General features: G+C 32.2%; 8 protein-coding genes, 1 long non-coding RNA gene and 2 other non-coding genes across 20 annotated transcripts; 6 read left to right on the top strand and 5 right to left on the bottom strand.

Annotated features, from left to right (window-relative positions):
* Positions 1 to 14,381: 14,381 nt before the first annotated feature.
* LOC136977199 (ubiquitin domain-containing protein UBFD1-like) lies at positions 14,382 to 44,551 on the bottom strand. 3 transcript variants are annotated; one of them, XM_067272659.1, is made up of 10 exons: positions 44,314 to 44,551; positions 22,540 to 22,698; positions 21,061 to 21,219; positions 20,830 to 20,865; positions 18,465 to 18,605; positions 17,314 to 17,345; positions 16,615 to 16,680; positions 16,234 to 16,339; positions 14,748 to 14,830; positions 14,382 to 14,675 (listed from the first exon to the last, which is right to left on the bottom strand). In XM_067272659.1, the coding sequence occupies exons 1-10, from the start codon at positions 44,342 to 44,344 to the stop codon at positions 14,565 to 14,567; spliced, it is 924 nt and encodes a 307-aa protein (XP_067128760.1). In that variant the 5' UTR covers positions 44,345 to 44,551; the 3' UTR covers positions 14,382 to 14,564. The 3 variants fall into 3 exon arrangements, with proteins under 3 accessions (XP_067128760.1, XP_067128761.1, XP_067128762.1); XM_067272660.1 differs by having other exon boundaries at positions 44,326 to 44,551; XM_067272661.1 differs by lacking the exon at positions 44,314 to 44,551 and adding an exon at positions 43,963 to 44,092.
* A 428-nt stretch (positions 44,552 to 44,979) lies between these two features.
* Mpi (mannose phosphate isomerase) lies at positions 44,980 to 46,400 on the bottom strand. Its single transcript, XM_067272639.1, has one exon. It carries the CDS (start codon positions 46,274 to 46,276, stop codon positions 45,056 to 45,058), a length of 1,221 nt encoding a protein of 406 aa, XP_067128740.1. The 5' UTR covers positions 46,277 to 46,400; the 3' UTR covers positions 44,980 to 45,055.
* Positions 46,401 to 50,754: 4,354 nt separating this feature from the next.
* Positions 50,755 to 82,449, top strand: LOC136977200 (kinetochore protein Spc24-like). Its single transcript, XM_067272663.1, has 5 exons — positions 50,755 to 50,824; positions 57,190 to 57,362; positions 58,079 to 58,319; positions 70,763 to 70,839; positions 82,278 to 82,449. The coding sequence occupies exons 2-5, from the start codon at positions 57,206 to 57,208 to the stop codon at positions 82,373 to 82,375; spliced, it is 573 nt and encodes a 190-aa protein (XP_067128764.1). The 5' UTR covers positions 50,755 to 50,824; positions 57,190 to 57,205; the 3' UTR covers positions 82,376 to 82,449.
* A 3-nt stretch (positions 82,450 to 82,452) lies between these two features.
* Positions 82,453 to 107,366, bottom strand: TBC1D16 (TBC1 domain family member 16). 5 transcript variants are annotated; one of them, XM_067272646.1, is made up of 12 exons: positions 107,332 to 107,366; positions 102,018 to 102,243; positions 98,303 to 98,541; positions 96,174 to 96,511; positions 95,453 to 96,058; positions 95,168 to 95,340; positions 94,936 to 95,097; positions 93,188 to 93,336; positions 91,600 to 91,734; positions 86,999 to 87,185; positions 86,599 to 86,922; positions 82,453 to 83,715 (listed from the first exon to the last, which is right to left on the bottom strand). In XM_067272646.1, the coding sequence occupies exons 2-12, from the start codon at positions 102,216 to 102,218 to the stop codon at positions 83,530 to 83,532; spliced, it is 2,700 nt and encodes an 899-aa protein (XP_067128747.1). In that variant the 5' UTR covers positions 102,219 to 102,243; positions 107,332 to 107,366; the 3' UTR covers positions 82,453 to 83,529. The 5 variants fall into 5 exon arrangements, with proteins under 5 accessions (XP_067128747.1, XP_067128752.1, XP_067128748.1 ...); XM_067272651.1 differs by having other exon boundaries at positions 96,354 to 96,511; XM_067272647.1 differs by having other exon boundaries at positions 107,210 to 107,343.
* A 1,793-nt stretch (positions 107,367 to 109,159) lies between these two features.
* LOC136977249 (thioredoxin, mitochondrial-like) lies at positions 109,160 to 115,787 on the top strand. The gene is made up of 3 exons (XM_067272718.1): positions 109,160 to 109,433; positions 115,296 to 115,419; positions 115,524 to 115,787. Exons 1-3 carry the CDS (start codon positions 109,228 to 109,230, stop codon positions 115,641 to 115,643), a joined length of 450 nt encoding a protein of 149 aa, XP_067128819.1. The 5' UTR covers positions 109,160 to 109,227; the 3' UTR covers positions 115,644 to 115,787.
* A 2,059-nt stretch (positions 115,788 to 117,846) lies between these two features.
* Positions 117,847 to 117,965, top strand: LOC136977256 (5S ribosomal RNA). The gene has a single exon (XR_010881058.1). It is a non-coding gene; the product is annotated as a 5S ribosomal RNA (ribosomal RNA).
* A 254-nt stretch (positions 117,966 to 118,219) lies between these two features.
* Positions 118,220 to 118,292, bottom strand: TRNAR-ACG (transfer RNA arginine (anticodon ACG)). Its single transcript has one exon. It is a non-coding gene; the product is annotated as a tRNA-Arg (tRNA).
* A 3,566-nt stretch (positions 118,293 to 121,858) lies between these two features.
* On the top strand, positions 121,859 to 174,358 carry LOC136977197 (sorting and assembly machinery component 50 homolog A). Its single transcript, XM_067272658.1, has 15 exons — positions 121,859 to 121,953; positions 123,140 to 123,211; positions 128,116 to 128,217; positions 130,662 to 130,749; positions 134,792 to 134,898; positions 137,392 to 137,525; positions 143,033 to 143,120; positions 143,758 to 143,889; positions 143,983 to 144,054; positions 144,145 to 144,228; positions 144,357 to 144,495; positions 164,431 to 164,574; positions 173,886 to 174,027; positions 174,093 to 174,152; positions 174,219 to 174,358. Exons 1-14 carry the CDS (start codon positions 121,933 to 121,935, stop codon positions 174,136 to 174,138), a joined length of 1,371 nt encoding a protein of 456 aa, XP_067128759.1. The 5' UTR covers positions 121,859 to 121,932; the 3' UTR covers positions 174,139 to 174,152; positions 174,219 to 174,358.
* Positions 174,359 to 175,523: 1,165 nt separating this feature from the next.
* LOC136977247 (proline-rich antigen-like) lies at positions 175,524 to 176,813 on the bottom strand. Its single transcript, XM_067272717.1, has 2 exons — positions 176,710 to 176,813; positions 175,524 to 176,173 (listed from the first exon to the last, which is right to left on the bottom strand). The coding sequence occupies exon 2, from the start codon at positions 176,171 to 176,173 to the stop codon at positions 175,823 to 175,825; it is 351 nt and encodes a 116-aa protein (XP_067128818.1). The 5' UTR covers positions 176,710 to 176,813; the 3' UTR covers positions 175,524 to 175,822.
* Positions 176,814 to 182,265: 5,452 nt separating this feature from the next.
* On the top strand, positions 182,266 to 207,829 carry LOC136977196 (alpha-(1,3)-fucosyltransferase 10-like). Of its 3 annotated transcripts, XM_067272655.1 has the most exons (8): positions 182,266 to 182,340; positions 182,452 to 182,548; positions 182,631 to 182,679; positions 184,040 to 184,191; positions 201,039 to 201,164; positions 201,439 to 201,716; positions 206,868 to 207,042; positions 207,123 to 207,829. In XM_067272655.1, the coding sequence occupies exons 2-8, from the start codon at positions 182,459 to 182,461 to the stop codon at positions 207,624 to 207,626; spliced, it is 1,374 nt and encodes a 457-aa protein (XP_067128756.1). In that variant the 5' UTR covers positions 182,266 to 182,340; positions 182,452 to 182,458; the 3' UTR covers positions 207,627 to 207,829. The 3 variants fall into 3 exon arrangements, with proteins under 3 accessions (XP_067128756.1, XP_067128758.1, XP_067128757.1); XM_067272657.1 differs by lacking the exon at positions 182,631 to 182,679 and having other exon boundaries at positions 182,267 to 182,340; XM_067272656.1 differs by lacking the exon at positions 182,631 to 182,679 and having other exon boundaries at positions 182,281 to 182,548.
* Positions 207,830 to 214,072: 6,243 nt separating this feature from the next.
* LOC136977246 (uncharacterized) lies at positions 214,073 to 217,002 on the top strand. Of its 2 annotated transcripts, XR_010881055.1 has the most exons (4): positions 214,073 to 214,155; positions 215,121 to 215,228; positions 216,360 to 216,487; positions 216,588 to 217,002. It is a non-coding gene; the product is annotated as an uncharacterized lncRNA (long non-coding RNA). The 2 variants fall into 2 exon arrangements; XR_010881054.1 differs by lacking the exon at positions 214,073 to 214,155 and having other exon boundaries at positions 215,052 to 215,228.
* Positions 217,003 to 244,523: the final 27,521 nt, after the last annotated feature.

Here is a 244,523-nt window from a genome sequence, read left to right as displayed (position 1 = left end):
AAGAAATTTTAAATGATTTAGATTGGTATTCTTGAAACAAATTCTTGTGTAAGTGATCTTGAGAGAATTCAAATGTCAATTTTCAAAAAACTCAAATGTCAATTTTTGTGATATTTTTTTCTTGTTTAAATGATTTCTTGGTAAAAAAAAAAACTTTGTTACAGATTTTTGTCAATACAAATGCATTATGTGTCGTGGCTATAATTTGGCTATAGGAGGGCGGCGGGCACATCTCTGCGCTGAGAGGGCGCTTTTGTACCATTGACCCACGAGGTGTGCTTGTTACCTTTCATGTAGAGCTGGTGAATCCTTTATAGTTGACAATAAAGTTGTTATGTTGTTAAACGACTAGATTAATTGAGAATATAGATATCCTAGCATGCGACATTAACGTAACAAAGGGTTATGGGCCCAGGAAGAAAATTCCAGCGTTGATGCAACTGGATTGAACGACCAGCCACGGTAAGCCTAAATTTGCTATCTTAGAAACCGAACCCTTATAACGAATAGAATGGCCGAAATAGGACATGGTCAGTTACCGAAGTTTACGGGTAACAATTTCACAAGCTGGAAGTACCGTATAATGGCCATCCTAGAAAGTAGAGATCTGGGAAATCTGTTAATAGACGACCCACCTACGGATCCCGCCGAAGAGGCGAAATGGAAAAAAACGGACTCACAGGCCAGAGGCATTTTAACATGCGCGATGGATGACACACAAGTGGCCCTTATCTTAACGTGTAGAACGGCAAAACAAATTTGGACCCACTTAAGAGAAAGATATGAAGGGGACCTAAGGAAACAAGCGATAGAGGCCAGAAACAATGTGGCGAGATTAGTAATGAATCGTGACGAGACATGGAGAGATTATCTATTAAGAGGAGAAAAACTTCTAGAGAGTGCTAGGATAATGGGAGCTCAAATAGAAGACGACGAATTTATCACCGCACTATTGAAAGGTTTACCGCAAAAGTACAACCTAATAGCCATGCAATTCGACAACTTAAAGGACCCCAAGATCTCCGATGTGAGAAAAACCTTTGAAAGATATGAAGAAAGAAATGGGCCCGAACAGAGGGAAAACCTCGCAGCCTACAGAGCATATCACCCACCGAATTACAAAACCCCAAAAGACAATGCACAAAGAAAATCTCGAACAAGGGAAGTGCTATGCTACATCTGCCGTAAACCAAATCACAAGGCAATTGAATGTTGGTTGAACCCGATTAACAAAGCAAGGAATAGAGACAAACGAGATAACTACTTCGATCTCGATAACCGAAGATCAAATTTCAAAACTTCTAAAATAGCTTGGGAAAACTCAGCTAGAGAGGACGATAACCGACAGAGAAAGGGAAAATCAGCTAACGAGGATAACAACCGACAGAGATTAATGACTTTAAACACAAACGGTGAGCCAGATACATGCTGGATCATAGACAGTGGGGCGACCAGTCACATGACCCCAAATCGCCAATGGTTAGAGAACATGAGTGAAGACAGAAAAACAATCACCATGGCCGATAATAATGTCATATACTCAGAAGGCATAGGAGTCGCAGAAATAAGAGACGAAAACTCTAATAGATTACTTCTTGAAGACGTACTATACACCCCAGATCTGAGCAACAATTTAATTTCTGTAAACAAACTGGCAAAGGAAGGAATCAAGATAATCTTCGACGCCGAGAATTGTAAAATACTCGACGAAAGAGGAAATGTCATCATGTTGGGCAAGAAGTGGAAAGACCTATACACTGTTAGACTCAGGACCCCCAGCCACGAATACAGTATGAAATCCCACCATAATGACTGGGAGACCTGGCATAAGCGTCTCTGCCATATCAACGGAAATTACATGAACATTTTAGCCAAGAACGAGATGGTACACAAATTCCCACTCGTACCACAATCCAACACACCGGTATGCGATACCTGCATTCGAGCGAAGTTCACCAGGAAGCCCTTTAAGCCAGTGATCACAAAACAATCAAAAAATCCTCTCGATCTCCTACATCTTGACTTAGTCGGACCCTTTAGAGATGAATCAATGGGAGGAGCAAAGTACGTACTCACCATTGTGGACGATTACTCAAGAAAACTTTTCACCAAATTCTTAAGAGCCAAATCCGAAACGACGGAAGAAATCATAGACTTCATAAAAAACGTCGAAAACGCAACTTCGAGAAAGGTCAAACAAATCAGATCTGATAACGGGGGAGAATTCCTTAACGAAAACCTAAGGACATTTTTAAAGGATAAGGGTATTAACCACCAACTGACTAATTACTACTCCCCTGCTCAAAACGGCGTGGCAGAAAAGGCCAACAGAACTCTTATCGAGGGTACCACAGCGCTACTAATAGAAGCGGAACTGCCAAAAAACTTCTGGGCTGAGGCAATGAATTGCTTCACTTATGTACGCAACCGGACACCCACCCAGAACGACATGAAGAGGACCCCCGAGGAATTGTTCTCTGGTAGAAAACCCACTGTAGGACACTTGAAAGTATTCGGCTGTAAAGCATATTATTGGATTCCCAAGATGAAGAGAAGTAAACTTGACTCAAAGGCGGAACTAGGAATCTTTGTGGGATACTCATCCTGTAGGAAAGCCTACCGAATATTCGACCCTACCACTACGACCGTAATCGAGTCACGTGATGTAAAATTTCTAGAAAACCAAAAGGGCAAAGACCTCCAAAAACAAGCGAATCCAACGCAGGACTATACCCTAGTCGATATAGAGAGACAGGGCACCGATTCAACTTCTACAGCTCAGGACATAGAGGATACAGAAGTCACAAATCCTGATAACGAAATCGAGACAGATTACGACCAAAATGAACTTATAGAGGAAACCCACTCTCCAATTGAAGGGAAAAGACCTAGACCACCTCTAAATTTTTACTATGAACCACCTCTAAGTGACTCCGATGTCGAAGAAGACATACCAGAGGACACAAACGATCCAACATATCAACCCAACAACAGAGTCCTGTTATCAGAAAGCAAAGTCATAATCCCGAACAGTTACGAGGAAGCAATGAACCTACCGAGCAAGGACAAATGGATTGAAGCCATGCAAAAAGAGATGCAATCATTAAAGGCTCACAATGTATGGGAAACTGTAACCCTACCAGAGGGAATAAAACCGTTAAAATGCAAATGGGTATACAACATCAAGCTCGACCCCTTGACCTCATGCACAAAATACAAGGCCAGACTAGTAGCCACGGGATGCTCCCAAAAGTACGGAATTGACTTCCACGAGACGTTCTCACCCGTTATGAAAGCGGATAGTCTTAGAGGACTTTTGATATACGCTGCTATGCACAACTATGACGTCAACCACCTAGACATAGAAACGGCATATCTGTACGGAAGGTTAGACGAAACAATATATATGGAACAACCCAAGGGATACGTAGAAAATACGAAAATCCAAAGGCAAGTATGCAAATTGAATCAAGCCATATATGGATTAAAGCAGAGTGGCCGAATCTGGTATCAAACACTCAACAAATATCTAATAGAGATCGGCGCAAAGAACTTTCAAACTGACAAGTGTGTGTACATCTATAAACTAGGCACTAGAAAAGTTATCCTGGGAATACATGTAGATGATATAATAACTATATCTACTGACAGGAAGATCTTACAGGAACTACTAGAAAAACTACGAAGAAAATTCAAGGTCAAAGAAAGTCCAGACACGAAGAATATTCTAGGCATGGAAATAATAAAAGGAAAAGGAGAGGTAGTAATCAAACAACAAAATTACGTAAAGTGCATACTAGAGAAATACTCAATGCAAGACTGCAAGCCAAGAAGTACCCCACTTGATCCAGACGTTAAACTGGAAAAATATAACGACTCAAAACCGTGCGATCAGAAGTTATATCAAGAAATGCTAGGCTCGTTGATGTTCCTGGCAACGCGCACGAGACCCGATATAGCGTGTGCAGTAACCCTGCTCTCAAAATATACCAAAGATCCAAGAAACATTCACCTGACTGCATTAAAGGGCGTACTCAGATATCTAAACGGAACACAATCGACGGGACTGCGCTACACACCAGACAGACTAGATGTCAAGGGCCTCTCTGACGCCAGCTGGAGAACCCCCCCAGAAAAGAGTATAACGGGATACGTATACTCGATAGGAAAGAACATATTAAGTTGGACTTCGAAGCAGCAACCCGTTACCCCTCTTTCGACTTGCGACGCCGAACTATACGCTTTAGGAAGCTGTGCCAAAAAAGGGATTTGGATTAAATTCTTTCTGGAAGAACTGTTTGGGAAATTGGGAATAATCCAATTGCTATGTGACAACCAATCTGCGATCTCCATAGCAAAGTCAGGCTACACGAGTAACAACTCAAACCATTTAATTAGACTGGCATCATATCTAAGTCAACAGATAGAAGGAGGAACATTTCAACTTAAACATATAAAGACCGAAGAAAACGTAGCCGACGCCTTCACAAAACCGTTAAGCCGACCGAAGTTAAATCTGTTCGTCAAAGACAATTTTTTGTATATGTGAACGCCGCACCCAATCCATGGCCAAATTAGGCAGGGAATCTGTCGTGGCTATAATTTGGCTATAGGAGGGCGGCGGGCACATCTCTGCGCTGAGAGGGCGCTTTTGTACCATTGACCCCACGAGGTGTGCTTGTTACCTTTCATGTAGAGCTGGTGAATTTTTTTATAGTTGACAATAAAGTTGTTATGTTGTTAAACGACTAGATTAATTGAGAATATAGATATCCTAGCATGCGACATTAACGTAACATTATGTGCATTTTTATCATTAAAGAAAGTTAAGTGTTTACCATTGCAAACCACATTTGGAGCATAAAAAGCTTTATGGCCACATACCAAAGATAAACTCCTAATATAAAATGTAGTCTGGTCAAGAAGCATTTCCTTTTACCGCAGTGGATGCACCACTTGCAGGTGACAGCTAATACAAACCTGTTGGCTAAACATACACAATTATTATTAGACAATTTAAATACAAGTCTAGGATATATATTTTAAAAACAAATATTTATTATGCATCTTTAATTTTCAATTATTGTTTTTGGTTAGAATTCGTTGCCTTTAAAGGCAAACAAATATCGATTTCAAATGTAATTTTGACGAATCAATTGGCAACTTGTTTATTAATCAAATCTATTAAATTGATCTACACTGTACAATACTCAAATTCACGATACTAATTTTATATTTTGAAAAAGGCAGTTTTTGGTAGGTTTTATTTCAGGAAAATTTTCATCGGCTGTAGAATATTACAATATACATAGTAAAAATTATTGTCTTGGTTTTTATTGTGTACAACTTTACATAATCATAAATGAACTTTGCTTTCAAATTTAACAAATCATGATTTCTAAAACAAACTGCATCTAATTAATTAGGAAATGTAAACTGAAAATGAATATTAATTTATTGTGTTAGAAAAGTATTCAAGATATTCATATAAAAATTATAATTTTATCAATAATTTATAGAAATATTTTTTAGATTATCAGAGACGGTTGAAATATTGCTACATTCGAAATACTTTTTGAACACAAAGTGCAAAATAAATAATATTGTAAAACTGATCATAATGATTCCATGTGTACATGTGTGTAACACACCAAAAATGTTTTGCTGTTAATTTCTTTAAAATTGTTGCAAAAGGTAAGAACAAGGAAGAAGCATTGAATTTATTCTTGAAGACAAAACAATAGTGAGGTTGAGGCCAAAGTTTTAAACACGAAAACGTGTACGTCGGACATTCGGCACCGCTTTCCTCTAAGCCTAGAAGTTTGACAATGACGTTTCGAATGTTGTGCATGATTCCACTGACTTTCCAAACGTCATTGTCAAACTTCTAGGCTTAGAGGAAAGCGGCGCCGAACATCCAACATACACGTTTTCGCATTTAAAACTCCAGCCTCAACCTCACTGCATAATCACATCATTTTATGATATTAAACTGTCCAAAATGACCAGAGAAATAGTGTATGTAATTTTTGTCGTCACAATAATATGCATAAGGCCATTACAATCGTCGATTTTCTTCCAAATCTATTTTGTTCCTCAATTCAGGTCCTAATGCTTATTTTCGTTTTTAGAAATGTTTTTCAACTTTGATGAAAATTTTTCAATTAGAAAAATCAAGCTTTATCTTGTACAAATCATATTGACTCATAGTTCCTTTAATATTTTTTGAATTAGAGAAATTACTTGAAGTGTGTTGAAACTACATGTATCAAAATAATCACCCCATATCCTAACACACTGATTATATTACTTATATCTAGAGCTTTTTAAACACAAAATACCTCAAAGCTATGCTGTTGGGAGGTCCGTTCTTTTAATGCCAATTAAATGTCTATAGCGAATAGATTCAAGAAAATAGGATGTGACTAACATTCTTGAACAACCATAGATGTTCAAAAGAACAATACATGAAGTAAATGAAATATACACAATATATATGTAACAAATATTAAGAAACACTGACTTCTCTCTCAATAAACTAGAATAATAATGTTCACAAAATGCTGGAAGAAAAGCAAGTTTGTGTAATAAGATCTTAATTGATGGAGATACCATCAATTGGAAAGTCATGATGAATATCCACTTTTGTCCTTTAGACGAGGACAGTTTTTTTAAACACTTGATTTTGTTACCCAGATTAAAGCCCCGTGACATAATTGGATATCACTGCAATGCAGCCGTATCTTATACAATCCATTTCTCGAGTCAAACTGTGAACCAAGAATATTTGCTATTTTTGCATAATAAAAATGTACAATCATCAAAGCTTTGATTCATTTATTAGTTAATTTGAGATCGTTTTTCCTAATACTTTAAAATGAATAATTAGGTTTAGTGAATTGCTAATTCAGATATTTGTGAGCATTTCTATGATCACATATTTTAAAATAATAGTTCAATAAAAACCATCTGCATTTGAGGATCATGTGGAACAAAGATGAAAATCAATGTGCATTCTATTCTTGAGATGACAGTAATCATTGATGGTTACTTAAAATTTCCTGTACATGCTTGACCTTATTCTTTTTGATTATTATTTGCTACCTCTACAGCCAGACTATCTAAGACTTTAATTTATATACAAATGTTATGAGTATAAAATAAAATCATAGTGCTGTGTTACAATAGTTGTTTAAATATATTAATTTGTTCCATAAAGTTACAACTGATTTTAGTATTTTGTTTACAAACATTTCTATTGATTATTAGTTTCCAAGTAAGGAACATTTTTGAATAATTTGATGTTAATAATATAAAATGCAATTAAAAGGCTATTTATTATTTGTTGAAACTAGGGTTTCTCTAACAGGATCCCGGCTGTTTTTTAACCTGGGAAATCCCGGAAATTTCTTAAAAGGTCACTTTTTTCTTATTTTGTGTTAAGGTCAAGCAAATTTTGCAAATAGAAAGTATAATTAACTCAAACTGTCAGAATACATTTGTATTTATTAATTTTAAGCCTGCTTATTAGTTTATTAAGGCATGTCAAAGATTGTCAATAATCAATATGTAGTCTATTTGTGGCAGGACTCTGAAAACTCTTAACTTGTCAGAACCCGTAATATCTTGAATTGTGCCAATGCTGTCTTAATTTTTAACCCAGTAGCTTCAATAACTGCATTATGCCAGGTTGTGCAAGGATACAAACAAGTAAAAAGTATGCAAGTATGAAATTTTACTTCATAAACCTGATTATTAAAGCCAAATGAGCTGCCAAATTATTGGGCTATAAGCTTGATGCCACTATTAAAGCAGCCAAGATATACAAATCAAGAATACTAGATGGCAAAAGTTCTGCAACGCATCTCAAAAATGAACTAGAAATCTTCCAGGCTACAGGTGAAAACACACATAACATCTATCTTCTCTTAAATGAATTAAAGACAATTCCACCCACATCAATCAGAAAGGGCATTCTCGGTAGCAGGACTTTCATTACTAAAATAAGAGCCAGATTGAGTGATTGGAGTAGTGACCATCTTTGCTTTTTAAAAGTTTGAGCTAAATTTTCTACTCAATTCACTTTGTTGGAAACTTTACAAAAAGAAAAAATACAACTTAAATTTCTTTCTGAAAATTTCTATTAATGTAATTCAAAGGTAATTTTTAATATATAATTTACACATCCTTATTATTATTATTATTATTATTTTGGAGGTTGCAGGATTAAATTACTTAAAAAATGAAAAATAATTATATATCATTCAATTTCAAAATTTATTTTATATCTTAAAAATAATTAATTATATTCCTGGATCCCAGGAAACAGTTCATTTTTCCCCCAAAATCCTGGGAAGCAAAGGACCAGGAAATGAGAAACCCTACTTGAAATTAATTAAACTAAAATTTTTCTTTTTTCTGTTTGGTTTAAATATTTCCAAATAGATAATAGAATGACTGTTTCAATAAATTGAATTTTTATTTAGAATAAACAGAAATTACTCAATGAAAAAGTTAGTTTTCATTGTTTGAGAATAAATTGAGAAATTGCTCAAAGAAGTGAATTTCTTTACAAATCACTAGTTTAATTAATTCTATAAGTCCCAGTAGGTCTTCATTATTGTCAGTGTCAAGATGGCATATTTTATGATAATTTAATAATACTGTAACAAATTTTTCTATTTGCCTCAACTTTGAACAAAACTTTCGTAATTTATTAGATTTACTTTAAATGATGATGATAAAATAAATATATCTGTAATCTATAAAATTATGTAACAAATTGTCTCTAATAGCAAAATGATCGAATAACTGTCAAATATTGAAAAGCAGTTAACTAACAGACGAAAGTATATAAGTAAATACTATCACAATTATTTGTATATCTTAACATTGTTGCTGAAACGTTAATGTATGTATTATCCCTTTAATATATCAGCCTCTTTTATTAAAAATAATTCAAGTAATAAATTCAAATAGTTATTTTTATGATTCACTTGAAGTCAGTAGTGATCTAAAAAGTTTGATTCAGGAATATAAATAAATAATGGTTTGTTAAGTAAAGCATTTTACAAAAAGGATGTAAATATAATAAACATGACATATTATAGATCAAAACTAAGTTATATTATCTTCCATAAAATTAACATCCAACTAGTAACTAATGTAAAAAATTTTAATTAAATACATGTATGATGCATGTATTATTTTGTCAATTGAAAAAAATTGTTTTGCAGACATTAATGCTTAAAGTTGCCAATTTCAAGATTTATAACAAAATATATTTGTGAATTTGTGATCTCTAAACTATATTTCTGAAATTGCATTAATATAGTCAAACCTGTTTACAAACTTTGTTCCTAAAAGTTGTTCAGAAACTGATTTGTTCTCAAACTGAAATCAATTTTCCCCATAAGAAACAATGTAAAAAGGATTAATCTCATCCCAATCCCCAAAACAAAATCTGTCTTTTACCTTGTTTACAGGCATTTTATGTATGAAATACAGCTAAGGCATTATTATATTATACATAATATTCATATGTATATATATATATATATAGTATTAAAAGCAAAATGTTCCCTCACTGGTAACCAAAACTAATACTTTACGAAGTTCTATAGAGAGACAACTCTGACTGTCAAGATGAAATATAACAAAATCTATCAAGACCAACAAGTATTTTTATCAATGCTTTTTAAAATATTGTTTTTCAATTTTTGGTGTAAAGCTCAGTTTTAATTATTTTTAAATCTGATTATTAGTTTTAGTTTAATTATCTGGCCACCTAGTATTAATAAATATTAATATTAAATTAATAAATTTTTGTCATTTAATTTAACTCAAGCATATTTAAACACAAATTCTTGAATGCCATTTGTATTACATGAATGTCAATTAACACAGTTTTATTAATTAATTTGATTTAAATTCAGCTGTGCTGCATACAGGAAAACAGAAGTACAGTAGTCACCACTGAACTTAGATCAGGCTGCAGTAAACATTCCATCCAATAGATTAAAAAAAAAAAAAAAAAAAAAAAAGTAGCTTTGAATCAAACTTTCACATGAATGTTTTACATAATTTAAAACAAATACAGTCAAACCTGTTTTTATGCGGGGGATAGGGACCGCATTAAAAAAAACGCATAAAAAAAATCTTACGAAACTTCACGAATGGCTGTAAATAATAGTTTTCGCGACACAATTAAAAAATATTTTTTTTATGCGGTCAACAGGGACCGCATAAAAAAAGTCTCACATAGAAAATAACTCAAAACCGTACGAAATAGAATTTATTGACAACACATGTCAGCACTTGACTGCATCGTCTGGTCTATCGTCTGTTTTACATATTTTTGTCCAGGCGGTGTTTTGTTGACTTAAAAAGTAAATTATTTCATTTTTCGCATATTCATGCAATAATATTACTATAATAAGTGCATTTATGCTATAATAAGTTTATTTAGCTATAATAAGTCAACATAAGACATGACGAATCGCACGAGACTAGTCGCCAACTATACCGCACAAATTAAAAATTCGCATTAAAAAAATCGCACAAATAAAAATCGCACATAAAAAGAGCGCATAAAAACAGGTTTGACTGTATATAGTAATCTTTATTTTTGATAGATATCGACTTGATAGCTTGCAAGTTTAACAAAATTGAGCCGGTCAAAGTTCAGTCACAGGCATCAAAAAACTGACCGTTACGTCATCCCTGTCAATGAACATAGACCAGCTGATAATTTGCATTTAAATAATGTTACAATTGCAGTAATTCTGAAACAACTGATTATTTTACTCTCACTTTAGCCTGCAGTGATCCTGTGAATAATATAAGATGCTTTTTTAGTTTTATTTATGAACCTTTGCATTTTGTCTACAATGGCAAGAGGAAGAAGTTTTAGAAGATTTAAGGAATGCTATCATTGCTAAACACAGTTGTGACATGTCTGAGAGAGCTAATGCTAAGCAAGACTACAATGCACCAGATTGTTGTTCATTACTCTAACCATGGCCATGTTATACCTAATATCAGCAAAAAACTTCAAAAGTTGATAAGAGTTTGAAAAGAATCGTAAAAAACCAACCGCTGTGCCACAGCATTGGATGTAACCACAATATGGAATGATACATTCTTTTCAGCTGTATCTGTATCAACAACATGCAGGAGACTGCAAGAAATGCATTTCTGGTCCTATGAAACACATGAAAAACCTTTGCTAACAGCACACGAAAAGAAACGGATACAGTGAGTCAAAAAACATCTTTCTTGGTCTCAACAAAAGTGGCATGAAATTCTGTGGTCTGATGAATCAAAATATGAATTATCAAAAACAATCAAAAGCAAACATGTCATTCAATCTGCCAATAAAGCTAATGATCCAGCATTATTAAACCACTCAGTGAAGTTTCCTGCCAGTATCATGGTCTGGGTCAGTTGACATTTGATGGAACACTTGCTTCAGAGCAATACATTAACATTCTACAACAGTGTTTACTTTTGTCCATAGCAAAGCTATATCCAAATAGAACCTGCATTTTCCAGCAGGATAGGACCACATGTCATACAAGCAGAAAAATAAAACAGCAACTTGCAGAAAAGAACACAAAAGTTCTTCCTTGACCATCCAACAGCTCAGATCTTTTGAGAGTATGAGAATGTATGGAACATTATGAGGAGACGTCTGCAAAAAACACTCTCTCAGAGAGTTGAAGGACTAAAAACATATATTTGGATATCCATAACAGCAGATGAATGTGAACATTAGTCAACAGAATATTGAAACATATAGAAGGTGTTTTGGCTGCAAAAAGTGATGCAACAAAATATTAAACATGCAGCAGTCTATGTTTTTTGATACCTGTGACTCAACTTTGACTGGCTCAATTTTGTTAAACTTGCAAGATGTCAAGTTGATATTTAGCAAAAATAAAGATTGATTACTGTATATTTGTTTTAAATAATGTAAAACATTCATGCAACAAATCAAAAACATTTTTTAAAACCTATCTATTGGATGGAATGTTAACTGCAGCCAGGTCTAAGTTCAGTGGTGACTACTGTAGTATCTTTCATGCATGTGCACTGAAATGTAATTTAAATAGCAGCGTCATCAATGATTCATTATGTAATGCAATCTTGGCACCACTAACTTCTGAATCGGTAGTCTTGTTGTTGATTGGTCGAGCTGCCAACTTTCTTTAAAACAGTAAGTATGGAGAGTTTACCATTTATGGATGGTTCTTGCCAAATAGCTTGTTCAGAAACAGTTATCAGAGCAACCAGAGCAAATGTGATGTTCAAAATTTTGTTTGTAAACAGGGGCATTTGTAACCTGAGGTTTGACTATTTGAAACTGATTTCTCTACATGCACAAATATACCTAATGCACAAAAAATGTTTTTTTCAAAGTTTCAAAATACACTAATATATAAGGTGTGTTTCAAATTTATACGGACACGAAAAAATTAAAGTGAAACACAAATTTGCTGCATTAAGTGACAAATGTTTTATTAAAAATAATATGGATTTACATGTTTCTACACTGCAAAAGAAGAATTTTAATCAAACATTAACATTTTGTCACTGAAAATAATGTTTATGAAACTCTTATACGAAAAAACTGTTACATATTTATCCGGACAGGTTTCAAATTGCAAAGTTTTCTTACAATTTAATGGCCAATGTAACCACCATTTAACTTAATTACATTAAATACTCGATTAGGCATTGTTTCAATTAGATTCTGAAGGAATTCAATCTTAAGTTTATCCCAAGCATCTGAAATTGCTGCCTTCAAATCATGAATTGTGGAAAACTGCTTTCCATTGGCATAAACTGTACGAACCATCATCCCCCAAAGATTTTCCATCGGATTCAGGTCAGGGCTTCTAGCAGGCCATGTCATCAGATTAATATTTTTACGTTTAAACCACATTTTTGTTGATTTAGAGGCATGCACAGGGGCATTGTCTTGTTGAAAGATCCAATTCGGTCCAGCTTCCAATAAATGATCTTCAAGCATGCCTTGATACTTCTTTGAATTCATTCTTTGAGTTATAAATGCTAAATCTGTGGTTCCGTTGAATCCAAACGCACCCCACACCATTATTGATCCCCCACCCATTTGGCGTTTTGAAAAAATTTGTTTTTCGGTTCTTAAATCGTGCCAATAATACTTCCAACCGTCTGGACCATCTAAGTTGAATTTTTTTTCATCACTGAACAAAACTTCAATCCATTCTTCGGACCATGTCATGTGTTTTTGTGCCCAATCAAGTCTGTCACTTTTGTGCTTTAATGAAAGTGGTGGCATTACGGCTTTTTTTCTGAATTTTAACATTGGAGATGTATTTAAAACTCTCCACACTGTTGTGCTGCTACAAGGCAAGTCTAATTCTTTTTTTATTTTTCTTACTGATGTTTGTTTTGTGGAGCAAACCTTGATGATTTGTCTACAATCTCGAGGAGTAAGCTTGGGTTTTAGACCTGTCTTGAATTTTGGTACATCCTTGCCACATCTTTTTGATAAATAATCACCAACAGTTGATTTTGGACGATTTATATATGCTGCAATTTCTCTTATTGACTTGCCTTGTGATTTATAGGCATCAATCTTCCCTTTTTCATAATCAGATAAATTCTTTGTTCTACCCATTTTAGAACGTTGAACAACATAAAGAATTTGTATTACAATTAGATATGTAAGCTAATTTGCATATTTCAATGCTTGAAACTAAACAATATTCTGTTTCAGTCATAAAATGAGTGCCTGTCCGGATAAATATGTAACAGTTTTTTTGCATAAGAGTTTCATAAACATTATTTTCAGTGACAAAATGTTAATGTTTGATTAAAATTCTTCTTTTGCAGTGTAGAAACATGTAAATCCATATTATTTTTAATAAAACATTTGTCACTTAATGCAGCAAATTTGTGTTTCACTTTAATTTTTTCGTGTCCGTATAAATTTGAAACACACCTTATTTGTGAATGAAAGAAGTTAATTGATGACAAAGTTATTTACTTTGATATTTTTTTTTTCACTACAGATAAACTATTTTTGAAATATATTTATTATTTAATAAGTTTTGTATATGAGAGAAATTAGAAATTCAATTTTAAATTATCATTATAATTTCAATATACTTCTTATATATATATATTAATATTTATTTGTATTTTATAGCAATTCTGTTTGAGCTAGACAAATAAACATCATAATGGTCTGATGAAGATATAAGATTTAATTCATATTGCAATTGATAAATAATATCGGCAATATCAATAACATTAAAAAATATCTTAGCCAAGTCAAAATTAAAGATTATATATTCAGTGTTTTAAAGTTATAAATTTGAAAGTCGGTAAGCTTCATTGCTAAATCACTGTATTAATAACATTTTGATATACAAACAATCCAAATTATACATAACAACAATTTATAATTTAAAATGTAAAAAGTGATAAACTGTTATTTGAGCATTGCCAATTAGGGCTTTATTTCACAGTATAAAAATTGTGTTCCTAAACTGTACAAGTATTACATAAAACCATCAAAAATACTGCCATTTTCCTAATATTGCATCTTTTATAGCATCAATATATTGCACTGGAACCCAGTAAATCCAATATCGGGAAGCTTCGGTGGGACCAAGTTGGATGCCCTGAAATTAAGGTTACAACATAACATCCAAGGCCTAAAAGTTTTCTATGATTTTTAAAGTTGTTATACTTACCATTAAGTGATATTCTTCATGTCCTTCAATAGCTTCACTGACTACATTTTTAATGGAATTCATTGGAATTTTATCTGTTCTTTCTATTTAAAAAAAATATATATATATAAATAATAACTTGAAATTTATATTAATTTAACTTTGACTGTATTTACTATATATTTATTATTGGTAAGAAAATATTCTTTTACAATAATCTGTTTTTAATAATTTTTTTCTTTTGTTTGTAGCAATGTTTTTTGTTTTACTATATTTTAATATGAAAAATTATATTACATTAAAAATTTAAAACTATTAAATTTTTCCAAATCAAATGTTCTGTTTTATTTAGTTTTATTATTTAAAATCCTCAAATTTATATTATTACTAACAATTAAGCCAGCATTTGTTTCTCAGTAATTAAAAAAAAATTTTTTTCCATTTTAAATTTGACTATAAATATTTTTACATTAAACAAACCTGGATCTTCCACTGCAATGTTATATATATAAATTTTTAGATGAAATAAAGCTACTAAGTATAGTTGTTTTCTGTCCAAAAATGTACTAAGAATTGAGTTGAAGCCATAGGAAGTTAACAACAACATTTTGGTGGGTCATCTACAATGATCACTTGTTGCTACCAGCATAAAAAGAATTTAAAAAATTGCATATGCTCATGCTAGTTATCTTGGACAGTGTCACTTTGACCTTACTGTATCTTGAAAACAAAATCATAGACCTGATTTTCATAACATTTTAAATTTCCCCATCTCATTATGTAAAAATGACAAATTTTAAACAAAATTGATTGATCAAATTTTGAGAACAAGTTGAAATCTATAAACCACATAGAAGAAGCTTTGCTAATGCTCCGCCTCAATTAATGCAAATCTAAATACATTTAGGCCAGTAGCATTGAAGTTAATGAAATATTTTCAAACAATGTCACATTCTCATATTTTGTATCATACACTATCTTGAAAACTTGTTACATGTCACTGGTGTTGCAACAACTGAAATTTATATCATGCTGTTTCTTATAGCATCATTCACAGTAAAGACTGTGATGCTTTGTACAGATGTGTCTTTCTAAAAAATGGAGCATTCTTAAATTTGTAATAGTGCAATGAACAAGTTGCAAACATTCCAGTAAATCTATTTGATTAAAGAAATATATGATTTAGGAATGTAAAAAGAAGAAAAAACAGTTCCTTTCCTCATGTGGACTAGTAATTGGACAAACTCAATATTTCATTCTCCTTGTCTCACTTTGTCATAGAGTGAATAGAGAAAGTATATCAACATGTTCCATTTTGAGAAAACAAATTAAAATATTCTATGTAGAATAGCAGAGTTCTATGCTGCTGATATTATATTCCCCATTGTAATTCAGTGTAATAATGCTTATATCTTCATAAAAAAACTGTCCTTAGTATCACTGAATATCATTTTTAAGTAAGGAAGGCTGTTTTTAAAAATATTTATATAAAATCTTATACACAAACCTTTTGTTCCTATCCACAATTGATCAACTTCTAATTTAAAAGTCAGTCGTACTTTTCCTCCAGATTTATTTACCATTCCAGAAAGGGGAAATGGAGGTAAACTATCCTAAAATTGTGAAAATTACATTTGTTATCAACATTCTTGCAAATTAATGTTTTAATAATTGCTAATTAAAAGTTTTAATTATTTTTATAAATTATGAAAAAATAGGTTAATTGCTTATTTTGAAAACAGACAAAATTGTGGTTTGTTTTTACATAAAATTTTAAATTATTTAAGAATTATCCTTACTCACAGAATTTAATTATTATATTTACTAATTATTTTATGTAATTTTTAACTATTCAATTAAATATATTCCACATTAAATTAATCATTACCTTAGCATTTCTTATACCAGGCATAGCATCTTCAGGGACACCTTTATCAATAATTCTTTTGTGAAGCTATTAAGATAAATTTTAAGTTTTACACTCAAGTTAATATGAAATTGAAAATTCAGTGACAGAATATTGTTTCTCCAAAGTCACTGATCTTTACAGTATTTATGAAATATCAACAACATAGAAAATTCTATTGTGTATGATTAATTTATCCTGCATAACTAGTTATAACTAGATGTTATCTCACCGATTATTCTTTGTTTTTTTTATTGCATTATCCTATAAAACTCTTAATCATTTAAAACAAACAACGATGTCCAAAACATTTTTGGTCTTCTTGAGTGTAAAAATATTGAATACAAAAAGGGGAGTCAAAATTTGACTGACAAAATACATTAATTATACAAACAATTGTATTTATTAATAAAATTAAATAATTTAATCAAAAATAAATTATTTACATATGACTAAACTAAAATACATAGTTATAAAAAAGTGATGATAACTTATAATAAATCATTAAAACAAATCATTATTCTTATATTATTAAAAAATTATCATTGATATACTTATTCTATGTATTTTACTTGACAACTGATTTAGAATTTTCAAGAGTGGGTTAATCTATATAAGATTTAACATAACATTTTATTAATAGTTTGCTTGTTCACTTAGAAATTATAAAACTAAAGGTACCTTTTGCCTACATAATGGTTCCTTTTCTGCAGCTAAAATAAAAAAAAAATCAGTAAATCAGAAAATAGATGAAATTTATAAATAATTAATTTATCATCATCAATACTTATACAGTAAAGTACTATTATGTTTCACATTTGTGGATTGTTTTAACATAGTTCCCAAACAATTCTATTCCTTTTGAAAATTAAATATTTTGTCTATATGTCTACTAAATTATTATGAAATGTTAATTTATATTTTGTTTTCTTTCTGAAACAAGTAACAGATACAGTGTATTCATTCTTGAAAAGGTATTTCAATTACCATGTAAAATTTCATCCTTTGATTATAAGGAAGAAAGTTTTTTTATTTTTACTTGAATTTTGTTGTTTATTGTAAGCTTCAAAGAATATATTCTATCCATTGATTTTGTATTAGTAATCTTTATATTTATCTTTTATTGTTACAAACTGGGTATTAATCATACCATATTTTTTTCAGGGGGAAAAGCATGGTAGCAAAACAATTCCTTACACACTTTTAACATACCAGTACTTAAGATTAAATGTAAAATAATAATAAAAATATTTCAGCATATTGGTAGGAAAATCAGTTTTTATACCAGTAATGATTGTGTTAAAATGAGACATAAGGTAAATGCAATTTTGAAACAAAAAAACAAATTTTTGAATGACAAAATTTTTCAACTGTGTTCAATCAAACTGTTAATAGTTTTTCAATTCAAAAACACTTAAATTATTTTTTCAAGTTTGTTTGGATATTTAAGTTGCGAATCAAAGTGAATTGTCTACTGTTTGATAATATCAGATATTTTAATGAGTGGATAACAACCAATTAATATTAATGAAAAAACTAACATTTTAAATAATTATTTTAAAAATAAATCTTTTCAAAATAACTAGTAAACAGAATATCATTATATGTAATAACAAGTGATGATATTCTGTAGAATATATTAAATTTTGAAATTACCCGTTTTGGTCAAGTATTTTTTTTATTCCTTGCTAAGAGAACAAATTAATTTATTTAAACCAATTAAATTAATTATATAAAACATAGTATGCTTTTAAAATTGTAATTACTGTGTTCTGATTTATACTATATTTTTATTTTTTCATAAATTATGAAATTACATAAGATATTAATACCTGAAGGCTTTTCTTCTTTTAACACTTGCTCTCCAGGAGTGTTCACAGCTAAAACATCATCCAGAGTAGAACCAACCACCATAATTTTAGCCCCTTTCACTACTCCTAAAGCTCTCAATGTTTGATCATCTTTAGCAAGACCTGTAACATATATATATATGTTATGGACTAAGTGATTAATATGGGCATTATGAATAATGACAAACAAAATTGGGCACTGTGATAAATTTCAGGTGTTTTAACATAATTTATCAGATTGACTGGTCATTATGAATATTGCTATCACTTGGTCAGGCAAAGTAACATTAAGGAGTGATCATCCAACATACGCTAGCCAATCAGCACTCACATCTGAGTTGTGCATGCGTATTGCATTTAGTACTGAATTTTAAATTCATATGACCAGTAGTTAATATTGTGCAACATTTTAATTTTACTTTTGTCTCTTAAAATGGTGTTTTCTTCTTTGAAAAAAGTAAATATCATGGAGCAATCATTAAGTGATATGAATAGTCACTTCAACAGCCTATTAAATAAGTTAATAGCAGAAAAAGGACAGAACAGTCAAATTTTTGCAAAATTAACATATCTGACAATGATACAAAAAGTGAGTCAAAAATGAAAGTGACTTCTAAGTTACCAGAAGAATATCACTGTTTACATAGATATAAATATGATGTTGTATCTATCAGAGAAATAGAAAAATTAATTGTGCCTGTGAAAGAAGGTAATGTGATTAAATATTATGTTTACACTGAAGAAATATTTCAGATATTGCACAATGTCAGTCAGTATTGCTATTGGCCATTGCAGTAGAAACTGGAAAAGAATTAAGTTCAAAATATAAAAATATTACAAGGGAGATTATCATAATTTATTTGAACTTATGTGAAATCTATCAGAAAAAAAAAAAAAAAAACAATGTTCCTAAGAAAGGCTTAGTGGTTAAACCAATTTTAAGTAATGAAATGAACTCAGGATGTCAGGTTGACCTTGTAGATATGTAGTTGCTAGCTGATGAGCAATATAAATTTATACTCATGTGTCAAAACCATCTGACTAAATTCATTCAACTATGACTGTTAAAAATGAAATGGACTGAAGATGTAGCCTATGTATTTAGACATTTTCACAATTTTCAGTGCACCAAGTATTCTACAAAGCAATAATGGTAGAGAATTTGCCAATAATGTCGAAGAAATATGTAGTATGTGGCATGAGTTAAAAATGGTGCATAGAAAGTCAGGGTTCAGCAGAAAGATGTAATGAAGATGTAGAAAATATGCTTAGTGCTTGGTTGAAGACTAACAACACTAACAAATGATTGGAAGGATTACATTTTGTACTACTGATTAAAAATTGGGCATATCATACTGGTATAAACTGTAGTCACTATGAGGCCATGTTTGGAGCAAAGCTAAAAGTTGGACTAAAGAATTTTATACCTGACAAATCGTTGACCAATGTTAATATGGAGGAAGATCTAAAAACTCTTTTTAAAACTAATGACAAAGTAAGTCAAAGTTGTGCAAACTCAAAATATTTTAGGTGTTGTTACAGTTGAAGATAAAAGCCTTAACAAACTGGGTACCAAACATGGCACATTAAATCTATTATAATCTAGAAACCAATTTACTATTTGTAAAAAAAAACTTCATTTTTGTTGGAGATGTACTGGGTTCAGAAATTTTGCTTAGAGAATGTGCAAGAATGTCATCAATTTCTGGAGACCACAGCTATAGTCGATGCTGCTGAAAAATTGGTTGAAAATCTAATACATGTAAATGCTACAAAGAAAAAAAAATATGCAATTCCAAATGTCATCATAACCTTAATTGCTCAAATAAATAAACTAAAAAAAACATTTAATTTTTTATATAACTTATACCAAAAATGACATTCCAGAAGTTCCTTTAAGTTGATTTTTTGATTGAAGTATATTTTTGTTAATATGTTTTGTTAACATTGTTTAATTAATACAGTTAATAATACTTACTTTTAAAAGATTGCATATTGTTTTCAAAATACTTTGAAATAATTCACAAAAATAAATAATTCTTAATGAAAAAAGTGGAGTTTTTTAAAATCAAATTGTCCAAAGGGAATGCAGCTGTATTCATAATGTCTGGTCAACTTAATAAATTAATCAATATTTATCAGACAGCATGTCCATTTTAGTCATTATTCATAATGGCTGGGCATTATAAATAATGCCCTATTAATCACTTGGTCCATAATGTATATATATAATACTATTTCTCAAAATAAAAAGTAAACTCTAAATTTCCTTTTGAGATTATTTGCAAATTATCAAATAGTCACAGATTTTAATAATTATTAAGTTTTATTAACATTCACATATTACCTTTATACATGAGTTTCTGCATTGAGGAAGGAACCCCTATAAAAATGAAAAAATTATAATAAATTAGTCTTAAATTTTATTAACTAATCAAAGATAATTATTGGTTTATTATTTTTCAGTATATCATTGTCAATGATTACGGTAATATATAAAATAGACAAAAACATAATTAACAAAAAATTAATTAAGAAATAACTTCTTAAATTTGAAAAGTTATTTAAAATTTATTACTTGTAAGTGTTTCCACTTTTAATTTCAGTGAAGCTACTGTGTCATCCAATGGAAAAGAAATATCATATTTTTGTTTATTAAACACTATCTTGAAATCAACCATTTCTTTGTCTTCATCATTTTCAATGGGTTTTTCAACTGAACTAGCTTCAATTTTAACTGGAATAAAATAATTAAAAAGAATATATGAAAAGGAATGAATTAAATATTAAGTTTTCCATTTATATGTGCATATACTTTTGAAAACTAAGTACAGTGTTATTTCATAACAAACATTTTGCTGTTATGAAATCAAAAATAAATGATAACTGTATTGAATGACACTATTCAATATATTTATCATTTATTTATATACGATAATTACCATATATTTCCACAGCTAAGACGATAATTGAATCATAAAAAAAGGCCCCAAAATCCAGGGTTGTCTTATAGGACAGATACAAAAAAATTAGATTGAAATTTATATAAATTAAAACCATTTTTAAAAAATGAACAAACCGTAATTATTTACTAGTAGAGAGTAGGGCATGTCCACAAAATAGAATAACCCATACGACGTTTTTGTGAATAGTCAAGGTCATTACCCGAATGCCCAAATCAGTGCGAATGTTTGCAACAATAGCAAGGCAGAAAATAAAATTTGTTCATTCAAAAAATTACGAATAGGACATAATTCTGTATACGCTATACAGTATTATTATCCAGATGATGATTCCGATCTAAACTAAATTCATAGGCCGTTGATAGTTCGGGAGTCATCTTATAGGACAGATATATGCTAAAACTATAAAACTTTGACGAAAATTTATACCTTGTCTTATCTGCGGAAATATATGGTAATTATAAAAGATAATGCAAGTTAAAATAAAATTTTATGAACTATTTAAAAAAAAAAAATATGAAAGATTATTTATTTATTTAGCAAAGTTTAATGAATTTTTAATCAACGATGGCACTCAAACTTCATATTTTAGAAATTAAATAGTGAAGAAACAAAAACATCTAAAAGTTAACATATGCACACAGTCGATTTACACAGCATTCAGTATGTTTGGATTTTCACTTTCCATGCAATATATTTTTTAAAAACATTTAAAATTATATGTATTGCTGCTAAGAATTGAAATGTGTATATGTTACCAGACAAATTTTATTTTAATTTATTTGTACTCATATTCACTGGTTTAATGTTTTTAAAATGAAATGTATTTATGTATTCTCTTTTTGCAGAGTTAATTTTAATATTACCATGTACAAATATCTAAGTAAAACAAATTTCATAAAAACTTTACATTTATTTATTAACTATGACCTAAATAAAAATATATATGATAGTATATATCGGAAAATAATGAATCATTTTGATTTCAATTATATTTTATAGTCATTTACAAACATGCTACATACTTTAAATCATTTCAAATTTTATGTAGAAATATAACACTTTTTAAAAATATTTATTAATGAAGAAAATACCTTCTGATGCAGTAGTAAGTCCTGACATATTTGCTTCGGAATCCATATGTAATTTCAATGATGTAGTTGCATTTTCTCCAGATAAACTAACTGTTTCATTTTCTATACTCTGATGAGATGTTATTGTATTTTGGTTATTAACTTGTTCTTGTGGGCTAGCTATGTTTAATAAAATAATAATAATTATTTTTTTAAATCAATTATAAATTAATAAGTAAAAATTATTAATTTAACATTATCAAATTGAGAATTAATTTATTATTAAAAATAGAATAATAAATCAATAATAAAAAACACTAAACAATAATTTATAAATACCATAAATAGCAATTAATAGAATAAAAACATCAAAGTTTAAAATTTCTGTGCTTGGCAGACTTTATTTTAAAACCCACAACCAATGCAAGAATTATAATTATTTTAAATAAAAACTGTCACAAATACAATGAATATTGTTATTTTTAAAGAAGCTACAACCAACACAAGGATTATTATTTTAAACAAAAATAGCTACTGGAAAATAACTATTAAAAACAAAAAACCTTGATAATTCCAGCAAAAAATATTTAATAAAAACGTTTTCGACTGTTTTAAACAGCCTTCATCAGTTAAAACGAACTTAAAAAACAAAAGAATGCAGAAAAAGAACTCAAGCAAATATTTAAAATTCAAATTAATTCCACAGTAAAAATGCCGTTCAGAATAAGAAATTAACAAATTGCGCATGCGCAATATATCGCAGTGAGAATAAAAATAAAAAATAAAACAAATAGACAAATTTTTGCGGCAATATTTTGTTATTACAAGAAAAAACGTTATGTACTGCGGTAAAACGATCTCCAAGCCGTGGACAAAGCATCAGCGTCTCTATGGTTAATACAACCGGTGTTAACATGGGGTTTGTAGATTTCTAGTTTTTCTAAATATTTCAGCATTTGTTTGTTGGTCGTGGCCTAGAAATCTACAAAGCCCATGTTAACACCGGTTGTATTAACCATAGAGACGCTGATGCTTTGTCCACGGCTTGGAGATCGTTTTACCGCAGTACATAACGTTTTTTCTTGTAATAGACAAAATATTGCCGCAAAAATTTGTCTATTTGTTTTATTTTTTATTTTTATTCTCACTGCGATATATTGCGCATGCGCAATTTGTTAATTTCTTATTCTGAACGGCATTTTTACTGTGGAATTAATTTGAATTTTAAATATTTGCTTGAGTTCTTTTTCTGCATTCTTTTGTTTTTTAAGTTCGTTTTAACTGATGAAGGCTGTTTAAAACAGTCGAAAACGTTTTTATTAAATATTTTTTGCTGGAATTATCAAGGTTTTTTGTTTTTAATTATTATTTTATTATATTGATGTCAAAGATATTAATTAGCCTTTAAACATATGCAGGATATGGAACACAATTTTTAAAAATCTCAATGATGTTTAAAATGCAACATATGTGAAGATAATCAAAAGCCTTGATTCTAAAAACCATTGATCTGATGAAAATCCAGAAGAGAGGATCAAAAACATTAGTCTGTATATGAGTGAGGACTTACTGAAGTTTTATTTCAGAAGATTCTTTAAAGAAATTTTTATTAGTTTTAGAAAAGGACTAATAAATTAGTGTTTGAAAGTGTGTTAAAATATTTTTTTTAGCTGACACATTAGTTAAAATTAATAATTTTGTTCAAATTTTTGGAAACTCCTACAAAAACTTGAGAGTTCTACAGAACAGAGTTTAAGAACACTACAAATGTACTATAGCATATACATGGGGCCACAAAATTCATTCCAGCATTAAAAAAAAAAAAAACTATATCACTATCCAAGAAAACGTCACATAAATGAATAGTTATGCCACTGGCATGGACTGTGGGAATCTGACTGTCTAACTAAAACAAAGCATTGTGATGGCCAGAGAATGGTGTTGACACAATGTGATTTCTGCTCCGAATGTCAAAGTGAAGAAATTCAACCGAACGCAGGTAAATGGTGGAAATAACTATGACAAAAATAAAATTAAGAAACTACCAGAAACTCGAAACTTCATAAGAATCTAAAACCATATACCAATCCATTGTTAACCAAATGTCATATAAAATCCCTGATATCTTTTGTGATATGAATAGGAGTGAAAAAATACACAGTATTAGTACAGGAAATATTTAAAAATAGCGATTTAAAAGTCTGTTCCAAAAATATGTTAAAAGGTTAAAATATAAAGATGTAAATATATAATTTTTACCGTAAAAATTTTTTTATAAATGTAACCTTTTTTTGATTTTTTAATTTTTTAAAGTTGTAATTAGATAATGTAATGTCTGCTGAAGAGGGGCTTAAGTTCAAAATGCTGAAATGTAGTGGCATACAGGATTATGTTACATTAAAGGTGTTTTACTTAAAAATTGTGTTATTCAATTCCCTTAGTATAACAAGTCCTAGTTCACAAGAATGTCCAAAATGGACTAAGACAGAATACACTGTAAAAGTACTGATTCACTTCCAAACATTGAATACATTTAAAAGGAAAAATCAATCAGAAAGATATGCTCTTTGTTTCACATACTAATTTCAATTTCATTCTGGAATAAATATACTCGACAGCAGTATTAGTTCTATCATCTTACAAAACTATATTTAAACAATAAATCCACCCATTTGATCATTAATATTCAGTATAAGTGTATAACTTATTTTTAATTTTTGAAACTTTCCATGGGGCATTTCCATAGTTGGCAGCTCACATGAAATTGAGTCTTCTTATTTGGAAAAACTGGAATTTATAGTGAGTGTTTTATTACAAAGATTTGGTTGTCTCAGCTTATTTGTTGATAACTTTACTTATTGTATTAATGATTGCCAGTGTGTAGTTAAATCCTGGTCCCTTGTTCACCTATAAAAAGAGGTCAATCACTATTGACCACTAGTATTAATGTTAATAATGTGTCTAAATCTGCAAATCTGGATTCAATGCTTTGAAATCAAGTTAAGACAGACACAAACAAGGAAGTAAAGGAAACTGAACAAGATATAAAGAAGGAAAATCTGAAAAATTTTGGAATCTTTATCTGTCTTTAATTTTGTTCTCTAACAGACAGGTTAGAGAACAAAATTAATTCTTTAGGAATCTTGCAACGAATGAAATTAATTCAGATATCATATATTTCAATTACTGAACAAATACAAAGGATTAAAATGGATATAGTTATGCTGTACCAAGAGTTTAAATAATTTAAAAATCAATTTAGATCATTGGAATAAAAGGTGACAGAGTTGGAGAAAGAAATACAAGCTAAAACTAGAAAATGGGAACTGCAATATTATAACAAAAGTAATATATTAAATGTTATGAACCAAAACAGACTGAGGATACATCATTTTTTTTTTTTTGTCAGGTATTAACAATATTAAAGAAAAACAGATCCAATTTATAAAGATCTTTAAAAATTATGGAGTTAGTGGACTAAGAAATTATTGATATGCAAATTTCAAAAAAGACAAGCATACAGTACTACAAATAGAATTTAGCTTTATTTGCAGGAAGAGCAGATTCTATCAGCTTTTTATTCATTTAAAAAAAGACAACCAATGGATAATACATCGGAATATGCAAACAAGTCTGGTTATATTGAAATTAATAGTTCTGAAGTCAAGCTCAGACAAAGATCCAGGTAGTTTAGTTGGCAATATATCTGCACTGCAAGCAGGAGTTGTGAGATCAGGACCTGCCTTGGGCTGATTCTTTACTTCCTGAATCTTCTAAATTAATTACTAAATATTAATTTAATTATAATTATTAAATTTATCAAGAGATGGTACCTAATGCCTACCTCTAGGCCAAATTACTTCACTTTTAATTATTAAATAGTAGCATTATTATAGCCTGATGTAATCAGACAATCACTTGGCATTAATTTAAAAATCAGGTTAATAAATACTTAGATTATTAATTCATAAAGGTGGAATAGTAAGAAAAAAAATCTTAAATTTATTAGACTAAATTGAAGATGGTTGACAAAATATCTTATTTAGAAGTATTGTTTATATCTGCTTTCATTTGATGAACATTTTCAACATACAAAAAATAAAGTCATTAAAATAATAAATAATATAACTACCGGCTGTAATTAAAAACAATATGATTTAAAATCACTTCCAACTATTTTCTTCTGTAGTAATAAATTCTATTTGATATGCACTTCCAGTTTGGAGCTTGGTTAAGCCATTTAAAAATAATACAGTTAATATATATAAGCAATTATTCACTGTGACATTGTCGCAATGCTGAGCTACAATTTTTAATTTATTTAATTTAAAATATATGCTTTCCACCTCAAACTAGTGGCTTGCCCCTGTACATCATGCTTTTCCTTTAACAATAGAGTCAGTCATGCTGGTCATATATCTAACACCTTTCAGGGGAAAACTTTTGAATAACATGACTGATTTGCATCAGAAGTTCTTATATAGTTAATAGAGGCCTCATGCCCCTAAGGTTTCCATAACTGGTCTCATCTAACTAATTCTGTTCAAGATTAAGGAAAGACAGACAAAGGAATGAATGACAGTAGAAATTTATAGGTCTACAACTTTTTCAAACTGCAGCCCAATTAGGAAATTATTTTGTTTGTACAAGACAGTATCTGGATATGCCATGCAACATGATGTACACAATTTAAAAATTGAACCAAAATACTGGATTATTGGGCATACTAAGGTTAATTTTAATAATTTCCAAGCAATGGCTACTTAAAGCTTTATAATTAATTATTAAAATTAGCTTTAATATAGATTGATAATCTAGTAGTTTGTTTGGCTTCGATTGAAAATCAAGTTATGGATTAAATGTTTATATACGTTAAAGACTTAACCTTTTTCGTAATCAGGATGATAAAATTTTATGAAAGAATAAATAATAATAGTTAGAAACATTTTGCAGTTAAAATTATAGCTAACTGAGAAAATGATTATAACAATAATTTGTTCATCAAATTTAGTTTAATGTTGGCTAGCCATGGAATGTGTTATATTTTATTCAATTTAATGTTAGAAGACTGGAAAATTGGTTATACAAATTCATTGGGCATGTTTAACATTTCAATTGATCAAGAAATAAATTGTTTACAAAAATTTAAATTTTATAGTTAGAGTTAGTATATAAATAATTTGAGGTTATCACCTTCAAATAGTTATATCTTTTATCAGATACCATTTAAAATGAAAAAGATTTTAAACACAGTTAATATTGAATAGTTTTTGTGTTTTGGTAGCTCAAATTGTTTGAAGATAAAAAATTGCAAACACTAAGAAGCATAATAAATTACATACACACACACATTTTAGAAAATTAAGGATTTATGAAGATTATAAATTTTAAATGACACTTAAACAGTAATGTGACTTTAAATTTATAATTATTGGAACATTTCTAAAGTTATAGTTGAAATTGAAAAAAAATATATATTATGAAACTTATTGCTTTAGTTGAATAATACAAGTTTCATAGATCATTTTATATATTTTTATGATACTATGGCTGAAACAAAATTAAAATACTAGGGAAAAAAAATTATGATTATACACCTATACTTTTATTTGAAATGAGAAATTGATCATAAAGTCACATACAGTCAAACCTGTTTTTATGCACTCTTTTTATGTGCGATTTTTATTTGTGCGATTTTTTTAATGCGAATTTTTAATTTGTGCGGTATAGTTGGCGACTAGTCTCGTGCGATTCGTCATGTCTCACGTTGACTTATTATAGCTAAATAAACTTATTATAGCATAAATGCACTTATTATAGTAATATTATTGCATGAATATGCGAAAAATGAAATAATTTACTTTTTAAGTCAACAAAACACCGCCTGGACAAAAATATGTAAAACAGACGATAGACCAGACGATGCAGTCAAGTGCTGACATCTGTTGTCAATAAATTCTATTTCGTACGGTTTTGAGTTATTTTCTATGTGAGACTTTTTTTATGCGGTCCCTGTTGACCGCATAAAAAAAATTATTTTTTTAATTGTGTTGCGAAAACTATTATTTACAGCCATTCGTGAAGTTTCGTGAGATTTTTTTTAATGCGGTCCCTATCCCCCGCATAAAAACAGGTTTGACTGTATTTACATTACTTACTGTATAAGCAGACATATAAAGGTGCCTCCTTAAGTCTGAAAACAATTTCTCTAAAAGTAGAGTTCAGCCCATATGATGAATTATAAAAATGAAAAGCTTTACTACCAGTGTGGTATTTTTCATTATCACAATTTCCTGAAAATAACTCAGATTATCTGTGTTTTAAAGTCTATTTAAAAGTGGATATAAGTTCTGGATTGTTATGGGTTATCTGTCAATTTTAATGTATAATTATGAGCTCTCCAACAACTTTTTCTTCATGTAAACTTACTAAAAGCACTTTTAAAAACCGGAAAAAAAACCCTTTACATGCAAGACACATTCGTAGATTATATATCAGGGGTGGGCAAGCAAGAGTTCAGTGGGAGCCGAAATGTAGGTTTTGCAAAGTACATGGGAGCCGCAGTTCTGTACTGTCGTGGCAGATAGTATGGTATGGTGTGCGATTTTATTATCTTCTATATATATAAAAACGAATGTATGTCTGTCTGTCTGTCCTTCATGCATTACTATACCATTTATCCAATTGCCATGAAACTTTGGGAAGTTCTTTAATACATTCCCACGAAGGTTTCTGACATATGTGAAGACCACCATTTCCCCCCCTTCAAAAATATATTTATATATGGATTAAGGCTTTTATGTCCAACAGATGGTGCTAACTTCCGACGACCTAAGTTTGTTTTTCTGTGAGAATGGACTAAAGCAGATCATTTTCTATCTATCTATATAAATAAAATATAACGTTCGTTTGTTCCTACAGATTCCTTTGAAATTTTGACACCACGTTGCATTCGAATACGCACGTGTTTTTATATAATATACATGTCGAAATTCCCCCCACTGGGGGGGAAATGGACAGGATTATGGATTACCGTGAAGAACTTGGCTTCTATTATACTATTTTAGATGCGGTTTTTTGCGTTTTTAATTGCGTTTTAATAGGTTACGTCAACAGAATATACACTAAAAAGAAATTTTTCGATATTCCCCAGCGGGGAAAGGGACAGGATTAAGGCTTACTGTGAAGAACTCTGCTTCTATTTATACTATTTTGCATGCGGTTTTTTGCGTTTTTAATTGCGTTTTAATAGGTTACGTTTAGAGAATGTACACTAAGAACAGATTTTTTGAAATTCACCCCACGGAGGAAGTGTTATACATTTATAATAGATACATTTTGAGCCACAACAACGCGTGGCCGGGTCAGCTAGTATAATATAAATATAATATAAAACAAATTTTGAATTTTTTTAATAAACATATTTTCACAAAATTATAAAAATGAAATTGTAAAAATAATAAAAAAAAACAGAAATTAACACTTTCAGCAAGAGCCGCATTAGCCCATTGTCTGTTATTTATATATATATATATATATATATTACTGTATATATATAGTAAGCTTGGAAAAAATTTTTTAATTTTTATATTTTGAAATCAATCTATATTTTAATTGAAATCACTAGACATTCCTACTCAAAGTTGCATTTTGAAATCTGATAAATTTCTAGTGGAAAATAGAAAAGGTGGAGGAGGAAAATAAATTTTCCATCTTTTCTATATTGTGACTCAGAAAACTACTTAGAAGCTAGATGTTGATTTTAGCACATGTTAATTCTCTACAGTGAATAAGACCAAATGATGGACTCTCAAACTACTAATTTCAATGAATATTGTAGAGTATATATAAATTTCTTAATAAAATAAACAATTATGAAGTTAAAGATAAATTAATTTACTTACCACTTATTTATACTCTACATCTGTTATGGAAATCTGTGCAATTTGTAAAATTTCTAGATTTCACTTAATTTATTTATGACAGGCTATTTACAATAGTATCTCATTTTACTATTAGGAGTGGATGAAAAAAAGATTATAGTAGTAAAACTACCAACAGTGGGAAAAGAATTGTAGATGGCTTACTTGTAATAATTTTTTTGAGCCACTTTAAAACATATGTGAAACATCAAAAGGACAGCATTAGGCAACTCTCCATTGGATCTAGTTCAGGAAGATCTCTAGATATGTTTATTCTAAACATAACTAGTTTTGTTTTATCATCACTGTAACTTGAACTTTTATGACTAAAACAATTACATAGATTTAAAATGACAGCCCTGATTTGATCATGTAATGTCTCATTTTGTTTACATACAAGAGGTTTGCATTCCACCATTCTTTATGAAATCAAAACTAATGATGATAATAAAATAAGCATTCATGCAACAGCCAACAGTGAAAGCATTAATCTGTGAAGGTTCAATGAAAAAAAAAAGGAAGAAAAATGCTAAAAAAATCATTAGGTAACTTATTATTTGGCTGAATCAAAAGCAATGTCTTGTCTTCTCTTTATCAGAAGTTTAATGGCTTTAATGTGATTTGGCACTATTTTTTGTATCAGTTCATTATATGAAAAAAAAAATAATTCCACCAAATAATAATAGTTCCCTAATAATTTTTTTTTTGCATTTTTCTTCATTTTTTTTCGATAAACATCACAGATATCCTCAGATTCACATATGCACCATTTGGTTGTCACATAAAACTTCTGATAAGATATATCTTTCAAAGTTTTTGGATAAAAGTTTGTTTTTGATGTAGAATCATAATATACAATAAAAACTGGGAATTCCCATTTAAGAATCTGAAGTTGACTCCATTTTCATTGATTACTGATTTGTCAGTCCCATATTGTGGTCCCCTTAAGTCTAACATGTTTTGTTTAATGATTTTTTTTGTAAGATGCATATTTTTTGAGTTTTCAGTAAATGATGATTAAATGATTAAAATGAACCACACTGTATAAATAGCAGGCATTTTGATGATAATCAAATAAAACAATGGTGCTAATAATCACTCTAGAAGGCAACTGCAAATATTTCTAATTAAAACACGTTTGGTAAACTTAGTTAATGTTGAGATTAATATAATAATAAAAATCCAGTATAAATGAACATTACCTCATACACTGTTTCCAACAGCTGGTGTGCCAACTGTTGCATTGCTGAGGAAAATGGCCAAATAAGGCATGTTATAATGTTCTACTACAATATACCATATTTAACAGTACTGATGTGGTGCAATACTATGTAAATATTAATATGTTTTTTGGAGGTGCTGTTCAACAGTACACTTGATATACGAGGGCTGTTCGGAAAGTTTGCAGCCTTGCCTATATACGGCGCTGCAATCAATTCAATTTTTGGCAGGAATAATTCAGCCATCTTTGCTAAAGATACAATACGAATTTCTGCTTGATTTGTCGTAAAGTTTTTTCACAACAGCTTATCAGATAGTCAGTGTGCACATTCTTTGTCAAAAATGGAAAAAATGAAGACTCGTGCAGTCATAAAATACCTGACGAAAAAAAAGGTTGACCCCATCTCGAATCAAAGCTGACATGGATGAAGTTTTGGGAGAGTCTGCTCCTTCGTACACCATTGTGGAAAAATGGACAGCCCTTTTTAAATCTGGCAGAGAGAGTGTGGAAGATGACCCTCGCAGCGGACGGCCGTCAACTGCTGTCACTGAAGAAAATATCGACAAAGTTCACGATTTGGTGTTCGCAGATCGAGTTTGAAAACGTGTGAGATAGCTGAGACAACAGGCATCTCTGCCGATTGAGTGCACCACATCCTAACCGAAAATTTGAGTATGACGAAAGTTTCAGCAAGGTGGGTGCCGTATCTGCTGCCTTATCACTGAGCAAAAATGTGTTTGCACTTTGATGTCAAAGGAGTGTTTGGATTTCTACCAGAAAAACCCACAAGACTTCTTGCATCGGTTTGTGACTACTGACGAAACATGGATCCATTACTACACTTCTGAAACAAAAGAACAGTCGAAGAAATGGAAACACCACAGCTCGCCACCACCAAAGAAGGCAAAGACAGTTCCATCAGCGGGAAAGTGATGGCCTTGGTTTTTTGGGATGCTAAAGGCATCATCTTTATTGACTACCTAGAAAGAGGAAAGACCATCAATGCTGTCTATTACTGTAAACTTTTGGAAAAACTGAAGAAAGAAATTGAAGAAAAGAGACCACACTTGAAGAAGGAAAAGGTTCTGTTCCACCACGATAATGCACCTGCACATCCCGCCAGAATCACCGAACAAAAGATAAACGAACTTCACTTCCAATTAATTCAACGAAGTGAACGAGTATTTTGCACACCTTGACAAATCGACCTATTGTGATGGCGTAAAAAAGCTAGAACATCGCTGGAATAAGTGCATTGCTAACAAAGGAGACTATATTGAAAAATAAAAACAGTTTTAACATTATTTTGTTTGTTCTTCTATTTGAGGCCACGAACCTTCCGAACAGCCCTTGTATAATAGAGTTCTCACCTACATAATTTACTGAAGGTTTATAGCAGTTGCTTGGTGACTATATAGATCCTGTTGCAATGCTTTTTTTTTTGTGTGTAAACTACAGTAGTGTCCCGTACAACGCAGGGGATTTGTTACTCATTATAGGAAATCGTGTTATCGAAACCTGCATTATCACATGATTTATGAAAGTTTAAACCTTGGCCTATAAGTTGAAAAAAAAAAACGTATACCTATACCTCTGATCAACAAAATTCAAGGGTTGTTGCTTGCTTTATTTGTGCATTGTACGGGACTCTACTGACATTATATATATTATACTTTGAAAAGTATTATGGTTAGTATCACATTGAAAATGGCATGGCATTATTGTATGTTTTTTCCATATGTGGTATTTCATATCCACATTTCTGTTCTAGTTTATTGTATCTTTGGGGATCAATTTATCTGAAAAGCATAGGTTTAAACGAGAATCTTGTGCTGAAAATTTTGGAATGCTGGAAATGTGCTGAGGTCAAATTATATACTAGCAAATTTTTGCTATTTTTGTAAATAAATGAGAAACCTGAAAAATACGTATAAACCTGTGGGAAACTTTTTGCTCCTAAAAGTATTCATCAAAAGTAATATATCATTACCAAAGTGCACTTGTATTAGCAAACTTTAGTTCCATTGTTTTTAATCATAAACCTTTACACAGAATTAATTATATATAAAATAGAAAGTTATAATTGTATATATATATATATTTATTTTACTTACATGAGAAAATTATTGTATATAATAGAAGCCCTCTTTTCCATTACACTTACTATCACTAGTTATTGAAAATGTTGGTTAAAATGAAAAACAGAAAATTACTTATAAATCAGAGGTTTCCAATCTTTTTTATACCACGACTCCCTTTACAAGCTGTAATTTTTTTGCGACACCCTTCTAAAAGAAGATATGTGTATGTAGCTCTAGCAGACATTAAAATTACTTTATTATTCAAAGAAAACTCCAAAGAATAGAATCTTAATTATTATTGTTTATTAGAAAACATAACGGTACAATTAATGAGAACAATGAGCTTGCTTTTCCGAGCATAACTTCTCAAATCAGGGCTGAAGTTTTGAAACCACTACTCTCATTTCTTTTTCTAAATTTATTTGTGACCTGTATTTCGACTTGAGTACTGCAACTGCAGAAAAACCAGTTTCACACAAGTACAATGTAGCAAACGGTAAAAGAACCTTCAAAGCTGTAGTACTGATAGTAGGATATACTTGGGATACATTGCTCCAAAATTGAAATAGTTTGTCTTTATCGAATCATAGTTTTAGGCTTGTATCACAAGATAGTTCTAATAGCTGTTCTTCCTCAAATGTTGAAAGTGTAGATAGGGGTGGGGTCGATTGGAATGGGTCTCTAATCCAGTCATACTGATCTAGATTTTTTAGAAAATATTCATCAAAATGGGTGCTTAACGTCGATAAGTGTTGGATAAATATCAATTGCAAACTATCGCTGTATCGTTAATTTGACAAAACTGTCAACTTAATCAATACAGGAGATGTAGACGAGCAGGATATTGGGGAGTTACTGCAGGTTTCTGGTAAGATCCTTACCAACAATGACTTTAAGAACTGGCAGAACAAGGAATTCATGTAGAACTGGAAAATAGAGATTCTGAAGATGAAGAATCCAAAAAATTTCTCTACAGTTTTCCTTAGTAAAAGTTTGGTAATGATAACCGAAATTGTTGACCAAATTGTAGCGAATGATCCAGATTTTGACAGGAGTGCCAAAGCAAAACAAGGTGTTTTGAATGCAATCTTCTGCTACCAACATTTGCTTAAGGAAAGAAAAAGAAAGTGACCAATAAAACTACACAACTTCATCACAAAAAACAAGAATTTCAGAAGAGCCAGGATTTTCGTCACAAAAAATTAGCTTTACATGTCTGTGCACATATGTTTATGTTTTATTTAACATATATTATCATGCAAAATTTATATATAAATAACTTAAAATTATAGTAAAATTTGTTTATTTTTTGGTCGCATATTCCCCTATCCCTATTTACTATATGTTAAAATGGCCTCGTTTAATGCTGTTTTGCTTAGCGCTTTGTCCTCTAGAAACACATCCCCTGCATTAAACGGATCTTACTGTAACTTGGTTCCACATTACTGTGTATCTTCAAAACCTTCCATTTGCTATATATCATTTAGTACACTTTCTAGTAATTTTCATTTTCTTCTTCCATTATAGAGTATTTAGCAATATTGTCATCCATGGGTCAAACTTTTCTTTAAGATTTAATACAGCATTTGCATTTTTCTCTTCAAGATTTAGTAATTGTTAAACTTGAAATTTCATCAAGCTTGCATCTTTGATGATGCAGTTTTTCAAAATTCTTTAACAGCTATATTTTTAAAAATTTTTTTAAAACTGAATTCAGAAATTTTTTCTACAACTTCATTTTAAGTTAAGTTCTCTAAAAGTCGAATCAAGATGCTACATTTTATGATTGGGATTCAAAGACCACATTTCTATCTTTTAAGTTCTTGAATAGCAATATAAACACACGTTATCCAGAGTGATGACATCTTTCTAACTTAGTTTCTTCAAGCATTTTTGCATTTGTATCTTTTCACAGTAGATTTGTTTTTTTTTTTTTTTTTTACATAACCATTTTATATTTTTAAAGTTTTGAGATTGCTTTTTATTATAAATAAAACAATAATTTGAGTTCTAGCTATGTTACTGTAGACAACTATTACAATTCTTACAATATTTTTTTATCTGAATGCCACAAAGTATTGTCCTTTCGTTCATCATTTTATATATAATATCTTGTAACTTAGAATCAGTCTATTTATACTGTACAGTTGCCCAACTAATTTTTTTTAATAAGCTCTTAAATCCTGTGAAAACTTCTGAATAGCATGTTGAACAGAAGACAATTTCTCTCTAGTGATACTTAATGCACAGATACCAGAATGTTATTTTGAAAATCCAAGCCATTCTTCACTTGCAGTAAATTTTTCTACATGCCAATCTTTCAATATAGGATTAGTGACTTTTCCTTGAAAAAGAGGATCAGTGACTGGAGTTCTGCATTTTCTTTCTTGCACGAACCAAATCAAAAATACATTGTCTAAAATTTTGATTTCTTTAATGTTGAATGGAAAACTAATCTTGTGACACACAACCAAGTGATAAAATTACCAAATTATTATTACATATAATTAATCAAAGTTTATGACTAAGGCATTTAGTAAATGAAAAAATTAAATTACAAATTTTAGATAAAACATTAAGGAAAAAAAAAAAATTCCTTTCTGCCCTTCGACCCACTTCTATTGTAGGATTTCTACATTATTTTAAGTGTTACTAATTTTATCATAATTTAATTATCATCTCATTTTCAACTATTTTAAAATGGTCTCTATTATAATTGAGAAAATAGGCCTATCTAAGTGGCAAGCTGCTAAGCAAGCAAGTTCATTTTATATGAAACAAACCTTGTTATTGGCTTGCTTAATTTAGCTGCTTATCATTTATATGACCATAATCTTTCCAGATTCTTGCAATTTTTCTCCAATATCATTAAAATCTAATTCCATAGATATTCATTAACTATCTCACTCCTATTAATTCTTTCAGAGCATTCCATCTTATTTTTCATAGAAGCATATTCTCTCTTTTCTCACATATACTATATTAATCGAATTTTACATAAATTACTTATTGTAACTCTAAGAACAATGAATTTTCATGAGAACACTGAATGGCTATCTGACAGTATTTGCACAGTAGACAGAATTACCATGTAATGAGAAATCCTTTAACATAACCAATAATCTAAAACATTGTTGCAGAATGAATTGTGCAGTTGTTTTTGTGTGTAATGTTATAGATAACTGAGTTTTAATTTTCAAACTCAAGATGTGTCAAACATCAGTTAATCTAGTAAGTCAACTAAGAAAAGATTGGTTAAAAGTACCTGTCATCAAAAGTATTTAAGCATTAAATTAATAGTCTTAAAATCTAAATTAATATATTTAAAGATATCAATCACTTATTTATTTGCTTTGGCTTCCATCTTTTCAAAGGGGGATACAAAATTTGAAACAGCATAAAATACAAACATTATTGTATTATTTATTATCTAATTACAGTTATATATAACTTAAATTAGTAAAACTATGTTAACATATTTAGTGAATAACAAAAAATTTATAAACTTTATAGAATGTTAAAGAATTTAAATTATCATCATATAAACAAATCACATTAAAGCCAATTGTCAAAAGAGTATCCTTTAAATGTTCAGTAAACTCACATGACAAACAAATGATTCTTAACATTTTCAAAAAATCTATTACATAAACAACAATTGAAGAAAGCTGATACTGATATGAGCATTTAATACAACAGTAGGCCTATATTTATTAAGTTGTAATTGCATTATTAAAGATTTAATCTTATAGTTTAAATTAGATAATAGATAGTATCGAGATGTGCATGGGAAAGAAAGAAATGCTTTGAAAAAACTATACTTTTGCTTTATATAAAGAATATCTTGAGCCCAATATTTTATCTTTCAGTGACTGGAAAAGTTCAACTAGAAAAAGTCTTTTATTGGAAAAATGAGGCATATTCAAAGATATAAATTTCAGTTAAAGGAAATCTTTATAATGGAATGGAATGGAATGGAATTAAAAGGAAATATATACATCTTGTATGAAATAAAATTCTTATTTAAGATAGTATATTTAATACAATACTGAATTATAAGCAAAAGACAAACTAAAAACTAATATAAAATAAAACTTAAATAAATAAGTACTTTTACATTTGCCCTATGTTAAATCTGATCATTCATTCAAATATGTATGAAATAATAAAGCAAATATAACATGTTAAAGTACAAAAGTGCAAATACACTAAAAAGTTTTGATAATATTTGATTTCACTTATTCCAACAAAATAACATTTAATGTTTTCCACTGATTAAAAATTACTTCTTGTCCAGGATGGACGAACACGTGTGTGCACACACAAAACTGTAAGATGATATAAAATATTCAATTGTAAGTTTTATTATGAAATGATAATTATTTTCAAAAATCAATGGTAAGATTTTATGGGATTATTATGAAAAGAAATATTAATACTCACTGTGTTCCAGAAATTTTGTAACAATCAAAAGTCAAACAGATTTTTTTCAATGTTGTTACTAGTGAACAAACAAATTTATGAATGTCATACACAATATTGAAATATGATTTCATGCTACATTCAAAGAATGTCTGTTATAATGCTTTTAATTGAATCATGAATTTTTTTCTTGAAATGAACCAAATCCTGAACTCTTACTATATATCATTTGATCCCACAAGAAAACATGTAAATGGAACAAGATCAGGACTTCTTGAGAGCCAACAGATAAATTTTCGGGATGATGGATTGTACAAAATAGATCTAACATTTAACATATTATATACTCAAATCATTACACCTTGTACACATTATGCATGATGTATTAAATATATTTCCAGAACAGTGGATCAGACAGAATGGAACCAGTATTAGCTCCAAAGAAGTCAACTTTACCTCTTTAGACTTGTGAACCATATTAAAAACATGGTATATAGTGAAATTTGAATTCCCTATAAGAAGAAAATTTATGACAAACGTTACACTTGACACTCTTGATCAAATGAAGAATTAAACTGAATTTCAATATTCCAAATACACGTATCTACTAATGTGAAACATAATTTGCTTAAGTTACTGACTGTAATATAAAAACTTTCAGTTATTGTCTCTTACAATACTCACAAAACCATGCTATTCATTTTAGAAATTTTATGAAGTTTGTAATTATTTCTTATGGATTAATTATATCATTTATGAAATGATTAATCAGATATATGCTTGATTAATCATCCCATATCATAAGAGTATTTTTTTTTAAAATCAAGAATGACTTCTTCTGAAATAAGTTTTCTAATTATTTAATTACTATGTTTCAAAAAATTTTCTACGATCTATAATTTTTTCATTAGTATACAGTAAAACTTCTCTAACTCATAGCTCCAAAGGTCAGAAAAAACTTCAAGTTAGAGAACAATAGAGTGAAAATACCAATTCTGAATAGATTTGTATTTTTACTTCTTGTATTATATAAAGAATCTTTGATAGTTTATTTTAAACAGCCCATGTAACACCTTCTAACAAAATGTTCAATGTAACTAATGGAATCTAAAAGTTTTGCAGGTACATCTTGTTGGGATAAAAGATGAGAGATCCTCTCACTTTGGACTGGAACATTGTCTGCAAATAGCTGTTGGACAATAGATACAATTAACTGTCAGAAAATTTCATGGAAATCCAATAATTAGAAACATTTTGGATAAAGTAAATATTAAAATTCAAGTTGGAAAAGTTGAAAGTAATAGATTGAATAAATCAGTGTCAGGAGACCATGAAAACCTTCAAGTTGGAGAAAATATGAGTTAAGGAAATTCAAGTTGGAGACATTTAAATCCCTATGCCAGGGGTGGGCAAGCAAGAGTTCAGTGGGAGCCGAAATGTAGGTTTTGCAAAATGCATGGGAGCCGCAGTTCTGTACTGTCGTGGCGGATAGTATGGTAAGGCACATGATTTTATTATATAATATAAATATAATATAAAACAAATATTGAATTTTTTTTATTAAACGTATTTTCACAAAATTATAAAAATAAAATTGTAAAAATAATAATAAAAAACAGAAATTAACACTTTCAGCAAGAGCTGTATGTAACTCAAAAAGAGCCGCATTTGCCCATGCCTGCCCTATGCTATTCCATTGAGATCTACTGAGTGCTTTGTTTTCTTTGAGTTAAAGAAATATTCAAGTTAGTGACATTTGAGTTAGAGAAGTTTTACTGTAATTAAAGAGATATTGAACTAATATGTTATACAGTAAAATGAAATATTATTATTCTGCAACTTCCCTCTCTCTCTATTCAATCCTTATGATTTGTAATAGTATAGACTCTCTTAAAACATTTTTTTTTTCTTTTTTGCATTTCTTTTGAATTTTTTCAAATAATTTTTGATCATCATCTTGTCTAGTATATTAAAATTCTTAAATCAATGGTTTTCAGGAGTTGTTTTGTTGTTTCTTTCATTGGAATCTTTATAATATGTTTAAAAGCAAAAAACAAATGAATATCATGCAATTATCTATATTTTTACCAACCAAACATACTTTTCTTCAAGTAATGTTAGAGCCTTCACTTTTTGGTATACAAGGTATCTTACATCTTCCTTTAGCAAATTAATAATCCTTTTCCAGAATACGTAATGCTTGTTTAATAACAATTTTATTGGTAGTAGTCCTAGTTCCATTCAGATAAGAAATCCTGCTGTTGATCTATCTTAAATATACTTCTATAAAACTAGCAATGTAAATTTTCTATCATTTTATCCATATCAGTATTCAAACTCCAGAACAAATATAGGTATTACTAAAATTATAAAATACTTTAAATTTTATATACTAAATTGTTAGTTATAAAAAGAAATACAAGCCAAATTGAATTTCTTCTACAGTTCATTTTTTCATAAAAATATAGATGTACTGTACTTTCATAAATATTAAAATTACACTATTTGCATAATTAAAGATAACATGATATGCTAATGTAACACTAACAATTATCAATATTTCAAAAGTATAAATAGTTATTCAATGAAAAGATTAGATAAATTAAGCAACTTAATATTACCTAATAGTGGAGAAATACTTTTGACTGTTGAAAATTTTTGAAAGTTGCATAACACTACTCATATAATAAGTATAACATGTATTAATAAATTGGAATAACATCTAATAAATGGTGCCAGCCAGTTCCAATTTCTAAAGAGTGTCCCTAGTTTAGTCTGTTTTTAATATTTGTCAATAGAATCAATCTTTGAATAGAGCAATTTTATTAATATGTCAATATAATATCAATTTACAGATCAATACAATAAATAAATTTTTTAAAATAACTAAAGTTCAATTAATTTTAGATCCCATTTTCACTGATTCTAAAATGTGTCCCTAGTTGGATTGTAAATGATATGGTCTGTTTACCTAATAAAAACAATAAATCGATAAATAAAATAACCATATTATCTGTTTTATTGTAATTGATCACTTTTCTATATATAGAAAGAATATCTGTAAAGTAGAAAGACAATTTATTTACAACATAACAAACTAAGATGATCTCATATATATGTGTGACTTGCTTCCATGTCACATTCTACTAGAATTAATTTGTTTCACAAAAATCTACATTTCAAAAATGGTTAACTAACAACATATTAATTGACATATTAATAAAATAGAATCAATCTTTGAATAGAGCAATCAACAAATATTAAAAATTCACTATATCATAGAAAAAATTTACCTGTGCAATTTACCTATTAAGTTTTATTTTAATACAGTTTTTTGTTTCTTCTCTTTTCTTAAGTTGAAAGAAAATTTATAACAGAAATGCTATAAAAGACAATTTGGGTACATTTTATTATTTAATTATTGTTTCAGAACACTCTTTTATTATGTATATTTTTGATTTTGCATCCAAAAAGTTCATTAATCCTGTCTAATAGAATTAGTATTGTTGAAAAAGAATGAAATGCCATAATACTGTTGTGATTCCTTTATTTATTTCTATGAATTAATATTTAGCCATGAGCATTCTTTTCATGATATTAATATATAATTTCAACCCCACTGATGTAAAAATTTGCTACACATTCATCAATTAACCAATACAAATACAGAGATTTTAATAAATGAAAAACTTTCTAAGTATAAACTTTTATATATAAATCATGTTAATACACTTCATAATCATTAATTGGGAATCTATTATAGTTAAATATTAATTTGTACAGAAACTTGATTTTGTGAAGAATATATGAATAGTTTGAGAATGAATTGTTATCAAAGATGCAAGTGTTTACATGGCATATGGCATTTGCTAGTAGATGTAAAAACATGCAAAATTTAATACATCCAGTTTGTCCCAAGACTAGCAACTCTAAACATCATTCAAGAAATTTGAGGCCTTATTGAAAGTGGCTGGCAGTTAACAGTAGATACAATTCGTAAGGAAATTGGGATAAGTCATGGCAGTGTACAGTCCATCATTCAGTTAAAATTTAAAAAAAATTGTGGTACAATGGGTTCTATGCCTATTGAATGCAAATCTGAGGCTACTTGAATTGAAATTTGTCAGAGACTGCTGAATTATTACAAGGTAGAAGGGGATGCAATTTGGAATTGCATTCTCAATTATGACGAGCTATAGGTGAATCATTATATCCCAGAGTTGAAGCAAGTCAATATGGAGCAGAAAAGAAATTGATAAAGCAGGTTCCACAAAGGCAAAAAAACAGTTGTCTGTGTGCAAGGTTCTTATCACTGTGTTTTAGGATTACATAGGAATTGTGTACATTAATTTATTAATTTCCTCCATGAACAAAGGACAATTAATGCTACCTACTACTGCCAAATGTTGGATAATCAAGCAGTCTATCAGTCTAAAAGACATGGTGTTATCATCTGCAGCATGTTGCCCAAGAGAAATTAATGAAAATGTACTAAAGCTCTGTCAAACATCCCCCATACAGCCTGAACATATTGCCATTTGATTACCAACTGTTTGGACCACTGAAGGAGGCATTGGGAAGAGAATGAGAAATGATGAACTGGTGGGAAACTGTATGCAATTGGCTTTGGGTACAACAAATTGCGCACAGTGCAACCTGTTCATCATTAGTTTTTACTAGTTTCTATGATGTAGGAATCAAAAAATGCCAATGAAAAAGTTTTTAAATGTTAGAGGAAACCATGTAAAAAAAAAATGTGTACATTTGAAATTTCAAATATGCATTTAATAAAGAGGAGGGCAAAAAATCTGGTTTATATTTGACAGACATGCATATTTAAAATTGAAACTAACAGAATACAAACAATAGTTTTAATGTATAACATTAGCATTTTAATATTTTCAGAATGATCATTCTACCATTATCTTTTATATAAATTTGTATAAAAAAAATTATACCAATTCAAATAAAAAAAAAACCATCTCAAGTATTCCAAAAATATTGAAATGATTAATAAATTATTTAACTCTTACACACAACAATAACTATTTTCCTTTTATTCACATGAACAATTCACAAAGTTGTAGTTTTATAGTTCAGTGATCCTTAAAGTTACTCTATTTGCAGACCAGTTAAACCAAGTCACAGACGAAATGAACCGTGGACCACCTACACCCCACCTACTCCTTTACACTTCAAATATTACCTTAGACATATGCCATAATATTTTGTCAATCCATTAACCTAACACAAGAGAAACATGATACACGAAAACATTCTTTCCTCCTGCTGAAGATCACAGATTCGCATTTGGAAAAACAATCAGGGTGACTTAATCTCCAGTTAAGCAAGCGATAACACAAACTTTTTAAGAACATCACGTGGCATCGACTCGTCGAGTGAAATCTTCAACAAATTCACATAATTTGAGAGCGGGCACCCGAGTCGGCCCGCGACCACGAAACACGCTTCGAGAACGATCGTAAATAGAATAATCACTCGACGAAATGCACTTTTTCTTGTCCATAGAATCACGATCCGGAAAAACCAATCAACCAATCAAAAACATTAAAAAATCACAAAAGCATAAACAGAACATAATGGGAACAAACTGTAATGTTTAGACAAAAGATTCACAAGACAAATTCATAATATAAAACATTTTTTTTTTTTAACTTATGAAATATTTTAAAATAAAGTAATTACTATTTAAAATTAATATAAGTGTATCAAAATGCTATTTTGGAAACAAGTTTGGAGAATTTTGACCCAGACTTACTGTATATAGGTTACCTACCACATATTGACACAAGCAGACAGTCAACAGTGACGCATCAAAATTCGAAATTAGTTTATCCGAGTTAAAAATTTGACAAATACGACAAACGACGTCATTTTTTTGGCAAATAACCTAAAAACAATCTCTTACGTATCGATACGTTACGCAAATTACCGCAAAATTAATACCGTACGTAAACACGCGCAATTGATAAAATCGTATATACGTGTATCGGATTATTTCGATAGAATGTTCGATTAATTTTACGCGTACGAAACCGTTTCCGCGCGAAAAATATCGTTTTCGATTTAATTTGAACGTTTAAAAACCGGCAAATAAAAGAAACGAATATAAACTTTTAACCCTAACCTGTTTCTTTACCATTCTCGTCTGTCGCCATAGTTTCGCTTCTCTTTTCGGGATTATATCGAATTAATTATAAATATTGATTACTTAACAATTGGAGAAATAATTGAAAAAAATGCAATCTGGCCGATTAAGTTCGTCTGCGATTCGTTAACGTGTCGCAATTATTCATCACTTCAGATGTTTCGAGCGTCTTCCTTCGATGTTGATTGTTTTCTTCTTCCCTCGTGGCGCCATCTGGTCAATGTTTTATTCTTAAAACCGAAACTGAAGCCAAAACCAATTTAAAAAAAAATATATATATATATATATACGAAACATTTCTTATAAATTATAAAAAGTTTTATTATGGATTTAAAAATTAGAGTATTTTTATAATTATAACGTTACTAATTTATAACAATATACTTGTATTAAGTACAAATCTACCAACTTTAAACTCCATTTTTAAGATTTAAATTTTAATTTGGAATTAATTATTAATCTTTTGCACTAATTAACGGTTAATTGTATTAATTGTGACAATTTTTCAAAATTATATTTATATTATTAAAGAAAACAAAGATGTAAAAACTGTGAATAGAAATATTAACATGAAAAACATTGTTGTAAGAATAATATTTTTTATTATTAAGATTTAAAATTGTTTATATTTAATTATATATAACATATTATATGAAATTAAAATACATAATAATAATAATGTCAAAATTTTAAATTAAAATTATATTCAAAAGTTGTCATTTTATTGTAAATCACAATATGCACAGAACATTAATAGTCCATCTTCAATCTCTATTTCAAATTTTTGATCACTAGAAATAAATAAAACTGATCCTTTGCTAGATTTTAAATATTTATTGGGAGTTTTTATTAAGCAGTTTCCTTTAACAATTAATATAATGGAAGCAGATTCTAGAGGAGAAAATACATAATGATTGATTTCAGGAGGAACTTCAATTTTTAAAACTGCAAAATCTGGAACGGGTGGATTAAAAATTTTTCTAAATGCATCATTTTCGTCGTCTTTGGGATAAAATAATGTTTCTTTCGGAGAACAGCATTTGTATGTCAGCATCTCGCAGAGTGTTTGCACGTCTTTAAATTTTGGAGTTAGTCCAGCTCTGACCACGTTATCCGAGCATGCCATACATTCGATGCAATCACCGAAGAGATAAGCGTGCGGTTCGTTTGCAGCTAAAAATAAGGCTTCTCCGGGTTTCAGAATAATATAATTGAGAAAAAATAATGCAAAACATCCAATATCACCAGGAAATTGGGAATGAATCCGTAGAAATAACTTGCAGATGTCATTCTCTTCCATTTTAGAAAATCTTTCTACCAATAAATCTAACTGTGGTCGAAATACTTCTTCCGAGCTACACATTAATGCCGTAAAGCATTCTTTAAGTGCAGAGTGGTACGTATCGGCAGGGGAATTAATTACTTGATTAGCAATAGCTTCACCGACAACATTACATAGCTCAGGAGTTTCTTTCAAGCAATTCTGAATTTCAACCAAAGGACGAAATCCACAAAGGGCTTCAAAGTTAGTAAGAGCTATTGCCATTTCTGGTTTATGATTTGGATCTAAATATAAGTTTGGTTTTTCTTTATGCAATTTTTCAGCATGAGACTTATTAGGATGAGCTTGAATAGACAGTGCCTTATTAACAGATAATACTTTAAAAAGAAATGGCAGCTGATTACCAAAGTATTTACTGATTTTTTCCCCTAAACATCTAGGATTCTTCTCAATCAATTCGGCTAATGTAATATTTGTATTTTCTTCGCCTTCAATAATGAAATTAGGGCCAGAAGGATGTGCACCCATCCACAATTCGGCATAAGGCTTATTCTCTATCATAACTGCTGGTTCAGTAGCCTTAATTATTTGAGCCACAAAACTCTCTAAATTCTTCTTCCCCCATTCATAATTTTTCACTGAACATCTTAATCGAAACATTTCAACAGCAATAAAATCCTTCCTATATATATAAGTAAGTAGTTGACAAGAATTAAAAGCAGTTGTATTTACTAATCACATCTGTTAAAAACGTCCTTCATTAAAAGCGCCACCTAAAAAAATTACTTTTATTCAAAGCTTTAAATTCATTTCAAACTAAAAAATTAATTATAAATATAATTAAATATAAATTTTAATATAAAATTAATAATATAACATTTAAAACACAAATTTTCAATTTTATATTAATTGTATTATTTAAAAATTTGAAGAATAAATTAACTGAAGTTATTTAAATTTACTGATACATATTACTATCGATAATGATTTTTAAATTTTTAAGACTTCCTTAATTTTCTTAAATCACAAAGCGTAATTGAACATAATTCTTCGATATAAAACTAATAAACTTTTCTTTTTATGGAGAAAACGAATATCACTATTGAAATGTTTAGTTAATCTAACAGATTAAAATTTCAGTTTAATTCGTTCGCAATCACTACAAAAAATATCTTAATAGCACATAAAAGATTACCTAAATATAACATCTAATATTGAGTTATGAAATTTTATATTATAGTGCTAATGTATTTAGAAACATATGACTGAAATGCTTTTCAACATAATCATTACGGCCGGATGACCGAACGGTCAAGGTGACAGACAACCGCTCTGGGGGACGCGGGATTGAATCCATATGGGTAAAAACGTCTCCAGAAGTTTTTCGGGGGTGGTCCGACCGGATATGTCAACTCCGTCCCTCAATACCCCGACCGCCCTGTTGTAAACTTGGCCGAACCCATAATGGGCTTATTAAATAAGTCTCTCTTAGTACCCACAGAGCGAAAAGAGTAAAAAAATAATAATAATAATCATTATGGTGACAAAGATACAGTATAAATTTCTCTGAAGCTAATTTCTTCTTTTCTACCTCAAAAAAAGCATTAATTCGTCAATTTAGTTGACTGAAACATCAGAACAACTTAAACGCGAACATTGTCGATAAAGTGAAATATTTCCAACAAAGTTATATCCTTATTTACTGTAATATTGAAATCCTTAAAATAAGTTATATAATTTTAAAAATTGCATCAATATTTTGTAATATATAAACGCTTCCAGCACAAAAAACGTATAAAATTTGAATTTTGTGACGTTTGTAGATTCAAATATACACAGTCAAGATGTGTAAAGATACGATGTGCTAATCCAAGTAATTTCAGTCCGGAAATATTTCACAATCATTTCGCTTGTTTCGCTCATTTGTTTCTGAGTAAAACAAAAATAATTTCATTTTGCGTCCAACCACTCCAAGTGTCAAAAATGGGACAGCCGGATGACCGAGCGGTTAAGGTGGCAGCCTACCGCTCTGGGGATCTGAGATCGAGTACGGATAGGTCGAAAAATCCCCAGGAATTTTTCGGAGGGTGGTCCCAGGCCCTTCCCTCACTATCCGGCCGCCCCATTGTGGGCCTGGCCGAACCCATAATGGGTCTGCAAAAAGAAGCTCTCTTAGTGCCCACAGAAAGAATTAAGTTTTAATGATTTTTAATGAATCAACACAAAAATGTATTTGTTTACTATGAAATATGTATATATTATTTTGATATGACTGTCTGTTTAACACATATTTATTATTATTATTATTTTTTAATGTAATAAACTTAGAACTTATAAACACAAATGATGAAACTGTAAAAGATCTATGAATAAACGAATTATTTTTTAATTTGAAATAATCATTTTTTTTTTTTTTTTTTTAAATGTCCTCTAATCTCGAAGTCCATCAATAGGCGAGTGGAACAGTCCGATGCCTGGAGCGCTTAGGTTGGCAGCCTACTCAAGGGCGCATCTACATAGGGACTAATATAACTCAAGTCCTTGGCCCCAAGTGTCAAGGATCCACAAAAATTGAATTATTATAATAAATTTTAATACTTTTTCATTAACGTTTTATAAATAAGTATATATCAACTCTGATTTTGATGTTTTAATTAACAATGAATTTTAAACCCAATTTAAAAATTTCTAATCTAACAAAAAATGGGGCCCCATTGGGCTTCAATAAGCCCTAGGCGCCGAAAAACCTAGATCCGCCTCTGAGCCTACTGCTTTGGATGGCGAGAATAAAATCCGAACGAATCTCTAAGAATTTTTCGGGAATGATCTATCCAGATATGTCGGGTCCCGTCCCTCACTAGCTGGCCGAATGGGCTGGTCAAAAAAATTCCGCGTGCTTTGACGGCCGAATGGCTGAGCGGTCAAGGTGGCAGCCTGCCGTTCTGGGGGGACCCGGGTTCGAATCCGGACGAATTGATAAATCCCCAGGAATTTTTCGGGGATGGTCCGTCCTGATTAGGGTTTCTCGTTTCCCGGTCCTTTGCTTGTCCCGGGATTCCGGGATAAAAGTGAACTGTTTCCCGGGATAGAATTAATTATTTTTAAGATATACAAAATAGCTTGAAATCAAATGATATAATTATTTTTCATTTTTTAAAGTAATCTAATACGTTCTACAACTTCCAAAATCACATTATTAATGCTGTGTAAGATATATATTAAAAATTATCTTTGAATTACGTAGAAATGTTCACTAATAGAAAAAATGTATTAAAGTTTGCTGGAAACTACATACAACAACAACAACAACAACAACAACAACAAAAAAAAAAAAAACTTTGAATTGAGTTGAAAATTTAAAGAAAAAATGAATTTAGATCAAACTTCTAACTTAGAAGCTAATTTTCGTTTTTTAAATAAAACATTATAATAATTTACAATAATATTTTGTATTATAAGATTTTAAAAAGCAAAGATGGTCAATACTCCGATCACTCAATCGACTTCTTATTTTAGTAATGAAAAGTCTTTCTACCGAGAATGCCCTTTCTGATTCAATTGATGTGATTGAAATCGTGTTTAATGCATTTAAGAGAAAATAGATGTTATGTGTTTTTTCCACCTGTAGCCTGGAAGATTTCTAGTTCGTTTTCGAGATTGTAGTACATTTTTTGCTCTCTAGTATACTTGATTTGTCTACCTTTGTTGCTTTAATAGCGGTATTAAGCTTGTAGCCCGATAATTCGACAGTTCGTTTGTCTTTAATAATCAGGTTTTTTTTTTTTTTTTAACTCTTTCCGCCCTGTGGGCACTAAGAGGGCCTCTTTTAGTAGGCCCATTATGGGTTCGGCCAGGCCCACAATGGTGCGACCGGGTGGTGAGGGATGGGGCCCGACATATCCGAACGGACCACCCCCCGAAAAATTCCTGGGGATTATTCGACCCGTTCGGATTCGATCCCGGGTCCCCCAGAGCGGTAGGCTGCCACCTTTACCGCTCGGCCATCCGGCCGTCAATAATCAGGTTTATGAAGAAAAACTTCATACTCGTTTGCATCCTTGCCAATTTGCACAATCTGGCATAATGCAGTTATTGAAGCTACTGGGTATGGTTAAAAATTAAGACAGCATAAGCACAATTATTCCAGATATTACAGGTTCTGACAAGTAAAGAATTTTCAGAGTCCTGCCACAAATAAGCTACGCACTGATTATTGACCATTTGTAACATGCCATAACGAGGAAAAAATTTAAAAAACTAATAAGTAGGTTTAAAATTAATAAATACAAATTTATCCTGGCAGTTTATGAGTTAATTATGCTTTCTATTTGCAAAATTTCCTGAACTTTAACACAAAATGAGAAAAAAGTGAATTTCTAAGAAATTTGCGGAATTTCCCGGGATAAGAAAAATTTCCCGGGATATTTCCCGGGTTAAAAAAAACGATCGGGATCCCGTTTGAGAAACCCTAGTCCAGATATGCCAGCCCCGTCTGCAGGGGCGGGCCTAGGGCTTATTGAAGTCCAATGGAGCCCCATTTAGAAAAAAACAAATAACACTATAAATTATCATCATTATTATATTATTAATATTAACTATTTTTTACTATACGATAAGTGCTAATTGTTAATGAAAAAGTATTAAAAATTTATGATATTAATTTAATTTTTGTGGGCCCCTGACACTTGGGGGCCCAGGGCTTAAGTCCTATTAGTCCCTATGTAGATCCGCCTTTGCCCGTCCCCCACCACCCAGCCGCCCCATCGTGGGCCTGGCCGAACCCATGGCTTGCTAAAAGAGGACTTCTTAGTGTCCACAGAGCGAAGAGAAAAAGAATGGTCTTGCCGATTACTAGTTAAAGATTTATTAAATAAATAAAATAAAATAATTAATTTACCTACGTGTAATTTTTGAAAAACTAAAAAGCATCAATAAAATAATTTTTTTAATGAGATATTAAATTATACAACTATTACAATTGAGTTTTACAGAATAATACACTATTATTATTTTTATTTTATTTAAAAATAACTAATTGATTTTATATTTATAAATTTTTTTTTAGAAATTAAAAAAAGGCAGTCAAAGAATTTTCTCGAACGGCAGGTGGCGCTAATTTAAAAATTTCTCGTCTGGCGGTTAAATCGAAGTATTTTGCCAATTTAATACATAAATAAATGGTATTTTGCAAAACGTGAGTAATTACTGGTAAGTAAGTTTTAAGTAGAGGATAATTCTGTGTATTGCATGTCTATACACTTAAAAGTGTCATTATTTTGCGTTGTACAGTGTATAGAATTAACTGTCGAGTCAGTAATACAATACAGTGGTTGATCGAACAGTTAGGACTGCGAACAAGTCCGATTTGTTCGCAGTCCGAACTGTACTGTTCGTTAATTAATTAACCGATCGCAAAAGAATGTTATGTTCGGACAACGAACACGTCGACATCGGCGCTCAACCTGATGCCGATTGAATATTATTCCTCCGAACTTTGAAACTAATTCTAGCCTTTTTTCAGCAAGAAAGCACGGAGTGCCACTCTCTGTGCTTTCTTGTTGAGATGTGTAGACAGACCTGACACCTTGAGATGTGTTGAAACCTGACAGCGAGATGTGTATGAGGGTTTTCTCACTGCAAAATTGTAGACCCTCACTGTAGGTTACGTTGCAGATGGTCAAAGGTAGAGACATTGAACGAAGGAGGAGATTGGTAGAGCAATATGCTGTAGTATACCCGGCATGAACATTGTGAATCAGAGGTCATGATAGCCTTGCCAGAGTGAATAGCAAAAAATTCTTTTAGTAAACATCAGTGACTTACTAAATGTAAACAGAGATTTTTATTCATCACCTTCTAACTATAAAATTGATATTGCACTAATGTTTAGTGAGAATAAAAATTTTTTATCAATTTGTTTATAACACCAATAAATTTTTTCAATGCATATGGTCATACAGGAACATTGCCAATGAAAAGTGATTTTTATCAAACATGGCATCAATATCTTATACTAAACACATCATGATTATGGTGACCTAGTTCTATGTGATATAGAAGATCCACATGGAAAATAGAGAATCATTTCTATTTACTGCCTGTCAGGAGACCCTAAGGCTAGATACAATTTTATCAACATCCTTGATTTTTATTTAGACTCAACTCACAACATTCAGGCGGTGACTTCAACTTTGTCCAGAAAGACATAGATAGAATAGAGGACACCTGTAACAAAAAAAAAAAAGTAAAATTTTCCAGATCTTGAAAGACTAGTTTGACTTAGACATTCAGCATAAAATGAACCAATCTGCATAAATGTGAATTTATCTACTACCTAAATAACTTTCATTCCAGGTTGGATAGATTCTACATTTCCAGTCACCTCCAACATGTTACATCACAATGTGAAATCATCCCTAATCATTTAACAAATCGTAGTGATGTTATTCTAATACTTGATGTTACAAAATGGAATTGCAGACCCACACAAATTAACCACACTCTGGAAAATGAATGCTAGTTTACTGAAAGATGTTGACTTTCTTGCTGATACAATCCAAGCAATTTTTAACATCGAAGAAGAAAACAACTGAACTTGGTGGGAATCTGAAAAGAAATGCAATTAATGTAAACATTGAAAAGGAAAAACAACTTCAAAAGGTTACAATGACAAGTAAATGAGTTAAAGCAGGCATATAATGACAAAACCTTAGATCCAGGTAAACATCAGACAACAATTTGTAAAATAAAATTTATTAATGATACAACTATAATATATTTAAAGAGCAAAATTGTTTTGATGCTTTTGTTATTATTATAGTTTCCAATATGAAATTTCTGTATCACAAAGATGCTGAATTATATGAAGTGAAGAAACTTTAGTGAAAAATGCAATATAATCTCTAACATTTATCTTCTTTAGGTGTCTTCTCCTGTCAGGAGGTTGACAACCATTTCACGCCACCATGCTCTATCTTGTGCTTCTTCCGAGCACTCTTCATACGTTAAGTATGTCCAATTCCTGATGTTGTTTAACCAGTTCATTCTTGGCCTACCCCTATCTCTTTGCCCTTCAATCATTCCCTCTAGTAATAGTTTTTGTAGGCTTTGGTGTTGCAGTACATTTCCCAGATAACTCACTTTTCTTTTCCTTACTACTTCTAGTAAGGTTCTTTTCTGATTTGCAATTGCCAGGATATTTTCATTTGTTCTTCTTGCCTTCCAAGAAACTCTCAGTATTCTTCGAATCATCCACATTTCAAATGCCTTTAATTTCTTTTCATTATTTGCATTCATTGTCCAACTCTGCTCCATAAAGCAGGGTCGACCAAACATAACATTTTGCCAACCTAACTCTTGTTTATATATAACTCCCTTGAAGTCAACACTTGTTTCATGTTTGTAAATGCAGTCCTTGCAATTCCAATCTTTTTTCCAATTTTCTTATCATTCCTTCCATCATCTGTAATGATATGACCCAGATAGACATAACTTTTGATCTGCTCCAGTTCACTGTCTCAATTTTAATATTAACTTTTGGAGTTTCTTTTTCATTAGAAATGACCATAGTTTTGGTCTTTTTGCAGTTCAGTGTTAGCCCAAATTGATTACTCAGTTTTGAAATTTCCTCTATCAGCATCATTAGATCCCCTTCATTTTCTGCTAATAGCACAGTGTCATCAGCATACCTAAGATTATTGAAATTTCTGCCCCTATGTTTACTCCTTTTAGATCTTTCATCTGACTGAAAATTCTTTCTGTACAAAGATTGAACAAAATTGGAGACAGACACAACTCTGCCTTACTCCTTTTTGAATTGGGAAGCTTTGCGAAAATTCTTTGCCAATCCTTATTGCAGCTCTCTGTTCCAAGTATAAATTGGTAAGTAATCTGACATCCATTCCATCCATACCATTTTCTAATAGACATTTAATAAGGTAATCATGTTTCACATTATCAAATGCCTTTGTATAGTCTATAAAACAAAGAAAAATATTCTTCTGTTTTTCCTTATATCTTTCAATAATAGTTGTCAGATTGAAAATACCTTCTCTTGTTTTTTTATTCTCTTGGAAACCACTTTTGTTTCACTAATGCCTTCAGTCCATCTTCCTTTGTTTCTATTTAAGAAGATATAAGTTAGAACCTTTGCCACATGACTAATTAGGCTTATAGTTCTAAAATCCTCACATTTATTTGCTTTTGGTTTTTTGGGAATTGGAACAAATATAGACTGAAGTCTTCAGGAAGGTATCCCAGTTCATAGATGTCATTACATAACTTAGCCAGGGCTTTGATGCCTCCATCATGTAGAACTTTAATCCATTTTGGCCAGCAGCCTTACTGGGTTTAAGTTTACCAATGGCTTTTACAACTTCCCATTTGAGTATTGGTGGGCCTTCTAACTCCCTGGGAGACTCGATCTCCTCTCTGTCGCCTTGGAATAATTCCTTTCCATATTCATACCACCTTTTCATTATTTCTTGTCTCCAAGACTATTCTCCAGTTTAAATCTCTTATACCTTGTGCTTGAAAATTCTGTTTTTTAAGTTACTTCTCTAATTTTTCATGGACTAACATTTATAGTTTAAGTTAAATTTTTTAAATTTTAAAATATTTCTTTTTTCATCTGAATTACAAATAATTACCAAAAACAAAGTAATCTGTTAATCAGTCCAAATTTAATGTTTCTAAAACAACTTAGTTATTATATATAAAAATTTTAAAATAAAATTAAAAAGTATAAACAATTTTTATACATTGTATAGTCATAATCTCAGCTTATATTTTATTTATATATTTTTAACCAATTAACATTATACTTATATAGAAAATTTTTAAATTATAAAAATTAAACAATTTTAAAAAGTAAAATATTGAAAATTTTGTACTGGATTGACTTTTGTTCTCATTGTAGTTGTTATGAGTTAGCATAAAATTGCCTTAGAGAATGAATCACACAGGAACACGAATAAGATGGAAATACAAGCTTTTATTGGCTTCTGAGGATATGCATTTTGGACAACATGTCCCTCATTAGTTCTTTTTTAAATTCTACAGTAATCTTGATAACAGAAATTACATATGATGTATGCTATAGAAAATTGTGATAACTGTATCAAATATTTTATTATATTTTATATGGGTATTTTTTATACAACTTCGTTTAAATGAAAAATATGAGTTGTAAATTTTGTAATGATGATAAGATTCTATTTGTTTTTGGGAGCAAGAGAGTATAAAGACTATAATATTTTGAATGGTAGATAAATATTTTCATAATTAAAAACTATTAACATAAAATTAATTTTGATGATAAATACAGGGTGTTTGGTAATTCCCGTTACAAACTTCTAGGACTTGTAGAGGGAAGTGAGTACATAATACAGTAGAGCATCGATTATCCGACTTAATTGGGGACTGGGGTTGGTCGGATAACCAAAAAGTATGAAAAAATACATTATTAGTATAGTGTATTAGGCCTGGTTTAAATACTAGCCTCCCTTTCATGGTTGAGCCAGTGCTGCCAGCTAAAACATGCAAAAATTTAACAAAAATAATATTAAAGTAGCCAAGACATATAGTGCCACATCACTAGCAGACATTTGAATTTGCCGACTAGAATGTGGTCAGTTAACCGATAAGTCAGATAATCGATGCTCTAGTGTATTTTGATTAGGAACCCATGTCTGGAAACATACCATTTCTGTTCTATGACTGTTTCAATTCAGATGTTTAACTCTTCCACTTCTGCTTGAGCAATTTGAATTAGCCATGATGCAGTGCAATTACTAGGAAATTTAATTATTCTACATGTCATCCTGTCTACCCTATTGCATACCAGGACAAGCAACTTTGAGACTTTTCTCTTTCCCTCAGCAGAAGTGGAAGAGTTAAACATCTGAATTGAAACCATCGTAGAACAGAAGTGGTACGTTTCCGGACATGGGTTCCTAATCAAAATATTATGTACTCACTCTCCTCTACAAGTCCTAGAAGTTTGTAATGGGAATATCCGAACACCCTGTAAAAATCTTGTAACTCAAATACCACAAAGTATGAATTCTGAATTATATAATTCGTTTTTATTTTAAAAATCTAAGAGATTTTTTTCTATTCTAACTTTAAGATAATCATATTTCAGTGACTGATCTCAAAATTCCAATATTTTGAAATATAGTTCACCAGAAAGGCTTTAGTTTTAAGTATCTAAATACTAAAGTAGTTTAAGCAAATGATAATCTACTACAATATTTTCAGTTTTAATATTTTGCTATTTATGTTCAAAAGTTTTGTTCATTACTTATTTGTTTCTATAATACCTTTTTTTTTTTTATAGAAAATTTAATTTTTTTCTCCATGTGTATAAACTGTGTAAGATAACAGGCTTGAAATGCAAGAAAATTAGAGAGAATTTTGAGAGGAAACTGCATAAGAAAGGTCCAACGGACAAAGCTATCTGTGAATTGTTTTGATGAAAATTGTGCTCTGGGAACAACTTATCACTTTGAACTGTATAGAGACATTGATGGTCATCATGTGGAGCACTAATTTTTTGCAGTATATATTTTGAAATAAATATATTTTTCATATTTAAACCAGTTACTTGCAATTCCAATTATTTTTCAAAATTGATAGTGACTTTTGAGACACTCTGTATATATGTATATTAGGGGCATTCAAAATATTTCCAGAAAGTGGTTATTATTTGTGAACAGAATGCTTTAGGGTATTTATAATTTATTGATGTGAGTGTACATTTGTCAAGACTCAGTTTAAACTTAAGAAAACTTCATGCAGCTCTAAGAGAAAAAGACCTGTAAAAATTCATCATCCCATCTTGTTCCATCACTAATACACCAGTGCATTCTGCAAACTCTACCAGGGCAGTATTGTGTGAATACTGATGGGAGATTTTTAACACACCCTCCCTCTAGTCCAGATCTAGCTCATCAGACCTTTCTTATTCCCAAATTTATAAAAAGACATTAAAGGCATTTTCTGGCAGTTGATAGATCAAGTGAAATATTCGTAGTGCAATGGCTAGAATTAAAGGACACTGATTTCTACAATAGATGGGCTTAGAAGGGTGGTGACAACATATGGAAAAATGTTTAACTTAAATGGAATAAATGTTGAAAATAAAGTGCTAAATTCAATTTGCTGTCTTATTTACATTTTTCAGGAACTTTTTGAATGCCTTTTATGTGTATGTACTGTACAGTATATGTGTATGATATAGATTTAAATAATGAAATTTATTTTTGAAAATAATGTCATTTTTATGCATTGAAAATGAATGATTGTTTAATTTCAAAATAATTTATAATTACATACAACGATATATATTTTCTGTAATGCTTAAGTTTTACTATAATATTTTTCATATTCATTAGAAAAAAATAAAGTTTTGAACTACTTCAATGTATAGAGAATTTTAACTAAAATAATAATTAAGAATGTTTTATTTAGATGTTAGAATATTTTTTCTTACAGATCTATTCAAATATTTAATATCTCTCTTTAAAAGTTTTAATTTTTGATATTAACTGTACATTTTTTATTTTTAATAGTTTTAAAAAGAAAAGTATGGGAAATAACAAGATATTTACCCATTTAAGTGATGTAAACAAGCAATGGGAGAAGTTGAAGAATGAACTGCATTATGAAGTAAAGAATATACAAAATAGAAAACTTTCTGAGATATGTTGTTATGAAGAAGAAAAATTTAAAAAGGAATTAATTGGTATGACAATTAAATATAATTGTTTATTTCTATTTAATTTGTTAAACTTAAATATACAAAATTTATTAGTGTGCTTTATTTTTTGTTTTCAATGTTTTTGAGTTATTACTAGATCATTTTCAAGAGATTTTATGATGTAAATAAATGTTACTAGCAACTTGGAATAAAAGAAATATTGTTGTTAAACTAAGTAGTTTAATTGTAATTATAAAGATACTGTACACCACTGAATTTCCAGCAACTGATGATCTGACACAACTTTTAATTTGGACAAAATTATGAAAGGGAACTTGAAATTCCTGTGACCACCAGTATACTAGTATACTGGTGGTCACAGACGGCGTTATGCATAGGGTGCATTTACTTATATTATTTACACTGCACTTGTTGGTTATGATACTACAGTTTTGTGATATTTTTACTTTATTTTGCTTAAATTTAACCTTTAGCTATGGTTTCTAAGAGTCAGTAGTGGTGTCAGTCTGTATTGATCCAAGATAAAGTAGAACTTTTGAAAAAAATGGACTATGATATTTTGGTGTGCATTGACGAATTATTATTATAAACAACCACAGTTGGTCCAAAAAAAAATGATTAATTCATCAAGGTTATGGAACCAAGAGTGTCAGAAATTCAGTGGTGTATCTGTATAGGAATTAAGTATTTTTATATTTCATTATTTTATTTTAAATACAAGTTGTTATTTTTAAATATAGAACGAAAATTAACTTTGGAAAACAAGAGAGAATATTTGAGTAAAATTAAAAGGGATGATGTCGATGAGGAAAAGAAAGACCTTGATAAAGAAATAAAAGAAGTAATTATTTATTTAGAATCTTTGAAAGAGAAATATCAAAATATAGAAAGAAGTTTTGAAGAGAAACTAAACAAAAACAATGAATTATTGAATAAATTGAAAGAGTCAAGAAAAATTGGAAAAGAAATAATCAAACACAAGTATGAATTTTTTAATTTTATCTACTAGTAGTAGTACATTAGTACAGTACACTTGCTAATCTGAACCAATTTTGTTGTTAAATATTCCAGCTGAATACAAAAGAAAAATCATAGCTTATTTTCTAAGCCATGAAGAATTTGTAAAATTAATATGTACTACACATTTTAACATAAATACCACAATACTCTGCATGTAATCTATACCAACAATTTTCTAGTTCTGTTCCTGCAATGTTCTAACAATTTTTTGTACTTGCAGAGAATTGTTAGAACATTGCAGGAAGAGAACTTTGATATAACTTGTCATGTACTCACATCTCCAAATTTGCTGCTGAAAACATAACACTTAACTGGTATATAGTTTAGAAGATACTGTCTCAAACATTACTTTTTTCTCAATTTCTTTCATTTTATTTCCATTGGCAATTTATTGCAGATGTAATTATCAAATAAGTGAAATGAAAAAAATACAATATATAAGACAAACACCTAAACTGCATTAAATGTTGAAAATACAAAATTACCATCAAACAACAAAATTTATCATTTCATTTCTCTTTCATTTATCAAATAGCCTTAATAAAATGTGCAATGATAGTAATTATGGTAAATTTAAGTATGGAAATAAAATATATAATAATAATAACAGAAAGAGCTTAACCAGGCTAAGATTTATTGTTTAAGTCATCAGTGTTTCTTATGCAAAATGTTGGTTAGAAAAGTACTTAGTCTATAGCAAATTTTTCTTTTCTTTTGTACCTTTTCTGTCTTAAGCAGTCACTGCTCTAAAAATCACTTCCTAATTTCATGATGCCCTACGGGCCGTCCATAAATTATGTAAAGGCAATTTTGGCCATTCTAGACCCCCACCCACCTGTGTAAAAAATCGTAATATTTTCTTTGATCCCCTCTCCTTCCCTAACTTACGTAATATTTAGGCATGATTTTATAGAAAGATTTAAACAAAAAAATTTTTTTATGAAATCCTAAAAACCTTAGGTCCAAAATATAAAATTATTAATTAGTTAATTAATATGTACTATATTTATAAAAGACTTTAATGTGAACAAATTAAAAAATATAAAAATTTAATGAATTCAAATGAACAATTTATTTTAAGAACTTTATTTTTTAATTATTAACAATCTTATTATTATTATTATGTTGGGTTAAGTGAGATATACTCGGTTAACACCGATGGCTGTGTACTATGCCGGACCAAAGTCAAGGCATAGTAACCAAAACAGAAATTAAAGAAGTGTATCAGTGTGTGTGTCTGTATTCAGGAATTTTCTCACAATATGACATGTATTCAATATAGTGGCCATCTGTAGTGTGATGTATGTGTTTCTATTCAATTGTAATGTGCCCAGGCTTTTGTGTAGTGTGTGTGGTATGACACCTGTAGAGGAGAGGACAACAGGTACAATAAGCACCCTATCCATCCTCCACAGATGCCTTATTTCCTGGGCGAGTTCTGTGTACTTGCTGACTTTTTCAGTGCATGCGTTTTGTATATTGTGAGTGTTTGGAATGGATATGTCTATAATGTATGTAATTTTATTGTGTTTGTCAATGAGTGTTGTAAGGAACTGAGTCCGAACGTTATTTTTATTTTATTATTATTTCCGTTTTATTATCTTTTGTTTGGGGTTTATGTTTATTTAGGACGAAGGTTCCCCACCACTCTCTTGTTAGTAATGAAAAATGAAGATAAAACAACTCACGGAGAAATAAGCGCCGTAGGAAAAATCTTGCGCACTTGTGCTGCCCGGCGGAAGTAACAGTCCGCAGAAAAAAAAATGGAGGGGGGAGTCCCCACAATCACTAGTAGAGAAATACTTGATAAACCGTCTTAAACATCCCAGAAAATTATGATAAATATTTTGTAAACGGTTTATAAGCTTTGTCGGAAACTTAAAGCTGCCAGAAAAGAAAGTTAATGTTAGCAACTAAGTATGTAAATAAGGGGAGTAACCCAGCTCAAGTGTGACGTCACCTCACAGTATAAAACCCGTACGTTAACCGAAGAAGGAGAGGTGATTTCCAAACAGAGGTGAATTCCAAATCGAGGCGACTGTGAGAGCGAGGTAGATTCGAAAGCGAAGTATTTTCTGATAGAAGTCCAGATTGATAATTGGACGATCCAAGGTGCTAAAGAGGAGTTTGATTGACGATTTGACGATATCGAAAGTATTGAGGAAATAGTTTTCTTCGTATAGTGAGGTGACGGATAGACGTTTAATTAGTAAGAGATTTTGTTCATAGTTTCTAAGAATTTGATTGTCGAATTTCAAAGGGGAATTACTATTAAGTTAAGCTAAGTAGCTGAGTTTATTGTCAGGTTGACTTGTTGATTTTCGTTAATAAATTTGGTTTGGATTATTGATATTTGTACGTAGTACATTCTAGTTGCTAATTAAATATATCAGAACTTTTGATCTGACTTGATATTTATCGTTATTATTACTAATTTTTCGGTGCACGCTTAAAAGCCCAGGCCTGGCAAACTAATCTCGAATCCGCGTAAAGTACCCGTTAGGTTAACGGAAGTTTCACCGACCGTAATTATAATCGGTTTCCTAAGATACTAAAATTAAGTACTTTACAGTGTGATGTCTGGTCTGTTGTGGTAAATTGTTTTATCTGTGATTATGGCTCTGTCGTAGTACATTTTGTGCGTGTTGTTTTCCAATACTGTCTGTGGAATGTATTTGTAGTATGGTTTGTGGATGTCTACTAATTTATGTTTCTTTGCAAGCTCTTGATGTATTATATTTGCTACTTGATTATGTCTGTGTAAATAATCTGTCTGCCAAGAGCTTGTAACCAGAGGTGGTGTGTTGTATAGTTTCTGGCATGATGTGACATTTTCTGCATGTGTCATTTGTGAGTGTTGCATCTTTGAGTATGTGTTTTCTGTAGTTTTTAGTATTTATGACCTGATCCTGTATGGCGATCATGAATCCTTCCGTCTCCCCAAAGAGGCATCCCCGAGCTAACCAGCTGTTTGATGCAGTTTTGTCAACAAAATCATGGGCCAGATCATAAGGATGCCTACCATGGAGTGCCTTTCGAGCCCACGATTGCTTAATGGTATCTATGCTTTTTATATGTTGTGTTGTGTCCATATGATGTGAGCGTAAGTTTAATGGTGTGTTATTCGAGTCTGCTAGAGTTACTGCTTTATGTAATTGTGATGTTTCTTGTTTTTTGTAGAAAAACTCTCGCAGTGACTGTATTTGTTTGTAGTGAAGGTTAACTATGTCAATCAGGCCACGTCCGCCATCTTTACATGGAAGGGTTAATCTTTCTGTGGCGGATTTAGGATGATGCTGTTTATGCTTAGTAAGTGTTGTTCTTGTTTTCCTTTGGAGTTGCTCAAGATCTGTGTGAGTCCAATGAATAACTCCAAAAGAATATGTGAGTACTGGGATGACATATGTGTTTATTGCTTTAACTGTGTGTTTTGCATTTAACTGTGTTGTGAGAATAGCATTTAACCTACTTTGGTATTCTTTAATTAATTTTTACTTTATTTGTGCATGTTCTGTTAGTTTGGCCTGTTGGAATCCTAAATACTTGTAGAACTCGCCCTCTTCCATGGATTCAATAACGTCTCCATTTCCAAGCGCAAAATCTTCTTTCTTCAGGATTCCTTTTTTTATGTGAAGTGTTTTGCATTTATCTAGGCCAAATTCCATTTGTATGTCCTTGGTGTATGAATGTGTGATTTGTAGGAGTTGATGAAGTTGTTTTTGTGTGGATGCATAAAGTTTTATGTCATCCATGTACATGAGATGTGACAGTGTAAACTGTGTTGTTTTTTCATGTCTGATATTGTAACCATATTGCATGTTGTTTAACGTGTTGGATAATGGGTTCAGGGCTAAGCAGAAACAGAGAGGACTCAAGGAATCTCCTTGAAAAATTCCTCGCCTAATAAAAATTTGGTTTGTTTGTATGGAAGTGTTACTAACCCTGAGATGTAGTGTTGTTCTCCAGTGCTGCATAGTGTTTTGAAAGAATGTAATGAGTGATGGATGTATTTTGTACATGTGTAGAATATGTAGCAGCCAACTGTGTAGAACACTGTCGAATGCTTTTCTGTAGTCTATATATGCCATGTGTATGTTTCTGTGTTGTTTGGCAACCTTTTTGTTGTTCTGTAAGAATTATTATTATTATTATCATTATCATTAATCAACATCATAATATTCATTTTTATATTAATTTTAATTTTCACAAAATGATGCAAAAAACTTTGACAAATTGACTAGCTAGTGCATGTGTAAACAGAAACATCATACAAAATAAAACAAGAGAGAATAGAGAGAAACCACTTTCTGCTGCCATATTGATTACATCTTGGCTAAGACCAAGAAAATGAACTACATGCTGCTAAAATGTGCTAGGTGCACCTAGGGACTAAATCATAAAGCTTGTTAAACTCTTATAATGGGTTAATACAACCAATGCTATTTTACACAGCCTCTAGCTGGGGTCATGTAACTAGTAAAAATTCAGTAGCAAGTAAATTACTCTCTTCAAAGACAGTTTTCCATCAGAATATCAAAGTGCTGCAGAATTGTTTCTACTAATCCTCTCTGATTCTAGCAGAGCTCTTTCCTTTTCCACTATGTATTGTAGAAAAGGTTCTAAACTACTAAATCAGAACTACAAACATCAAGGCTAAACAACGGTTTCTACTTCTATCTACGGTTGTTTATATGCTACCACTAGGGATTGCAATTGCTGGATCCCTCATCCAGCAATCCAGCTGGATCCAGCGCATTCTTCGGCGTGCTGGATCCAGCGCTGCGGATCCGCAAATACTCAATTAACTTTCTAAATAATGGCGCAAACGTCTATGTTGTCGGAGTTGCCACTTTGCTACTTGTGCTATCGCTCGGCGGCGAGAGTGACGTTGCCGTTCAGTGTGGCAACCTGTGCTACACTTCTCTCTACACCGCACCGCCCGCCCTTCTGCCTCTGCTGATCTAATTGCCAGTTGATTTTCCGCTCTTGCTAAATAAAGTGTCTTTGCGCTAAATAAAATAAGTAACTTCTCTCCTAGTCCTGGTGCACAATTCTAATTTATGGTTGTTGTGACGTCAATGAATCACGTGACGGAACGATTTATGATTATTTGATGGCCCTGAAATCAACTAACATAGAGGCAGAAAGGGCCTTCTCTGCAGCGGGATATATATGCAGTTCATTAAGAAGTAGGTTTGGAGACAACACCATCATTACCATTTGTTTCTTGAGATCCTACTTCCAAAAAGTCAAAAAAATAACAGAAGTGATTGATTTAATTTTATTTAATCCTTTAAAATACTTTATTCAAGACAGGGCTAATATTTTATAACTTCTACTCTAATTCTATTAAGTAAGAGGTTTTAACGTTTATTCTACAAGTGGTTAGTGGGCTAGACTAGGCAATTTTATTGTGAAAATTAGTGAGAAACTGAGGCTACCTAGTTAGTTAAATAGTTAATTAAATTAATGAGTATCAGTATTTTAGATATATGATGATATGAATGTATGTGATTCATGATTGTGATAATAATAACTAACTACTAGACTACTACTAATTACTTATTCACTACTTTACTAACACGAATAATTAAATTAGTTATAAATAACTACAGACTGATATGTAGAGCCTATATAAGAAAACTGGTAAGACTGATAGCCACTTAGCCACTGATTATCTATCCTTACATTATTATAATATATTAATATAAATTAATTAGTAGAATTATCTTTGCTATTATTTAACTTTAGTTAGATTATAATTATAATGTAATCTTTAACATTTAAAGTTAATTATCTCTATCTCAAGTGTTAAACCGAACCAAAGTTCAGTTTACTACCTAAATGTGTAAGAAGTTTTACTGATTTATAGTGACAAGTCTAAATAATAAAACATTTTTTTTAAATACTTAAGAAACTTTTATTTCTTTAAAAAAAAAACATAAATTGCTGGATAGATAAATAGATAACACTTTATTGCACCAAAAATACGTCTGCGCTGGATCCAGCTGGAATGATGTTGGTCCAGCAAAAATCCAGCTGGATTGAAAACACTGCTGGATTGCAATCCCTAGCTACCACATTGCAATTACCCTACTATCTGTGAGCATTGCCCTGTAAACAAGGTTATCCCCAGGGTATATTTGGTGTCATCTGCTTCCTCCATGGATAACCATGCAGACATTAATATCTACACAGATGGGTCTAAAAGCCCCCTTTATGTTGGCTCAAGTATCTGTATCTTCCTCGAAACTGACATATTTTACCCAAAACATGTTAGAAGGTACAGATACCTCCTACATACCTCCATCTGTCAAGGTGAAGAAGATGCTGACTACTAAACTGTTCAGTGGGCCACTTCACTACCAAACAAAACTCTGTCTATCAACATTTAGGGGAACCTGGGGCGAAGCTAATGAAGAAGTTAAAACTATGTCAATAATAAAAGAAAAATAACAAAAATATTACATTATATCCTTTATTTATTATATTTGGCACATAATTATTTAAATTAGATAAAAAAAATCAATAATTTTGTATGAAAAATAAATCATTAAAAAAAAAGCTTGCCCACTTCCTATTCCTCCCCACACTTGGGGCAGAATGGAATATGAGATTATTGCTTAAATATTAGAAGAAAAATATTTGTCTTGTTGCTTACAAAACTCGCAAACTGCACAGAATCATCGTCACTGTCTAAACCTGCACAAGACATATGAGCCCATTTTTTGCATGCGACACATGAACACCAACCCTCAATCGACTGTGAGTAAGCCTCGGTGCAGTAAAGACAAGTCGTATCATCTTCTGAGTAATTGTCCCCTTGTTCTTTTTTACTAGACTTTGGTTTTTTCCTTTTACTTTTACTATTCCATTGTGCCCCAAAGCACATGCTTCTAAAAATCAAGAAGAGAAAAAGTTTATGATTACTTTTTGCATTATTTCATTCTAAAAATACAAACAAACAAATCTTTAATAAACTAGACTATATAAATGTGATTAAATCATAAAATAAACCATATACTTACATCATTTGAATGTTGATATACTGGTAATTTCATCAAAAAATCATGGCGCAAGGTTATATTGGTCAACATCGCAGCGAATCTCGGTAACCAAGTGTTCACATTCTGACATGTTGTCGCAATCTGAGTGTAGGTCAGCGAGCAAACCAATCCCTTCACCTATCTTTCATATGTAAATCATTTTTCCCATTCTGCCCTGGGTTCCCCTACAGTGATTCTCAGTCTGTCCTAAAAGCTCTATTAAATCTTAATTGCAATAGCAATAAAATCACATATATCCAGCACCATATTAAAAATCTTGTAAATAAGATAACTTTTATATTTGTTCCTGGACATACTGGCATACTTGGAAATGAAAAAGCCAACTTTGAGGCTAGGTCAGCTGCAAGGGACACTGACTTGGACTACACTCACATCCCTCTCTCACGTAGCAGCCTTAAAAATTATATTCATGACAATGTTATGCAAAAGTGGAATCAACAATGGTTGAGCAGTAAAACTGGTAGAATAGCAAGACTTTATTTTCCTGGTGTTGAATGCAGGTTCTCATCGCAACTTAGAGATTGAACATTTGCTACTGCTCAACTACTTACTGAGCATGATAATTTTAGAAGCTACCTGGCAATGTATAACCAGGCAAAAACTGCCTCTTGCTTTTGCTCTACAGTTTTCCTAGACACTGTTGCCCATATGATCTATCACTGTCCAATTTACAATCAACTTAGACTTATTCTGAAATTAGAAATCTTTACGCTTGGTTTCAGGTGGCTATGTCCACTCGATAAGCTTGTTCAGAAGCCACTGTTTGATGCTTTTTACAATTATGTTCAAAAATCATGGAAGAAAAACTATTTATAATTTTTAATATCTAATTTTACATTTTAGTTTTCACTAAAAGCCAAATACTAATTTTATGTTTACTTTGTATCATGTATTTTGGTTTATGTATTCTTAAGGAGGATGCACACATGCAGCGCGGCAAGGAAAAGTAGTGTCGCAAATGTGTCTTTGCCGCACAGCAGCACAACCACACAAGCTGCAATCCGTTTACATTTCGGCACATGCGTTCAGTATTCAAGATAGCAAACGATACCGACACTGCTGTTATTCATGTGTTTACAAATTTTGTTTTGTACGGCTTGCTTTATTTAGCTAGAAGATTTTGTCAACGATTCGAACAGAGATTTTGGATTAGAGAGATTTTCTTGGATCGAGAAAGAACTGGTGTACAAAATAGGCTTATTCCTTGATTAAAATCTCTCAATGAAGAATACTATTTCAAGTAAGATTCGATTGTTTTGTTCTTTGAATTACATTATATATGATTATTTGTGTAGAATTTGTGTTAAATTTATTATACTTTCCTCTTTATTCTGATGTTTGTTATCTCAGTTAACTGCGTTGAACTTTCTGCCATTAAAACACCATGTGGTTGTATTTTCTCACGTGACTACCAGATGAACTGTTATTGGCTGATAGAAATGCATCTTGGCGGTGGTTGCCACAAAAGATAGAATTCAACCAACTTTTGCGGCACAAAATCAACTTCTGCAGCTAGAAAAAGTGACGTCATTCTGCTGCTTTTCCTTGCCACGCTGCATGTGTGCATCTGGCTTTAGTGTTATACACCCATAGAAGTGGTGCACTTATTCTAATAAAAAAAAGAGAGAGAAACCACCGCATGGCCTTTTTCCCATGATAAAAAATGTGTAGGGCATGGGTCTGCTAGCATTATTATTCTATCACGTCACACGAGATGGCATTAGTACAACGAGAGTTGTTAATAGAAACCACCAAATTGAAGCCAAATTCAAAACTCCACCACTCAACGAGATCAAAAATAAAAATAAGAATATTAAGTAAGACAAGATCTATTACCTTCCTACCCCTAAGTAAGAAATCATAAGAAATCCTTGACCTCCACCTACCCCACATAATTTATGGATGGCCCCCTATTGTAAAAATTTGCAATATTTTTCAACAATATATTGTATAGCATTATTGAACTAATATGCAATTTCTTTAATAATGCACTAGATCAGTGGTTCCCAATCTTTTCTAGGATGCAGAACACTTTTGTGAGCAATTTTCTTTAGCGGAACACTTACCTATGTTAATATGAAATACATAAGCTTGTCATCAGTTATTTTATTAGAATTGAGCAGTTATGATTCAAAATCTCTACTCATATTATTAATGCCAATTCTAAGACAGGAAAAAATATACCTAAATAACTTTAATGGGAAACTTGTGCCTGATGTTTTTTACATATTTCATTCAGTTTTTATCATTGCCTTTATCTTATTCGAAACAGTAGTACACTCCATAAGTACGAGTCGTACATATATATTTAAGTTTATGAAAATTTTATGATTTTAATTTTTTGATATTCGGCGGCTCGAATACGATTGTACACTTTCCGATTTGCGACTAAATCTGTGGAACACTTGGAAGATGCTTACAGAACACCAGTGTTCCGCGGAACACTGGTTGGGAACCACTGCACTAGATGCTCAATTTATCATCTAATGAATGCTTTGGATTTAAAAATCAACTAAAGTGTTATTTCAGAAACCTGTTAGTGGTGTTTTTCCAAACTTATCACAACTTTAGTATATTATAACACACTTATTCTTTTTATTTATTTTTAACAAACTGATATCTGGATAACATATGTGATTTTTCCATTCAGAAAGTATGGCACATAAATTTCAGTCTGTTTTTAAGTATTAAGTTAATGGGAAGTTAATTTTAGTTTTTATTTAGTATTTAAATTAATATATATGTTACTGTGAACGATAGAAATTAGAGAATGTCAATATTCTCTGGTGATTGTCAACACATACTGGATACGTTGGTGAAACACCGAATATGTGGTTATATTATTATTCATTCGAACCATTGCCAGTATATGTCAACAAGCACAGATATGCTCTGGTGGAGGTTGAAACGACAAGCCAAGAAGAGACAGCCAGAGAGAAGCTACAAAAATGTCACATCTTTTGATCTCTCTTGCCAAATCCTCTGCTTCGATTGAGGTCATGTGCCATCTATTTGTTATACTCAAGAACACTGCTGTTTGTCAGTCTTATGCAAAGTTTGCTGGTGCGTGCAACGTTTGCTTAATTTTTATTTGTATATCCGATACCCTAATTTATATTGAATGACTACTGCAGTGAGCCATGATCTTTTTTTGAGGAGTTATGTGCATTAATTGTGAGTAAACAAGAAGACAATTGTTTTTATTTTTCTCAAGAAAAGTACTCTAAAATACTTTCTGAAGTGATTTCTGCTAAAACTAAGAGCAGTAACCTTTAGATTACAGACAATTAAAATGTTTTGACATTTAAAAAATTAATGATGAAGAGAAGTTAATTGTGCCATTGAAGCAGAAACCAGGAGAAACGAATATACAGTATTATGTTACCAATAATAAATTGTTCAGTGTTCTATTCGAAACACATCAGAATAGGCCATGGAGGAAGAACACATATGCTTAAAGAATTGCAAGTTAAATACAAAAATAATACATATGAGGTTGTAATGCTGTATTTAACTTTATGTGAACAATGTCAAATGAAACATAGTGCACTTAAGAAAGGTATCGTGAAACCAGTGGTCAGTTTGGAGTTAAACTCAACATGTCAAGTCGATTTGATAGACCTGCAGTCATACAGGGATGGTAATTACAAGTTTATAATGGTATATCAAGACCATTTAAAGAAGTTTGTTCAGTTACTACCTTTAAAAACTAAGACAGCCGAAGAAGTAGTTTATCACCTTCTTCAAATATTTTTAACATTTGGTGCACCAGCTATATTGCATATAGATAATGGTAGGGAATTCAGTAATCAAGTCATATCCGAACTATGCGCTATGTGGAAAGATGCTAAAATAGTTCACAGAAAGCCTCATCATAGTCAAACACAAGGCTCAGTTGAAAGGGCCAGTCAGGATATGTTAACTTCATGGGTGAATGATAACAATACAAATAAATGGTCAGATGGTTTTCCCTTTGTTCAATTTGCCAAGAAGATACCATGAAGGAATACGCCAGTCCTTATGAAGCCCTGTTTGGCATTAAACCAAAAAGAAGCATAGCATTGTCATCTTTGCCTGGTGAGCAAATTGAAAATATTGAAACTGAAGAACATTGAAGAAATTGTTAATACTTTTGAAGAAAATTTGAGCAGTGACCATACCGAAAACCATATTCCAAAGGAAAATATTGAAGAGGAGCTGCAACCTACCACGTCTTCATATCAAGCCTTGACTGAACAACTTGAGTTTATTTCTATAAAAAGAGTGGCCGCAAGAGAGAATCTTCTACTGCAAGTAACGAAAATGTTATGAACTTCAAAATGAAAATTTCCTCTTGCTCAAATTGGTGATAGTGTATGAATATAAGTCCCTGATAGCGACTGTGGTCATAGATGCCCAAAATGTGTTGGCGGTTGTTGTTGGAATAGAAGACTCTGACTTTTATAAATTAGCGAACAAAAATAGTACCTTCAAACAAAAATAGTACCTTCAATATACCTGCAATCAGTTCGTAATTTGTAAAGAAAAGTTATTTTCCGTAGATGAGATTTCTTCTCAAGAAATGTCACTGAGAGAACCAGCTGCAACTAATTCAAAAAGTGAAGGGCAAGGCTATACATGCTGTAATTGCAAAAAGAAATGTTCCATGACTAAATGCAGTTTTAAAAGCAAGGGACTCTTGTGCAATTCAAAATGTCAACAATCTTATTTATTGCAACAAAAAGTTGTTGCAATAAATAAGATTGTATAATGTTAATCACATAAGTTTTTTATTGGTAATTATTTTTTTTTTTTTCTAATTTAAAATGTACTGTTTGTTTTAGGTTCAACAGTTTATTTACATGTGCTGTTACTTAAGTTTTCTCCTATTTTGACATATATCATATATTAAAAAGTTGCATTCTTGTCTTAATGTAATAAAAATATTTTTATTCAACATTCACCATCAGTGCATGCTGAATGTTGACATTGGCCAGTGTAAGCGAGAAATAATGATATTTAGTAAATATTTCATTCATACACCAAGAGACTATGTGAATGCTGACATTCACTGGAGAATATTGACATTTGCCAGATATCGATCTTTCACAATAACATATACATGAATCATTTGGTTTAACATAAAGTGCTTTGAATAGTATTCAAAGCTGATTACTGGGAAACATTTATGTTCTTATCAAAAAGCAAGTAGACAAAAGAAATAAATCTATCAAAATAGTATGTAATCGAGAACCAAAATTATCTTCCCATCGTCCAAATAGATTGAGAATATTTTTTTTTAAATTTATGGTATAAATTAATTTATGTAAAATAATTGTTTTTTCACATTTCTTTTAGAAATAAAATTGCCTTATATACTCTTCTGACAAATATTAGATGGATTTATAACAGTAAGCCGAACGAACTAAAGGGCCGTATCCTTTTTTTTACGAAATATATTTCTTGAGTATTTTCTTGTATAATAATGATTATGATCTGAGTTTAATAATGAAAAATGAATAAATACACAGAGGTGCAGAGTATTTTTAGGATCAGAAATTTTCCCAAAAATAATTGCAATCAAAGCAAAGCAACAATTTAAGAATAAATAATTATTGCTATGTAGTTTGGAAAATTCAAATTAAATAAGTCTTCCATAAAATGTGCCACCCAGCACTAAAAAGAAATTACCAGAAAAATTTTTAAATTAAAAGGATGCTTTAAGTGTATATCATCATTATAAGATAGAATGTACAGTTATAAACTTGATGTAATACATTGATTAATGGAAATAAAATTGAAGTGGATGCCGATGCCACAAATGACTACTTTTAGCATGAGCAATAATTAAAAGACTTTTTGACAACTAAAAATACAATATTTCTCTATGATAATGACAATCATTCAATTATTTTTGGAAAATGTTTATATTTTTGCAAAAAGTTGGTACATTTGTTAAACTTTTTTTAGCATTTTTGACTTTCATTATTATTATTTGAAAATGCAACCTTATTTTTATGATGATTCAGAATATATTCGATATTAATATTTCTAATTTCATACTAAATCTACGAAAAAATATAAAAAGTAAAGGAAAATAATGTTTATAAAATGCTGATAAAACTTCTATTTAGGTATGTAATCAAGACATTTTGGTAAAAGTTTTTAAACGCAGTTTATTAATATCCAAATTTCCCGTGTGGGGAATGAATGAATATTCCGTTTTAATTCAGGCTGATACAAAGTTTCATCTATTAAATAAAGTTGAAAAGCATTTTGAAATAAAATTGGATTTTCTTTTTGGTTCTTTTTAGAGCTCTGTATCAAATTCGGTTTTTTAAAATTGAAAACTTGTTTGATAATGAAGAGGGACTTGTCCTTACTGTAAACACTCAACCGTGTACTGTACATAGGCAGTGATGTAACCAGTGACTGAACCAATCAGAAACCAAGTAAATGACATTTCAATTTTCTTTTTAACACACACATTTTCTGTGTGTTTTGGCAAATATTTCCAATTAATGTCTACAGGCTTAGCCGAGACAGTACTCCATTTAATCATAATGCTTTTGCAGCTATTGTCGTAATGTTAATTTTCTACCTTGTTTGTGCAATCAGACATATTCTGCACCTCAGTGAATCTAATTGTCAGAACATAGTGATGACTAATACTTGACTTCATGCATTCCTTGTCAACAAAATAACTCTAGAATGAGTAGTCCGATCTTGATGAAATTTTCTAGGACGACTCATCATCCCTCAAGGATGAACTGATTAAAATTTCAACTCTCAAAAATGATCCATTTTTGTAGAACTCGAGACAGGGGTCAAAACGGAGATCGGCGTTTTTCTTCAGTATGGATCATTTTTGAGAGTTGAAATTTTAATCAGTTCATCCTTGAGTGATGATGAGTCTTCTAGAAAATTTCATCAAGATCGGACTACTCATTCTAGAGTTATGATGTTGACAAGGAATGCATGAAGTAAAGTGTTAGTCGCTTCCTGCACGCACGTGTAGAAGCGTCATCTAGTGGTCGGAAAATATGACAAGCAGTAAAACGGTAATTTTGAAAGGTAAATGTTTTTGCTAACTAGACACAACAAATATAAAAAAGTTTTCTTTTTAAAATGTTACATTTATACAAAATCAGAGATTATTAAACTTGCTTGGTAGCTGCTTCCTGCACACCGGTGTGCATATATTTTGAGTCATGCGATCCTTATTTTTAATCAGTTTACAGGGCTGTAAATTGGCCACAAACATTTATTGTGATTAAAGTTATTGCTGGAAAAGCACGAATGGTGTGTTTTCTATTTTATCGTCAAATCTCGGGTTATTAAAAAGGAACTTTTTTGAGTTGGCTACTTTTGAGCTACTTTTTTGAAAATTTTGGCTACAAACACTAAACACATCTGGCAACACTGCCTTGAATCAGTGATTGTGCTCTTCAATGCCTAGACTTTCAATTGAGTTTGTTTTCTATTGCCAACTGCCAAATTTTGGAGTTCTGTTGTATTACAAAAGTAAACCATTTACAGTTTTGCTATGCCTCGTATGTCAAAAGAGCGTGATCAGGTTAGGCGTGAGCGTCAAAGGGAGCTCAAGAGACTCTCAAGAGCCAATCCCCGCAATGTGAGCAATCCTATTACAGTGCATGTTCAGGGCCTTGTAAATCACATTGACTTCAACTATCTCACAGAATACAGTGAAGAAATGATAAACTCAGGTTTACAGTTTGATGCAACTCTATCAGCTATTACTATTAACTCCTGCTAAAATTGCAACAGAGCTTCTCCAGATATGAAAGTCAACAGATCAGGAAGATGTAATCACTGTAAAAAATCAAGTTCTCTGCTAGAAAAAATATGAATCCTGGAGAAGTACCACCGGAATTGCAGGGTCTAACTTATATTGAACAGATGCCTATTGCTCAAATTCATCCAGTAATTACTTTATATAGAATCGGAGGTGCTCAATATTCCTACAGTGGTAACGTGATAAATTTTTGCCAGAGTATAGATTCTTATATTACAGAGCTTCCTGTTGATCCTCAATCTTTAGTAACAACAATAGTTTTTCAGAAAGAAATGCATGCTGGCATGGCAGAGTTTCATGCTCGTGCTGATAAGCTGCGAGCCGCATTTAAGTGGCTCAAAAGTCATAATATATATTATAGAAACATAAAAATATGTGAGAGAAATCTGAGAGCTATACCCTCCGATGGCTATATCAGTCAACTTCTTCCCTCTCTTCAGATTGATTCAGAGATAAATTTTGATTTGAATGAATTTGATGAAAGTTTCGTTCCTCTCATCGATACTATTGATCACGAGCATCATATTGCTAGAAGACTCAATTTAGCTTATCCTGAACTTGAAGGAACTCCTATCAATGAATTCAATGACGAGGGATATATAGCCAGAGCTTTCCCTTGCCTTTTTCCCACTGGAAATGGTAATTATCTCCAACCAAGAACAAAATCCTTGACAAGAGATGAGTACTTCCAAGTTTCTCATGGAATTCCATGATAAAAGGTTTGCTAGAGATCCCCGATTTCACTTCTTTGCAATGAATTCGATGATGCAACACCAGGCACTGCATTTTTCTGGAATTTATATACGTCATGCTAATCGTATTTGAATGTTGAACAAGTAAGGGAACAAATCAGTAATGATCCAAGTTTTCTTCAACAAATCATGATCTATACATCCAACCTTAGATCAACAAAGCCATATTGGAGCTCTTGATGTTCTGAACTTTTAGCAATGGTTGAGCAACTTGGTTGTCCCTCCGTTTTTTGGACACACTCAGCTGCTGATTATCATTGGCCCCATCTTTTCAAATTGTTAGCTCCTGATTGTGACCTTTTCTTCAATATCAGACGTCGAGCGTCAAACTCTCATGCACGATAATCCTCTCTTTTCCTTCACCTCCTATCTTAAGCCTTTTTCTATCCCCCCTCTTTTTATACCCAGGCAATACCTCTGAGTAGCCCTGGATCTTCATCCCCTGTATGCTATCGCTATCTTAGTCTCTTGGTTCTTCCAGCGTAGGAGTATTATTTTCGTGGAGAAAGTCTTGAAGCCAATTTTTGGAGTGACCGATTTTTGGTTTAGATTTGAGTGGCAACATAGAGGTAGTCCTCATTTGCATGGAGTTCTTTGGCTGAGAGATTGCCCCATACCTAACACAGAAAATTTCTCCGATGAAACAAAAGAACAAATCAAGGCATTTTTCAATAATCTTTGTGTTGCCATCAATCTGATATCTTCAGATGATAGGCCACAAATCCATCCTTCGAGAAGACTTTTTAGTGATGTTGCTGAGGATGGTAGGCTTCAGGATCTTGGCCATCTGATCAACACATTTCAATTGCACACAGTGTGTGGTGGACAGTGTCTCAGAGAGAAAGGTAGGAATAGACAATTGAAATGTAGGTATGATTTCCCCAAGCCTCTCCATGAAACGTGTGACATAGCTTCTCCCAGTGGTTATCCTCAATTTATTCCGAAGCAGAACAATGCTTGGTGTGCCAGATATAATCCTCTTCTCACTCAGATATGACGAGCCAACACTGACTTCACCCCAATTATTAGTCGGCAAGCTGTTCTGAATTATGTCGTCAAATATGCATCCAAAGGTGAAACAGCTTCCCCATCTTATAAGAATGTATTGGATGCCATAGTGACTAGCCAAACTGGTGATACCCGAGCAAAGTCCATAGTTCAGAAAATGATGATATCAACATTAGGTGAGCGGAACTATTCAGCTCAGGAAGTCATGCATGTTACAATGGGCTGGCCTTTATATTGTGCATCAAGAGATTTTATAACTCTCACAGTGAGGGATAATGATTGGAGTTTGATCCAATGTTTTGATTCAACATGCTGATGAAAATGTTCGGATTTGGCAGATTATAGTTGAAAAATATCAGAATCGACCAGAAGATTTTTTACCACAGTTGTCATTGATTGATTTTGCAAAGAGGTGGTATAAAAGAGGTGAATTTGTCGTAAGAAAGATGCAGTTGTCAGAATTTTTCCACGAATCAAGCTTGATACAGATCCTGACAAACGAGCAGTTTTACAAACTCCAATGCATTCTCTACATTCCATTCCATGGTGAGTTCTGCAGTATTCTTGATAGAATTGGGTGTGAAACATGGTTTGAGGCATATGAGAGGAGTGGCATTGGTGCGGTAGAACAATTACAGTTTCCACAGCCAGAGGAAGAAGGCTTTCTTCCTGAGTGGATTAATGAAGACAATATACAGGAGCCATTTATGATTGCTGCTGACTTTCAGAGGTACTGCTGTCGACACAACCTTAGGCCATAGATTGGTTGATTTATTTCATGATTGGAATTCCATGCCCTCTTTTATTCTGACTATGGATGATGTTTCTGAGTTCTTGAAGACATATAAGAATGCTCCAAGAAGGCGAGCAGAAATAGCTGACTGTCCCCAAGTTAACTTTTCATCTGACCAACGTTTAGTTTTAGATATTGTTGATAACCAAATAAAGTCTCTAACCCTTCAATCTATTCGTTGTGAGAAGAGATTGGTTATTCAAGGTAAGGCAAGATCTGGGAAAGCACTGTGATAAAGGAAATTGTTTAACGGGTCAGTTTAGCTATAGGACCTGATGCTATAAACGTTTGTGCTCCCACTGGAGCAGCAGCGATCAATATTGATGGCTTTACGATCCATTCTCTTTGTCTTCCTATCGTTAGTACGAAATTTCGATCTCTAAATAGAGAAGCTGCACAGAGGTTCCAGAATGAGACAAAGTTGCTCAAATTCATCATCATCGATGAAATGTCAATGATTGGTGCAAGAATGCTTTACATGATCGAGAGAAGATTGAGGGAGATAAACCCCAAGAAAGATGAGCCTTTTGGTGGATTCTTTATCTATTTGTTTGGTGATTTTTGTCAGCTTCCTCCTGTTAAAGATACTCCTCTCTATTCGAGTCTTTTTTTACGATGTAATGTTCCAACAAGGTAGATTTGCATTTGATTCTTTTGCGAAGTTCATTGAACTTAGTAATTCTCATAGACAAAATAGCGCAGATAGTTCTTTCGCAGATGTCTTACAACATCTAGCTTCGGGTGATTTCTCTGATACAGATCTGAACATTCTGACGAGCAAGAAATCGAGCCTATTTATCCAGAGATGAACTCGATCAGTTCCAAACGGCAGTAGAGCTATATCCAACAAACGAGCAAGTTAAACAAAGCAACGAAGACTATTTGCAGTCAACTGGGTACCCTATTGCTTATATAGCATCTGAAAACACTCCAGATATTGCCTCGCCTTCGTCCAAAGATGACTCAGCTCTTGGTCTCTCCAAGTATTTGAATCTCTCAGTTAATGCCAGAATCATGCTGAGAGTCAACTTATGGGTGCAAGGAGGTCTCGTCAATGGTTCACTAGGAACTATACGCTACATTATATATGCTCCTAATGCTCACCCTCCAGCTCTTCCTCTGTTTATTTTAGTGGAATTCGATAGCTATCAGGGACCTTTCATCTATGGTAATCTGTTTCCAATAATCCCCATAACATGCTCTTCGAACAATGGCAGTATATCACAATCTCGTAGACAGTTTCCCCTTACCTTAGCATACTGGATGACTATACATAAATCACAGGGATTAACTCTTCCAAAAATCAAAATAGGTATAGGTAAAAAAGAGACAGCTATCGGTCTTACCTATGTTGCATTGAGTTGAGTAAAAAAAAATAACTGACATAATATTTTTAAAGAGTTACAATAAATATTGCTACGAGTCAATCTGCAAGTCCAAGGCCCACAGTGATAGACAGAATTTCATGAGACATTGGCATAGCAATTAATTAATGGCTTATTCTGACTTTATATTTGTACCTTTAAATGATTCAATAAAAATCAAACATATTGTTGAGAACGAATGATTCTTTGTTTCTTTTTCCCCTCATAATCTAGAAAATAAAGGTGCAAGCAGCTTCGTTCCGACTACATGCTGATACAGCGTTACTTAACTAGTTTAATTTTATTTCCACTATATAATGTTTATTGTAAAATTTGATGTTTTTAAATACAAGACACTCAACTTAGATAAAAATTTTCAAAAATGAATAAATCGAAGTGAGTACAATAAAAAATATAGTCAAAAAATTATAGTGATTCTATACTTATGGCCATATTTATAACCAAGGATCAAGAGTTAGAGGTAAGTTAACCAATAAACATTTGCATACTAAAAAGTAAAGTGATTATTAATTGATAAACTTTTAACTCATGACCCTCAGTTGCAAATATCAGCATTATGGCACTAGAAAATTTATTTAAAATTTTAATTTTGCTTCAGTCTTTTATATAGTATTTAAAATTTTTGAGTTCTTTCTCTAGTCAATCATTTTGTTTAAGAGAACCATCGATGTCAAACCAGAATAATTAAATTTAGTTTCATATTTTAGAGAAAATGAAATTATTAATTTTTGTCTTTGCTCTCCGTAGTAGTATTTAGTCGAGTTTGATTTCAAGATTTTTAAGATTGCATATATTATAGTTAAAATCACTAATATACCTTATATAAATTGTATTTATATTTCATAGTTACTATGATAATTTGAAACGATTAAATTATTTTCTTATATTTGAGAATGCTTCTTTTTAATTAGTAAATGTCCTTAAAAATTGCATTTTATTATTAGCATGCAAGTTTATGTATCTGGACTATAGGCCAGAAATTACAGAATAATATATCATTTTTGTGTTTGTTTTTTCAGTGATAATGCATATACAGTCAAACCTGTTTTTATGCGCTCTTTTTATGTGCGATTTTTATTTGTGCGATTTTTTTAATGCGAATTTTTAATTTGTGCGGTATAGTTGGCGACTAGTCTCGTGCGATTCGTCATGTCTCACGTTGACTTATTATAGCTAAATAAACTTATTATAGCATAAATGCACTTATTATAGTAATATTATTGCATGAATATGCGAAAAATGAAATAATTTACTTTTTAAGTCAACAAAACACCACCTGGACAAAAATATGTAAAACAGACGATAGACCAGACGATGCAGTCAAGTGCTGACATCTGTTGTCAATAAATTCTATTTCGTACGGTTTTGAGTTATTTTCTATGTGAGACTTTTTTTATGCGGTCCCTGTTGACCGCATAAAAAAATTATTTTTTTAATTGTGTTGCGAAAACTATTATTTACAGCCATTCGTGAAGTTTCGTGAGATTTTTTTTAATGCGTTTTTTTTAATGCGGTCCCTATCCCCCGCATAAAAACAGGTTTGACTGTATTTAAAAGAACAAACAATTTTAGAAACACTGTAATGAAAGAGTTTCTTTAAAAACTTTGAAAATATTAATTTGATAAGTTTTTAAATGTTGGAAAGCATAGTTAGTTAAATTACATTAAATACTTACTAGCTTAGTTTTAAAAGCTAATTCTTTACTATAGTATAGAAAATGATATAATAGTTACTTGTTTACATGGATAGTGATCCTTTATTTCAGGTTTTTCTGAGAACAATTACTTTTTGATGCTATCTACATTGATCACCAAAGAATAATTTGGCATTGTTAACTCCAAAATAACCCACCAGTGAATAAAACCATAAACACTGGTAGTTGGACATGGATTTGTGCCTTGCCAATGGGTCACCTACATGGAGTTCTCTGGGTTTTCTTCGCCTACTGGGTTTGTAACTTCTAAATAGGGGCGAGTTTTTCATAGAAATTCCTCTCGGGAGGCATTTTCCTTGGCAGATTACCTGCAAGTTGCATTGCCATATACAAACAACCACTACCACCGAAATCTGTTTTATGTAGTTTTTTTTTTTTTTGGGTTGCAATTTGAAAAAATTGTAGACTTATAAATTCTGGACAGACAGATTGTCATTCGTTGTCTATCTGTCCTTCCTTAATCTTGAGAATGATGTTAGATAGGCCAAAGTTGAATAGATATGGAAAGCTTAGGGCAGAAGGTTCCAATTAACTATATAAGAACTTCCAAAACAAACTAGAAGTCATGTGATTTCAGTTCAAAAATTTTTCCCAGAATAGTGTTACATAGATGGCTGGCAAGACACTTGTTAGGAAAAGTATGACCTACAGGAGTAAGGCACTAATAATTTGAGATACAGAGCATATATTTTAAATTAAATAAATTTTTAAAATTGCAGCCCAGCATTGTGATTATGTCACAATAAATATTTGCTCGTTTTTAATTTATTTTCAATTCTCAGGTAAAAATTAGTCATATGTAACCAAATGATAGTCGTCCTGATTAATGATTAATAAAAACTACTATCATATGTTGTAATTATTGAATTAAGGGAGAATAAATGTTCATGCATTCCACAGTAACATATTAGTAATGAGTTGTAAAAATATCTTATGCCATTACTTTCAAGCATTGGATGTATTGTCTGTCGTAATCAGATCGACGTCTTCCTGGACGGCATCTCTATATCTTTTCTCTGGTCTTGGAGCATTTGTCTGGTTTGTTTTGTATCTGCTGTAGTTTCTACAGAGTAAGTCATAGTTGTCTAATAACTGCTTTGTAAATTCTTGTTTTAGTTTTGGTGCATAGGTGCTTATTTCTCCAGGCAAGGTTATTTGGGTATCCTCCAACTTTTGGTGCATTACTTACTTTATCTTGTATTCTCCCTTCCCACTTGACCTCTTGTTTGAGGTACTTAAATCCTGAAACTTACCATGCGATATTTCTGTCTAGTTATGGTTTATGTCGTAGTAGTTTATTTGATATTGTCATACATCTGTTTTAGATTAAGTTAACCTAAGCATCTCAGCAATATTAAATCTAAAAATTTTGTCGTCTTTCAATAGTTTGTCAAGTTGATTTAGTGGTTTCTTTACGTTAGTCTCGGTTTTGGAAATGTAGCATAGCACTTTTAATGATAATGATATACAAATCTTTTTGATTTAATTCCCCTCTATTATTTTATTTATCAACTAAGATATGAATGAAACGTCGAATAATGGGCTTAAAAACAACAAAATAGTGAGTCGCCTTGTTTTGTTCCTAATATTACTTTTTGTTGTATATTTGCTATTTTGGTATATTTTGCAAATTGTTTGTGTTAATTTCACTAGTATATATTTAATTTTTAGTGTCAATAGATCTATAAATTTCTGTTAAATTTTGTTTAATTGACAGAATATAATGATGCCATGGCATTATTAAATATATTCCTTACAATCTTCTTAAAGTAATTGTATGCTTTTCTGGTAGATTTTTTTTTTACCCCCTTTTTAAAACAGGAATTGGTATTTCATAATTCTGATCATCTGGCATAATTTTGTCATGTAAAGTTTTGTCAAACAGTTCTTTCAAATTTTGGATATCATTATTCCTCCGTATTTTGTTAGTAACCAGGACAAGATAAAATCATTAAAGAACAAAGCTCATTTGTTAACGTTTCAAGATTGTGGCATGCGTGATTACTAATTTTTGTTTCTGTCTAATTTGTTCTGAGGAAGTCTGTGTTGTTTGGAATTATCTGTGTACAAATTTTAAAAATAATCTAATTCCTCCGTTCTTACGATCAGAATTTTCACTAGCTCTTTTTTACTTTGACTCTTCATTTGTCTTTGTTGTCCATAAAAATCATATTCCAAAATTTATCATTTGCTAGCTTATCTTTTAGATTTTTATATTATTTCGGTAGTTTTTCTAAAGTGAATATTTCTTTTTTTGTTGGTTTTTTAGATTTCTGTTTAACTGGGATATTTGTTTTTCTATGCTCCCATTTTTTTTGTGCCTAATATTTCAGCAACTGCACATTGAATGTTTTCTTAGAGCAATCTATGCTTAGAGTTTCCTTAAAGTAGGTAATTAGAAATATAAAAGTTTGATTTTATATATATTTTTGTTTAAAAAAATGGATAGGAAAACCTAATGACTTATATTTTGCTAGTGATAGGCCACGGTGAGTTCCACGGTGAGTTAGTAATTTTATCTTGCATAGTTGTCCAGTTGTAAGCTCTTCTAGTTCTTTAGCAATAAACTTTAATGTTTAACGGAGTCGACTGCCAGCTGGTTTCTGTGATGTTCCAGCGTTAGCCAAGTTGAATGACATCATCCTTTCATGCATCCCCACAATGATAAAGATGCAGGTAGGATTTTGAGGGGTTTATACTTCTAAAACAAAATGTTTTATATTCCTGTTTAAATACTAAAATATATTTGGATTTTGTTTGCTACGATAACTTTCAAATGGTTATTATGGGTAATGATGGGAAATCTGATGAAATTATAGTATATTACGGTTAGACTAGATTTACGGTTAAAGAAAAAATATTATAGATTTTTATATTTATCAGAATAATTTTAATTAAATATTTATATTTCTGTGATTTTCTTATTTTAGAGAGAATTGTCTTAAACTTTTAATGTTATAAGAAATTGACTTTAACTTAAAATGCAACAATTTTTCTGCTAAACTAAAAACAAAATAATGACTCTTATGCTAATTAAGATGTGGAAAAACAAGCTACAAGTCTCAATTTGTTTCAAGATTATTTCATATTGAAATTATCATAAATTGTTGGGCTGAATTTGAACTTGTTACCACTTTTAGACATCAAAAATGATTAGTGATAATTGGAAAAAGCTGCATTGAGGATGATAGGTCAGAAGAGCATATAAATCAAAACATGAATTTCATGAATGAAAGAAGAGAGAATTTTTTTCCTATGCAAAAGTTCGGAGTAAAATAAACATTAAGGATGATTGATAAATATGATGATAAGTAATAATTTCTTGATATTCTTGATAAATTAAACCTTTATTTTAGATATATGTCTGCCATTTTAGTAGATCATTTCCTTAATCATCAAATTAGTAATATTACAGAAGAAAGAAATCGCATCGTTTTCTTTCAATTTGGAGACCGATTCGGAATTTTTTATCGTCAATTATTTGTGGGATCAGGTAAAATAATTAGCGTTCGAGTTTTTGTCACGACAATATTATATTATTCTGACAAACATTTAATAAAACAACTTTCTAAACCAGTCATGGAATTTTTTATTGTAACCCATATTTAAATTTTTATATAAACAAAAGAGAAAAAAATTATACATTATTTGTGTTCTTTGGATTACATTAGGTGATTATAAAGAGAAATAAAATTTTACATACTTAAAAATGGTTTTCGATAAGTGCATAGAGTGTATTGCAAAATCAGAGGACAAACGATTTATTTAAATGAAAGTATTAGTTTTTTAATATTAGAATTGTTTAAGGACAAGCTTTTGGTAATTTTATTTCCACTTGAAGGCCACTTATTAGGTTATAACAATTTGTTTTTTTTTATTAGGGAACATCAGATTGAAACAAAACAATTAAAAAAATAATTATATACAAATAACATTTTTTAAAAATATCAAATAGAAAATAATACTTGACAAATTTGCACCGTAACAACTTTACATTTTGTTTTTGGTTGTGTGTGTATACATATATATTCAATATGACTAGGGAAAAAAATGACTAGATACATAATAAACGTAACAATATATAATAAAATACTGAGGTAATAAACTACCGAAATTCCGAACATGCTTCCTTATAGAAGTTCGTAAGGAGTAACAAAATTTTTTAATATTTCACTGCGTAACGTCACATTATAACGTGAGAACACCGATAATGATCGATAGTTTTATGAATAACATGTTCTCGATTTTGACTGTTAACAGAACCAATAAAATGATGGAAGACAACATAAATCGTTTCATTACTATTATAAATTCGTTTGGGATTTAATATAGACTAGCTTATATATCGTTTGTATCTTATATTTTACAAATTTTATTTTGGATACAGATATTTAATTCTTCCATTGCTTTCATTTTGTATTTATCTGTCCAATTGGAAACTTCAATAAAATTATTTACAATTTGACAATATAATAAATAAATGCTTTGGTCAAAAATAAATATTGTATAATAATAATATTTATAAAATATTTAAAGAACACTAAAGAAATTTTGTCAAATAAAACAAAGTATAATCAAACCTTTTAAATGGACCAAGAGAATTTATGGAAAAAAATTGGAACTGGAGAATTATTTACAATGTTTCTCGGTCTTGCATCATACATCTTTTATTCCCGGATCCTGACCCCCGTGCGGACACGAATGGTTTCCGTGATTTCCTTCGCAAACCACGACAGGAACGTGACCGCTGTCCCACATGCCCGGTCCACAGAGTTCGCACAATTTGGCTAAGGTACAAGGAATTCTTGGCAACAATCTGAACTGATGAAGAAGTCCTCTAGCCTAAGAGAGTAAAAAAGATTTGGTTACTCTGTATAAAATAATAAACAACAACTACATTTAAGAATCATTAGATTAGATTATTATTTACAAGCCACATTCTTAACTGACATGGTTTTAAATGGACAGTACGGTCATTGCATGTCATTATATGAATGTGTTATTCTTTGTTTTCCATAAAGTTAAATTTACATCATCAATATCTGATGTTATTTTCAACCACATTCTTAAATATTCTTTTAGAAAATCATTAAATTTTCTTGCAGCAATGCCAGTAATAATCTTGATTTCAAATTTTTAATGCTAAATAAGGAATAAGATACAAACTGAAATTATAAGTGTCCATGTGTACTTTAATAATAAGGAAAAATACTTATTTTAAATTACAATTGAACAAGTTTTAATTAGATGTAAATTGGCAAGAAAATTTTTTGCTGTTAAAAGCAAAGATGAGTCAATAATTAGCATGTAATTTCCATGCTTGAAAATTTGTAAACTACAGTAGTATTCACTTATATTGAATCTGTATGGACCGTTGGAACTGGTTTGTTTTCTTTCTTGTCCAATATAACAGTCTAATTTTGTAAAATTAAAGTTTAATGTCTCAAAAATAAAAGGGTAAATTATTACATAGGAAGTTGTCCGTTAAAACATTAATATAAATGTACAGTACATGGTTACTTAAAAAGCTTGGTTATTTTTGTTTGTTGATTATTGCTAGTTACATAGCATTCCGTAATATATAGTTTTGCCTTAGCAAAAGTATTTAAAATATTTTGGAGAGTATTGTTTTTTTCAAAACTTCAGAAATTAGCATTATTGGAATGTCAACATCACCAACGTATGTTGTATCATTGCTTTCTCAGTCAAAAGTTCCCTACTAATAACACAGTCATTAACCCTGACATATTCAAAATTTTAGTCAGAAAATGCATCTGGTAACTGCAGAGGGAGCACATCTTGAATGCCTTTTGTTTCATCATTTGTAAGTTTACTTTTCAAAAGTTCGTTGATCGGAATGTTGTCATCTAAATCAAACTTGTCTCAATTCGTTTGTAGAAAGCCAGCATGTCGAATACAAGTTCTATTGGTATTGTTTGCACTGATATATTTTTCCATGCCGTACGGATAAAGTGAATTGCATCAAGATTTATAGAAAATGATTCTTCACTATTATTTATAGAAGTTACCATTTTCGAAAGAAAAAGTTTTCGATAGCCGCTCTTTAAGCTGCATATAACCCTTTGGTCTAAAGGCTGTAGTTTTGAACTTGTATTGAGCAGTGTGTACACCAGTGTAATGCAATGTAAATTCTTGGATGTTGGGATGTGCCGAGCAGTTGTTGATCAATAATAAAATTTTTTGTTTCTTCTCAGTTCTTCATCCCATTCTTGCAGTTCACCACAGAAAATGTCAGAGGTCATCCAAGCTTTTCAGTTAGATTTGTATTTTTTGATTTACCAATTACTAACAATTTTCTCTTTTTCATTCCCATAAGATTAGCAATTCTTTCTTTGCACAATTTTCCTCATGCACAGCTTTCTCCTTTAAATTTTAGCATCCTATTTGGTTCAAGCTTATAAGACGACTTGTTTCATCTGTGTTAAAGATATCAAAATCTTAGAAATTTTCTCTAATTTTTGGCCACTTATTTTGCAACCAGTCTTCTATCATGTCAATGTTTACTGCAGTTGCTTCTTCAACAATTTTTTGGCTTCCAATACTGTCTTTTCTTAAATCTCTCGATACTGCATTTAAACTCAGGAAGCAAATTGGGAGAGTACTAATTCTTCCGCCTCTAACTGCAATACAATAGTTGTGTTTTTAAGTCTCTGTTGAGAAATCATTTTAACAATACTTGATCTAATTCATCATGCGCTGATTTTCTAAGCTTTTTAGCATTCAACTTATGTTCGAAAGTTGTGAGTATTTTGTCTTTTTCTGTCTAAATAGTAGCAATTGTTGATTTAGTTATATTCATTTCTTTACATAATTCACTTTGCTTTATTCCACATTCCAACCTTTTAATAATTTCAAATTTATTCTGTAACATAAATGACTTATGTTTCTGTTGACTAGGCGCTAACCAGTGTAATCATATTTCAGAAGGACGTATGCACACTACTACTTAATTCCTACGTAGTGAATGGCAAGAGTCGATATTCCTCAAGATTACATGCAGTTCGTTATTCTTTATAACCAATGTCAGTGAATGGAATTTTTTTTAACCAATTACAGTGTAAATTTTCTAGCCAATGAAAAGCATACTTTCAATTTCCAAACATTAAATGGGTGGGAAATCAAACAAAATACCTTTGAAAAATTATTTAACTGTTAATAACATATGAGAAATAACATTTAAAATTTAAATTACAGCACTAACAAATGAAAATCCTCGACTGTGTAAATTTCTAAGTTTGTTGTTAATGGGCCGGTAGATGAACCTCAGGAAATACCTTAGTGAAGTTAAGAACACTGGTACTGAGAGAGTATAAAAATTTAAATTTGTGATGAAAAATAAAATACATGGGTGCAATGAAATTAGTTAATTAAAAGAAAAAATACCCAAATTAAGCAACATTTCCCATATTAGGTCATGACCCCTTACCTTTTGTTTAACCCTCCCATTATGTTACATAAAAAAGCTTTTATTTAAAAACCCTAGTAATAACTCTAGAGTATTCTTTGTACTCATAATCCATTATAAGTAATAAGTTTCATTTTAAAAAATTCAAATATCATTCATTATATGCTGAAGTTTGCTGTAGCCGGAAAAAAATAACATTGCTCTTATGGGTGTTTCATTTGTACTTTTAAAATTGGTTTGTTATAAGTGAACACTACTGTAGATAAATTAACTAGCTTACAGTTGAACTTAATACTTACTTTACATAAAACTAAGTCTCCATTCATATGCATTGCTAAACTGCTGAAATGAAGTAACATCTCATCAGCCCTGAGATCCTGATCAATAATGTCTTGTCCATAAATTGCTATAATAGACACGCACAAAAAAAGGTAAAAGTAGTCGGTCTGATAATGAGCCCAACACGCCTCCCACATTCGAAGGGCTTCTTGTTCGGGAAATTCTCTCTTGAAGCATAATAGTAGCCAACGGTGTGCAAATAATAATTCTAAAGAATCTGGATATTTTTTCAAATGTGCATAAAAATCTGCAGTCATTAGACGCAGTAGTTCTCTCAAGTAACTCTGTTAAAAAAAAATATATATATATGTAAAATGATTGATTATTGTATTTTAGTTAAGAAAATACCATGCAACTTACTAAGTTTATATCCATGTCGACATCTTTAGGTGAGATTACGAACATCGTACGTTGCATCAACCCCACAAAGCACCAGAAAGCCTCTGCTTCGTCCCTTATTTCCGATAATATAGGAGCCAAAAGATCGGACATTCCTTGTGTATAACCCATATAAGGATTATACAGTGCATAGTTGAGTAAAATATTTCTAAAAAATTAAGAAATTTTGCAACACGCTCTAACAAATTATAATTATGAGAAATATGAAAACAACAACAATAACGTTATTCAGATTTATCGACACTGTTTAAAGTATAGGAGTAAGTTGTGTGTAATCAAATATTTGCATATTTGTAGAAATATATACAAATGGAACTGACTGACTTTTTTGTACTGCAGGAAGGTTGGATGTGAGTCACAGACAAGTATTGCTTAGTATGTTAGTTTCGTACAAACCACATTATTATTAAAATGCAAAGCATTCTTTAAATTTGTACTATTCTGCAAATCAGACTTTTGTAACAGATTCTGACAAGTTGAATTTACTCAATTTGATGATGGGATTAATAAACTTCTGTATTTATAATTACCGTATTTTACGGACTATAAGACGCACTTTTTTCTTCGAAAAATTGCCTCCAAAATTCAGGCGCGTCTTATACTCCGTAGCGTCTTATAGGAATTTAAAAAAAAAAAAATAATTGCTTAAAAATTAAGGTGCGTCTTATAGTCCGTAAAATACGGTATATAAAATTAATGTAGTGCCAGAACTACTTTTTAAAAAATGTAAGTAACTTTATGAGACATGCCAGTTAATCATCATGCATTGCTTTACTAAATGTTTACAATCTAAATAAATCTAATAAAAGTCTACATCAATATTGTGTTAGTCTATTCATTCAGATACTTAACATGTTGCTTCGTTTCTAGCAGAGTTAGAAGCAAAAATTTTAAGGCCGGTGCAAACTAGGCAACATCAAAGCAGTTTAGTTTGATCGATGGCCATCGAGTGCCAGTCATCAACTCAACACCACTATGTCATACCCTTCGATGGAAAGTAGGTGGTCCATTTGACGCCTCTAGGATCGAAGAGCCCACCAGTGGCTGAGTGGTTCTGTCGCTAAACACCGAGGGTTCGGTTGCAGGTTCACACCATGCTCGGATGGGCTGGTCATGTGGAGTTTTCCGGGTTTTCTCCACATTTGCACACCTGAATAGGGGCCAGTTTCAATTACAAGACCTCCCGGAAGGCATTTCTCCTCGTGTAACATCGTGCACCAAAGAAGGCAACGGGGAACCACTCTGGTTGTAACTTCCCCAGGATACAGCTTGGTGCCTTACTAACCACTTATTAACCTGCGCCAAGTGTTCGCTGACATCAGGATTTCTGATATGGTATGCAGAGAGAGAGAGGATCGAAGAAGTTTGATTTTTCAGGCAGCAAATGATGATGCTCATGCACGTTTGAAAGTTTGTGAGAAAGGACAGTGTACTATAGGCTACAAAGAAGGCATGCATTTGTGCTTCACGTTTTGGCCGCGTCTTGGCTATGCTGGGATTACAAAACAGAGCTGTTTGATAGATTTTCATAATAGTAACAATATGAATTATTTTATTGAAATTTATAAATCTATCAGGCCCTTGATTTCGTTTTTTTAATGAAATATCTAACAGACAACAAATGAAGCCTTTGAAGCTAACATCAACTACAAAGTCGTCATTTTACAAAACAAGCTACCGAGCAATAATTCATAGGGGGATAGACAAAATGCTTATTAGTTCTGTAGAGCTACATCACAAGTGATATCACAAGCAGTAAATTTGCCCGATAGTCGAAGCAAACTAGTCACGCGACCATAAATTTTGCCTCCGACGTCACATCGAAAGCAATGGCACTGCCTAGTTTGCGCTGGCCTTTTAATATGTTGACTGCATATTAATACTAATGATAGTTTATACATTACAAATGTTTATGACTAAATATTAAAAGAAAAACTTGACTGTAAATATTATAGGAAAAATTTAACAGTAATTCTATTAATCTATAAAGTATCTAACAAATCAATTAGAATTAAAAATCAATGTAATGAGGGATATAAATTTAATTACTTTAGCTTAGTAAATGTATCATATAAAACTATAAACTATGACTTAACTGCTCTTAGTTTCACAACTGCAAAGTCAACATAAAAAAGAACCGAGTAAATTTTATATCTAAAATATATCCTTAAACACAGATATAAAGCATGTCTGCAATTTCCTTACTGGATGAAGACAATAAAAAATTAACTGGAACAGATATTGAATGAAGCATATTTTACAAAAACCAAACAAGCACCTGATCACTCACTGAGAGATATTTATTCTTAACACAAACGTTTTCAATCCAATCAATGGATCATCATCAGGTAAAATTAGAACATTACAAAAAATAGAACAACAAGTTCAAAATACAAAAAATATAACGGCTAACCAATATGTAACTAACAGCACAATAACGTTTCTAAATATCAACAAATTAATAAAAATGCTGCTAAAATTAAAAATAAAATATTAATATATAACAAACAAATAGTGTATACAAAATATTAATACCTCTGCCTTAATAAACAAATTAATAACACTAAATATTAACACTGCTTAATAAGCTGTACAGAGTTTTTCATTTAACTATACATATTAATAAAGCTACTGCTCTTATTTGAAGTTTATAACTGCAAACTTCCATGCGGAAGGAAGTCCCTCGGCATCTCTTGCGTTGATGCAATTCCCTTTAAGCTTGCTTTTATAGATTTCTAATTTTTCGGCCGTTCTTGCCAAGGTCGGGGAGTGTATTTGTTTCAGTATCTCTGCTTCATTCCATCTTACTATTGAGCCTTCCGCTTGTGCCATTTGTGACAATACTGTGGCATTAGAACCTTTTCTAACATCATATCTGTGCTCTTTTACCCTTACCCCTAGATTTCTAGTAGTAACCCCAACATAATCTTTACTTATTCCTAACATATGATTCTCGTATGGAATCCTATAAACGCCAGCCCTATCCTCTTTCTTAACCCTTTATCATTTCTAAGAATTCTGTACAGATTCGGAGCTCTTTTTAAGATTATCTTTGTATCCTTTATATGTGCCATTTCTTTCATAATGCTTCCTAAGCACTTGTTGTACGTAAATTTCGTGTATGTAGAAGGACCACGCCCACGACCAGGTACTGCATCGGTACTAACTTCTAATTTATTGATAATCCCCTTTAAAACATTCCTCTTATAGCCCAATGCTTCTGCTACCTGCGTGATTCTTTCTATTTCTGCATCCCTGTCTGTACAGAACTCTTAGAAATGATAAAGGGTTAATTAAGAAAGAGGATAGGGCCGGCGTTTATAGGATTCCATACGAGAATCATATGTTAGGAATAAGTAAAGATTATGTTGGGGTTACTACTAGAAATCTAGGGGTAAGGGTAAAAGAGCACAGATATGATGTTAGAAAAGGTTCTAATGCCACAGTATTGTCACAAATGGCACAAGCGGAAGGCTCAATAGTAAGATGGAATGAAGCAGAGATACTGAAACAAATACACTCCCCGACCTTGGCAAGAACGGCCGAAAAATTAGAAATCTATAAAAGCAAGCTTAAAGGGAATTGCATCAACGCAAGAGATGCCGAGGGACTTCCTTCCGCATGGAAGTTTGCAGTTATAAACTTCAAATAAGAGCAGTAGCTTTATTAATATGTATAGTTAAATGAAAAACTCTGTACAGCTTATTAAGCAGTGTTAATATTTAGTGTTATTAATTTGTTTATTAAGGCAGAGGTATTAATATTTTGTATACACTATTTGTTTGTTATATATTAATATTTTATTTTTAATTTTAGCAGCATTTTTATTAATTTGTTGATATTTAGAAACGTTATTGTGCTGTTAGTTACATATTGGTTAGCCGTTTATATTTTTTGTATTTTGAACTTGTTGTTCTATTTTTTGTAATGTTCTAATTTTACCTGATGATGATCCATTGATTGGATTGAAAATGTTTGTGTTAAGAATAAATATCTCTCAGTGAGTGATCAGGTGCTTGTTTGGTTTTTGTATTATTTTCTGCTGAGCACGCTGTAGGTTGTGCATATTTTACATCAAATATAACAACTTAAAAATTCTTTGAAAGTTTTCTAGTCAATACATAAGGCTGAGATGAACTTATTGCATGGCCTCAGATATTCTTTGAGGATATACAAAAAACAAACAAGTTATACAAAGAAGGTTATCAACAATACAGAGAAGAAACGATAATGGAGTCAATGGCTTTAGTGTACCAAGAAATGCTACAAAAAACTTTGACAAGTAATCAACTACAGGCTGGATATTATAACGCTAATAAAAGGAATCATGTTGAAGTTTATTAAATTTCTTAAATGTTTGTGACAAAACTGTTTATCCATATTTGTTATGATTTATGTTATTTCAGTCAATAAATTGTAAATACCTTGTTTTAGCTTAAAAATACAATAATAGAAAGATTATACAAGATATAAATTGTTTAGGGTTTTACAAACATGCAAAAAAAACGAATTTAAATAACTTATAAATATATTATATTTTACATATGAAATTAAACTCTTACTTCATTATTTCAATGTTTGGATTGTCGTCTCCGGCAAAGTAAGGATTGCATCTATCTGTACGAATAACGTCTTTCTCGACCGTGCATTGTACATTTCTCCAAAACACTTCCTTTTCTTCTAAAGACATGTGATCTCTAAATTTAAATATGCTTAGCTAAACACCTTTTCTGATCTCAGTGAAGTATAAACATATTCAATTACACAAAGTAACACAGTTTAATACTTAAGAATCATCTTTAATTATTGCAATTAATTTAAATTAACAATGAAATTAATGTAATGAGTAATTAGGTATATCTGTAATGCATATTACTGATATTATAAATATGGTTAGAAAACAAATGTTCTTTAACGAAAATTCTGTAGTGTATTTAATAAACAATTTTTAAATCTTTTATTTCTATGCAAAGAAATATATAAACAAGTTAGCTGTAATTACTTTTTTATAGAAGTTTTTACATTCAAGTTTTCATAATAAAACTTTCTTTATCAAGTTTTGATTCCATAATTTGTACACAATTAAGAAAATGAAGTTAAGAAGTTTATTTTTCCTGAATTAAATGTTTTTTGAAATTTAATACAAAAAATAACGCAACCAAAATTTGAATTTCAGTTGGGTTCTTTGTTTTTTAAAATTGCTGTATTTGATGATGACATAATCAAGTCTTGAAAAATATTTAATAAAACTTCTTAACTCAATTAGCAAGTTTTTAACTATAGGATAAAATCTTCTGTTATGAATTATAATAAAAACTAAAAACTAGCCATAGATTTAATATTGAATTTAGATTTAGGTTCTCTTACACTAAGTCAGATGTAGTTAAGCTAGTTAGTTAATATAAGAAAACGGCGGTTAAAATTTAGAGAAAATATCTTTCTTGCTAGACTATACATACAAATGAGTCCAAATCCTTCTGTCCTTTCACAGGCTTGTAGAGGCAATAACAAATCTACGGCGGAACTGACTTTTTTTTGTAGGCTACGTGTCCGCCATCAAATGTAAAAAGTCCTAAAGCAAGAAATATATTTTTTCTAAATGTGAATTTGTCCTGGCACTTTTTTAATATGGTTAAAATTGTTTTAGCATGAGACAATCTAGTTATTAGTTATTGTTAGCATTATATCCAATCGGTTCGCATTCCATATACATATACATTTGTATTAAACTTACACGAGACACTTTATTGACGAAAAATTGTTTTTTGTTAAGCTTCCATTCTCAGAATTGGTATCTTTTTATTCTAGTAATTTTCTCAAATGCTCTTTTACACGAAATTGTATGCTTTATAAAAATATCTTCAATTTAAATTCAAATTTAACATTTATCAATTTGCTGAAAAAGCAGAATTAATATCTACCTAATACTATTTAAAAATACCTATTTGAATTATCTAGAATTTTTAGCCAAGCAGAACTTGTTGTAAATTTGAAATTTTGTTATTTACTCCTTAAAACATTAAGAGGAAACAATTTGGACATTGATACTTTTTGTTATATACCTAGATTAGGTGATGTATATATAAAGATAAACAATATAAAATAAAATAAAATTTGACAATATGAATTCACAATTAAATAGAAAAATACCTTTTCCTTCTGATGGCTTGATATTCTATATACTTATCATTACGAACTTGTTCTCTTTCATCAAATGTTGATTGAAAATTGTAATAATGAAGAAGAAAAGGCCAAGCTTCCTTTCGTAACTTATTGTCTAATCCACCAAAAAATATCGCCTAGAATATTTTAAATTCTTTTTAGCAATAATTAAACTTTATTAATTAATTAAATATTTTGCATTTCTTCATGGCTGTTTTTATCAAGACTTTCATCACCATCCTGAATAATGTTAAAAGAAATTAAGCAAATAACTAAACATTGCTGATCATAACTTATTCATTTATTCATTCAAATAATGTAAACTGAATTAAACTATTAAATAACTATTCTAACCTAGAGCACACAGCATAAAATAATAACCAGGCTTAAAAAACTTCTGGTATAAAGTATATTTAAGAATTCATCAATTCAGCTAAACCAAATGAACTGATATATACCTTACTTAAAGAATTTGATATAAACCCAATTATAATATCCTGAATAAACAACTATTACCTCTCCCACATTTACAAAATAAAAATAAATGATTTATACTTCAATGACTTTTCTCCTCTTGTGGGAATGCACCAGGGCTCTATCCTCAGTAACTTGTTTTTTTTATATCCTACATAGATAAAATTTTTGATCAACTCGACTTGCTACTACAGTTTATGCAGATGACATTAAAATTATTAACAGTGACCCAAATATTGCAAAATCTATGTACAGTATTTGTCCTCTAAATTAAACATCTAAATCTCTGTAAAACTGTTACCATGTTCTTTTCTCTAAGACTTAATCTAAATTTACCTTTAAAATTTACAATCATGGCCTCATTCTTGTCAATTGTATCAAAGTCCTAGGTGTTCATTTCAATAATAAATTAACCTTCAAACATCATTTCAACAATATTTTTAAGCATTTGGCAGTATGCTGGGGCATCATGTGGCATAATTGCCAACATATTTCCTCTAAAACCATCTTAAACACAATATTCTTTATTAAATTTCACTTGTTAATTGACTATTGCCTTCCCATCTGATACTCAGCTTCTAATTCTCAAAAAGATCATTAAGGAAATTTCTAAAACGTACCGCTTCTAAACTAATTAGCAAATAGCACATAGACTGTCCTGAGATTGTTCACTCACACCTAAGCCTTCTGTGTTTAGATGAGAAAGTTGTATACTTTGACAGAATCAGCACTTAGTTTTATTCTCCCTTTCTATTTTAATTTACACACCCCAAAGTTTAACTCATATAATTTTTTCTTGTCTTATCCTCCTTTTTGCAGACTTTTAATATTCCAAAATTCATTTACTTTATAGATTCAGCAACTTTATCAAAAATGCTGTAGATCTATTACATCTAGGCTATTGTAAATTTAATAAATATTGTGAAAACACACTGCATATATTATAATACATTAGTTTTTCATTATTATGTTGTAGATTTTGTTTTTATATTTTTTATTTCAAGGCCAATCTGTTGTTTGCTCAGGGCAGGCTCATTGCCTAAACGACATCTTTCTAATAATTTGTAAATAAATAAATAACAGTTTGATATCCCATAGATGCTATTCACAATTCCATATGAAAATTTGTTGGAAATTATGAAAAAATTAATTAGATAGGATAAAAGAGTATACAAGTAAAATAGAGAAAAAACCTGATCACCCAAACTAAAAAGATAAATGATCAATCAATATGAAAAAGTTTTAATGAAAATTACACTTGCCTTCCTCAACTGAAAATCATCTTCAATTTGTCCATCATCATTCATGTATTCTCTCCATATTTGTTCATCTACAGTGGTATAGACACCTTCTTCAGGATGACATTCTGCAGCAGTTACTTGTGGTCTACATACTGAAAACTGCCTATAAGGACAATTATCTGTCTAAAGAAAAATTATGCATTTTAAATTTAATAATTTAAATTCTCAAAATAAAACAATAAATTTATATTACCTTATTCTTAGGTTTAGAAAGAAAATTCCAATCATCAAATACATTTGCTAACCTATCCAAACCACCATAATGAAAATGCAATATTTTATATTGACTTTCTTGACTAGCTATAACTAATTGGCCACAAGTGCATTCTTTGTTGCTAAAAAATAATCGTAAACTTCTCATCTGACCTTAATAAAGTAAAAAGAAATCAGTAATCAAATATTTAATTGAGTTAATCTTCAACTGTAATAAAATGTTAAAATAACAACCACTTTGTAACATATATGAAATTAAACTCACTGAGATCGACTGAAAATATACCACAAGGACTTTCTCGTTTTAACTGACGACTAGGACTCTGACTTGAAGCAGTTTCGGGAAATGTGAGATTGTGAGCATGGGCTAAGGATTCGGGTGTACCCTCATACAAAAAATTTGATTTTATTTGCTGATTAGGCGAATTTGGAATGGAATCAGCAGCACTGGATGGACAAGATTCCGGATCTTTATTTGAAGTAGTTTCTGTTGCTGAACTATCACTTTTCGGACTAACACTTATATCTGGAGTTGGTGTTTTCAATGTTGACTTCAAAGTAATATCTTCACTGTCTTGTGATAAATTTAAATGAAAATGTTTCTTTTTATTTTTTTCTTTGTCAGCATGATGACTTTTATTCTTTTTATTTTTTGATTTTTCAGTTTTAAAAGAAAGTGTATGTTCTGGACTGGATGAACTAGATGAATTATAAGGAAATAATTCTTTATCTGGATGAACTTGATTAGAAACTTTAGCTTTACCTTCATAATTTGTTCTATTAAGAGAAGATAAACTGTGATCATTTGACTGAACAGATATTCCACTGTCTGTACCTGATGCATTTGAATTGATATTACTTGATTTTGAACCTAGAAAGGGAAAAAGAAACTGTAGTATAATGAATAAAATTATAAAGATTTTACTTTAAACATTATCTTACTACATCTTTTACAAGCTTTGTTTTAATTCATTATTTTAAATTACCTCCACAACTAATATCTATTTCATTGATTTCACTAATCATAGATTCTAATGCTGCTATTACTTCTTCAGGTCCTATACCAGAATCCGACTGAATTTTTGCATTAGTAAGCGAATTAGAATTACTAGCTATTATAGAACTTTTGTTTAATGACTGACTAGTTTCACATGAAAAATAATCACTTCTTTCTTTATCACTTGTTTCCAAAGAGGTCTGTGAATAATTTGGCGAAGTAGTAGTCTCCGTAAAATCACTAGCTGTCCAACTGTCCAAACTTCCAAGATCTTCTTTAGGACTACCTAAGTCTGATACAGTAGAACTAATACTTGTTTCTTGATCTCTAATAAAACAACATTATAAAAATAATAATAATTTAAATAATATAATATTTTAACAAACACTTTATATAAATTAAATATACAGTTTTATATACTTAAAATATCAAATAATAATTATGAATCTAAATACTAATCCACATGACTGACTAAATCATTTTTACTAAAAATATTTTTAACAAGATATGTTCTCCTAGTGTTTAATATTTTGGCAAAACATTTTTGTGTAAATTTGACTGTTTTTTTTTTTTTTTACAAATGTTTGTAACTTTTGAAGATAGTCTGACTTGAAAATTTTTTAACTTTATAACTTTCAGTTAACTTCTAAATACCATTTTTAGTTAAATTTTATTGCAATAATATTCTTTGCATTTTTTTTTAATTCAAAATTTTGTTTAAACTATTGCAATATATTATCTGCATAAAATGATTTATAGCTCAACAATGTTATGTTGCAAAAATTATAATAAACAATTTTAATAAACTAGATTAATAAACAATAACAAATCCCTGCTACACAGCTGTTCACTTTATGCTTATTGTAACAGCTGTGTGTTGTTAAGTTTTGATGTGATATTACATATGTTGGCCACTTTGGAGTGATATTACATAGTTTAAACTATATTTGAAAGAATATAATCCTAATTTCTACCATTGAGCTCATGGCAACCATAACAGATCACTTAATTTTCCAGGAACTTATTAGGTTGTAAAAATATGGATTGTTTGTATAAACATCAGAACCAGACAATCAAGCTCATTTTCTATTAATAGCATAATATTATTTTAATATTTTTGTTAAATCAACACTTTCTAGTTTATTAGTTCAATTGTATAATCATGATAGGATTGGAATTGCAGTCCATAAAAATATCAAAATTATTAATGATGATTTAATTAATAATCAGTGACTATCTATTCATTATCAATAAATTATTTGAAAATGAAATAGTGTAAAATTTTATGAATTTGTAAAACTTTAATGACATCATACATAAATTATTAATGTATATAAAATATTCTTATACAGCAGAAAAGATATCTTTTAGTTGTACAGGCCAACAGTAAGAGTTTGGAATGGCTATATTATAAGTTGCTGAAGTAATATTGAAAATTTTCTTTTACTGGGTTCTTGCTTCTAATCAGTTGTAACTTTCAAAATAAATAAATAATTGTATTTATTGAACATTGTAACAGATCAAGTATTAGCAAGTAGTTGGTTTTAATAAAATTTTTTTTTAAGAATTGTGACAGAAGATTCTCTTGCCTTTCAAAGATATTTTGATTAAACCTTACAGAAATGCTTGTATATGTGTGTGTGTACATATATATATATATGTACTTTATGCTTATTGTAACAGCTTCTGTGTGTATACACACACACACACACACACACACACCTTGGTTTAAATAATTTCTTAAGCAATAAACTTTATAAAAATTTATTTTATTTAAGAATTAAAAAAATTATGAAAACTATTATAATCATTCAGAATGAAAATATTAGAAAGCAAGGCAATAGAGATTTTACAATTTTCAATCTTTTTAATACATTGTCTTTGAAATGTTGACAAATTAAATTTGTATGAAATCACATTTGCTTGGAAGAATAAAGTGTTCTTATCGAATAAATATTTTATTTTTCTAATAGTGTCATTTTTAACATAAAATCTTGGACTAGAAGATATGCAAAACTGAAAAAAATTAGATGGCAAAATAAATGTAACAACACTTCCATTCAATATGTAAAATTATCTTCAAGTTGTAGTTTAATATTAATATGCAAATTTACTTACGCAGAAATTGTTTTATGCAATGTACAAACATAATCATCAAACGATTTTTCACTGCAAGCATGAGGTGAAATATTTCCAGATGGATGTGATGAACGATTTCCTAAAGTTGGACTAGGACAGGCACTGCTACGAGCACTACGACACGGAGAACTCCCTGGTGTACGATTTTCTAAACTACGTGGATTCTTTTTTAGTGTTGAATTGGGAATCCATGAAAGAATTAATGTTGAGCCAAGCACCTTAAAATAATATTAAATAAAAAATACTTATATCTTACAAACAGGAAAAAAATTGTTTTTAAAATTAAAATTCATAAAATTACAATTTGAACTCAAATCTTGAAAATTTCAGAGATTAGTCCATAAAGCAAGAAAGGAACTATAAAATTGAAACTTATACCTTACAAATAGTAAAATAAAATATAATCTTTAACTTAAAAAATTTATATAATTTCCAGATAAAGTAATATGGAATAATAAAACATTTTAACCATTTTTTTATAATAAAAGTATCAACTCTTTGAGAATTCTAAAAAAATTTTTGATATTTAAAAATATTATATTTAATATTAGAGCTAAAAGAAATGTCATTGACCAAGTCTACACACAGTTAATTCTAATCATGTTATTGGAAGATTACTGACACAGTGATTTTTCCAAAGTGATAATTAGTTGGATATATTAAGCACATGGAAAGCATTTTATAATGGCTACTACACTGATAACTATTATGCACATTTCTAAAGCAACAAATATTGACAGGTGTGTTGGATGAATAAAAAAAAAATTACAATTTGCAAGCTGTATTAAATAAATTCCACGCCATATTTTTATTGTAAGCTTTTTGCAATTCCAAATATGAATTACAGGAATTTAATATAACAAGATTTACCAGAATTTTCCATTTGGATTATAAACGAAATTATTTGCAACTTGATAGAAAAGACCATACCAACAACTGCTGTAAATCATCAGGCTATAATTTGGAATAAATAATTATAAATTACAAATGAATTTGGCACTAGAGGGAGGCATTAGGAGCCATCTCATATTAAAATTAATAATTACAATATTTAATTAAATAATTTAGGTTAAACTGGAAGAAAAAAATCGGCCCAAATAAATAATTATAAATTCATTTCAAATTTATATGTAATTATTTATTCCAAATTATAGCCCAATGATTTATGGCAGTTTTTGGTGTGTTGTTGCTTTGCATTGGGTTAGTAGGGTTGTTTTTATTGATTGAAAAGTCAATACAGAGTTTTGTATTAATGTAATATTAAATTTATAATCAATAATATACTACTGTCAGTTTAACCTAATTCAAATAGCTAAAGCAGAATGAAAGACAAGTTCATTGCAAATATTTTTCATGTGCTAGTAAATAATTCATAAAATTTTCAAATGTGGAATAGACTTATGTAAATAATTTTCTTCATTAAAATTAAAATTATTTTAATGTTGTTGTTATTATAGTGTAAAGAAATGATTTTTGTTTTAATATCTTTACAGGATGCAAAGGATTTTATTCCTACAGTTCCTTATATATATTATACTTATTACTTATGTAATCCCTATTGCATTTAAAAAATATATATATTATGGATTTTTTTTTAATATATATGTTAATTGACAGTAAACTTTCACATAAGTTAGTTTTTATGAAATTAAACTGATATACAATATACTCTTAAAAATTCAAAGTGGAAGGTATAGAGAAAAATTTGAGTTCTGGAAACCCTACCATTATTTTAATGAGATCATAAATATCACAATTCAAACAACACAGTTAGAAAAATTATTTTCACATTCGAATATTAAGACAATACAAACAATGGTCAAGTCCTTTAAATCCTTTTTCACTCCATTCAGTGGCTAAACTGTAGGCAACGTGAAGCAAAAAGCTTCATAAAATTGAGGATTTAAAAGAGTTGAACATTGTTCATATTGTCTTAATTTTCGAATGTGAAAATATTTTTTCAAATATGAAAATAATCCTGGACACATGTATAATTACATTTTATTATTATTAATTTCTTTATTATATGTATATATACAAAATAACAAAATATCAATACTACTAGGAAAAAATGTCTGTTACACAAGTTTGTCATCAATGATTTCAAAGGCATTGTTTCAGGATAATGCCTTTGATTCAATTAACTGTCTCAAAATCATCTTGTGCAATGAATGACTTATTTACTGTGATTCAAAATATTGTCATTCCCTCCTTTTCTTCTTCTTCTTCTTCAAAAAAAAAAAATATATATATATAGGGTAGATGTACCAGTTTTGGCCAGTGTACCAGTTCTGGCCAGAAAACAAATTTAACTTAAAAATATAATCACCACATATTCAAATCTGTCCAATGAAACAAACTTTTATTGTTAACTGTTCACACAGTTAACAATAAAAGTTTGTTTCATTTGTGATTATATTTTTAAGTTAAATTTGTTTTCTGGCCAGAACTGGTACTACACTGGCCAAAACTGGTACATCTACCCTATATATATATATACATATATATATCTGATTCCCTAATACTATATTTCGTCATACAGCATACTGTATCTGTTTTTAAAACAATCATGCTATCCATTGCTGAAAACAAAATCTTAATATTCAAACTCCTTTGCTAACTTTTAATATTGATCCATAAATTGGAAATCTGACACTTTGAACTCATTTGAAACAATTGTATTAATGCTTTGTCAACATTTGTAAGAATACATTTTCTAACTTTTTAGTAGCCAGGATGTTATTCTACAGCACATTTAATGGATATTCTTATTCTATCATGATACTGATACCATTAACGACAACAAGCCAAATTTTCTGCATATTACTACATTTTCTAATCTACTCTAATATTTGGATTTTTTTCAATTTTTCAATTTTTTTCGTAAATTGAGAAGTATTTTGTTTTGTTAGATGACATAGTTATTGTGAAAAAAGACTGAAAAGCAAAGGGTAAATATTAAAATAATTCATAATGAGATCATAAAACACTTTCATTACAGTTTTGATATATGAATAGATAGTTCATTTAATGATACTGATTTTTCTCCATTCCTTTATGTACTACACAAGACAAAAATTTGCTTATTACTGGTATATCCAAGAAGTAAACTCCTTATGACTGAATGTTTACATGAAAATGTGTCTTAACTGAAAAAAAAATAATAAAGATTTGCTTCCAACTGTGAACTCATTATAACTATTTATTATAACTGAATTTAACTATATATGATTTCTAACTATGAAAAGATATATCTCCTATTTTAATACATCAAAAATAACTTTGGATCCATCATCTAACAGACTGCAATTTATTGAACAAATGGCTTTAAACTTGTTTTAAACATTTATAATTTTTGTATAAAATTTAGAATACAAAATAAAACTTTATAAAATCCTGTTTATAAAAATTTACTTGTCCTATGCAAAGTCTATTTTTATAAATCTTATATTTTTATAAAATGTTTTCTAGCCAACAATAAATTTAACTCAAGTTAACTAATGTATAATTTTTTTTCATATTAACTAATAATGGAATCAAGTTAACAGTTTTAATCAATAAATAAAAATTAACTTTAAATCAAAAACAAGGTGTCCAAGAAAACCTAAGTTCAGAGTTACAAATATTAATTGTCATTCAAAGTAAAAAGATATACTTTGTTAATGTTATCTAACTACTATTATGAATAACTCACATCATCATGTTGTGCTTTAATACAAAGGTATCCTGGATGATGATCCATTTCCGTGCGCAAGGGAGTAGGTGGATGGACGCAGACATTATTTTTACAATAAATAACTTCTCCATGAAGATTACAAGATTTTATTGAAGATTCTTGGCCACTGATTCTAAGAATATTTGATGCTTTCTTAATTAAGATATTAAGTGTAGCCATAGTTCAATTATATTTTACAGAAAACCTAAATTTATCAAAAATAAACAATTAAACTTAGAAACATTATGCATTTAAATATCAGATCAAATTATAATTCATATTACAGAAATATTTCTAATATTTAATAAAAAAAAACACACATGCTAAAATTTTTAATTTATTAAGAATTAAAAATTTTCATTAAATATTATAAATGTATTTAATATGTTTAAACTTATAAATAAACTTTTAAAGTTCTTAAAAATTAATGAAACATCCATACTAAACATCAAAATTTAAGGTACCATATAACTTCTAAACCACTTAAAAAAACATGCATGAAATTATAATGTATATTTTATATGAAAGTTGCCTGTATTATCATATAGCTAAAGATGTATAAAGAAATAAAAATATCCAATATGTTTAAATATATAAATGGTTAATGCAATATGAAAAACTATGATAATTTTTTTATGGAAATAAAAGTTATAAAGTGGTGATTCAAGTTGTTGATAAAATTATTGATCAATGCTATTAATAATTGTTCATTTTTAAGTCTTTAAAACTCTAAATGGAGAAATTATGAATTATTATATATTTTTATAGGTCATCTCACGTATATTGTACTAAGTGTGTCACAAAATCTGTCCCTTGAAAATATATACATAAGCTTGTGGCATTTCATGAATACACTACTAAACCATCAAGGTTCTAATTTTAGACAATTGAGAATGCTTACTACACAATAATTTCTTAAACTAATGCATCATTAACTTGTAAAGAGAAAGAGATCATTATGTCATAATGATTTTTTGCTGACATTAGAGGGAAATAATGCATTTCAGATTTTCTCTATTGAAATTTTTAAAGAATCCTTTTTGAAAAAATTCATACATAACATTTCGTGTTATATACGAGGACTATTTTTTAAATAAGGTCCGTTTGTGAATGAGAGTGAGAATGACGTGTGATTGCAGCAACGTGCATGAGCATCTGCTCTCAGCATGCTTTGCGCATGTTTAGATGCCATTTGCAGCTGCATCGTCTGTCTGTGTGCCGAGCTGTAAAAGTTTATAATGTTTAAGAAAATCGAGCCGCCCCTCCGACTGTTAGGTATGATCTGTTATTCGATTTCAGCACAAAAAATCATGGTAACTGTCTTTTGGGACAGGAAAGGGACTTTATGCCAAGAGGCACAACAATCAATTCTGATGCTTATTGTGTGACCTTGAGAAAACTCTGCCGTCCCATACAAGACAAGCGGCGTGGCCTAATGTCTTCTGGTGGCAGGCGGCAGATTTCTTTGAAAATCGGAATTTAAAAAATTTTTGAGCGATATGACAAATGTTTGAACAAAAATGGAAATTATGTAAAAAAGTAGATAAAAGTAGAATATGGGAAAAAATATATTTTAACGATATTTACAGTATTTTTCTTCTTATCAAAAAACGGACCTTATTTAAAAAATACCCTTCGTACAATAAATCTAAAAATATTCTAGAGAGTAGGGATATTTATGATCCTGGATATCTTAAATTATACTTGGTTTGCATCATCATGTAACTGCTATCAATTACATTGAAGAAGTAAGATGTTTTTGAGGTAATTAAAATTTTTGTAACCAAAATATTTGATAGAAATAGTTAAAATGTAAATTAGAGAGAATTTATCAGAAAGAATGATACGATCAATTTTCCATTTTGCATCTTTAATACTAAAGACAATTTTTAGTTGATTTTATTTAATATGTATATATTTTATTTATTATTACTATATACACTGGTCAAAACAATTAGGAAAGCAAGATAAGTTCCATACAGAATCATTTACAACAAACAATTCTGAATGTCTGATGTTATTGTTATGAAAGATACAGTAATGTATGAAAAAATATGCATTTGAGCAGAACCACTGCCATATTTTCATTTATTGCACTGGCTTGCACATTTCTGCCAATGTGGCATACTCTTCTAATTGTTTTGACCAGTGTATGTATATATATATATATGTATGTATATATCTGGCATAAACATTCAAAGCAAGTTTTATCACAAAATAATCAAATATGAATTAATCACTGTAAAGTCTACTACTAAGTAATTTACACCACATAAAATATATATTCTTATTTAAAACACATTTTATATCATTAAAAATTCAATCAAATAGTGATTTGTTCATAGTATGTTTTGTTCAACCAGACAATCAGAACGACTTAACTGTGATGTTTGGAGTCGCATCCACATCATGATTTCTACATCATGTTTTACTTGTGTTGTTTTAATTATTGAATTTATTATACCTCTCTGACATAAACCCTGTGTTCATGTTGCGTGAGAGTATTTTTGGACAGAAAGTGGAAAATAAAGATGGAGTGGTTAGTGTAGAAGAAACAAATGTGGGATTTAGGAAAGCCATAAGTTTTAAGAGGCCAGAGAAACTGGAAGAAACAGACAATCAATCAGAGTAGCACAAAAGTATGTTTTTACAGAATTTTTAGTTATATTGTTTCTTAATAACTGAAGAACCTGAAATTTATTGTGATTGTTTATAACAAGAAACTTACATATCTAAAAATTTGCAAAACAGATTCCCCTCCCATTCCTTTGAAACTATTAAAAATTAAATGTTGTAATGATAAAAATTTTTTGTTCTGTTTCTTTACAAATAGTGTTTTTTTTCATTATCTGTTCTTCAAAAGATGATTTATACACAAATTTGTTCAAAACATTTTGTTCAACATAAAAATATTCATTTTTTAACAGTTCCCACCTCAATATTTCTGAATTATTATTAAGAAGTGCTTTAAACACAATAGTGTGGTTAAAAATTCTACTCTTTTACAAGAAACTTGTACAGTTTTTGTGTATTACTAAATTTTTAATAACTCTGACAAAACACATTTTGAAAGTTAGCTTCTCTCATATAATATATATATATATTTTTTCAAAGCTTGTAAGTAACACTAACATGAATTTTATCTTTATCTTTTAATTAGCAGTGTAAAAAACTTTTAAGATTTAGTTTATGGTGATACATAATACCATCATAAATCTTATATATAACTTTTAACAAGTTAAGAATTGATCAAAGATTGAGTTTTTCAAGCTAATTTTGTTACTGACTTTTAAAGTAATAATAAAACTGTACAATAGACTATATATATATAAAAATATTATTGCAGGTAATAATTAAAAAGCCAACTAACAAATATTTATAAGTAGAAAATATAAAAGATTTTTGAAAAATTAACTATTTCTTTACATAAAATTATTTGAAATCTATTATATATGCATTCTTCACTTAACATCTACCAGGTAAAAATGTCTTTTGATTTTTAACCCAAAGTTTATAGAATGCACATCTCTCAACACAATGCTTTTGGCTGATGTTCTTACGAGAAAACTTAATACAAATATCTCAATAATTCAATCTAATATCTTTAACAATGCAATATGCAAAAAATGTCTTAAGTTACAATCCAAATACAACTGATTAGAATGTTAACCTGTGTAGAAGTTTTGAAAAGTACTCTGAGCATCAAGAAATGGAATATACATCTCAAATAAAGCTGGTGCTGAAAAGGGTATCATATCTTATCAACATGTATAGCAGAAAGTCTAAACACACTTTCATAACATCAGTAATAGAGCAATCAATTCTCCAATTCACATTTAAATTAAAGAATTGATTGTCATTATGAATAATGTCAGAGACATTATTAATGTGTTGCAATTTATTCTATTTTTATTGTAAATTTCTCTTTCCATTTTTTTAAAACATTGCTCTTTCTTAATGTGCACTATTTTCTCTGCCCTATCATAACTGTAATGTGATACAGCATGCAGATTATATACATTACTACATAAAAACTGTTTGTTAACAGCTATATTAAATGTTTAGTGATCAGAAAGTTATTAAGCAGTCTATATCCGAATATCAGCCTGTAACCCTTATACAAGCATTGTATAAAAGTACAAACATGTTTTAGTTACTTTTTGGAAATTTAGTGTTTTGGGTTGACATTGCATATAAGTTTTCTCATATAAAATAATAGGAAAAAGGGTTCTGGTTAATATTTTCCTGCAGAACATGCAATCTCCAGTAATGGATTACTGACATTAAATAAGGATGTAATTCATCAATAATTTTGAAATATTTTTTATATATATGTGTAATAAATACTGTATAAAAGTTGGTTAACATTTTATTAGATAAAATAACTAAATTTTCTATCAACAGAAATTATCATCATCCATCAAGAATCATAGATAGGAACATAATATGTTATATACATATTTGAATAATAAGAATAAATGTTAATATTTTTTATAGTATATAAATAAAAATTTATTTAGAACCTAATTATCTGGAAAACTGCACCAGCATTTGGAAATGATCATTTCAAGAGATTTCAAAGCTCTTAACACAAACATATGCCATTACAGCGTAGTCATCACAGTCAACCCTTCAAAGTTTTAAACAACGAAAACACATTCAGCAATCAAATCCTAATCCTCGATAAGCGACAAAAAACGCATTTTCTGGTAAAGAGGCTTTAACGCAACCGGGTAAGAAAACCGACAAAACGGTCTGTTTCATCAGAAACAAACCATCGCCATTTGTTTACCCTGCTGCATTAAAGCCATTTTATCAGGTGACATGCTTAAAGCTCTTACTGCATAAACATTAAACCAAACTGAGATTATAATGCTTTCTTCTTTCACTGAATTCACTGTTATTTGTATGCAACATGGAGGGGAAGATAAAATAGAAACTAATGCATATTTATTTAATCTTGTAACATATACCCAATTTTACTGTGTGCAAATCAAAAAATTCGATTATTTTTAATTAAATCAAGTATTTTTCGCTACCTTTTACTATATGAATAAACATTCAAAATAAATAACGTAAGGAAATTATAGAAATTGTATAACCGAAATAATACATTTGAGTTGAAGTTAATGGCAGAACATATTGAATAGCGTGTAAAGATTAAAAACTACCTTTCGGCAAATTTAACGATATTGAAATAACATATTCCGTGAAATCTACGTTAAAATAAACTATTATAAAACTTCTGTTGAAAAATATGCAACTTTCTAATAAATCAAGCAGCCGACAATACCTCGAAAACAACTCTTCCTTCGCCGACATTTTCCCCCTAGTGTCAAAAAATAACACGAGTTTAATTTTAATATTAATTACTTTTAAATTCTGATATTAAAATTATATAATTACATTATATAAAAATATCAATCGAAAATGAAAACTTAAAGCGTATACTAATTTAGAAAATGCATGTAGTTGGAAAAAAAATTTAAAAAATTTTTTTCTGTAGGTTTTTTTTGTTTGTTTGTTTTATACCATTAGTAACCGTAAGCGAAAATTATTCATTGTTTAAAAAATATTATGTTGGAGCTTGGGTTCTTTGAAAATAAATCAGCAACAAGTTGCTCAACTTTCCTGGCAACATTTAAAATTTTGTGGGCGCCATCTGTTATCATATTTTATTTTAAAATTTTTTATAGTTCTAATTATTATAAAATGGCAAAAAGCTTAATTTTGAGGGTATGAATGAATTCTGTACAAAGTTATAGATGTTAATAACGAGAAAGATCGCTGTTAGCATTTACAACCGACGCTACTGGAGATACACATGGCCCCGTTATCTCCCCACCCGCTCGACTTTTAATCACCAAAATTTAATAGCATAAATCTTCCTAATAAACAAACCTTCCGGTAAAATTTCAGAAATTTTCGACAAAAAGCACATGAGTTATCAAGTTCGAACAGGGTGAACAAAATCGTGCTCCTCTTCACACCCACACCACATCTACACATACAGAAATTACCTCCGAATTTTTTTACATTACTCGACGTTTCAAGGTATTCTAAGTCCAAAATTGTAAAAATTTGGGGGAGGGTCAGTTTTTGTCGGATCGCCTACTTTCCCTCTGTTATAACAGCCGGGAAAGTAAAAGTGGATCGATTATAGAAAAATGACGAGTCTGACTTTTTTTTTAGTCCACACGGTAGTATGGACTAAAAAATAAATCAGACTGAGGCGAGACCTGGCATATGAAATTCTTCTGTAGAACTGCATAAATTTTAATATAAAGCAAACTTCATTTTGATGATCACTGATCACATCGGTTAACTAACCATTTCACTTTTTGTTAATTTTTTCCGTCCTGTGGGCACTAAGAGAGCCTCTTTTTTTTACAAGCTAATTATGAATTTGACCAGACCCACAATGGGGCAACCGGGTAGTGAGGGACGAACAACGACATATCCAGACGGACCATCCCCAAAAAATTCCTGCGGATTTTCCGATCTAATGCGGTTTCGATCCCGGGTCCCCCAGATCGGTAGGCTGCCACTTTGACCGCTTGACCATCCGGTCTCTAGCCATTTCACTTAATTACGAAAAGTAGGAATGTCCTTAAATGATATTTATCCCCGTTTAAGTGGCCAATAGATGAGGAAAATCCCAACAATACTAAACTGAACGAATTGTCAAAGCACTTTAAATGGAATTGATATTTGTGGCTATAGTTTTCGAACATTTTACCGAGCTCCCTCTCAAGCTCAACATTCAAACAAAATAATCTTTATTTACACTGTACAAATTAAATTTAACTCCAGAATTTAGTAAAAATAAAGACTTATATGTTTGTTCAATAATTTTTCATAAAACTGGCTGTATTTTGTTTAAATGTAGCTGTAAATCAGCTTATTAAAAATTAAATAAGTACTGTATATAGGAATTCGCTATTGGTTAACTTTTATATATATGATTAAATTACTTTGGAATAAAATCTTATATTTAAAAAAAATTTCTATCAAGTATATTTCAATCCAATGGCAACAGCCATTAAATGGATGGCAACACTTAACTCAGAAGCAGGACAAGGTTACCAGATACTCGTGTTTTCATAATAGATAAGTTTGCATCGAGACAATTATTGGTTATCCAATTATTATGCATTTGCATAAAAGAAGTGATAAGTAGACAGTAATAATGCAGGTTAACCGTAATTTTTATCCAATAGTTTGTCGTTTATTGACATCTAACAGTTTAGTTAAAATTCGGCAGAATGTGCTTCCGAGCCGAAACTTTGTTTTGTCAGCAACTTTAAAAGACTGTTTTACAGTTCAAGACGAAAATGACTTTAAAGAAAAAGTACTTAAAAGCGAAATACCAGTTATAGTGGATTTCCAAGCCACGTGGGTTTATTTAAAATTAATTTTAATATAATTAAATGTATTGTTATTTCAATCTAATATAATTTTAACTAAGAGACATTATAATATGAACCAGCAATGGGTGTACTATACTAATTTATCTATTATGTAAATATGTATTGATGTTTGAAATTAATTTGAAAAACCAGTCAAGGTTAATGTTACCTTAGGTAGCCAAGATGGCGGCTCCTCTCTAATTCTAGTAAATGAAAATAAACTTTCTAAATCAATACAAAACAATTGCAAATTTTTTGAGATCAAGTGATTTTTTTTAAGTGATGAATGTAGATTTAACATATTTGGCTATTAGGGTTTAGAAAAGATGCTGAGGTGATATTGAAATAAAGTTTTTATGACCTACAGTTAAATATGGTGAGGATCAATTTTAATTTGGTGATTGATGTCTGCATCTTGTATTGGAAATTTAGATATTGAATCCAATGATTGATAGAGTTTATATATAGATAGTGTCAAAAATAATTTAAGAGTGCTAGGATATAGATAGGATATATGTATATAAGAGTATTATTGGTAGAAAGTTTGTTTTCTGGCATGACTGACCCCAAAACATATTGTTTGGGAAACTAGAATATGATTGCTCTATATTGTTTTTCTACAGCTACCGTAATCACCGAGATCTTAATCTAATAAATATTTATGGACTAATTTGAAAAGCTAAATTTGAAAGCAGTATATTTCTAGTAAAGAAGTAATTAAAGATATTTTAAGAATGGAATTGAAAAATATTCTAAGGAAAATTATTAAAAAATACATTTTTTTTCAAGACAAAACAATTTCAGACCATTATTAAATGTAATAGTTATTAGTTATCCCCCTAGATATTAAATTTTGAATACACTAATCAATTTAATTTGTCATTCTATTGAAAAAATATGTAGTGTAGAGATACTTTAGTGTGTGCAATTACTAAGAAACATTTTTTATTTAATAGAAAATAACCTGTTTTTGTATAATTTCTGGTTATGAAAGTGTGTAATATAGGCTTTTCATATAAGTGGATCCCCGATATAAAGTACATGTCAGGCGGGAAACAACTCCCGTGTTATAAAGTGAACTGCGTTATACCGAGCAGTGTGGTTTAACGCAGTTCACCTCTTTACTTAAGCAATAATGTCAAGCTTTTCTTTCACACTGTAAGCTTTTCTTTTACTCATCATGCATACAATAATTAAACACTATTCAAAATACATGCAGGAACTCAATACATACACAATTACTCAATACACAGTAACAATAAAATGCACTACTCACTAATGCCGCACGGGCCTGTATAAACATGTTTGAGTTGAGCTTATCGCGTTGCAAACATCACCTACACCAGGGATGGGCAACCTTTTTCTACGTAAGGGCCGCATTTCAAAACTTTTGAACTGACACGGGCCGCACACAAGAGAAAAGAGGGGGGAACTGTCAGTAAATCACAATTCTTTATTCATATATAATTATAAATTAGCATAGGTATACTTAATATAGCTTCTGGCACTGATCTAAACGTAATATATCAGAAATATTTGGTTAAATATCAGTCACTGCTAGTTTTAAATTAGTTTCCATGTATCTGTTAGCCGGTTTCTTGTTTTAATTTTTACTAAATTCATTGCGAAAAAACTTTTCACAAATATAAGTTGTAGAAAATAACGTTTGAATTTTTGTTGAATATATCATTAAGCTGGGAAATTGATATATTTAATCACGTTTTACGCCACGCAGGCCGCAAAAAATATTACTGCGGGCCGCGGGTTGCCCATCCCTGACCTGCACTATAACAGAGTGTGCGGTATAGTGAGCAGCGCTATAACGAAGGTCCACTGTATACATATGTATGTATGTATGCATGTCTAAAAATCAAGTCTACCTTTTGTATATAATGATATAAAATAAACTTTTAAAAATCATTCTGGTTCATATCATTTATATTCAATAAATAGTAACTTTTTATTTTTATTCATATATAATAATTTAAGTGATATTTTTGTAAATGATAAATAATTTCATAATTTTATTTTACATAAAATTAAAATGTTATGAAAAATAATTATGTAAAATCTTTAATTTATATGGATAGTACATTCTCATAGATCATTTTGTCATATAAACAACATACTGTATTTGTCAAGAAAACTTAATTACTAAAAACTAATTCAATCCAAATTATTTTATCCAAAGTCAAATTTTTTATTGAGTTGTAATGTAAGTAAATACTCTGTGAAAATATACTTTTATAAACATACACATTTTGATTTAATGAATGATTAGCAAACTGGATTAAGATACACACACAAATTATAGTATTACATGTTGACTTTGCAGGAAAATAATTTTACTGGCAAACATTAATGTTTTTGGTCATGCTAAATGATCTTGTGGTTATGCTGTGAAATGGTCAATGCATCTGACTTGGTATCAGTACAGTTTGTTGTAGATATTAGCAAGCAAGGTAAAATATACTATTGAATTAAAGTACTCAAAATTGGGTATACATTAATAGACACTGCAAATATAACCAATATCCAGCAGGAAGAAACTACAAGAAAGCAAATGTTTTAGTCTGTGTTTAATGGGCATTGTCAAGCATTACCTTGTTAAACACAGATGAAAACGTTTGCTTTCTTGTAGTTTCTTCCTGCTGGATATTGGTTATATGTGCAGTGTCTATATACTGTTGAACAATATACCAAGTCTAATTTAGAAATATATTATACAAGGTGCGTCTGAAAAATTCGGTGAATGGTCCCATAGTTGAATAACCGTGCTGCTTAGGATGTTGTGCTCATGCAGATGTAGTGAGAGACTTGCCAACTAGTGCACCCTAGCGTCGAAATCATGACAGTTAAACAGAAGTGCGGGCAACAAACAATGCAACGCAGTCAGTGTGAGAAGGAGTGTCACTGCAAAATGGAGCAACGCGTGAACATTACGGCACTTCCTCGCTACACGCCAGATGACAGTTCTTCAACACTTTCCATATTCTCCAGATCTGGCACCTGCAGATTTCTTCTTGTTCTCTGCCTGAAAGGCCTTCACTTTTCCGACATTGTGCAGATCCAACGTGTGACAACGGAGCTTCGTGCAATACTGAAAGAAGTGTTTGCTCACAGCTTCCAGCAGCTGTACAACCGATGTCAAATGTGTGTTGTCGCTAATGGCGATTACTTTGAATGCCAGTAAAAGTATTTTGTTTGTATCTCTTGTTTCCTTTATTTTATGAGACCATTCACTGAACTTTTCAGACACACCTTGTATAATGCATTATATCCAATAAATAATACCTCTGCTAATTATTATTTTTTATCTAATATGAATTATCATAATGATATTTAATCTTAAAACTATTTTGTTTTAAAATATTTAAATTACTATATCTTGATTATTAGAGGAATTGTATTTATAAAAATAAGGATATTAATAAAACCTCAACATATTAAAATAAAACTCTTTACAAAGACATTTATTGATCATAATATAAATAATAATACTAGAATATACTGTAATATATTATTGCAAACAATCATTATACTGAATAATGAATTTTTAAAAAAAATTGAAGGAATATCAATAACAGTGATTGCAAATACTATAAGGACCTACTATACATTTGGTGATACTATATTTATTTAGTTTGAATGCTATTTACCTAGTTTTAACAATAATACTGTTTTATTTATTATTAAAGTTTATTTTAAATAGGACTTCAATATTGAGTAACTGTGACAGTTTTTTTTAAAAACCTGGGCCAACTTTTTGATTCGTATATTTAGAATTTTTTTGTCAAGAAAAATAAAAAGCTATGTAAATTACAATAATAGAAAAAATTTTTAATATATAGATTTAGTTGTTAGAGAATTAAATACCAATACAGTACATGTAAATATTATTCATTCATATCTAAAAGTATCATTTATATCAGGGACTTTGAAATCTTTGTTTGTTTGTTCCTGATTGATTTTTCTGCTTGTTGTTGCATTTTTATTTTAATGCATTTTTAAATTTCTCTAATCATCATCATCATTACATGATAAACAAACCATCTTTTATTTAAATATAAACAATTTTTTATTTGGAAAATTGATTGTAAACTTAATTTAAAAAAAAAAGGAAATTACCAAATTTAATACTTTATCATCATCATATTACATTTTAAAAGAATACAACTATGTCTCTGAACTGGTTAATGCCATTTTTACAAAAGTATAGCCAGGGCTATTTTAAATAACTATTTTTATTTTATATAAGCTATTTATATGCTATTTTAAATAATTACTGTTTTATTTGCACAGCTTACTTTTCAACAGAACTAGTATCAGTATGTATTGTTTTTAATTTCTTGAATTTTGTCTTTAGTTTAAAACATATTACAATTGAAACTTGCATAGAACAAAGAAGTATAAACTATTTTATGCAGTTTTGAGAATTTCTTCATAGTATGAAAAGTAAGAGTAATAACAAAATATTTTGCAAGCACACATTTTAAAAATATGATTAGAAATTGAAAATTAACTGAACAAAAAGGTTTTGAAAAGATAAAAATTTTATGTTGAATTATTGTATGGAAATGTGCATTACTTTTTAATTGGAAAAATTTATCAGTTTTTCATACAATTTATTACTGTTCTGAAGAACTATTAAGTTTCATATAGATTTTAGCTCCTCACTACTTTTATTTTCTATAATTTTAAACCTTATTTTTCAGGTATTGTTATAAATGCTTCAATAAAGCAGGTACTGTATTTGATTATTTTCTGTTTATCAAGTTACAAAGACGTATTTAGTTTTACAGATTTTATTGTATGTAGTATTGGTAGTAGTACTAGTAGTCCTTTTATTCAATATTCTTTTAAGTGTTAAATTAAAATATTTAAACTAAATGAATGAACAAATGTTAAAAAACTTTTCTTAAACTTTCATGTAATAAATTTATGCTAGAGGTCCTAAATTTGAATATTTGATTCTATAATTTGGTTTTCTAAAAGTAATTAGTCAAAATTACAACTGTTTTTAATTTTTTCATTCAGATATCTTTGTTCAGATATAGCATTATTAGATAGCTACACCTAAGTGTATATTCAATTTTATTTTTAAATTTTTTATTGCATTTATGTTCTTTAATATTTAAAACACTTTTTTCAGACTATCCAATTAGAATGTTTAATTTGAAAATTAATAAAGGATGTGAAATGTGTTGTTGCCAGAATATTCTTTAACAAACTTTTACTACTAATATTTTCAACTTTTAAAAGATTAACACTGCAAATATATTAAAATAATAAACTGAAAAAACATTTGTTTTGTCAAAACTGTGTCTTCTTTTTTTTGTTTTTTTTTTTTTTGGTTCAATATCACAACTTGGTGAATTTATAGACACTTGGCAAATAATTCATCAATTTAATTTATAACCTTTATGAAGAGGCGAAACCTGAAACGCATCTCTATAAGTAAAGGTTATGGATTAAATTGATGAATTATTTGCCAAGTGTCTATAAATTCACCAAGTTGTGACATTGAAATTGAAGAATTATTGCCAGGTTATGGATTAAATTGATGAATTATTTGTCTGTAAATTGACCAAGTCGTGACATTGAACCAAACAAAACATGAAAAAAACATTTTATAATCAGCAAAATTATTGTTAACATTGACAGTAAAAAATAATAAATTGTATCATTTTAAATTATGATTATTTTTATTACTTTATATTTTGTTTACATTTTTCAGACTAGTTCATGCAGAGTGATCACGATTTATATGATCTGATTTTAAAATATGTTCTTACAATGCAAAAGAATAATGATTACATGTTAAAACTTAAAATTATTATTTTTTCAGATGGTGTGGCCCTTGCAAAACTTTGGGACCAAGACTAGAAGGTATAATTGCAACAAAAAATGATAAAGTGCATTTGGCAAAAGTAGACATTGATGATAATAGCGATCTGGCAATAGAATACGGGGTATGTAATTTTAAAATATTCGTTTGAGATTCTACAAATGCAATTATTAAATCTATAATTCAAAATTTCATCCATTATTTATCACACTTTAATTAATTTTTCAGGTTAGTGCTGTTCCTTCTGTATTTGGAATAAAGAATGGCAAAGTTATAGATAAATTTGTTGGTGTATTGGAAGATGACAAAATTAATAGTTTTGTTGACAAACTAATTGGTCCAGTTTAAACAACAGCAGAAGTATATGAAAGAAAATTGCAGTTTAAAACTGGTGGTTAATAAATTATTTCAAATTTCTAATAGAATAAAATGTATTTTTAATGAAATTTTTATTGTAGTATTTTTCAAAATAAATTTAACATGTTCTGTAAATTGAACTTACATCTTATTAATTTTATATGTTAATTTCTTTATAAAGAATAGAGGTTATGGTTTATTTGTTCAAGTTTTATCACCTTATGGTTTTAGAATTTGAAAAGATTTTATACACCTAAAGGTAAGGTGTATAAAACAGTGTTATAATTTTTGAACAACAATTTTTTAATGAAAATTATAAAATGAAACAAATGATTTACTACTTATATGGATAATCAAACGAACATGATATGAGAAGTAAGCAGATTTGGATATTCCATTTCAAACACCACTGAAAGAAAGCTTGTTTCTTTTAAATGTTCAAAAAAGTCAACTAAAGAGTTGTATACTTTTCTTGGTGAAAAAATAGTTTAACACACGTTTAAAACATTACAATGAAATTAAAATCATGGCCCTACGTGTTATACGATATTACTGAAAACAATTTTATGTTAATTTTTAGCAGAATCAAAAAAGTCGTTTCAAAAGTAGAGGTGAAATACTAAAAGAATAGTAAATGCCAATAATGCACACAATTTCCTATAATTCAAACATCATTGAACGATATGACCAGTGTAACTTTACCATAATACTATAGTATCAACCTCTTAGGCTGGATGGCCTAGCAGTGAAGATGGCAGCCTACCGCTCTGGGGACCGCTCTGAATGGTCGATAAATCCCCAGGAATTTTTCATAGGGGGGACCGTCTGCAAATGTCAGGCCCTATCTCTCACCATCCAGCTGCCTTGTCGGCCTAGCCGAACCCATAATAGGCTTGCTAAAAAGATCCTCTGAGTGCCAACAGGGCAGAGAAAGTTAAAAAAAAAAAAAAAAAAAAAAATGTATCAATACCCTTCCAAAACACCATGCCAAATTTCATTTCTCAACTTCATCTCATCACCAGATAAACACGCAATACACATTGATAAATGTCCTGATAATAAGTTTTTAGATGTCTTCCGTTCCAGAAAAGACAAAATATTAAGATTTCAACAAACAGGATATTCGAATGAAAGAACATAAAAAATTATAGCAGCTAAAAAAAAAAGAGTTATAAAAACGATACAGTGTTTACTGACAATCGTTTAAAACGTGTTAAACGTTTGAACCAACATTTTTTACTTATTGCAACTATGAAGACAACTTAGCTTAAATTTACATACAAGATATTCAAACAGTTAAAAGTTCTTTACGGTTTCTTATTTTGTGCAGCACATTCCAATTTTCTAAATTTCTACTTTTTATTCTGTTCATTTCTACAAGTGTTATCAACATCCCGAACAAATCATTCCCATTAAAAAATTAATGAATAATAACTATAGAGTAATTTGATAGATTCCGTTACGGTCTGAATAACATACAAAAGAGAGTCTATGGCCAACATTACAGTAATTACAAATTATTATTATAATTATAAGTTATATCTATAAGTCAGTAACTATATAGTACTAATGCAAGTGCAGGAAGAAATCCTTGGGAATAATCCTTTGGTCTTTTCTATGGTCCTTTTCATCTGTCTACGCCACATCTGTAGGGTGGGTACCTAAGCATAATTTCCTTTTCTTAACTTTTGTTCTCATTTGGATTGTGTTGAAACCTTCTGTATGAATTTTGCTTTTACAAATTTGCAAATAAAATATTACGGGATTAGATAATTACGCGTTACCCATCTCGAATTTCTCACGCCCGACTCGTCGGTGGTTGCTGGCTGCATTTCGGCATTCTGAATTGTTGGTTTCGGTAATTTATCATAGACTGGCTGATGAGAGTACTACGCTGTTAAGTGAAACGCACTTATGAAGTCAGATATGATTGGAAGAGCCGGTTTAGATCGGTTAGCCGTCGGTACGACTGCGAAAGTGAAGAGCGATGTGCAGTGAAGTGGGATTTACAGGAGAGGTTTGGGGTCGTGTGAAGAGGCGTATAATACCCGACACCATCGTCGTTGCTTTTAACGGGCCAGCGGATAAGCTCTCTGATTATAATCCATTTGACTGACTCCTTTGACGCTTGCAAAATATCGAATGGCCAATGGAATGAAACACATGAATAGGTGCGATAAGAGAGTCGGTAACCGGTAACGGCCATACCACGCTGAAAGTACCGGTTCTCGTCTGATCACCGATGTGAAGCAGCGTCGGGCCTGGATAGTACTTCGGACGGAGACGACTTGGGAACACCGGGTGCTGTTGCCACTTCTGTTTTGCTCCGTTTACTGTCTTATCTAATGCCGAAACGAGCGTTCTGTTCTCTTATTTTTTCTTGCAATTGTCTCGACCGGTCGCGATTCATTTTAAACAACTATGAGTGGTCGTAGAATGCCGAAGCGGTCGCATTGTAGTTTTGTGACCGCGACACGCAGCGCTTTGTAAGCGCGATAAACTGGATTATATTTTAAAAAATGTGACGTTTAAAACAATCGTCGGAAAACAAGAAAATGTTAGAGAGACGAGCCAGCCAGGATTCGAACCTGGAATCTTCTGATCCGTACTCAGACGCGTTATCCGTTGCGCCACTGGCCCGCTCACTCGCGGCCTCCCTCACTACTTCTCTTACACTCTTAATTTAAACGCTCGCGATACCTTACCGAAGTTATCGAAACGACTGAGCCATTCGTCGTACAGCAAATTCAGCATTTCTACTTATTTCTTTTTTGAAACCGTGTTTTGCTGATTGTTGGACTATGAACCCAAAGTTGAGTTTTAATTAAACACTTGGCTTTATTTCCATCTTTATTTAGCTGAGTCCGGACTTCATACGTGCCATTTGCACGTTTCGGGCATAGAGCTTCTCACCAGTCAACATTATCATATTTGAACTGCTATGCATACAAGGTTTAAACACTGACGACACATGTATCTTAATTTTTATAAACTGGGTAATCTCTTTTATACACAATATTTATATCGGAAGTAGGTTAACTGATTACTTGTTGTACTGTACATAATCTTTTGCTTATTTTACGGTATCCAGTTATCATAATATCTAGAAGATGTAGACTATAGCTGTACGGAGTATAATAAGTGATTTTACCCAGTTTATAAAAATTAAGATACATGTGTCGTCAGTGTTTAAACCTTGTATACATAGCAGTTCAAATATGATAATGTTGGCTGATGAGGGGCTCTATGCCCGAAACGTGCAAATGGCACGTATGAAGCCCGGACTCAACTAAATAAAGATGGAAATAAAGCCAAGTGTTTAATTAAATTTCTACTTATGTTATGGGCAAATCACGTGACCTCCACTCTCCCGGATTCAACTCTTTATTTCCAGACTAAGAGGCTCGTTTAATAATCATTATACACACGTCAGGTTATCAAATTCTAAAAAAAAAACGAATACAAATCAACTCTTGAAATTTCTTATCCTCTCCAATTCGCACGCAACAAAGAAAGTCGACAATTGCAATTTCATTGTTTTGTTCTTTTTGTTGCGAAGAGTGCCGTCTATTAGAATTTAGAAAATATGAGAGAAAATAAGACTTTTTCTTAATGTGATATATTACTTTGTTATATAAATAAGTTTTAAACTTGATGGTTATAATTATTTATTATATGGGTTGTATTATAATTTGTAAATACAGTGCACTGTATATATCATCAATTGTTTTGTATTAGTTAACTGTTAGTGTTATAATTATTTGTTCGTTCTGTGTGTTTGTAAGCTGATGAAGGGTATACTCGAAATGCATACTTACCTAAATTTGAAAGTGATTATTAAAGACTGGTTAGTAGATAGTTTTTTGTTGGTTTTAAGCATTTTCTTAATATTTTTCTACTCTTCTGTCAAAAAGTCTTATTCATAATTACTGTTTTAAATTTTATATCATGTATAAAGAAAGAACAAATGTATTTTGTTTATAAAATAAATTAATAACGTGATAATTTGAAATTACAAATGACGATGTGAATAAATCGAATATAGTTATATTTTATTCAGGTTTTAAAAAGATATCTGTTCAAAGCTGTTAAAATTAATATTTCAAATACTGTAGTAGAGATAACAAAGACTTATCACATTGCTATTGGTAACATAAAATTGACACTTCTATCATCAGAATGCAATCTTCTATTATTTTAATGTTACCAGTAGTATTGTGATAATTTTCTATTGTCTCTACTATACTGTAGTATTTGAGATATTTGTTTCGACAATTTTCAAAACAAGAAGCTATTTTATAATGTTTAAAACTCTTATATTGTTAGATATTGTGAATTAAAGTTTTGTACATAACGTTCTGTGTATAATATATCAGTTTAATAAATAGGTAATGGTAAAATAAGTAAATAAATTTGCATTTTACTGTTTTGTTTTATTACATATGTATTACAATATAACTAGATAAACCATAGCTTATCCTCTGATACATTTAAATAACCGTAGAAATTTAATTCAGATAAAGTATTTTTTAAATAATTTATTAACTTTAACGCTACATAAAGTGCGCTATACAATTTTACTTGATTCAGTACAGTGAGAAATATTACTTGGAATGAAATAGTTTTTTATTTTTGACATAAAAAGTTACATTTCTTGAGACATTAACTCTACATATATTCACATTAACTCTACATATTTTAACTTATAAACATATTCTGTACAATGTGAATGATGATTTATTGATGGTCTGCTGACATGTCTTGTTTATAGAGGCATATGGCACGATTTTAAAAATTATTAATTTTGTAAGTTTTTTTCGTAATCACTATACATTCGTGGGGAAGAAATCTGAAGACATGTAAATTACAGATTCGTAAAGGATAATTCTAGAATAAATCACATTTGTAAGTAGCCTGCATAACATGCACTGTAGGAATGTCGCCTGTCAATACAGCTCGTCGATGAAAAAAAAAAAAAGGAAGACTGAGCCCGTCTGTGTGCTTTGAAACTCCTTCTAAAACCTTAATAATAAACATTTAAATGCTTTATCTAAAAAATTTTCTTCTTACAATATTATAGAAACTTTTCAAAAAAAGCCGAATTAATAATTCGTATAATTGACTTAAAATACTTATATACATAATTTAATAATTAAACGTCATCATTCTAACAATGGTTTTTATGGTTATTTTCATTAAAATTTCATATATTAAAAGAATTTCGAATGTTTACAGCTGACTCTCTCTACGCTCCAGTCTAACTTAGGACTATACGCGATCGAAGCGCTCGAAGTGGCAGAAATATTTCTTAAACCAGTATAGTAGCATTACAGCCATTGGCAGCGCAAGGTCCAGTATATCCAGGGCCGGATTTACATAAGGGCATTTGGGGCCTGAGCCCAGGGCCCCCACAAAACTAAAAAAAAAATTATGTTTAAACATAATTTTTTTTCTATTACCGCGACAGCCTAGTGTGGTCTAATCATGAGGGCCACAGGCAGAGAAAACCAAACCCGGAAAAAAACCTATGAAATATCGGAAAATTTCGGGAAAAAATTTCACATAGGTATTTTTCAGTTAAATTAAAATAATTAGTTTTATGCTATAAAATTTATGTATGTTTACAATAACCTTATTTTTAAATGAAATTAACAACTTCCTAGTTCAAATCTAATTGAAAGTACAGTATTTTGTGTAAACTTTCTAAATCATCAAATTTGCCTACTCTTAAAGGGGGGGCCCCCAGCGAATTTGTGCCCAGGGCCCCTGGATTAGTAAATCCGGCCCTGAGTATATCTATCGACTCTTATTTATATCACATTGCTTTTTTCTACATTGAACAAGATATTTAATTTTTATTTTACGGGAATTAATGTTCTTATATATATGTTACAGTAAAAACCCGTTTTTAGTGAAAACGCGTTTTAACTAGTTAAAACTAGTTTTTTCTGGATGTCATTGTTATAACCCGTTTTGTCTTCATTTTTGACTAGCAGTAAATTCTAGTTTTAACAATGACATCCAGTAAAAACTAGTTTCAACTAGTTAAAACGCGTTTTCACTAAAAACGGGTTTTTACTGTAACATATATAAATATATAGTGAATTACCTAATTATGTAGTTTATTTCCATATAAAAATTATCATATGTAGAAATTTATACTTGTTAAAAATTAAGTATAAATTTTTATATATAATAATTTCGCAGATGGCGCTATTGACTCAATCTCGTTGACCGCTTCTTCACCCTAAGTTCTGCAAGTGAAATAAGTTATTTTGTAATGGGAACTGTTCAAGCAAAGGTATAAATGCGAGAAAAGTATAAAATCTGTATTCGAGTGTATATATATTTCGATATGTTACATAGAATTTTAAACGTGGAGAAGTAATTACCAATTCTTGATAACAACTCCATTAGAACCGGTAGATGTTACTTTTAGGTAAATCGTGCATATACAAATACGCAACAATTAACTAAAAGTAACTTGTGCTGGTTTCCTGATAATATTGTAAAAACAATGTTTTTATAATATTAAAGTAATGGTAATAATTGATATTCTTGAAGTAAATTTTTCTAACTTGAAGTACTTTTAGTAAATAAAAACTATTTTATGTAGATTTTACAAACATATAATAGATTTTATACAATTCAAAACATTTCCCACCTTTTGGGGTATTTGGTGGGACTAAAATTTGAAATGAATTGTTTTAAATGTCTCTACTTTAATTCAGAATTGTTAAAATAAACTCTCTTTTATTATACTGAACTGAGTTTATCTAATTAATTAATATATATGAAAAAATCAGTGCTTTTTTGTAAGATTTAAATTGGCATATTCTTGTTGGCACGTTATCCTGTGGGGGAAAAAGCAATTACTCGGGACCTTGTCAACGGGGGCCTCGAACCAATCTTTAATAAACTCGTAACTGTAGTAAGAATATTGAAATTTAAATTTAGTCCATATCTGAGGTCCTTAGATGGCCAATGTAGCATGGGTGCAGGGCACAGTGCAGAACCTAACCCGCCGGTTGCATTAAAAAGTGAACAGAGATACAAAAACTTTCCAAAAGAAAAATGTTTGCAGGCAATGCTACGTGTGGACCCTAATTCAAGTTTGTCTGGGCCCCATAAAGATATAATGCGCCACTGTATTTTCTTTCTTAAACTTAATTGCAACTTGAAAAGTATCTTGTGTTGTATATTGTTATGTTTGAGCACCCAAAAGTTCAATGTTATGTGAAGTTTATTATAGAACGGAATGATCATTTTATATTGTAAACTTGATTTTGACAAAAGTAATACTTTCATTTTAATGTGATAGAGTTTATTAATTGTTTTGTTGGAGAATGCCTTTCTTGTTAGATGAGTTTGTTATTTACACCAAAAGCTCTCACACTTATTTTTAAAACTTATTGCAGATTATTTTATTTTAAAAATTGATTAAATATTTTGTAATTTGAATTAAAACTAAGCACTTTGTTTTTCAGTCCTATCCTACAGGGATAGAAGAAGAGAAAATGAAGGACAAAGGGGATAATATATATTTGGAAAAAGTTTCTGTAAGTGCTTTACATTTTAGTTTACTCTATAAATATTTTACATTTTAAATACTTTTAAATTTTAAGTTTTCATAACTTAAACATCAAGAAGTAAGATGTCCTGAAAACTAAGGTTTAAGATGTTTATATTTATAAGTAGTGATTAATTCTACATATAAAAAATTTAAGAATTATTTTATGGTATTATTGATTAATCTTTAAAATGTTAAGAAACAAAAACTTTAAACAGAAATTACATTTAAGTATTAAAAGACATAAATTTATGAATTTTATGTCTCTAGATCATTACTGATCTCTGCTTTTTCCATTTAGAGGTAAAAATTAAATAATATTACCATAAAACAATTCTTAAATTTTTTATACGAAGAATTAATCACTACTTACAAATATAAACATCCTACACCTGATAGTTATATAATAATGCCAAAGAAATTGTTGGATTATATTGGTGTACATTACTATTACTATTATTAATTAAATGCTAAATAATTTGGTATTGTATAGTTATATCCAAATTAATAACTTCTGAAGGTAAGGATCAGAGGTCAGGGTAGCATAAGTAGCAACATGACTGCGTGGTAAGTTGGAGTTGCAGGTTCTAGTCCAATAAGTATACTGATTCTTTTCTTCCAGAACCTTCTAAATTAATTATTAAAATATTAATTTAAATTGTAATTATTAAATTTATCAAGAGATGGCACCTAACACCTACTTCTAATATCAATTTACTTCAGCATTTAATTAATAATAGTAGTAGTAATATAGTCTGATATAATCCAGCAGTTGTTTGGCTTTAATATCACTACTTACAATTAAACAAATAAATTTGAAATAAAATATTTCATAAGTAATTTATGCACTTTAAAGTAAATAAAAAACACATCATAAATACAGTGGTGCCTCATATAACGTACTTAATCCATTCCAGGTGCACGTCCGTTAAGTGAAACGTCCATTATACGAAACGCATTTTCCCATAAAAATACATGTTAAAACATCTAATTCGTTCCGCAGCATAAAATAACCGTACTGTATCATAAAAGAATGAACATGGGGTGTGTTCTTTTATTCCTCCGCGTAACTCTGCGCGAGCGACATCTGTTTAAAAATTCCTGCGGAACGCGTTCCTAAATCCAGTGAGAGTGCGTGCCGTCGAACGGCAAAAACGGCCGCTTGTAGCAGTAGTTTACGGTAAAAAGCAACATAGCGTCCTCCACGGCTCAGATAGTTTCGTTTCCGAGTCCATTACGTGGTTTTATGAATGAAAATTTAGGAATTGTGAAAGCGCGAGATAGCGCACGTGGTGATGTGTCTTTACGAATTTTTTTTGAATGGTAGCCGGCATTCTAATTTTTTTTGTGGCTATTTTGAATGCTCTTTCAACAAATAATCCATTTTATGGTTAAATTTTACAATTGAGACCCTTCTTTTGCTTTTAAAAGCTCATATTTTAGAATTATAGATTCCTCCATCACGATACTATTGATAGTGCAGGCGCCGCCATCTTTCTTTCTTTCACCGTCGTTCCTAAATGCCTACAAACAGCAGCGCACTCCCGTAGTAGCGGAGATGCAGAGCGACCGCTATTAAAGAACGCACCCATGGAGCAGTCACCGATTATGCCGGAAAGTCCGTTGTTTGCAGCCAGTCCGTTGCTCGAGTCATGTAACGGCCAAACAGAAAGTCCGTTGTTTGCAGCGTCCGTTATTCGAGGCGTACGTTATACGAGGCACCACTGTATATTGAAAGTTTATCAAGAATAACAGTACAATATGTTACAGTACAGTACAGAACAGTACAATACAGAACAGTACAGTACAGAATAGTACAATATGTTCTAAAGTTACTGCTAGAAATACAGGCTTAATATAAATATCCTTGCACCAAAACCAGCAAAAATTCAAATAATTTATCGATAACTTTTTCAATATTATATGTTATATTTGAATTTTTTTCCTCTCGGCATGATCTCTGTTCATGTGCAAGTCTCCTCATACATGAACTTGGATGCAGCGTTATATTTTAAAAGTTCTGTTCTATATTTATTTTAAACATCATTCCATTTTATATTCTAGTTATAGAATCTGATGATGTCTGTTGAACATAGATTTCATTTGTTTCTTTTCATTAAAATTATTTATTTTTTCTCTGGGTTTTGGTGTCTGTAAGGTTATTTAATACAATATTCCAGTAAATATTCAGTATTAATAATATATTTATTACTGTATGACAAACGATACACATGTACTTCCTGATTTTCGTAACACATCTTGTGTAATATTAGTATATGGAAAAATTTCCCAAAAACATGGAGTAAAAAAATTGATACAACTCCTAGACAAAAAATTAGAATATTCACCTAACTGAAAGTTTAGTGTACATTTTCTCATGAACAACACAGAGTATGAAACTTTTTTTTTGACTCTACATAAACATTGTCATATATATTTATTATACCCATTAATCAGACAGATTAACTCAAACATTTTTTTTGAAGTTGTGCAACCTTCAGCATGTGGTTCAGCTACTAATGTTCACTCCAGTTGCTCTGTATTGTGCATGACAATCCTTCTCAAGTTTCTCTCATCTCTCACAGTCTTTGCTCGTTTACGTCCACATTTCTGGCATTTATTAATTAAAACTTAAACATGGTTTTGTTGTTTCAGTACTTTAGAGACTGTTGGCTGCAAGCACTTTACATAATTCACAATTTATTCTTGTGTTTTTCCTACTTTGATAATATCTTTAGTTCTGTCACTGATGTCGTGCTTACCTCCATGTACTATTATACTGCTCTGCTCAGCAATATGGAAATTTTCATTACAATATAGCTTTTTATGGGTGTTTGACTGTTTTTGCTAATAATCTAATTTTTTGTCATGGTCAAATTGTTATTCCATTTTTTTGTTATTTCATTTCCATTTGTAACAGAAAAACATTTGAGTTAATTTGTCTGATTAATCGGTATATTAAATATATATAGGCATTGCTTATGTAGGGTCAAAAAAAAAAGTTTTGTACTCTGTGTTGTTCATGAGAAAATGTACACTAAACTTTCAATTAGGTGAATATTCTAATTTTTTGTCTAGGAGTTGTAAAATTCATAAACCTTAATATCAGTTTCAAAACAGTTTGTAGGTGAATATACCAACAAGGAAAGGCAATGAAATGACTACTTTTATTTCCTGTTAAAAATAAAAGTTTATTACTTATAACTCTAATTTTACATAATCAAAAATCTTCAATTATAAGTAGTTTTGAGAAAAAGGAATCAATTCTAAGTTATACTGAATTTATCTGTTCTAGCACAAATGTTTGTAAGAGTGGGTGGTATAGTGAGAACCAGTTTGGTTATCACAGAGTGTTGGCTCACCAATATCTGAATGGATAAAACTGATAGTTGGTCTACTGCTTCATGATGTTTTCTTGGTTTTCTTCATGTGTATAACACCTAAATAGGAATTACTTTTCCATAGAATGTTCTTGCAATGGGTATCTCCTCTTGGCAATATCAGCCATATATTGTCTTACCTTATTAATTCAAACTAATACCATGGAGAGCAGATATGCAATAGCTACTTCACAAGTCCTTGTTCTGATAGTATGGACAAAGTGCCTAATTCAAATCAACCCAACTCTCTTAAATGAAAATTCTGTCTTTTAAACTTTAAACAGATATTAACTGGAAAAAATATTACTGTTTATTGTCAACCTTGGTAATGGATCATGTGATATACAAGATTTTGTGACTGCATGTTGTGATATCAAAGATTTGAAAGCTATTTTACAATTTGATGCATTGATGTCTTAAGTCTTCACTATAGGATTACAAACAATTGTAAAATGAAAAATTTTTTAAAATTCCTATAGAGTCACTAAGTTTGAATTAATTAGAAGAATTAGAGTACATTCTTACAAACATCAGGCATGACTAAAATTGAAAAGAGACGTTAAGACTGAATTGCTTCTGTATTTTATTAAGATCAAGGATATGACCAGTTTAGTTATAATAGCAGGTCACCCTCTTTTATGTTATGGATGCAAAAACTTGGGCCATATACACAGATTGTTCTACTCCAAAATGTCATCAATATGACCATAATGAAGGGAATGCTTAGGTGTTACTTATGCATGTAAGTTATAAAATGGTTCAGATTGGGCAAAAATTGTAGAAAACAATGGTAAAGACCTTTCCACAATTGAAGAGAACAAAGACAATATCCAAACTTCACTCACAGCCATTCAAATCCAATAAAGGCTCAAAGCAAAGTAATAAATGATTGAAATAATTATCCCAAGGCTAATATCATCACTTTCTACACTGACTTGAAACTTCAGAATCACTTCCATTAGCAATGAAAATTCATCATTGGATCTGCTAACCAAATGAAGAAACAAGATAAATTTAAATATATTCCAAATGTTAATGCAACTCTGGGATCACAATGAATTAATAATTCTGCAAATAAGAACAGGTACTCACAGAAAATATATTTATGAATCTGAAAATGAAACTCTGTCAAAACTAGACAATTCTGAACCAATACCTCACACTACTATAGATTCCACAGACCCAACCAAAAGTAATGGTAATGCCAGCCACTTGTAATAATGGCACCAAAGCTTAAACTTATAATGCTGAATATCAACAGTCTGAATAACAGTTATAAACAAGAGCTACCCATCAATCGAGCACTCAAGATTTAACCTTAGAGAGCCAAGTTGAACAGATAAAAAACCTTTTAAAAAATATCTGAAAATATTTTTACATTTACTTTTCAATGATGCATTTTCTTTCTTTAATTTTTACTACTAATATTGAATTATCTGTGCAAAAGCCATGATAAGTAATAATATTACATTAAAATATACATAAAACTAATATAAATCTTTGTGTTTTACAGGCAAGAGTAGATAAAATCAATATAGATGGGGTAGCTAGAACAAAACAGGATGTATTGGCCAAATCTATGAAGGATTTGTTTGGATCTCAAAATTTTCAAGAGGTAAATATTTTACATTTTCAAAAATTTGTGTTTATTATTATTGTTATTATTATGCTTAAACAACAGAGATTTATTTTGTAACTACAGAATTAGAGTACAGATCTCTTTATTGCATAGATCTTAGAATAAATTACTTTACAATAAATGTCACATTATAAAGTAAACTTAGTCTGAGATTTTTATAGTAAATGTATGCTAAATCCCAATATCAGAAATATTTGGCATTTAGCATATGTGTATTTGTTATAAATGATAAAATGAACAAGAACATGATTTTGCATATTATTAATATATTTTAAAATAATATTAATTTGCAAAACGTACAAAAATATGTTCTTGATTATATGAAAAATATGAGATGCGAATTTTAAATTATCAAACATTATTTATTAAATTATAAAAATTATTCAGTTTGTTAATGGATATTTTAATTATTAAATTCATTTCTTTCTAACAAACCTCAAATTGAAAAACATTATCTATCCTTTGAGAGATGTAGATTTAGAATTTTATAACCAAAACAAGGTACATAATCGACAGTTGTAATATTCTTTAGTCGAGCATGTTTTTTAATGGTTTCCTATCATCTGCTTACAACAAAAAGTTTTTTAAGTTAATAACTATATTATACTAATTGAAAAATTTGTCCTTGATACATATTTAGTCATGCAAACTCTTTGAATGTTTATTTAGGAAGTTGCTTTTACAGTTAAATATTTGCAATCTGTGACAAACAATATTTGCTTTCATAGTTAAAATAGCTTTAAAATAGTAAACCAAGGCAGGAACTCCTGAAAAATACTTGTAGTTAGAAGACATACAAATAAGTTGAAGTCTTTATAATTCTTTTTATTAGAGTTATATGTTTAGATGCCCATACATATTATTGAAGTGAAAATAACAAGCTTCCGACTGATTGCCATACTACATATGGGTAATTTGTTTTCATTTAGTTATTATATAATTATTTTTTTTTGAATGAGGGTAGTACATAGTATCTAGAATCACTGCTGTAATTCATATATAATGCTGTAGATGTTCTTAATCATGAATTTTCATTGCTTATTCTGAAACAGGATGTGCTCAGTGTCTATCTATGCACCTAGTTGTGACAAAAAAAAAGAAAAGAATTTTCATGCTCACTCTCAACTTTTTGTAGTTTTCCTCCATTGTTTGTTTTCATTTGCTTGAACTGCTTTCTGCATCTTCTACTTTAATCATAAATTAATGGTTTTAAAGATGAAAATGAAGCTTTTAATTGCTTACAGACATCAGAAGTGTGAATTTTTAAGGGTAAAATGAATTAATTAAAAATGGTTTGTTTTATTTTATAGTTAAATTTTATAATGTGAAATTATACATTAAAAATTTAATTTAAAGGGTATATGATATATTATGTCTGTAAGAAATATGTAAAATTATATACCAAATTAAAGAGAAGTAAACAAGCATTAAAAACAAGATAAATTATTTAATAATATATTGTTTTCATATAGCATCTTTAAGAAAAATGCATAAACAAAATGCAAAATACCTGGAGATGATAGAACAGTAAACAGCTACAGAGTCAAAAGTGTTAACAGAAAGTTGACTCTACTGTATTATTTTAGATTCTTTCAAGAAAGGACAAAATGTGAAGACTTTAATCTATTTGTGTGACTTTTAATTATCAATAAATTTAGGAATTTCCCATTCTGATTTTCCATTAGACACATAACATTCTAAATTCAACTGCCTTCAGAAGAATGTTTTAAACAGCATGTTTAGACAAGAAAGTCTTAAAAGAAAGGTTAACTCCACTCTGTGGTTTGTATTCCTGTGATGTGAGAATGGATTTAGTGTGAAAAATTCAAATTATATATGCTTGTCTTTTAACTATCGATTAAAATATTATAAATTAGAGAATATTAATGTTAACTGATATATCTTTTTCATTTAATATCAGTAGAAAAACATTATTTTAGAAGTAAAGCACATTAATAACATCATTGAAGTGAACTGCAAAACATATCTTAGCTCGTACGAAACTTTCCACACAAAGTTATTTACACAACATTTCAGTTATGCTCATTTATTTCATTTTAAGTCTGCAGCCCTATTAATAACATAACTGTCTATTAAATTATTTTTTTAATACTAAACAATTGTTTAAATAAATTTAAAACTTTCATATTGTGTTATATAATCTGAGACATTTCTGTTGTTTTTGATATCATATTTATATAAAAAATATAATTTTGTTACATAATTTCACTAATGTTGTAATACAAAAAATTTACAAGATAAAATGGAACATGAGTAAACAATGCAAAATGAAAAAAATCATTACTAACCTATAGTATTAAATTGAGATTTTAATCAAAACGCATGTATAAATAATATATTGATTAAGAAAAGAACATATGAAGTATACATATGAATAAAATTAAAAATTTTTTTTCCAGGTTATATTAAATATCTATTCTGTAGCTGATAAATTACAAAAATTAAATGCATTTAAGAGAGTTGATGTTTTCATAGATACTAGTTCAGGTAAATAATTGATTTGAATAATTTTATTTTTAAAGAATGAAGAAATATTATCTTATTAAATTGTATTCATAAAAATATTTTATCCATTGAGATTTTAATGTCAGTTAATGTCTTGCATTCTGTCAGATCTTACAAGTCTTCTTTTTCTTATCATTTTAATGAAAAAACAGAAATTACTTTTTACATAATCTTAAAACATTGTTTTAAATTGTTTTTTTTTTACTAAGTTATATTCTGACTAACTATAAAAGTTTATGATTATAAAATCACTAAAGTTGAATTAATTAATAAAGGTAGTCTTTCAGTAATTATAATTAATTAAATAATTAATCAAAAATGTATGTAACTAAGAAAAATGATTAAAAATGTTCTTGATTTTAATAAATACACTCAAACCTGTTTTTGTGCGGTCTATTTTTGTGCGATTTTTTATTTGTGTGATTTGTTTTGTGTGATTTTTTGTGTGCGGTATATGAATTTCAATCAAATTGGTTTACTGCACAAAAATAATTGCACAAAACACATTGCACGTGTAAAAAATCGCAAAAAAAAGACCGCACAAAAACAGGTTTGAGTGTATGTTGTTAGGATTACAAAGGTGATTTTTGTTTCTGTAAAAAATTAAAAATTCAGTAAAAGCTACATTTTCATAGTTTGGTTTTATATTAAAGAGTTTAGTCATTACTGATTTACTAAAAATATCAAACTCTGTTTCTGTCATTTCTGTATGACTGAAAATTTTATATATTAATTGTTTTTTTTAACATTCCTCTAATAGTAGTCTTTTCTCAGCAGTTAATATTTAGGAATCAAACATTTTAATTTATTTATAATAGAATATAATTTAATTTATTTATAATAGAATAATTTATATATGAATTAAATAATTACAGTAATGCAGTAGTTTTCAAAACTTTCTGTACCCTCACCCCTCTTTTTCAGAAAAAAATTGTTGCACCCCATCAATTTTAGTAACCATCCTTAATTTCATAAATACCGTCCTCATAATTGTTGGAATGAAGTGACGACTAATACTTGACTTCATGCATTCCTTGTCAACATTATAACTCTAGAATGGGTTGTCCGATCTTGATAAAATTTTCTAGGACGACTCATCATCACTCATGGATGAACTGATTAAAATTTCAATTCTCAATTCTCATTTTCTCTGATTTTTGTAGAACTGGCGATAGGGGTCAAAACGAAGCTTGCATTTTTCTTCAGTATGGATCATCCTTTTTGAGAGTTAAAATTTTAATCAGTTCATCCTTGAGTGATGATGAGTCATCCTAGAAAATTTCATTAAGATCAGACAACTCATTCTAGAGTTATAATGTTGACAAGGAATGCATGAAGTTGAGTGTTAGTCACTTCCTGCATGCACGTGTAGAAGCATCATCTAGTGGTCAGAAAATATGACAAACATTAAAATGGTAATTCTGAAAGGTAAATGTTATTGCTAACTAGATACACAACAACAAATATAAAGAATCTTTATAGAATAATAAGTTTAAAAAAGTTTTCTTTTTAAAACGTGGAGCAGCAGCGATCAATATTGATGGCTTTACAATCCATTCTCTTCTTCGTCTTCCTATCGTTAGTACAAAATTTTGATCTCTAAATAGAGAAGCTGCACAGAGATTTCTGATTGAGATGAAGTCACTCAAATTCATCATCATCAACGAAATGTCAATGATTGGTGCAAGAATGCTTTACATGATCGAGAGAAGATTGAAGGAGATAAACCCCAAGAAAGATGAGCCATTTGGTGGATTCTTTATATATTTGATTGGTGATTTTTGTCAGCTTCCTCCTGTTAAAGATACTTTTTTCTACTTGAGTGTTTTTTTACAATGTAATGTCCCAACAAGGTAGGGACGTTGTTCGGACATTACATTACATTCGCATTTGATTCTTTTGAGAAGTTCATTGAACTTAGTAATTCTCATAGACAAAATAGCGCAGATAGTTCTTTTGCAGATGTCTTACATCTAGCTTCGGGTGATTTCTCTGATACAAATCTGAACGTTCTGATGACAAGAAATTGAGCCTATTTATACAGAGATGAACTCGATCAGTTCCAAACGGCAGTAGAGCTATATCCAACAAATGAGCGAGTTAAACAAAGCAATGAAGACTACTTGCAGTCAACTGGATTCCCTCTTGCTTATATAGCATCTGAAAACACTTCAGATATTGCCCTGCCTTCGTCCAAAGATGACTCAGCTCTTGGTCTCTCCAAGCATTTGAATCTCTCAGTTAATGCCAGAATCATGCTGAGAGTCAACTTATGGGTGCAAGGAGGTCTCATCAATGGTTCACTAGGAACTATATGCTACATTATATATGTTCCTAATGCTCACCCTCCAGCTCTTCTGTTTATTTTAGTGGAATTCATCTATGGTAATTTGTTTCCAATAATTCCCCTAACACGCTCTTCGAAGCATGATGGCAGTATACTGTGATCTCGTAGACAGTTTCCCCTTACCTTAGCATACTCGATGACTATACATAAATCACAGGGATTAACTCTTCCAAAAATCAAAACAGATATAGGAAAAAAAGAGACAGCTATCGGTCTTACCTATGTTACATTGAGTCGAATGAAAAAAAATAACCGACTCAATATTTTTAAAGAGTTACAATAAAGATTGCTACGAGTCAATCTGTAAGTCCAAGGCCAATAGTGATAGACAGAATTTTGTGAGACGTTGGCATAGCAATTAATTAATGGCTTATTCTGAGCTTATATTTGTACCTTTAAATGATCCAATATAAATCAAATAAATTGTTGAGAACGAATGATTCTTTGTCTCTTTTTTCCCTCATAATCTAGAAAATAAAGGTGCGAGCAGCTTTGTTCTGACTACATGCTGATACAGCGCTACTTAACTAGTTTATTTAATGGCCTACAAAACAATATATCTTATTAAATAAAGTACAGGTATACCTCATCTTACATCGGTAATTGGTTCCAGGAGAGGCGACGTAAGCCGAAAAACGACGTAAGTCGAATTTACTTGTGTAGTAACAACGTAAGTCGTAGTTTCGACTTACGTCGTAACTAAATGCCAATAATGGAGGAAACGCCAATAATGAGCACTTAAAGACCGCTAAATAAGATGACAACACAGGAACACAGATGTTTTCGTGTTTTGTTCTTTAGGATTTATGATGATTATATTAACATTTACTGTAAATGTACATATTTTAATATGATTTTATGTGCTTTTAACACTTTTCTAGTGATATTACGACTTCAATGTTTGTGGCGGACGGATTTAAAGTCGAATAAACTGATTTAAACTTGATTTTTATTTTTCCATATACTTTTTTGACAAACGACGTATAATCGGGAACGACGTAACTCGAGAGCGACGTAACTCGAGGTATACCTGTATGTTGTTTGCTGGGACTCAACTTTTGAGAAGATATTTCGACAAGAGTGCAGATAGGTTTTTCCATTCACCTCCGAATGACCCTACCTGAGTCATCTGGAGGAGGATTGTGAATTAGGCATAACCATTTTGCTGATTCATTTTTTCAACATTGATTTGACCTTGTTTTTTGTTTGCCCATATTAAAAAATGATCATTTGGTAAAAATTTGTGCACTCCCATTGCAATAGTCTTGCACTCCACTGATTGGAAAACACTGCAGTAATGTAATCATAATAAATTATCTTTAATATTTAAATCAATAAAATATTATCAGAAGTTTAGCAAGCCTTTTATTATAATATTAATAATGACAAAATTGCTTCTCTCAGTTTTTAATTATGTAATGAATTTTACTATTGTAGTTTAGTATTAAAAAAACGCTTTAGGTAGGAAAATATTTTTTCTGAAATAATTTAGGCAATCATAAATTTAAAATCTAGAAAGATGGGAGAATATTATTCACTACAAAAAGGAAATAATTTACTGAAGAAGAAAAAGTAATAGTTAATTAAATTTAAGAAAACGTTTTTGAATTTAGTTTAAAAGTTATTTACTATAAATAAATAAATACAGTAAATGAAGTATTAGCAATTTCTTTTCAGGTGCCGATGCTACACCCAAAGGACTTGAGGTTACGTTTTATGTGCAAGAAGTTCGAAGAATTACAGGAGGAATTAATACTTTAGTTGGAAATAATGAAGGAAGCTTGGTTTGTATTTTAATCAATTTTATTAGACACTTTATAAGTAATGTGCATTTTCTTACAAAAACAAAATGAAATATACTAGAATATATTGATAAAAAATATGCTTTTGTTATTCTCTTCAAATATCTTATTAATTTTATTAATAGTTATATAATTTCCAGATTTGTCATTTTATTGGAAGCATTTATATTCCAAATAAACATGATGTTATAAAAGCTCTATATTTATAAAAACAACAGATTTGTGAGAATAACTTAATGCAGTATAGAAGAAAAGTTAATGATAAAACATGGTTTTAACAGAGAATTTCAAAATAGGATCAAAAGATTGTGATGATAAATTATGAAAAGTTTTTAATGGACATTTATAACTACAGATACTCGTAACTTATAATTTATGCAGACTGGCTACATATACTCGATTGTTTCCGTTACTAGTTTTTGTGGATTTTTTAGCCTAAACTTTTCGGCTTTCTTACATCACACAAGGAACTCATATTGATATAGACTTTATTATTAAATGTGGATGTGGATATACATAAATTTAAAATTGTTTCTCATAATTTTAAAATAAATTATTGATTATCTAATTAAAATAGATGATGACAAGTAACTTTTTTATTACAAATAAAAAATATTTCAATATATTTTATGCATTTATTAAGAAATTACTAAAATATTAAAAAATGAATGTATAATTTATATAAAAATAATAATATCTAGAGCTAATTATTAGAAAAATTAGTAGACCATATTATATGTATATAATTTCAAATAAAGAATTTATAGAATGTAAATTATAAAATTTTAAACATATCCAAAGTTAACAGTTAATCTGTGTAATAGTAAGTTGAAGATAGCTATATGTAATATGAAACATTTTGATAAATATCTATACTAATAATAATACTGTCATTATACTATTTTTCCTTCTTGTACTTACTATCAAATAGCAAAGAAAACATTTATTCTTGAAAATGTTCTCAATGATATTTATAAAATATATTACACCCAATTCTGTTTGTACACAGTCTATTTTTTAAAAGGTTTTGATTTAACTTGGCTTAGAAAAAATTCAGTTCTCTTGTTACATAGTTTCTTCTGATCAACACAGGCCTGCCAAAGGATTTCTGAAGGCCCTTGAAAAATGTAGAGGATGTAAAAGAAAGTAAAGACGTAGCAAGTGCATAAATTGATTTCATTATAAATAAAAATCTTAAGTAATAAGTGTAATTAATTGATGTTAATTGAAATTGCCCCTTTTTATAATATGGTTCATTTGCAAAACAGTTTAATCATTAATTACACCTTGGAATGTGAACTTCTAAAACATATGTGTAGCCCAAAGAAATAAACTTATTTTAATTTTGGCCTTTACCTGCTACCAAGTTGTGCAGGTCTGTCATATTTCAATAAATTTGCTTGTTTTAAAATTCTAAAAAAAATATATTCATACTTCCTTTTTTTAGAAAATTGCTCTTTTTATAGACATTCCTAGAACATTCCTTTTTATAAACATTCCTGTCACTTTACATATTCAAAGAAGTCTTTCATTCTGAGTTTATTCTATGATCGAAGCAGTTGCAAAAACTTTAATTCAAATTTGAAAATACGTTTTTATGATTGCATTTCTTTCAATATGGAATAGTTTTAGTATACCACTTGGTGTTTAATTCAAAAAATCAAATAAAAAATAAAATAAATTTATCAAATTTTGCTGATAAGTAAGTTACAGTTGTCCTCGATTTACTAACTAAAATTGAAAAATTTTTAAAATTAAGTATACTCAAACATTTACCAGGAAAATTAGTATTTAATTATCTAATGTTTTTGACTATCTAAGCAGCCATTTTGGGTACACTGTGTAAGACAAAGCTTAGAAAGAAATGCATAGACTTGAACACATCCTATTAAATTAATTGATTTGTCATATTATTTTATACTGGTTTTGGAGGCCTGGAATCAATCTTTCATTTTTTCATAGGAACAGAATTAGTTTTTACATGGATTTTAGGGAACATATCTATTGTGTAAAAACAGAATTGAGAGTATAATGTTTCTGAGAACAATAGCTGCAGAGATTGTTGGCAGGATTTTTTAAAATCACAACTATAAGCTAGACACCAACCAAATGCCGAAATTCTATCAGGCTAGATATGGCTTTTTTCCAGCGGTTCTAAATTATTTAAAATTAATTAATTAAAATTATAATTTTTTTTTTTTTTTTGTCGATTTTTATATCGATTTTTTGTCGATTAAAATTATAATTATTAAAGTTAATAAGAGATGGTGCCTAATGCCTCCCTCTAGTGCCAAATTGGTTACGTAATTTATTTAGTAATTAGCCATATCTAGCCCGATAGAATTTCGGCATTTGGTTGGTGTCTAGCTTATAATATATCGGGTCTAGCAATGTTGTTTATCACAACTATATTTAAGTTAGTTTTAAGTTTGAAAATAATCTTATATAATAATGAAGTTTCTTGAACTAATTCAGGTAGCTGGAGTTCAGTTGCCTAATATGTTTGGTAGAGGAGAGTGCTTACAGTCAGAATATCATTATGGTACAAAACGATCATCTGGCTTTAATGTCACATTTACGAAACCTTTCATTTCTAGAGGAAATCCTAGGTAATCTATTATTATTATTATGTTGGGTTAAGTGAAATATACTCGGTTAACACTGGTGGCTGTGTACTATGCCGGACCAAAGTCAAGGCATAGTAACCAAAACAGAAATTAAAGAAGTGTATCAGTGTGTGTGTCTGTGTTCAGGAATTTCCTCACATTATGACATGTATTCAATATAATGGCCTTCTGTAGTGTGATGTATGTTTCCAGGCTTTTGTATAGTATGTGTGGTATGACACCTGTAGAGGAGAGAACAACAGGTACAATAAGCACCCTATCCATCCTCCACAGATGCCTTATTTCTTGGGCAAGTTCTATGTACTTGCTGACTTTTTCAGTGAATGTGTTTTGTACATTGTGTGTTTGGAATGGATATGTCTATAATGTATGTGATTTTATTGTGTTTGTCAATGAGTGTGATGTCTGGTTGTTGTGGTAAATTTTTTTATCTGTGATTATGGCTCTGTTGTGCATGTTGTTTTCCAATACTGTCTGTGGAGTGTATTTGTAGCATGGTTCATGAATGTCTACTAATTTGTGTTTCTTTGCAAGCTCTTGATGTATTATATTTGTTACTTGATTATGTCTATGTTCATGTAAATAATCTGTCTGACCAAGAGCTTGCAACCAGAGATGATGTGTTGTATAATTTCTGGCGTGATGTGACATTTTCTGCATTTGTCATTTGTGAGTGTTGCATCTTTGAGTATGTGTTTTCTGTAGTTTTTAGTATAAATAAATAACAACTAACCCGTTACAAAGCTATACAACCACCAAAGCCGAATTATCAGGCTAGAGTCGGCTATAATAAATAAATAATTAATAAGACAATTTGGTACTAGAGCTTGGCGTTAGGCACCATCTCTTACTAAATTTAATAATTATAATTTAATTAAATTAAATAATTTTAATAATTTGGAACTGGAGGAAAAGAAATCGGCTCAAAGCGGGACTCAAACTCGCAACTTCTGCTATCCGTGCAGACACGTTACCAGTTACGCTACCCGGACCTTCGGTCCGACCTCCTCCTCCAGTATATATAAGCTAACACGATGACCATCGACGGCCATTACAATGCCGGCTGGGGAAACATCAAGTGCCCACGTCCTCCCAAGGCACACAACTGGCCATCGCAACCCCGGCAAGGCGTATAAATATAAATAAATAACAACTAACTTGTTACAAAGCTATACAACCACCAAAGCCGAATTATCGGGCTAGAGTCAGCTATAATAAATAAATAATTAATAAGACAATTTGGTACTAGAGCTTGGCGTTAGGCGCCATCTCTTACTAAATTTAATAATTATAATTAAATTAAATTAAATTAAATAAATAATAACGTGTCTGCACGGATAGCAGAAGTTGCGGGTTTGAGTCCCGCTTCGGGTCGATTTCTTTTCCTCCAGTTCCAAATTATTAAAATTATTTAATTTAATTAAATTATCATTATTAAATTTAGTAAGAGATGGCGCCTAACGCCAAGCTCTAGTACCAAATTGTCTTATTAATTATTTATTTATTATAGCCGACTCTAGTCTGATAATTCGGCTTTGGTGGTTGTGTAGTTTTTAGTATTTATGACCTGATCCTGTTTGGCAAACATGAATTCGTCCATCTCCCAAAGAGGCATCCCCAAGCTAACTAGCTGTTTGATGCAGTTTTGTCAACAAAATCCTGGGACAGGTTGTAAGGATGCCTGCCATGGAGGGCTTTTTGAGCCCAAGATTGCTTAACGGTGTCTATGCTTTTTATGTCGTGTCCATATGTTGTGAGTGTAAATTTAATGGTGTATTATTCAAGTATGCTAGAGTTACTGCTTTATGTAACTGTGATGTTTCTTGCTTATTGTAGAAAAACTGTCGCAATGTCTGTATTTGTTTGTAGTGAAGGTTAACTATATCAATCAGGCCACGTCCGCCATCTTTACGTGGAAGGGTTAATCTTTCTGTGGCAGATTTAGGATGATGTTGTTTATGCTTAGTAAGTGTTGTTCTTGTTTTCCTTTGGAGTTGCTCAAGATCTGTGTGAGTTCAATGTATAACTCCAAAAGAATATGTGAGTACTGGGATGACATATGTGTTTATTGCTTTAACTGTGTGTTTTGCATTTAACTCTGTTCTGAGAATAGCATTTAACCTACTTTGGTGTTCTTTAATTAATCTTTGCTTCATTTGTGCATGTTCTGTTAGTTTGGCCTGTTGGAATCCTAAATACTTGTAGAACTCATCCTCTTCCATGGATTCAATAATGTCCCCATTTCCAAGCGCAAAATCTTCTTTCTTCAGGACTCCTTTTTCTATGTGAAGTGTTTTGCATTTGTCTAGGCCAAACTCCATTTGTATATTTTTGGTGTATGAATGTGTGATTTGTAGGAGTTGATGAAGTTGTTTGTGTGGATTCATAAAGTTTTATGTCATCCATGTACAGTACATGAGATGTGACAGTGTAAACTGTGTTGTTTTCTCATGTCTGATATTGTAACCATAATGCATGTAGTTTAACATGTGTGTGTTGTGATGTTCATGTTTTGTGTGTGTTTTTACTTTCTTGAAAATGTTTTTGAGCTGTTTCTTTAATTTGGGTGTTACGTTGTTTTTAGTGTATTGTGTCAGCATGCCTGATTGCTGACTAATGTCATTTATTTGTGTTTCTGTTCTTCTCTGCCAGGCATGCTTGTGATAGAATTGTGTTTTCTGTGTATCTGTCTGTGATTGTACTTTCAGTCCATGGTGTGTCACTGTGACTGCCCCAGCATAAACTAACGTATGAATGTCTGAGAATGTAGAAATTGAATGAATGTAGTGTGGTAGTAAGTGAGCGTTTTTTCTACTTCCTTTGATGTGTTGATTTTTGGTATTCGTGGGATCTGTGCCTGTATATTTAGTGAGTGTTTCCTGAAATATTATTTTTATTAAAGTACTGTATTTTCTATGATTATGTAGTTTGCTACAAAAGTATAATCATAATTTAAATTTATTATTTCCCTAAAATTTACAAATAAATACAAATTACTTTAATTATATTTCTCTTTATTAAATTATTATGTAGTTAAAAGTATAATATGTTAGAAGAAAGTACAAAAAATCCTTTGTTTGTCTACATTAAATTTCTTAAAAAATTATTGGCAATAAAAATTATTAATGAACTTTCATTCATTGTTAATTTATACCTATATTATAATTGCATTTCTACATTAAATTAACTTATTCTAGTTTCTGTTTCATTTCTTTTACAGTTTTAGTGTCAAGTATATAATAGGGTTTTTTTTTACAGACTTATATCATACAGTAACTTAGTAGACAATATGGATGAATTTAGACTTTATTGATATTAGTTACAAGAAAATGGATTTTGGGTGTCATACTCCTTATCAGTTCTTATCACTTTTTAAGAATACAGGTGCTAAAAGTGTAAGAACTGATAAAAGGTATGACACTCGAAATGCATTTTCTTGTAACTAACATCAATAAAGTCTAAATTCATCCATATTGTCTCCTGTTCCTGTATGATAAGTCTTATAAAAAAGCAATATTATATGCTTGAAACTGAAAATAATAGCAAAATCACTGCCTTTTCAAAAGGTAATACAGATATTCTATTTAAGATTGTAACCTAATAAACTTAGAATACCTATTATTATCCTGTTTTTTTCTTTTTAAATAAAATTTTATTCTTTATTGAGGAAGAAATAATGCTAACTATCATATTATTTCAATGCAGAAGTTTTATCAGAATTCTGATACAATAAGTTTTTGATTGTTGTTATAATGATGTTTTTAATAAAACATATTGAAATTAACAAATAAAGGTTCTAATAAATCAAGCAAACATGTAATACCAAAATCTAATATTTCCATTAATAACATTATCTTAATCTCTAAGCATTTGGATGCATTATCTATTAACTCTGAAGTCAATTCCTTTTCTTTTTAATTTTTTAATAGTTATTTTAACAGTATTCTTCAGAATATAAATTTAAAATTTAAAATTGTATTACTTAATATTTCACAAATTTTAGAATCATGTGAAGTTGCAATGTTTATAGCTAAAGTGACTACAGGTAAAATATTTATAATTTGCCACACTTCTAAACCTCTATAGCTTCATAATAGACATTAAAATATGGAAAAAACATAAACTTCTTGTAAAACATTGCATAGCCTACATAAATCCCTTCAAAAACATTGTATAGCTTATGTAAATCCTTCCAAAAACATTTTAGGAATTCATGAAAACAGTGAAGTCAGTTTTCATTAAATCATCTGTTTAAGATGACACTTGTGGGAGAGATAAAGAAAAAGTTTTCAAAGTTTACATAAAGGTTTACAAGCAAATATAAATCATAAATAAATCTATCTAAATTTAATAGATACAGAGATATCAAATTTTTCAATTAGTAATGGATGTGAATTTTAAAAAATAAATTCAAACTTTGAATAAAATGAAATTACAGTCGACTCTGCATAAGTCGACACCCCAAGGGGAAGTGGAAATGTGTCGAGTTATCCGATGTGATGATTAAAGCGAAGTTGTTAAAAAAAAACCACAAAACTACAATTAGGAAAATACAGTAGTGCGTTATACAGTAGTATAGGCTTACAATACATTGTGTCCTCCATTTACAATTACTCTGTAGACAAAAAAACTGAAAAATTCGTTTAGTGTTGTTTGTTTTGAGCACTTAACTGTCTCGACTTTCTTTTTCAACGATCATGAACTCTTTGAAAACATTATCTTCGCTATTGTCAATTGTTGGCAAGTAACATCTAAGGATTCTTAATGCCTCTAGCTTGAGAAAATGCAAAATTGGATTCTGGTGTGACGTTGATGTAGATTGTATATTTTCTTCTTGTTTATCTGTTATTATTTTATACATAAAATGTTAAGGCATTTTTATTAATATGTATATATATATATATATATTAATTATATATTAATAAATAAATTGACTTCCCTCCTGAAAAAAATGAGTTTGCACTACACTTGCAGAGTGAATTCATTTTTTCAGGAGGGGTGACGACTTATCAGAGTGTGGGACAGCAAAAGTATGTCGACTTATCCAGTGATGTCGAGTAAACTGGAGTTTTTTAACATTAATGCCTATGTAAGTCGGCTGGGTCCACAGAAACTGACTACTTAACCGATGGTGTCGAGTTATCCGGGTGTTGACTTATGCGGACTCGACTGTAATTAAATTCTTTTCACCTCTTTGTCTTTACTTTTTACATTTCTATGTGTACAGGTGAAAATGAAGGTATTTTGTTTTGACTTTTGAATAAGATTTCCTCTCTTTGCTAATCACAAACTTCACCAGTATAATAAGCCCTATTAATAAACAATGTCCAAGTAGACAATATACACATAGAAATGAAATTAAAGTTTTAGTGAAAAATATTTTTAAAACTTTTAAAGAATAGTAATTTGTTAATGTGCTTTTAAATTTTTAATACAGTAAATGAATATTCCAAGAAGGTTTTTATATATTCAGTTAATATATAATTTAGGTTTACAGCTGCTCTGTTTAAGCAAGGAGAAGATTTTACGTGGAGTGGTTTTCGAGAAATTGATCACGGAACTTTATTAGAATTAAATGTACGTTCTTTCATGGTTAAATTATTAAAAGCATTTAAAATATTTTAATTTACAGTGTGGGACATGTTTACCTGATAGTTTTTAAAAAATCTTTATACCCATGTGTTTCATTATAAACAGATTTTATTACCATAAAAAGATAACCAATAGAATGGGGTTTAAGACAATGCCTTAGTTGTCCTGAAAATAATATTCATGATGTGGCCATCTTGATTTTCCAAACATTGTTCTATTCTGGTTGGAAGTAAATCCATCACCCAGAGGTGGATGTTCTGTGGAAGGTCATGAATCACATACCAAATCCTTCTGCCACTTCCTAACTCATAGCAATCCAGTGTTTCTTCAGAGGGCATGTCATATTAAAATGATGCTGAAAAGCTGAAAATGAGAGCTGTGTAGCTGTGATAGAGTTACATTTTATGAATTTTCTACAATAACAATATGCTCCTGTATAGGGCTACACACTATGGTCATTGAACTCCAAGAAATGTGAAGCTATAATATACTAACGCCACTAGTACTGCCTTGTGGAAAATTTGTAATAACAAAATAAAAACTGTCAAGTGTTTATGCCCCATACTGTATTTAAGAAACGCTCACAGAATTGTTTTAATATATGAATATATTCTTTATATAGTTGGAATCCTTCCCTAGAATTCAGCACACTTTTCGCTGGGAAGGTATATGGAGAGAGATAAAATCTCTTAGTACAGTTACCTCTTTTCCTGTGAGAGAAGAATCAGGTCATTCTCTAAAGTCTTCAGTTAAAGTAAAGTTAGATTTATTAAAAACAGATTTCAACATGAATGGTACTATGTTTAAATTGTTAATAATCTATAAATAAAACTGTTATTTATTTTAGCATACTGTAGCTTTGGATCTTAGAGACAATCCTGTTATACCAACTTATGGACAGTTATTCAAACTTCATCAAGTAAGTTAAGATTTTTAATACTCAGTTAAAATAGAAAATGAAAATAAAAAAATTTAAGATATTGATTTTATATTTTATTATTTCGAATAGGAATATGCTGGTCTAGGAGGTGATGTTGGATTTTTAAAACATGAGTTAGAAGTACAATTAAATCAGTCTCTCGGAATGGATATGGTAAGTTATAGTATAATGCAGTAAAATGTAAAAGTTTTAATTTCATTTACAATCAGAAAACTAACTTTACAACTTTAATTACTTGATTTTTATTAAATTATTTCATACAGCTATTTCAATTTCTTTAGGTGCTACAAGCATCTCTACTAGGTGGAATTTTAAATAAAATACAGAATAAAAATTATTCAATCTGTGATAAATTTTTTCTTGGTGGCCCATTGTCACTCCGAGGATTTACTGTTAGAGGTGTTGGACCACGAGCAAATGGTAATACACTTTTATAAAAATTCTGAATATAAAAAATGATAAGTTTATAGTAAAGTATTTTCTCCTTTTACACAATATGATAAATTTTTTTGATAACTAAAAATAAACATTTTCTCAAAAGAAAACAAATACATTTAAAATATTTATAATTAGAGATGATAACCAATACCAATATATCGGTTTATCAGAATGTTCCCAATATACTGGAATCTGTTCATTTTACAAACTGATGCTCTAGTCCTTTTAATGACTGTGACAGGCATTCAAACATAGCAATGGATCATACAGTCAGCTTGCATTAATATGAATCACTAGGGGAACAGTAGTTAGTTTGCTTTATTGAAAGTTTATATTAATGATTTTTGTTGTATAATTTAGAGAGTTAAGGGCTTAACAGATGATCGAAATCTCTAAAATATAATACAGTATTTTGAATTAATTTAATAAATAAAATTTATTATTTTGTCAATAAATTTGTTAAATAAAAACCTGTTAACAAATTCTAAATGATTTTCAAATCAAACATAATGAGGAAATAGTAAATATCATCTAAGTGTAGAATAGTATATCAGAGTGGTTAAACAAAACAAAGCTAAAAGAAATTCATAACTTTTTTCTGTTGAAAATTCCGGGATCAGATATATTTTAAAGAGGTGGGCGTCGTTAAACTTTAACCCCTATTTTCTAGATACAGTAGAATGGTACACTAAAATTGTTAGAATTGCTTTACAATTGGATATCAAACCCGTGTTTATTTACTACAGGTAGTAAATAAACACGGGTTTGACATCCGGGAAAAAATCTATTCGACTCAAAATAGAGCATTTATTACAGTACTAATTTTTATTGTTCACATCAAAAATTGTTAAAAGCAACCGTAACTGGAATTAGAGTTATTTCTTGTGGGTTGTGGAGGTTATTTACAGTTCGGTTTAATGAATTCTGGTAAAATTTTTGTTGCTTTATTGCTTAAAATTTATTGTTGTGACAATGGCATTTTGCCAGGGCAGCAGCAAAATTTACTTTAATTCAAGAATTAACTTTATCAGTATTCACTTTAAATGAAGTCTACTGTATCATGCTGCAAAATTAACTCATGGTAGATAGTGTTCTTTCCATATGTGATTTATCACCTATGACTACAGAACATATAGTTTGTTTTCGCATTTGGATAATACTAACTTGGTATGGGGCACTGCTTTGTACTGGATGCATTTTTAGCAATGAACAGGCAACATATGAGCAATGTTACAAGTCTGGCATTTCTTTCTATACTATTATAAGTTTATTCAGGTGTTTCAATTTTTTCCTAAAAAAAAAAAGGCTGGAGCTAGGACTAGCAAGCTAGACTAAAACCAATGAGTTTTCAGGTTTTAAGTTATTATCATACACCTATAGAGTATGGTTTGAAGCAAGCAGTTAGAAAATTATTGTATTGTATTGTCAGAATTTAGTATTGTATCATTTTGATAACGTATCTGATTTTTTTTAAATTACTAATTGGTAAGATGAATATTAAAAACTTTTTAAAAAATATTTACAAATTAGAAGAAATTAAAAATTTTTCTTCATATCTTGTTCTTGCCAACACCTCAAGAACACAATAGTCTTTACAGGCTTTATTTATGGGTGTTGTGTCCTTGAGGTGTTGACAAGAACAAGATATGAAGAAAAATTTTTACTTTCTTCTAATTTGTGAATATTTTTAATATTTATTACTGTTCTGGCCGTTACATTTATTAACTTTTCTTACTTTCAAATATTTTAATGATTTTCAAAAGAATTAATTGAACCAAATAATTTTGAGATCAGATGCAAATTTTTAAATTTTCTTAATTATTTATATATATTATGGACTAAGTGATTAATAATATTTTGTTCGTCATTATTCATAATGACAAACAAAATCAGGCACTGTAATAAATTTCAGGTTTTTTATCATACTTTATCATATTGACTGATTGGTCACTATGAATACTGCTATCACCTGCTCGGGCAAAGTGATGATAATATCTTGAGGAGTGACCATCGACATACACTAGCCAATCAGCACTTGCATCTGAGTTGCGTGTGCATATTGCATTTAGTATTAAATTTTAAATCCATGCGATCAGTAAATGTATTAATCTTGTGCAACATTTTAATTTTACTTTTGCCTCTTAAATTAGTGTTTTTTTCTTTGAAAAAGTAACAATCATGGAGATTCATTAAGTGATAAGAATAATTGCTTCAACAACCAATTAAATGGGTTAGTTAGGAGCAAAAGGTCAAAACAGTCAAATTTTTACAAAATTGGTATATTTGACAATGATATAAAAAGTGGGAGTTAAAAATCACAGTGACTTCGAAGTTACCAGAAGAATATCAGCATTTATGTAGCTATGACGTATCTATTGGAGAAATAGAAAAATTACCAGAAGAATATCAGCATTTATGTAGCTATGACCTATCGATTGGAGAAATAGAAAAATTAATTGTGCTTGTAAAAGAAGGTAACTTGATTAAATATTATGTTCACACTGAAGAAGTATTTCAGATATTGCATGATGCCCACATTGCTATTGGACATGGTGGTAGAAACTGTATGGAAAAAGAATTAAGTACGAAATATAAAAATATTACAAAAGATATGAGGTATGATCATAATTTACTTGAACCCAACAAAAGTCACAAAAGAAATTGAAAATTTTAATACAGTCAAACCTGTTTTTATGTGGTCTTTTTTTGTGTGATTTTTTATTTGTGCGATTTTTTTAATGCGATTTTTTTTGTGCGGTATAGTTGGCGACTAGTCTCATGCGATTTGTCATGTCTCACGTTGACTTATTATAGCTAAATAAACTTATTATAGTAATATTATTGCACGAATATGCGAAAAATGAAATAATTTATTTTTTAAGTCAAAAAGCACCACCTGGACAAAAATATGTAAAACGCGATAGATGAGACGATGCAGTCAAGTGCTGACATCTGTTGTCAATAAAATCTATTTCGTACGGTTTTGAGTTATTTTCTATGTGAGACTTTTTTTATGCAGTCCCTATTGACCGCATAAAAAAATATTTTTTTAATTGTGTTGCGAAAACTATTTTTTATAGCCACTCGTGAAGTTTCGTGCGATTTTTTTTACGCGTTTTTTTTAATGCGGTTCCTATCCACCGCATAAAAACAGGTTTGACTGTATTCTAAAATCCATGGACAAATTTGAGATGACATGCGGGCTTGCTTGAATAAAAAGACACTATTGAATAACGAAGCTTTCACGTAAAAATTGTGATATTTTATACAGAGGATTTCCAAAACTGTGTTAGAGCAAAACCAAAAGTTGTATGGGGGATATCCCCAATTTTGAAACCATGCTGTAGAAGTACAATGTTGTACGAGAGATACCTGTATTTAGATATTTTAACATCATGAATAGAATTAAATAAATTATTTATATATTTTAATAAATTGTAATTGTGATATAGTAATTCAATTACATACCAGATAACCAGATAATACATAGTTTGAAATTTAAATACAGAACTACGTTTGCATTTTTAAGTACTATGCATAAGGCATTTAAGTTTGAATTGGAATTTGATTTGTATATATTCCAACATTATAAAACAATTTATATGACCAAACGAATTGCTGATCTGCCTATGTTAAGGCTAATAACTTGATTTGTATGTAATTAGTTATTAGCCTTAATATAGCCCAATAGATAATGTGGTAGGTCGTTCGGCAATACGAATGTATCAGATAGTCATTTACTATGTATATATAATTTATATGACTCTAATTAATTACAAGACAAAACAACTGTGAAAACATGTTTAATAGTTTACAAATTTAACCATGAAAATTTGATTTTGAAAGTAATTTTTCAACAGAAAACTTCTACTAGAAAATTTTAATTTTTTGAGTCATGAGCAAACTATTATCTGCTAGATGATTCATTATTTTAATGCTGGATGATTTATCATTTATTAAAATAATGAATCACCTTATTTGGAGTAAAGATATATGAAGAAATTGTTAAGTTATTGACAGTTTATCATAAGTAAGTGTATATTTTTAGTAAATATGATTTGTATTTATTACAGTTTCAAAAAATTATAAACTGTTGAAAATATTGTTAGAAAACATTAGAAAAATGTAATTAAATACTGTTTATTGTATTTTGATATTTTGCATTACTGAAAGAGATGTATTATAACAAAATCAAATGAGAAATTTCATGAGCATTTCAAAAACTTAGAGAAATTTTCATAAGGCTGAAAAAATTGCCAATCGAAAAGAATAATTAATAACACAGTAAAGCAATAAAAGAAACAAAAGCTGTTTGAAAATTCTGTAGTCAAAATAAGGATGATTTGTATATACAGAGGAAAAAATAGAGAATGAATGTTTTGACATTAGACGATGTCATTTATTCGAAAGAAACTAAGTTCTAACTAAACTAAACTTATCTTTCCAGATAATTAAATAGACATTTTGTTCTAAGAGTTGGAAATATGTCAAACTATTTAATTGGTTTTGATTGCTTCATGTTTATGATTTTTAATCAATTCATCTATTTAAAAAATCTTTCTACTTCATTTTTAACTGGTCAAAAAGAAAAATTTTTGAATAAGTCACATTGCAGTCAGAAACTGCGATGAGTATTTTAACAAATTTTAAAATGGTAATGAGTATGTACGTGTTTAAAGTGTAAAAAAAATTGACATTAAATTTTTATATTACCATAATCTATGGATATGATTATATTGCTCTCTATTATTTTCAAAAGTTCAAAATATATGCAAAATTTGAAGTCATTATGAATCAGTGCTTCCTTATCAATACGTTTACATGTCTCAAACTGTTTAAATTTTGTTTTTTTGGTAATTCTATGATAAATTGTAAATATTTTACAAATCGTATTTGTAATAAAGTTTATTTATTTGAACATTATTAGTAGTTTAAATAAACACTTTATTCATTACTATTATCATCTTTAAGCATTTCTACATTAAAATATCATTTGTCATTCATAAATAAGTAATTTCATGCCAAAACAATTAAATTTATATTCTTCTATTTAAAAAGATGAGGTCATGAGAATTATAAAATGCAAATATTAATTCTTAAAAGATTAACTGTAAATTTTTATGTAATTATTAACCCCCAAAAAAAGTCGTTTTGATGACCCAATTTAACTGTGATTTTTGACTATAAGTATTTAAAATATATAATTTGTTCAATTAATTTGATTTTGTAAATTAAAAATTTAATTTAAATGGTATAGAATGTTATGAAATGGGCATTCTGAAAAGAACACATTTGTAATGTATCTGGAGCAGGACGGTCAAGTTGCTCAAAAACGTTGGTTATATTTGTTATTTAGTCACTGAAGTAAAGAAAATGTTATCTAGTTTGTATAGCATACATTTCCAGTTTGAGTTCTTGAATTAAATTACCGTATTTATTCACATATAAGACGTTAATTAACGTTGGTTATATTTGTTATTTAGTCACTGAAGTAAAGAAAATGTTATCTAGTTTGTATAGCATACATTTCCAGTTTGAGTTCTTGAATTAAATTACCGTATTTATTCACATATAAGACGATCTCGCATATAGGATGAGGTGTGACTTTCAAGATCACAATAAAGAAAATTAGATATATTAATACAATTCTAATTTTATTTTGTTTGATCACAAATAAAATATCAAATACACATATTAGCGAGGTTGCAGCCAAAATTTTCATCTCTAAAATGCAAACGTCGAGCACCGCTTACAAGATAGCAACGTTCGACGTTCACGTTTGAGATGAAAACTTTGGCCGCAACCTCGCTGCTGTCTCACAAAAATTACTGGCATTTTAAACTTTAAGGAAAACTCTTGTAAAATTGATTACGTAATTTGTTCATGTAAAGATAGACAATCAGAAGCTTTTTTGCCAATTCTTAACAGTCGAATCCACTCTCCGTCAATTACACTTGTGAGCTTCTCTCAAGAATAATCATCTGTTTTCACATGGGAATGGATTAAAATTTATATTGGGCTCTTGTGTAATTTTGGAATTTCAATTTGGAATTCAATTCAAAAGCTTTGTTTTTCCTAATGCAGGCCTCGGAGTCGCTCACTTTTCTCACTTGTACTCACTTTTCTGAAGTATCCTCACTTTTCTCACTTTTCAGGTCATTTTCTCACTTTTCTCACTTTTTTGGTCATTTTCACGTGCTTAATTAAGATGTGGGGCAAACCAAAAATAATTTTAAAGCCAAACGAATTGCCGAATTATCGGACTATCAGAATAGAATTTTTTAGAAGAAAATACGCGGCCCTGAGCAGACTCAAAATTGCAACTGCCCGCTCAGTGTCGTTAGGTTATAGAAAACAAAAATTTATTTAACGTATTTAAAAAAATCTTTTATGCACTTAAAAAATCCCTCTCATTACAAATTCAGAAGCCAGTGTTGAGTAAAGTTATGTACTCATGCCATATTTTCATTATTCGCCAAAATCTACCTTATCCGAATTGCATTTCCTTCTACAGAGTTTAAAAATAAGTATTCTAAGCATCCCTGCAGTTTTGGCTGTTTTCTAAGAAAATCACTAAAGTCCTTTTGCAGGGGAAAGCACATTACGCAGAGGGATTAATCTCTCAAGCTGACAACACTGCTGCCGCTTTTAAATTCAAAATATATAATTATTAAAATTAACACGAGATAGTAGCGTAACCTCCTACCACTAAAAAAGATTTCGTTTCTGACCATTTAGTTATCCTGGTTATAGCCCAATAATTTGGCAGATTATTTGGTTTTAATTAACAATCGGGTTATGGAGTTGTCGTTTACAAAAATATTTTTTTACTTGATTTATCTTTAAATAATTTCATAAACTTGAGTTTAATAAAATTACTTTAATGATTTCATAGCATATTGTTAACGTTAAATCACATCTACATCTTCCCATAAATGTATGTTTAAATTGACTACAAGTATAATTATTCCATATAGTAAGTGTTATTTTCATAAAATGTGTGATTACTTTGCTTGTGAAATATCCATTTTTTAATCTTCTCTTATGCCGATTATAATTGTGCATTAATTGAGAGACTAAAAAAGTAAACGAAAATGTAAATTCATATTTACATATAAAATTTACCAAATAAATTAAAATATTCGAAGTGTTGTAAAAAGTACAACACGTAATTGCTTGTGAGAAAGATTTTCACACGCTTCCCAAAGGTTAACAACTTTGCAACGATGTTGGTTTTTATTCATCTGCAGGAAAAAGTTTTTTGTTATTTATGAAATCATTAATAAAATATTATTTTACTTATATTATTTGGAGTATATTTATTTCAGATTTATTATTTTATTTGGAAATCAATATTTACACATCTCGAAGCATTAAAAAATAAACAGTTTCTGATAATGATAAATATCCGAGAATAGCCAAATTAGTGAAATCAGCATCGAAAATCCCGTTCCCATGAATGAGAGGATCAATTTTATGCCGGGCACTTTCTCCTGATAGAGCATCAGTGTTGGAAAGAATGCTTAATTCACTTTTGATTGTTAAGGAGGGACTAAACATGTATGACCAAAGCCCACACCTTGTACCTATTGCAAAGGACGACTGAAATTAGCTTCCTCGGTGCATGGAAATTATCAAGAACGATTGGAAAATGAAAAGAAGTTAAAAGAATAAGAGAAACGGAAAAAAGAGCACAGAAATGTTTTGAAGAACAACAAAAGAAAGCTGTTCGTAACATGAAGATTATGGAACGGCAACTGAGTTTAAACCAGAAAAATGTAGAAGAAAATGAAATACATGCGACAGTCTAAGTTTTGTTAGAAGCAGCAAACAAAAAAACTGGAGAAGGCTATTAACAGCAAGAACATGAATGAAGTACAAGCAGCACGTGTGATGCTTATTAGTGTTAAGTGTTCAAAAGCAAGAGGAAGCGAAATAGAAGGAAGTTGATAACATGCAGAATAATCTTAATAAAAGAACATCATCTTTCATGACTGATTATTTACAGAAGCCAAAGACTTTTCAAGTATTCATGGTTTACTGAAAATACAAAAGCCACTGATTATCGGGAAACAGAAAAAAAAAAACGCGATATAACCGAGTAATAAAAATTCTGGGCTTTTACTAAACAGATTATACATGCTATGGAATCTCTGTTCTTTCATCAGCAAGTGTTTCTGATATAAAATAAGCTTAGTTTTTCAATCCTGAATTTTATTCGTAGGTTATATCGAATTACCGGTAATTGACGTTTACGTAAACATCGAAACCATGAACGCCCATTTAGCATTGTTTCTTTAACAATGACATTGAAAGACAAATACTGTCGATATAAAAACATCAATTGCGATTTTATTATACAGTACTATATAAATCGCTTATTAGAAATTCGTGTAGTTTATATTTTTCAATAAAAATTATAAATGCTGTAATTGAAAATTTAAAAAAAATGAATATTGAATATATAATAGAACACCAAAACTTATAAAATTACAGAGTAAAAATTCTCTAAAAAGCAAAATGAAGTTACTACTGTATAAAAATTTTAGAAGTTTTCGTTCAGAATCAGAGAGATCTTTTCCTTACACGTTATGCGGTGAATTCGAAATTTCACACCTTTATGTGAATTGACGCAATACCGTTAATTCACATAAATGTATGAAATTTCGAATTCACAGAAACTTGTAAATGAGGAGACTGTACTTAAAACTAATAAATAAACAACTTTTATATCAAAAGGAAACAAATGACAATCGATCTATCCACCTGTTCTGCATATTTAGCTCTTTCTCGTATTTCGTTGCAAATAGAAATTCAGTGGTAATTGGTAATTTAAAATTAATTGACTCAAATGCTTTTAAAATTTAGGGGACCAAAAAAACGCGATATAACGAGTGGCTACTATATTACAGTATATACAGAAATTTTTAAAATGTGTTTAACCATAACAGAATAAAAAGAAATAACAATTTTTACTGCTGTTTTGCTGAGTTTTCCTTCTGTGTTTTCACTTTGTTTTGTCACTATTGCACTCACTTTTTATTCACTTTTTCTGTATTTCAACTCACTTTTCTCACTTTTTCAAAGGGGAAATAGCACTCCGAGGCCTGCTAATGCTATTCATCTTTACTCCTGAATCATTTGAATCATTCATGCGTTTGAATCATTCTTGTGTATTACAAGAATGATTCAAACGACCAAGATAAAATACTTTTGTTTTTAAACACCGTAGGGTGAGCATCTGGTAAAAAATGCGAATACACGGTTCACAAAAATTATTGCAAAATCGCAAAAGAGTCCTCTCATGCTTATAGGACGACCTAGGTTTTTGAAGCAGTGAAAAATGAATAAAATACTCGTCTTATATGTGAGTAAATATGGTATATAATAGATTTCTACACTGATTGTCATTAATATACACTTAGATTATGTCATTAGGAAGCAAAACAAACAGGGCTTAAGGTTTTACATTTAATTACATATGAGCACCATCATCTAGTTGTAGAAAATTTTTATAAAATATTTGTTCTTCAAGAAAATCCCATCATTTTGAATGTTTCTATGAAAACTATATAATGTGCTTATGTTTAAAATTGACTGAGACTTGAATTTTTAAAGCCATGCTTGACTTTTTGACATTTTGTTATACTCACTGGAGTAGTGTTATATTAAAATTTTCTGTGAATGCTATCAATTTATGCTATTACAATGAATAATAAATGAAAATAGGTCAGTTTACTTGGATGATGTATATTGTAAGCATGGTATAAGTACAGTCTTAATGTAAATAGTTTCTAATAAAAATAAAATCAATACAAGTCATTATTTTTGAATATTTTGTTGTTACTTTTAAACTAAGTAGAAATAACAGTTATGTTTTTGTAGAAGAAAGAAAAAATTCAGATGATTTTTGAACTTTTAAAAATTTCTATACAACTATAAATGTCATTAAAAGTTTAATTTGATATTCTGAAAGTGAGAAATTAATACATTTATTTGAAATATTATATTATATTTGTAGGAAAATATAAATCTTTTTATAAATAAAATATAAAAAGCTTCAAAATATATATCAGGATTGATCAAATGAAACGCATTCATCTCCTGTCACATGGTCTAATGCAAGAGGGGAGGAATGATATCACATGTGGCACGATAAGCATAACAAGCGGGGAGAAATTCAAATGTCTCACATTTTATTTTCAGCATAGAATAGTGAAAACATGGTTGGGAATTATTCAGAATCTGTCTAAAGTCAATCAGTGAGTGTTTTTTCAGTTTCTAATGGCAGAAGGATGTCAGCCATTCAATATTTATCCCCAAATGCAGGTGGTGTATGGTGACAAATGTGTGTGGAAAATAACAGTGACAGATTAGGCCCGAATGTTTCAGGAAGGACATCAGAAAAAGGAAGATTTTACCATGGCCAGGCCAGGCACATGTTGTTGCAACAGACGAAATCATCAGGAAGATTGATGCAGCAATAAGTGTGGACCATTGTCAGACCTTACATTCATTAGCGGAGAAATAGCATTCTCTTACTTTCATATGTCATTTGGAACGGTTCAGATGGTGCTTATGAAGAAGCTTTAATATCAAATGGTGTGTGCACAATGGATACTACGTTTGCTCAGTGACCACAATAAGGCAGAATGCATGGGTTGGAGTTTGCACCACTCGCAGTGATACGAGGTGGAGGATGATGATTTTTTGTCATGTATTATGACAAAACATTGTGCCATCACTTTGAACCAACCAGTAGACGAGCAAGTATGAATGGAAACACCCTGGCTCACCAACACACAAAAAATTCAAGTCACAGACTCTGTCTGTAAGATTATGATGACTGCATTTTTTGACATTGCGAGGCATTTACTCTAGTGGACTCTAAAGACCCTTAAGTGAGTATTAGTGTCAACCACTACAATGCAACATTGGACAAGCTGCATAAAGCCATAAAGAATAAGTGACCTGGCATGCTATCTCAAGGTGTTATTTTGTTGCATGTTGCAAATACTGTGCAGGATGCTTCAGCACAAAAAGGTTGAGAAGTTCTGCATCACCCTTCATATATCTCTGATCTGTCATGTGACTTTCATTTGTTTGGACATTTAAAAAAAGCTCTTAAGGGACAACACTGTAACTCTGATGTGGAAGTCAAGGAAGCAGTCAGCCCATGGTTCAAGGAACAACCAACATCATTCTTCACAGACAGTATCTGTCTTGTTCCCAAGCAGCGGGATGTGTGTCTGAATGCCTGCGGTGACTTTTTTAACAAACAAAAAATGCATTCTGGCTTACTCATATATTGCTTTGTTTAATTATGCCTTACTGATGGATATACTGTTTCATTTGTCTTGATAAATTTACTTGAATGGGTTTCATTTGATCAATCCTTATACAGGTATACCTCGTCTTACGTTGGTAATTGGTTCCAGGAGAGGCGATGTAAGTCGAAAAACGACGTAAGTCGAATTTACTTGTGTAGTTACGACGTAAGTCATGGTTTCGACTTACGTCGTAACTATACGCCAATAATGAGCACTTAAAGACCGCTAAATAAGACGACAACACAGAAACACAGATGTTTTCATGTTTTGTTCTCTAGGATTTATGATGATTATATTAACATTTACTGTAAATGTACATATTTTAATATGATTTTATATGCTTTTAACGCTTTTCTAGTGATATTACGACTTCAGTGTTTGTGGCGGACGGATTTAAAGTCGAATAAACTGACTTAAACTTGATTTTTATTTTTCCATATACTTTTTTGACAAACGACGTATAATCGGGAACGACATAACTTGAGAGTGACGTAACTCGAAGTATACCTGTATATTGATAAAAACATTATGCATCAAGAAGGGGATATTCAAATTAAATTAGTGTGAACATAATGGTGATGTTAATGAGTGTTTACAGTATCATAGTAAAGAGACTATTATTTCCTTGTAGTACAATTTACAATTTAGTCCAATAGTACAGTTTAAGGACCTTTTTTGTACTTCATAGTACCTACTCTTGTCTGGATACATGCAGCAATACAGTCAGCATGGAGGCAAACAGGCATTCTATGCAGAAGTAACACTCATCAGCACCAAAATCCAGCAGAATAGTTTAAAATTTTACTATGAACTAATATAATGGGCATCTTCAGGTTTAATTCCACAGGATAGAACATTAAAATTAAATTAAATATGTAGAATTATCAAAACATTTTTAAAATGAGCAGAATGTTTTTAAGAATATGTGGAGAGCTGTGCATGCCTATTTGAATATCTATCCAGTTTTTTAAAGATTGTATTTTGGCATTGTATGCTATCATGCAAAAAATTTGCTCATAGTTACAACTGCCACTCCAGATCCCTCACACTCATAGAAGGCCAAAGCTGACATCCATCTGGTTTCACAAGTTCTTGATGAGCAACAAATCTGGAGATTGGTCAGACCAAAAAAGTGTGGCAATGTGACAAAGTCATTCATGGAACAACCTAATTGTGTGCAACCATTGCTGGAAAATGACCATTTACACCCTTGCCATGAAAGGAAACAAATGTGGATATAGGATTTCCCAAATGTACTGTTGTGCCATCAATATCTCAAACCACTACCAGGGATGACTGACTGTCATAAGAAATGGCTTTCCAGACCAGCATACCAGCAGTGGGAAAGTGTGCTGCTCAACAGTAAAGGCAGGTCTTCCATTCGAAATTACATAAATTGATTTTCTAGGCTTTATCAGTACATTTTTTATGCCTGTAATAACAATCATAATATACAGGGTGACAATAATTAACCCGTACAAAGTTTGTAGCAATGCTGCACCTGAACTTTTTTACTGTCACCAATTTACATACTATTGTTTAATTCTCCATGATTTCCTGCTTGTGTAGATGTACTTTCGATGTAATAAGGGTTAGTTCTTTATTTTTTTAATGGTGTCGAACAACTGTTGTGCAATTTTGGAGCTATTCTAGCAAGGAAAGCATCAATGTGAAATTGTTCGTCTGCTCGGTGTTCCAAAAATGACAGTCTCAGATGCAGTTCGGCGATTCAAGGAGCTTGGCCACAATGGTGACCGTCCCGGACGTGGAAGAAAGCGCACTGTCAACACGTCTAGGAACCGCAAGATCATCACAAAGCGAGATGACTGACATGCGAAGGTCTCCATGAGAAAAATTGCTCGTGAGATCAGAATCAATTACGAATCGGTGCGGTTAATGGCGAAAAAGGAACTCGTACTCAAGCCCTACACGTTCCAAAAGGTTCAGCTCCTCACCGATGAAAACAAGTGCATGAGACTCCAAAGATCCCGTTAACTCAAGCGTCGGACCGCAGGTTGACAATGGGAGTGCATTCTCTTCACAGACGAGAAGCTTTTCTCCGTACAACCATCAAAACGACAGGAACTGGTCCGCGGGGGCTCCTGGACGTTCAGCCGTCATCGAACATCACAAAATCCAATGTCAGTCATGGTTTGGGGCGGAATTTGTGCGAGCGGCAAGACACCCCTTGTTTTCGTCGATCAAGGGGCCAAAATCAATCAAGATGTGTACCACCATGACATTCTCGAGGCTGTGGTACTTCTGTGGGCTCAGCAGCATTTTGGCAGTGCGAAATGGACGTTTCAGCAGGACTCGGCGCCGACACACAGGGCGAAGAAGACTCAGGAATGTGCAAGGCTCATTTTCCCAATTTCATCTCGTCTGCGGAATGGCCACCGTACTTGCCGAATCTGAACCCAATGGACTACAGTGTGTGGTCCATTTTGGAGGCCAGGGCCTGTTCTATGTGCCATGAAAGTTTGGAGTCGCTGAAGCAATCCTTGTGCTGGGAGTGAGACAAACTGTCTCCAGAAGAGTGCGGCCCATCGCTGAGAATTTCAAAACGCGTTTGGGGCTCTGCATCAAAGCAACAGGAGGCCACTTTGAAACTGGCTGAATATCTGATTAATACGTAAAGTATTGTCACTGTTATATGCTGTTGTTTTGCTAATTTTCATTTCTTTAATAAATTTATGATACAAAAAACTTGTACGGGTTAATTATTGTCACCCTGTAATATCAGGCCTCTATATTTTAAGTCAATAGAACTTTTCACAAAGTGATGGCTACCTGGCATTTCAGGTATTACTCAACCATTTTTTTTTCATTGTCTATTACTTTTCCAGCTATTAAAGAATATAACCCTGAGAAAGTATAGTGATAGAAATTTTGACCCCTGGTTTTTATTTTATATATATATATATTAATTTCTCAACATTTTGACACTCAGGAGCCCAAAAATGTGTGTATGTTGGCATCTATTTTGCATTATATCTCAAGACTGAATGAACCAAACATTTTGAAACTTGGGAGGGTTATTTCTATATATGAAGCATTGGTGTCATTAAATTATGGTGGTTAAAGGTCAAAGGGGGGTTTGTGACATATCTTGAGCAGAGTCAAACTTAATGAAAATTTTATTCATTATTGTCATTTACAGTTTTTTAAAATCTCATCTCCACCCTCAAAATTAAGCCTTTTGTTTTTTTATAATAATTAATAATATAAAGATTATTTTTAATGAAACTTCATAATAGATGGTGCCCAACAATTTTAATTTTGTGCTGTGTCTTAATGTGTTTTTTTTTACTTAGATATTTTTTTAATTAGAGAAATTACTCCTTATATGGTTTTGTTGTTATTTAAATTTTATATCAGTATAATTGAAAATTATCTTGGATCCCTTAACCACTCTGCAGTAATCAACAGATATATCATGTGGCAGTGGTGAACAACGTGTATATCTGCAAAGAAATTTTATGGATATCACCAAAAACTAGCCAAAAATTACCGCAAAAAAAAATTTCATATAAAAAAGGAATTATATGACAATAAAAAAGGATTTTTCTTTACTAGACATAACTGGTTAAAAAATGTTTTTTGAAACAGAAACGAGAAAAACGCATGGGAAAATTCTTTAAAAATTTTCCATGTTTATTCTCCACTACATCATGGTAGCTCCATATCTGACTAACCCGCTGTAGAAAGGTTAACCTCCTGTTCATTTGCCAGGAAAGTCAAGCAAGAGCACTTGCCAGCTTTTACTTTCCCGTCTGTAATGTATAATGTATGCATAACAAGGGAAAAAAGTATTGGAATTTACCCTCCCTTCTTTGCAAATCTCCACATTTTGAGACCTCCTGAATCCAAAAAAGAAAAAAATGGAATTTTTTTGTGTGTTGGTATCTATTTTTCTTAATATCTCGGGATAGGTAATGATTAAGAAACATGGTTTGGTGTAATGGCTTGTATATGAGGGGCATTGATGCTATTAAATCTTGGCAGTGAAAGGTCAAGAGGGTGGAGAGATAGAGAGGGGGTCATGTATCTCAAGAGGGATAAGACTTAATAAAGATTTTATTCATTATCAACATTTACACTATTTTGTAAAACTCACCCCTACCCTCAAAATTAAGCTTTTTGACATTTTATAGTAATTAAAAATATTAAAAAAATTTTTATAACAAAATTTGATAACAGATGATGCCAATTTTATTTTTTATTTAATAATAGAAAAGTTTTTTTTTAATAAAAACTCCATAACTCCTTATTGTTTTAATTCTATCACATATTCCTTACTACAATCAAATCTTGTACCTTGAATTAATAAATATATAATTCATTATTATTATTATTATTGTTATTAGTATTATTGATCTTCAGCATTGTTGCTATTTTCTTTCATTTGAACATCATATTTTTGATCTAATTTTTAATTAATAAAGCATTGTTTCAAATATTATATCATCAAGTTTATTTAGTTAATTCCTGATATCTATTGCGTCAAAAATTTTAATCTAATCTAATCAAGATAAATGTTATATTATTAGACTTCTATGATTCTACTGTGAAACATGTATGAAAATTAGCGTTAGACGTTTAAATGCTTCAGTAATATATTATATGATTTTAAATTATATTATGTAATACAAATTAAATTAAATTTATACTATAGACCAGTATTTTTCTACTGCTGGTTCATAGAAAAATATTTGATGTTACTGACACCGGAGTAGTTGATTGCAAATGATGTTTAAATAGTAATCTAGAGTTACTGTACATACTTTTTTATATTGGGAAACTCTAGATAAGCACATATAAGTGTAATAAATAAGCGTAATTCATAGTTGCATATAATTACCAGTCCACACAAAATCATCCATAATTTTACTGATCAGCAATGAGAAAAAGGTTGAGAAACACTGCTATAGGCTAAAACAAAACTGTCCAATGATATATTTACTTTTTTAAATTTTCAAGAATATTTCTTTATTTTATTTTGTTATTAGTATGCGTATATAAGCATCTCAAAGGCCAATGTATTTAATCAAATCCAAAGGATCACTATAAATTATTTAATAAATATTAATTTAATTATAATCATTAAATTTAACAAGAGATAGCATCTAACTCCAGCACCAAATTACTTAGAAATTAATTATTAGTAGTAGTGGTAAAAGTAGCCTGATTCATTACAGCAATCGTTCGACTTTGATATGCATAATAATTTTTCTTTCAAAATAGAATTTAAGTGAATCAAACGATATTAAAATTTAACCAAATTTTAAAACTAACATGTAAAACTCGTCTTAACTAAAATTATTCATTTCTATTTGGATAATTATCATACTATCCTATCTTATTTGCTTAGTGTCATAGATAAATATCATTGATGATAAACTAAAATTCTTTCTTTTAGTTTTGAAAGTAATGTTTAAAATATCTTAACAGATTTACTAATAAATTGTATTTATCATTTGTTTTGCAATTATTATTTTTATAATTATAAAAATAATATGAAGGTTACCTGACTTAATAATAGAAAACTGCTACATCCTGGTAACTTTTATTAGTAATTTGTTGATTTTCTTCATTTATTTGTTAAGATTTGTTAAATATCATCAAAATTGTTTTTTTAATTTAAATAAAATTATAGGACAAATATTATTAATACTTAATTTTTGTGATTCTGCTTGTAGTTCTATTTCATTTTAATATATATGCTTTTTTTAATTATCTATTTATGTTCTTTGATATCACTTTCCTTGATCTCTCTCTCTGTTTCCCCAATCTTGGTAGTATTATGATTGTTTATCAGTGGTTTTCTTTCCAAGGCTAGCTGTTAAATATGCCATCAGGTTTTTCATTTTTTATATTTTCTAAAAATTCTATTCTTGGTCTGCTCCTTACAGATTTTCCTTCCACTTGATCTTCCAAGAAAGTTGTATATCTATCAGAATGAAGTAGATGGTTTATCATGCTATTTCCTCTCTGTTTCTATTGTATTTAGCAAATTGGATTTTTCTTCTACCATCTTTAGAATGTCTTTGTTCTATACTTTACAATTATAAGATGTTTCAACATGCAATATCCAGCACCACATAGATTTTCTGTTCATGGTGCTTGCTACAATCTTCCTACAGCATCACATTTTGAATACTTTGATTTTTTTCTCTTTTGGCCTTCTTAAGTCTTTATGTCTCAAAGGCATAGGAATTTCTAGCTGCTACATCTTTTCCACATCTTCTGTCAGATGTTATAATACTGCAAGGTAGCTAAACACTTTACTTGAGAAGTTCTTTTACCTTCCAGCCTTAAGTCAGCTCTTTGTTTATCGTCTCATGTACACTTCATTATTTTGTCTTTTTTCTTGTTAATTTTCTTGTTATGTTTTACCATTAAAAGATCATTCATGTTTCTTAGAGAGTATGTAGGTTCTGTTTATTTTCTGCTATGAGAGCTATGTCATCTGAAAAGCAGATTGTAACTTGGCATTCCATTCACTTCAAGACAAGTATGGTTTGATTCTGTAAATTGCCTCATTTCCTTGCTGTATATGTTGAAGAGTATTGGTGATAAATCACATCCCTGCCTAACTTTTTTCAATAATTTTGAAGAGCTGTTTGATTTTTTCTGGCTAGTATATTATCATATAGTCTCTACAGTTATTTTTTTCAGTTCTTAAGAACTTTGAACATTGTATTCCAGTCTACATTGTCAAAAGCTTTCTCAACATTACTTTTCTTGATAGATGAATAAAATTTAAGAAATATATCTTTTCTTACATATATATTTCACAATAATACATCATTTATAAGAATATAATTCATAATTATCTTTGTATCTAAGAGAAATTTATAAATAATTTTTATGAAAATTAAAAAGTAATAATTAGGATAATTTTCAATGAATATTAAGCTGCTTCTAACACTGAATAACCAATGTATTGCAACCTGTCAAAAATAAAAATGTTTACCAGTATCTTATTGATACCAATATATCAGCATGTTGGAATCTGTTCATTTTATAAACTAATGTCTTGTTTTCGTTTTTTCTTTCAATAGTCATTGTTGAAAAAATTAAGAAACTCACCAATAAAAACACCTTGAACACTTCCAGCACTGTTTTACTTCTCTGACAAACATTTCTTGGCTCACTTCGTAAGCCTGCATCAGTTTTTCCATGAATTCAAACTTCCAATGTTCTAAATTGGAATGTTAACCAGTTCAATGATGTTTTTTATATAAAAATCTATGAGACAGAACATCCAGGCTCTAAGCAACTGTGTATTTTTAAAATCTGAGAATTATGAAATAGCAATTGTAGAATAGGATTTGTACTAGTATCTTCAATAAAATATTATATGTTGTGGAACTCCTGTTCAGAGCCGGTGCTAGAGTTTATGCCGCCCAGGGCAAGACATGCATTTGACATCCCTTATCTCCCTATATAAAATGAAAAAAGTTTTGTTTTGAAATGCCATACCAATTAGAAGTTCCAGATCTTCCTCTGTCAATCAATATTCAACTCGCACTATGTAATATAGATAAAAATTTTAAAAATACTTTAAAATAATACACATGAAAATTTGCTGCCCTGGGCAAATGCCCAGTTTGCCCATACAATAACTCCAGCCCTGCTCCTGTTGCGTTCTCTTCTGTGGATTGTCATAAGACGATTGCCGAGCCACTGATAAGGATTTGCAATCTTTGTAATTTAGGCATTCTCCTTTTAAAGTGCCCTTAAATGTCTCCAAAGTTTCTAAAACTTGCAGGTGGTATTTGTTGAATACATGACATATTAATTTGGCTTCATCCAGATATGCAACTACCAGAGCTCTGCATAACTGAATTGACCAATTATGCCACCAACTATGGGGTGGTTGCAAGTTACCGATATTGCTATATCGGAAGTATTCTGATCAGCTGCTATATCAGTACGATTATGATCTCTACACTATCAAAAAAGGAAAAAAGATCATACATTAGTTTGTAGAATGAATCAATTTTGATATATTGGGAACATTCTGATAAGTCGTGTTTATTCTAATGTTTTCGTGTTTAAAACTTTGGCCTCAATCTTGCTATTGGTTGAGGCCAAAGTTTTAAACACAAAAACGTGTACGTTGGACGTTTGGCATTGCTTTCCTTTAAGCCTAGAAGTTTGACAATGGCATTTGGAATGTCGAGCATGATTCCACTGACTTTCCAAACGCCATTGTCAAACTTCTAGGATTACAGGAAAGCGGCGGCGAACATCCAACGTACACGTTTTTGCGTTTAAAACTTCGGCCTCAACCTCTCTAATATATCAGTATCAGATCAGTATTGGTTTGATATCAGTTGCATGTCTAGAAAATAAAGATAGTATCGAAACAAATATTATTCTTCAAATAAAAAAAAGTCATAAAAATAAGGGTGGTTAGTAGATGTGTAAGAGCAGAGCAAGCTTAGAAATCTAAGAAAATAATCAGTTATTTTTGATATACATTATTATTATTATTGATAGCTTATAATAGTTTATTTTAATTAATAATTATTCATATTTTAATAACTCATATAATAAAATGTTGTGATTATTTATTTAGAAGATGCATTAGGAGCAGAAACATATTGGGCAAGTGGCCTTCATTTATATACACCTCTTCCCTTTCGACCCGGAAGAGATGGAATTGGAAATTATTTTCGAACGCATACATTTTTAAATGCTGGTAATATAGGCTACTTTTTAGGTAAATATGATTTTGTTTCATATTTTATATATAAATAAATTATGATAGAACGATCCTTAATTTTGAAAATGATTTTATTGAATTTCAAGAATTAATCTTTATAACCTGGAAGTTTCTGGAGGACAATTTTTCTGATTATTAACTAAATTACATTTTTTTTAAACAAAACTGAATTATCATCATTGAATTAAGCTTCATTTATATTATTGGTTTCTAAAATTTTGTTTCTTTATTGCACCTGTAAGAATAAGAAATGATCTAATTTATGGTAATAACCAAAAATAAATTTTGTTTCCAATTTAAAATGCAAACAAATAAGTCAATATGATTATAACACTTTCCTGAATATTGAAATATATTGGTAATAAAGAAACAAAAAAATATATTTAAAAGTTAAATAATATACTTAGAAAGAATGGAGTAAATATCTGAAATAATATTTACTGAAATTCAAAATTCCTAGTTTTGCTAATTTTATGAAATCAATAAATTGTTTTTAATGAATAAAAACTTCATGAATTTATGATGAAAAACGTGTTATTTCATCTGTTCATAGTAATATTAATAGAAGCCGAGTTCAATAATTAGCAGAAATATAAGTAAAAACTTTCAATTAAAAAAATATGCATTTCTCTTGGTATCAGTGTAAAACAAGCAAACAAAACAGATTAAATTTAGTCAGTTCAACGACAGCAAAAACAAAATTATTACAGTAAGTTCTCTACTTACGAACTTAATCCGTTTGTAGCGGTCGTTCGCAAGTCGAAAAGTTTGTAACTCGAAAAGACGATGTTTGGTGCAAAAACTCAAATACAACGTTGTTTTTACTATTATGTAATGTTTAGGCTACTTTAATAATGTTGAATTAAGATTGATTTGAATTTATACTTCCCTTTAACAATCACATGTACATTATTTATTAAAATTACTCATTTAAAACAACTACAAATGTACATATGCATGTACTGTAAATGTTTTTAACATAAAACTTCAAAAATAAACTTGACTGTACATAAAAAATAACCAACTGCACTTTAATAGTAAACAAATGACACCACACATGACTACAGTCCAAACTCAACTAAGAGCCTCTCACCTACCTCACGCTCATGTTAACCCGCCATTTGTAGGCTTTGTTCGTAATTTCAAAAGTTCGTAAGTCGAATGTTCGTAAGTAGAGGACTGCCTGTATATGAAAAACACTGTAAAGAGATGTGATAATTTCTAATTTTAATCAATATTATTTATCAAAATAAGGGACAATATCAATTTTCTTTTAAACTCTTTTGATAAGATTTTGATATACTCTGCATTATCTTCAAGTTTTTAATATATATGTATTTAGCAAAATTACATTACAGTATCTCAAATATTTTATTGAAACACTTCTATTTCAAGGGCAGTCCAAGTATTAAAAAATTGTGCATCTTTGTGTTTGTTGTTAGATATTTATTCTTATTTGTAAAATCATTAAACAAAAATATTTTTTTTTTTTTGAAAAAAATTTCATAGAGTTAAAATTTAAAAGATTTTTTTACACAAAGAAATCATGCAAACTGATTAAAAAATCTGATTAATGGTTAAGTTCTCAATGTTTCAATGTATATGGCAGAGGTGGGCAAGCAAGAGTTCAGTGGGAGCCAAAATGTAGGTTTTGCAAAATGCATGGGAGCTGCAGTTCTGTACTGTCGTGGCGGATAGTATGGTAAGGTAGGAAAGGATAGGGTGTCCCCCATCCGGGTCGAGAACTTGTTTCAAAGAATAGATTTGGAATGTCAATTTAATTTATTGCACCAACTTGGAAATAAATTACTAAATATTACATATATATAATTACATATTTTCACAAAATTGTGGAAATAAAATTGTAAAAATAATAATAAAAAGCAGAAATTAACACTTTCAGCAAGAGCTGCATGTAACTCAAAAAGAGCTGCATTTGCCCATGTCTGGTATATGGGCATTCAGAAAGTAAGTTTCAATTGACTACAAAAACACAGAGAAAATATTTTAGACATTCTTTTAGTGTCAAAAGTTTACACATATTTACCTACTTTTCAACATAATCATTTCCAAGATCAAGAACCCTTTTGTATCATTGTACAAGCTTTTTTTTTATCCTTTTGTTAAAGAAATCTACCATTAGACTATTAATTTGTCTTGCACTGTTCATAGCTATTCATCTCTTCATTGCTGTTAAATCATTGTTTCACTAAAAATGCCTTCAAGTTCATAAACAAGTGAAAGATGATGCAAGGTAAAGGCTAAAGGTAAGGTAATGGAATATTTCCCACTGTAATTGTTTAGTAGCAAGTTCATTGTAACATGCAATCCTGCATTGTCCAGTGTATTTGCTTGTAATGGTTCTGCGACCCAAGTGTTTATAATATAAAATTTTTAAAAATTTGGTAGACTGGAGTCACTGTACATTATATAACAAAATAAAATTATGTATTATTGATAATAACTTCTGTGTGTGAAATGTAACATTGAGTACATTTCTATTGATCAGTTATTATGGCGGAAGATAGAAAAATAGAGCTGGATTATATTTCAAGCATAGCCAGGCAGTCACACTTTATCAATGCTCTTGTTGTAGACCAGAAGCATCCATTGAAAACATTGCAATCATAGGATGAGCCCTTTTTACCTGTTACTTATAATAAGGACCTTGCCGACATCTGCAAAGAAATATCATGCTTTACAAGTAACAGGATCATCTACTGTTTTCTCTAGTATTAGAAATGATAAGAACCAATTGGACCGGAATTGTATCCCCAGAGCTACTGCATACTATCTCTCTTAACAATCATAGGGTGGATCGTCCATGTGAATATATTGGAGCTACTGCAGGTGGTCTAAAAATGAGTATCAGGGAGCATAAACATATGATTTGGAAAGGTCTATCCACTACCGCATTGGATGCTTTCGCCAATGATAACAATGTCCATGTTAAATTTGACAAGGCCCGATTACTACAACATTACAATGACCCTGCCAACTGGAAATATTTAAAGCATTAGGAGAGGGACAGCAATTAATTTTAAAGAAATGTACTCATTAGCAGCCATGTGGAGGGGCATGCTTTGACATGCAATAGATCTTGGTCAGGTTTCGTTTTTATATTTAATATACATTTAGTATTTTTTTTTAAACTGGAAGCCAGTTTGAAGTCTAAATTCACCTTGTTAAATGTGACATTGAGCATGAACATATTTTCATAATGTGCAACTTTTTTAAAATGTTTGGAATTTGCATTCTTTGGACGAACATTCATAACTTCGAAACCTGAGGATGACTGTTGAAAATGGATTGAAACGTTTGTTTAATGATTAATTAAATCAAATTTTTGCCGGTTTGTTGGTAATTGCATATTTTATTTAATTATAATTAAAATACTTGTGTATAATTTAAGATAAAGTTTAATCTAAGATGCATGTGATTTTATTACACTTTATTAATAATTAATATAGTAACCAAAATTAGTTACTTTGGATAATTTCTTATTTTTTTTTTATTTTAATTTAAAAATTATAGTTTTTTCAAATTTTAATTTTGTAGTTTTATGTTTTTAATATCTGAAATCTAATTGGAAGAAATTCCACATATAAAACAAAAATTGTTATTAATTATACTTTCTCTACTTATGAAATTAACAATTTTGAGAAATTAAAAATCCAATGTAGGGAATAAAGAGAGGGAACTGGGAAGTTTTCCCGAGCTTACAGGAAACTTAGGGGCTCCGTAGTAGTTGCTACCCATGAAAATTAATGTTATTTTTACTAACAAAAAATAAAATAAGATTGGTTTTTATTAATAAAGAAAATATTCCACATATTTCGTTTGTTTGAAGAAAATGACAAAATGGGCCTGTATCCCCTGGCAACATACAAGCTCTCAACAGCTGTATGGTGCCAGGAGCTCTGTTCCAAAAATAGATACCAGGAGCTTGTCTACTTTCAGACTTAAGAACAATTTGACCATATATCTAAAATTTAAATTTTGAAAGAATTCTGAAGTTCTCTTGCAGGTCATGAGGTGGTGTTGAAATTGGTCTTTGGCCAGTAATAAAAAATAAATTTTTAGTAAATAATTAATAAGGATTTATTTCGATTGTATATTGTCATTTTTCATTTCTGCATGAATTCAACATTCCATTGCCACTGCCGATGTGGTAATGTTGGAGTATAATTTTTGCTATTGTTTGCAATTTTTATAAACTTTTATGATTAGTGCTCAAAAATACATCAAAAACATAATAGTAAATCTAGCAGTTTAGATAAATGCAAGTGTGACTATTACCATGTAAACTAAACTTGATGTTATAAAAGTAAGTGCATTACCTGAAAAAAACTGTTCGAAACACCCACTATTAAGCAGTAGCAAGCAGGTAAACGAGCATAATGTGTTCTATTAAGTACATTGAAATTCTGTGTACAAATGTACTTTCTAGGTTAGGTTTCAACTTATGAACATTTTGACTAGGAAAAAACCTCTGGGACATAACTTATTTATAAATAGGGGAGTTCCTGTATTTAATAACTAGGGAACTTTGCTCACTCACCCCATAGACTTCACCTACTTATCCCAATATAGGCATAATCAACCACACAAATTTTATTTATAAGTTCTGAATGAAATTGAGCATACACATTTACCGTCTGGATCTCAACATGTTAGCACAATGGATTTATCGAGAAACATTGAAAGAACATTTAGACAATCTCATCAGAAGTAATCTAATCTACTTGCCTTTAATGGTTCTTTACACTGAGATTCATTTGAATTGATGGAGATTCTTTTATCTAGTAGAAGAATCTTCATCAACGATTGAAATCAATCCACTATAATACATTTGTAACAAGCAACAAATCTTTAGATTTGTGTCGTCTTAAATCTTTTCCAACTACAGGAATACAATTAACATTGGCAGAGTCAACCTTTACTTTGAGGTTCTTTCCTGCCCACGATTAATACAAGTTGTTATTAAAAGTCTTTCTTGAATCAGATTCTTGTAAAAAAATTTTATGAGGATCTCATTTCAGTCATTTTTCCATGCATTTTAAAATTAAAGTTTCTCTTTCATAACTGATCTCATTTAACAATGTTTAGATTTTGAATTTTTTCCTTATTTTCAATAAGTTATGAATTACTGTTCAAAGTATCATAGGATATTCTTTATTAAGTTTATGATCATCTAGACAAACGCTGGTTCTCCTTTCTTCACTGCTGAGTGCTTTTTGATACTTTTTCCCTTTTTCTGCACTTAGAAATAAATTGAGTATTTTGGGCATTTTTCTATTTATAAATCTGTTATTAATTAAAAATTTAATTTTTTTATTAAATTTAAATGTTTAAATACCCTCTTCTAATGTAAAATAGTGGTGTTGATATTATTGAATAATCTACTATTGACAAGATATTTTCCAGTATGGAAGTCAGACAACTAGATACCGATTAATGTCGTCGTCGACGTTCAATATTGCCGATATTGGGAAATAATACCGAAATTTACAAAGTTAATTAATTTAACGGCACAGTGCTAACGTACTTTGAAATTGCCTACAAATATCATTTTTAATTTCAATTTTAAGTTTGATTCCAGTTTCAACTGTTAAACAATTTCTAATGCTTGGATTTGCATCTATTTAATGTTTGGAAATTGAAATTATGTTTTTGATTGACAGACAAATTTCAACTATAAGCAAATTTGAATTCGCTAATTAATTCTTCCCAAAATTTTTTAATTTCTTGCTGTGATTAGTAAGAAAAAAAAAAAAAATTTGACCAATGGTTATTTTAAATTTGACCAGTTATTTCCATTTGTTATCTCTACTTTCTGACAAAGTCTTGCACTTTTTTTTTATTAAATTGTAAGTTTATATACATATAATTATTTACTATATTGGTCCTAATATTAATGTTTCTACTTAGTTTTTTTTTTTTAAATCTTAGGAGTTTAGGTATCTTAGAAACAGAAAAACAACTTTATTTCAATATAACAAAGTAAATTATTGTAGACATTATTGATGTAGAATTATATCAATTACAGATTTCATGACTTCAAACATCACTAATGTAAAATAATAAGGACGATTCCGTAGTTCGTGCGAGAGAGGGATGTTATGACTGGTTGTGACACAAAAGTTCATTGGTATATTTTAGTTTTGACTTTGATTTTAAAAAATGCCAGAGGAGTTAGTAAACAAGTTTAAAGATGAATGAATTATGACTGGCAATAGTATTTTGAGATATGAACTATGAGGATACCATAAAGTTGAATTAAAAGCATCTCTCATCACAGGTTAAGCAGCAAGAAGGAACCGAGTTTTATTTTGGCATCATTAAATTTTTTGCGAAGCAAGCAAGAAGAATGTAAACTAGCTACAGCTTTATCATGGTTAGGAACTGCTCTTAAAATAAATCACCCAGCATTCAGAAACTTTCTAGAAAGTATACAAAGCTCTCAATTCCTGACCAAAGCATGCAAAGGAAAGTTGCTTCATGTGCAACCTGCTGCATATGAAACAGCTTTTTAAATAAATACAGAAATAGAAGGAAACAACAAAGTTTTTTTCTATTTTGAATGAAACAAAAGATATGCTAAAAAGGTACTGTACATGCTGAACATTCTTATTGGTCCATTAACGGGAGCCAGTTTGTGGAATTTGTCTTCTTTAATTTGTAACTATTAATGCAGGTCTTCAATAATGCATGTACCAAATTGTGAAACTGTGCCATTCCATACGAAAAGATTTGGTTACTTGTAACAGACCAGGCACCAAACTTTCTAAGCACATGCAGTTGATATGTTCAAATCTGAGATACATCCAGCAATTAGGGCAGAATATTTTTGGGCCAATGATTTCATTCCAGAAATGATTATCTCTCTTCATATAGATCTATATTTGCAGGACAACTGCTTTGCTATTCCCAAATCACTCTGAAATAAAAACAAGCCACTTGAATCCACATCTGGTTATATCAAAATTTCTTTTATGAGAGCATTCCTTGATAAACTAGATGAAAAGTTTGAGTCTGTTGAAACAACAAGCCCATGTTAAAGGAACTCTATATTGTTCATTCCTGTGCAATTGAGTTTCTAAGCTTGAGGAAAGCACTCTGCCAAGATGCAGTGGGAGATTTTTAAACACTTTTGGTGGGTTGGATGGATTTGCTTTAGAGAAACTAATACTTCTTGGCAAAAGTCTAGACATTCAACTATGATCCCCAAGTCTTTTCAATTTCAAAACTGGGAATGTTTAATGAAAACCAAATAAGCTCCTCTTACATCTATTGATCTTGAGAGATTGTTTGTTTCATAGTTCATGTATTTTCACTGCGCCATCTGCAGCTGACCAATGGAGAATGTAGAACAATTGTGTGCACACAAATACAATGCCTTTGTAAACTATGAAACAGATCAGATTTCAAAAGTAACCGATTCAAATTTTCTCAAGTCTTGTGTGTTCTATGTGAGCTTTTATAGAACTATTATTTTATTATGCATATGTTTTTAGGAGCACTTTTTTAGTCCTCCTTTTTAAATAAAATTTGTACATCAACTTTTCAAGTTTAACCATCATCACCATTTTAAATTGTAAATATAAATATTGCCAAAGGCTATGTAATTTGCAGTTAAGCAATTAATGTGAAGAGTACAAATAGTAAGAAAAATATATAATAGAATCAAGTACTTCCATTATTATTGAGCTGTTTTCAGATTAGTACTAAGACTTAAAATCTTCCTAAATTAAATTCAATTGTAATAAATTAAAAAATTATTTTGGAGTTTTGGTTCTTTTAATAGCAAAATTGTTAATAATACATAAAACTGATATACATTTAGTCAATTAAACAGTGGGGAATAAAGATGCTGTTAATTTTTAATTTAATGTGTTAACATAGTTTAAACTGAGTTGAAAAGCATGGAATTTCCTGCTTTGAAGTACTTAAGAAATTTAACTAAAATTCACTTTCTCTTAAATTGTGTAAAGTCTGACAGCACTTCCTATTCCAGTATTCGTGGAAACATTTTCAGAAATAAAATTGTATGGTCTAATATTGTACATAGGAAAGTCACAATTGAGTTTGGCTAATGAGCTCTTGATTTACAATTAGGAAAACTTAAATTGGAGATGAGTTTGAACCAGATGTTGGTAGCCAAAATCCTGATTCTGACATTGAAATGGACAAATGACAATGTAACAACCAAATCAGAAGGCACTGTATTGGGTTAACTACGAAAACAGTAATTATTTCAAATGTTGTAGCTGTAACCCATAAATACAGTCAATAATTTGGTTTAGGAAGTTAAAAAAAACCTTAATTACTTGCACATTTTTAGATCAACTTTTACTTAATCATCTCCTCTTGCAAGGTAATAAACTCTGGAAATACATACACTTTAAGAATAAACCATTAGGGTTTAATTGTGGAAATAAAATGTATATTTTTATATAATAATATTAGTAAATAAATTTTATGAATATGAATTTTAAAGAATTCTAAGCAACAGAATTTTCCAATCAATAAAGATATAAATGAGCTGCTTGACTTCACATCCATTAAACCATACAACTTTTCTTTCATAGAAGTAATTCATCGTAGATTGCATAACTTACCATACATTACTTAACAATTTGCAGTAACGAACAAGGTTTGTTCGTTACTGCAAATTGTCTTTGTGTTTGATTTTTTGATATTTCCTGAAGAAGGTCGTTAAATACAACCAAAAACGTTCGTTAGTACCTAATAAACATGGCTGCAAATCTATAAGGTGTTCTGAGCATGTTGTTTTCATAGAAGTATACATATTGAACAAAGAAAAATTATAAAAAAATAATTAAGTTTAACTATGACATATTTGCTTTGGCAAGATGATTACAAGTCCTCCTGAACACGAATTCAAATAAAATTATACAAGAATCTACGAATGTTTTTAGTCTTTTGTATAACTTTGATTCATTGTCAAAATATTTATTAATCTGGAATTTAGATTATTTAAACAAATCAAAACATAATGGAACTTATTCTTAAGCAAATAATTCTTTGAAATACAAATCAAACCAAATGGCATTAAACTACAGGTTTTAATTATGCAACTTTATTAATAGTGTTTATTAGTATGATAAAAAGCAATAAATATTCTGTTTGCATGTTATGATTATATGACTTTTTGGATATATCAGCAAGACGATTCCATTTCTCAAAAAATTTGTATCGTGAAGAGTAGAAAGATAAAATATTTAGCAAAATATCTTAATGTAGGTTATGTACACTATTAACAGTTAATAATTGTATTTATATAGGTGAAAATAATTATCCAGATTGGAAAAGAATGTTTTCTAATATTAGATTGTCGTGTGGTGCCGGAATAGTAATTTCAGTTGGTCACATAGCACGATTTGAACTAAATTATTGTTTGCCTTTAAAATTTCAAAATGAAGACAGGTAAGTAGGAATAACTGCATTTAAGATGAGATAAACTGTTAGATTTAAAAAACTTTTATTTCTAGGACAAATCCTGGTATGCAATTTGGTATAGGTGTGGCATTTTTGTAGTTTTAAAATAAAAGGTAAATCCTTGTCTTTGTGGTTTTCTTTTTTTAAATAACTTATGTAATAAGTTATTTTCTTTATAGGAAAGAATTTGAAGAAAAAAAAATAAAAAGGAATTTCAAGACCATGTACATGTAAATAAATTGTTACTTAGAATGTTTATCAAATTAGATAAACAACAGGACTGATTTATTATTTTGCAATAAAATTTAGTTGATAAATATTTTTGTGCAAGTTTAAATAATTGAAACTTCTGACAAACAATCACTAAAATAAACACATTCAGTTTTGTTTTTACACAGTAGATGCACTCCCAAAAAAATCTAAAACAATCATCCACATGGACTATATTTTTGGATCCGGCCATCAAAAACTGACATGACTCAGTAATTAATTGGCGTATAAGTTTAAACACAAACACAATTTAATATATTTTGTACAATTTGTTCACTTTCAGTTAAACACCAAAGATACATCTACCTTTTTAATGCCAAATGGCACGTAAAAACTTTCACGTTGAAAGGATTGGAATTACAAGATTGTTCCAGAAGCAATGTTGCCCTGACTGTTTACCATTCAAAGAAAATGTGCAGACTTCCTCTTAGGTGTTAGATACACAAAAATCCAGAAACGTACCGCACGAACCAGCCTGTCGATCACGCACAAACCCAGGACCAATTACTACCGTTCTGGGTTTTATGTGATCCGCTAACGGCCAGGTGAATATCGAAACAAAATCGAAGACACAGTCACACGAAACAGATTAAACTCAGAAAACAATTGTCAAAAGTTAATTTGATCACAGGATAATTTTTTGCATTCAGATACAACTGTCATTAAATATGTTCAAGTAAAAAAAAGTTTTCTACAGATGAAAGTGAATTAATTGTAAGCAAAATTTTCCTTTCCAATTAGCATTAAAAGGGGCAGGTTGATCAAAGTAATCCATGTAATTAAAATAAAATTGAGCATATAGTCAAAATACTGTTGTATAAAATTAAGTAAATTGAATTATTATGCATGGAATAAGTCCACTAAAAATTTACTAATCAAAAATAATTGGAGGAGAGATTTCAATTTGGCCAGTTACAAAGCTTTCTATTTGCAGTCATTCACTTCATAGAAGGGGGAATGTTTTAACTTTTAATTTATAAACAGACAGTTTGGAAACTGTTTTATTGAATAGTATTATAAAATTTAGATTTTAGCAAATAAGTTTAAAAAGAAAAAAATTAATGCAGTTTCTGGATTTCTATAAAAAAAAAAACATTTAAACAGAAATGACATTTATATATATATATATATATATATATATATATATATAAGTTTTTTGACAAGTTCAAAAAAAAAAATTATACAGTTACAACACACAAAAGTTCTAAATTAAATCAATTATATAAAAATTTATTTTACATAAATCGGTCCCCCTATACCGTTGTCTTGTAGTTTTATATTCGTGACAACTTATGCAGATATAAATCTTTAACAAAATTACGTATAATCCATACACAATGATTAAATAACTTTTAAATATACAATATTAAAATCCACAACTGATCTTCCTGGAATGCAAAAATAGTTTCCAATATACATATATAAACAAAGTATTACAGGTCGTTCCTATGCGACGCAAAAAGGCACTTTGGTTCAAGTTTGATTTCGAACGCACTTAAAAAATTAGAAGTCTTCAGTCACTGCAACAGAAACAACAAAGGGCCATGCAAAGAGCACACAAACAGCAGTCTCGAGCGCAGTCGTTGTCTTTCTTCTCCTCTACGACTACGGTGGTGACGGCAGGTTGACCGGGAGGAGGATAAGCTCCGCCGGGAGAAACCTGCGGCGGATACATTCCCGGCGGAGGAGGACCGGGAGGCGGATAGTAGCCGCCGGGATTGCTTCCGGGAGAATAGCATCCTCCGGGCGGAGGAGGACCGGGAGGCGGATAGTAGCCGCCGGGATTGCTTCCGGGAGGATAGCATCCTCCGGGCGGCGGAGGTCCGGGTGGGTACTGTTGGTACGGAGGAGGATAACCGCTCATCTAGAAGTTTAAACGAAAGCTATAAAACCCAGCTACCGAGAAAATAATTTCGTTTCTCCAAATGTGTACTTTGAACAGCTTTAAAAAAAAAAAAAAAAAAAAAAAGAGGTGTTAACAGATAAGATAAAAAAATTAAAGGATGGCTACTTTGTCTGCGTTAGAGACAACACATATTACTATTTAAAATGGCTATTGTTGGAACACCTCAAATGCAAAGTCATTGTATTTTATTTAAAAAAAAAAAAAAAATTACACGCATTAAAAGCTGACGAAACATCGATACGTAAATTTTCATTTTTAGCTACGTCACGAGTTAATGAAGAATTTTATTACTTCGTATGCCGGATTGAAATATGTTTCGGAATTACTAACATGATGCCGTTTATCGTTCGCATAATTTCGACGGGTTTTAATTATTCGCGACCATAAACGTTAATTACAACGAATAAACGGGCCGGTGACCTACTAAGAACAATCTTAATGTGGTAAACGCGGGTATGCCGAATTAATAAAAATTGTCAAAATAATTCACTTACGTTTAGAGGAATAAATCGGGAGGTCCTATATCCTGAAAGCGCTAGGAAGTCGCAACACCAGCAAGTGCCTAAGGGGAGTACCGTATTGCAAGGTGTTGCGTAAAGTTCCACGCTTATATAGGCCAAGTGACGTCATAATAAGTTTCCCATTACGTCACACACTCGTGACTTTGAATCGGAATTGTTAATCGCCTGCGGGCTGCTGTTCATTTGTAATATCGATTTACGCAATTATTCGTCGTTGTTATCGAATAAATGTGGAAGGAATTGTTTAATTGGACTACCGATTTAAAATACTTTAATGTGCGTTTATCTTACAGACGATAAGGCGACATTACAAGAAATATGACGTAACACAACATGTAAATTTCATATAAAAGTTTTCTTATTCGTAGATGGCGCTGGACAGTTTTGTATTGAAGTTTTGTAAATCTACGTTGAAATTAATTTAAAAAAAATGGATTTAATTTCTCTAAATTTTAAAATATTCGTCATTTTTAATCTATAGTCGGAATTACCGCTGACGATTAATTTGAAAATCATATCTTAATAAAATACGATAAGAGTATTCGTTTGTCTATAAGATTTTATTTGGAAGATTATCTTATCAACGATATGCAGAAAAATAGGAACATTGCATAAATATCAGAAATTTAAATGCAATGTGCAAGAATTACTGTAAATAATTTTATATTTAAGACTGATTATAACCTCTGGTTATGCATGCGAACATCTGCAGAGGGCATTAAAATTTTTCAAAGTCGAATTTATTAGTTCTATTATGGAAGATTTTAAAAATCAATGTCTTTACGATTTCGATTGATATTCAAACTCGTGGTTATGCGTTTGATTTTTCATTATTTATCAAAATTTAGCCAAATCCGCTTGGTGGTGTGTGGCGTACTTATAGGGGTGATACTGGGTTTTAGATCCCTCCCTAGAGGCATTAAGAATAAAATTTAAACTAAAAAACAAAAATTCGTCTTAAACAACAAATTAAAATTACATTTTATTAATTAATAATTCAATATCGATCGATTATTTCATTCATTATTGTAATAAAATGGTCGGTTATCAATCATTCACTTAAACTACGAGAGTAGTTTAAGTGAATGATTACGTGAGTGTTTATTTAAGTTTGTTCTATTGTTCTAGATTGTTCTAGAAGAATGATCGTAGTTCGCTTTGTTCTCGAGATTTCCTTCTATAATTTCCAGAATATGTCTGGCGGCATGTTAATTTTTCTTCATTCTGATTGTATACTTTTTAGATCATCCTACCAGAGCGAAATCTTAGTTATGTCGCTGTTGATGTTGTTGTGTATAACAAATTGATATGGAATATAAAAATAAATGTATTGTTTTATAAGTTAAAGTAAGTCTCAAAGACAATTTATTCGGTGTAATTTCGTTTTCGGCTTCAAACAATTATTTCCTTACGGCTGTCCATTAATTGCGTATAGAGTAATACTGTATTTGAACCACAACTGATATCCTTTCTTCTTGTGTATAATGGTGTATTTTTAGCAAATCCCCCTTTAATTACGCGTACAATAGTTCGTGGATCCTCTGACATTACTGGAATTACTTTAAACAGGCGAATCTCAAAGTGGACTCTATCGTCCCCTTGAAGACCCCCTTCGACATCCCCTCGAGGGGAAGCTGGAAGGCAAAGGGCGATAGGGATGTCGAAGACGAGAACAATTTATTTTGAAACAAAAATGGTATTCGTGAATGTGTGGTAATTTTTTGTTAAAGTTGTTATTCCAAAATGGTTTTATAGGTTGTATTTTTTAAAAGATGTTTTTACGGAAATTTTATCAGCATGTGCTGGTGAAAAATATAAAAGTTGGTGTACCCTAGAGGATATACGTGTCGAATGGAAATAATTTCGTTTCAATGTTATCCGATATACGTACTGTATAAGTGTAACAAAAATTAAGAAAGCAGTAACACCTTCTTTGTATTGCACTGAGGAGGGGCTTGATGATTTAGATAAGCCCGAAATGCATATGAAACAATAAAAGAAGTACCTAACCTGAAAGCTGTGTGGATAGTCTACCGAAATTAATTTTTAATTCGGATTAAAGACGTACATTTACAGAACAGAAAAAACAGCTACCATAATTGATATCTTTTGATGTTTCCGTCAGCTGTTATGTGGCGAAAAAGAGGTTTCATGCAAATAATAAAAAGAAGCATGGATAATGGACAGCCTTGGCGTACGCTGGTGGCGTTCTCCAATGTTGATGTGGTTTAGGATCGATCAAAGGTAATCGTGCCCGATGTTATCAAAGGCTTTATTCAGGTCTATTTGTAGAAGGCCGCATGTATCGTGACATTGGCTGGCTAACTCGTAGACGGTTTGCGAGAGGAAAATGTTAGAGTGAATGGAACGGTTTTTTATCGTTAGGCCATTCGGCCGTCGTATTGGGTGTTGAAAAGACAGGTCATGTATATCATCTGAATCGATAGAACTGCGTACCGTGATGTCAGAATGACAAATTGTTTTCGTGAATTCTGTCAAAATGGAAGTACTGTACTGTTGATCAGTGGTGCGTTATAGCATCGTGGCCCAGACAAATTTGAATTAATGGGCTCATGTACAGTGTTGACTTCAGATATGTTTCTTCGGAGGAATTTTTGGGAAAATATTTTCTTATAAAAGATTGGTTTGGGGGCCCCAGGTTGCCTGTTTTTTTTTTTTTTTTTTTTTTTTTTTTTTTTGCCATAAGATAACGCACTGCCGATGTAGATGATATGTCATTAACAAAAGATAAACTCGCTCCTTGATGATTTTTCGAGAAAAGTAATTAATTTACCCTGTATTTCCGAAAACTACGATCAAAATATGGAAAAAAAAATATAAAACTAAATAAAAAACTAAAATCTTAAGTTTACAGTGATAAGCCGTTTCTGCGGAGCCATATGGGCCAAAGAGTAGAATAATCCCCTTCAGCCATTGTTTTCTCAACAATGAAATACTGTACGTACAATATAAAGCTAATATCAACAATATTAGCCAGATACAATTACCGGACAATGGGGAGGAGGAATAAAAATTTCAAGAAAAATGCGAACGTAATTGTTGGACAACCCCTTAAGAGGATGCGTTACATAATTTATGGACGATCTTAACTCAAAGCTAAGCCTCCGCACCGTCCGGTGCCATTATGATTCGGGTTCGAAAAGGGGAATGCGAAACGTGTTACCAAAAAGCACCATTAAAACAATTTTCTGTTTAATTATTATTATTATTATTTTTTTCATTAAAGAGACTGGAAAAGTCTCATTCCAAAAATTATACATGAGGCTGGAAATGAACTACCGCCTTTTAACATCTCTTTATAAGAAATATTTCTTTCTTGATGATGGTGTGATTAAGTTTAATTACTAAATATTTGGATATTTATAAATATTTTTAAAAAAAATCTACCAAAATAGTTTTATGCAATTATCTTCGGTGAAATTTTACTAGAAAAACATTTAAAGCATTCAGTATGGTAAAAAAAATATAAATTTATATTATTACTACTAATAATTACTAGAATCTTCGTCCGTTAGCCTTCGTTTACTCGACCAACACCGCCTAGTGGCGTTAGCGCAACACGTGTTTTGCTTTGCTTCCCGACTCTATCCGCACATATAAAATATTTATAATTTATTACAGTTTGTTGCAAATAATATTAGCTTTATATATCATATTTTAATTTATATATTAAAAGACGTTGATAATAAAATAGTCGAAAGTTAGACAAAACATAATTTCGCAAAGTAAGTTATAATATTTTTCAAAAATAGACAGATGGCACTTTACGTCGATTTCTTTTTATATGCGATTTTGGTTTTTTGTTTTAACTCTTTCCGCCTTGTGGACGCTTAAGAGGGCCTCTTCTAGCAATTCCATTATGACTTTGGTCAGGCCCATAATGGGCCTGACCGAAGTCATTAAGTCATTTCTTTAATGTTGGGAGTCCAGTACACATAATTAAAAGAATATTTAAGGTATATATATAAGGTATATTTAAGGTATTTTAAAAATAATACGCCATTGTAGACAACAGAAAGGGGTCCACGTGATGAAAAACTGTACACGTAATAAATAAACGGCCCTTATTTGTATAATTATATCAATAACTGATGAAACTACGTGGCCTTTTAAATAGATTTTGTACCCATAATTAAATGTTTAAATTCAAGTGTAAAATAAAGAATAGTACATTAAATGTTTGATTATATAACACATGTGAGGAAGACCCCCCTTTTCACCCCTTTAACTGAAACCAGTGTGAAGCTTTCGACCCTTTTTCTGAGGGGGAAGTTGACCCGACTCGCTTCTCTCGCTGCCGGTCAGGATGACGCGAGAAAGCCTTACCCCGCCCGTATGGGGATAGTGGTCTTCTGGACGCAAAGAGATTCACACAGAGACCGTAATTACAAATTCAACGCGTTTATTTCTATGGAAAAACATGCTCACAATGAGTCACACAAACGTCACGTTGAAAGGCGTCCAACAGCGAAGGAGAACACGCCGGATAGTTCGCTTCCTAGAGATATCGGTCTACACACCAAAAAAAAAAAGGGGGGGGCAAGAAGTAAGAGTTCGTTTCCGAAGGTCTTGGGTAGAGATTTGGGGATTGGAGGAATGGAGCAAATCGGCACTGGGAAGTCGGGTCCCTAGTCCTTTCCGTCCTTTTCTTGGAGACCTGGGTCCTTCTGCATTAAATCCGGTCTCTGGAACGGTGCTCTCCGATTTCAACTAGCAACCTCCCCGTGTCCTGGGGACTCCGGGCTTTTATACCACATTTTTTCCGAAATTCCGAAGTCTCTGGTTGGTCTGAACGAGGGTCTAACTTTTATCCCATTGGTCCCCGATCTGTTGCCAGGGACGCGATTCGGCCGCGGGGTCGCCGAAGATCCCCGAACTTCCCCATCCGAGTAGGGGTCAAGCCCTTCCCCGGACGACGGTCCGTAAATTACACTCTAAATGTGTTTTTCTGACTTGGAGAAGGTGCAGCTGGGACCATTCGGTCCCGACCGCCGCCCCCTCCGTAGGAGAGCCGGACAAATTCCGCTTTGAACTCCATGTAAAACGATGACCAAACTTACCCCGACTGGCGATCTCTCAGTCGTTCCCACTATGTACGATCGGGGATCTGTCAATTAAGTCGGGAAACTGTAGCAACTAAATCGTCTTTCGCACCCATTCCTCGGCCACCTCGGTCTTGTTTACGAAATAAGTTACCGGTTTAATGGCTTTAACTCGACAGCTACTTTGCCGATGGGAGTGAAATCCCGGCCTCACACATGCACGAAGCTTTATTTAATATTTGGAAATAGACTCAATTCGATATTTAAATGAATAAAATTGTGAGAAATAATTTTAAAATTCTTTCATATTATTGCGAATTATCGGAACGGCGTAATCTACGTAAAAAGTAAGCAAACAGCTCTTTTATTTCGCTTTCAGCTTAACACACAAATTTCTCACAGGTTTCCACACTTGCCGCTAAGCTCGTTTTGGCGCTAGTGAATAACGCAATTACTACTATTGGATCTATTTAAAATCGTGTATCGCATATACCGAGAGACTGTCAAACTTCCACAAGAGAGGAAGTTTGTGCGATTAAACGTAATAACTTTCACATTTTTGAAAGGAATAATTCAAAATGAATAAACAAACCGAAATTTATTAAATACCATGAATTTTATTTAAAATTCTTAACTTAATTACATATTTTAGTAAGGAGATGTTTATAATATGTAGAAGATGGAGTTTTTTAATGTGTTGCCTGGCAATTTTTATCTTTATTCTTCAAGGAATATTTGTCATATATCTGGTAAGTTTGTTAAATTTTTATTGAATTTGCTTAGTGATGATTTTTTAATTTAATTTATTTTCTAATTAAAATGTTTTCATAGTTGGAAGATTTTGAATTGCAACAATTGTCATCAAATATACTACAACCTGGTAAGTAATAGTGTAATTAATTATATTTTTATTGGGTGTGTGTGTTGCAAATGTCAGAAGGATTTAAATATCTGACTGCACAGGAAATAGAATTAATAATTTTGAAATATTACAAATTGCCCTGTTGCTAAATAAAGAGTAAAGCAACATCTAAATTATATTTGTTTATGTTTAAAATGTATAACACATTCTTCTGATGTGTAAGATTAGTATGGTAAACTTTGTCTAAAACATTCTTTCTCCATGAATATTATAAATAAAAAAGACTTTTTCTTTGTTCTGTGGGCACTAAGAGGGCCTTTGTAATTGTATCGACGCGACCACTTTGCCAGTCCTACATTGGGGGGTCGGATGACGAGAGATGGGGTCTGGCATATCGTCGACAGATTATCTGCAAAAAATTCCTGAGGTTGCTTACACCTATTTAATTCTTGGTCTCCTAGGTTGGTTGGCTAATACATTCACTGCTTTGGCCATTTGACTGTTGCCATTTCTACTTATACTCTGCAAGGATTCTAATCATCCAAACTAGGAAACATCATTCAAATATAAACCCACCTGATGGAGGTTTTATTTACTTCAAAATCACCATACATTTGATTAATAAGTAGAGGGAATCATTCGTTAACTACTTTTTATTGTATATTATATGTATATTATATATGTGTATGTATGTATGTATGTATGTATATGTATATTATTATAAATTATGATTATATTGAATTTTTAATGTTTAAAAATACATTTCAAAACATGTTGAAATCAAAATATTTCATACAGTTAAACAGAAAAAATGTTAAATTATTTATACTTTCAGATGCACATGTATTCTAAATAGTAATGTTTCTGGATAATTTTAGATAATTACAAGTGTATGAATAACCATTATATTAATATAATTGTCTTTTTTAGTTATCTATAAACCTAATTAATGTTTCAATTGTGTAGTTTAATTGACTGGCATTAGTAGTAGTAGTAATAATAATCTTTGGAAATCCTCCGATAACAGATATTCCTTACATAAAAAATTAGCAATTAACAGGATATTTGTATTATTTTCGTTTTATCAACCAATAAAATATTTTGATAATTTGCTATTTAATGGAATGTGTTCAAGGTTAATAATAATAAAATATTTTTACGTATGACATGATTAAAATGTTGAAGTTTTGATTTAATTTAAATAAATTTTAACAAAAGCTGAATTTTATTTAAAATATTTTGTTAATTTTACGTAAGAAAGTTCATTTGTTTTCAAAAAATTAAAAAAATATATAATGTTTATTTCAGTAATGGTTATTAAACATGGTTCATTTTTAAAATTTTAGTGACTAATATATTGTTTTACTTTATTTATTAGATGGTGACGATAGAGAAAAATGGCATAACAAATATCCAATAATTCTTTGGTGGACACCATTTACTGGGGAAACTGGAAAAGTTCGTCAATGTGGTTTGGATAAATGCTTCTTTACTCAAAACAGGAATTACGTTAATAACAGCTTATTACAAGTATGGTTTCGTTTATTAAATAAAGTTTAAGACTTAATTTTATTTATTAACTCAGATTAGAAACTAAAAGTAGAAAAAAAAAACAAATAAAAATTAAAGAAGTGTGAAAGAATAAAGTTTTGAGATTAAATTAAAATTTATTGCTATGATTAAAATTGGTTTTGGTTTTTTAAATTTGATGTCAAAGTTCAAAGAGCATGATTTGTGATCTAATTTTGTTTGTTTCCTTGATATATGCTTCATATAGGCTATTCATTTTTTAGAATCTGTTCAAATAATTTTTATAAGTATTAAATATTTTTCATATGTCTTATGTTAGAACTGGTTATTGATATAAAAACTTATTAGATTAGGTTTTTAACTTTTATTTGAAATAACATTATTTACAGTTGATTCACAATAAACTAAAGTGGATTGGTTAGAGAAGAATTGTTGAGTTAACACAGTTTAAAATTTTGGAAATTACTACTATTAACAAAAACATAAATATATTGATATAAGCAATACAGCTAAATATATTATATTTTTATTATTTCTTAGGTATGAAAACTTATACCATTAGGAAAAAAATCTGGATACTCATATTTAGGCTTTTTCTGTTCTTTCTGACTCCATTGTGATTGTTTATTGAAATTTTTCAGAATGCTCTCCTTGTTTTTTCAATACTCGGGTAGAAAGAGTATGCAATGGAATACCGTATTCTTTTATGATTTCATATTTGTTCTTTTTGTCTTTCTCTACAGTTCTAATTATGGATACCTTTTCTGCTGTTGACGGGTCTTTAGTTTTCACTTGTTGCTTGCCATTTGTCTCCCAATACTTCAGAATGATAATGGTCCAAATACACTGATCTGCTCACTGGTATCAATGAAAATGTAGAATACAAATTTTGCAGCTGAATTTATGTGCTTAATTTTCAAGAAAATTTAGAAGAATGTCTAGGTTTAATTGGCCAATAAATAAGTGATCTGTCAAAATGCAAATTTTTTTGCCTTTGGTGGTTGAATATTATCCCAACATACCAAGCCATGTGGTCGTTGGCTGTCTCCATGATCTTTCCAAGAACTCGTAATCCATCTCAATTTGTTTTTTGGATATCAGCGTCAAAATGGAAAATGGTCATCTTTCCACCTGCGTTTTTTGTAAGGAGTCATATTCACCTCTATTTATACCTAACAATTCACATTATCTTATTGTTACAAAGTCTCTGCTTTTCGATCTCTAGTAAAAAGGGCCCACACACATTGTTCGGAGCAGAGTGAAAAAGAAAACGAATTGTCTTGGATCAAGTCCCTAGCAACACAACATTGATATCTGTTCTCTTTGGTCAAACATCTCATAAAACAATATATAAGGAAGGGGAACAGAACTATTCCACAAAAAGAATGAATGAAAGTCATCACATATAACAAAACACTTTCTAATATATATAGAGAAATTGCCAGGACTACTAAGATGCACTTAGTATATCGATGCACTTCAACAATCTTTTCACTCATCAGAAATGATAAAAATATTATACATGACTCATACTCTCCAGGGGTTTACACAGTACCTGTTTCCAACCATCATGTCAATCACTCATTAATATACATTAGAGTGACAGCAAGAAGTCTTGCCATGAGGATGAAGGAGCATGAATATGATTTCAGAGACACCAAGATCTCAAGTAACACTATCACATATGTAATAACGTCAATAATGTACTGTACATATATATGTAATATATATATATATAATCAAATGCCATCTTAATATGGCCCTCTTAAAAACACATCAGAAAACATATGAAATTGAATATGAAGTGAATTCATCTGTTTTCTAATTTTTCAAGTTAGCAAAACAAGGTCTTAAAACCATTTTTTAAGTTAGGGACACAAGGTTTGAGTTTATGGGAGTTATGTCAGAATGAAAAAATAAAGTTTGATATAGTAACACTTAATGAAGTTTAGCTTATCAAGAGTCATCTGTAAAAGCATATAAAACATATAAAACTATATTATAAAATATACAAAACTGTGAATAAGCATATCGTACAATATCTGAATTGTTTTTTTTCTACAACCACAATTTCTTAAGTTGTAGGATATTTCTACATGTTATCTGCAAAAAGAAACTGTGTAGACATTTAAATAGTTAAATATGTTCAACATTTTATTGCAACATTCTGACCAGTATAATGTCAGACTCTATTCTTTGAACTTTTTATTACATTCATATTGACTGTTTGTATATTGTCTGTCCTTTCTAATGATTTTGATAAATATTATACAGTACATTTTAAGTTTAAAGAACTTGTTACAATGTAATGGACTTTTAAAAGGGTTAAATACACTCATATTTTTAAATTAATAGAGTTCAAACATTAATTATAGCTGATAAGCTTTTCAGAAATAATCCAGCTTTTCAAGAACTATAAAAATCTGATGAATAACAATATATTATATATGGTACAGAGTCCATGTTTATTTTTAAATAAACAAATAATCTGTACTTTAAACCAGTTAAAGAACTATCATACAAGCTAATGCATAGTTACTTATATATGGTTATTTCTCATCAGTAGTTCATAAAATATAAAATTTAAATACAACAAAATTAATTCTATCCAAATTTTGTTATAATGATGACTATATAACTAGTCAAAAATGTTAGCTTTAATGCAAACTTTTAACTGGCTTGGTACCAGTTAGAGATACAGTTTAAATCATTGGCGCACACTTAATAATTTGTTTAAAAAGTTTTTCAATATATTGGACAGATTTTTGTCAAATTATTTTAAATGCAATAAAATTATAATAATTTAGCAAGATATTTTACATAGTTTTTCATATCATATATGAAAAAAGTAAATTTATGATTTAATATGAAAATGATTTAAATTTGTATGTGTTTGTAAATATTTAAAAATGAATTTTTTAAGAGAAATATGATTTTAAAAGTAAATATATTCAGAAAATTATTGCAATTTAAATGCCTCAAATTACATTACTTTAATTTATAGAAGTACTTTCTCCCTTTATTGACAATAGAAATTTTTAAAAAGACTAATTTCATGCAGATAACTTGCAAGAGCATAAACCCTGTAAAAAATTGCTAGAATGGAAATAATATCTTTCTATAATCCATACCTCTGAATAAACAGATATTTTAAAGGTACTGTACAGTACATGATAAAGTATGACACTAGTATATAGTTTAGAAGAATATATTTATTTCAAACATTAACACATTGTTTTTCTATTTCACTTCTGTTAGCAATTTATTATAGATTTCATAAAACATGTGAAAACAGAATACCAAAATAGACTTTTCTAAACTGTGTGTCAAATAAAAAGACTATTGAATGAAAAATTTTATCATAACACTTAATTTCTGTTTTATTTATCATGTATTAATAAGAATTATAACAATAATAATAATAAATATTAAAATAAATTGGAAAAAATTAAATAAAAAATATCAGTAATATCCAATGACACTTATTTGAGTGTGCATGCATCCACTGCTCAGCTCTTATTCACTATAGAGAATTCTAAAGACAATTCTTACATTCTGCTTTTGCTAGTAAATAAATTATCTCTGTACTGATATTTTGCAAGACTGTCAATCATATACAAATAACAGTAAACATTATTAAAATAAGATTGCAGCTTCATTTATTTATCAAATAATTAATTTAAAAGTTTCTTTATAATAATTATAAGAATATAATTAGAAAATATATTTTTTATTGCTGTCACGTTTTAATATTCTTTGTTTATGAACAAAGCTTTAGTTAAGACATTGAAATTATTAAATTATTATTGAAAAATGAAGCAAATCAAACAAAATTGTAATTACGTCATCTTTAGTTTTGATTTCTATTAGAAAAATGGCAGAAAATAAATTTTTTTATGCATAAAAAAAAGGTGAAATATTGCACTATCAAGCTAGGGCTAGTACTTTAAATGTATATTATTATTACCTGGTGGTTTCCACGGTTTTTTGGTGCACCTTGTGATCGCTTTGTTGTAGCAAGCTTCGTGAAGACCTCTAGTTCCATTTGCTGATGCATGGGTGTAGGTTGGCAGGACTTTATGGCCGCTAGGGCGGCCGGGACCAGCTGGTCAAAATCGGAGCTTGAGGGAGGGGGGATATATTTCGGACCTCGTTGCAACATGTTATGCACAATCGTGGGCACACTTTCTTCTGTGTAGTTATGATACGGAGTTGGTACTGCCACTGTTTTTTGTGCATACGAAAACTTGAGTAGCCACTGGAGTTTTTTTGCTCAGCCTCTTTTTAGTTTTTTGAGTTGCGACCGAAGCTATACTTTGTATTTTGCCTATCTGAGTGTACAACTTGGAGGGGTCACAGACTTTGGAAAATCCCAGATGTGCCACATAGGTTCTTTTCTCCGCTTCCGCGATGCACTTACGTTTATTTCTAATTAGCTTGGTCAAAAGGGACTGTTCTACTTTCGGAAGTGTTCCTCGAATACACTCCGGAAACTTTTTGCGCTTAAGTTGTATGCATTTGGGAACTACTCTTTTGGCTCTGCACGTTAGTAGGAAATGTAGTTGGGCGAGCAATTTTTGCCATTCTATCTGTAATTTCAGCAACGTGAAGAAACAGTTTTTCGCAGTTTCCATTGCTTGTAGAAAATAATAAAAGTTAACTCACGCCAAAGTTGCATATATTTCTGATAATTAGCACTGAGTTCAGCGTTAACGTAGATTCTTCTTTTTATTGCAAGCACTTTCGACGAAAAATTACGATCGTCGTCTTCAGGCGAATGTGGAAAGAACAAATTTGAAAGAGGCACGTGCCGAACGTTCCAAACCGAATAACGGAAGATTTTCGTTGGCGAATTTTTAAAAAATATAATGTATTCTTTTAGCGTTCGGTAACTTCGCCGGTTCGAAGGAGATTTTAGAACGGCACGAATTGACGGTGCATGCGCTGAAAAGCACACACGCTACGTGTGCGCTTGTCGGCGTGTTTGAGTGTTTATGCGCTTGTAAAGAGTGACCCAAATTTCGGGCAAGTCCAGGGTGGGGACGTTGCATGCCTCTGCTGTTATTGTGAGGATCGCTTCCCAGATGAATATTATTTTTCTATTGTTGGAGCTTTTTAGGAGCGCTGTTTCTGACCAAAGCGGAGTGTAACCTTGTTGTAGAACTTTTCTGGTCAGCTCTGTTGTTTGCCTTCCTTTATTTATATCATCCTGGTGTTCCGCGATACGGCAGGCGATCATTCTTGTTGTTGCCCCTATATATTTCTCTATTTCTCCTGTTGTTGGATTTTTTAGTGGCACCGCGTAGACCCCCGATTTTTCTAATGCGCTGATTTTGTCTCGGTCGTTGCATATGGTTCTGCGTAGGCTGGGTAGAGGGGTCAAGGGGAGCACGAAGCCGTACCGCCGGAATATACGGCTAATGAGTATGGACTGTGCTCCTAGATATGGTAATGTTGACGGTACTATTGCCATTTCTTTTTTGTTGTGTAGCGTGGTGAACGGATGGATGGAATCGTTCACTCTACGCAGTACATGCGTAAATTTGGCGCCTGTGAACCCAGCGTGTAATACTGCCATTCGTATGATTTCCAATTCATCGTTTATTAGGTCCTGCGATGAGGGAAGCAGTATCGCCCTTCTGATGAGAGCTGCTATGGCGGCATTGATATACCGCGATGGTTGGAAGGCGTCAGCTGGAGTGATGTGGGGAATCATGTCGGACTTGTGGTATACCGCAAACCGTGGTCCTTCCGGCGATTTCTGTATCTGCATATCCAGAAATGTTATTGTCTGGTTCCGCTCCTTTTCCCAAGTGAATTTGATGGTGGGATAAACGCTTGATAATCGCTGCATAAATCGGATGAATTCTTCCTCTGAATTCCCCCATGCTACTAGGATGTCGTCAACATATCGTAGGTATAATAGGGGGTAGCAAATAGTGAGCGGTGCGTTGAAAGTTTTTTGCTCCACGTCCCTCATGACGAGCTCGGCCAAGACTGCAGAGAGAGGGGAGCCCATAGGGACACCCTGTTTCTGGAGATAGATTTGTTACTCCCTCCTCCATAGAAGCCAAGACCACCATCGAAGCCAACATCACAAGAGCAAACATCAACATCTGCACCTTCTACAAAATGGACGTGATATCTCTATACCCTTCCGTCCCCACGTTTGAAGCCGTAATGCTAGCCAATACTATGCTCCTTAAGAAAGGTCTCACAGTTCAGCAGGTACTAGATATTCGTGAAGCGTTGATCTTCGTCACTGAAAACAATTATTTCCGCTTCAACCAGAAAATCTATCTCCAGAAACAGGGTGTCCCTATGGGCTCCCCTCTCTCTGCAGTCTTGGCCGAGCTCGTCATGAGGGACGTGGAGCAAAAAACTTTCAACGCACCGCTCACTATTTGCTACCCCCTATTATACCTACGATATGTTGACGACATCCTAGTAGCATGGGGGAATTCAGAGGAAGAATTCATCCGATTTATGCAGCGATTATCAAGCGTTTATCCCACCATCAAATTCACTTGGGAAAAGGAGCGGAACCAGACAATAACATTTCTGGATATGCAGATACAGAAATCGCCGGAAGGACCACGGTTTGCGGTATACCACAAGTCCGACATGATTCCCCACATCACTCCAGCTGACGCCTTCCAACCATCGCGGTATATCAATGCCGCCATAGCAGCTCTCATCAGAAGGGCGATACTGCTTCCCTCATCGCAGGACCTAATAAACGATGAATTGGAAATCATACGAATGGCAGTATTACACGCTGGGTTCACAGGCGCCAAATTTACGCATGTACTGCGTAGAGTGAACGATTCCATCCATCCGTTCACCACGCTACACAACAAAAAAGAAATGGCAATAGTACCGTCAACATTACCATATCTAGGAGCACAGTCCATACTCATTAGCCGTATATTCCGGCGGTACGGCTTCGTGCTCCCCTTGACCCCTCTACCCAGCCTACGCAGAACCATATGCAACGACCGAGACAAAATCAGCGCATTAGAAAAATCGGGGGTCTACGCGGTGCCACTAAAAAATCCAACAACAGGAGAAATAGAGAAATATATAGGGGCAACAACAAGAATGATCGCCTGCCGTATCGCGGAACACCAGGATGATATAAATAAAGGAAGGCAAACAACAGAGCTGACCAGAAAAGTTCTACAACAAGGTTACACTCCGCTTTGGTCAGAAACAGCGCTCCTAAAAAGCTCCAACAATAGAAAAATAATATTCATCTGGGAAGCGATCCTCACAATAACAGCAGAGGCATGCAACGTCCCCACCCTGGACTTGCCCGAAATTTGGGTCACTCTTTACAAGCGCATAAACACTCAAACACGCCGACAAGCGCACACGTAGCGTGTGTGCTTTTCAGCGCATGCACCGTCAATTCGTGCCGTTCTAAAATCTCCTTCGAACCGGCGAAGTTACCGAACGCTAAAAGAATACATTATATTTTTTAAAAATTCGCCAACGAAAATCTTCCGTTATTCGGTTTGGAACGTTCGGCACGTGCCTCTTTCAAATTTGTTCTTTCCACATTCGCCTGAAGACGACGATCGTAATTTTTCGTCGAAAGTGCTTGCAATAAAAAGAAGAATCTACGTTAACGCTGAACTCAGTGCTAATTATCAGAAATATATGCAACTTTGGCGTGAGTTAACTTTTATTATTTTCTACAAGCAATGGAAACTGCGAAAAACTGTTTCTTCACGTTGCTGAAATTACAGATAGAATGGCAAAAATTGCTCGCCCAACTACATTTCCTACTAACGTGCAGAGCCAAAAGAGTAGTTCCCAAATGCATACAACTTAAGCGCAAAAAGTTTCCGGAGTGTATTCGAGGAACACTTCCGAAAGTAGAACAGTCCCTTTTGACCAAGCTAATTAGAAATAAACGTAAGTGCATCGCGGAAGCGGAGAAAAGAACCTATGTGGCACATCTGGGATTTTCCAAAGTCTGTGACCCCTCCAAGTTGTACACTCAGATAGGCAAAATACAAAGTATAGCTTCGGTCGCCACTCAAAAAACTAAAAAGAGGCTGAGCAAAAAACTCCAGTGGCTACTCAAGTTTTCGTATGCACAAAAAACAGTGGCAGTACCAACTCCGTATCATAACTACACAGAAGAAAGTGTGCCCACGATTGTGCATAACATGTTGCAACGAGGTCCGAAATATATCCCCCCTCCCTCAAGCTCCGATTTTGACCAGCTGGTCCCGGCCGCCCTAGCGGCCATAAAGTCCTGCCAACCTACACCCATGCATCAGCAAATGGAACTAGAGGTCTTCACGAAGCTTGCTACAACAAAGCGATCACAAGGTGCACCAAAAAACCGTGGAAACCACCAGGTAGTAACACGATTCTTAGCCACGAATGGTCTCAGGCTCTTAATGTCGTATATTATTATTTTAATTACCAAAATTCACTTTCTAACAATGAATGTATAACCTATTAAGATGAAAATTATTGTTTAACAAAGTTCTCTGAAATGATGTCATCATGTAGAGAAGACATATAAGTACTGGAAGTGAGCTCTGTTTTTTTGTTTTGTGTAATAAAACCTTTCTGTAACCCATCCTATTATAGTAGGGTGGGTTACACAAAGGTTTTATTTCCATTCTAGCAATTTTCTAAGGGGTATATGCATTAAAATATCATATATTTAATTATATATACAAGGCATGTCCGGAAAGTAATTACCATTTTGGAAAAACTCACATAAAAAATCTTTTTTCAAAACAAAATTTATTTTTACATGAAAGAGCATGTCGGAAACTATTTTTCTCAGTGGCGATGGAAGGTCATTGGAAGCGATGGAAGCGCCGCTTCCACCTTCCAATGACCTTCCCTTGTATTTTATAAAATATAAATTTTCATATTTTAACGTACAGCATTAATTAAAATTAATTTTTTATTATAACTGCATTATGTATCTTTTACAAATTTCTATATCACACGTGAAAAAAAACGATAAGATTGCTATTGTATATTCGAATAATTCGGTGGCGGAAGGAATGTCGAAACTGGGTCAGTTTCCAATCAGCCAGATTATATAGGCATTAGCACATGCGGTTTACAGTTCACCAACCTCACCCAGTTTAGCTGGTAGAAGCAACACACGCATAAAGCGTCCAATTTTATATCCCAGACCAGTTCTGAGCTGTTAGCCGCCTGCCTGTCAACTTCCAAGCAGCCAGATTATAGGCATTGGCACATGAGCTTTACAGAGCACCAACATCATGGTTTAGCTGGTAGAAGCGACACACGCGTAAAGCGTCCAACTTTATATCCCAGAGCGGTTGTGGGCTGTTAGCTGCCTGCTAGATATTTGGCCACCCTCGCCTGATTATGTGAATCACGAGCAGACTAGATCAATGGCGGGCAACCCCCGGCCCGCGGGCTAGCTACGGCTCGCAAAAAGTTTCTATCCGGCCCGCGAGATCTTTAATAGATTAATAAATTGGAAAAATAACTAATTAATAGTTATTTTTCCAATTCTTTGTAATTTTCGAAAACGATAAGAGAAATAAATGTAGTAATTAACTTTTTATTTATTTATTTCATATTTGCAGACTAAAAAAATTACAAGTCACAAGAAGGCATCAATTAACTACTACGGCTCACGGAAAAAACGTAAAATTTATTCTGGCCCATGTTATAAAAAAGGTTGCCCACCCTAGACTAGATTTATAACAACCCAACCGATAGGAGTTTACTGGCATGTTTTTATGATAGTTCTGTATAGTTGACAGGAGTTTTAAAAAATCCATTAAAATATTTGATATGTTTATTCTGCGTTTATTCTGCTCTCCCATCTTCTATTACTTACGGATTTCAATGTTAAACCGGTGATATTACGATTTAGTATGTCCTATCTGTAAGCGGATGCAGATAAAACATGTACATTCTTGTACAATGTTAAAAAATTAACTGTTACTTTGGCATCATCATTTACAACCAAATTTAATGAATGAAACGCACAAGGTACAAAAAAGCTCTAGAATTTATTTTCCTTAAATTTACGATCTAAGTATCCGTTGTCATAAAAATTTGTCTTTCCAATGTTTTCCCAAGACTACAGATATTCAAGTACAAAGTAACTGGTTTCGACTTATTTCTACTTAAGAAGTAATTAAATAATTAAGAGATCAGGGAATGGGGACATAAATAAAACCCTGTTGAAAGAGCCAGAATTTTACTTAAACAAAAGCTTGACCGAACCAATCACTCGCTCAGTACAGTGGGGAACTGATTTCCGTGTACACCTGGTATTAAAACGAATTAGTTAGAAAACAAATGACTATTAAGTTTAACATAGTTAGATTTTTACAGCTACGGTGAGAAACGTTTAAAATTTACAACAGCCCTGTGGCGTCCTTTGAGATATACTAGTGATGCGACAAAAGAGGCATTTGATATTGACCGGTATCGGCACCTCGGGATTTGGCACGCACACACTACATACCTACCTGGACCGTCTCTGATTCCATCCATTAGCTACTCGTATCGAGCTATTTGACTAAGTGGATTGTTTTAAAATTTAAAAAGTAAAGAATATTTTATGTTATTTTTATGTACGTTTCTTTACAAAGCTATATTTTAATTATAATTTTTTTAAAAGTATATTAATACAATTGAACAATATATTGTACCAGGTATGTATATCCATCGCAATTTTATTTCACCGAGTAAGTTTTTATAATTTATCTTTAATTTTAGCCCTTATATCGTGGCTAGCGATTCAGAATGTAATTGTGATATTAAAAATACTTTTAGAGAAGTCTACAGTTTTTACTGGCTTATCGAACAAATGAATACGAATGGACCCTAGACCAGTGATTCTTAACAGGGGGACGCGGCCCCCTGGGGGTCCATAAGAAGTTTGCCGGGGGGCCGCCAAATTATGCAAAATTTCCTTCGGAATATAATAAAAAGAAAATTGATGTATAACCGAATATCGTATTGAAAAGTGAAATAAGAAAGATAAAGTTTTCCTATTTAGTTTTTTTTATTTGTTTTTTATTTCTTCCTACATACAACTTTGTTAGTACAGAAGAAATAAATGCAAATATGCTACTTACACCGCAGTATTTACTTCTTTTATTCCAAAGTAATTCTAAGAAACTATTAATGCTTGGAATTTTAAAAATAATTATGCAAAAATAGTAGGCTTAGTAGTAGGGTTAGAAAATTTAAATATTTTTGCAAAAGTTATGCAAAATCTTTACGACAAGTTGTGGGTGTTTTAGTTTAGTTTTAGCATCGGCTTTGGATCTAATAATAGTGCATTTCTTTCTTATATTGTGTGTTTAGTTTTAATTATTTATAATTAACCCACAAAAATGAGCAAAAAACAGAAAGGAACATTAGAAAATTTTTTTAATGTAAGTAATCACGGACCGGGACCTTCAAAAAGAAAATATACTGAAGAAAATACTAGTGAAAGTTCCGACGATGATACAGTGAAAAACGCAACGGAAAAAAAACCACAAGTCCTAAACTAAAGGTATAAAATTAAGTAACATTAAAATTAGAAAATACGATCGTGATTATATCAAATATGGGTTCGTAAGAATAGAAGTTCAAGGAATTACAAAATCACAAGAAATCTCGTTAAATTATTTTCGAATATTTTTTGTTTTTTCTATGAATTTTTAATTGTTTATTTTATTTTTTGTTAAAAATAAATGAGTTTTTATGTTTAATTGTGAAGTTTGAATGTTATTTAAATAGAAAATGAAATAATAAAGTTATGATTTACATTTATTTTATAAAAAAATAAAGCAATAATAAAAAAATCAATTTATTATAGATAAATTATCAAATATAAATTATTATTTAAAAAATGAGGGTCACAAAAAATTATGAAATATTTGGTGGGCTGCGAGTATAAAAAGGTTAAGAACCACTGCCCTAGACCATCACTGACGCGCAATTAACTGATTGCCCCTGGAAGTCGGCTTCTTACAGAAACACAGCTTCCCTATCATCAAATGTCACGGCATGCCACTGATTTTTCTACATAGTTACCACCATTGTTCAGACATTTGTCATATCGGGAAACCAACTTGTCTATACCCTCTTCAAAGAAAGATGCCGCCAGTGAAGACAGCCACTGCTGAACATCAGTTGTTGCGTTGTCATTGCTGGCAAAGCGCCTCCCTCCGAAATCATGCTTCAAGTTCAAGAACAAATGGTAGTCTGCAGGTGTGAGGTCGGGGCTGTACGGCGGGTGATTGAACTGCTCCCAACCGAATTGTTGAATAAGGTTTTGAGTGACACCAGCAGTATGGGGACATGGGTTGTCATGAAGTAGTAACACAATGCCTTTTGTTTTGAATTGCATGGCAAAGTTTTCGCAATGTTTCACAGTATCGTTCTGCATTGATGGTTTCACCTCTGGAAAGGAACACAACAAGCAGAATGCCCTATCTGTCCCAGAACACAGTGCACATGATTTTTCGTGCTGACAACATTGTTTTGAATTTGTGTTTCGTGGGGGACCATGAGTGCCTTCACTCCATCAACTGTTGTTTTGATTCTGGAGTGACATGACAAACCCAAGTTTCATCACCGGTAACAATTTTGTTTAGGAAATCATTACCTTTTTCACTGTATCGGGTAAGAAATGTCAAAGCACTTCCAAGTCGCTTCGTTTTGTGGACATCCGTAAGCATTTTGGGGACCCAATGGAAACACAATTTGTGATAATTTAAGCGATTTGTGACAATCTCATGCAGATTTGTGCAATCTCAAACAGTTTTTGAAATTTGTGGAAACTCATCACAAAGCAATCTTATTGTGAACCACCTGTTTTCACGAATTTTCTCATTCACTTTTGCAAGCAAACCATCATTGACAACAGAAGGGTGCCCACTCCATGCTTCGTCATAAACATTGGTGCGTCCATCATTAAATTGTTGAACCCACTTTCTCACCATTCCATCACTCGTTACATTTTCACCATAAATCTCTACAAGTTGACGATGAATTTAAACTGGCTTAACATTCTTTGCGTTCAAACACCGTATTACAGAACACACTTCACAGTCGGCGGGATCAGCAATTGTCTTAAACATTTTGAACGCTCACTAACACGTGGAAAAACAACACAATCCGGCTGTAATGGCATCACTGGACTGATAATCAACCAGAAAAACATATGCGCAGGTGCTGAACTGCGATACTACCGCTGCAGTGGAGGTAGAATAAAATGGTACTTACTTTCCAGACACGCCTCGTATAATGTTGCTGAAGAGCTTTTTAACTCGCTTCTTTTAAAGAATGACTGACATAGAATTGCTATTTATAGTTTTAAAATTTGGTGATAAAAAATTAATTGTTAAATATGAAATAGAAGTCTATATTTATATCACACATCAATCAAATTTAATTGGGCTGCAATTTGAAAAAAGTTGTAGACCTATAAATTTCCATTGTTGTCCATCCGTCTTTTCTTAATCTCAAGAACAGAATTAGATAGATGAAATCCGAGACCAGATATGGAAGCTGTACGAACAGGAGGCCCCAATTAACTATACACGAACTTTCGGTTTGCACTGGAATTCATGTTATTTCAATTCAAAAGTTTTCCCTGAAAGCAGTTAATAGATGATTGGCACAGCTCTATTGTTAAAGGAAAAGTATGGTGTACAGGGGCAAGATACTACTAATTAGAGGTGTGAGAGCATTTATTTTAAATGAAATAAATTAAAAATATGATTAAAAACTGTAGCCCTGCATTGTGATCATCTCTCAATAAATAATCACTCATTTATAATATTGCATGTTTTTTTAATTTATTTAAGAGTAAAATCTCTAAGGTTATATTTAAATTAACCTTAAAGCTCTGAACTGTAAATTCTTTCAATTCATTCTAAGTTGGACAGATATAAACATAGATTTCTGGAAATATTTGCGTGGTATATAACATCTTATCTGTTAGGTTTTATAATTAGACGTATATTTTTCAAACATCTCAATTTATAAATATTATTTATGAAAATATATCTAAAATTATCAATATATAAATATTTATGTTAAGGTTTATTGTTTAATTATAAAAATTGTTATTGAAAATTTTATCATTAATAATTTGTATTAGTTAATTATATCTACAGATACTAATATTTTTTATTGGCACAAAGATAAAATTGTCTACTTAATTGTACTGCAAAAAAACTTTTAGATTAAAATAATAACTAAGGTATTCAAAAACAATAGAGAGGTTGTGGCTGATGTTTTCATCATGAAACGTGAACTTTGGACATTAAGCACCACCATCCTGTAAGCCTAGAAGTTTGACAATGGCATTTGGAACATAGAACATGATTCCACTGATGTTCCCAATGCCATTTGTCAAACTTATAGGCTTACAAGATGGCGGTGCTGAATGTCCGACGACGTTCACATTTTTGCGATGAAAACGTTGGCTACAACCTCTCTATTGTTAGTTAATTATTCCTCTGCCCCTGATAGTTTAATGCCCCTAATATCCTACTAATGGTTGACTAAATTCAAGTACATAGAATTTTAAAATATGAATTTTGGAAAAATATTGGGCATCTTGAACCAATGTGTACAATCATGGCCTGAAAACTTAAGCCAGTGAATAAAAAAGCAAGAACATTTCTATTAATTACATTTTTCAGTTTTCTCTTCCTCTTTTAGTTTGTTACAGTTAGATTCCGAGTTTGGTTTTATTTTTTCATTGTTTTAGAAGTATTAATAAATAGTCATAAATAACTCAAAACCAATAGAAGGGCAGTGAAAAAATTAATTAGTTGAATTAATAAAAAAAAAAAAAAAATTGATAGCTACAGAAAACATCCAAAATCTAGGAATTTCTCTTTGGTAATTATAAGCTTGGTGTTTTAAAGTAGTACCATGAGCTTTTTATTATAATATCTGCGCTTTGTGTTTCTGCTTTAGTGACGTGGTGAAGCTTTCAAGAACTAATTTCAAAGACATTGTTTTCCTCATACATTGAAAGCCGGCTAGAAGGTTGAGCAATAGTGTTCCAGACTGCCACCATGAAGGATCCAAGATTGAATTCCTAAACATTGACAATCAGCTTTTCTGGGTTTTCTTCACTTCAAAAATGCCAGAATTTTTCCTTAAAAGACCTTTCCGAAGGCAGACACTCTGATTGGCAAATCACTCTCACGTTGCATGCCAGTATCTATAATTAATCAGTACAATGAAAATATTATGTTTTTTGAGTTGCTCAAACACTATTTAGTTCTATGCACTACAAACAAATTCAGACACTTCAGAAGTTTTTCTATAAAAAACAAGAAATATCAAGATTACATAAAGCTATAATTCTGGCAGATAGTAGCTGCATACCTTTAAACGTACACTCTGAGCACCTGGACATAGCTCAACACAAAAAACATACGCCACTAAGCAGTCTTGGGCCCAAACGGCATTTCAAAGTTAGTCATGTATCATGCAATGATTTGTAATTTTTGGTTGGGTAAAAACTTACCAAGCCTGGCTTATGTTATGTAGAAGATACAGCTTAGAGAGCTGTACCTTCTATATAACATAATGCAATGTGAATATGTTTGTTTAAATTAATAAATGCTATTTTCTGAAAGTATAGAGCATGTTATGTGCTATACGCATAAAATTTTGATGTAAAATGGCCTTTATAGACTAATATCTTTTTTTATTCTAAATTTATCAGTGTCCATTTTTAAAGAAATTTCATTATGTACTAATTAAAAAAGTATTTTTCATACTTTGCATTTCACTAATAGTAAAATTCAAGGTTAGAGATGAAAGAATTTTACCAACTCGGCCCTAAAATGTCCAGCAACTCTGATTTCATAACACTAGTTCAAAATAACAAAGGTTTTCAATTAGTGAATTATTTTTCACTGATTAATTACAGTCAACCAATGTAACAATTATGTAAATAAAATTTGAATGAATTTATATTGCAATAAGTTCTCTCTCTCTGATTAATATAGAAATGTATTTAAAATCACATGTATTCATAATCTGTTATATAGGATATATGGTACAGTTATTGGCCACTTATAGAATTTTAAAATGAAAATTTTCCTAACATTACAGGAAGATTAAATCTGGAAATATTATACCTACTGATTGATTTGTTTTTTTTTTTTTTTTTGTGGTCTTTCTATTGCCAGCATCCAGAAATTACAAATGCCAATCATTTAATCCAAAATGTGTCTTGTTTTATGAAAATGCAAAATTGTATAGTTATTTAGTTATTGGTATAGTTATTGTATTGTTACATATGATAGAAAAACTGTGGGATTTTTTTCGCTACCTATTGATAGCAGAAACTTGCATTAATACTGTCATTCAATATTTCCAGAATAGCTTTTATATAAAATAAATCTCTTATTAAAATATAAAACTCTTGTTAAAGAGGTTTATATTTGAAATGACCAACAACAGTACTGTTTATTCTGTTTAATTTTAATCTCTCTTTTTCTGAATGCAAACTGTGTTATATTGTTCATTAAAACAGAGTTACAGATACAGTATTACTATTATGAATACAGTAAAAAAGAATAATTAAACAAATGCCCTAAATATGCTAATTTTTATATTTAAACTTGAATAGGAACATTAAAATACAGTAAAGAAATTTAAATTGCATCTGAATTAATGAAAAACAAACTGTTTAAAAATAAACATTCGTGATTGATTATTATTAAATAGTACATATTTTTAACACCTTTAAGAAGTACTTATTTTATCATGAATTATAAATAACTTAATTATTTACTCATAGAATAATTTTCATTAATTGAAATCATCATGTTATGATTTTTTTTTATCAGGTCATTCTTTTTTATGGGAGTGACTTTAATCCATTGGATCTTCCATTACCAAGAAAAAGTAATCATGATTGGGGTTTATTGCATGAAGAATCTCCAAAAAATAATTTTTTCTTCTGTTTTAAAGAGGTATTTTAAGATATAATAACCATTCTTTTGCTTTAAGATATGTCACTGTAATCATTTGCATATTTGCATTTCTGTCTTTCGCTATATCAAACTGTAAGTTTATGTAGGCTACTCAAAAAATTTTATGGATTATTTTATGTATGTAATAACTTATGAAAATAATTTAATATGGAAGCTCATTTTATATTTATTTTATTAATTTATTTTAATATGTATTATAAACTAGATATAATTTTCAAGGATTTATATGAAACAAATTTTTATTATTATTTAGGGAATGGAATTATTTAATCACACTGCAACATTCAAACGTGAAAGTGATTTTCCTCTTACTCTTCAGTATCTAGATAGTTTAGAATCATTAACTGATCATAAATACTTTAAATCGACATCACAAAAAGATAAAGAATTAAAAAAGTTATCACCAGTCGTCTACGTACAGTCAGATTGCAATACACCATCTGAAAGAGATGCTTATGTCAAAGAATTAATGAAATATATCAAAATTGATTCTTATGGAAAATGTCTGCATAATAAGGATTTACCTAAAAGGTAATTTTATTTTATTTTTTATTTTAAAAATTTAATTTAATTGATCATACTCATCACATTTAGTGTGCAATAATAGTAATGTGAAAATTCAGAAAATTGTACAGATATCCATAATTTATTCATCTTGTGAACCGCCGGGGAGGTAAGAGGAAGTTGTCACCTCCTTTTCTGGCAACAGGTCGTTGACCTTCCTCTCTTGTCAAGATGGCTAGTTTACGATTGTGGGTCCTGGGGGGTCAGGATTCTTTCTGTCAGGCAAGTGGTGAGAGTTTTAGGGGTTGATGATAAGGCAAAGGCAGTATACAAGTAAAGGAGGACACCATTTAATAATTAAAACAAGATTCATTGGAATTAACAAAACTGACAAATTACAATGCTAATTTCGACGCTAATATGCTTTGGGCTCGAGAGAGAGTTTACAGGGTTGTTTCATTCTTCTTTGTAGGTTTCCACAGCAATTTGAGTTCGTTTAAGGCACATAGATATCCAAGAATTGCCCATAGGTATCCAAGATTGGCATAAGTATAAAAGTTCGCAACTGTGACGTGGACGATATGGATTTAGGAGGTTCGGCGTTGCGGCAACTTGTAGATTCTTTCAGGACTGTCTGCAATGATGTTAGTCTGGCTTTCGATAAGAGACTTCCCTGAGGGGGGAAGGAAGCATCTTTTATAGCTTTGTAATGGGAAAATCGGTCATGTGATCTATTGTTATAGGCGATAAAGGTTATAGGTGTTTCCGAGACCAAAACAAGTGACGAAATTTGGATGTTAACTATAAACTATCATGCAAGTTGAGCTGCATGCTGCTGTGGGAACAATAAAATGTTGATAGTCATTCGAAGAGAGTTTCAAATTTTCCCAGCTAAAGATTTTTTTTGTCATATAACAGAAGTGAAAATAATTAAAAATTTTAGGCTATAAAAATTCTGGATATCACAATCTGATTATGAAACTCAATAGAGGAAAAACTAAAAGATGATAAGCTGTAACAAGTTGTCTTTCTGTTACTCTAGTAAATGGGTAGTAGAGAGAGAGCATTATCAGTCAGACAACCAAAAATTAGAACGGTGTTGTTTAATAGTTGGTAATGATTCTGAGATTGAGTTTAAAACACAATTATAAAAATATTAAGCAGACAATAAATAAACAGTTAGTTAAAAAATATTTATAACAAAGTAATTTGTTATAATTTTCCCCATTATACACTGTATGTACAATGTCTTTCTTTGTTGTATGAGAAAGTTGGCAACTCTAAACTAAACAGCTAATATAATGCCTAGCAAATAAATATGAATAATATTTTTTGCAATTATCATAGAATTCTTTAAAATAATCCATAAGAATTAAGTTCCGTTTCGAAGTTAAGACAATGAAGAAAATATACATTTTCAAGTCTATGTTTTAATCCATTTTTCACCAACCACAGAAGTAACAGCTAAAAATACATGAAGATAAACTTCACGAAAAAACAAACAGTAAGTAGAAAATTCACATGGTTAAAACAGATATCAACGTCAGCCTTTCTATGGAGGATCTGACGTTTTCACATTAAAAATGGAAGTATAATCTTCTTACCATACCATCAAGTCCTTAACATATTTATAACTGGTCTGGCCCTCTAGTGGTGGTTCTGAGTATTCCAATTTCATTCATTTACATGTCGTTACATAACTCTGGATATCTTCTATTTCGAAGCCTCTCAGAATACTCAGCGGATATCTTCTATTTCGAAGCGGAATACTCAGAACCACCACTAGAGGGCCAGACCAGTTATAAATATGTTAAGGACTTGATGGTATGGTAAGAAGATTATACTTCTGTTTTTAATGTGAAAACGTCAGATCCTCCATAGAAAGGCTGACGTTGATATCGTTTTAACCATGTGAATTTTCTACTTACTGTTTGTTTTTTCGTGAAGTTTATCTTCATGTATTTTTAGCTGTTACTTCTGTGGTTGGTGAAAAATGGATTAAAACATAGACTTGAAAATGTATATTTTCTTCATTGTCTTAACTTCGAAATAGAAGATATCCAGAGTTATGTAACGACAAGAATTAAGTTGTTACAGTTTGTATAAACGGTAATCATAATTTAAATGATCAATGACTTTACTGTGTGAACTTTGAGAAAGGGCTCATTTTTCATTTTTACTTTTGTGGCTCTATCATATATAACAGAAGGAAAGTATAGCAATCAATCAAAAAATGATCCCCTGAGATTTTTATATTTTCTGACTCTGGACCTTGAAATGTCAAGAAATGAAAAAAAAAAAAACTTTGGGAGGTTTTCTTTATGTATGGATGTGATGGGGCACAGTTTTGTTCAACCTCTTTGAAGCTTAATTACTCCTGTGTTTTTTCTCAAATTTCTGAAGTTGTACCAATAGGTTTGTATATTAGGAGATTAACCACCAAAATTTAATAGCCTCAAAGGTCGAGGAGGTTTGTGTCATATCTTGAGTAGGGTAGGACTTAATGACTATTTTACTCATTATTAGCCTTTACAACTTTTTATAAAACCCATCCCTTCCATCAAAATTATTATAAAATAGCAAAAATCTTAAAAATATATATAAAAATGTTTTAATAAAATATAACAGATGGCACCACATGCAGTTTTAAAATGTTGCTGGAAAGTTAAGCAACTCATTGCTGGATTGTTTTTGGGTTAGCTTCTATTTCCAAGGCTAAAGTAGGACATTCAAAATTTCAAGAAGGCTTAATACTTAGTGGTAAAATGTCACTAACTTTTAAGTTTTTACAATAGTTCTTTCAGCTGATAAACAGAAAATTGAGTAAATTATTTTTTCCCCATCCTCTTAGCACTAAGAACTCCTTTTTTTTCCATGCCCATCATGGATTCAGCCAAGCTTACAATTAGGTTGACTGCCTGGTATGAGATAGGGTCCAACATATCCAGGACTTACTGCGTCTGAAAAATTCCTGCAGTTGTTCCTTGTTCATCACAATTTGATTCTAGATTCCCCATGGTAGGGTGATGCCTTAACTGCCTTGACCATCTGGTTATCTGAATGTTATATACAAACACTTATATTGTAAGTGTTAACTTAACACTGTATATACTTTAATTATTCCAAAATGACAATGTAGAATCTCAAATTTGTCTAAAACAAATACTAATTTTCATCAGTTTCATAAATGAATGTCTTACAAAGGTGGTCTTCAGATGTAGAATAATAAGAAAATTACTTTCGTATTTATAATACTGATTATATTCTAAATGTCTTTGTCAAGTTTTAAAAGCATTTTTTTATAAGATTGATTGACTGTAATTTCTGAAAATGAATACATCCAATTTATATTTCTAAAAATATATATATTTTTTTATTCATTTATAATGTATAGAGCACAAAAAAAACTATATTGCATAAGTGTTGGGAACAACCTGCATTTACTTAGTATGACTTAAAAACTTCAATTTGTTATTTGCTCAAATATCATGTATTAATTTATTATTTCATATTTAAATTACAAAATCCAATTTCTAAAACTTCTGAAAAATATTCTTGTAATGTATTATCTAATAGTCAAATATAAACGTTTTCATAAATATCTTCAATATAAAACAGTTATTAATGAAATGTTCTTAATGTTTGTTCTAACATTAAGAACATTTCATTGTCCTTTTGTTTTATTTTAATAAAATTTCATTCTTTTTAAGGTATTTAAAATCTATTTTGTGTATTAACAAAATTTCTACAGAAAAATACTATATTTTTATATTTAAACAAATGATAAAAATGAATTGATAGACTTTCTATACAAGCTATAATATGAAAAATGAAATTTAAACTGGAAATTAATTCAAAAATAACCCACAAAGAATTTTTTCACTTTCCAGCACAATTATTTAATGAGTGGACAAACAATCTGTAAAGCAATTTGAAAATGTTTGTCCACTCATTAAATAATTGTACTGGAAAGTGAAAAGGTTGTTTGTGGGATACTCATGCTATAATAATTGGAAAATTATTATAGCATAGGAATGCTTTTGGACACATTTGATTATGAAATATAAATTTATAATCAGTGCCATTTTTTTTAACCATTAGGCACAGTAGACACATGTCTAGAGCCCAGGAAATAGGAACCTGTGGTCAAGGGAGATGTCAAAAAAGGAGACACACTGTACACAATAATAGGGTTATGTTCTGCAGTCTGCAATCTAGTACATATCAGAGTCAGGCTGTCAGCTGTGTGGGGTGAAAGATCGAAGTGCTGGAAGGAGTCCAAAATATAATACCCTATTCACAGTGTACATTTTAAGCGGGATTAAGATTTAAGCAGAATTAAGTTGTCGCGTTGTTGAAAACAAGATTAACTACTTGTTCACACTAGGTAATTAAAGCGAATTGTTCGCTTAGCCCTCAAGAGGCTAAGCGCAGAGGCACACTCCATATTACATTTTAAATAAAATCAAACTTTTGCTTATTTTTCATAAATCATCATAAATGAATTTATATTTAGTAATTTAAAATATAAATAACTTATTTAAAATGCATAAGACGTTAGTTAGGAATTATTAACATTTATTATCAGTGTTGTCGTTGGCAGTACGATTCTCTCAATGTTTATATCACTTTAGTGATAGAACTGTGATAAGAATGGATTTTTGACAGAAATTTATATTATTATTTAAACTTCTTGTATCGAAGCAGCATATACATGACACAGAGAAGAGTATCGTTTGTTCGAACATTTGTACATCTGCTTCCGCCATTATTTGCAGAACTTGTGGTGGACCTCTGGGAAAGCTTGAAGCGACTTAAGCTTCTTTGAGAAAGCAATTTAAGCTGAGCCGGTTGTTGGTAGTTAAACTGGCTTAACGTTAAGTCAATTCCATTCATATTTCATACCTTAAGCTGGCTTAAAATATACAGTGTGAATAGGGTATAACTGAAAGCCTAGGGCCCCTGCCATTGTTAATACAGTCCAGCCTAAAGTATGTAAAAACAAAGATTAAAATTAAACAATTTAATAAATTTGATTTTGTCAAAAGCCCTATTAATTTCTAAGATAGATCAAGAGGAAATTAGCTATTATGTACTGTATTCATTACTTGTAAAGTCATAAATTTTAATTTCATAGTGTGTTTATAACAAATTAAATATTACAGTTGTATTTAATAGATTATCAGATCCAGTTGAATCTATGGACAATGAAGAATTCTGGGAAATATTGAGTAGATATAAATTTTCTTTGGCATTTGAAAATGCTGTTTGTGATGATTACATAACTGAAAAATTATGGCGTCCTCTTACAGTTGGTTCGGTTCCAATATATTATGGCTCGCCTTCCATTAAAGTAAGACTTTCAATTTAAAAGTTTTTTAATTTTTAATAATTAATCAAGTATCATTTTACAATTTGAAATATTTATTATAGGATTGGCTTCCACATTCCAACTCTGTTATTCTTGCAACAGATTTTAATTCACCTAAACATCTTGCAGATTATATTCACTTTTTGAATTCCAATAAAACTGCATACGAATCGCATCTTCGTCATAAACTGCATAAAGAAATAACAAATAATCTGTTAATAAGGACCATGAAAAATCGTAACTGGGGTATTAATAATGATTTTGAAAAGGGAAATTTTATCGAACAGTTTGAATGTTTTGTTTGCAAGAGAATTAATGAAAATTTAAGAGCAAAACAGAGCACAATGATTCCAATCACACGTCAAGCAACTGTTTCTCATTACGGATGTCCTAGGCCAACTTCTCCTTTAAAGAACAAATTGACAGTTCCTAGTTGGTGGATTGAATTATACGACAAATCAAAATATGAAGTCATTGCATTAAGACAGTTGATGAACGAGTACTCTAATTTTACTGAAAAAATGTATCATGAGAGAGTTATAAAATTACTAAAATCTAAATATTAAAAGAACTTGTAATAAATGTAACATTATGTTGTATTTTTATATACAGAATTGTGCATTATAAGTTAGTTTATATATTTTTATCTAGTCAATATATATATACAGTGTATGAAACAATAGTATGCATTTATGACCTTGTTAAATGTATATAATTTTTGTTACAGCTGACCCTTGATAATCCGACAGGTATGGGGTATGGGACCAAAGAGGTGTCGAATTACCAAAAGTGATTACATATTTGGCATTGTTTTGCTAGCAGTAGCCTACAATATTCCTACATTTTATGAGTAAAATGCTGCCTAGGTTAATATGGAAATGAAACACCCATTTCGGTTAACTAAAACATGTTTATTAAAAGAAATATGGAAGCCAATAAATGTACATATAGTATGTATAGGCATAAATAATACAGTACGTACAGAACTGCTCACGGAAAACACAAGAAATGTGTGTAATCGTGTAAGAATTGGGTGAGGAGATTCATGTGGCGACATGCTTCTGTGCAAGCAGACACGTAACGGGACGGGGACTGCGGTGACCTTGACGGGAGGTGCGTCGGACTACTGAGCATGTTGGATTACAAAAGCGTCGGATTATCAAGGGTCAGCTGTATTACATATTTATATGAAAAATACCTTCTTAAATTTATACTTATTGTTAAAATATTTGTCAAATTTTAATATTTAAAAGTTTATTTTGCAAAATATAATTAAGATGTTAAATTCTTTTTCCAAAAGCAAACAATATATCTTTGAGTATTTATATTTTTACATTAAAATATTAACATATACATTACATTAATATACATAAAATATGTATTATATATATTTGCATGTATACATGTATATTTTTATAATAAAGATTTTGTTATATTTGTATGTGTAGTGGTGGTTTTGTTGTTCTATAAAATATTTTAGCATCAAAAATTACTTATTGGGAATTTGAATGAGAAAAATGAGAACACACACTTTCATATAAGTAGATAAATATTCAATGTTTCTTATCAGTTTCTAATAAAGACTAGAATGTTATCAATGGTTAGTTTTGCATGATTGTATTATTGATATTAGTATAGCTGCACTTCTAAAACACATTACAGGTATTTTCTGTCTCTGTGCTAGTTTAATCTGGACTTCCTGCAGGTTGATGCAGAACATTTATGTTGGATGATGACTGGATGGCTTTCAGACTATGTATTGAGGCATTATCCTGATGATGTAGCCATTTTTTGCAGCTAAATTGGGCTTGGGCACTTTATCCATTGGAGAAAAATATGCTGAAGGTCCTCAGATAAGCACTGCTGTTATTCTTCTGATTGACAACCTTAACCTTAAGGTTTCCCATTGAAGTGACCACTCCTAAAATCATAATGCTTCCTCCGTGATGATGATATTTCATACATTGATGATTGGGTGTAGTGTAATTATTTCTGAATACATATGAGAAAAAGTGATTTTTCTTTTGATGATCTGAATAACTTTTTTAATCTGAAAAACTACCATATTGAAATCACCATCTCCAGGAGAGATGGTTCCAGGCAAATGATAGGCACTGCTGCTTGTGCTTTGGGTCAGAGGAAGTTTATTCAATATTCTGTAGCAGCTAAAGCTTTGTTACAGAACCTGGCAAATAGTATGCCAGGATATGCTTAGATTTAAGAATTTCTGGAAGTGGCAACTCATAACTAGCTACTTTTGTCTGATCATTGTTTTTTTACTTTTTACTGCAGCAAACATCTTCCTCCTGATTTTTAGAGCAGGAGATTGTTTTTCAAGATTATACAGTAAATGCTATTTACTGTATAATCTTAAAATAGTTTTAAAGAAAGAGTTAAATAGTAAATCATTTAACATATTTTTTACATAATAATTTAAGAATGTACTATGGGGAAGTTATACACTTCAAATCTAATATACCTTTATATAAAAAAAAGAATACCTTTCAGATGTATATTAGTCATTCTCTCTTTAATTTTGTTATGTGAAATGATCAAGAAATAGAAATAGAAAATATAATAAGAATGTTTAGTTTAAATAATTATCCTAGAACCTTATTGTTAAAAGGGTTAGAAACAAGTAAAATAAAAAATATAATATTACAATACAACTTCTTCCCGTCGTCTATCTTGAAATGGAATATTTATTTGGTGTTTTTGAAAAATTAACTAAATTTTTTAAATTCTTTTTTTATCATTTTAGTACAAAATCATACAAGAACCACAGCAAAAATGATTAACAGTAAATATAAAAATATTGAACATAATGATTTAGAGAAAGATAATGTACTTTATTCATTGGATTGCAGTTGTTTACATAAAAAAAAAGATATATTGGGGAAACAGGAAAAAATTTAAAGACAAGAATTAAAAAACATATACATGCCATTAAAAATAATTTAATCTCATCATCAATGACACAATATTGTAATAACAAAGGGTGTGAAATTATAAAAGATAGTGTTAAATTTATACTGACAGAAAATAATCAAATAAAAAGAAAATTACAAGAACATAAAGAAATTTTAAAAGTGCATGAAGATGATAGAATGAATAACAATGTGGGACTGAAGCTACATGAGGGTGGAGCAACATCATATTACAGAACTTGAGAATGAGGCAAAACAGATGTTGGAAGGGAAATTGCAATAAAGTTGTTACAGGAGTTGGCTTTGTATTATTTTTATGAATTTGTTTGAAGGTCTTTATTATTTTAATAACAGAAGAGTGTGAAAAGATTGGATTGATACCTTATCATAATTAGTTTCTCTTTAATTATCATTACATTATTAATAATGTAAGTTAATAGATTCAATTGTCCTTTTCAGTTTATAATATAATTGACAATAATTTATTATTAATAGTAGAATTATTTCTCGGAATTTGAAAAAAGAAATTTGCCAGTCTCGGATAAAACATAACTCCTCATTAAAATTTATATGCTCTGTAATTTTTGGTTTTAGTATATTGTAATGTATTAGTTATATTATGTAAAGTGTAAACAGTGTATTAGTTATATTATGTAAAGTGTAAACAGTGTATTAGTTATATTATGTAAAGTGTAAACAGTGTATTGTATATATGCAGAAAATGTTTGTCTTGGTTTACCACTTATGACTGTATTGATGGATACTGGTGTTTATACTGTATGTACAGTATGTAGGTAGGCTGATGAGGGGTCTTTGTACCCGAAATTCATTCCTACTGAAATTTGATCGAGATTTTACTGAAAATAGTCTTTAATTAATCTGGTCTATTTATTCCAGTCAGCCCCTGATGTGATAAGCTTTCCAATTCATTACAACCCTATTTATTAGGCTAACTAATTCAATCTAAATTAAAAATATCAATATATTATTAGATCTAAATGTAATACAGAAAATTTTTTTTTAAAATTATAAACTCATTTATTTTATTAAGATAATCGCGTGGTTTTTCTTACATAACACAAAAGATGACATAGGGGGAGTTTTGGGTACTTATAGTCTTCCCTCCCCTAAACCGTGGTTTATGGATGGTTCTGGTCCTTATCTGATACAACAAATCAAGTAATATGATCCCAACAAGTTTTGTTATAACGAGATTTCACCTGTATATGCACGATATTTTGCAGTATCAAACACTAAATGTGAGATTTTTTAAATGCAAATTTATTAACACCGACACCATCAACTGGGGGCTAGCTTGATGGAAACAATGAGGCCACCTCTTCGGGCGGAAAAATGAATGGTCAAAAATGTCCAAAATTAGAAAAAAAGTAAAATATAATAAGCCGAATACAGTGAAGTTTCGTAAATGTACTCTCGGGTGCCTTGGCGATCGGTTAATGCCCTGACCGCCTCAATCAGTAAAATGTCTTTCAGTACAGAAATGGTTCATAATTTCTTTTGTAGGGCGCAAATCTATTTCAGTTGCATTTTATCCTGATGATAGAAAAATTAAACATTAGAAAGATTAAGCAAGTTGTTTATTTGTTTCAACTTTGTCCCGGCTCTTTTTAAGTAATTAGACTAATGAAAAACTAAGTTAGAATTTTGAGCATTATTGAACCATTATTCTCTGCCAGACAATTAGGAGAACTAGTGGACGAAGTTAAAATTAAATAAAAATAAAAATAGTAATTTCATCTCTAAAAACGAAGTTATTTAATCCAGCTCTAGCAGCCATTACAGTCGTAAGAGAAAAATACTTCAAGGCAAAAAGGAGAAACGGTGTGACGTCATTAAGCACGGTAAGTCTACTAAAAGTAGTCTGAGTAAATGAGTAATGCATTGGGCCGAGTCAGAATTACTGAGAATGTCGTCCAATGTCGTGGCACAACCTGACCGAAATTCTGCGTTACTAAACACGGCACCGGCTTCATTTGGGCCCTCGAAACTGTGGGCTAACGTCTTTATTGTCGTCTGCTTCTATAGTTTCGAAAATACTCAGTTTTACTCGGCTAAAATTTGATTGACGAGGCTTGCAATGTTATCAATAGCAAACAAATATTCTAAAAGTCTAGGTTTTTCAGAAGTAAAAATTTTATTAAGATGTTAAATTGTAATATTTTATTATTTCGGAAACGAATACCGGCGATTTCTAAAAGAGCGGTTCTATCAAAGCCAGCGGCCCACCAGTGGCCAAGCGGAACACTGGGAGTTCGGTCGTGAGTTCGCGTTTCGCCAAGATGGACTGGCCACGTGGAGTTTTGCGGGTTTTCTCCACGTGTAACGCCCAAATAGGAGCAAGTTACCCTTAAAGACCTCCCGGAAGACATTATTCTCCACGTTGATATCATAAACGCGCACAACTACTATTACACCACAATTAGGTCACACTTTATCACGGGATAATATAGCCTAGAAGCTCATGCCCAACTAGTTACCAAAAAAAAGTAACCTTGCTTGTTACCAAATAGCGGGTAAATACTTTTTTGGAGGTGTGACTGAGGACAATGCGGACACAGCTGCATCTTCTCCGAGAGGGAAGAAAAACACCCTTTACCCTAACCCTTCGGGGAGAGCGGGTCCACATTAGGGTGAACAGGGAGTAGTCGTCACTACCGCAACCCGAATTATGCCCCTAGCGACAGGTCAAAGACCAATTGAGATGAGGTAATCAATAGATTGAGACTAATCGGAATTCGAGGACAAAAGTGGGTAAAAACCCCGTGTTCTCTGGGACACGGGGAACTTCGTCCGGTGATTCTTGCCGTCCTCTGGGTCTGCTTCGTTGTTCCCCATCCTTTGGTGCTTTCCGTCTTTCTATGCTCGCGTTGGAGGTCTACAAGATGGAGCCACCACAAACCGACTTTTTTCTCACCAAAAGGGACTGTACCTGAGCGACTGACATCGGGATTGGCCACCGCCGTCGGGGAATACAAACATTAGCGAGGTTGAAGCCGAAGTTTTAAAAGCGAAAACGTGTGCGTCGGACGTTCAGCGCCGCTTTCCTGTAAGCCTAGAAGTTGGACAATGGCGTTTGGAAAGTCAGTGGAATCATACTCGACATTCCAAACGCCATTGTCAAACTTCTAGGCTTACAAGAAAGCGGCGCTGAACGTCCGACGTACACGTTTTCGCGTTTAAAACTTCGGCCTCAACCCCCTCGCTAATATCTCTCTCTTCGATGATCGCCGTCGCGGGACACAATTCTTTCCACTCTCTCCGAGTAAGATCACGAACACACTATATTGTAAGAATTTATATACTGTCTTAATAAACGCGAATTAGTTTGTTAATCTGTGTCTATGTAAACTACCTTTCTCTACTGTCTATCTCCTCTCCCTCCTTATTTCCCTCCCCTTTCCCTTACCCTCTTTTCCGCCGGCTAAACACCTTGTGTACGGCCGATGTCTTTCTTGAATGTATGTATCTAAGCCCTCCATTCTTATTGGAACCGATCTGCGGTATCATGGAAAGTAGTTAAAAAGCTCGAACCCCAGAAACACCTTTCTATCTTGTTGATTCGGGCCAAAACATCGATAGCCCACCAGTGGCCATTGGTAAATGAAACCACCGAAAACTGTTAATTGGTCGCGAATTAAAGCCTCACCAATGGGCTGGTCACCTAAAGTTTTCTAGGTTTTCTTCAACTGTGTAACATAACACCTAAATAGGGACCAGTTTCTTTTAGAAAGTTCTCTCGGGACATCTCTCTTCGGCAGATCGCGTTGTTATATAATATTTTTCAATTAATAAGATATCAAAATTAAATAACTTAATTTATATTAGATACGCTTTAAATCTAAATCTGCGGCCTGTGAGGATATGGAATACGTTTTTATAATTTTATAATTATTTCCTAACGATATTTTACAAAAAAGAGGACTATTTTAGCATTTTAACAAAACATTTGCAATTAGTTAATATTGTGACGTAGAACCGATGACGTAACGCGTGACGCATTTATTGTAACGTTCGACCGATTCGAATTCGTTCCATTTTCGAATCGCCGGCGCCATCTTGAAAAAGAAAGTTTTCCGGATTTGAGCGTTATTTCTCGCTCCATCTTGACATTTTTCGCACAAATTTCAATAACGAAAGCCTGCGTAACGTAGGTATCTTAATATTTTTCGATTAATAAGGTATCAAAATTGAATAACTTAATTTATATTAGATACGCTTTAAACCTAGATTTGCAGCCCGTGAGGCTATGGAATACGTTTTTATAATTATTTCCTAACGATATTTTAGAAAAACGAGGGCTATTTTAGCATTTTAAACAAAACATTTGCAATTAGTTGATATTGTGACGTAGAACCGATGACGTAACGCGTGACGCATTTATTGTAACGTTCGACCGATTCGAATTCGTTCCATTTTCGAATCGCCGGCGCCATCTTGAAAAAGAAAGTTTTCTAAAAATTGAGAGTTGTTTTTTTATCCGTTTTAACATGTTTCTTTAAAGTTTAATTACGTAAACCTGAATGACGCAGATAATATAAATTTTTTGATTTATAACGGATCAAAATTGAATGATTCTCGATAGACTTTTTTTTTTTTTTTTTTTTAACTCTTTCCGCCCTGTGGGCACTAAGAGGGCCTCTTATAGCAAGCCCATTATGGGTTCGGCCAGGCCCACAATGGGGCGGCCGGGTGGTGAGGGACGGGGACCGACATATCCGGACGGACCATCCCCCGAAAAATTCCTGGGGATTTTTCGACCCGTCCGGATTCGATCCCGGGTCCCCCAGGGCGGCAGGCTGCTAACCTTGACCGCTCGGCCATCCGGCCGCTATTCTCGATAGACTATTAAATGTAAAAGTCTATTTTTAGATTTAAATTTTCATTAAAGTATTTAAGGTTGTTTCCATTTATCATCGAATTAAATTATCAGAATAAAATTATTATATTATTAATGATATTCGCTTGGATATTGTCTTTTATTCTTTTCAATGAGACAATAAATGTGCTGTACTAGAAAATTAGTTTAAAGAGAGAATCTTTAATTACTTAATTAGTTCATCAATCATCTTGATCTTTTCTATTCTTAATAATTAAATTCTTAAATTATTCTAGGAAGAAGTATCATTCTCAAATGTTATAATCCCTTTTCCAAAGAGACATGCAATCATTTTGAAAACTTCTTGTGCTGAAAAAATTATCAAGAAGCAAAATAACACATGGGTAAGGATTTTAATTTGTTGTGATACATTGATGAAGCAAAATATGGTATATAAAAGTTTAGAATCTTTATTGCCCAGTCTAAGAGTTTATTATTGTACAATTATAAACTCTTGCTTATCATATTGCCATTGATTAATTCCAAGTCAAAACAACCTTCCTAAATTTATTACTACTTTTGGAAATTCCGCAATAATAATAATGTTGTTTCCTTATTATACTTTTTCATTCCTTGTATAATATTAATTTTAATATATTTAATTGAGAATTGTGATTATATGATGTATTATTTATAATTTTTTGTGTGATTGTATAGTTAATATATTTGAATTTTATCTTGTATTATTGTGATGAAAAACAATTTCTTTCCCATTTTAAGAACTAATCCATTTTATATACACAAATAAAGCTTTAACCTATCAAGATTTCACTTGACTAAATTTTTTTATCTGTGAAATGATGTTTGTACAAAGGCATATCAAATTTAGTTTACTGTAGATTATGCAATTTACAATTGTAAAAATCCAAATGAATTTGTTGACTACAAATATATACTGACCACAAATCTAATTTAATACATTTGTGTACCCATTCTAATTATAATGTAGTTTGAAAGAAAAATTGAAGTTAATGGACAAAAATTACTGACTTATTACAGTTCGTGCATTTACCAAAATAATTAATAAACAAAACTTAATTTTTGTAATATTTCCTTATTGAGTATTATTTTCAATTGAGGCAATTTAACGCCATTGCTCGTTTTTAAAGTATACGACTTAACGACGTGCAATACTCAAATCGGCAGCTTTACGGAAATTAAATCGTGCTGCTACGCTTAATTTACTTGCATTAACATCTGTAAATGTCAATTATATAAACAGAAGTTCTATCTAAGCTATAATTAACTCTTATTTTTGCTTAACACAATGTTAAATAAACCATTTCTTTTATTTCTCTTAGCAAATGGTTTAATTTTTATTAATATGTATATAAATTGATGAAAATAACGCTTAACTAGAATTTTAATTTTTTTGTTCTCTTACTTTCATATTAAAAATAGCTATTTTTTTCAACTCTTGTATGTAACTCTGGAATACATTGATTCTGACTTTTTATTTTTTACATGTTTAATAGCTTTAACCGATTGTGAGCAGTTATAGCCAGGAGTTATGCGACATCGCGTAGCTTCTGATGCACCACTAGAGCAGCTATGTATCATCTATGTATTACAATTACTTACTTCATGGATAATCGACTCGACGGTAAGTAGCTGGAAGTGTTTACAATTATTTTAAATCATTACTACATTTATTCATTTTTTAGAATCTACAATTTTAAATAATGCTTTTTTTAATCGTTCAGGTTATCTGCTCCACAGATAAAAAGATTTTAATATTTCTACTCTACGATACCTGTAACTGATGATGGGGATGGTCCTTTAGAGAATGTTGATATTGAACTTTGCCACTGCAATCCTTTAACAAACATTTCCATTATGGAAAAAAGCACACATCATTTTCTTCCATAAATGGTCAGTGGTCTTTTGCATTCCTAGGACCATTTTAATTTAAAGTTTTTGTAAAAACTTCCATTCAGAGTTTGATTTAGTCTTGATTTTTATTTTGGACTAATCATCCCTATGTTAATTAAACACAATAAAATTAGATTTAAATTTTCTTTATCATATTTAATGTAATAGAGATCACTGTAAAAAAACACTATTATGAATTATTGTAAAATTTATATTTTAGATAAATAAAGAATAATTCTCTTTAAATTTTCATACATTCAAATATAGAATTTCACTATATATATACTTGTAATTTACAATAATTGTAATTTAATGTGATTGTAATTGCTATGACTACAAACTATTTAAATTTATTTATTATTGCATTTTTTGAAATCCTTCCTTTTTTGTTTTTGTTCAATATTGTATAAAAAATATTTTTTGGATTTGTTGTACTTGTTTAAAATGAAACAATATAGTTTTAAAGAAAATTAAAAGTGTATTTGAGATAGCGTGCTTAATTTTTACTGTCAAATATACAAATAACTCCTCATTATAGAAAACACAGTACCAATTCCAGAGTACCAAAGGTTTATTCACTATACTAAACATTCCCAGTATATCAAAATACTGGGAAGGGCTAGATGAAATTCCATAGACGACTGCACAAAAGGGGGTATGTCTAGAAGATGCATTAAGTCAAGGCTAGTCTGGTGGATGGACTGGATTCTTCATTATCCATATTAAAATATTCTAGAAGTGCCCAGAACAGCAAAAGTAAAAACCTATAAGAGTGGATGGCACCAGCGACAGAAATGTCACCACCACTAGATGACTACTAGAAATGATACTAAGAAGTTACAAGAAGGAGGAAGCAAATAAGTTTTATATTCAATGAATCTTTATACTACTTTAGTATCAAATTGGTAATATACTTTACTACACTGTAGTTATGGTCCATCAGACAGTGAAAGTAATATTGTCAGATAATAAAATATGCCAAAGAGGAAAAAATGCAGCCAATTTTCATTGTTTGAAAAGCTTCTTTCCTACAAAAAATTGATTCTCAGTAAAAAAGTTGTTGTTGCAAGATGCATCAGCTAAGAAATGATTTCGCACTACACAATACATTCCTTCATTCCTTTTAACCTAAGAATGATGTGATAGAGATAAAGAATGCTGATATCTGCTGCACATGACAGGTATGGAGAATTTGAGACCCTTAATCATTGCAAAATCAACAAAAACGTATTGTGGGCTTTGTTTTATGTGACCATACACTGCAAATTGCCAAGGCTGGATGATGCAGAGCATTTTTAATAAACAGTTGAATGAACTGGATTAAAAGATGAAACATAAGAAGTAAAGAATCCAGCTGTCAGATGACAACTTGATTTGGGTCCATCAGGAAAACATGCAAGTTGAGTGCTTTGTACTGCTGCTCTACAGCTGATCTTGGAATAATCCACACTGTACAGGCTAAATACTGAAACAGACCTAAGGATCATTTTTTGCAACATTGATAACTATGTCTAGAGAAAGATCAACATACAGCAAGCTGTTGACAAGACTGCTGCAGCATGAGCACATGTCAAACCATCAACAAGACAGATAGAGTGGCAAAAACATGGCATGATTTCACATAACCTGTCACGCACTTACTTGGCTGAAGGAAATGAAGCAGAAGCAGAATCAGAAATTGACATGGTCAGGTAAGAAGTTGTCAAGAGGAATAACAAGTGAATTTTGTCATCAATTATGTTATATAGATCAAAACAAAAATTGTAATAAAGTCTCTACTACAAACAAATTATCTATCATACATTTTCTGTAAGGCAAGACAAAATCAGGAGTGGAAATAAGGACAAGTTTGAATAATGTCAAGAAAGAGCAAGCAAGTTGTCCACTGTTTTAATAAGTTGGTCAACACTATGGAAATATGTAAGGAATCTATCATATCAATAGAGAAGTGCAACAAGTACAAATGGTCAGAAATTTAAAGAAGACCCTATACAGACAGACAATGCAAAATTTGGTGAGGGAAAATACCAAAAGATAATACCATTAATCCACCAACAAGTGCTTGGAGTAATCAAGGCCTCTGTTGTGAAAAAGGACAATTTCAATAAGTAGATAATCAGATGGTCAGTTAATGTTAATGATTTAGAATTTGATTTAATTTGAAAAGACTTTAATATATATGCAAATAAAGCTAAAAAGCTAAATTTACAACTGGAAATAAGGCCTAGATAAGTTTCTTGGATATGGTAAGTTATCATAAAACTACCTACATTTCAGTTTGGAGTTTACTGAAAATCACCTTATACTTTTCTGTCTTGCTATAGTCTTCCAATATAGAACTTTTTTATTAGTTGTCATTCTCCTATCATATTTCTTTACCACTGGGTAACCCCTGAAAGTACAGTTCAATACAGTATGTAAAACATCTTTATTTGTAACAAGATATTAATTAATAACTTTCTATAAGGTTCTGAGAAAAGTCCAGCATTCCATATTTCCAGATACATTAACTCTGATCCAGTATTAAAAATATTCTCGAAATCATTTATTTTTCAAATAATGCAAATTTCTAAGTTTCTTTGTATTGGTGCTATGACACATGATAACTAAATTATTAGAACACAATAAAAGATAATATGCAGGCTAAGATAAACTTCAAGTTGGTCATTTTAATCCAAAATTATAATTTACAAATACCTAATTGTCAAATATGTTTGAAACTTGTGTGTGGAAAATTATTATTATTATTATTTTCAGAAAGTTTGAACAAAATATAAATTTAGCTGATGTTTGAGTTCAAAATTTCAGGATGTTTTAAGGTTTTATGCATAACATATGAAAAGTACTATGATCTTACATTTTACAGTTATATTAAGGAATTTTGTTTTTAAAATGCCAAAACATGAATGAATAAGTATTCTTTTGGCCATCAAGCAAAAGAGAATTATAAATTCCAATGGTTTTTTATATTCTCGTTTGGCCAAAAAGCACAAGATTCAGTAAAAACAATTTTTAAACCTCAATCAGCAAAATTACTTATTAACATAACATTATTTCCAGGATTATAATGGATAAGATTCAGAAAAATTATCATAAAATAGAAACTGCAGTCTTAAAATGAAGTATATAGTGAAATTTAATAATTGGTATGCAGTATAACTTTCTTTGAGGACAAAAATTACACACTATGGGTTTAAGTCAACTACTGGTTAACGTCAACACTTACAGACAGTCCCACCAGGTAGCGATGCCAATGTGAGTCTATAATAATATATCATCATATTTGTCAAATACACTAAGTTAATGTTTTCTTTAAAAAAATCTTAATATGTAAATCTTATTACTTTTGATAACTTGAAAGAATCATAAAACAAAATAAAAAAAATTGAAAAAAGTTAACGACAGTGGCATTTTATAGCTTCACGAGGCCCAGGTGAATTTGAATTTGTGGGCCCCACGTACAGTGCAGTGTTGACTTCAGACATTTTTCTTTGGGAAAATTTTTCGAAGAAAATATTTTCTTGTAAACGATTGATTTGGGGCCATCTGTTAGTGGAGACCCCAGGCAATTGCCCTTTTTGCCCATAGGATAACATGCCACTGGTTAACAAAAATATTTTTGTATGTTTTTATTGTTAGATATACTATTAGATATTGTGATATATAGATATACTATTTTGTGTATAACATTGATATTACAAACTTAATTTTATTCATTGTATAAGTTTATACAATACATAAGACTTAATTCTATGCATAGAAACTTAAATGATGCATTAATGCAAAATACTCTCATGTATTCAAAATTAATTTAATTACAATGAACATTTTAATTGCCAAGTTACTTTCATGCTACTCTAAATACATATTTATTTAACAATTTATTTTTATTACAATTTCCACATAACCACACACGGCACACTAAATATAGCATAATGGCACCAGTAGTTGACTGTTTACAGCTGTTTTGGACTTGGACATTTTTTTTTTTATAATACATAGCACAAACAGCAAAATTCATACACGAAAATAGTTTGTTCTATGCATAGCCTGAAAAAAAAACATTTTTCATTAAACCTTTGTTTACATTATGAAAAAAATAATTCAAATGGCAGAGGCCGTTCACCCAGTCGTGGACCGATGGGTCACACGACAGTTTACCTTTGTCGAGAGCCCGACAAACGTAGCAACCACGAAAAAATAAGCGTGCTCAATAATAGGCATTTTGTAAAAAATACACACCCAAATCTCGGAGCCCTCGTTATCTCCCAAAGTCTCAACATTGCCTCACCACTTAGTCGACTACCAGAAGGAGCGTTTCACAATAATTTTTTCTATACAAATATACATCAACGAATCCCGATAATATAAGTAAATTTTTTCTATCACCGAAAGCCAGGCAAACCATTATTCTTTCATATCATCAAGAAAGGGGGTCGTCTTACAACACTTCTGGCAAAAACAGCTTGCCTAAACACGATCGGACAGACTAATTATGCACACATTTCGGCTTACACGGTCGACTATCAGAGCGGTCTACAACAAAATAGCCACACTTAATATTTTATGAGCATTTTTTGTCTATTGTAGCAAAACGTTGATTTCACATACCATTTTAGGATAATATTCCTAGTTTTTTCAATCATTTAGCATTGCCAGAAGCAAGTTTTAAAGGGTCTAGGTAAATATGTCTATAAACAATCCCTTGTAATGTTTCTAGGATGCATTTCTACATTTCTTTTAGATTGTTTTTACTCAAATAGGAAAAATTTGTAACTGAACTGGGATGATGATATTTAATAGCGGTAAAATGTCTGAAAGGAAGGAACAATTAATTTTTCCCGAAATTCATGTTCATTATTACTCAGACATTTTCCCCCCTTTCTATACAGAGGATTTTACTATCATAATCGGGGAAATACTGAGTTATTTAGGAAACAGTTTAACACGTGATTTTGATGTCATATGCATTCATAAAACCATCATTTTTCTAAAAAGTTTACAATGTTTTTAGATATTGTGCTTGTTTAACACCAAAGTTAACTTGGTTGAGTTTCTTTAACCAATTAAATAATTTCTAGTCGTTCTCTAAGCTTAATATTCAAATTTATGAAAAACTGAATGGGCATAACTCTTCTAAAAATTAATTACTGGCGTAAATTTACGTCGTAATACAAACTTACCACGTGGTTATTTTGACAATTCTCCATCAAACAACTATAAAGCCCTCACTGGTTGCCAACTCCAACTACAACGATGACAAAAATCTCCGAAGATATCGCCAAAAACACGCCAACTATTATTCCTCTCTTATTATTTCATTCTAGATTTCCATTCTAAATTTAAAACTTATGAATTTACTGAGTAATAATTCGTATTTTAGATTAAAATTTTATTCTATATTATTTTATTTATCAGTGCAAAATTCATAATACTGTATATTAACTCCCTTTTGGACGCCCGTTAAAACGAGTGCACGCGTATAATCCATTCAGTAAAACAGTATTTCTGCATACTTATTGAAAGTTATATATTCGAAGGGCTTATATAATTTTCTCGTCTTACGTTCAAAGATACGACGACAGTTAATCGCCTAATTAATTTGGTTAAAAAATTTTATAATATACACGAACACGAAAATTCCATATTCAATTTTCAATTTATATATTGTTTCTACATAATACAAATAATGTTTAAATAACAATTAACACATTACACACAAATAATATCGCGATGCAATTGACATTAAATAGAAATATTTACGAAATCGCTAATTAAATTTTATGTCTTAAATGTAATATAAAGTGAAGCACATAATTAATAAATTATAATAAATGATATTTAATTTATATCTTACTTTAAATTATATAATATTGATTCTATTATAACAAATGAATTCATTAAATTTAATATTTTATCACATATATAATTACACATTTTTGATGGGCAGCATAATACTAAAGTGCTGTCAAATCAAAAATACCATTTTGGCAAAAGGGCCACAAATACAATAATAATTTGAATTATACAAACATACCAAACATTAAAAACAACATTAAAATATACGAAAAAAATTCTAACTTTTAAAAAAACAACGTGAGACTTTACCAAATTCACTTGCGACGTGTCATTTTCCCAAATAATATCTTAGACAGTGACAGAAATCTTTTTGGAGGGCCGACGCGGCTTCTTTGCCCGTCGGCGGGTCAGAGGTGGGTTCCACGGACGTGACACTTTACCAAATTCACTTGCGACGTGTCATTTTCCCAAATAATATTTGAGACAGTGACAGAAATCTTTTTGGAGGGCCGACGCGGCTTCTTTGCCCGTCGGCGGGTCAGAGGTGGGTTCCACGGACGTGACACTTTACCAAATTCACTTGCGACGTGTCATTTTCCCAAATAATATCTTAGACAGTGACAGAAATCTTTTTGGAGGGCCGACGCGGCTTCTTTGCCCGTCGGCGGGTCAGAGGTGGGTTCCACGGACGTGACACTTTACCAAATTCACTTGCGACGTGTCATTTTCCCAAATAATATCTGAGACAGTGACAGAAATCTTTTTGGAGGGCCGACGCGGCTTCTTTGCTTGTCGGCGGGTCAGAGGTGGGTTCCACAGACGTGACACTTTACCAAATTCACTTGCGACGTGTCATTTTCCCAAATAATATCTTAGACAGTGACAGAAATCTTTTTGGAGGGCCGACGCGGCTTCTTTGCCCGTCGGCGGGTCAGAGGTGGGTTCCACGGACGTGACACTTTACCAAATTCACTTGCGACGTGTCATTTTCCCAAATAATATCTGAGACAGTGACAGAAATCTTTTTGGAAAACCGACGCGGCTTCTTTGCTCGTCGGCGGGTCAGAGGTGGGTTCCACAGACGTGACACTTTACCAAATTTACTTGCGACGTGTCATTTTCCCAAATAATATCTGAGACAGTGACAGAAATCTTTTTGGAGAGCCGACGCGGCTTCTTTGCCCGTCGGCGGGTCAGAGGTGGGTTCCACAAACGTGACACTTTACCAAATTCACTTGCGACGTGTCATTTTCCCAAATAATATCTGAGACAGTGACAGAAATCTTTTTGGAGGGCCGACGCGGCTTCTTTGCTTGTCGGCGGGTCAGAGGTGGGTTCCACGAACGTGACACTTTACCAAATTCACTTGCGACGTGTCATTTTCCCAAATAATATCTGAGACAGTGACAGAAATCTTTTTGGAGGGCCGACGCGGCTTCTTTGCTCGTCGGCGGGTCAGAGGTGGGTTCCACGGACGTGACACTTTACCAAATTCACTTGCGACGTGTCATTTTCCCAAATAATATCTTAGACAGTGACAGAAATCTTTTTGGAGAGGCCGACGCGGCTTCTTTGCCCGTCGGCGGGTCAGAGGTGGGTTCCACAAACGTGACACTTTACCAAATTCACTTGCGACGTGTCATTTTCCCAAATAATATCTGAGACAGTGACAGAAATCTTTTTGGAGGGCCGACGCGGCTTCTTTGCGCGTCGGCGGGTCAGAGGTGGGTTCCACCAACGTGACACTTTACCAAATTCACTTGCGACGTGTCATTTTCCCAAATAATATCTTAGACAGTGACAGAAATCTTTTTGGAGGGCCGACGCGGCTTCTTTGCTTCGTCGGCGGGTCAGAGGTGGGTTCCACAGACGTGACACTTTACCAAATTTACTTGCGACGTGTCATTTTCCCAAATAATATCTTAGACAGTGACAGAAATCTTTTTGGAGGGCCGACGCGGCTTCTTTGCCCGTCGGCGGGTCAGAGGTGGGTTCCACGGACGTGACACTTTACCAAATTCACTTGCGACGTGTCATTTTCCCAAATAATATCTGAGACAGTGACAGAAATCTTTTTGGAGGGCCGACGCGGCTTCTTTGCTTGTCGGCGGGTCAGAGGTGGGTTCCACGAACGTGACACTTTACCAAATTCACTTGCGACGTGTCATTTTCCCAAATAATATCTTAGACAGTGACAGAAATCTTTTTGGAGGGCCGACGCGGCTTCTTTGCCCGTCGGCGGGTCAGAGGTGGGTTCCACGGACGTGACACTTTACCAAATTCACTTGCGACGTGTCATTTTCCCAAATAATATCTGAGACAGTGACAGAAATCTTTTTGGAGGGCCGACGCGGCTTCTTTGCCTGTCGGCGGGTCAGAGGTGGGTTCCACGGACGTGACACTTTACCAAATTCACTTGCGACGTGTCATTTTCCCAAATAATATCTGAGACAGTGACAGAAATCTTTTTGGAGGGCCGACGCGGCTTCTTTGCCCGTCGGCGGGTCAGAGGTGGGTTCCACAAACGTGACACTTTACCAAATTCACTTGCGACGTGTCATTTTCCCAAATAATATCTTAGACAGTGACAGAAATCTTTTTGGAGGGCCGACGCGGCTTCTTTGCCCGTCGGCGGGTCAGAGGTGGGTTCCACGGACGTGACACTTTACCAAATTCACTTGCGACGTGTCATTTTCCCAAATAATATCTGAGACAGTGACAGAAATCTTTTTGGAGGGCCGACGCGGCTTCTTTGCTTGTCGGCGGGTCAGAGGTGGGTTCCACAAACGTGACACTTTACCAAATTCACTTGCGACGTGTCATTTTCCCAAATAATATCTGAGACAGTGACAGAAATCTTTTTGGAGAGCCGACGCGGCTTCTTTGCCCGTCGGCGGGTCAGAGGTGGGTTCCACGGACGTGACACTTTACCAAATTCACTTGCGACGTGTCATTTTCCCAAATAATATCTGAGACAGTGACAGAAATCTTTTTGGAGGGCCGACGCGGCTTCTTTGCCTCGTCGGCGGGTCAGAGGTGGGTTCCACGGACGTGACACTTTACCAAATTCACTTGCGACGTGTCATTTTCCCAAATAATATCTTAGACAGTGACAGAAATCTTTTTGGAGGGCCGACGCGGCTTCTTTGCCCGTCGGCGGGTCAGAGGTGGGTTCCACGGACGTGACACTTTACCAAATTCACTTGCGACGTGTCATTTTCCCAAATAATATCTGAGACAGTGACAGAAATCTTTTTGGAGGGCCGACGCGGCTTCTTTGCTTGTCGGCGGGTCAGAGGTGGGTTCCACGGACGTGACACTTTACCAAATTTACTTGCGACGTGTCATTTTCCCAAATAATATCTTAGACAGTGACAGAAATCTTTTTGGAGGGCCGACGCGGCTTCTTTGCCCGTCGGCGGGTCAGAGGTGGGTTCCACGGACGTGACACTTTACCAAATTCACTTGCGACGTGTCATTTTCCCAAATAATATCTGAGACAGTGACAGAAATCTTTTTGGAAAGCCGACGCGGCTTCTTTGCTCGTCGGCGGGTCAGAGGTGGGTTCCACAGACGTGACACTTTACCAAATTTACTTGCGACGTGTCATTTTCCCAAATAATATCTGAGACAGTGACAGAAATCTTTTTGGAGGGCCGACGCGGCTTCTTTGCCTGTCGGCGGGTCAGAGGTGGGTTCCACGAACGTGACACTTTACCAAATTCACTTGCGACGTGTCATTTTCCCAAATAATATCTGAGACAGTGACAGAAATCTTTTTGGAGGGCCGACGCGGCTTCTTTGCTTGTCGGCGGGTCAGAGGTGGGTTCCACGAACGTGACACTTTACCAAATTCACTTGCGACGTGTCATTTTCCCAAATAATATCTGAGACAGTGACAGAAATCTTTTTGGAGAACCGACGCGGCTTCTTTGCTTCGTCGGCGGGTCAGAGGTGGGTTCCACGGACGTGACACTTTACCAAATTCACTTGCGACGTGTCATTTTCCCAAATAATATCTTAGACAGTGACAGAAATCTTTTTGGAGAGCCGACGCGACTTCTTTGCCCGTCGGCAGGTCAGAGGTGGGTTCCACAAACGTGACACTTTACCAAATTCACTTGCGACGTGTCATTTTCCCAAATAATATCTGAGACAGTGACAGAAATCTTTTTGGAGGGCCGACGCGGCTTCTTTGCGCGTCGGCGGGTCAGAGGTGGGTTCCACCAACGTGACACTTTACCAAATTCACTTGCGACGTGTCATTTTTTCAAATAATATCTTAGACAGTGACAGAAATATTTTTGGACGGCCGACGCGGCTTCTTTGTTCGTCGGCGGGTCAGAGGTGAGTTCCACAGACGTGACACTTTACCAAATTTACTTGCGACGTGTCATTTTCCCAAATAATATCTTAGACAGTGACAGAAATCTTTTTGGAGGGCCGACGCGGCTTCTTTGCCCGTCGGCGGGTCAGAGGTGGGTTCCACGGACGTGACACTTTACCAAATTCACTTGCGACGTGTCATTTTCCCAAATAATATCTGAGACAGTGACAGAAATCTTTTTGGAGGGCCGACGCGGCTTCTTTGCTTGTCGGCGGGTCAGAGGTGGGTTCCACGAACGTGACACTTTACCAAATTTAGTTGCGACGTGTCATTTTCCCAAATAATATCTTAGACAGTGACAGAAATCTTTTTGGAGGGCCGACGCGGCTTCTTTGCCCGTCGGCAGGTCAGAGGTGGGTTCCACAAACGTGACACTTTACCAAATTTACTTGCGACGTGTCATTTTCCCAAATAATATCTGAGACAGTGACAGAAATCTTTTTTAAAGGGCCGACGCGGCTTCTTTGCTTGTCGGCGGGTCAGAGGTGGGTTCCAAGGACGTGACACTTTACCAAATTTACTTGCGACGTGTCATTTTCCCAAATAATATCTTAGACAGTGACAGAAATTTTTTTGGAGGGCCGACGCGGCTTCTTTGCCCGTCGGCGGGTCAGAGGTAAATTCCACAAACGTGACATTTTACTAAATTCACTTGCGACGTGTCATTTTCCCAAATAATATCTTAGACAGTGACAGAAATCTTTTTGGAAAGCCGACGCGGCTTCTTTGCCCGTCGGCGTGTCAGAGGTGGGTTCCACGGACGTGACACTTTACCAAATTTACTTGCGACGTGTCATTTTCCCAAATAATATCTGAGACAGTGACAGAAATCTTTTTGGAGAACCGACGCGGCTTCTTTGCTTGTCGGCGGGTCAGAGGTGAGTTCCACAAACGTGACACTTTACCAAATTCACTTGCGACGTGTCATTTTCCCAAATAATATCTGAGACAGTGACAGAAATCTTTTTGGAGGGCCGACGCGGCTTCTTTGCTTGTCGGCGGGTCAGAGGTGCGTTCCATGGACGTGACACTTTACCAAATTCACTTGCGACGTGTCATTTTCCCAAATAATATATGAGACAGTGACAGAAATCTTTTTGGAAAGCCGACGCGGCTTCTTTGCCTGTCGGCGGGTCAGAGGTTGGTTTTATGGACGTGACACTTTTCCAAATTCACTTGCGACGTGTCATTTTTTCAAATAATATCTGAGACAGTGACAAAAATCTTTTTGGAGAACCGACGCGGCTTTTTTGCCCGTCGGCGGGTCAGAGGTAAATTCCACGGACGTGACACTTTACCAAATTCACTTGCGACGTGTTATTTTCCCAAATAATATCTGAGAAAGTGACAGAAATCTTTTTGGAGAACCGACACGGCTTCTTTGCCTGTCGGCGGGTAAGAGGTGGGTTCCACAAACGTGACACTTTACCAAATTCACTTGCGACGTGTCATTTTCCCAAATAATATCTTAGACAGTGACAGAAATCTTTTTGGAGGGCCGACGCGGCTTCTTTGCCCGTCGGCAAGTCAGAGGTGGGTTCCACGGACGTGACACTTTACCAAATTCACTTGCGACGTGTCATTTTCCCAAATAATATCTGAGACAGTGACAGAAATCTTTTTGGAGAAGCCGACGCGGCTTCTTTGCCTGTCGGCGGGTCAGAGGTGGGTTCCACGGACGTGACACTTTACCAAATTCACTTGCGACGTGTCATTTTCCCAAATAATATCTTAGACAGTGACAGAAATCTTTTTGGAGGGCCGACGCGGCTTCTTTGCCCGTCGGCGGGTCAGAGGTGGGTTCCACGGACGTGACATTTTACCAAATTCACTTGCGACGTGTCATTTTCCCAAATAATATCTGAGACAGTGACAGAAATCTTTTTGGAGGGCCGACGCGGCTTCTTTGCTTCGTCGGCGGCTCAGAGGTGGGTTCCACGGACGTGACACTTTACCAAATTCACTTGCGACGTGTCATTTTCCCAAATAATATCTTAGACAGTGACAGAAATCTTTTTGAAGGGCCGACGCAACTTCTTTGCCCGTCGGCGAGTCAGAGGTAAATTCCACAAACGTGACATTTTACTAAATTCACTTTCGACGTGTAATTTTCCCAAATAATATTTTAGACAGTGACAGAAATTTTTTTAGAGGGCCGACGCGGCTTCTTTGCCCGTCGGCGGGTCAAAGGTGGGTTCCACGGACGTGACACTTTACCAAATTTACTTGCGACGTGTCATTTTCCCAAATAATATCTTAGACAGTGACAGAAATCTTTTTGGAGGGCCGACGCGGCTTTTTTGCTTGTCGGCGGGTCAGAGGTGGGTTCCACAAACGTGACACTTTACCAAATTCACTTGCGACGTGTCATTTTCCCAAATAATATCTGAGACAGTGACAGAAATCTTTTTAGAGGGCCGACGCGGCTTCTTTGCCCGTCGGCGGGTCAGAGGTGGGTTCCACAAACGTGACACTTTACCAAATTTACTTGCGACGTGTCATTTTCCCAAATAATATCTTAGACAGTGACAGAAATCTTTTTGGAGGGCCGACGCGGCTTCTTTGCCCGTCGGCGGGTCAGAGGTGGGTTCCACGGACGTGACACTTTACCAAATTCACTTGCGACGTGTCATTTTCCCAAATAATATCTTAGACAGTGACAGAAATCTTTTTGGAGGGCCGACGCGGCTTCTTTGCCCGTCGGCGGGTCAGAGGTGGGTTCCACAAACGTGACACTTTACCAAATTCACTTGCGACGTGTCATTTTCCCAAATAATATCTGAGACAGTGACAGAAATCTTTTTGGAGGGCCGACGCGGCTTCTTTGCTCGTCGGCGGGTCAGAGGTGGGTTCCACAGACGTGACACTTTACCAAATTTACTTGCGACGTGTCATTTTCCCAAATAATATCTTAGACAGTGACAGAAATCTTTTTGGAGGGCCGACGCGGCTTCTTTGCCCGTCGGCGGGTCAGAGGTGGGTTCCACGGACGTGACACTTTACCAAATTCACTTGCGACGTGTCATTTTCCCAAATAATATCTGAGACAGTGACAGAAATCTTTTTGGAGGGCCGACGCGGCTTCTTTGCTTGTCGGCGGGTCAGAGGTGGGTTCCACGGACGTGACACTTTACCAAATTTACTTGCGACGTGTCATTTTCCCAAATAATATCTTAGACAGTGACAGAAATCTTTTTGGAGGGCCGACGCGGCTTCTTTGCCCGTCGGCAGGTCAGAGGTGGGTTCCACAAACGTGACACTTTACCAAATTTACTTGCGACGTGTCATTTTCCCAAATAATATCTGAGACAGTGACAGAAATCTTTTTGGAAGGGCCGACGCGGCTTCTTTGCTTGTCGGCGGGTCAGAGGTGGGTTCCACAAACGTGACACTTTACCAAATTTACTTGCGACGTGTCATTTTCCCAAATAATATCTGAGACAGTGACAGAAATCTTTTTTAAAGGGCCGACGCGGCTTCTTTGCTTGTCGGCGGGTCAGAGGTGGGTTCCACAAACGTGACACTTTACCAAATTTACTTGCGACGTGTCATTTTCCCAAATAATATCTTAGACAGTGACAGAAATTTTTTTGGAGGGCCGACGCGGCTTCTTTGCCCGTCGGCGGGTCAGAGGTAAATTCCACAAACGTGACATTTTACTAAATTCACTTGCGACGTGTCATTTTCCCAAATAATATCTTAGACAGTGACAGAAATCTTTTTGGAAGGCCGACGCGGCTTCTTTGCCCGTCGGCGGGTCAGAGGTGGGTTCCACGGACGTGACACTTTACCAAATTCACTTGCGACGTGTCATTTTCCCAAATAATATCTGAGACAGTGACAGAAATCTTTTTGGAGAACCAACGCGGCTTTTTTGCTTGTCGCGGATCAGAGGTGAGTTCCACAAACGTGACACTTTACCAAATTCACTTGCGACGTGTCATTTTCCCAAATAATATCTGAGACAGTGACAGAAATCTTTTTGGAGGGCCGACGCGGCTTCTTTGCTTGTCGGCGGGTCAGAGGTGCGTTCCATGGACGTGACACTTTACCAAATTCACTTGCGACGTGTCATTTTCCCAAATAATATATGAGACAGTGACAGAAATCTTTTTGGAGGGCCGACGCGGCTTCTTTGCCTGTCGGCGGGTCAGAGGTTGGTTTTATGGACGTGACACTTTTCCAAATTCACTTGCGACGTGTCATTTTTTCAAATAATATCTGAGACAGTGACAAAAATCTTTTTGGAGAACCGACGCGGCTTTTTTGCCCGTCGGCGGGTCAGAGGTAAATTCCACGGACGTGACACTTTACCAAATTCACTTGCGACGTGTTATTTTCCCAAATAATATCTGAGAAAGTGACAGAAATCTTTTTGGAGAACCGACACGGCTTCTTTGCCTGTCGGCGGGTAAGAGGTGGGTTCCACAAACGTGACACTTTACCAAATTCACTTGCGACGTGTCATTTTCCCAAATAATATCTGAGACAGTGACAGAAATCTTTTTGGAGGGCCGACGCGGCTTCTTTGCCCGTCGGCGGGTCAGAGGTGGGTTCCACGGACGTGACACTTTACCAAATTCACTTGCGACGTGTCATTTTCCCAAATAATATCTGAGACAGTGACAGAAATCTTTTTGGAGAACCGACGCGGCTTCTTTGCCTGTCGGCGGGTCAGAGGTGGGTTCCACAAACGTGACACTTTACCAAATTCACTTGCGACGTGTCATTTTCCCAAATAATATCTTAGACAGTGACAGAAATCTTTTTGGAGGGCCGACGCGGCTTCTTTGCCCGTCGGCGGGTCAGAGGTGGGTTCCACGGACGTGACATTTTACCAAATTCACTTGCGACGTGTCATTTTCCCAAATAATATCTGAGACAGTGACAGAAATCTTTTTGGAGGGTTGACGCAGGTTCTTTGTTCGTCGGCGGCTCAGAGGTGGGTTCCACGGACGTGACACTTTACCAAATTCACTTGCGACGTGTCATTTTCCCAAATAATATCTTAGACAGTGACAGAAATCTTTTTGAAGGGCCGACGCAACTTCTTTGCCCGTCGGCGAGTCAGAGGTAAATTCCACAAACGTGACATTTTACTAAATTCACTTTCGACGTGTAATTTTCCCAAATAATATTTTAGACAGTGACAGAAATTTTTTTAGAGGGCCGACGCGGCTTCTTTGCCCGTCGGCGGGTCAGAGGTGGGTTCCACGGACGTGACACTTTACCAAATTTACTTGCGACGTGTCATTTTCCCAAATAATATCTTAGACAGTGACAGAAATCTTTTTGGAAGGCCGACGCGGCTTTTTTGCTTGTCGACGGATCAGAGGTGGGTTCCACAAACGTAACACTTTACCAAATTAACTTGCGACGTGTCATTTTCCCAAATAATATCTGAGACAGTGACAGAAATCTTTTTAGAGGGCCGACGCGGCTTCTTTGCCCGTCGGCGGGTCAGAGGTGGGTTCCACAAACGTGACACTTTACCAAATTCACTTGCGACGTGTCATTTTCCCAAATAATATCTGAGACAGTGACAGAAATCTTTTTGGAGGGCCGACGCGGCTTCTTTGCCTGTCGGCAAGTCAGAGGTGAGTTCCATGGACGTGACACTTTACCAAATTCACTTGCGACGTGTCATTTTCTCAAATAATATCTGAGACAGTGACAGAAATCTTTTTGGAGGGCCGACGCGGCTTCTTTGCTTGTCGGCGGGTCAGAGGTGGGTTCCACAGACGTGACACTTTACCAAATTCACTTGCGACGTGTCATTTTCCCAAATAATATCTGAGACAGTGACAGAAATCTTTTTGGAGGGCCGACGCGGCTTCTTTGCCTGTCGGCGGGTCAGAGGTGGGTTCCACAAACGTGACACTTTACCAAATTCACTTGCGACGTGTCATTTTCCCAAATAATATTTTAGACAGTGACAGAAATTTTTTTGGAGGGCCGACGCGGCTTCTTTGCTTCGTCGGCGGGTCAGAGGTGGGTTCCACGGACGTGACACTTTACCAAATTCACTTGCGACGTGTCATTTTCCCAAATAATATCTGAGACAGTGACAGAAATCTTTTTGGAGGGCCGACGCAGGCTTCTTTGTTCGTCGGCGGGTCAGAGGTGGGTTCCACGGACGTGACACTTTACCAAATTCACTTGCGACGTGTCATTTTCCCAAATAATATCTTAGACAGTGACAGAAATCTTTTTGGAGGGCCGACGCGGCTTCTTTGCTCGTCGGCGGGTCAGAGGTGGGTTCCACGGACGTGACACTTTACCAAATTCACTTGCGACGTGTCATTTTCCCAAATAATATCTTAGACAGTGACAGAAATCTTTTTGGAGGGCCGACGCGGCTTCTTTGCCCGTCGGCGGTCAGAGGTGGGTTCCACGGACGTGACACTTTACCAAATTCACTTGCGACGTGTCATTTTCCCAAATAATATCTGAGACAGTGACAGAAATCTTTTTGGAGGGCCGACGCGGCTTCTTTGCCTGTCGGCGGGTCAGAGGTGGGTTCCACGGACGTGACACTTTACCAAATTCACTTGCGACGTGTCATTTTCCCAAATAATATCTGAGACAGTGACAGAAATCTTTTTGGAAGGCCGACGCGGCTTCTTTGCTTGTCAACGAGTCAGAGGTGAACTCCACGGACGTGACACTTTACCAAATTTACTTGCGACGTGTCATTTTCCCAAATAATATCTTAGACAGTGACAGAAATCTTTTTGGAGGGCCGACGCGGCTTCTTTGCCCGTCGGCGGGTCAGAGGTGGGTTCCACGGACGTGACACTTTACCAAATTCACTTGCGACGTGTCATTTTCCCAAATAATATCTGAGACAGTGACAGAAATCTTTTTGGAGGGCCGACGCGGCTTCTTTGCTTGTCGGCGGGTCAGAGGTGGGTTCCACGGACGTGACACTTTACCAAATTTACTTGCGACGTGTCATTTTCCCAAATAATATCTTAGACAGTGACAGAAATCTTTTTGGAGGGCCGACGCGGCTTCTTTGCCCGTCGGCGGGTCAGAGGTGGGTTCCACGGACGTGACACTTTACCAAATTCACTTGCGACGTGTCATTTTCCCAAATAATATCTGAGACAGTGACAGAAATCTTTTTGGAGGGCCGACGCGGCTTCTTTGCCCGTCGGCGGGTCAGAGGTGGGTTCCACGGACGTGACACTTTACCAAATTTACTTGCGACGTGTCATTTTCCCAAATAATATCTTAGACAGTGACAGAAATCTTTTTGGAGGGCCGACGCGGCTTCTTTGCTTGTCGGCGGGTCAGAGGTGGGTTCCACAAACGTGACACTTTACCAAATTCACTTGCGACGTGTCATTTTCCCAAATAATATCTGAGACAGTGACAGAAATCTTTTTGGAGGGCCGACGCGGCTTCTTTGCTCGTCGGCGGGTCAGAGGTGGGTTCCACGGACGTGACACTTTACCAAATTCACTTGCGACGTGTCATTTTCCCAAATAATATCTGAGACAGTGACAGAAATCTTTTTGGAGGGCCGACGCGGCTTCTTTGCGCGTCGGCGGGTCAGAGGTGGGTTCCACCAACGTGACACTTTACCAAATTCACTTGCGACGTGTCATTTTCCCAAATAATATCTGAGACAGTGACAGAAATCTTTTTGGAGGGCCGACGCGGCTTCTTTGCCCGTCGGCGGGTCAGAGGTGGGTTCCACGGACGTGACACTTTACCAAATTCACTTGCGACGTGTCATTTTCCCAAATAATATCTGAGACAGTGACAGAAATCTTTTTGGAGGGCCGACGCGGCTTCTTTGCTTGTCGGCGGGTCAGAGGTGGGTTCCACGAACGTGACACTTTACCAAATTCACTTGCGACGTGTCATTTTCCCAAATAATATCTTAGACAGTGACAGAAATCTTTTTGGAGGGCCGACGCGGCTTCTTTGCCCGTCGGCGGGTCAGAGGTGGGTTCCACGGACGTGACACTTTACCAAATTCACTTGCGACGTGTCATTTTCCCAAATAATATCTGAGACAGTGACAGAAATCTTTTTGGAGGGCCGACGCGGCTTCTTTGCCTGTCGGCGGGTCAGAGGTGGGTTCCACGGACGTGACACTTTACCAAATTCACTTGCGACGTGTCATTTTCCCAAATAATATCTTAGACAGTGACAGAAATCTTTTTGGAGGGCCGACGCGGCTTCTTTGCCCGTCGGCGGGTCAGAGGTGGGTTCCACGAACGTGACACTTTACCAAATTCACTTGCGACGTGTCATTTTCCCAAATAATATCTGAGACAGTGACAGAAATCTTTTTGGAGGGCCGACGCGGCTTCTTTGCTCGTCGGCGGGTCAGAGGTGGGTTCCACGGACGTGACACTTTACCAAATTCACTTGCGACGTGTCATTTTCCCAAATAATATCTGAGACAGTGACAGAAATCTTTTTGGAGGGCCGACGCGGCTTCTTTGCCGTCGGCGGGTCAGAGGTGGGTTCCACAAACGTGACACTTTACCAAATTCACTTGCGACGTGTCATTTTCCCAAATAATATCTTAGACAGTGACAGAAATCTTTTTGGAGGGCCGACGCGGCTTCTTTGCCCGTCGGCGGGTCAGAGGTGGGTTCCACGGACGTGACACTTTACCAAATTCACTTGCGACGTGTCATTTTCCCAAATAATATCTGAGACAGTGACAGAAATCTTTTTGGAGGGCCGACGCGGCTTCTTTGCTTGTCGGCGGGTCAGAGGTGGGTTCCACGAACGTGACACTTTACCAAATTCACTTGCGACGTGTCATTTTCCCAAATAATATCTGAGACAGTGACAGAAATCTTTTTGGAGGGCCGACGCGGCTTCTTTGCTTGTCGGCGGGTCAGAGGTGGGTTCCACGGACGTGACACTTTACCAAATTTACTTGCGACGTGTCATTTTCCCAAATAATATCTTAGACAGTGACAGAAATCTTTTTGGAGGGCCGACGCGGCTTCTTTGCCTGTCGGCGGGTCAGAGGTGGGTTCCACGGACGTGACACTTTACCAAATTCACTTGCGACGTGTCATTTTCCCAAATAATATCTGAGACAGTGACAGAAATCTTTTTGGAGGGCCGACGCGGCTTCTTTGCTTGTCGGCGGGTCAGAGGTGGGTTCCACAGACGTGACACTTTACCAAATTTACTTGCGACGTGTCATTTTCCCAAATAATATCTTAGACAGTGACAGAAATCTTTTTGGAGGGCCGACGCGGCTTCTTTGCCCGTCGGCGGGTCAGAGGTGGGTTCCACGAACGTGACACTTTACCAAATTCACTTGCGACGTGTCATTTTCCCAAATAATATCTTAGACAGTGACAGAAATCTTTTTGGAGGGCCGACGCGGCTTCTTTGCTTGTCGGCGGGTCAGAGGTGGGTTCCACGGACGTGACACTTTACCAAATTCACTTGCGACGTGTCATTTTCCCAAATAATATCTGAGACAGTGACAGAAATCTTTTTGGAGGGCCGACGCGGCTTCTTTGCTTGTCGGCGGGTCAGAGGTGGGTTCCACGGACGTGACACTTTACCAAATTCACTTGCGACGTGTCATTTTCCCAAATAATATCTGAGACAGTGACAGAAATCTTTTTGGAGGGCCGACGCGGCTTCTTTGCCTGTCGGCGGGTCAGAGGTGGGTTCCACGGACGTGACACTTTACCAAATTTACTTGCGACGTGTCATTTTCCCAAATAATATCTGAGACAGTGACAGAAATCTTTTTGGAGGGCCGACGCGGCTTCTTTGCTTGTCGGCGGGTCAGAGGTGGGTTCCACGGACGTGACACTTTACCAAATTCACTTGCGACGTGTCATTTTCCCAAATAATATCTGAGACAGTGACAGAAATCTTTTTGGAGGGCCGACGCGGCTTCTTTGCTTGTCGGCGGGTCAGAGGTGGGTTCCACGGACGTGACACTTTACCAAATTCACTTGCGACGTGTCATTTTCCCAAATAATATCTTAGACAGTGACAGAAATCTTTTTGGAGGGCCGACGCGGCTTCTTTGCTTGTCGGCGGGTCAGAGGTGGGTTCCACGGACGTGACACTTTACCAAATTCACTTGCGACGTGTCATTTTCCCAAATAATATCTGAGACAGTGACAGAAATCTTTTTGGAGGGCCGACGCGGCTTCTTTGCCCGTCGGCGGGTCAGAGGTGGGTTCCACGGACGTGACACTTTACCAAATTCACTTGCGACGTGTCATTTTCCCAAATAATATCTGAGACAGTGACAGAAATCTTTTTGGAGGGCCGACGCGGCTTCTTTGCCCGTCGGCGGGTCAGAGGTGGGTTCCACGAACGTGACACTTTACCAAATTCACTTGCGACGTGTCATTTTCCCAAATAATATCTGAGACAGTGACAGAAATCTTTTTGGAGGGCCGACGCGGCTTCTTTGCCTGTCGGCGGGTCAGAGGTGGGTTCCACGAACGTGACACTTTACCAAATTCACTTGCGACGTGTCATTTTCCCAAATAATATCTGAGACAGTGACAGAAATCTTTTTGGAGGGCCGACGCGGCTTCTTTGCCTGTCGGCGGGTCAGAGGTGGGTTCCACGGACGTGACACTTTACCAAATTCACTTGCGACGTGTCATTTTCCCAAATAATATCTGAGACAGTGACAGAAATCTTTTTGGAGGGCCGACGCGGCTTCTTTGCTTGTCGGCGGGTCAGAGGTGGGTTCCACGGACGTGACACTTTACCAAATTCACTTGCGACGTGTCATTTTCCCAAATAATATCTGAGACAGTGACAGAAATCTTTTTGGAGGGCCGACGCGGCTTCTTTGCTTGTCGGCGGGTCAGAGGTGGGTTCCACGGACGTGACACTTTACCAAATTCACTTGCGACGTGTCATTTTCCCAAATAATATCTGAGACAGTGACAGAAATCTTTTTGGAGGGCCGACGCGGCTTCTTTGCCCGTCGGCGGGTCAGAGGTGGGTTCCACGGACGTGACACTTTACCAAATTCACTTGCGACGTGTCATTTTCCCAAATAATATCTGAGACAGTGACAGAAATCTTTTTGGAGGGCCGACGCGGCTTCTTTGCTTGTCGGCGGGTCAGAGGTGGGTTCCACGGACGTGACACTTTACCAAATTCACTTGCGACGTGTCATTTTCCCAAATAATATCTTAGACAGTGACAGAAATCTTTTTGGAGGGCCGACGCGGCTTCTTTGCTCGTCGGCGGGTCAGAGGTGGGTTCCACGGACGTGACACTTTACCAAATTCACTTGCGACGTGTCATTTTCCCAAATAATATCTGAGACAGTGACAGAAATCTTTTTGGAGGGCCGACGCGGCTTCTTTGCCCGTCGGCGGGTCAGAGGTGGGTTCCACGGACGTGACACTTTACCAAATTCACTTGCGACGTGTCATTTTCCCAAATAATATCTGAGACAGTGACAGAAATCTTTTTGGAGGGCCGACGCGGCTTCTTTGCCCGTCGGCGGGTCAGAGGTGGGTTCCACGGACGTGACACTTTACCAAATTCACTTGCGACGTGTCATTTTCCCAAATAATATCTTAGACAGTGACAGAAATCTTTTTGGAGGGCCGACGCGGCTTCTTTGCCCGTCGGCGGGTCAGAGGTGGGTTCCACAAACGTGACACTTTACCAAATTCACTTGCGACGTGTCATTTTCCCAAATAATATCTGAGACAGTGACAGAAATCTTTTTGGAGGGCCGACGCGGCTTCTTTGCGCGTCGGCGGGTCAGAGGTGGGTTCCACGAACGTGACACTTTACCAAATTCACTTGCGACGTGTCATTTTCCCAAATAATATCTGAGACAGTGACAGAAATCTTTTTGGAGGGCCGACGCGGCTTCTTTGCCTGTCGGCGGGTCAGAGGTGGGTTCCACAAACGTGACACTTTACCAAATTTACTTGCGACGTGTCATTTTCCCAAATAATATCTTAGACAGTGACAGAAATCTTTTTGGAGGGCCGACGCGGCTTCTTTGCTTCGTCGGCGGGTCAGAGGTGGGTTCCACAAACGTGACACTTTACCAAATTCACTTGCGACGTGTCATTTTTCCGAAATAATATCTGAGACAGTGACAGAAATCTTTTTGGAGGGCCGACGCGGCTTCTTTGCCTGTCGGCGGGTCAGAGGTGGGTTCCACGGACGTGACACTTTACCAAATTTACTTGCGACGTGTCATTTTCCCAAATAATATCTTAGACAGTGACAGAAATCTTTTTGGAGGGCCGACGCGGCTTCTTTGCCCGTCGGCGGGTCAGAGGTGGGTTCCACGAACGTGACACTTTACCAAATTCACTTGCGACGTGTCATTTTCCCAAATAATATCTTAGACAGTGACAGAAATCTTTTTGGAGGGCCGACGCGGCTTCTTTGCCCGTCGGCGGGTCAGAGGTGGGTTCCACGGACGTGACACTTTACCAAATTCACTTGCGACGTGTCATTTTCCCAAATAATATCTGAGACAGTGACAGAAATCTTTTTGGAGGGCCGACGCGGCTTCTTTGCTTGTCGGCGGGTCAGAGGTGGGTTCCACGGACGTGACACTTTACCAAATTCACTTGCGACGTGTCATTTTCCCAAATAATATCTGAGACAGTGACAGAAATCTTTTTGGAGGGCCGACGCGGCTTCTTTGCCCGTCGGCGGGTCAGAGGTGGGTTCCACGGACGTGACACTTTACCAAATTCACTTGCGACGTGTCATTTTCCCAAATAATATCTGAGACAGTGACAGAAATCTTTTTGGAGGGCCGACGCGGCTTCTTTGCCTGTCGGCGGGTCAGAGGTGGGTTCCATGGACGTGACACTTTACCAAATTCACTTGCGACGTGTCATTTTCCCAAATAATATCTGAGACAGTGACAGAAATCTTTTTGGAGGGCCGACGCGGCTTCTTTGCCCGTCGGCGGGTCAGAGGTGGGTTCCACGGACGTGACACTTTACCAAATTTACTTGCGACGTGTCATTTTCCCAAATAATATCTGAGACAGTGACAGAAATCTTTTTGGAGGGCCGACGCGGCTTCTTTGTTCGTCGGCGGGTCAGAGGTGGGTTCCACGGACGTGACACTTTACCAAATTCACTTGCGACGTGTCATTTTTCCAAATAATATCTTAGACAGTGACAGAAATTTTTTTGGAGGGCCGACGCGGCTTCTTTGCCCGTCGGCGGGTCAGAGGTGGGTTCCACGGACGTGACACTTTACCAAATTCACTTGCGACGTGTCATTTTCCCAAATAATATCTGAGACAGTGACAGAAATCTTTTTGGAAGGCCGACGCGGCTTCTTTGTTCGTCGGCGGGTCAGAGGTGGGTTTCACGGACGTGACACTTTACCAAATTCACTTGCGACGTGTCATTTTACTAAATAATATTCGAGACAGTGACAGAAATCTTTTTGGAGGGTTGACGCGGCTTCTTTGCTTGTCGGCGGGTCAGAGGTGGGTTTCACGGACGTCACACTTTTCCGACGTTTTATGACAGCGACATAATTCATTTTGGAGGGCCGACGCGGCTTTGATGCTTGTTTGAGGGTCAGAGGTGGGTTCCATGGACGTGACATTGTTTCGACGTTTTAAGACAGCGCTGTTTGAGAAATTCGAATTTATATCCATTATGGATCGCCGGCGCCATTTTGAAAAACAAAGTCGTTCGGAAATCTCGAGTTATATTTTTATTGTTTTAATGATTTGTGTACAAATTTTAATAACGAAAGTTTTCGTTACCTAGGTAGCTTAATATTTTTCGTTCAGTGAGGTGTAAAAATTGAACAGCTATATTTATTATTGATATAAGGTACATAGATTGGACAAGCTCAAAAAATTTGCATATAAAGTGTTTTTGACTTTAGCGAAAAGGAGTGGTTAATGTCGTGGGTTATTGCTTTGGGCTATCCGGTTTAAACCGAAACGGGTCGAAAACACTCAGGAATTTTTCGGGCAGAGGTGGTCTGTTCGAATATGTCGGGTCTATTTCTTACCACTTTATTGGTTGGTGGGGCGAATCCTGGTTTGCTAAATAAAAAATAAGCAAGCAAAGTTATCAAATATTGAAAAGAATCAATAACAGTAATGCGTTATTTTTATTAGCGATTACCATTATCTTATAACTTTTTGTCAAAGTAGCATTTGGAGAATTAGTGACTGACACGATAACAGACCAGGCTTATGAAGTGTATGAAGATCCTGTTTACAGAATTTTTCTAACGTTCGTTTAGTATATCCTATCAGATGTGAATAATATAAATAAGATCTTTCAGGCAGTATCTGTTGATCCAAAATGTTGCTAGAATCTTTGATTCAATATTACTCAAGTCTGCTAAAAGATATTGTAATTCCAAGTAAACTCGAAAAAATGAAACCTGAGGAATATATAACTTTTGGATGTGAAAAACACCGATGCTTATTTTATGTATTTGGAAAGGCATGTTTACTGCAGAAACAGTAAATCAGATAAAAGGCTCATGTTTAGATTTTACAAACTTAGCAAAGCAGATTGCCTGAAAATTTGGATATTTTAATGAAATTGTCAATGCTTAGTCCAAAGAAGGCTCTCCCCCCAGAAAGAAGCGAATATTATTGTTCTTTTAGCAGTGAAATTTAATCACATTGGGATTAATGTTGACTAGGGTTTGTCATTTCCCGTTCTTTTGCTTGTCCCGGAATTCCGGGATAAAAGTGAACTGTTTCCCGGGATATAATTAATTATTTTCGAGAAATAAAATAAATTTTAAAATCGAATGATGTTATTATTTTTAATTTTTTAAAATAATTTAATACGTTCTGCATCCTTCAAAATCATATTATTAACAATGCTGTGTAAAATTGCGTCAAAAATTACAGTTGAATTAAGATGAAATTTTCACCAATAGAAAAAATTTATTAAAGTTTGTTGGAAACTGCTTACCAAAAAATGCCTTTGAATTGAGTTGAAAATTTAAAGAAAAAAATGAACTTTGATCAAACTTCTAACTTAGAAGGTAATTTTCGTTTTTTTTAAATAAAACATATATTAAGATTTTGAAAACCAAACATGGTCAAAATGGCCTTTCCAATTCAATGGATGTGGGTGGAATCGTCTTTATTAATGCGTTTAAGATAAGAGAAAATAAGCGCTACGTGTTTTTTCACCCGTAGCGTCGAAGATTTCTAGTTCACTTTCGAGACTGTAGTACTTCTTTAGCTCTCTAGTATTCTTGTTTTGTCTACCTCGAGCTTATAGCCCGATAATTCGGTAGTTCGTTTGGCTTTAATAATCGGGTTTACGAAGAAAAACTTCATACTTGCAAACTTCGTACTCGTTTGTACCCTTGCCCAATTTGCACAACCTGGCATAATGCAGTTATTGCAGCTACTGGGCATAGTTAAAATTAAGACAGCATCGGCGCAATTATTCCGGATATTACAGGCTCTGACAAGTAAAGAATTTTCGGAGTCCTGCCACAAATATATATTGATTATCGACAATCTGTGAGATGTCATGACGAACAAAAATTTTAAAAACTAATAAGCAGGCTTAAAATTAATAAATACAAATGTATTCTGACAGTTTATGAGCTAATTATACTTTCTATTTGCAAAATTTCCTCAATCTTAACACAAATAAATAAAAAAGTGAACTTTTAGGGACTTTTCAACATTATGTTCCTTAATAATGAAGATACATCATTCGTTATTAGGTATATCACCATAATGCTGAATTGGATATAAATAGATTTCATATACTCTTGTTATTGCAGCAATGAGCAGTATGTGCAGATACCTTGCAGGAATGGAAAAAATTTGTGTGAACCTCACCAGGATAATGCTGAGGAATGCAATAATTCAACAATTAGTTTGAGAATAGTTTCTGTGCAGAGATGTAACTAAGGGGGCTAGAATAGGCACATGTCCCAAGTGCCAACCTTTGGGGTTTTAAGAGTACATAAAATTAAAATCCTGTAACATAATTAACATTGAATTAGATTGAATTGAACTAGATATGAGGGTTGTCCCAGGCACCAAAACTGTTTGGTATGGCTCTATATGTATGTTTTGATCTTTGTGTTCAGTGGGACTCTGAGGAGAGGAAATGGTCCCCATCCAGTCAAACTCCCAATCACAATCATTTATTTCTTTTGCTTTTTGAAACTTTCAGCAAATCATGAAGTTGGCATATTTTCCTTTGACATATTTCTCTTTTCTTTAGTCTAGCTCAGATATAGGAAAGTATCATCAACAGTAATTGCATAGTTGCTTCTCCATCCAGCCAATTGGTTTTTATAGTTTTGTGAGCTTGCTTGTGCTTTGATTCAAGTTTATAAAGTTTCTTTTTCTTGCAGGTCACCAACTTCAGATCTCTGTATAAAATATTTTGCACAGATTTGTTTCAGGAATTTTTCAGCAATTTTCTGTAATTGCTAGGGCCTTCATTTTCTTGATGATATAGGCGATATAAACAAGATAGCCATTTACCAATTGTGAATGAGTATAATGATTGTAATTATGATAGTTATACTTAGGCCAGTGCTCTATTCACTACTGCTAGTCAAGATAGACTGAAATATTTCTAGAACTTAACCTCTTCCTAACTTACAAATGCAGATCTTTTATGACGTGTGGCTAGAAAATAACAAGACTGAAGCTGGAACTTTAAATCTTGAGTAGTATACTCACTTTAGTTGTTGCCCTTCAAGGTATGATCCTTCTGCTTCCACGTAGCGCTACATTCTTGACTTCCACTGATCGTAACGGTGCTGCGGGTCGTTATCTGTAAGGCTAAGTGGAAGCTCCGTCATTTTTTTCTCGACGGCAGAAACCGAATCGAAAATGGTGCTCTTTCTTTCGGAGTAGACTTTACTTTGGGGAAAAGGTAAAAGTCACACAGAGCTAGGTCGGGCGAGTACGGTGGGTGTTGGAGTATTGCGACTGCTTTCTTGGCCAAAAACTGCTCCGCTGACAGAGCAAAATGGGCTGATGCATTGTCCCAATGGAGGATGAAACCATTTCGCCACAAGCGTTGCCGCTTTCTTCTGACTCTTTCTCGCAGATTCCAGAACTTCTTAGTAGTAGCACTGGGTATTGGTCTACTCCTCCTTGTACAATACATTCCCTACGTACCTTGGCCAAGAGATCCCTAAGGGAGTTTTCTATCTGTAGTTATATGTTGTTCTGTTTTAATTGTTCAGATTTTCTTTGTATTTGGGCAGCCCCCAGGCCCTAGGTGTGGCCTTTTGCATTGTTTTCATCTGGGGCTCACTGTTTGTTTACTCATCAGGTCTAAGTATAGGCCATTTTATGGGCCCAAGGTTGGGATGTTTTTCCCACCCATCTTTTGTACATAGGCATTTACTTGTTTTATGGATTTGTTTGTTTTTGGCTGGTCCGGGTAGCATAGTGCTTGCCCCTCTGGGTTGCTGTCATCTGCAGGCCCACTGTTTGTTAACCGATTGGGCCTAAGTGCAGGCTGTTTATGGGTCCTAGGTTGAGAAGTGCTCAACCACTTGTCTTTGTATCATTTCCTTTTGTTTTTATTATTTTCATGTAAATTTTGTTTCGTTACTTGGCAGCCCCATTGTCACCACC

This window comes from Centruroides vittatus, unplaced genomic scaffold (genome assembly GCF_030686945.1).
Source record: "Centruroides vittatus isolate TY-2023 unplaced genomic scaffold, ASM3068694v2 contig_452, whole genome shotgun sequence".
Classification (NCBI taxonomy): Eukaryota; Metazoa; Arthropoda; class Arachnida; order Scorpiones; family Buthidae; genus Centruroides; species Centruroides vittatus.
The sequence above is the reverse complement of the archived record's forward strand: the minus strand, read 5'-3'. Positions and strand labels throughout refer to the sequence as shown.

Coding starts and splice junctions, on each gene's coding strand:
- LOC136977199 (XM_067272659.1), bottom strand. CDS start 44,344: ATGGCGACAGACGAGAATGGTAAAGAAACAG. Junction 16,681..17,313: donor AACCATTATGTAGGCAAAAG/GTACCTTTAGTT, acceptor TTATCTTAATAG/CTTCACAAAAGAATTATTGA. Junction 14,676..14,747: donor ATGAAGAATATCACTTAATG/GTAAGTATAACA, acceptor CCTTAATTTCAG/GGCATCCAACTTGGTCCCAC.
- Mpi (XM_067272639.1), bottom strand. CDS start 46,276: ATGTTTCGATTAAGATGTTCAGTGAAAAATTATGAATGGGGGAAGAAG.
- LOC136977200 (XM_067272663.1), top strand. CDS start 57,206: ATGGGAAATAACAAGATATTTACCCATTTAAGTGATGTAAACAAGCAA. Junction 58,320..70,762: donor AAAGAAATAATCAAACACAA/GTATGAATTTTT, acceptor CATTTCTTTTAG/AAATAAAATTGCCTTATATA. Junction 70,840..82,277: donor GCCGAACGAACTAAAGGGCC/GTATCCTTTTTT, acceptor TCATCAAATTAG/TAATATTACAGAAGAAAGAA.
- TBC1D16 (XM_067272646.1), bottom strand. CDS start 102,218: ATGGCTACACTTAATATCTTAATTAAGAAAGCATCAAATATTCTTAGA. Junction 95,341..95,452: donor TATATTTTCAGTCGATCTCA/GTGAGTTTAATT, acceptor TACTTTATTAAG/GTCAGATGAGAAGTTTACGA. Junction 87,186..91,599: donor CCAAACATTGAAATAATGAA/GTAAGAGTTTAA, acceptor TTAATTTTTTAG/AAATATTTTACTCAACTATG.
- LOC136977249 (XM_067272718.1), top strand. CDS start 109,228: ATGCAGGTTAACCGTAATTTTTATCCAATAGTTTGTCGTTTATTGACA. Junction 109,434..115,295: donor ATAGTGGATTTCCAAGCCAC/GTGGGTTTATTT, acceptor TTATTTTTTCAG/ATGGTGTGGCCCTTGCAAAA. Junction 115,420..115,523: donor ATCTGGCAATAGAATACGGG/GTATGTAATTTT, acceptor TTAATTTTTCAG/GTTAGTGCTGTTCCTTCTGT.
- LOC136977197 (XM_067272658.1), top strand. CDS start 121,933: ATGGGAACTGTTCAAGCAAAG. Junction 143,890..143,982: donor CTCTAAAGTCTTCAGTTAAA/GTAAAGTTAGAT, acceptor TATTTATTTTAG/CATACTGTAGCTTTGGATCT. Junction 144,496..164,430: donor TGTTGGACCACGAGCAAATG/GTAATACACTTT, acceptor TTATTTATTTAG/AAGATGCATTAGGAGCAGAA.
- LOC136977247 (XM_067272717.1), bottom strand. CDS start 176,173: ATGAGCGGTTATCCTCCTCCGTACCAACAGTACCCACCCGGACCTCCG.
- LOC136977196 (XM_067272655.1), top strand. CDS start 182,459: ATGTTTATAATATGTAGAAGATGGAGTTTTTTAATGTGTTGCCTGGCA. Junction 182,549..182,630: donor GAATATTTGTCATATATCTG/GTAAGTTTGTTA, acceptor ATGTTTTCATAG/TTGGAAGATTTTGAATTGCA. Junction 182,680..184,039: donor ATCAAATATACTACAACCTG/GTAAGTAATAGT, acceptor TTTATTTATTAG/ATGGTGACGATAGAGAAAAA.